This window comes from Geotrypetes seraphini, chromosome 7 (genome assembly GCF_902459505.1).
Source record: "Geotrypetes seraphini chromosome 7, aGeoSer1.1, whole genome shotgun sequence".
In the NCBI taxonomy this organism is placed as follows: Eukaryota; Metazoa; Chordata; class Amphibia; order Gymnophiona; family Dermophiidae; genus Geotrypetes; species Geotrypetes seraphini.
In genome coordinates this window covers 3587941-3831733 of record NC_047090.1, presented here as the reverse complement: position 1 = coordinate 3831733, position 243793 = coordinate 3587941, and the positions used below count along the sequence as shown (strand labels likewise).

At 44.8% G+C, this 243793-nt stretch overlaps 1 protein-coding gene across 2 annotated transcripts; it reads right to left on the bottom strand.

Annotated features, from left to right (window-relative positions):
• Positions 1 to 275: 275 nt before the first annotated feature.
• On the bottom strand, positions 276 to 230360 carry TRIM24 (tripartite motif containing 24). 2 transcript variants are annotated; one of them, XM_033951827.1, is made up of 20 exons: positions 229708 to 230360; positions 214947 to 215065; positions 196853 to 197000; positions 187087 to 187219; positions 162782 to 162898; positions 147973 to 148087; positions 128524 to 128670; positions 126825 to 126939; positions 115958 to 116247; positions 90324 to 90533; positions 75965 to 76144; positions 72801 to 72936; positions 72291 to 72363; positions 71643 to 71817; positions 44742 to 45067; positions 42087 to 42219; positions 34461 to 34535; positions 26183 to 26335; positions 23212 to 23382; positions 276 to 1381 (listed from the first exon to the last, which is right to left on the bottom strand). In XM_033951827.1, exons 1-20 carry the CDS (start codon positions 230021 to 230023, stop codon positions 1172 to 1174), a joined length of 3342 nt encoding a protein of 1113 aa, XP_033807718.1. In that variant the 5' UTR covers positions 230024 to 230360; the 3' UTR covers positions 276 to 1171. The 2 variants fall into 2 exon arrangements, with proteins under 2 accessions (XP_033807718.1, XP_033807719.1); XM_033951828.1 differs by lacking the exon at positions 23212 to 23382 and having other exon boundaries at positions 229708 to 230354.
• Between the last annotated feature and the right edge of the window lie 13433 nt (positions 230361 to 243793).

The following is a 243793-nucleotide window of genomic DNA, read 5'->3' as shown; positions in this document are numbered from 1 at the left end:
CCTGTTACTGTACCCTCCCCTCATAAAATATGAACATGTAAACTAAAGCAATGCAATTCAGCTCAGCAAGATGGCCCAATCTTGTTTCTTACTACAATAATATCTATTGTTATTGTACCACAAATGCAATTAAAAACCTGTATCAGTATGCCCATTTGACCATTTCTGGTGGCATTAATACTTAAAATATTTGATAATTTTGAAATGTTAAGGAGATACTTTGCTTAAGCTACAACATTTAAATAGTAGAACTCATCAGATACCAGACTCTGAACTTTAAAGCAAGACAATTTATGAAGAAACATTTTTTTAAAAAGGGGGGTATAAGAAAATTGTGCTGGCATTATCACAATTCATGGTGCAATCGAACTAGTATTATCCATATCCTGTATGCTAAGAATCATTTTGGTTCAGTAAAATTGGATATTTTGTATTTTCATGTCTTATTGTTATTTCTCATTAAGCAAATTGCCAACAATACTTCAGGATGAAAGTCAGAACCACAGCCAGTTGTAGTGTCTAAAAAATGGTAGATACCATAGCTATTTAACTTTGAATAATCATATAAACAATGGCAACTCTTATACAGGAAGAAAATATGCCATGGATGTAGAAGTATGCTGATCACAATCAGGTAAGTACAAAAAACACATCTTCTCTTGTATTTTCAATATTATCCATTTAAACTTCTGTTAAGAGTCCACAGAAAGCTTTAAACATAATTCATGTTTTCAAGGGGTGGAGATTAAAATAATACAGCATCACAGAAGTGGAAAGTTATGGAGGCTAAATGGGGGGTGAGGTGGGGAGCCATCCATGTAATTTTGAGTTGTCACTTAAGTCTCACAGTAAAATTCATATCAGTTTCATAGTAGCTACATCTTGAAATGGAAGCCTGTAGAAATTCTGCTCTTTCTTCTTTCTCAGGTCAGAAATCAAGCACTTTCTGCAAGAGGTTAGCAGTTGCAGTTTTGTTTTCCTGAAAAATTATGGAAGATGCTACCACATCACCATTCTTCCTGACTTTACTGACACAAAAGCTTAATATAACTAGTGGCACACATCTGTAGGCCTAGAAGCGAATGGTTTGAAATTCCCTTTTCTATGACAGGCTTTTTGTCTTTTTAATATAAAGCAGATAATATTGTAGTGGTGCATCTGATGGAGCTTCTTATTTGAACACTAGTCTGTCATCCCCTTTGAAACGCTTTTTTCTAGGTACTACAAAGTCGTCATCTGAATCTTCACTCAGTTGAGAGTCCTCTCTATCATTCCTGTAAAGTCCAGTTTGAGGAAATTTTCGTTCTGGATAAAGATTTAAAAGCAGTTCTTCAAAGTAGGACTCCAGTTTCATGCCAGCACTGGCCACTTCTGAATCAGGCTACAGAACAAATTAGAAAAATAGCAAGTCAAAACAAAGCAAAAACTATATAACTTAAGTCCTTTCATTCTTCAGCTACATTGCACTGACTTGTATCATCTGTATAAATCTTGAATTTCAAATTCAAATCTTGGAACAACTGGCTTACTATCCTATTCTAGGATAAACAGATGAATAACAATTGCAGCTAGGTTCTCAAAATTCTGTATTCTAGTTGGCATTTTCAATAAGATCTGTGAGCAGAATTTATAAAATTATAGCACTCCTTTCATAACTCATTATTAATTTGTAAACTGCTTTGCAGTACCTTTATTAAAGGCAGTATAGCAAATCCTGAATACACAAACAGTAAACAAACTCTATTGTTACTAAAAAGGAGGAAAAATTAGGATACACATAAGACTTTCACTTATTTCTGAGCTCTGAGAAAATGAGTTCCATATTAATGCCATTGAGGTCTAAGTGCCCCAAAGGTGACCAAACTGGCAAGATGAACCCCCTTCCACCAACCAAAAAGAAGAAAAACCCCCCACAGGCTTCCAACATCAGCTAATTGAAAGGAAATTCCAATCAGCTGAGCCGGTTTCAGGGAGACTGCTGGCTCGGCTGATTGGGATTCCCCTGTCAGGATTAGCTAAACCGGCAGGGAAATCAGATTTCTCTCTCTCTCCCTCACCGATCCCCCTACACAAGGGATCTCAAAGTCCCTCCTTGAGGGCCGCAATCCAGTCGGGTTTTCAGGATTTCCCCAATGAATATGCATTGAAAGCAGTGCATGCACATAGATCTCATGCACATTCATTGGGGAAATCCTGAAAACCCGACTGGATTGCGGCCCTCAAGGAGGGACTTTGAGACCCCTGCCCTACACAGAGATCCTTGCCCTATACCCATCCCCCCAACATCCCCCGACAACCCATACCCTCCCCTGTACCTTTCCTCAGCACAATCGGCAGGAGGGATGCCAACTCCATCCTGCCACTGGGCCTCATCAAATTTCAACACCACACTCCAAACTGTGGCACTTTCCAAACACCCAGCACCCCACCCCAACATTAACACCCAGCACCCCAACCCCGACATTAACCCCATACCTTCAATGCCAATTGGGCAGGAGGGATGCTCATTCCCTTACGCTGAGAGGTCCGTCTTCATAAAGGCTTTTCCCTTCCCAGTATGCTGGGGAGGGGCCTAAGGCTCTGATTGGCCTGTGCCTAAGACCCATCCTATGGGAGGGGCCTTAGGTGCCTAGGCCAATCAGGGCCCCTTAGGCCCCTCCCTCCTCATCTAGCTTGGCAGAGTTCTTCTGTGACATGATTCACAAGATCCACCTTGAATTCTGAACAATGTTGCCTCCCCCGCTGCGCCTTCTGACTGTCCGCTCTGTTGACCTCCCTTCGACAACCCTTTCTTCCTTTCCTGATATTACGGAAGAGGAAACTGCTCACCTTCGCTCCTTCTCCAAACCCACCACCTGTTCCTCTGATCCTATTCCTACCTGCCTACTCGGATCCATCGCTCCCACTGTGATTCTTCCCATGTCACATCCTCAACCTTTCACTGTCCACTACTATGATTCCTGATGTCTTCAAACATACTATAGTTACGCCCCTCCTTAAAAAGCCCTCGCTAGACCCTACTTCCCCCTCCAACTACTGCTTATCTCCTGCCTCCCCTTCCTATCCAAACTACTCGAATGTGCTGTTCACCACCTTTGCCTGGACTTCCTTTCTTCTCACAATATTCTTGACCTGCTTTAATCGGGCTTTCACCATCTGCCCTTGCTAAAGTCTCTAACGACCTGTTCCTGGCCAAATCCAGTAGAATCTACTCTATCCTCATTCTTCTCGATCTGCTGCCTTTGACACTGTTGATCACCACCTCCTTCTCAACACAATGTCCTCACTGGGATTCCGGGGTTCTGCTCTCTCTTGGTTTTCTTCCTATCTCTCTCGTCGTACCTTCAGCATATGTTAAAGTGGATCCTCCTCCGCCACCATCCCGCTGTCTATTGGCATACCCCAAGGCTCTGTCCTGGGCCCTCTCCTATTTTCCCTATATACCCTCTCTCTTGGTTTGCTGATCTCCTCTCTTGGTTTTCAATATCACCTCTATGCTGATGACTTCCAGATCTACCTCTCCACGCCGGATATCTCTGCGGGAGTTCAGGTCCGAATTTCAGCCTGCCTGTCTGACATTGCTGCTTGGATGTCTCGCCGCCACCTCAAACTAAATATGACTAAAACTGAACTCCTTATCTTTTCCCCCAAACCCACCTCACTCCTCTCTCCATTCTCTATCTCTGTGGATAACTATCCTCCTCCCTGTCTCGTCAGCTTGCAACCTTGGGGTGATCTTTGACTCCTCTCTCTCCTTCTCTGCTCAGATCCAACAGACCACCAAATCCTGTCATTCCTCTTCTATAACATTACCCAAATCAGTCCTCTTCTCTATGAACACACGACCAAAACCCTTGTCCACACTTTCATCATCTCATGCTTAGACTACTGCAACGTACTTCTCTCAGGCCTCCCACGCACCTGTCTCTCACCTCTTCAATCCGTTCAAAATGCTGCTGCGTGACTCATATTCCGTGAGAGCCGCTATTCTCACATTACTCCTTTTCTCAAGTCACTTCATTGGCTCCCCGACCATTTCCGAATACAGTTTAAACTCCTCTTGCTGACCTACAAGTGCATTCGCTCTGAAGCCCCCTGATATCTCTCCTCACTCATCTCCCTCTATGCCCCCCCTGTGATCTCCGCTCATTGGGCAAGCCCCTCTTACCTGTACTTTTCTCTTCCACTGCCAACTCCAGACTCTGTCCCTTCTTTCTTACAGTGCTGTATGCCTGGAACAGGTTGCCTGAATCAATACGTTGTGCTCCGTCCCTGGCAGTGTTCAAATCCAAGCTAAAGGCCCACTTTTTTGAAACTGCTTTCAACTCTCAACTCCCCCTCACTGCTGTCAGATACCGTGTTTCCCCGACAATAAGACACTGTCTTATATTATTTTTGGGCCCCAAAAATGCACTAGGTATTATTTTCGGGGAAACTGCCCAATCACAAAATCACAGCATCTTTCTATTCCCCCTTCCACGCAGTCAAACCCCACACTGACCCCTCCAACTCTCCCTCCCCATCAGCAATGCGACAGTGGAACGGCCTGACGTGAGAAGGCTTGAAGCAGCCCGTTTAGATTGCGGTCGGCGTGGGGAGAGATGGAAGGGTCTGCTGTGGCATTTAAGAAGATCCCAGTACCAGCAGTGGACTTTAATTTTGCTTTCCCCTACCCCAAAAATAAGTGCTTCAGCTAGGGTTTATTTTGGGGGTAGGGCTTATATTAAGACCTACCCCAAAAATCATATTTGGACTTATTTTCGGGTTAACACAGTATCTATACCCACTATAATCTCCCCAACTCTGCTGCTGTCAGATACCTATACCCACTCCAACCCTGAAATATCCTTTCTAAATTAGAGTGTAAGCTCTTCTGAGCAGAGATTGTCTATTGTATGTTAAAATGTACAGCGCTGCGTACGCCTTTCAGTGCTATAGAAATAATAAATAGTAGTAGTAATTTATTTGTTAACATGGTACCTTGGAAGACCTATGACCAACTTTATATAGGGTTCTGCCCACTCTGCCAAGAATAGTACTAGCATACTCCACTAGAAGAGACTGGTGCTGCAATTGAGGCTTATTGAATCCTGGACAAGACTGAATCCTGTATAAGGTGTTCTGTTTACTTGGAACCACTGTGACTAAAGAGATGCTTCCCAATTTTTAAACATAGCCTCCTTCATGAGGTTGAGGAACAGGAGCTTAATGCAATTTTTCAGCCACTCTGAATTGTAGTTCTGTTCCCTCTTACCTTGTGTATTAGTCAGTCTATAAGTCTATTTGTCTAACCCATTATTCTAAATTTTTAAATTGTATGTCTAAATATATGTTTATATTTTTATCAGTTTTGTACCTCGCTTAGTAAAACTAAATAAACAATTCATCAAAACAAAATAAAACTTGAAACTTATAATCCAATGCATCAAACAGTTCAAGTTTCAAGTTTTATTTAAATTTGATGAATCGCTTATTACATACTAAGCGAGTAATAGTAAAATATAAAATAGATCTAGAGTTCAATGTACAGCATTAAAAGGGGTTAAAAACAGACAGACTCAGATACAAAGGGGAAAAAAAGAAAGAAAGGGAGACAGTTACAAAATTAATATTTTTCATAATTAAAAAGGAAAAAGCCATATTAGGAAAAGACATGAGGAGCGGGATTAAGATTATTAAAAATGGATTATTTAAAGATGAAATGCATCTCTAAAAAGAAAAGTTTTTAAATTATTTTTGAATCTGCTGAGATCTTTAGCTTCTCTTATATATAAAGGCAGGGCATTCCAGGTTTGAGGGGCCATCACTGAATATATATCGTGACGTCTGGTTCCAATAATTTTCAAAGAAGGAACCATTAGCAACCCCTGAGTTGTGGATCAGAGAGAACGTGTCGTATTATATGGGATTAGCAACCGATCTATAAATTGAGATTCATTGGTAGATAGTATTTTAAATACTAAAAGTAAAATTTTATAAGTTATACGGTAATTGATGGGAAGCCAATGTGAGTCAATCAAAAAGGGAGTTCTGCTCAAGGCTCAGGTTCAGATTCCATATTTATGGGAAGAGCCTGACCCACCTGCCTGATGAATTTTGTAAAAGATAAAACTTTCAGGAGACAGTTCTGGATAATCAGAGAAGGAAATATAAGTCAGATTAGAGTCATATTCCTCAATGTTTTTGTCTTGGAGATGTAGAACACCGAGTTGAACAATGTGGAGAATGTTGATGATGAGGTGTAGGAGTGTGTCAACCACACTGTTGAGAATTACTCCGAGATGGTCTCGATGTATGTCAGCGTTGACTTGAGGAATGTCTGGACAGGGAAGAGCTACGGTCCCTCGATGATGCAGCTCTCCTAGACAATGATCGGCGTCGATGCGACATTGAAATCGAGCACTTGATGACAGTTGGGAGTGTTGCTCGAACTGGGCTGGTGCTTACATTTGATGCAATTGGAGTATCGCTGCTAATTCTCTCTGTACCAGCTCTTTAAGTTGAAACAATTTTTATTGATGACCGCACAAAACAATTAACAAGAACAAAGATAGTGAATAATATGATCATTTATACAGGAAAACTCCTACCAACTCTGCCTCCCCCCCCCCACAGTCTGCATGGTTCAAGACAGTAGCAATGAGTTTCCTGCTGAGAAACAAACAATAAATTACAAAAGAGCCCATAATTGAAAAGCGGGTGTCAAAACAATGAGATAGTCCTGGACCCCTACTCAGCAAGGGATTAGGAAAACATTAAGTACTAATAGATATACCCTGATAAAGTGGACCAACCCTGAAATCCCCATGAAGCCAACCCAACCCCCCACCCAAGTTGTTCTCGAAATCTGTACCAGTTCTTTAATTTGATCTTGTAGGGATTGCACTGGTACCATGGAATACATCGGTGCCTTGGGTGTTGAGGCATTGGTGACCTCGATGAAGAGACATGTATTAGAAGAGACACCACTTGGAGGGACGGTGATCTTGCCTCAGTGCATCGATACTTGGAATACGTCAGTGGTGTAGACGCCTGAGAAGATGCCAATGCATGTTTAAATGGGGAAGAGTGCTTCTTAGCCTTTTTAGCTGGTACTGATACTGAAGTTGGTCTGTGGACATCAGCACTGGAGTCAGCAGACATCCTGGATGTTCCCAATGGACCAAAAAGCTTTTCGTATTGAAGCTGCCTGGCTTTTAGTGACCTCTTCTGCAGAGTAGAACAGCGGGAGCAGGACTTTGCATAGTTGGCAGGAACAAGGCACTGAAAGAACCAGTTATGTGGCTCAGTAGCCAAAAAGCACAGTTACTTACCGTAACAGTTTTTATCCAGGGACAGCAGACAGCTATTCTCAACATATGGGTGACGTCATCCATGAAGCCCGGATGCAGACCGCCTCGCAAGCAGACCCGCTTGCAGAAACGTAGAAGTTTTGGAGTCAGCCGCACTGTGCATGCGCGAGTGCCTTTCCGCCCAGCACAGGGCAAGTCTCCTCAGTTCAGATAGCTAGCAGAGAAGCCAACCAGGGGAGGTGGATGGGTTGTGAGAATAGCTGCCTGCTGTCCCTGGATAACAACTGTTACAGTAAGTAACTGTGCTTTATCCCAGGACAAGCAGGCAGCCTATTCTCAACATATGGGTGACCTCCAAGCTAACCAGAATGGGATGGTGGGAGTGTTGGCAACTTAGGAGAATACATTTTGTAATACTCTCTGGCCAAAATGGCCATCCCGTCTGGAGAAAACATCCAGACAATAGAAAGAGGTGAAAGTATGAACCGAGGACCAGGTAGCAGCTTTGCAAGTTTCCTCAATAGGTGTAGATCTGAGGAAAGCTACTGAAGCTGCTATGGCTCTGACTCGACTCTGTATTTGTAGTTGTAGTTCAGCCTGGGCATAGCAGAAAGAGATACAAGCAGCTATCCAGTTGGAGATGGTACGCTTAGAGATGGGATTTCCCAACTTGTTTGGATTGAAGGAGACAAAAAGTTGAGGAGCAGTTTTGTGTGGTTTGGTGCTTTCCAAGTAGAAGGCCAAAGCACGCTTACAGTCCAGAGTATGAAGAGCTGATTCTCCAGGATGAGAATGAGGTCTTGGAAAAAACACTGGAAGTACAATAGAATGGTTGAGATGAAATTCTGAAACCACTTTAGGTAAGAATTTAGGATGAGTACGGAGGACCACCTTGTCATGATGGAAAATTGTGAAAGGTGGATCAGCAACTAAAGCTTGCAGCTCACTGACTCTTCGAGCAGATGTTAGGGCAATGAGAAACACCACGTTCCAAGTAAGATACTTAAGATGAGCAGTAGACATTGGTTCAAATGGAGGCTTCATCAACTGAGCAAGAACAACATTGAAATCCCAAACCACTGGAGGCTGTTTGAGAGGAGGTTTGACATTGAAAAGTCCTATCATAAATCTGGAAACCACCGGATGAGCAGAGAGGGGTTTACCTTCAATAGACTGATGGAAAGCAGCAATTGCACTGAGATGGACTTGGATCGATGTAGACTTGAGACCAGAGGTGGATAAGTGCAAAAGATAATCTAGAACAGAAGATAAGGAGGAATCTTGAAGCTCATCATGAGGGATGCACCACGTAGAAAATCTAGTCCATTTTTGGTGGTAGCATCGTCAAGTGGCAGGCTTTCTAGAAGCCTCTAAAATGTCTCTTACAGTTTGAAAAAACTGAAGAGGAGTTATGTTGAGAAGTACCAAGCTGTCAGCTGTAGAGACTGCTGGTTAGGATGAAGTAGAGATCCTTGAATCTGTGTATGCAGAGACAGAAAACCGGTAGAAGGTATGGCTCCCTGCTGCTGAGTTGAAGTAGAAGTAGTCTCGGCCACCGAGGAGCTATCAGAATCATGGTGGCATGATTGGTTTTCAACTTGACACGAGTCTTGAGAATGAGAGGGAATGCATACAGAAAAAGATTTGTCCATTCCAATAGGAAAGCAACTGCCTCGAGGATACGAGAATATATCCTGGAGCAGAACTGAGGCAGTTTGTGGTTGTGCGGAGATGCAAAGAGATCTATCTGAGGTGTTCCCCACTCCGAAAAAATGTGATGAAGAGGAGAGGAATTGAGTGTCCATTCGTGAGGTTGCAGAAGACAACTCAATTTGTCTGCCAAACAGTTTTTCGCCCCTTGAATGCAGACAGCTTTGAGGAAGGTGTTGTGGAGGATTGCCCAGTCTCAAACCTTCAGAGCTACTTGACAAAGGAAGGGAGATCCCGTCCCCCCATTTGTTGACATAGCACATGACGACTTGGTTGTCCGTCTGAATGAGGACTACCTGGCCGTGAAGAAGATATTGAAAAGCTTTGAGAGCACTGAAGATCGCTCTGTGTTCCAACAGATTGATGTGACACTGCCGATCTGTACTGGTCCAATGGCCTTGAGTACGGAGACTATCGAGATGAGCCCCCCAAGAGAAGGTCAAGAAATCTGTAATGAGGACCTCCTGATGAGGGGGCGTTTGAAACAGCAAGCTCTGGAGAGACTGGAAGAGAGCATCCACCAGCGGAGAGACTGTAATGTGTCGAGAGAGTGGGTCGCAAGCCTCATTCACTGAGATGCCAGGGTCCACTGAGGTGAAGTCTGGCAAAAGGAGTCACATGTACTGTGGAGGCCATGTGACCTAGTAGTACCATCATGTGTCTCGCTGAGATTTAAGAGCGGGAAGACACTGCAAGACAGAGTTGAAGAAGAGCCTCCAGACGTTGTTGTGGAAGGAATGCTCTTAGTTGGATAGCTCCGATGAATTGTAGATTCTGAGGGCTGAAGTTGGGATATGGGAAAATTGATTTAGAATCCCAAGCTTTGCAGGAATCACGTAGTTTGTTGGGTCGCTACAATAACCCCATGAGATGCTGAATCATTGATGAGCCAGTCATCTGGGTAGGGGAACACCTGAAGACCATGGTTCATTAGAGCTGCTGCTGCTGCTGCTACCACCACCAGGAACTTGGTGCACACTCTGGGAGATGAAGCCAGGCCAAAAAGTAGCACTCTGTATGGATAATGCAGATTCCCCACCTGAAATATTCACGCTGCTGGCCTCAATAACCTGAAGTGGAAGACTATTCCAGCGATCAACCACCCTTTCGGTGAAGAAGAACTTCCTAGTGTCACCGTGTCGTTTCCCGCTCCTGATTTTCCACTGATAACACATCATCCAAAGCTTCCAGATGATCTTAAGCTCGCCGATTTGAATCTTGGAGTTCAACCATAAGGACTGACACATGGATTGATGAATCGGAATAGGTGTTAGGTTATTAATAAATTTTAATGTTTGCCATGTGGAAACTAAAATTCAATTGTCCTTATAAAGCCTAGGTAACTTGATGCTTAATAATAATAATAATAACAACTTTATTTTTCTATACCACCATAGTCAAATGACTTCTAGGTGGTTCACACTGAAAGAAGGCTGGACAATCAGCGAATTATAGAATGCATGAAGAAAAGATGTTACATAATAAATTGGAGTTACATGGGGAAAAAATCCATGAGAGAAGAAAGAAGTTACATAATACACTGGGGTTACATGGGGAAAGAATACATGAGAAGGTCTTCTGCTTAGGCAAGGAATTTATCAAATAGAGCGGTTTTAATTGATTTTCGGAATGCGTTGTAGGTCTGTCTGGCTTTATTTATGTGGTTTCCTAGCCAGGATTGTTGTCTGTTTGCTTGAACATGAAGGTTCTGTCTAGGAAGGATTTGTATTTGCAGCCTGTGATCTTTGGGTATGCAAAGATATTTTTGTTTCTGGTTGTACGTGTGGAGTTGTGTAGAGTGAAGTTTGTTTGCAGGTAGGAAGGTGCTAGGCCCCAGACTTGTTTGAAACAGATACATGCAAATTTGAACAGTATTCGCGCCTCCACTGGTAGCCAGTGCAATTTTTTGTAGTAGGGGCTAATGTGGTCTGTTTTTCTCAGTCCGAAGATCAAGCGAACTGCAGTGTTTTTCACTAGTCTTAATTTTTGTATTGTTTTTTTGGGGATACCCAGGTAGGTGATGTTGTAGTAATCTAGGGTAGATAGGATCAGCGACTGCACCAGTAATCTAAAGGATGTTGTGTCAAAGTATGTTTTAATAGTCCTTAGCTTCCACGGCATGTAATAGCATTTCTTCAACAGTCTGTTTGTGTGGTCAGCCATGGTTAAGTGTGTATCTAGCATGATACCCAGTATTTTTATGGTTTTGGAGATTGGATATTCGTGGTCATTTATTTTTAATGACGTTTTCGTTATTTTGTCGTTGGGGCTTGCCAAAAAGACTTTTGTTTTCTCTGTGTTTAGTTTTAGTTTGAAGCTGGAGGTCCATTTTTTGACAGGAGATAGGAGTTGCCATTCCAAGTAAAGCTAGTCCGGAAGATGCTCCATGAGCTCAGGAAGGATCCAATACATACCCTGACGCAGTATCTAGGCCTGATGGTACCTGTAAAAGTTTGGGAAATTTACCCCACCCGCCGCAATTGGTTTTTGTAAAGATACTAAAGCAACTCGAGCAGTTTTACCCAGCCATTTGGCGAGAATACTATTCAATTTCTTATAAAAGGACTCCTGAAAATAAACTGGCAACATACCCATTTGGTAGCAAACCACAGGCAAAATCATCATTTTACCTGTTTGGACTCTCTCCCACCAAGACAGATGTAATGGGTTCCATTGCTCACACATTTCTGAGATCTTTAGCAATAAGGATTTTTCATTTACTTTCATTGTATCTTTCAGTGTTTTTTTAATCCAAATACCTAAATATTTTATACCCTCTTCTTTCCAAAGAAAAGGGAATGAGTCAAATAATCCTTTTGGACAGTGTACATTTAGTGGAAGAATCGCCGATTTACTCCAATTTATTTTACATCCAGAAAATTTTCCAAATCTGTCAACCAAATCTAATAAATGCGGGATGGTAGATTCAGGATTCCTCAAATAAAGCAAAATGGCATCTGCATAAGCAGAGACCTTATATTCCCGACCTGCATAAGGAATACCCTGAATCTCCTTTGCCTGTTGAATAGCCAATAACAAGGGTTCCAAAACAATATCAAAAAGCAAAGGAGATAATAGACATACTTGTCTAACTTTCCTCTCCAGACAAAAACATTATTAATATATATACAGTGGTACCTTGGATTACGAGCATAATCCGTTCCAGGAGCATGCTCGTAATCCAAAATGCTCGTTTATCAAAGCGAGTTTCCCCATAGGAAATAATGGAAACTAGCTTTGATACGTTCCCACCCCCCCACCGAGGCCAGCAGCGCTGCTCCTCCCCCCAAAAGAACCAGCATTGCTCCCCCCGAAGGCCCCGCGATCCGACACCCCCCCCACCAACCCCCCCTGAAGTCCCCCAGAGCCCTCTTACTTTAATGTAGCACCAGCATGTCGGCCTCCTCTTCTGTGCTGGCCTTGAGCATGTGCGCATGCTCAAGGCCTGTGAGTTCATGTTCTCTTCGAGATTATCGGAGAGAACGAGAACTCGCAGGCCTTGAGCATGTGCACATGCTCAAGGCCAGCACAGAAGAGGAGGCCGACATGCCGGTGCTACATTAAAGTAAGAAGAGGGCTCTGGGGGACTTCAGTTTGTGGCGGGGGGTGGAGTGCCGGATTGTGGGGGGAAGGGTGCCGGATTGCGGGCGGAGGGCACTCGCAAATCGAGGCGCGCTCGGTTTCCAAGGCACCGATTTTGCGAATGTTTTGCTCGTCTTGCAAAACACTCACAAACCGGTGCACTCGTAAACCGAAGTACCACTGTATATATATAATCTGGCAGAAAAGGAACTATACAAGGTTTGAATCATTTGTATAAATCCGGAACCAATACCAAACCAATCCATTGCTTGATACTTAAAGGTCCATGCCACACAATCTAAGGCCTTCTCTGCATCCAAAGATACAGAGAAGGCAGGATCTTCCATGGCTTTTGTTAAATTTAACTATGAAGAGCCAGTCTGGTGTTATTTGATGAATGTCTTTGAGCAACGAAACCCGTTTGGTGCATACCAATAATATATACATTAATCAACTGAACTTTGCCACCTATCTCATGACTCTTTATCAAAAGCTTTCTGAAAATCTAGATACACTGTATCAACTGGCTCACCTTTATCCACATGTTTATTCACACCTTCAAAGAAGTCAAGCAAATTTGTGAGGCAAGATCTCCCTTGGCTGAACCCATACTGACTCTGTCTCATTTAATCATGTTTGTCTACGTGTTCCACAATTTTATTTTCTATAATCGTTTCTACCATTTTGCCCGGCACCGAAGTGAGGCTTACCGATCTTTAATTTCCCAGATCTCCCCTGGAGCCCTTTTTAAAAATTGGCGTTAACATTGATCTTCAGGTACTACAGACGATTTTAGCGACAGGTTAAAGATCACTAAGAGCAGGTCAGCAATTTCATCTTTGAGTTCTTTTAGTACTCTGTGATGTATACCATCTGGTCCTGGCAATTTACTACTTTTTAACTTGTTGATTTGGCTTAGTACATCTTCTAGATTCACTGAGATTTCTTTCAGTTCCTCCACATCATCACCCTTGAAAACCTTTTCCAGTTTAGGTAGATCTCTTACATTTTCTTCCGTAAAGACCGAAGCAAAGAATTAATTCAGTCTTTCCGCTATGGCCTTATCCTCCCTGAGCACCCCTTTCGCTCCTTGGTCATCCAATGGTCCCACAGATTCCCTCACAGGTTTTCTGCTTCTGATGTACCTAAAAAAATTGCTATGAGTTTTTGCCTCTTTTGCAAGTTTCTCTTCATATTTTTTCTTAGCTGTCTTTCTCAATGCTTTGCATCTAACTTGCCAGTGCTTGTGTTTCTTCTTATTGTCTTCCTTTTTCCATTCTTTAAAGGATGTTTTTTTGGCTCTAATAGTCTCTTTCACTTCACCTTTTAACCACACCGGCTCGTTACTTCTTCTTTCCACCTTTGCTGATACGTGGAATATATCTGGTCTGGGCTTCCATGACGGTATGTTTACAGTCCTAACCTTTGCAACCAATCCTTTTAGCTTCTTTATAACCATTTTCCTCATTTTATCATAGTCGCCCTTTTGTTTTAAGTTTTTTATTGATTTTTTCACATATCAACAAGTGTTATAAATTTTCCATACATTTATCTTAATACACTTGATATCTCTATAATGTATTTTATATAAACCATATTTTATATTATTTTTCTTATGAATTTATATAACATATATATTGTAATGATTTTATCAATTATTATTTAATTATGAACCCTTTTCCCTCCCTTTATCACATTAATTTCTCATAAGACTATTATTCATTCATTATGATATATTTTTTATAATGTATAATAAAGAGAATAAATTCTTTACCCCTTCCCTCCCTCCCTTCTTTAACCATTATCTTATTATGGGAAAAAATTAAAATCAGTCATTGCAAAAATCTGTTAATGGTCCCCAAATCTTCTTGAACTTATCCATATATCCTTTTTGTGTTGCAAATGTACGCTCCATCTTATATATATGGCAAACTGAGTTCCACCAAAAATTATAGTTCAATCTGTCATAATTTTTCCAATTATGTGTAATTTGCTGTACTGCTACTCCAGTCAATATAAATAAAAGTTTATTGTTATTTGATGAAATTTGACTTCGAGCTCTCATTGCAGTACCAAACAAAATCGTATCATATGTCAAGGCTATCGGATTTTCTAACATAGTCGCCCTTTTGAAAATTAAATGTCCCTACAGTAGATTTCTTTTACAACGTCACTCCCAGTATCAGCTCAAATTTGATCATTTTATGATCACTGTTTTCCAGCAGACCCAACACAGTTAAAACTTCCTATGTCTTGCATTCTATGTCTTGCATTCCACTAAGAACCAAATCTCTTATCGGTTCCCGGACCAGTTGCTCCAAGAAGCAGCCATTTATGACATCTAGGAATTTTACCTCCCTAGCACTCCCCGATGTAACATTTAACCAGTCAATGTTGGGGTAATTGAAATCATACTATATATTTCAATAGAGCATAATTCAATTATCAAAGAAAACCCCAAAACTATGCTTGACACAGTAATGATCACTCCACTAACCACTGTGTAGGACAATACAGGGTTAAGAAAAATCACAGTATATTGCACTCAGCTAAACAAGCCTCAGTTAATGCTTCATGGGCTCAAAAAAAACTCCACAGCAATATTTTCTGCAATTCTATCACATTGTCCATATAATGTTTCATCCACAGGATCAGTCAGCATCAATATTCAAAAAGCAAACGCTACAGTGTATTAACACCAAGCACTGTTGAAAGTAAACAGAAAAAAAACTTATCTGTATTTTCATTGAAGCACACCACTTCTGCTCGTTTCTTCACACACACCAATACCCCGACAGGGAGTCCCTGTTTCGCTGGTCAGAGCTGCATCAGGGGATAACACTACAGCTGCGACACTCACACACACTGCAGAAAACTTGGGCTATTCCACACCCAGTTTCAGGAAAAATGGCACTGGTGCTAACAGACACTCAGGCAAAGCCTCAAATCGAGGTACAAAGCTCCTTCTCAAGAGGATTCACCAATTGCCTGGGCGGGAGAGGAGTGATCATTATTGTGTCAAGAATAATTTTTGTTTTTAATTTGATAATTGAAATCACCCTTTATTATAGTGTTGCCCATTTCTCCAGCTTTCCTAATCTCTGAAAACATTTCTTTATCTGTCTGCTCATTTTGTCCTGGGGGACGATAGTATAACCCAACCCTTAAATTCCTTCCCTTCACACATGGAATTTCTATCCGTAAGGATTCCACACTGATATCTATGTCATGCAGAATGCTTATTTTATTTGATTCAATTCTCTCCTTAACATATAGTGCAACCCCCCCTCCAATTTGATCCACTCTATCCCTTGCGATATAATTTGTACCCAGGTAACACAGTGTCCTATTGATTGTCCTTCTTCCACCAGGTCTCCGTGATGCCTATTATATCTATTTCATCATTCAGTGCTATATACTCTAACTCTTCTATTTTATTTTTTAGGCTTCTAGCATTTGCATACAGACACTTCAAATTGTGTTTTTTTTCCTTGCAACTACAGGCTGCAACTTACTCTGTCTGCCTCTTAAACCCTCCTGGCTTTCTTTCACCATTATCGGACCCTCTCTACCAGGACTCCCTAAATATCCTGTTTCAATAGTATCCTCCAAGGATACCTCACACCGAACCATCTGCTCCCGGGCGACTGTCGGCTTTCCCGCACATCTCAATTTAAAAGCTGCTCTATCTTCTTTTTAAACATTAGCGCCAGCAGCCTGGTTCCATCACGGTTAAGGTGGAGTCCATCCATTCAGAACAAGCTCCCCCTTTCCCAGAAGTTTGCCCAGTTCCTAACAAATCTAAAACACTCATCCCTCAATCACGCATTGAGACTTTGGAGCTCTACCTGCCTCTTGGGTCTTGCACGTGGAACTGGGAGCATTTCTGAAAATGCAACTGGGAGCATTTCTGAAAATGCAACCCTGGAGGATCTGGATTTCAGCTTTATACATAAGAGCCTAAAATTTGACTTCCAGAACCTCCCTCCCACATTTTTCTATGTCATTGGTACCTACATGTACCAGGACAGCTGTCTCCTCCCCAGCATTATCTAAAATCCTATCTATGTGACCCCACAAAGTAAATCAAGTCCCTGACTGCGCACCACTCACGAGGTGGTACTGGGACTACCACTTTGAGATCTAACAATCCTTGAAGGGTCTGGTAAAAAATGTGCTTTCCTCACGCTGCCTGACAGGGAGAAGCGAGAAAATGATCTGGCAATGAATGGGTGAACTCCAGAGCATAACCGTCCTGAATTACCTCCAGTACCCAATGATCGGACGTGATCTCTACCCAGTGAAGATTAAAATCATGCAGCCAGACGCCTACCAGAATTAAAGCAGGCAACAGGAAGGAGTCATTGGGCAGGACAGGCTGCAGGGGAACCGGCGGGGACACAACCAGCACCCCCGCGGGCCCCTCAAAAGGACTGCATGCGCTGTAAATACTGGCCTCTGGAAAGCCCAGGGGTCTGAAAAGAAGAAGCCCTTCGCCCAGGGCGGAGACAGGAAAATCATGCCCGTGCCCACGAGCAGGACCACCCCGTGCCAGCGGCCTAGTTCTATCTTCAGACAAACGAGGCATTTTAGAATCTGTGAAGGTCTGAACCAACTTGTCCAGATCCTCACCAATCAAGAAAGACCCCCTAAAGGGGAATTTCATTAGCTTAGCTTTGGACGCCACATCCGCCGACCATGCTTAAAGCCACAAGGTACGGCATGCTGCCACTCCGAAAGCCATAGACTTGGTAGAAGCACACAAGAGATCATACAAGACATCTGAGAGATAAGAAGCACCCATTTCAATTTTTGCAACTTCCTGCTCTACTATGTCCCAATTATCAGACTCGCTGTCAAGGACACGCACAGCCCAGCGAAAACATGCCCGAGCAACCAGCCCACCACACATCACCGCCTGGACTATCAGAGCTGTTACATCAAAACTCTGTTTGAGGAGAGGCTCTAACTTACATTCCTCAGGGTCCCTCAAGGCAAAACCCCCCTCCATAGGCACGATATGCTGCTTCAAGATGGCCGAGACCACTGCGTCCAACACCAGCGACTTCAGAGTCCCGATCCCTTTCCGGGATAGGGTATAGGTGGGCCATTGAACACACAAAGCTAAAGGGCGCCTCTAGCACCTGCCACTGTGCGAGCATAATATCCTGAATATCCTAATGCATAGGGAAAGAGCGGGAAACAGGGCAGAGCCCCTAAAGCAAGGGGTCCACCACACGTGGGGGCTCCGACATGGTGTCCTCGGACCAGAACAGGAGACCGGCAAAGGCATCTCACGGAGCTCGTCCCACTGAAAAATGCGCCTCATGGACACGTCAGCGCTAGCAGATGGAGCGCAAATCCACCGTTAGCGGGAAAACCGTATCCCACAGAGGATCCTGGAGAGCTCCCCAAAGGGTCTAGGTTTTGAGAACCAAAAGACTGCTCCTGTCAAACCAGCAGCGTCCCCCAAGACCCACGGGTAGTGGGACACGAGAGGAGCAGAGGGGAATAGCACTGTCACTGAATGGGGCGGGAACCCCCCCCCCCCTCCCCGAGACCCCTGGAGCGGAAGCAGGACCTCCAGCCGCAGGCATAAGCCATACAAGAAAATATGGGAAAAAACCCATCAGCGGCCCCATGGGACTCAGCAAACAACCTGCCGCCTATGGCATCAAACAGGGATGAGGTCACCTGAGACTAAACAAAATTGGAGGTGCTTCCTGCCAAAAATGGAGCTGAACCGCCAAAAAAAAGAAGCTGCATAGACTTGCAGCAGCTCAGAGGCCTAAACCGCCCCAGTCGCTAATGCAGGCAAGCCTGCATCAGCTGTAAAGAGAGTCCTCAGCCGCTTTTCAGAAAGGGAATCCTTTCTGCCTGACCATGGGTGGCGGGGAAAGCACAGTTACTTACCGTAACAAGTGTTATCCAGGGACAGCAGGCAGATATTCTCACTGATGGGTGACATCACCAATGGAGCCCCAGCAAGGACACTTCAAGAACTTGAAAAAGTTCTTGACGCCGGCACTGCGCATGCGCGAGTGCCTTCCCGCCCGACGTAGGCACGCGGTCCCTCAGTTAAGATAAGCCAGCTAAGAAGCAAACCCAGGGAGGTGGGTGGGTTGTGAGAATATCTGCCTGCTGTCCCTGGATAACACCTGTTATAGTAAGTAACTGTGCTTTATCTCAGGACAAACAGGCAGCATATTCTCACTGATGGGTGACCTCCAAGCTAACAGAGATGGGATGGTGGGAGAGTTGGCCAAAGAAAATACAATTGTAAAACATAATGGCCGAAGTGCCCATCCCGTCTGGAGAAAAAAACAGACAATTGTGAGAAGTGAAGGAATGAACTGAGGACCAGGTGGCAACTGTATAGAATTCCTCAGTAATGTAACTATAAGAAAAACAACAAAAGCTGCCAGGGACTGGGACACGATATTCCCATGCCAGGCCAGTCGGAGTAAGGAGAACGAAAGGGAGGCAATCAGCCAAGAGAAAAACTCTCTCATGAATATAAGATATCCCAACTGAGTGGAGTCAAAAGAAAAAGTTGGGATAAATCACTGCGGTTGCGACCTGAGTAAGAAGGAGGACAAAATCCTGCTTATTAGGACAAAACATAGAAAGCCAGACTCCTCGTAGAAAAAACAAGGTGCAGGAAACAGCATAGACAACAGAACTGACTGAGCGAAAGGAGAACAGTAGAAGATACTGTGCACATGAACACAGAATCACCTTGGCTTGATGAAAGACTGATAAGGAGGAAGCTGCTAGCCGGGCATGAAACTCACCAATCCCCCTGAAAGAGGGAGGCAGAAGGAAAAACCATGTTTCAGGAAATAAACCCAAGTAGGGCTGACGCCAGTGTTACAAATGGTAGCGTCAACAAGCAGGAAAGAACCACAGGAAATGTCCAGAGGACAGAAGAAGGAATGAGGTGTGGTTACACATATGAAAAACCTCTATCATGATCCTGGGAACCAGAGGAGAAATCAGAAAGCTGTGGTTCCTTGATAGATCAAGGGAAAAAATGCAAGAGCATCAAAATGAATTCTGAGAGCTATAGACTCAAGACTAGAAGCAAACAAAGAAAAAATACCACTGGTAGGAAGGTGGAAACAGGCAGAGAAAAAGATACCAGGAAAGAAAACGAAACCACTCTTGATATCAACAAGGGCGAGTGGCCAGTGTCCTGGCAGAAGTCAACAAATGAGCTGAGAAAGATGTAAATAAAACGGACGCAGCCCAAAGAAAGAAACAATAAAGATTGGAAGAAATCAAAAATGCCCGAGTCGGAGTAAACCGAGCAGGAAAATGAGAAGAAGAAAGGGCTCCCTAAAAATTGAGTGGACGAAGAAGGGAGAACTCATGCTGACCAGATCACCATACAGCATGGTGGTAACAACTCTCGTGAGCTTGATGTAATTCAAGAGGAGCAGAAGCGAAGGGAATGCATATAAAAATATGCTCGCCCCATCCAGGAGAAAAATAGCCGTCACCAGACGAAGAAAAATCCTGGAATAAAAGAAGTAAAGAATCCTGCTGAAATTGGCTGCTAGAAAAATCAGCTCCCCATGAATATCAGCAAGAGCAGATGGCTTATTGTCTCAAAGGTCACAAAAACAGGGCCTCCTGAGATAACAGGAGAGAGCCGTAGACTCCTTTTCTCAATGACATGTAGTGTAAAACCCCTGAATTGACTGTGCAAGGAAGGAGGACTTGAGGACAGAGTAGATGATGAAAATCATGAGGTCCTAAAAATAATTAGAAGAATGAGGAAAAATATGATGCCTGGCAGTCGAAAGACCCTGAGGCTGAAGAATGCCTAGAGGAACCCCAGGCAGAAAATAAGATGCATGGAGGTAACAAATAAAAAAGGGAACCCCCATAGAGACTAGAGATCAAAGATATACATGCTTTGAGAGACAAACCCTCGCCTGGTACCACTGAAAAAGAAAAGACCACTGAGGAGTACAAGAATGTAGTCTGACTCGTGGCATAACAGAACCAGGAGAATGCCTGTTGTTCAGAAGAAACAACAGGTGTAAGATTGAAACAATCTGAAAAAATAAACACTTAGCAGAGTGGAGGCAAGAAGTACCCAAAAGAAACACAGACATGACTACGGGTACGGAAAATGAAAAGGTAAAGAACATGAGATGGGCGAGAAAAACGTCTGAACCATCTCTCAGGGAAAAAACAACCGGGTAAAAAAACCCAATGCTCAAAAAATGGAAAAAGAAGAAGGCCGAGTAATCAAATAGATGTGGCCAGCACAATCAGATACTCCCTGAATAATCTGGGAGGACAAAACCTAATACTGGTAAGTAGAAAGGATGAAAAACGCAGCTCGAAAGCCATATGAATTGGAGCCTATGGCGGCTGTCCGGAAAATCAGGAAGCAGAACCATGAGGTCCAAGAACCAGAAAAGAAGGGAAGAGTTTTCCTAACTCGAGTAATCGAAGAGAACCCTTCAAGGAGAATAAGCAGTAAAAAAAACAGGAAGTACTGCCTAAGATCCCCCGGAAACTCTCAACAGAAAACAGAGTCTGAGAGCAGGGTGAAAAGATCAAATGAAGGAATCCTCCACATGAATAGAACGCAGAGCCTAGGCTCATAGGAGTACATGAAGACTGATAAGACAGCCGCCGTGAAAGTAAGACCTGCTACACAGATGTGGTCACCAGGTCCATAAAGTAGAGGAAACATGTTCCAGCACAGCCCCAGGAACACCTCACCAATCAGACATATTCAAATCCTGTCCTGTGGAGTAATGATAAAAAAAACAGACACTCAGATGCAGACCAGATCCGTAAAACACAGATCTGAAACTGAAAAGCGGCTACATGGAATGTGAACATAAACATATGCCAAGGAAAACAAGGCAGGCAGGAGAGGAATCTAGGAAGCCCAGTTGGCTAACTAGTCCCCAGCCCTGTCCACTTTGCCCAGAAAGACAGAGGCCTACATAGAAGCCGTGAGAAGGAACTCCACCAGGAAGGAAACAAGGAGACATGTGAACTGCTTCATAGGGCGTGTCACAAAAGTCCCGATAGAGATCAAGGAAGGGAAGCAAACCACCTTTGAGGAGAGAAGTAGAAAGAAGGAAAAGAAATTCTGAAAGGAAAGAAATGATTATACAAAGTCAACTCCCAAAGGAATGCCTTTACAGAAAGTATCCTAATGGATCTGTAAAAAAACAATATGTCATGCAAGTATGAAGGCTTTGTGAACCCCACTCAAGGGAAAAAAAGCACATGTAATGTAGAAACACCCACCACTTCAGAGAGAGATGGGGCGTAGTTCCAAAAGACACCCCCAGCCTCTCAACCAGTCAAAACCAAGCCCATCAAGGAGTCGATGTCGAGGGCCAAATACAGCTTGAAGACTGCAAAGCTGTCCCATACCAGAACAACACCGACACCGGTAACTACAACGACAACTGGTGACACGGGATAGGGGTCAACAAAATCAGAGAAGACTCAAGTGAAATGTCCCCGGAATTAACCGGGCAGCACTAGAAGAGACGGTGTCGAAAGAACCCAAACAACTGGATCACAGTTGAACTTGGGGATGTCGAGGAGAAAATCCGACATCGACCTGGAGGTTGATATGAATTGCGACATCGATCAGAACTGACGACAATAACATGGCGTCGAGAGAGAAGTCGACATCGAATAGGGAGGTCGACACCAATGAGAAAATGTCTACATCATGCTCAAGAACAGTGAAAATATGCTGATGTCGATCGAAATTGTGGGCATGAAAGAAACACTGTTAAAAATGGAGAATCGGTACCAATGGATAAAACGCTGGTACCAAGGGTCAACAATCCTGAGATGAACAAAGCTGGTATCAAGGCACACAGCACCACCGGAGCAGACGGGAAAGGACACCAGTACCGTTGGTCCATGACCGGTATCGTTGGTCCATATCCAGAACCGAAAGTGTCATTGCCATGCAGAGAGAAAAGGACACTGGTACCATTTGTCCATGAGTAGTACCCATGATGTCAGTGCCCAGGAAAGAGAAAAGGACGCCGGTACCATTGGTCCATGACTGGTACTGACGGTGTCAGTGGCAAGCAGAGAGAAAAAGGACACCGGTATCATTGGTCCATGTCCAGAACCAAAGGTGTCATTGCCAAGCAGAGAGAAAAGGACACCGGCACTGTTGGTCCATGATCGGTATTCCATGGTGTCGGTCCAGAGTAGAAAGAAAAAAGCACTGGCACCCAGGGCCCATGACCGGTACCATCGGTGCCGCTCCTGAAGGAGAAAGAAAGAACACCTGTACCCATGATCCCTGACCGGCACCATTGGTGTCGTTCCAGAGCAGGAAGAAAAGAACACCGGTACTCTTGGTCGACGACCGGTACCACAGGTGTGGCTCTAGAATAGAAGAAAAGAACACCGGTACCTTTGTCTCGTGATTGGTACCATCGGTGTTGCTCCACGCTTCCAAGATGAACATGCCCATATCAAGACAGTCATCGACATCGAAGCGGAGCCAGATATAGGGCTGGAAAAAGGTCGATAGGACTTGACTCACTGCTACAATAACCAAAGTGGGCAGGGTTAGACTTACTGCTACAAAAAAGTCTAAAGGAGAAAACCAACTTACCAAAGAAGAAGCATCACGGGCGGTGTGGACCGGAGAAGCGGTGCTGGAAGTACGCCAGGTACCGGAGCACTGGTGTCGTCTGGGGCCCGATTGCTGGTACCCAATTGCTGGTACCGGATCACTGGCGTCGACTGGTGCCGGATTCCTGGCGTCGTCGACGGGAACCTGCTTCTGGAGAAGACACATGAAAATGCGCTGAAGAGGAAAAAAGCAAGGGAAGAAAAATCGGCTATGCCGAGGTCCCGAGATTGCTAAGATAACAGAAGGATGTCGGTGAAGACAAGTTCCACCACAAAACAACCGCGTGGAGGAAGATTGGGCAGGAAAAACCAGCCGGGGACAAGAGCCATGCAGAGGGGAGAAAAGAAAATGGCAATCCATAAGGCCCCATAAGGCCAAACCGACAACGGTAAAGAAAAAATAAAGTTTAATTGATCTTTTTTTTGGGGGGGAAAGAAATAAAAGAAGATACTGATAAAAAGTCAGTAAACCGCGAGAGCGGGAAGGCAGCGAAAGAAAAAATTTTCAACAGCCGTTGAAACGCAACTTCTTAGCTCTGCGGAAACTAAGAAACTGAGGGACCGCGCGCCTACGTCGGGCGGGAAGGCATTCGCGCATGCGCAGTGCGGGCGTCAAGAACTTTTTCAAGTTCTTGAAGTGTCCGTACTGGGGCTCCGTCAGTGACGTCACCCATCAGTGAGAATATGCTGCCTGCTTGTCTTGGGATAAAGCCAGGTTTCCCCGCGATCAGCTGCCAGCCGCGCGGCACTTGTGAAGGGGATCCCTGGCAGCGGCACCCAATGCCGAAGAGGATTCCCCTTCGCAGCGGTCTGCCTCGCGGCTGGATTACAATGAGCACTTTTCCCCTTGCAAAAGTGCTCATTGCTCCAGACGCGACCTATTTGGAATAAAAGTGCCAGTTAACTGAAAAAGATAGTAAAATACAGAAAATTTAAAGGGAAAGAGCCCTTTAGAGCAGCACAGCCTCAGGATTTTTTTTTCTTCAGAACAGATCCCAAGGCTCTCAAACTGGAAGCCTGACCAATCAGGGGGCCAGGCTGCCGGCTGAGGCACCTCTACAAAAATGTGGGGAGGTGGAGGAAGGGGGGGACGGGACCCAGTATGAGACCTGCCGGGTTTGACACCTCCGAGGTCGGACGGATCCCCAAACAGGACCTGTCCATGCTCCTTCCGGCACGAAAAGGGCAACCAGGAGTCCTAAAACAAATTCCAACAGGCCTAACACAGGGAGACAGATTTTTCCTACCTCTACCTGCTGGAGACTGAGATAGACTGGATTGCTAGAGGGAGCCTCAGCTAATATACTACAAGTTTTTGTCTCAGTCTTCACCTACTGGTCATAGTGAGGTATATACCCATCTGTACAGAATAACTATACTGATCTATCAGGCGACACAGAAGACATCTGTTCACATTGATTGTACAAGATCGATCTGTACTAATCTGGTTTGTTTAGTTTTACAATGTGTGTATTGATGTTCTAGTGCTCATTGCACTGTGTAAAATGCTTTTTCCTAGGTACACTCTTGTTCTATGACTTATGTTACCAGCATTCAACTTGCATAGTGTAGTGCAAGCATTGATCCTGAGAAGGGTGGATTATTGCAATGCACTATACCTGGGAATTGCTAAAGTGAAGATGAGGGCACTGCAGATGTTGAGTAAATCTGCTGCAAGATTGATTACTAGTGTCCCAAGAATGACTCACATAACCCCAGTGCTGAAACAACTGCATTGGTTACCTATGCAGTAAAGAATTCACTTTAAGATTCTTTCAACTATATATTAGATTTTTTATCATGTTTCTCTGGTTGATTTACAAGGATTTTTTGAAATGTATCAGCCTAGGTGGTGTCTGAGATCAAAAAATAGTATGAAATGGAGCTTAGAGCAGGGGTGGGCAACTCTGGTCCTCGAGGGCCAGAATCCAGTCGAGTTTTCAGGATTTCCATGCATATTCATTGGGGAAATCCTGAAAACCCGTCTGGATTCCGGCCCTCGAGACCGGAGTTGCCCACCCCTGGCTTAGAGGGTATGATGTCAATCTCTCATGTTAGGATTGGTGCAGTGATGATGTCTGTGGAAGGTGCTAAGCTTTGGAATGTGTTGATTGGAATTTTGTGATATTCTGCTAGGATGAATTTTAAGAAAATGCTTAAAAATGAATTGTTTGATAGTGCTTTCTTGGGTTAACTGTTTTTTTTTTGTTAATGAGAGCCGTTCTGCAATTGTGTCTGTATGTGATGTTTAACTTGTAATTTTTGTAAACCATATAGTTAATATATGGTATATAAAATTTAATATACGGTACATAAAATTTTAAATAAATTTCTAAAAATCACATTTTTCATATAGAGGACAGGGGTGTTAAATAACGATTGGCCCTGGGTGTTACATATGCTAGGTATGCCATGGTGATGAGTCAAAACTGCGCAAGACAATCGCACACGGACAATGTCGGGTAATTGCACGCAGGACTAAAACACAATTTTAAAGCGCTCCGAGTGGGGGAACCCTCTCCCCCACTTTACTTAGAAGTATTGGTGCTCCCGTTGGGGGGAGAACCTCTCCATTACAGAGGAAATTGTCATTTTTCCCTAAAAAAGAGAGAAAAAGGCTGTTTCCTCTATAATGGGGGGTTCTCCCCCACTGGGTGCACCAACTGTTCTAAGTAAAGTGTGTGTGTGTGTGTGGGGGGGGTGGTTCCCCTCTCAGAGCACTTTAAAATTGTGTTTTAATCCAGTGCGCTGACATCCTGCGAGTGATTGTCTGCCCAGCAATGTCCACGAGCGATTGTCTTGCGCGGTTTAGTCTAAGTACCTTATTCCACTGCTTACCAAATACATCTATTTTGGCTATATTCATGGTTATAGGAATACTGCTATTATATGCAATCTTGTCTTCACTTTTCCCTAAAAGCAAGTATCTGAAGAAGGATTTGCCTGCTTACCTCATTAAATTCAGCACAATTTCTAAAGATGAGTCTTATGTCAGCCACAAACTCATCTGATTTAGTATAATGAGGCAAAAAGGTTGACTGCAGCTTCTTTTTAATAACAGACATGTCCATGGGCTTCTTAATTATTCTGTAGTAGTCTGGTACCTATGTAGAAAACACCCCCCCAATAAAAAAATATTAATTATGCACATAAGAATTTAAATTTGTGTACATGTATTGATTAAAAAAAAAAAAAAAAAAAGAAAACCAAAAGATAAGGATGTTCCTTGATGAAATGCCAATCAACAGCAACTTAAATAGAACCCCCCCCCAAAACTTCATACAGAGCTCTATTAGAGCTAATCATCCTGCAAGAGTTTTGCCTGACTTTACGGCTAATACTCAGCAGCTTAACAGAAACAATTTGATGTAAGAATACTCAACTACAGTCCCTTTGAGGTTTTCTTGTAAACGAAGCTGGCAGAGGCTAAAAATAACTTTTAAATCAGATCAGGAAAATCCAAGATGGCCGCGATTTTTAGCACAAAATAGCTCGGGAAAGGCACAGGAACCCTCCAAAAACGTCGATTTGGTGATTTTTGAGGTGGGGGTTAGGGCACACTGACAAGCCACCTAAAACTCCTTTTTAAGACACTCCTCCTCCCCCCCCCCAAATCGCTAATTCAGGCTGTCAGCCTGCTACTTACTGTGCAATGTGCTGCCTGGAAATATTGCAAGAGAAGCTGAATCTGCTTACAGGGAGATCATCTGCCTTAAGAATCATGCAAGCTGGACTGCCCCACCGGCCCGATATCCACGGCTGGGTACCTCCGCCACACTCGGAAATGCTGCGCATATGCCTGGTCGAGAGGAATACAGTTGGCCCCAATCCGGGGCACACCTCCACGGAGCCATGTAGCCTGCACTTGACCCACTAGTGGACGAACCTGGGGTGAGCAAGTTCCCAAGGAAACGGTCCCTGAGCCCTGATCTGAAGATCAGGCAGTCCAGAGGGTGCAATGCCAGGCAGACAACCCTCTGGAAGCACACTTTGCGCAAAGTCTGTGATCTTCTGCAGCCAGAGCTGTCCCCGCAGGGATCCTCTACAGAACAGGAGCAGAATCCACGAACGAAAAGACTGAATTTAAAGAAAATAAACACGAGCAGAGAAAATAAGCTCCTACAGTCTAGCTTGTAGGAAAGAAACTGGATTCATGGGGGGGGGGAGAGTCTTAAGGTAAAAGGGGAGGGGCTCAAGACTCTCTGTAATGAGACTTCCTATAAGCTTTGACGGGTATGGGAAAATAACCCACTAGTTCAGGAATAGAGTGGGCTTGTACAAGAACCTTATATTATCCAGATTAGTGTTTAAGCCCGTTACATTAACGGGTGCTAGAGTAGATGTCTATCTTTTTTTTTTCTTTTTTCTCTCTCTCTCCGTGTACGCTGTCTGTCATTCTTTCTGTCTGTGTCTCTCCCTGGCCCCCTGTCTTTCTCTGTTGTGCCATGCCTGCCTGACTCTCTGTGACCCCTTTCCTATGTCCTTAGTGTCCCATCTTGTCTTTAATGCTCTCAGTGCCTCCTTCCTATGTCCTTAGTGCCCCCAGTGCCACCTTCCTAGTGTCCCATCCTATGTCCTTAGTGATCTCAGTGCCTCCTTCCTATGTCCTTAGTGCCCCCAGTGTCACCTTCCTATGTCCTTAGTGCCCCCAGTGCCTCCTTCCTGTCCTTAGTGTCCCATCCTATGTCCTCAGTGCCTCCTTCCTATGTCCTTAGTGCCCTTTCCTATGTCCTTAGTGCCCTCAGTGCCTCCTATGTCCTCAGTGCCCCCAGTGCCACCTTCCTATGTCCTTAGTGTCCCATCCTATGTCCTTAGTGCCCTCAGTGCCTCCTATGTCCCTAGTACCCTCAGTGCCTCCTTCCTATACCCTTAGTGCCCTCAGTGCCTCCTATGTCCTTAGTGCCTCTAGTGCCACCTTCCTATGTCCTTAGTGCCTCCTATGTCTTTAGTGCCCTCAGTGCCCCCCCCACCCCCAAAGCCAGCCAGCCTGCCTGCCTGCCTCCCTCCCAACCCCCTGTACAGTAGAACCTATCATTTTTCTAACCCTCCCTCCCATTTCCCTGTGCAGTAGAACCCTTGAAAGCAGAATGTTTCCATCCCCCCCCCCCGCCACTACTGCCGAAGTGCAGCCGACCTCACTTACCATCCCATCCGACCCTCCCACCGCGAAGCAAACAGAAACCTCCCGGCTCGAGCAGCAGCCGCAGCACTCTAAACCTCTAAACAAGATTCAAGTTTGCTATGCTGCACCACGCATGTGCATGCCTTTCCGCTCCACTAGAGGGCGCATCCCTACCTCGTGGTCCTCAGTTCACATAGCCAGCCAAGAAGCCAACCTCGGGGAGGTGGGAGGGTTGCGAGAATATCTGCCTGCTGTCCCTGGATAACACCTGTTACGGTAAGTAACTGTGCTTTATCCCAGGACAAGCAGGCAGAATATTCTCACATGTGGGTGACCTCCAAGCTAACCAAAAAAGGGACGGTGTGAGGATGGCAATTTAGGAGAACAGATTACACAAAACCGACTGGCCAAACCGGCCGTCGCTCCTGGACAAAGAATCCAGACAGTAGTGTGAGGTGAAGGTATGAACTGAAGACCAAGTGGCAGCCTTTCAGATCTCCTCGATAGGCGTAGATCTGAGGAAAGCGACAGAGGCCGCCATCGCCCGAACCTTATGCCCCGTAACCCGACCATGCAGCGCGAGACCAGCCTGAGAGTAACAGAAGGAAATGCAAGCCGCCAACCAATTGGACAAGGTGCGCTTGGAAACCGGGCAACCCAAACGATTAGGATCAAAAGACAGAAACAATTGAGGAACCGTTCGAGAGACTGAGTGCTTTGCAGATAGAAAGCCAAAGCCCTCTTACAGTCAAGAGTATGTAGCGCCACCTCTCCAGGATGAGAATGGGGCTTGGGAAAAAAGACAGGAAGAACAATGGACTGATTGAGATGAAAAGCAGACACCACCTTAGGCAAGAACTTGGGATGAGTGCGGAGAACCACCTTGTCATGATGGAATACAGTATAAGGCGGATCCGCCACCAAAGCCTGCAGCTCACTAACTCTACGAGCAGAAGTGAGCGCAAGCAGAAAGAGCACTTTCCAAGTGAGGAACTTCAGACGAGACTTATCCATAGGCTCAAACGGAGGTTTCATAAGTTGAGCAAGAACCACGTTGAGATCCCAAACCACAGGAGGAGGCTTGAGAGGAGGATGGACATTGAAGAGCCCTCTCATAAAGCGAGAAACCAAAGGGTGAACAGAAATGGGCTTGCCATCAAGCTGCTGATGGTAGGCAGCAATCGCACTAAGATGGACCCGAACAGAATTTGTCTTAATGCCAGAACGAGACAAATGAAGTAAATACTCCAGAACCGAAGACAAAGAAGGAGACAAAGGGTCGAGACGATGCGAAGCACACCAAGAAGTGAATCTAGTCCACTTCTGGGAATAACAGTGTCGCTTAGAAGCCTTACGAGAGGCCTCCAAAACATTCCGCACCGACTGGGAAAACTGAACAGAAGGAATCAGGTGGAAAGGAACCAAGCCGTCAGATGCAGAGACTGCAGATTGGGATGCAACAGTGAACCCCGACTCTGAGACAGCAGAGAAGGAAAAACAGGTAGAAGAAGAGGCTCCCTAACACTGAGCTGAAGAAGCAGGGAGAACCAGGGCTGCCGAAGCCACCGAGGCACGATCAGGATCAGATCGGCATGAGTTGATCTGAGATGCACCAGCGTTCTCAAAATTAGAGGAAAAGGTGGGAACGCATAAAGAAACTTCCCCTCCCAAGCCAGGAGGAAGGCATCCGCCTCAAGACGATCCAGCGAGTATATCTGAGAACAGAAGAGAGGCAACTTGTGATTGAGGGGTGAAGCAAACAGATCTATCTGAGGAGTCCCCCAGCGCTCGAACACCTGACGTAATGTCTGAGAATGAAGAGATCAATCGTGCGGTCGCAGGAGGCGACTCAGTTTGTCCGCCAAACAGTTGCGTTCTCCTTGAATGTAAACCGCACGAAGGAAGATGTTGTGGCGGAAAGCCCAATTCCAAAGGCAAAGGGCCTCCCTGCAAAGAGACAGGGACCCAGTGCCTAATTGACGTAATACATCGCCACCTGATTGTCCGTACGTACGAGGACCACCTGGTCCCGAAGAAGATGACAAAAGGCCACTACTGCCAAGTAAATGGCCCAAAGCTCCAGCAGATTGATGTGACAGCGGCGATCCGACGCCGACCAAGGACCCTGTGTCCAAAGACAGTCGAAGTGAGCCCCCCACGCATACCCCTGGAAAGATTGGAAGAGTCGGTCCACCAATGGAGCGAGCGCCGCAAAGGAGGAGTCACCGCAATGAGACGGGAAGCCGGATCCCGATCCTGTCACCACTGGGACGCCAAAGTCCACTGAGGAACCCGAAGGTGCAACCGGGCAAACGGCGTGACATGAACGGTGGAGGCCATGTGACCCAAGAGGACCATCATCTGCTTGGCCGAGACCCAGGACCGCAGAGAAACCTGCTCGCACTGTCGGACAAGAGCCTCCCGCCAAGTCGGAGGCAGGAACGAGCGAAGCTGAACCGTGACCAGCACGACTCCGATGAATTGCAGAGACTGCGAGGGGCACAGCTGGGACTTGGGAAAGTTCACCTCGAACCCCAGACACTGAAGACAGATAATAGTCTGTCGGGTCGCTGCAATAACCTCCTCCCTCGACGGCGCCTTGATCAACCAGTCATCGAGGTAAGGAAAGACCTGAAGGCCCTGGGACCGCAGGGCCGCCGTGACAACCATGAGACACTTCGTGAAGACTCGGGGGGATGAAGCCAGCCCAAAGGGGAGGACCCGGTACTGAAGGTGCAACTCCCCCACCTGAAAGCGCAGGAACCGGCGAAAGGCGGGATGCACCGGGACATGGGTGTAAGCCTCCTTTAGATCGAGAGAGCACAGCCAGTCCCCCTCGTCGAGCAGGGGGTACAGAACCGGAAGGGAGAGCATCCTGAACTTCTCCCGAACCAGATACTGGTTGAGACGTCGAAGATCCAGGATCGGAAGAAAGTCCCCGGTCTTCCTGGGAACCAAAAAGTATCTGGAATAGAACCCCCGGCCCTGCTGGCAAGGGGGAACAACTTCCACTGCCCGAAGGCGCAGAAGAGCCTGGGCCTCCGACAACAGCAGAGCCAACTGTGCCCGGTTGGAAGGACACGCGCCTGGTGGACTGTCGGGAGGTAACCCCCGGAAGTTCAGGGAATAGCCGTTTGCCACAACGTTGAGGACCCAAGCATCCGAGGTGATGCATTCCCAGCTTGGGTAAAAGACACGCAGGCGGCCCCCGATGGGAAGAGGCGCCGGCAGTAGCGCGGAGGGGGCCTGCCCCCATCCGCCCAGACCGTGAAAAGGACGGCGTGGGCTTAGATGTCGCAGGCGTCTGAGGCTTCGGCTGCGCCCGGGACTGCTGATGTGGACGTCGAAGAGGCGGCCTCGAAAAGGCCGGAGTCGACTTCTGCGGATATCTCCTGGGCGGAGCCCGATAGGTCTTGGGAGGGGCCGGCTTCGCCTTGGGTCGCACCAGGGAAGCGAAAGACCTCTCATGCTCCAAGAGGCACTTCGTGGCCGCCTCAATGGAGTCGTCAAAGAGCTCCGAGCCTACACAGGGGAGGTTGGCGAGGCGATCCTGGAGATTAGGATCCATATCCACGATCCTGAGCCACACCAGCCGGCGCATGGCGACAGCGAAGGCGGATATCCCTGAGGTGAGCTCAAAGGCGTCAAAAACCGCATGAAAGAGGTACAGACGAAGCTGAGAGAGAGACTCAACCAGCTGCCCAAACTCTGTCTGACGAGAAACCGGCAAAGCACCCTGGAAAGCAGGCAGGGATTTGACCAAGAACTTGAGATATGAGGTAAAAGTAAAGGCATAATTCAAGACTCGATTGGCCATCATTGAATTCTGGTACCCGCCTCCCAAACTTATCCATTGTCCTGCCTTTGCGTCCCGGCGGGACCGCCGCAGAAACCCGGGAGGGATGAGATTTTTTAAGCGAGGACTCCACCAGAAGCGACTGGTGAGACAACTGAGCTCGCTCAAACCCCGGACACGGCACCGTCCGATACTTGGATTGCATTTTAGACGGGACGGCCGTCACCGCATACGGGGTCTCCAAGTTCCTAAGAAAAGCCTGACGGAGCACCAGGTTCAAGGGGAGCCGAAGGGACTCCCAGGGCGGAGAAGGCAAGTCCATTTCTTCCAAAAACTCCTTCGAGTATTTGGAGTCAGATTGGAGAACTAAATGGAGTGCCTGTCCCATATCCTGAATGAACCTCGAGAATGAAGAAGGGCGAACCCCGGCCCGGTCGTCCGGAGGTGTAGCTGAACGAGACCTGCGGGCAGCCGAAAAGTAGGGCAACGCCTCGCAAGAGTAGCGAGGCTCACACCCAACCTCCTGCTCCGAGCCCCAAGAGGCAGCGCCAAGAGAATGCGCCAGGGTCGAGGACCGACGGTGTCCCGATCACCCCCGCGGGGAAGACCGAGGGGTGGGAGGCACCGAAGCTCTCAGACGCCTCGGAGACATGACCCGGGACTCGCCCGGGGAACACTTCAAAAGCAAAGGAGCCTGGGCTTGGGCCCCAAACCGAGGAGGCGATAAGAGCAACTGAGGGTTAGAGAGACACAGCTCAGAAACCTGAAGGGCCCCGACAGCGGGACAGCCGGGGATTGACCCTGCCTCGGGGGGGGGAATCCCAGGCACACTTCGACAATCGCTGAGGCGAGGTCGAAGGATGCTTCGACCGGCGCTTCGACCTTGGGCGGTCCGAGGGCGAGGAACGACCCGACGCTCGGGGCGAGGAGTATGAAGAAGAGAGATGCCGTGAGCGGCACACCTTGCCCCGAGGGGTCCCAACACCCCGCTCAGCTGATCCGGCTCCTGCGAGGTCGATGCAGGCTGCAGGTGGCCTAACACCGAAGAAAGCTCCGAGGAGATCAAGGCCCGGAGCATGTCCTTGAACACAGGCACGGCCATCATGGACAGCAGCTCCGAGGACGCAGTGCATTCCACCGAGGGCGACCTCAACACCGAGTATTCCCGCGGGGTGGAAGCACAAGAACAGGGCTTCTGGCTCTGCGGAAACTTTAGAACTGAGGACCACGAGGTAGGGATGCGCCCTCTAGTGGATCGGGAAAGCATGCACATGCGTGGTGCAGCATAGCAAACTTGAATCTTCAATCAAGTTTGCTTGAAAAGCTGTCCGCATTGGGGCTCCGTGGATGATGTCACCCACATGTGAGAATATGCTGCCTGCTTGTCCTGGGATAATTCCTTATGCACCAACCTCCCACAGTATTCTTTCAAATGCCTAATCAGTTCAAAATACAGTAGTGAGCGTCTTACTTCATAAATATCATGAAATTTGATCAAATCTCACCCTATTTTTCAACTTCATTGGCTCCCTGTGAAATATTTTAAATTCAAAATCCTGTTACTGACCCACAGAGTGATTTTTTGCCTCCCTCATCTGGCTTCTGCTGTAGTTCTCTACAAACTGGTTCATCATTTACGATCTTCCTAAAAATTTCTTCCCAGACTCTCTCTACTTTTCCAAGTCTGGCTCGACTCCACTTGCCAAACAGCTTTTTATTTAAACTTAATTTTGTTTCCTCCCTTTGAAATTGCCTTCCTTGAACATTACATGCTGAACCCAGCTGTAGTAAGTTTAATAGTACTCTTAAAACTTATTTAATTAACCTTGTCTTTAGCCCCAATTCTTAGGCTGCGTAACTTGTTTGGGGTAAATAGAGTGGTGCCAGCTTTCCTGCTTTCTTCTTTCCATTTCTGAAGAGACCTTGCCTGTCTTTAAAATGGAGCTTTGTTTCTTGGAACTTATCGTCTTTTCTGTTTCCGTATATGTTTTTAAATTGAAAACCACTTTGACACAACTGCAAAAAGTGGTATAGTGAGAACTGAATAAATCATAAACCAATATAGAAAATTCTTATAAATTTCATGAAATTTTCATAGCTGTAAAATGAAGCAAAAATAATACATTCAGCTACTTGCTCATTTAACTCTTAAGCCTACTTAAATGCATGCTATGTGTCAAGAGTTTATAACAGATTCATGAATGACTACTGAATGAACTTTTCTATTTTCTTAGAATCTCCAATTTCTAAAAATAACCAGGAAATATGGTTGATAAACCAAAACTATTTGATTTTTCCAAACTGTATTTACCGTAAGAGGAACAGGATCCTGGAATGCCAAACTCATTTCATGGCAGTAAAGGTACAGAAGTAGACGTTCACACTTCTGTAAAGAGAGAGAAAGAGAGGGAAAAAAAAGCTTAAAATGTTATTCAGCAATGCATAATTCTATAGTTACTTACATATCAGTTAAAAGACAAATCCAAATCTACTTTCATAAATTAGAGCTGTACTGAACAGCATATTTTACTATTCAGCCGAATACAAATAATGGGCATTGAGCTTTAACATAAAGCACAGTTACTTACCGTAACAGGTGTTATCCAGGGACAGCAGGCAGATATTCTTGACTGATGGGTGACGGCACCGACGGAGCCCCGGTACGGACAATTTTAGAGTGATTGCACTCTAAGAACTTGGAAAGTTCTAGCAGGCCGCACCGCGCACGCGCGAGTGCCTTCCCGCCCGACGGAGGCGCGCGGTCCCCAGTTGGGATAAGCCAGCTAAGAAGCCAACCCGGGGAGGTGGGTGGGACGCAAGAATATCTGCCTGCTGTCCCTGGATAACACCTGTTACGGTAAGTAACTGTGCTTTATCCCAGGACAAGCAGGCAGCATATTCTTGACTGATGGGTGACCTCCAAGCTAACAAAAAGAGGGATGGAGGGAAGGTTGGCCATTAAGAAAACAAATTTTGCAAAACAGATTGGCCGAAGTGTCCATCCCGTCTGGAGAATGCATCCAGACAATAATGAGATATAAAAGTATGAACTGAGGACCAAGTAGCAGCTTTGCAGATTTCCTCAATAGGAGTGGAACGGAGGAAAGCTACAGATGCTGCCATAGCTCGAACTTTATGGGCCGTGACAGAACCTTCCAGTGATAGTCCGGTCTGAGCATAACAGAATGAAATGCACGCTGCCAGCCAATTAGACAATGTACGTTTAGAAACAGGACCCCCCAATTTATTCGGATCAAAGGATAAAAAGAGTTGGGGAGATGATCTGTGGGGCTTAGTACGCTGTAAATAGTAAGCTAGAGCCCGCTTACAGTCCAAAGTATGCAGAGCCTGTTCTCCAGAATGAGAGTGAGGTTTCGGAAAGAAGACAGGCAGAACAATGGATTGGTTGAGATGGAATTCAGAGACAACCTTAGGGAGAAACTTTGGATGTGTACGCAGAACCACCTTGTCATGATGAAAGACTGTAAAAGGTGGATCCGCAACTAGTGCATGTAGCTCACTGACCCTCCTGGCAGAGGTAAGAGCAATAAGGAAGAGCACTTTCCAAGTGAGGAACTTGAAAGGAGTTGTAGCCAGAGGTTCAAACGGAGGCTTCATTAAGGCGGAGAGAACCACATTGAGATCCCAGACTACAGGAGGGGCCTTAAGAGGTGGTTTCACATTGAAAAGACCCCGCATAAATCTGGAAACCAAAGGATGAGCTGAGAGACGTTTCCCATGAACTGGGCTCATGAAAAGCAGCAATAGCACTGAGGTGGACTCTGATGGAAGTAGACTTGAGACCAGAGTCAGACAAAGAAAGAAGGTAATCCAACAAGGTCTCCACTGCCAGGGACGTAGGATTATGATGATGGAGTAGACACCAGGAAGAAAATCGTGTCCACTTCTGATGGTAACATTGCAGAGTGGCCGGTTTCCTGGAGGCATCCAGAATAGAACGAACGGGCTGAGACAACAGAGTATCACTTGAAGTCAGCCCGAGAGATACCAAGCTGTCAGGTGTAGAGACTGGAGGTTGGGATGTAGAAGGGTCTCCTGATGCTGCGTAAGAAGAGAAGGAAACAATGGAAGAAGAATAGGCTCCCTGGAACTGAGTTGAAGTAGAAGGGAGAACCAATGTTGCCTGGGCCACCGTGGAGCGATGAGAATCATGGTGGCTTGTTCCCTCTTGAGCTTGAACAAGGTTCGCAACATGAGAGGAAGCGGAGGGAAAGCATACAGGAACAGATTGGACCAATCCAGGAGAAATGCATCCGCTGCCAGACGGTGAGGAGAGTAGAGTCTGGAGCAGAATAGGGGCAGCTGGTGATTGTGAGGAGCTGCAAAGAGGTCTATCTGAGGAGTGCCCCACCGAGCAAAGATGGACTGTAGAGTTAAAGGATCGAGTGTCCACTCGTGAGGCTGGAGAATTCTGCTGAGTTTGTCCGCTAAGGAATTCTGTTCCCCCTGAATGTAGATAGCTTTCAGGAATAGTAGGTGATCTGTGGCCCAAGCCCAAATCTTCTGGGCTTCCTGGCACAAGAGGCGAGTTCCTGTACCACCCTGTTTGTTGATGTAGTACATCGCAACTTGATTGTCTGTGCACAGCAGGAGGACTTGAGGAAAGAGAAGATGTTGGAAGGCCTTGAGGGCATAAAACATCGCTCTGAGTTCCAGGAAATTGATGTGATGTTTCATTTCCTGGGTTGTCCAAAGACCTTGAGTTTGGAACTCGTTCAAATGAGCTCCCCAGGCATAAGGGGAGGCGTCGGTGGTGATGACAAGTTGATGAGGAGGTAGATGGAACAGAAGACCTCTGGAGAGATTTGAGGATATCAACCACCATTGTAGAGACTAACGAAGAGATGATGTCACAGATATGTGTCGTGAGCACGGATCCGTCGCTTGGGACCACTGGGTAGCCAGGGTCCATTGAGGAGTGCGCAGGTGAAGACGTGCAAAGGGTGTGACATGAACTGTGGAGGCCATGTGACCCAAGAGTATCATCATTTGCTTGGCAGTGATGGAACTTTGCAGAAGTAGCTGCTGACATAGAGATTGAAGAGTTTGGAGATGGTTGGACGGCAGGAATGCCCTCATGAGAACTGTGTCCAGTACCGCTCCAATGAATTGAAGTTTCTGAGTGGGGATGAGATGAGATTTGGGTAGATTGATCTTGAACCCCAGAAGTTGTAGAAATAGAATGGTTTGGTTGGTGGCCAGGAGTACTGTCTGAGATGAATTGGCCTTGATTAACCAATCGTCCAGGTAAGGAAAGACCTGAAGGTGGTGAGAGCGTAGAAAGGCAGCCACCACAATCAGACATTTGGTGAATACTCTTGGAGAGGAGGCAAGACCGAAGGGCAGCACCTTGTATTGGTAATAACAATGATTGATCATGAAGCGGAGGTACTGTCTGGAGGCCAAATTGACCGGTATGTGAGTGTATGCCTCTTTGAGATCGAGGGAGCATAGCCAGTCGCTCTGAGTGAGAAGAGGGTAGAGAGTGGCCAGAGAAAGCATCCTGAATTTTTCTTTGACCAAGCATTTGTTGAGATCGCGAAGATCTAAAATGGGTCTGAGATCTCCTGTCTTTTTGGGGACTAGAAAGTAACGGGAGTAGAATCCCTGCCCCTTTTGATCTAGAGGAACTTCCTCTATGGCGTTCAGAAGTAGGAGGGATTGAACCTCCTGAAGAAGGAGGGAAGACTGAGGAGTGTTCAAAGCAGACTCTCTTGGCAGACTTTGGGCAGGAAGTGTCTGAAAGTTGAGATAGTAGCCGTGGCGGATGATGTTGAGGACCCATTGATCCGATGTGATGATCTCCCAACGGCTGAGGAACAATGTAAGACGGCCACCTATAGGTTGAGGTAGGTGGGCAGATGGTAGGTAACTGGCTATGCCTAGAGAACCAAGTCAAAAGGGCTGTGTGGATTTTTGCTGTGGAGGTGGCTTCGCAGGTTGCTGCTGTGGTGGCCTAGGGGTCTGTCGTTGTTGCTGACGCTGGCGCCTAGGTTGTTGGGCAGCTGATGGCAAGGGACGAGCCACATAACGGCGTTGATAGGCCGACTGCTGTCTGAAAGGCCACGCTGGTGGAGTCTTCTTTTTTGTTTTTAGCAAAGTATCCCATCTAGTCTCATGGGCGGAGAGTTTTTGGGTGGTAGAGTCCATGGATTCCCCAAAGAGTTCATCCCCCAGGCATGGTGCATTGGCCAACCGATCTTGATGGTTGACATCAAGCTCCGACACTCTGAGCCAAGCAAGGCGGCACATAGCGACAGACATGGCCGTTTCTCTGGTAGTAAGTTTGAAGGTGTCATATATTGAGCGAACCATAAACTTACGGAGTTGGAAGAGAGATGACGAGCAGTGGTGAAAAGCCTGTCGTTTTCGTTCAGGAAGGTACTTTTCAAATGAAGCCATGGTGGTAAGAAGATGCTTAAGATAGAAAGAAAAATGAAAAGCATAATTACCAGATCTGTTAGCTAGCATTGCGTTCTGGTATAAACATTTACCAAACTTATCCATGGCTTTACCTTCCTGCCAGGAGGGACAGAAGCGTATACACTAGCTCCGGCAGATTTTTTGAGCGTAGATTCCACAAGAAGGGATTCATGTGGAAGCTGCGGCTCATCAAATCCAGGGATAGGAATTACTTTGTATAAAGAATCCAATTTACGAGGAGCTCCTGGGATGGTCAAAGGAGTCTCCAGGTTTTTATAAAAGGTTTCCCTCAAGATGTCATGGAGGTGTAGTTTGAGAAATTCCTTTGGAGGCTGGTCAAAATCCAATGCATCAAGGAAGGCTTTGGATTTTTTAGACTCAGCCTCCAAGGGAATAGACAGAGATTCGCACATCTCTTTGAGGAAGGAAGTAAAAGATGTAGAATCTTGTTTTGAGGATGGATCTGGGGTAGCAGGATCATCCTCATCCGAGGAACATTCACCCTCAGAAAGAAAAGGCTCTTCGGAGTCACCCCACAGATCAGGGTCCCTAATATGGGAGCTACGGTCTCGAGACTCCGGAGTGGAGGGTTCCAGTTGTCGGGTTTTGCGTGCCGACTTACCTGACCTCATAGACACGGTACCGGGAGATGTGACAGGCTGCATGGGTGCCGAAGTCTGAACAGCCTGGTGTTGCGCTCTCGGTTCCGGTGCAAGGACTGGCATCGAAACCAATGAAGCGGAGTGGACCGGTACCGACAAAGTGGATGCAGACAAAAGAGGCTGCTCCACTGCCGGTACCGGTGGCTCAGACTGGACCGGGACTGGAAGGCTCGGTGCCAAGAGAGCAGGAAGGAGCTGCTGTAACTGCTCCTTTAGCTGCACATGCAGGACGGCTGCAATGCGTTCGTCCAGAGAAGGCACCGGTACCGCCTTTTTCTTCTGCGGTACCTGCGGTGCTGCTCGACGCCCCGAAGATGAGGAGCCCGAGGTCGAGGGACTCACCTCAATAGGGGCGGAGCGCTTCCGCGGACGCCTCGCGGTTGGCAGGACTGGGCTCGCTGCTATCGAGACCGGAGGACGCTCCAGCGGGGATGGCTTCTTAGCCGGCTTACCTGGGTGTTGCGACGCCGGCGCGGTATCGCGTGGCGTCGACGAAGTGGGTGCCGATTAAGTTGGGGCCGATGCCGGTGTCGATGCCGCCGGGTCAGACATGTCGGCACCGAAAAGCAACCACTGTTGGATTTGTCGGTTTTAATGTACGTTTTTTCAAAGTGGCACAGCGGGTGCAGGTGGAAGCCTGATGCTCTGGACCTAGGCACTGTAAGCACCAGTTGTGCGGGTCCGTAAGAGAGATAGGCCGTGCACACCGCTGGCACTTTTTAAAACCTGGCTGGGGGGGTATGAAAGTAAAAACGGCTTCTGCCAAATCGAAGGCCGAGGCCTCGATGGTGGCAGTAGGCCCCGCCGGGGCAAAACCGACTAAAGTAAAGAAAAAAGAAAGTAAGAATTTTTTTTTTTTTTTACAAGAAAATAATAAAAGAAAAAAAGGAAATACAATTTCCTAACAGATTTCGCGAGTGGGAAGGCAACAGGAAAAAATCTTTTCAACAGCCGTTGAAAAGTGCGACTTCTTAGCTCCGCGGAAACTAAGAAACTGGGGACCGCGCGCCTCCGTCGGGCGGGAAGGCACTCGCGCGTGCGCGGTGCGGCCTGCTAGAACTTTCCAAGTTCTTAGAGTGCAATCACTCTAAAATTGTCCGTACCGGGGCTCCGTCGGTGCCGTCACCCATCAGTCAAGAATATGCTGCCTGCTTGTCCTGGGATAATAAATAATAACAGAAGCAAAGTGAAATCACATCCGGTATTTATTTCAGTAGGATTTAGCATAGTAGAGCCTTGGATTATTCATATTTGAATTTAAAATCATTATTTGGTTGAATACAAATGATGTATTTGGGGCACTATTTAAGGCTGAATCGGAAACAAATATATCCCTATGCATCAACCAGAAAACAAAACAAACATGCTCCTGTTAGATTTTTTTCTTTTTAGACTATGATTTATGCCAATCAAACTTATAAAAATTCAAATTACAATTGTAGGTAAACATAAAGCACAAAAAAACAGCTTTTCTTGCTAAATGCTGAAATGCTGTAGCTTACAAAAGATTTAGGGCTAGATTCAGTAAATGGCAATTAAAAATTGTTGCTCAATGCTATTCTATAATAGGGCACTCAAAGATGAGCACCCGTTAAAGTTTAGTTTTGAGTGCAAATTTCGGCATCTAATTTGGTCTCCAGGACTTATACCTGCAGAAGCCAGGTGCAATTTTTGGCACACATCCCCAGTATTCTATAACAGTGCACGCAAATTATAGGAACATCCCCGACCTGCCCATGCATCTATGGCCTTGCCCTTTTTGGGTTTTAGGATTTAGGCACACATTGTTATATTATACTAAAGTAAACCTTAGGCTTATATACCACATTGTCTCTATAATAGTAGAGCTTGGCACGATTTACAGAGTTAAAAAAGAGAGCAAATGCAATATGAATTTGGAAAAGTATGGAGAGGAGTAGAATTTACATCTTTGAAAATAGCCAAGTTTTCAGGTGTTTTTGAAATAGTTGGAGAGAGCCCAAATCGCACAGTTGAACAGGAAAATTATTCCACAGCTCAGTAATTTTGAAAAGTTGAGACTTCCCTAATTTGCCAATATAGATAACACCTTTCGACGTAGGAAAAGGCAATTTAAATTTTTGAGTAGATCTGGTAGTATCAGATCTTACAGAAGTCCAAGACAGGGGAATTAAAGGAGAGAGGATGCCATGCAAGATCTTAAATGTTAAGCAGGTACATTTAAAATAAACCCTGGAAATTATTGGAAGCCAATGAAGTTTTTGGAAAAGTGGAGAGACATGATCAAATTTACTTTTTGTAAAGATCAGCATGTAGCAAAATGTGTCCAATTTCAAACTGGTGTCAATTAGCATCCAATTATTGACACAACCAATTTAATTGGGCACACATCTTAGATCAGCAGCCAATTCTGGTTGCCATATATAGAATCCAGAGGGTTAATGTATTGCAACACTAAGGGCCCCTTTTACAAAACCGCGGTAAGTGCACCGAAGTCCATAGGAATTGAATGGGCTTTGGTGTTATTTATTGTGGCAGCATTGTTACTGCGGCTTTGTATAAGGGGCCCTAAGTGCTGAATCTATGAATTACTCTCCCAGACTGCTCCAACCAATTTAGAGCTTATTCAGTAGCAGAGAAAGCAGTTAAAACAAACACATCAAACAAACAAAAAGCTAACACAAAAGCTACTGCTTAAAAACAGAACACAAGCAGCCAACCTATACAAGAACACATCATATACAATACCAGTGATAATAGCTGGAAGAGAAATCAGAAAATGCACTATCAAATCACAAACCCCAAAACATTTTTCACTAAATGGCACAAACATGGGACTAGTACAGCTCTACCTTCTGATCGACTGGTTCTAAGCTTGGAGTACTTCCAGTTTTTCTTTTTTCGGCATTCTGATTAGGATCATCACAATCATACTCAATGTCTGGCCTGGACAGGTCTCGGCAGAAGGTGCAGATCCATTCTCCACTGAACCAACAGGGAAAATACACATATAAATGATTCTTTGGCATTTTATTAAAGGTACTTCCTGTAAGCTACATGTTCTCTAGCCACTGAAACTTAATGAGACCAGATTTATACATTAACAATAGCAGAAAAGCAAAGCATCTGTGGAAAATAGTTACTCCATTTTAAATGTGAGAAGTCTTATTTGATTACCCAAACTCATACATATGAGGGCTTAAAAACAAACTACTGCTCTTAGTTTTTAGGAAATAGATTTGGCAAACTGATTTCTGTTTTCAGTTTTTTCCTTATTTTGTTGCTAGTTATGCAAGAAAGATTCTACATTATCATGAGAACAGAAACTCAAAATTTGCTATGCTAACTTAATAGCCGTGTTGGACGAATTTGGTCTCAGTATGTGAAATTAAATTTAAAAAAAAGAATTATATTAAAAAATGATAATGTAATTAACCTGGATAGTAAGGAGAAATTAGGTTCTTACCTGCTAATTTTCTTTTTTTTAGTCCCTCCAGACCGGAAAAGATGAATGGTTTACACTCCTTTGCCAGCAGGTGGAAACTGAGAACACATTGACTTTTGGCAGTAGTACAAGTGGACTGTGCAGTCCCATTTACAATCAGTCTGACAAATAGCCAAGCAGGAACTAAGACCTTAGGAATTGTGAACTATAAACACACCACCACCCCACAGAAACAGAGAAGACAAAATAGTTGTTCGGACTGGACATGGAAACACTATTGGATACTGACTAAACAAAAACCTTCAAAGTCCCCACAGTTTGCCAGCTAAATCAGACGAACCAAACGCCACTGCTCCTATTACACTCCCCAAAACCAAGAAAAGATACCACAGAAAAACCGACTTTGTGAAAACCCAAGTAAAATGACAGGGCGGGTTCTGTGATGATCTGGAGGGACTAAAAGAAAGAAAATTAGCAGGTAAGAACCTAATTTCTCCTTCTTTATCATCCCTCCAGACTGGCACAGATGGATGGGACGTACCAAAGCAGTACCCATCACAGGTGGGATCCCTGAAGGGCCGCCACAAGGACATGCTCACCAAATACCATGTTCAGACGTGCCTGAACGTTCACGTGATAGTGATGAACAAAGGAATGGAGAGAAGGCCAAACCGCAGTTTACAGATGTCCACTGGGGGCACAAGAGAACTCTCAGTCCAAGAAGCTGACCTCGAGTAGAATGAGCTTTAAACAAAGCTGGAACAGGTTTCTTCTGAAGAAGGTACACTGAAGTGATAGCCTCTTTGATCCAGCACACAATCATAGCTTTAGAAGCACCATTTCCCCTTATGAAGGTCCACTAGAAGGACAAAAAGATGATCCGATTGACAGAATTCATGGGTCCACTGAACGTAAGCATGAAGGACCCTATTGACATTCAACTTGCACAACTGCCTCTTCTCCAAAGAGCTCTTCTGACTTCTTTCTCAGAGAGCAAAACGGAAGACACTTGAGGAGTAAGGTCCTGCAGCTCTTCCCAGTGAAAAATATGCACAACTGAAGAGTCCTTGCCAATCGGCGGCTCAGAAACCTTACTGTCTGCATCATCCACCCCCCTCCGAGAGGATCTTGGGGGTCATCCAAGCGGTCCAGGTCCTCATCAGGAGAAATCGTGTCGGCGAGGAAAAAAATCCTCATTCCACGAAACCTACAGACACTTGAATGGCGGGAGAGGGGGGGGGTAGGAGTAGGGGGACTGGACGGAGGCAGACATCAAAGAACCAGAGACCCCGGGGAAGAAGCAGGACCTCCAGCTGCTTGCAAGTAAACTGGAGCAATTCATGCAGATGCCGGCAATATCAACTGCTTGGTAAGAGCACAATGAACACTTTTTCAATTTTCTTTTAAGTGCTCATTGTGAACCGCTAGGGAGGAAAAACTAAGTGCCGGTTAGCAATAAAAATCAATTAAGCACAATTAAAGGTTTCCTTTCAGACCAGCACTGCATCAGGACAGTTAAAAAAAAAAAAATTAACAAAGAAGCAAACCCCACAGGCTCTCAAAGCTGTAGTCTTAGTCTGACTGTGCCAAAGCATACAGCTGAGGCATCTCTAATTAAAAGTTGGGGAGGTGGGGGAAAACAGGGGAGGGACTCGACCATTCGAATGTGGCACCTCCGAGGTCATACCTACCCCAAGCTCAGCCCAGACTGCAAAAAATAGGACAATAAAAAGGCCACTAATCAATAAACAGGCCCTAACTAACAAGGGGAAAGACTGAACAGGCTTACCACCTCCACCTTCTGGAGACTGAGAACAGACTTGATTGTAGATGAGACTGCACAGTCCACTTGTACTACTGCCAAAAGTCAATGTGTTCTCAGTCTCCACCTGCTGGCAGAGGAGTGTAAACCATCTGTTTATGCCGGTCTGGAGGGATGATAAAGAATTAAATTTTACAGAATTAACTTAGCGAGAAACAAAAATATTTTCTTTATGTGAAAAGCCTCTTGTCATATTAGTGGGTTTTTCTATAGTTTGATGTTAACAGAGTAAAACGGTACCTTGGAAAGTTCATAAGCGAGGGAACATGACAAGATAAATGGAAAACTTTGGGGCACTTCTCACAACACAGAAGCTCGCCTCCGTTTTGACATACTGCACACCAGTCCTCATTGGGGTCATCTTCCTTCCCACTCTCTAAAACATCATGAGAAGCTATCTGAGATATTCCCATCCATGCTGGTTTTCCACTGAAGCTACTTTTTTGGAAAATTCCTGGTTGGTCCCCAGTGCTGTCTGGAGCATCTGCTCTGAATGCACCTTCTGCTCTTGAGTTGTTATTGGTGTCCATGAGCATTGAAGTAAGAATGCTTCTTGAAAAATCAGTCTGAAAGACAAACATGAAAATTGTAAAATAAATATGCTTTCTATTGTGGTGTTAGCTAGCAATTATCAACTGGCTTCATTCCCATATGTCTCTGTGTAGTTTTCAAGTTTCTTTTTCTGATACTCTCTCTATTCCTCTTCCTTTTTTATGTGGGGTTCCTCTAGGTTCAAATTTTGGTCCTCACACTAAGTTCAAGTTCATTTATTTTTGATATCCCACATTACACATAATATCATCAATGCGGTTTACATCACCATCATGACTGTAACAGGAAAATATATAGGAAAGTGGGTGGGAAGAGGGAGAAGAGAGAAAGATGAAATACAATATTTGATAGAAAGATAAGAGAATGATAGTGATAAGGGTTATCCTGCGCTGCCCCTTTTGCATCCCTTGTTCAATAGTTAGGCCTCTTTCAACACATCTGTGCCAATGGTTCCCAAACCTATCCTGAGGGAAGCCCAGTCAAGTTTTCTAGATATCCATAATGAATATTCGAGAGGTTTGTATGCACTCCTCCACTGCTTGCAAATCTCTCTCATGAATATTCGTTGTGGATATCTTTAAAACCTGACTGGTTGGGGGGTGGGGTGTTACCCTAGGACAGATTTGGGAACCATCTATTTATGCAGATGACATACAGCTTTTAGTGGCTCACGATTCCTGGAATCAATCTTTTCAATAATCTCTTTCCAACAATTATGCCTCTATTTTCTCCTGGTTTCAACAGCATAAGCATGATTAGTGGTAAAATAACCTGTCTTAAGCTTAGCCAACACTGGTAACTTCCCCTCTAAGGAAAGATATGTCTGATATTCGTATCTTGCTGTCCTCAGAGAACATCTGCTCTGTGCGGGTAAATTTTCTCAGCGGAGAGCAAGATACAAATATCCTTTCATGTGGGACTCCCCAGCTACAGGGTGCCTTCAACAAAATAAGGAATGAATGCAAGCCTTCCAACAAAATAAGGAATGAATGCAAGCCTTCCAACAGATGAAGCTAACAACAATAACGTGAAACATGTAAAAGAAACCATTTTGAAAGGTAGACTGAAGTACAAAATAATTTGGTGTAGGTGGGTGGAGTTGGATTCTAATTGCCAAATAAATTCTATAGTACTATCTGACTAAACTGATTTTCATGTCAAAACTCCTGTGGACTGACTATGTATGAAGGCTCTTCAAAAACTTTCCTCATTTTCATATATTTGCGGGAAATGGTTGGGGCAAGAGAAGTGATGAGGGTGTGTTGTAGATTGTCATGTGACTAGTTAGGCAAAACAGGGTGATTATGTGGAAAAGTGATGTAATTTATTTTTGAGATTTAATAAATAGTGTTTAAAAAAAGAAAAGTGCAGAAACATTTTGAAGATCCCTCATAGCATCTCTAGAGGCTGATCTCAAGTGGATTACCAATGCGGTTATATCTTTAAATTTATGAGCCTTGACATGACCCTCGTAAGTAAGACCTGCTTTGGTTAATTAATTTGAAAGTGTGTTTGTTGATAGCAGCTCAAGATAGAAGTTCAAGTTTATTAAAATTTGATGTAACGCTAATCACAAATTCTAAGCGTTAACAATTAAAAATGGGGAACAGTTAACATACTTATTAATGATAGGACATAACATACATAAAAACAAGAGGAAAGAGGGGGAAATCCAATTTTAAAAAAAGAAAAGAGTACAAATAAGGTTAAAAACAAGAGGGCACTGAGGAAAATCATGTTAAAAGCTGAAAGGGATCAATGTAGATTTTAGCTAGAGTAGATTCTGAGATCATTTAGCATTCATAGGCATCTTTAAAGAGGAAGCATTTAAGGTTTGGGACAAAAGAAACACAAAGCTGGGCTGGACCTTCTATAGGCTTTAATCTACTCCAGACACGGCTACGGTTCTCTTGCAGTCTAAGGTGTGCAGTGGACTTTCAGATCTGTAAGCATGAGGTTTTAGAAAAAAAATGTTGGCAGAGCAACTGACTGGTTAAGGTGGAAACTCTGAAATTATCTTAGGAAAGAAGTTACAATGTGTGGGGGGCAAGACCACTCTTGTTGAAAACTTTGTGAAAGATGATCAGCTACTAGGGCCTGAAGCTCACCAAGTCTGAAGGCAAAAGTGACTGCAACAAAAAATAGGACCTTCTAGGTCAGGTATGTCAGGAGGCAAGTATCTAGAGCAGGGGTGCCCACACTTTTTGGGCTTGCGAACTACTTTTAAAATGACCAAGTCAAAATGATCTACTAACAATAAAATAAAAAAAAACCCCACAAAGCACACTGAAAGGCCGAGAAAATGTTAATTATCATTCATATTCCGGGTTTTTTTTCAAAGAGGTCAAGGAAGATGACTCTATGCAATGTCATCTCAGTAACAACCATACAAAAATAGACAAATATACCCCCTCCCTTTTTACTAAACCGCGATAGCAGTTTATAGCGCAGGGAGCTGCACTGAATGCCCCGTGCTGCTCTCAACGCTCATAGGCTCCCTGCGCTAAAAAACACTATTGCGGTTTAGTAAAAGGGAGCCATAGTGCAAAATATAGACAGCAGATATAAATTCTCAAAACGGACACATTTTGATCACTAAATTGAAAATAAAATCATTTTTCCTACCTTTGTTGTCTGGTAATTTCATCAGTCTCTGGTTGCATTATATTCTTCTGACTGTGCATCCAATATTACTTCCCTTCTTTTAGCCTCCTGTATGCTTCCTCTCCTCCAGACCTCATTCTCTCCCCCAACTTTTTCTTCCTTTCTCCATGCCCCCTTCTTTCTGTCTCCGGTTCCCCCTTTCTTTCTGTCTCCCTGCCTGCCCCCAAGCCACTAGGTTTACCACTGCCATCAGGGAACAGGCCCCTAAGCCACCGCCGCCCCAAGCTCTTCCTGCAGAAGCGTCGCACCGACCAGCATTCTGCTCCCCGACGTCAATTCTGACGTTGGAGAGGAAGTTCCGGGCCAGCCAGGCACCACAGAAAGTCACAGCCTGCACATAAACTGTGCAACTAAGGGCTGAGCAGAGATGGGTTTATCTTCTACTTGAAGATGGTAGATGCCAATTGCACGAAGGTGAAACCTAATAGTTTGTCTTGACAACTGACTCTGATAGATGTAGCAAGTATTCAAATAGTTTTTGTGTGGGACAGGAAAACAGATCTGACCTCTTGGCCTCAAAATAGCAAACTTCTTCCATTTAACGTCATAACACCTCTTAGTGGAAGCTTCTGGAAGCCAACAGAACCTGAGACACACTAACAAATCAAAGGAATCCACCACTACCCTTGTAACATCCAAGCTGCAAAGGCCAGGGACTGAATATCAGAATGTGGGGACGAACAACGTGAACAACAGGAACTATAACAGGGAAGTACTGAAGGACTAGTTCTGGATGCTAGGAAGGAAGCTGAAGACCAGAACGCAGAGGATAGCATTCTCGGAGATCCTGCCGGTATCCAGGGCAGACCAGAAGAGGCAGATGGAGCTGCAAGCAGTCAATGCGTGGATGTGGCGCTGGTGTGAGGAAGAAGGATTCCACTTCGTGTGCAACTGGATGACATTCTGGGGGAAGAGCAAGCCATTCAGGAAGGACGGACTCCACCTCAGCAGAGACGGAATGAGGCTACTTGCAAGCAACATCAAGAGAGAAGTTGAGAAGTTTTTAAACTAGGAAGAAGGGGAAAGTCGACCGAGAGAGTCGATGGTTTGGGAACCGGTATATCCAGAGGATACTGTGCAGGAAGATAGAGGGGAAGACTCACCGGATCACTGGTAAGACAGATCGAAAGGGACACAAGAGGGAAGGAAATGCAAGACAGGAACAGGCCGCAAACTCAGGTGTATGTACATGAACGCAAGGAGCCTAAGGAATAAGATGGATGAATGAGAAGCTATGGCACAAAAAGATAACGTGGGCATCATCGGCATTACGGAAACATGGTGGACTGAAGAAAACGTCTGGGACACTGTGCTACCGGGATACAAACTATACCACAGAGACAGAGTGGCTCAAAAAGGTGGGGGAATTGCCATTTACGTCAAAGAGAGAATTGAATTTACTGGAGAACACGCCACAACAGACGGATAAGTTATTCAGAGTAGTGAAGACACAGGGGGATTGCGAAGATCTGCAACGTGACATAATCAAGCTCGAGAAATGGGCATCGACGTGGCAAATGAGGTTCAACGTGGATAAGTGTAAAGTGATGTATGTCGGTAACAAAATCTCATGCACGAATACAGGATGTCTGGGGCGGTACTTGGAGAGACCTCCCAGGAAAGAGACTTGGGAGTTCTGATCGACAAGTCGATGAAGCCGACCGCACAATGTGCGGCGGTGGCAAAAAGGGCAAACAGAATGCTAGAAATGATTAAGTAGGGGATCACGAACAGATTGGAGAAGGTTAGCATGCCACTGTACCGGGCTATGGTGTGCCCTCACCTGGAGTACTGCGTCAAGCACTGGTCGCCATATGTAAAGAAGGACACAGTACTACTCGAATGGGTCCAGAGAAGAGTGCCTAAAATGGTTAAGGGGCTGGAAGAGTTGCTGTACAGTGAGAAATTGAAGAAACTGGGCCTCTTCTCCCTTGGAAAGAGGAGACAGAGGGGACATGATCTAAACATTCAAAATACTGAAGGGAATAGCAGATAAAGATAAAGACAGATTGTTCACCCTATCCAAGGTGGGGAGAACGAGAGGCCATTTTCCAAAGTTGAAAGGGGATAGATTCCATACAAATGTAAGGAAGTTCTTCTTCACCCAGAGAGTGATAGACAACTGGAATGCTCTTCCGGAGTCTGTTATAGGGGAAAACACCCTCCAGGGATTCAAGACAAAGTTGGTCAAGTTCCTGCTAAACTGGAACATACGCAGGTGAGGCTGGACTCATTTAGAGCACTGGTCTTTGACCTGAGGGCCGCTGCGTGAGCGGACTGGTGGCACGATGGACCACTAGTCTGACCCAGCAGCGGCAATTCTTATGCTCTTATGTCCCCTAATTCTGAGTAATCAGTGCTGAAAAATATTCCAGTCTCAAGGTTCTCAGGAAGAAAGCAAGAGACGAGGGAATCATACTTAAGAACATAAGACCTGCCATCTTCGGATCAGACCTTCGGTCCATCAAGTCTGGCGATCCGCACACGCGGAGGCCCAGCCAGGTGTACACCTGGCATAATTTTAGTCACCCATCTCCCTCTATGACTCTCGTAAGGAGATGTGCATCTAGTTTGCTTTTAAATCCTAGAACGGTGGATTCTGCAATAACCTCCCCTGGGAGAGCATTCCAGGTGTCCACCACTCGTTGCGTGAAGCACAACTTCCTGATATTTGTCCTGGACTTGTCCCCCCTTAGCTTCAGTCCATGTTCTCTTGTCCGTGTCACATTGGACATTGTAAATAATTTTTTTTTCCTGCTCTATTTTGTTGATTCCTTTCAGTATTTTGAAAATCTCGATTATATCCCCTCGCAGTCTCCTTTTCTCAAGAGACAACAATCCCAGTCTCTTAAGTCATTCCTCGTATTCCAAGTTCTCCATACCTTTTATCAGCTTTGTTGCTCGTCTCTGCACCCTCTCCAGCAGTTTTATATCCTTCTTTAGGTTGGGAGACCAATGTTGGACACAGTATTCCAAGTGTGGTCTGACCACTGCCCTATAAAGTGGCATTATAACTTTCTTCGATCTACTCGTGATTCCTTTCTTTATCATGCCTAACATTCTATTTGCTTTCTTTGCCGCTGCCACGCATTGTGCCGACAGTTTCAGGGTCCTATCTAACAGTACACCCAGGTCCGTTTCTTGTTTGCTCTTACCCAGAGTTGCACCTGACATTCTATACTCATGTTCCTTGTTCTTTCTGCCTAAATGCATTACTTTGCACTTTTCCACATTAAACTTCATCTGCCATTTCTCCACCCATTTCTCCGAAGTCATTCTGGAGTTCCTAGCTATCCTTCTGTGATCTGATTGCCCGGCATAGCTTTGTGTCGTCTGTAAACTTGATGATCTCACTGGATGTTCCTTCTTCTAGGTCATTGATGAAAATATTAAATAAGATGGGCCCAAGTACCGAGCCCTGGGGCATAAGAACATAAGCAATGCCTCTGCTGGGTCAGACCTGAGGTCCATCGTGCCCAGCAGTCCGCTCACGCGGCGGCCCAACAAGGTCCAGGACCTGTGCAGTAATCCTCTATCTATACCCCTCTATCCCCTTTTCCAGCAGGAAATTGTCCAATCCTTTCTTGAACCCCAGTACTGTACTCTGCCCTATTATGCTCTCTGGAAGCGCATTCCAGGTGTCCACCACACGTTGGGTAAAGAAGAACTTCCTAGCATTCGTTTTGAATCTGTCCCCTTTCAACTTTTCAGAATGCCCTCTTGTTCATTTATTATTTGAAAGTTTGAAGAATCTGTCCCTCTCTACTCTCTATGCCCTTCATGATCTTATAAGTCTCTATCATATCCCCTCTATGTCTCCTCTTCTTCAGGGAAAAGAGACCCTGTTTCTCCAATCTCTCAGCGTATGAAAGGTTTTCCATCCCCTTTATCAGACGCGTCGCTCTCCTCTGAACTCTCTCGAGTAACGTCATGTCCTTCTTAAGGCGATCAATACTGGATGCAGTACTCCAGATGCGGACGCACCATCGCCCAATACAATGGCAGGATAACTTCTTTCGTTCTGGTTGTAATACCCGTCTTGATTATGCCTAGCATTCTGTTTGCCTTCTTAGTGGCCGCTGCGCACTGTGCTGTCGGCTTCATTGTCATGTCCACCATTACCCCCAAGTCCCTTTCTTGGGTACTCTCATTTAATAACATCTCTCCCATCGTATAGTTGTACCTCGGGTTTCTGTTTCCCACATGTAATACTTTACATTTCTCAACGTTGAACTTCATCTGCCATCTAGTCGCCCATTCCCCTAGTTTGTTCAAGTCCCTTTGCAATTCTTTGCAGTCCTCTTTAGTCCGAGCACCACTAAATAGTTTGGTGTCGTCTGCAAATTTTATTATTTCGCACTTCGTCCCTGTTTCTAGATAATTTTTGAATTTATTAAATAGCAGCGGCCCGAGCACTTAGCCCTGTGGGGCCCCACTCGTGACCCTTCTCCAGTCCGAGTAGTGGCCCTTCACTCCTATCCTCTGTTTCCTACACGTCAACCAGTTTCTGATCCATCTATGTATGTCTCCTTCCACCCCATGGGGCACACCACTAGTCACTTTCTCCCAGTCTGAGAACTTCCCATTTATGCCCACTCTCTGCTTTCTGTTCTCCAGCCATTTGCCTATCCATCTTAGTATATCTCCCTCTATTTCATGGCTTTGTAGTTTCCTGAGAAGTCTTTCATGTGGAGCCTTGTCGAACACTTTCTGGAAGTCCAAGTATATTATGTCCACTGGTTCTCCACTATCAATTTGCTTGTTCACGGTCTCAAAAAATTGAAGTAAATTCATCAAACATGATTTCCCTTTCCTGAAGTCATGTTGACTGGCTCTCATCAGGTCATGTGTATCCAAATGCCAGACTATGCTATCTTTAATCAGTGCTTCAACCATCTTTCCAGGGACAGACATAAGACTCACAGGTCTGTAGTTGCCCGGTTCTCCTCTTGATCCTTTTTTGAAAATTGGCGTAACATTCACTATCTTCCAATCGTCCGGTATCTGTCCAGTTCTAATTGACAGGTTGGCAAGTTTTTGCAAAAGCTCTCCAATTTCAACCTTCAGTTCTTTTAAGACTCTCGGGTGAATTCCATCAGGTCCACGGGATTTGTCGCTTTTAAGATTGTCGATCTGGTAGTATATCTGGTCCAAGTCCACTTCTACTGTGGTGAGGCTGTCCTCTATTACGTTCTTATGTTAAGAACTTTAGAAAGTTCGCAACTGACAGCACCTCGCATACGCGAGTGCCTTCCTGCCTGACGTAGGCACGTGGCTCCTCAGTTCAGTAAGCCAGCTAAGAAGCCAATCAGGGAAGGTGGATAGGTTGTGAGTCTATCTGCCTACTGTCCCTGGATAACATCTGTTACGGTAAGTAACTGTGCTTTATCTCAGGACAAACAGGCAGCATATTCTCACATGTGGGTGACGTCCAAGCTAACCAGAATGGGACGGTGGAAGAGTTGGCCTTTTAGGAAAATAAATTTTGTAACACTGCTTGGCTGAAGTGCCCAACCTGCTGGGAATAGGATGCCACACAGTAATAAGAGGTGAAAGTATGAACCAAGTAGCAGCTTTGCAGATCTTATCAACAAGGGTTATCAACAGAGTGGAGAAAAGCTACTGAAGCTCTCATAGCTCAAAGCTTATGGGCTGTAACTCGACTCTCCAGTTGCAGCCCAGCCTGAGCATAACAGAACGAGATAAAAGCAGCCAACCAATTGGAAATTGTTCTCTTGTAAACAGGATGCCCCAACTTATTAGGATCAAATAAGAGAGAAATCTATGTGATTTAGTCCTTTGCAAATAGTAGGCCATTGCTCGTTTGCCCAGGATGAGCCATTTCCCCAGGATGAGAATAAAGCTTTGGAAAAAATACTGAAAGAACAATTGATTGATTGAGATGAAATTAAGTGACAACTTTTGGTAAAAACTTTGGATGAGTGCGAAGCACCACCTTGTCATGATGGAACACTGTAAATGGTGGGTCCGCCACTAAAGCTTGAAATTCACTGACTCTTTGCAACTGATCCTTTTAGCTTCTTTTTAAACATTTCCCTCATTTTATAATAGTTGCCTTTTTGAAAATTAGACGCTTCTACAGTAGATTTCTTTTGCAATGTCGCTCCCAGTATCAGCTCAAATTTGATCACGTTATGATCATTGTTTCCCAGGAGACCAAACAGAGTTAACTCCTGTACTATGCCTTGCATTCATGAGAGTCTTGGAGAGGGTGAGAACCAGAAGGCCTTGAGCATGCGCAGATGCTCAAGGCCCCGCAGCAGCCCAGCAGAGAACCAGCGGCAGGCACTTTCAGCACCGGCGCAAGGGTAAGCACAGGGCCGGTCAGTGGGGGGAGGAGGCGATCTCGGTCGCAAAGGGACGGAGCAGCACCGGTGGCCTCGGGGGAGCAGCAAAGCCAGCTCCCGGGGTGGGGGCTCGCAAATCGAGTCAATGCTCGGTTTGCTCAAATGTTTTGCTCGTCTTGCAAAACACTCGCAAACCGCGTTACTCGCAAACCGAGGTTTCACTGTAATAATATAACTTCTCAACCTCAGTTTCTTAAAATGTTTGAAAAAGGCACCCCTATAGTTATCTTCTCTAAATCTTACTTATAAACTTACAGTTCTTAGTTATCTTGAATCTTTACAAGCATAGCACACCAAACGCTCAAAGAATTATTCTCAAAAACTTCTCTGTGCAACCCATGAGCAGTAGATTATCTTCTATATTCATAATTCCTCCAAACACTCATTGGATCATTCCTGAAGTTTCTCAGTATACTCTTGACACCATCAGTTTTACGGCTCCTGTCGCTGCTGCGTCAGGGAAATAAACATTTCTCAAACAATCCTCCAGGCACTTCCATTCATTCTTAAATCACTCAAACTTCTTCAAACAATTAGATTCAAATATGAACCAGTTTATGGCTGTATTTGAATCTAATTGAGTATACTCCACTCAATTATTTCAAGAAGTTGTTTTATGGGTGAAATTCATAGATGATATTTTTTTCCTGTGGAAAGGAAAAGAACAACTGCTGATGGGATTTAATGATCGGCTGAATATGTGTCATGAAAAAATCATGAGTCAATATCATTTTTGGATGTTAAACTTACCCTAACTGAAAACAGTTTTAAAACCTTGTATTTAGAAAAACAACTGATAAGAATAGGCTGTTACACTTTGATTGTTTCCATCCAGACCCTTTGAAAAAGAGTCTCCCCTTCTATCGGTTTTTAAGAATAAGACGTATTTGTTCTACAGTGGTGGAATTTAAATTACAGGCTAGAATGTTAACAAATAGGTTCAGTGAAGAGGGATATCCTAAAAGTTTGATACAAAAGTCTTATAAAAGAGCCCTATATAAAAGACACATTTTAATAATTCTGAAACATCTTATATAATAAAACCCTAGCCGCGCATGCACACTCCTACTTGTGTGTTCCATTTTCCCTGATCCGTGAGATGTAGGTCCGTGGCCGCAGGAGAGCGCATGCGCGAGTCCCCAGCTCTACTGCTTCCCAGCACCTACCTACACTCGCCGGCAGGACTGGCCGCCAGCGCTGGACTCCTTGCTCTCCCCAAGATCGCGGTGTTGGCTCCTCTCATGAGCCGCACCAGCGTCGGAGAAGGCTTCCAACGCTGGCGGGGATCAAGAGGAGCCAACGCGACACTCGCCTGGAGCAGGCCAGACCGTGGGGCGGGCAGGGAAGCGCCAACAAAGAAGACTTCAGCCGCTTGCCGCTCAATGGGACCAGGCAGGCAGCCACGCGAGGGAGAGCAAAAGAATGAAACAAAGGTAACGTGCAGGGAAAAGCTAGGCCTGCCTGCGGGGATCACAATAAGGGAAGGGGGGGGGGGCCCTTGGAGCAGGCTAGACCGCGGGAAAGGAAGGGGGAGGGGCCAAAAGGAGCAGGCCGCATCGTGGTGTGATAAGCAGACTATGCCTGCTAGGAGTGTCTCTAGTGCAGGTCCCAGTGCTAATCCAGACCCTACCCATAATCTTCCATGTACACCATTTTCTGTCTCTCAAACTGAATTTCCTTCTGGGGCCTGTAGAGGGAGTAAGAGAGCAGCAGTGGTAGGTTCCCATCCCCCTCTGTGTCCTAAAGTGAATCACCAGAAATCCTTTCCACCTGAGGGTTGGGGGCGGGGCTGCAAGTTGCTATCCCTGAAGACTAGGCTCCTAGAAAATCAGAAGAGAGAGGAACAGCAGCAGGAGAGGTCACTGAGCTAAGGGCTGGGAGCTCCTGATAGCAGCCAAGCTCCTGAGGCTATGGAGTTTGCAGAGGCTGGAGAAGAAGTAACTTCCAGTTTGTGTGAGGAACCGCTTGCCATGGAGTTGGAATTAAGCCCTGAGGCTAGTGCTGTGCTGACTCCTGAAAATGCTCCTATGGAGGTTTGCCTCACAAAAGCAAGTATCTGAATGTTGCTGAAGTTTATTGCAAGTTTGTTTTGCCTACCTTGTCTCAAGAACTGAATAATGCTCACTCATGCTAAAGAGTGCATTTTCTCTATGCTGAAGCTAAGCAAGGACTTTTATTTTGAAGTTTTGGTTTTTCCTTTTTGAAAACTTACTTGTGCTTTCTCTTTGAGAAAAGTGTACTATGGTATGCTAAGGCAGTGGGGTTTGCCCCGTGTTACGTGGTGGGATAGTGGGCCTAATTTCTGGCAATTAAAGACCACTGTCTTTCCAGCATTCAGTTGCTGAAGAAGCCAGTATTACTGCACTGACTTGGAGTTTTGTTTTTGGCTGAAAAGTTTTCCTTTCTTTTGTAATGGACTTTAGCTGGACTATAATTTGAAAGAAAACTTACCTCTGAGGAAGAGAGATTTTTTTTGTTGATTAATCCTGACAAATGAGTTGTTGTTTTTCGTTTTGAAGATTAAAAGCCTTGATTTCATTGGAGCTGTGCCTATGACTTTTGAGGGTGTTCCTTATTCTAAACGCTAAAATTATCACCTCTTTGTGTGGCCCGTGGCGGCTCACAAGAATCTACTTGTACCGGTGACTCCAGATACCTTGCCTGGAGCTTGCCGGCTACAGTGGTAAGAGAAGGGAAGGGGGTGGGGGAAAATGCTGCTACTGCTGAGAAATGCTGTTGCAACTGCACAGGGAAATGCAGGGAAAGAATGACAGACAGACAGCAGGAGAGACAGAAAGAAAAGAAGAAAGACACAGGGGCAGGGAGAGGGACAAAAAGACAGAGAAAGGGGGCCAGTGGGAGAGAGAGACAGTTGGGAGGGAGAGAGAGAAAAAGACAGACAGACATATATTCTAGCACCTGTTAATGTAACGGGCTTAATGACTAGTCTGAGAATAAGTTCATCACTTGTGTGATGAGGTATACATCAAATAGTCCCTCTATATTTACCATCTTAAGAAAACATTATAGAATATTGCAGTCATCAGATGTATTTGTGGGCTCCACCTTAAGAATTGCATATTATAGGGATAGGAACCTAAAAGTATTATGACCTACTATCTCATATGACAGGACTATAAGTGATCAGATCAATGGAGGGCATGGTCCCTGTGGAAATTGTTCTGTCTACTCAATTATGAAAACTACAAATGTTTTTGAAAACCCAGGTGATGGTATAAAATATGATTTAAGATTTCAAACATCCTGTGAGTCTGCATTGGTGATATATTGTTTAACATGCTCCTGTAAGAAAATCTATGAAGGGCAAACTTCAAGGAAACTTAAAATTTGACTTATGGAACATAAAAGTAGTTTAAAATTTAATAAACTAAATGCCTCACTAGTAGACCACTGTACTAATTTTCCCCATTCTTTTCAGGATTTTAAAGCAGTTGTTATTGATGAAATAAAAACTTGGCTTACGTGGAAGTGATATAATAAGATATCTAGCCCAGAGAGAACAGTAATGGATTTTTACGATTAAAAACCATTGAGCTTGCAGGTCTAAATGAACACATCGAATGGCAACATTTCTTTTAAGTTCCAATTTTGAGTCACTTTTTACATCATCCCTTTTGGAAGAGAGTCCATGTTACATATTGATGTTTTGTTTTGTCAATAAAGCTGAACTAAACTTAAGGGAACCAACTGAAGTCATCCATGTGGACTGAAGGGATTGGTAGCTGATAGAATGAAATTCATGGTGAATTAGACAGTTATGCAGAGAGGGTATTTAGTATGAACTACAACAGTGAATAAGAACATAAGAAGTTGCCTCTGCTGGGTCAGACCAGAGGTCCATCGCGCCCAGCAGTCCGCACCCGCGGTGGCCCATCAGGCCCATGACCTGTACGGTGATCTTTGTCTGAACCCTTAAATCCCCCTTGGTCTCTATCTATACTCTCTCTATTTCCCATCTCTACCTCTATCTGTATCCCTCAATCCCCCTATCTTTCAGGAATTTATCCAATTTTTCTTTAAAACCCCGTAGTGTACTCTGTCCTATCACAACCTCCGGCAGCGCGTTCCAGGTGTCCACCACCCTCTGAGTGAAAAAGAATTTCCTAGCATTGGTTCTAAACCAATGTATAACATGTTTGAAGAAGTTTGAGTGATTTAAGAATGAATGGAAGTACCTGGGGGATCATTTGAGAAATGTTTATTTTCCTGACAAAGCAGCGATAGGAGCCGCGAAACGCTGACAGTGTCAGAGTGTACTGAGAAACTTTGGGAATGATCCAATGAGTGTTTGGAGAAATTGTGAATATAGAAGATAATTTACTTCTCTTGCTTTTGAGAAAGATCCTTGGGGCATTTGGTGTGGTATGACTGTAAAGATACAAGACAACTAAGAACTGCAAGTATATAAGAAAGATTTAGAGAAGATAATTATAGGTATGCCTTTTTCAAACACTTTAAGAAACTGTTTGTCAAGACGTTGAGAAGTTATATTATTGTTATTTGTTTGACTTTTGAAAGCAGAATTCTATGAGCACTATATGACAAGAATTTGATATTTATTTGAGCACCAGAAGAAAGATTTTTATGCCAGTGACTGAGATAGAGAGTTTGGAGGGATCTTTGGATTTTTTTATATGACTCTCGTATATAATCTGAGGCTTTTCCTATCCTCTGGTTTGCTTTAATGAACATAAGAATTGCCATACTGGGACAGACTGAAGATCCATCAAGCCCAGTATTCTGTTTCCAACAGTGGCCAAACCAGGTCCCAAGTACCTAACTAGATCATAAGTAGCAAAACACATTCTATGCTTATCCTTGGGATAAGCAGTGGATATCCCCAAGCCATCTCAATTATAGCCTATGAACATAAGAAGTTGCCTCCGCTGAGTCAGACCAGAGGTCCATCGTGCCCAGCAGTCCGCTCCCGCGGCGGCCCATCAGGCCCACTGCCCGAGCAGTGGTCCTTGACTATTTCTATAACCTATCTCTATATCCTAACCTCAGTCTTTATCTGTACCCCTCAATTCCCTTGTCTTCTAGGAACCTATCCAAACCTTCTTTGAAGCCCTGTAGCATGGATTTCTCTTTTAGGAAATTATGCAAATCTTTTTTTAAACCCCGCTAAGCAATTCCACCACATTCTCCAGAACCGAATTCCAGAGTTTAATTACACGTTGTGTGAAGAAATATTTTCTCTGGTTTGTTTTAAATCTACTACTTAGTAGCATGTCCCCTTAGTCCAGGGGTGTCCAATGTCGGTCCTCGAGGGCCGCAGTCCAGTCGGGTTTTCAGGATTTCCCCAATGAATATGCATGAGATCTATTAGCATACAATGAAAGCAGTGCATGCAAATAGACCTCATATATATTCATTGGGGAAATCCTGAAAATCCGACTGGACTGCGGCCCTCGAGGACCGACATGGGACACCCCTGCCTTAGTCCTTGTATTTTTGGAAAGGCTGAACAAGCGATTCACATCTATTCTTTCCATTCCACTCCTTATTTTATAGATCTCTATCATATCACCCCTGAGCCATCTCTTCTCTAAGTTGAAGAGCCCTAGCCGCTTTAGCCTCTCCTTGTAGGGAAGACGACCCATCCTTTTTATCATTTTTGTTGCCCTGCTTTGTACCTTTTCTCATTTTGACACCTAGTCTTCCAGTCTTACATGGTCCTCCTGCAATTTTTCACAATCCTCTTGTGATTTAACAACTTTTAAACAACTTTGTGTCATTAGTAAATTTAATCATCTCACTAGTTATTCCCATCTCTAGATCATTGATAAATATGTTAAAAAGCAGCAGTCACAGCACAGACCCCTGGGGAACCCCACTATTTATCCTTCTCCATTGAGAATATTGAACATTTAAATCCACTTTGTCTTTCAACTAGTTCTCAATCCATAAAAGAACATTACCTCCTATCCCATGACTTTCAAATTTCTTTAGAAGTCTTTCATGAAGTACTTTGTCAAATGCCTTTTGAAAATCCAAATATGAAATATCAACCGGTTCAGCTTTATCCACATGTTCATTCACTCCTTTAAAGAAATGCAGTAGATTGGTGAGGCAAGATTTCCCTTGACTAAAATTTGACTTTCTCTCATTAATCCATGCTTACGTATATGCTGTCATTTTGTTCTTTATAATAGTCTCTATCATTTTGCCTGGCAGCGACATCTGACCCACAGTAATTCTCCTGTCACCTCTGGAACCCTTTTTAAAAATTGGCATCATGTTGGCCACCCTCCAGTCTTCCGGAACGATGCTGGTTTTTAAAGAAAAATTACAAATTACTAACAATAGCTCTGCAAGTTCATTTTTCAATTCTATCAGCACTCTGGGATGTATATCATCCGGTCCAAGCAATTTGCTACTGTTCAATTTGTCAAATTGACCCATTACATCATCCAGTGTTGCAGAGATGTGTACGAGGTTCTCTGATTAATCAGAATTTAATACAATTTCTGGCACGGGTATCTCCCCCACATCTTCCTCAGTGAAGACCAAGGTAAACAATTCATTTAATCTCTCTGTCTTCCCCGAGAGCCCCTTTTATCCCTTGGTCGTCTAGCGGTCCAACAGATTCTCTTCCCAGCTTCTTGCTTTTAATATACCTAAAAAAGTTTTTACTGTGTATTTTTGCTTCCAGTGCAATTTTCTTTTCAAGATCTCTCTTCGTCTTCCTTATTAGCACCTTGCATTTGACTTGATATTCCTTGTGTTGTTTACAATTATTTTCAGTCGGATCCTTCTTCCACTTTCTGAAGGATTCTCTTTTAGCTCTAATAGCTTCCTTTACCTCATTTGTCAACCACGCCGGCTGCCGTTTGGTCTTCCTTCCTCCTTTTTTAACACATGGAATATATCTAGTCTGGGTTTCCAGGATGGAATTTTTAAACAACATCCACACCTGATGTATATCTTTTGACCTTTGCAGCTGCACCTTTAAGTTTATATTAGATGTTTAAAGGAGTAGTCAAATACTTGTGATTTGTAAGTAAGCCTTTTTTAGGGGCTTCTTTTAGTAGGTGAACTCCGTTTGAGATTTTTTTTGGATATTTTAGGAGAATATTATAAAAGTCAGTGTTCTGTCAGTTACTGATGAGGCTGTGTGGCACTTGCACACACCTCCAAGCACAAATGCTGTTCCAAATTTACCTACTAATAAATTCTTTATTGGAAAATTTACTTCTGTAGCCTTTGGGCTTTCCTTTTTGTTACTGGGTAATTCATAAGTCTCCCTTTTTTTCACTTATATTGAGACTAGTCCCAGACTTAGCCAATTTTTCCCTAGAGTCCTAGAAATAACTGGGCTAGCCCCCTCTTTTACAAAGCCACACTAGTGGCTGCCGTGCGGCAACAGCCCCAAAGCCCTTTAATTCTCTATGGGCTTCCTGGCTAATGCCGCACGGCAGTTGCTAGTGCGGCTTTGTTAAAGAGGGGGTAAATCTAAATACTGCACTTCTGCATAAGTGATTTATATGTTAAATTGTCCCTGTCAGTTTGGACACACTACATGCCCTTGAAGACATGAATGTTTGAACATTTGTATAATATTCAACATAAAAAATATTGGACTATGCTGCAGGTACATGACTGGTTTAAAGAGACTGTGTATATTAGCTTATAGTAACAGAGTGGACCCCCAGAGGGACTGGAAAACATGAAAAAAGGATCTGCAAAAGTTGGAAGAATGGTGTAATGTCTGGCAACTAAAATTCAATGCAAAAAGTGCAGAGTGATGCGTTTGGGGAATAGAAATCCAAGGGGTATGTATGTGCTGGGAGGCAAGAAGCTGATATGCACGGATGGGACCTTGGGGGGATAGTGTCTGAGGATCTGAAGACAACAATGCAGGATGATAAGCCAGTGGTTGTAGCCAGAAGGATGCTAGGCTGTATAGAGAGGCGTAACCAGCAGAATAAAGGAGGTATTGATGCCCCTAAACAGGTCTCAACTTGGAATATTGTGTTCAGTTTTGGAGGCTGACTTGAAGCAGTCCAGAGGAAAGAAACAAAAATGGTAGGTGGTCTGCGCCAAAAGAAGTAAGAGAAGAGAATGGAGGACCTCAACATGTATACCCTGCGGGAAAGGAGGGACAGGGATGATATGATATGGATGTTTAAATATTTGAAAGGTATTAATATAGGACCAAATCTTTTCCAGAGAAGGAAAATTGGTAAAACTAGAGAACATAATTTGAGGTTGAGGGGTGATAGACTTAGGAGTAAAGCTAGGAAATTCTTTTTCACAAGAGGGTAGTGGATGCCTAGAATGCCCTCCCGAGAGAGGTGGTGGAGAGGGAAACGGTGACAGAATATTTTTAAAAAAAGTGTGTGATGAACACAGAGGATCTCTAACTAGAATAGGAATGGGCAAACTTTCACAGTCTGAATCCCACAAAGGTGACGGTTTGGATAGGCTGGAGTAAGCTTCAACGGCAAATCCACTAGTTGGAACCTAGGACAGTATCAGGTGGATTTCTAAGGTTTGTGGCCCAGAAGAAACAAAGTGGAAAAAAAAAGACAATTGTAATGCATCCATGGCCCCAGGTACGTTAGATAGATTGTGAGCCCACCGGGACAGATAGGGAAAATGCTTGAGCACCTGATTGTAAAACCGCTTAGATAACCTTGACAGGCGGTATATAAAATCCTAATAAAAAAAATGTAGTTACAGGACAGTGGATGGACCATTCAATTCTTTATCTGCCATCATTTACTATGTTACTATAAGAGAGAGGTGGACGGTTTGGGATTACATTGAGTTTGGCCATTCATTCACTGATTTTAAATGTTCAATCATTGAATCTATCACCCTCACGCAGCGTAGGCGCGATTTCTAGCACAAATTACTTCAGAAGGAGCAGCAATGGGTATTTCAGTTGGATCTAGTTTGGCCCCATGGCTTTAATCAAAGAATTGAATGGCAGTGAGGCTAGGAAGTGAGTTGAATGGAGGGCTGGAGTTTAAAATGTCAGTGTTCTGGCATACCACTGTTCTGAGCCACCATATAGAGTTTGTCAATGCACAAGTTTTCCCTGAAGCAGCCAAAGTATTCAATGAAACAAGGCATGTACCTAAGGTTTTCAATGAGAGATGATTGGAGCAAGCAATGAAAAGTATCTTTGAGGAGCCCAGCGTCACCAGATAAGTTTATGTTTGTGCATGTGGTGGGTCTTGTTTTTATTTTGAGATGTATATTTCGGAAAATGTTAACAACTCATTTATTCCAGAAATCTTTAACAGATTAATCAGTTTCAAATTAATGATTGGAGTAGAGATTATCTTTCATTCTCTACTTGATTTAGGGAAATCTTGTTAACCGAGTCAAGCCCTTTTGAGGGATGAATTGGTATATAAAACTAAGGATTGGCTTGGAAGTTAGTGGAGTATTTTTATGCCAATGATATTAAGATAGCTTAGTCAACTTATAGTAAAGTGCTGTCATGGTGGTTTGAGGCTTTTTTCTCCACTTATTTGATTGCATACCTTCTCTAAATGAATGACCTTTCTATGAACATACAAGAAAACAGTTATTGAGTTTTTTATATTAGTTTTTTGCTTACCATGACAGTAATGAAATTCACTCCTAATGCTACATGAATGTTTACTGTGCTGTTTTAATTTTTACATTTCTGATGCACTTATCAGGTCACAGCTATTACTAGGATTTAATTACATTTATCCAAATTTTCCTTAGTGATAAAGAGATTTGGTTCTTACCTTGCTAATATTTTTTCCAGTAAATAAGGTGTGCCATGCTGAACGCTAAGATAATCTCCCCATGTTCGTGAGCTGTGCAGAAGGAATCCACTCCAGCTTTTCAATTCTTTCTTCACCAAAGGATTCTGTTGCCCCCTTCAGTTTGTACCAAAGCAGGTGATAGCCCTATATAGAAACATACGAGAAAGAGGGCTATGGGGAAACTCCTGACATACTGTTCTGTTCTGAAAAAGTACAACAAAATGTTAACATGGAAATTGAACAATTAAAACATCAGCAAAACATACTAATCGTAAACCTCTAGGGAGCTCAAACAGTCTCCCAATATTTCATAACAAAAGATTAATTTTCATATCCTTTAGGTCTGACTAACATCCAAAATTTCAGTTTGGACTCAAACTTTCCAAGACAGAAGGCAGGCGGAGAAATCACTGACAGGGCGGTGCTTCAGCATGATACACCTTATTTACTGGAAAAGATATCAGTAGGTGTGTCATGCTGAATGCTAAGGACGTACAAAAGTAATCTCAGGAATTTAGGGCTGAACTTCCGTGTCTGTTCGTAATACTGAAGACCCGAAAGCAGTGTCCTCCCTTGCTGCCACATTCACTCTGTAAAACTTGGAGAATTTATGAAGAGTAGACCAGGTTGCTGCCCTGCAAATCTCCTTGGGTGAAATCGCACAAGCTACCACCCAAGAAGCAGCCATGCTTCTACTCACTGTGTGCATGGAAAATCCTGACTATGATCTTGAGGGAGGGCTCTCTGCACAACAGTGGCATTAGCTCTGAGATTCTTCTCACTGACATAATGGCCAAGAGGAAAGACGTCTTGACTGTGAGATTCATCAAGGACACCTCCTTAAGAGGCTCATATGGAGCCTGACTGAGTCCGAGCAAGACTATGTTAAGGTTCCATGAGGGAAATGCTTGTTTCATCAGTGGTCTGAGCTTTAGTACCCCTTTTGTGCCCTGAAGCAAGAAAGTTCTACCACTTGGGCCTGTAGCAATGCCACTGCTTCGAGGAATGGCTCTGCCTTCTCCTCAATGTCTCTCATGAAATGTCTCTCATGCTTTAGCATACAGAGACCATCGTAGGCTTCCTGGCTCTAAGGAGAATACCAATAACTACCTCTGAGTAGCCTTTGTGCGCTAATGTCATGCACTGAAGAGCCAAGCCGTAAGAGCAAAGTGATCAGTATCTTCTATGACCACTGACTCCCCAGACAGAAGATCTGGCTGTATCTGTAGTAGTCCTCTTATCTATACTCTTCTATACCCTTTTCCTTTAGAAAATTGTCCAATCCCTTCTTGAACCCTAATACCGTACTCTGTCCTATCACGCCCTCTGGAAGCGCATTCCAGGTGTCCACCACCCGTTGTGTGAAGAAAAACTTCCGAGCATTGGTTTTGAATCTGTCCCCTTTCAACTTTTCCGAATGCCCTCTCGTTCTTGTAGTTTACGAGAGTTTGAAGAATCTGTCCCTTTCTACTCTCTCTATGCCCTTCATGATCTTATAAGTCTCTATCATATCCCATCTAAGTCTCCTCTTCTCCAGGAAAAAGAGACCCATTTTCTCCAATCTCTCAGCGTATGAAAGATTTTCCATCCCCTTTATCAGACGCGTCGCTCTCCTCTGAACCCTCTCGAGTAACTTCATGTCCTTCTTAAGGTACGGCGATCAATATTGGATGCAGTACTCCAGATGCGGACGCACCATCCCCCGATACAATGGCAGGATAATTTCTTTCGTTCTGGTTGTAATACCCTTCTTGATTATGCCTAGCATTCTGTTTGCCTTCTTAGCGGCTGCTGCGCACTGTGCTGTCGGCTTCATTGTCATGTCCACCATTACCCCCAAGTCCCTTTCTTGGGTACTCTCATTTAATAACATCCCTCCCATCGTATAGCTTGTACCTCGGGTTTTTGTTTCCTACATGCAAAACTTTACATTTCTCTACATTGAACTTCATCTGCCATCTCGTGGCCCACTCCCCTAGCTTGTTCAGGTCACTTTGTAATTCTTCGCAGTCCTTTTTAGTCCCAGCACCACTAAATAGTTTGGTGTCGTCTGCAAATTTTATTATTTCACACTTCATCCCTGTTTCTATATCATTTATAAATATATTGAATAGTAGCGGTCTGAGCACCGACCTCTGCGGGACCCCACTTGTGACCCTCCTCCAGTCCGAGTAGTGGCCCTTCACTCCTACCCTCTGCTTCCTACCCGCCAACCAATTTCTGATCCATCTGTGTACGTTTCCTTCCACTCCATGATTCTTCAGTTTCTGAAGTAGGCGTTCATGGGGTACCTTGTCAAAGGCTTTTTGGAAATCTAAATATACGATATCTATGGGGTCCCCTTTGTCCATCCGTTTGTTAATTCCTTAGAAGTGCAGTAAGTTCGTTAGGCACGATCTCCCCTTGCAGAAGCCATGTTGGCTTGTGATTAGAAGTTTATTTCTTTCAAAATGCTCATCGATGCTGTCTTTTATCAGCGCTTCCGCCATTTTCCACGGAACCGAGGTCAGACTTACCGGTCTAAAGTTCCCCGGGTCACCTCTTGATCCCTTTTTAAAGATGGGCGTAACATTGGCTATCTTCAAATCCTCCGGAATCACTCCTGTTTTCAGGGATAGATTGCAAACTTGCTGTAGTAGTTCCGCTATTTCCTACTTAAGTTCTTGGGTGGATTCCGTCTGGGCCCGGCGATTTGTCAGTTTTTAATTTTTCTAGCTGCCTGGGTATGTCTTCAAGGCTTGTTTGGTCTCCTTTGAAGATTTGCTCAGGTTCTGGTATGTTGGATGTTTCCTCTTTTGTAAATACAGACGAAAAGAACATGTTTAGTCTTTCCGCCACTTCTTTCTCCTCCTTCACCACTCCCTTCCTGTCTCCGTCATCCAGCGGTCCCACTTCCTCCCTAGCCGGCTGCTTCCCTTTAACATATCTGAAGAACGGTTTGAAATTTCATGCTTCCTTGGCTAGCCTTTCTTCATATTCTATTTTGGCTTTTCTAACCACTCGGTGACATTCTTTTTGATACTTCCTGTGCTCTTTCCAATTCTCCTCAGTTTTGTCCTTTTTCCATTTCCTAAATGAATTCTTCTTATCCCCTATCGCTTTCTTCACTTCTTTGATTATCCATGCCGGGTCTTTTGTTCGATTCTTTTTGCACCCTTTTCTGAATCTTGGGATATGCAGATTTTGCGCCTCAATCACCGTGTCCTTGAATAAAGACCAGGCTTGTTCTACAGTCTGCCATTTCTTTGATGTGTTCCTAAGTTTCTTTCTTACCATTACTCTCATCGCTTTGTTTGTTTATTTACACCACAGCGCCAGTGTGGTTAGGAGAAGCCAAAGGGGGTGAAGAGGCTATAAAATAAACCCACCAGGATGTTTGAAAAAAAACCAAAACAAAACAATAAACAAACACCCAATTGGGCAGGAAAATCAAATCGAAAAACCAATTCAATAGGCTGAATCGAATCAAAATTTTTTTTCCTGAATCGGGCAGCACTACTCCAGACTCAGCTGGGTACTCTTGGTACCTCCTTGGAGATTGACATACACCATTGCTATTGGATAAAACTTGGACTATCTGACCATCTAGCATCTTCACCAGCTTGCCAGCTAAATGGACCAGAGCTCCAATCTGTTGGTCGACCATTTCCTCTGGGAGGCCGACCAATGCCACTGGACTAGGCATCCCTTGCAGTGAGCTCCCCAGCCAAACAGGCTGGCACCCTTGGTCACCATCATCCTCAAAAGTATTCTGAGTGGTATTGCTCTTGATAATGCCCTTGGGATGAGCCACCAGTTCATACTGGCTTGGGCTTCCGGAGTCCACGGCAGACACATCTGCAGAAGTCTGATTAGAGTGACCACCATGACAACAGGGTGTTCTTTTTTTTTTAATCTTTATTGAGTTTCTAAAGCTAACAAAAATGCAATACAATATCTATACAAATAATAGTAATCATACATGCACTTATAATCAATCACAATCCATACAAATTAAAAAAAACCACCCAACCAACATTTTCATAAGGGAATAGAATCATACAAAAGAAATACCCCCCTCCCTCCCCCTGGGTGTGTGTGTATTATACCAACAGAAATCAAGGAAAAGACAACTATAATGAATCCATAAAAGATTTAAATGGGTCCCAAATTAACTTGAATCTCTTAGTATGACTTAGTATTTGAGCCTTCAATCATGGAACCACATCTATAGTGGCTGCCATGGAGCCTAGCACTTGCAGGTAATGCCATGCAGACAGTGCTGGATTGGCCATCATGTTTATTAACTGGGAACAAAGCTTCTGTCTATGTACCTGTCACTGTGTTGAAGATGACTCCTAGGTACTCCATGGATTGAGATGGGATAAGTTGGCACTTTTGAAAATGTACTATCCAAACCAGGCTCTGCAGAAACTGAACCACCTGAGTCACAGCTTGTTCTCCTTTCGAGAACGATGGTGTCCTGATTAGCCAGTTGTTCAGCTACAGATACACCTGCAAACATGTCCTGTGGAGATACGCAGCTACCACCACCACCTTGGTGAATGTATGGGGCACTGTAACTAATAATAACAGTTTATATACCGCAGGACCATGAAGTTCTATGCGATTTACAATAATTAAAAATGGTACAAATTGAGTAGAACTAACAAAGTTAGAGATTAGTGACTAACAGTTCTAGAGATCAGTTGTTGTGGGAGAGATTGTGCAGATCAGTTACCTAAGTATTTCAGGAACAGATATGTTTTTAGGTGTTTCCTAAATTCTCCATAGTTATTAGCATGCAAAGGTAATTGTTCCAGATCTTTTCCTCATGATGCTGCTTGATAAGAGAAAAGATGTTGATGATGTCTTTTAAATTTACATCCTCTAACTAGAACAAAAGGGAGCATCAAGAACTGGTAATGATTCCACAGGACATGAAATCTCAGGAACTTCCTGTGTTCTAGCAAGATGGGAATATGCAAGTAGGCTTTTGCCAAATCCAGGGAAGCCAGAAATTCTCTCAGTGCAACTGCTGTGATGACTGACCGCATTGTTTCCATATGAAAGCATAGAACTCTCACGCCACATTGATGTGCATGAGATCCAGACCGGGTCTCCAATCCTCTGAGCCTTTCTTGGGCACTATAAAGTGTATGGAGTATCTACCCAAGCTCGATTCTTCAGGTAGCAAGGGCTCTATGGCCTGAAGGTCTACCAGTCTCTGCACTGTTGCTAAGACCTTGCTTGCCTTCTTTGGTCACCCCACTGGAAAGTCTACAATCCAGTATGTTAATGGATCGGCAAATTCGAGATTGTAACTGCTTTGATCTCCAGCACCCAAAAGTCTGATGAGATCTGCGCCCACGATCTGGGAGAAAAAAATCACTACCTCAATGAAACTGTTCCATCAACGCTGAAATTTTCAAGCTTCTGGTCGGACGATGTATGACTGAACCTCAAACCCCCATGGACCAGCGGATGCGAAAAAGGGGAGAGGCGAAATGTAGCTGGAACCCTGAAGAGCCCTGCTGAGCCCCATGTAGATGCTTAACACTCTACGTTCAAGCCCTTGTGATCCAGTAGGCGAGCAAATCTTCTAGAGGTTCGGATCCTGAGCTCCACAAAAGTCTCTGCAGGCACAGGTACCACAGAGGGATTGACCTTCAGCCTCAGGTCTCTAGTCTGCTTCTCCTCCATACAGGCAGAGCTTTCTCCCTGATCTGGGGAGCTCTGAGCACCGAAAACTGCCAAAAATCATGAGAAACATAGAAAAAAATATATACAAAGCTGCCAAAAACCATGAGAAACACTGAAAAAATATATACAAAGATCAGAAAGACTCTTTCCGGATCGTTTGCAGCTGAGACCTTTGGTGAAAGAGGAGAAATTGAAAAGCTTGAGTGGATTCCTGCTGCATGGCTCACGAGCATGGGGAGATTACCCTAGCATTAAGACACACCTATTGCAGTGGAATGTATTTAATCTTTTATTTGGTCATTTTACTATTGTTATTCTGTTAACAATATAAGTTGTTTGTATCAAACTATACCTGTTGTATACTGTCTTGAGTGAATCTTTTCATAAAGGCAGTTAAATAAACCACAATAAATTAGGATGGTTATAAAATGTATAGATACCAATATACTGTTTTAAAATGCATGTATGTCTTGATTCTAAAACCATTTCTCTCTCTTTTACAAAATTATTGTTGCAGACTGTACTACAAACTAGATGAATTATCTTGGCACAATGAACAGTAGACCCTTTCATTTCTCTAAGAAAACAGACAAGAGATGAGCACCATCCAAAACTAGGAAAGATCAACTCATAACTGAACTCCAGAAAACAGATCTAATTTTCAGAGTATCCAAAATAAGAATGTTTTGGTATTTAAATTGGAATGCCCCTCAAATATTAATTTTGAATACTCTAAAAATACTGACCTGTTTGTAATGCACAGCGACTGAGGCCTAGATTCTTAAAAAACAACATAAAAAAAAGACAGGCTGCTATCGCAGCCGTTCTGGTAGTGAATTAAAAAAAGCGAGTCATTCTCCCAAAAACGCTCATGAAAATGAGGTTGGCGGAGAGTAGCGAAGACTCGCTGAATTTACATGTGTCCATCGCTGGTGATAACAGAAAAAACACAACAGCGGGAGAGATGTTCAATCTCTCCTGCTGTCAACCAACATTCCCCCTTGCAGCGGAAGGGATGGCCATTCTCTCCTGCTGCCACACAACACAACACCCCCCTACAGCAGAGAGATGCCCACTCTCTCCCACTGCCAAGTGAACCCCCTCCCCAGCAGTGGGAGACTGTGTGGCAGCAGGAGAGAATTTTTTTTTTTAAGGTGGGGGGGGGTAGAATGGGGAGAGGAGGTGCTTATCAAAACGGTTTTTCTAGCAGCCTCTGACATTACCATGCCAGGGTTTTAAACAGTGCTGTCACTGTACTAGCACCCCTGGATTAGTCGCTGATTTCTGTCACCAAAAGCTGATCCTGCTCTTAGAAAATGGCTCCACAATTTTAAAGAATCCACCAGAGTGCTCATTTTAATGTTGAAGAGCCCATTTGCATATATATCATTGTCAGATTGCTAGAAACTGCTAAAAACAGAGATAAACCATTTTGATAATCCATCGCTAAAATGTGTTCAGGCTAAACTGTCGGAAAACAGTTTAGCGATGGTGTCAATGTTTTGAGAATCTGGGCCTGAGTTGGGCATCCCCAACAGCAAGGTTTAAGAACAATATTACATAAATGGGTGGGGACCAATTTCTTCTTATTGCTTTAGTCACCCAGGTTTGGGTGTTGCTTTTAAATATGATTTATCATCATTCATGTAGCTTTCTCCTGACAACTTGATTACTTAAAGAATGCAGAAAAGGATTTTTGAATGAAGTTTGTAGCCTATTTCCTGACCCCAGCATGACATGTTTCTTCTTTCCAGTGAAGATTTTCTGTCAGATCATGTCATGCTGCTGACCTGTAACTTTTATAACTTGCCTTCTTCACATTGCAGCTGGAATGGAAAATGACTTGATCTGACCAGATGCCTTTCTTTTTTTAATTTACAACTATATTTAGTGTACTCATACTTTTACCCAGACTATCAGACTTGTTGGCAAGTTGATTTCAGTTATCCATTTAAACAGACTTCCCATATCCAAATAAAATTTCTCTTTAGCTGCATAGTTAATACAAATTGCATGTGTATATTATAATATTTACATTTACATCTGTTTTACAGTTTGCAACACAATCAGACAAAATGCTTCAAAACAGTCTTATGTCTTACACGTCTACGATGGGGTCCTTCCCGTCTTGTCTCTTGTTTTACCATAACCACAGGGAAATCAAACGACTCATTCTCTGTGTTGCTTTCTGGTTTAATCTTGATGGGTTCCAACATAACCACAGGAACCTTGTGTGTAGAATCTGCTCCACCTAATGGTCTACTAGAGGAGCCAGAGCTGCAAGAGCAATAAAGACAACCTACTAAGAACTATATTGCAGTTTTCTATTTTATAAGACCATTTAAGGCACTTAAACTGGCCCTTCATGCTACTAACTTGCAGTTGTCTATTTTATAAGACCATTTAAGGCACTTAAACTGGCCCTTCATGCTACTAACTTGCATACTGATACCACTCACTATAACATACAATTTGCTTTGCTCCCATGGAAATCCATTAGTGTCTAAAATATGTAGATCTCCAAACAATGTGCTAAAATCACAGTTCTTATATAGAAGGTTCTTTGCAAATTTGGTTTTATTTCACTTTTGTGAAAAACTTCACTTCGTAGTTGCAGGACATTTTAATAAATCCAATTCATAACTTTTTTGAAACTAGTTCAGTATAGATGAAAGCAAAAATAAGCAGTCTGGAAGGGAATTACTGTGCTTATACGACGTGCCGGAAGAAATCTCAGTTGATTAGCCCACCTTTCCCTGCTTCCTACACTGGATGCACTGGAAGAACGAATTGGGGGATGCACACCAGTCATAGTTATGGCTCCTAAAATGTTCAAATTACATGAAATTAGAAGGAAGCATTTCTTGAAAGTTTGTTAAGAACAACTGCTAATGGAACACTGAACTATTAAGCAAACATAAGTGTTTCATGGCACAAATGTTAGCTGGTGGTAAAGTATTCCGTTGATAGAAGTAATAAAATTTTAAATGTATATTTAAGTGCCTATATTTCATATATTTTCCTTTCTTTCTTTTCTAGAATAAAGCTTGTGTATGAAACTTGTTCTCAGGGAATTATCAGCTGTATCTACTGCTTATGTTCAGAAGAATTCATCTTTTCCTGCTCGTGTGCCATAATAACCACACTTGAAAATGAGAAGAACAAACTATGCACTATAAAAACAGAACACAATACATTAAACAGCTGCCCTGCTCTGTTGATTTAAGGAACAGAGAAATAAAAAATATCAGTAAAATTACCTAGGAGTCCTGGAGATGGCACAGAGGAATTTGGTGATTGAACAGTTCTATCTGTACCAAATCTCAATTGACTGTTTTCCATGCCACTGTCTTTTCGAATCATACTGTCCAGTATAATGTTTCCTGAACTATCGATCTAAAAGAATGAACACCAAAAGTAATAAGGTAAGCATGCCAATGTATCTAGGCATATTACAAATTATAGCCTAGAAGCACCAATTCCTTTAGGGAAAAAAGGTCATTCCTTTGTGCTCAGTTAAAGGACTTATTGAGTTTCAGTAAAGTAAAGTTACTTACCTGTAATCAAGTGTTCTCTGAGAACAGCAGGTTGAATATTCTCACAGCTGGGTGATGTCATCAATATGTAGAAATTTCTAGTAGCGCTGTACTGCACAAGTGGGTGCCTTCCTGCCCAATGCACAAGCAGATGTTTTTCAGTGCTATAACATAGCTTTTAGAATGCAACTCCAAGGGGAGGGTATGTGAGAATATTTGGCCTGCTATCTTCGGTGAACATGCTTTCTCTGAGGATAAGCACACCTTCATTCTCACAGCTGGGAATCCCTTACTACCAAGCTCACTGAAAACAAGAAGGCTAGGAAGGAATGACCTAGTGGTTAGAGCTACAGCCTCAGCACCCTGAAGTTGTGGGTTCAAGAGCTGTTTCTTGTGACCCTGGATAAGTCACTTAATTCTTCTTTGCCCCAAGTATATTAGACTGTGAGCCTACCGGGACAGATAGGGAAAAATGCTTGAGTACCTGAATTTAAACCACTTAGACAACCTCCATTGATATAAGACAATAGAGACATGACATGTCGAAGCCTATTTAACAATCAACCTGAGAAAATAAAACATATTATTGTGAAGGTGCAGCCTAGAACAGAATAAAATATGGGCCTAGGGCAGGGTTAGGCAAACCTTTTAAAGCAAAGAGCCAATTTATTCTAAAAATTTAATCAAGATTTACAAGAGCTGCAATGGGTAGAGAAGGGAGTTTGAGATAGTCCAGGTCTCTCATACTCTCTCTTCCCTCCCCAAGGTCTTGCTTCTCTCCCCTGTTTCTTCTCTCCAACCCCAAACAGGTCCTCTGCACCTCTCTTCCTTCCCTCCTCCCCCTGCCCAACCCTCTGCCCCAACCCATAGCCAATGTTCTCTCCCCTCTCCAGGTCTGACCCTTTAATCTCCCTCCCAACCCCACGATCCCCCACCAGACCTACCAAGGTACCTGGTGATCCAGTGGGGTCTTTGTGGAAGGAGCGTGACCCTCTCCCAAAATGGATGTCATGACCTTTCATGGCTGCTTGCGGCATTTCCTGTAGCAGCGCGAGCTGCCACGAGAGGTCGCGGCAGCCATTTGAGAAATCTGCCGCAAGGAGGCAAGAGCAAGAGGGCTGCACTCCTGTCATGAAGACTCCCCAACTGGACCACCAGGTATCTTGGTAAGCCCGGGGGAGGGGGAATCATGGGGTTGGGAGGAAGATTAAAGGGTCAGGGCCTGGAAAGCCGCAGCCACGTGGCTGAAGAGCTGCAGGTTGCCGACTCCTGGCCTAGAGGGTAGAGTTGGATTCTAGACACTGAAGAAATTCTGCAGGTCTGTCTGACTGAAGTGGCTATCATGACGGGAATTCTGCTTAAGGCAGTAAAGATGACCACATTGCCCAGATCTGTCTTGGCCAAAAGCGTGCATATAGGATCATAGTTCTTATCATGGTTCCCCGTTCTTGTTTGATTTAGAGGCCTGTGATCTCCCGCAGTCAAAGCTGTCCCCGCAGGGAACCTCTGCAGCACGAAAGCGAAAACCATGAATGAAAAGACTAAATTTTAAAGATAACACGAGCAGAAAAATAAGCTCCTACAGCCTGGCCTGTAAGACGGAAAACTGATTCCTGAGGGGACAGTGCTGAGGTGAGAGGGATGGAGTTAAGTCTCTGGAATATAAGGCTTCCTACAAAGTCCTGGTGGGTAGACAGAATTAACCCACTAGTCCCAGAATAAAGTGGGATTGTACAGGAAGTACCATAGCAGTGCTATCAGCTTATGCTGTAGCTTGGCCTGTGATCTGATGTCACCATTCTACAGTTTATTTTTCACTTATGTAGACAGGAGCATAACTATTTTGGGTCTCAATCCTCAGTTTGGGGATGGCTACTGTACAGTATTTAGAAAGGTTGTTTACTTTATTTTGTTCATATTAACTTAAGATGCCCTGAACCCAAAGAGGCTCACAACAAACATACTATCACAAGCATACACATATGCATAAAGAACATTCTGCCACTGAAATATAAAATAGGCCAAAATAATTATACACCAAAACAGTGAAAGTACAGTATCACAAGTGCTGAAGCAAAAGCACTTTAGCATGGCTAAGGTATTGCTAAGCAACATAAAAAAAACTGAAGACCTCAGATCAGGGCATCTTGAAGAATAGTAACTCAGATGTACCACTCTTCACTGGCATCTGTCCCACGATCGTCTTCTACTCCCACCCTCCAATTCTCAGTATATGCTCCCTCTACCTTCCCCTACTACATTTACCATTTTGAAGTATCTGTCCCACCTTTCCCATTCCTCCTCCCTCATGCTGTAGTAGTAATTTTTCCATTTCTCCTTTCCTTTCATCTGTTCCCTTGGCTTCTTCAGTTAACCTAGCCACAGTTTATGTCATGCTCTTGCTGACAGCTCTGCTCCATTTGTACCACACTGCAAGCACAGCATGTCAAACTCACATACCAGCAGTTTCAGGCTGCTATGGTCATGGTGCATAAGATTAATTGCTCGGAAATGTCAGCCAATTTTGAACATGTTCTGATCACAATGTCAACACAAATGAGGCAGAATGGTTAGCAGCTGCAAGACATAATTCTTTCAATCCTGTTGGGTGGCAAGGGGGTGAGATCTCCTGGCTCAGCAGCAAGATAAGGCTTGAATGGATGCATCCAATTCTGCTTTTTCAGTGGATTGTGGTTTCTGTTTGCAGCAGCACAAGTCAGATTTTTGAAAAAGTATTGGCTTTTGCCTTTTGTCATCAACTACTCAAGCTTTCAAGAAATTTTGGAATTTATTGCTGCTATGATATCTAACCCCTGCTAATTTACAGTATGGAGCAATCTTTTTGGCTGCTAAACTTCAATGACAACATTTTATATGGTTAACCTTACATCAGGAAGTGAAGGAAGACTGTAAGAGCTGCTCATTGGAGATGCCATATCTATCATAGGCAAAACCATTGCCTTCCCATCATTGCCTACTGCGCTGGTAATGGTAGGACTTGATGGGGTGGATGTGCTGCTGCTGCTTGTAGACCCTGGAACTCCAGGATTGCCACTGTTGGTCTGCCACTGTTAAAAAAATGGGAAACAGTATTGATTTAGACTGTATATTTGCCATTTGTAAAAGATTTGTAATAGTTCTTAAATTTCTAGAAACAGAAAACTACAGTTGTGTTAAAAAAGGAAATAAAATAAAGAAAAACATTAGAAATCAAATGCACTGCTATCCACAGAAAGGATCAAGTTATTCAAAATTTGCCCCACTAGTGTTCATCACCTCTGCCCTAGAAAAACTTGGTTACTGGATCTGGTGACTAAATTCAACTAATTTATCTTCCGGTTTTGGTTTCTTTAATTTAATTGCTTTTAAGATTCTGAAAAATATCACAGCATGAAACTGCAGATAGCCCTAAAACTCCTCAGGGTGATGATAGACAGATGTTGCACCATGCAACTTCAAATCAACAAGACCATCCAGAAAACCTTTGCAGTCATGCGCAACCTGAGACAAATAAGAAAATTCTTCAACAGGGAACAATACCATCTCATAGTTCAATCCCTAGTCCTGGGACTTCTGGATACTGCAACATCCTCTACCGACTTGCCCCGCAAGCATGACAAAACAACTGCAGACAGTACAAAACACAGCCCTAAGACTGATCTATTCACTAAGCAAATATGACATCACCACCGCATACCTAGACTCACACTGGCTCCTTGCACAAGCATGAATACTATTCAAGTTTCAAGTTTATTAAATTTTGATTTTACGCAATATCCAATATTTCAATGCGTATTACATAATTGTAAAAGCCAGGGATGACAAATACAAATAAGACTATTATACAGACTAATCATTATATTCTATTATTACAAACTGAAACAAGTAGGTAAAAGGGAGAAATATAATTTATACAATTTTTAAAATTTAATTAAAAAAGAAAAAAAAATAAATAAAAAAAAAACATTTAAGGTTTGTACATAAGGGTAGGGTCAATTTAGAAAAAAGTATGAAGAAAATTAATTGATAGAAAGAGCTTCAGTTATTTTAAAATGATTCATGGAAACAGGTAATGTTAGGGATAATTAATCTGTTTAAAAGTAGATAGTTTTAATATAAAGAATAAATAAAGATCCAGATTAGTATTAATGATCTTTGAATGAAGGGAAAAAAGAGGATTAAGATTAAAATTAAAAATTAAAAAAGCACTTATAGTTTCCATGTTGATGTCCTACTCATTTGATTCTTTAAAGAATAAGTACTGTGTTTATTACAATTATCTATCTATGTATTGAATGCATCTTTATAAAGAATGCTTTTCAGACCGCGTTTGAATTTGACTAGTGATGGTTCGTTACGTAGATAAATTGGTAAATTGTTCCACAGTTGGGGTGCTTGTATTGAAAATATGGTTGCTCTTCTTGTCCCAATTATTTTTAAAGAAGGGATGGTTAGTAAGTTTTGTTGCGTCGATCTCAGCGTCCTTAGTGAAGAGTAAGGGATTAGTAGTCTGTCCAGAAATAACGGCTCGTGTGATTGTTGGATTTTACTGTATATTATTCAAAGATTTTACTGTATATTATTCAAAGTAATGAACGGCACCGCCCCCACTTACCTAATTGATTTGTTCCGATTTAGGCGATCAACCAGACCCAGGAGAACTCGGACCCCATTTACTCACCCCTCAATCAAAGGCACACAGCACAAGAAGGGTGATGGGTCAAAATTAAGCGAGACAAAGCCGCGCGGACAATGGGGCGCCGACAATTGCGTGCAGGACATCTACGTGCTGGATTTAAACAGTATTTTAAAGCGCTCTCAGGGTGTGGGTCTGGGGGAATCCCCCACTTTACTTAGAACTGTTGTCGCTCCCATTGGGGGTGGGGGAAACCCTCTATTACAGAGGAAACTGTACTTTTTCCCTAAAAAACAGGGAAAACGGCTGTTTCCTCTATAATAGGGTGTTCCCTCCCAACGGGAGCGTCAACAGTTCTAAGTAAAGTGGGGGGTACCCCGCCCAAATCCCCCCTTGGAGCGGTTTAACATACTGTTTAAATCCTACATGCAGACGTCCTGCGTGCGCTTGTCGGTGCAGCTATGTCTCGCGCGATTTCATCTATGTACCGCAAGAAGATGTACGACAACCTACTAGCAAAGCAAGCAGCAAAACTAGAGCACCACCTCTCAAACATACTGACAACTACGACAGACTACAAAACATTCTGAAGGGAAATTAAAACCCTGCTATTCAAAAAATTTATCAAGGAAAACTAATTATCTCCTTAACCATCCCCTATCTTGAAATTTTCTGAGCAAAGTCTCATCCATGTAATTATTATTATTAGGATTTTTTTTAATATACCGCCTATCATGCTTATCTAAGCGGTTTTACAATCAGGTACTCAAGCATTTTCACTATCTGTCCCGGTGGGCTCACAATTTATCTAACGTACCCTTTAGCACCCTTCCTGTAACTTTTCCTGAAAATGTCCAGTTATCTTTCTCTGTGATCCGCCTAGAACTGCAAGGTATAAGCAGAATAGAAGTCACTAATGTAATGTAACTTTTAACATTCAACTTTTTTCCTTTTTTTTTTTTGCTTTCTTCTCAAAATCTACTTTTCCATGTCTTTCCTTCCTATCTCTTTCCTATGATCTGGCATTTCTCTCTCTTTCCCTCAGTTTCTATGTCTGACATCTCTCCTTTCCCTCCCCTCCAATGATCCAACACCTCTTTCCTTCCTTTCCCCCTTCCCGCAGTCTGGCATCGCTCTCTTACCTTCCATTTCCTGGTCTGCGATCTCTCCTTTCCCTGAGTTATCTCTCCTCCCCCCACCAGTGTAACATTCTTCTCTCCCTTCTTCCTTTCTGTCCCTTGCAGTCCAACATTTCTCCCAGTCTAACATTTCTCTCTCTTTTCCCTCCACCAGTTCAACATTTATTTCCCTCTGCGTCTACTTCCTCTCCTCCGGTCCTCATTCTCTCCCCCAACCAACATCTATCTCCCTCCATGAGTCCAACTTTTCACTCTCTGCCCTCTCTCCTTCCCCTGGGTGACATTTCTCCTTCCTTCCTTTCTACCCTCCCCATCAACTTCCTCTCTTTCCTCCACACTTCTTTCCAGTGACTGCTCCTCTCTCCTCCCCACTTCCATCTAGTATCTGCTCCCTATCTCTCCTCCCTACTTCTATCCAGGTCTGCTCCCCAATTTCCATCAAGCGTCTGCTCCCTCTTTTCCATCCATTGTCTGTTCCCCCCTTTCTCTTCCCCACTTTCATTCAGCAGCTGATTCCTCCCCCCCCACTTCCATTCAGCATCTGTTCTCCCCCTCTCTCCACTTCCATTCAGCATCTGTTCTCCTCTTGCCTCCCCACTTCCTTCTAGCATCTGCTCCCCTCATTTCCATTCAGCGTCGTCCCCCCCTTTTCCAGACAATAGAAACATAGAAAGATGACGGCAGAAAAGAGCCAAGGCCCATCAAGTCTGCCCACTCTATAGACCCTCCCCTTAAGATTAGCCAATGTTTTGCCCTGACCCACGTAGTGATCCCACATGGGCGTCCCATTTATTCTTAAAATCTGGCACGCTGCTGGCCTCGATTACCTGTACTGGAAGTTTGTTCCATTGATCAATCACTCGCTCCGTGAAGAAATACTTCCTGGTGTCGCCATGAAATTTCCCGCCCTTGAGTTTGAGCGGGTGCCCCCTTGTGGTTGAGGGGCCTCTGAGAAGGAAAATGTTATCTTCCACTTCTATACGTCCGGTGACGTATTTAAACGTCTCAATCATGTCTCCCCTCTCCCTGCGTTCCTCGAGAGTGTAGAGCTGCAAATTGTTTAGTCTTGCTTTGTACGAGAGACCTTTAAGCCCTGAGACCATTCTGGTGGCCATCCTTTGGACCGACTCAACCCTCTGCACGTCTTTGCGGTAATGTGGCTTCCAGAATTGCACGCAGTATTCTAGATGAGGTCTCACCATGGTCCTGTACAGTGGCATTATGACAGCAGGCTTTCTGCTGACGAAACTTCTACGGATGCAACCCAGCATCTGCCTTGCCCTTGAGGAAGCCTTCTCCACCTGATTGGCATATTTCATGTCTGCACTAATGATTACTCCTAAATCTCGTTCCGTTGAAGTCCTGGTCAAGGTCTCCCCGTTTAAGGTATAAGTTCTGCACGGGTTTCTGCTACCTAGGTGCATGACCTTACACTTCCCAGCATTGAAACCCAGCTGCCAGGTTGAGGACCAGCATTCCAATGTATGCAGGTCCTGTGCCATACTATCTTGTAAATTGCTCTCGCTTACCATATTACATAATTTGGCGTTGTCAGCGAATAATGTTACTTTACCTTGAAGCCCTTGAGTCAGATCTCCTATGAATATGTTGAAGAGGAGCGGACCCAAGACCGAGCCCTGCGGCACCTCCGATGTCTCAGAGAAAGTACCGTTAACCATCACCCTCTGAAGTGCCCCTCAACCTTTTCCCCTTACCGGATCATTGCTCTCCCTTCCCCTCATCTCCATGGTACTTTTCAAGATCAAAGTTTTTCGCTCAGAGGGATCATGATGTGCAGCCATTCTCACAAGTTGCACATGGCTGCCTCGAATCTTCTCTGCCGCGATTCGGAAACAATGTATGCAACTTGTGAAAACGGCTGCCATATCATGGCCTCTCAGAGAGAAAACTAATTTTGAAAACTGCCCACTAAGGTGAGGGGAAGGGAAGGAAATGGCCCGACAAAGGGAAGAGATGCCCAGAGCGTAAGGTCCCCTGGAGCTGTGGGGCCCAGGGCAGCTGCCATATTTGCCATCCCCTAATGCCAGTACTGTGAACCCCCTGGGGTACACATACCATGTGTTGAGAACCTCTGCACTAGACAATAAGTACCTTCTTACTTCTCATTTATAATCTTAATGTATATTTTCTTCAAACCGCTTAGAACCTAACGGATGTAGCGGTATATAAGAAATAAATTACATTACATTACATTACAATAGGTATACACCTATAGCAGTTACTTACAATAATAGGTGTTATCTTGAGACTGCAGGCAGATATTCTCACATGTGGGTGACAATCCACGGAGTCCGGTACGGACAGTATTAAAAAGAAATGTCACTAAGTTTTAAGAAACTTTGCGACTGTCCACACTGCGCGAGTGCCTTCCTGCCCGATGCTGGCTCGCGGTACCTCAGTTCTATAAGAAAGCTAAGAAGTCAACCAGGGGAGGTGGGAGGGATGTGAGACTATCTGCCTGCTGTCTCTGGATAACACCTGTTATGGTACGCACAGATCCTAGGACAAGCAGGCAGCATATTCAAACATGTGGATGATGTCATCCACGGAGCCCGGTACAGACAGTATTATAGGGATGCGAGAATATCTGCCTGCTCTCTCTGGTAACACCTGCTGCGGTACGCAAAGATCCTAGGACAAGCAGGCAGCATATTCTCACACGTGGGTGACGTCATCCATAGAGCCCGGTACGGACAGTATTAAAGTGAACTGCCATTAACTTTTAAGAAACTTTGCGACTGTCTGCACTGTGCATGAGTGCTTTCCTGCCCGATGATGGCTCGCGGTACCTCAGTTCTGTAAGCAAGCTGAGAAGCTAATCAGAGGAGGTGGGAGGAATGTGAGAATATCTGGCTGTTGTCTCTGGATAACACCTGTTATGGTATGTAATTGTGCTTTATCCTGGGACAAGCAGGCAGCATATTCTCACATTTGGGACTTGCTAGCTTACCGAAATGGGATGGAGGTAGAGTTGGACATTAAGAAGAAAATTAATTCTGTAATACTGCTTGGCTAAAATGACCATATCGTTTGGACTAGGATTATAGACAGTAGTGGGATGTTAAAGTGTGAATTGAGGACCAAGTAGCTGCTTTGCAAATTTCATCAATGGGAGTGTAATGTAAGAAAGCTACTGATGCTGCCATAGCTCGGACTTTGTGCTGTTACACAACCCTCGAGCTGCAGCCCAGCCTGAGTATAGCAGAAAAAAATACAGGCCGCTAGCCATGTGGAAATAGTTCTCTTAGTTTCAGGGTTCCCCAATCTGTTAGGTTCAAAGGAGATGAACAATTGAAGTGAAGTCCTATGTGGCTTAGTCTTTTGTATATAGTAAGTCAAGGCATGTTTATAGTCTGTGTGAAGAGCTGTTTCTCCAGGACGAGAATGAGGCTTTGGGAAGAAAATTGGAAGCATAATGGATTGATTGAGGTGAAATTCTGTGACTACTTTCGGAAGGAATTTAGGATGGGTGCGGAGTACTACCTTATCATGATGAAATACTGTGAACGGTGGGTCCGAAACCAATGCTTGGAGTTTACTCATTCGACAGGCAGAACTGAAAGATATCAAGATGACCACTTTCCAAGTGAGAAATTTAACATGAGTAGATGCCATTGGTTCAAATGGTGATTTCATCAAACTAACTAGGACTACATTAAGATCCAAAAGTCCCTTCATAAACCTGGAAACAAGAGGGTGAGAGGCCAGTGATTTATTGTTGACAGGAACATGGAAAGCACTAATAACACGGAGATAGAAAGATCTGTAAGGGAATTGGATCCCTGGAACTCAGCTGAAGAAGAAGGGAGAACCAAGGTTGCATGAGCCACCGAGGAGCTATAAGGATCATGGTGGCTGACTCATTCTTGAGTTTGACCAACGTCTTGAAAATGAGAGGGATTGGTGGACATGCACAGAGGAACATGTCTGGAGCACAAGTGAGGCAATTTGTGATTGTGGGGAGACGCAAACAGGTCTAAATGAGGAGTCCCCCATAGTGAGAAAATGTGGCATAATACTTTGGAGTAGAGAGTCCACTTGTGTGGTCGAAGAAAGCGGCTGAGTTTGCTGGCTAGAGTATTTTCTGGCCCATGAGCATATATGGCTATGAGAAATATGTTTCAAGCAATCGCTCAGTTCCAAATGTGCTTAGCTTCTTGACAAAGAGGGAGAGAGCCTGCTCCTCCTTGTTTGTTGATGTAACACATCGCTACTTGATTGATTGTGCAAACCAGAGGATCTAATTGGAAAGACTGCTCTAAAAGGTTTTTAAAGCATTTTGAATTGCTCTCATCTCTAATAGGTTGATGTGTAATATCTTCTCTTGAGCAGAGCAGCGACCTTGTGTGAGCTCCCCAAGCATACATGGATGCGTCTGTGGTAAGCACTTTCTGACGTAGAGGGATATGAAATAAAAGACCTCTGGAAAGGTTGGACGGATCCATCCACCATTGAAGAGATTGACAAAGAGATGAAGTGACTAATCTTTTGAGAGAAGGGATTGAGAGCTTGAGACCATTGAGATGCTAGGGTCCACTGAGATGATCTGAGATGGAGCTATGTAAAGGGGGTAACAGACTGTGGATGCCATGTGACCCAAGAGCCGCATCATCTGTCTGGCTGAAATGGTTTGTAGAAGTGAGATCTGATTGCAAAGTTGAAGCAAAGTGTCTTGTCTTTGTTGAGGTAGAAAAGTCCATAGATGAACAGTGTCGAGTAAGGCTCCTATTAATTGCAGCCTTTGAGAGGGTTGAAGGGACTTTGGAAAGTTGACTTTGAACCTTAGCTGCTGAAGAATGTTATCGTCAGCTGTGTTGCGGAAAGCACAGCTTGATGAAATGCAGATTTTATCAGCCAATCACCTAGATATATAAACACTTGAAACCCGTGATTTCGTAGGGTTGCTGTTAAAACCACTAGGCACTTGGTGAATACTCTTGGAGAAGAAACCAGGCCGAATGGCAGAACTTTGTACTGGAAGTGTTGATGAGCTATGTAAAAACACAGAAACTTTCTGTAAGCAAGATGGATATATGCGTGTAAGCCTCTTTGAGGTCCAGAGAGCATAGCCATTCATTTCATTCTAGAAGAGGGTATAAAGTCCCTAAAGATAGCATGCAAAACTTTTCTTTGACTAGGTTATTTGTTTAGGTCTCAGAGGTCGATAATTGGTTGAAGAGCTCCCGTCTTATTTGGGATTAGAAAATACATGGAGTAGAACCCCTGAATTTTCTGAGAAAGAGGAATTACTTCTATGGCATTTGGTTGAAGCAGAGCTTCTATTTCCTGAAGGAGGGTCATCTGTTGTGATATGAAAGAGGACTCTCTTGGAGGGTGATTTGGATGTACGGTTACAAAATGGAGAGTAACCCTCCTTGATGATGATAATAACAACTTTATTCTTGTATACCGCCACACCACATAGTTCTAGGTGGTTCACATTAAAAAAGGCTGTACAATCAGTGAAAATACATATATCAGAGAAATACAGCAAAAAATATAATCAAGTTACAGATTTATCAAACAAGTAAGTTTTCAACAGCTTTCTAAACGAATAGTAAGATTGAGCTTGAGGAATAAAAGTACCGTATTTGCCGGCGTATAAGACGACTTTTCAGTACCTTAAAATCCTCCCCAAAGTCGGGGGTCGTCTTATACGCCGGGTACTGTTTAGAGAGCTGCACGGGGACGCCCCTAGGGTCGCGGGGATCCCGTGGGGACGCCCCCTAGGGTCGCGGGGATCCCATGGGGACGCCTCCGAGGGTCGCGGGGCTCCTGCGGGGCTGGATGCTCAGTCTTCTGGATGTACGCGGCTCTTCTTCTCCCTACCTTCTCTGCTTGCAGCACAGAGCCGAACGGAAGTCTTCCCGACGTCAGCGCTGACGTCGGAGGGGAGGGAGGGCTTAAACAAAGCCCTCCCTCCCTCCGACGTCAGCGCTGACGTCGGGAAGACTTCCGTTCGGCTCTGTGCTGCAGGCAGGGCAGATAAGGAGAAGGAGAGTAGCCTCGCGGTTCGAGTGGCTACCAAGGGAGAGGGGCGGCCCGCCCCTCCCCGCCCCGGTTGCAACACAGCCGGCCAGGTTCCCTTACTTTTGTGGCACTTCCCCGACCGACCGATAACAGCCCGGGTCCGACAATCCTCCCTGCCCTGTAGCCGCAAATCTAAATTACCTTCTTACAGCAGCTGTAAGAAGGTAATTTAGATTCGCGGTTAAGGGCAGGGAGGTTTGTCGGACCGGGGCTGTTGTCGGTCGGTCGGGGAAGTGCCACAAAAGTAAGGGAACCTGGCCGGCTGTGCTGCACCCGGGGCGGTAGAGAAGGAGGGGGGGAGAAGGACGCTGAAAGGCCATGGTGAAGACAGGAGGGGGGGGAAGGACTCTGAAAGCACTTGAAGACAGAGGAGGGAGAAGGAGGCTGAAAGCACATGGGGGAATACAAAGGGGTGGGGAAGGGCGGGGGGGGGGGGACACAAAGGAAATGAGGAAGAGAGAGTAGGGAGAAGACGCTGGCAGGGAAGAAGACAGATGCCAGACTATGGGGGGGAGCAGAGAGAAGAAGATGGGTGCCAGACCAATTTGGAAGGGGGAAGAAAGGGAGAGGCACAGTAACAGAGCAAATGGAAGATGCAGAAGGAAGAGAGATAGTGGATGGAAGGAATTGAATGAGAACATGAGGAAAGCAGAAACCAGGCAACAAAGGTAGGAAAAGAATTCTATTGCTTTAGTGAATTAATTAAAATTGTTGAAATAAATTCTGATGTTCTTTTAAGTTTTATTTGTTGTGCAGAAGGTGTGCGGAAGAAGGGGTAGTCTTATACGGCGAGTATATAACAAACTCTATATTTTAACTGTAAAAGTTGGGGGGTCGTCTTATACGCCCAGTCGTCTTATACGCCGGCAAATACGGTACTCAACCAGGTGTTCATTTTTCCTGCCTGATCAAATGTTTTTTTTCTAAAAATCTCTTATAACAACAAGCTTTTGGTGTCAGAAACGCAAACAAGTTTTCTAGTGATCTTATTAGATTTGTACAATTCAAAATGAGAGGAAAGGTAAGCTGAAGCCAAACCAAACAAAGCTTTAAAGCAAATACAACCAAATTTAAACAAAACTCTTTCCTCAAGCGGCAACAAATGAAGATGTTGATAGTAAGGCCTAAAATGATCATATTTTTTCAAACCAAAAATCAAACGAACCACTGTGTTTTGTATTATTCTTAATCTATTAGAGATGACCTGGAGGCCGGTATGTGGTGATTTGGTGTAGGATGGGCTGGGGAGGGAATCAATGGGAACTCCACTAATTTGGAGCATGAGGATGTTACTGGCCAGACTTTACAGTAGATATCCTGGAAACAATGGGATGGTTGGATAGGCTGGAATGAACTTGGATGACAACTTCAGCATTTGGAACCTAGGACAATACCATGTGGACTTTACAGTCTATGACCCAGAAATATTAAAAAAGAGACAAGTTAATTTAATCATGCATTTTTAATGGTTATAACTAATGGGCAGACTGGATGGACAATTCAGGTCTTTATCTGCCATCATTTACTATGTTCCTATGATTTAGGAGAAGACAAAGTGAGCTCACACTCTGAGTCAGTATGGTGACGTGAGAGATCAGAATCAACTGCAGGAATTCCAGGTGACTGTAATATGAAGATTGTAGTGGAGAACAACGAGAAATTGCTCCTCAATGTCTTTGGTACCAATCTGATGTAGATGATGAAAAGGAGCGATGAGAGGTTCTTTTATCCCTGGAAGTATGGGATCGACACAATGAAGAGTGGTGGTACCTCAATGCAGAGTGTCTAGTCAATGAAGAGCATCGTTTCTGGAGGATCGATAAAAAGACTGGTGCTTCAATGGAGATATGGAATTGGTGCGTTGCGGCCTCAAGCTGCTATGCTTAGGCTGGGCCGGTACTGAGGTAGTTGATATAAGCACCGGTATCGGAGAGGGGGGAGGAGTCAAGATGTCGTCTCGCCGGTAGCCACGCTGAGAAAGGCTACTGTTTGGAACTTATTTTCCCCTTGCGGTATAGCGCTGAACTAATATCAACATGGGTAAGAGAAAGGGGAAAGTAAGGACTTACCCCTCCGAGTCCTCTCCACTTCCCCTTTCCACCATGGAGAGATCTGTAGTCCGAACAGCGTATATCCCTGGAGCGGGTGCTGTCGAAGGGGGCGGCCTTACCCGAGCTCAATGTCACTCTGAGCCCGGAGGAGCGACTTCCACCCTCTGACCCAGGCATGGTGACGCTGCCGGAACAAGCGTTGAACCCACAGGCTGTGACTAGCGCTGCGGATTATTCAACAGAGGAGGGTAGTATCTGGAGCATAAGAGGAGAAACCAGAGAGCTGGGAGACAATATGGGAGCGAGTTCTGAGCTCCACCTGGTTATTGAAGGTGCTGTAGGAGGTGTAGAGGAGACGCATGGAGAGAGCTCCAGGTCTGAGAAACTTGGTGAGCAGCAAATTATACCACTGGTTAAACCTCCCCATGTTACTTTAGATTCTATTTGGGATGCTTTCTATTTCTTAATGCATTTTTGTGTTGTGTGTTCATTTAAAATTGCATAAATAAATAATTAAAAAAAAAAAAAAAAAAGCACCGGTATCGAGTGCAATTTAAACATGTCACCTATTTCCCTCTGGAAAAATTCTCTGAGCTGTTCCTTGAAGAGTTGCAACAGTACCCTTGGATCAACAGCTGGTACCATCAATGCGGCAGGTGACCTCAATGAGGATGCAGCATGCCCTGATGGAGACACAACCTGCAGAGATGGAGAGTGATGGTGGCGACGTTTGGCCTCCACTGAGGACTCGAAGCTGTAGAGGCCTGGGACGCTTGCAGGGAAGAGGATGGCTTCTTAGGTGGCTTCCCCAATGCTGGAATCTTATTTGATGCTGTCAGTATCACTGTACTTGTGTATCATGAAGATAAAGTAGGGGTAGGAGAAGATTAATGAACAGCTTGAAGAGCACAGGGAGGCACAAATATGATTTGGAAAATGTAAAAAATGCAAAGAGAAGTGTGACATGGCCATTGCTAAGAGGTGTCGCAACGTATGAAAGACTAAAAGAGAGTTCCTACTCTCAACAAACTTCTAGTTAAAGAAGCATATTTTTGATTTTTTTTTTTTTTACTAAAATTTCCAAATTTCTAAGATTCAAAACAATCAATCTGTTATCCAGACTTTTGAAATGCCACTTCCAGATACAGTATAATCTCGTTATAACGGACTTTAAGGGACCCGGAAAAACAGTCCGTTATATCCAGAATTGTATTTTTTTAAAACTTTATTTAGGTCAACTTGAAACAACGTATAATCAATGAACAACAGTCACTGCACAACCATATCAGCAACATCAATAACAAAACTCAGCAAAACATTGGTATGGCACGAAATGATTGCAAAACCAAAACACTAAAAGATGGTCTAAAGCACAGTTCTTCAACCGCCGGTCCGCAGAAAATTTCTGCCGGTCCGCACAGGGCCGGCGAGATCAAGTCGGCAGTTAAATTTCCTGCTGACTGCGGTTCCTCCTGACTGCGGTTCCTGCTGACTAATGTTCCTCCCAGCCTCAGGCAATCAAGATAGGCTGCCGTCGGGGCCTTCCCTCTGTGAGTCTCGCCTGTTCGGAAACAGGAAGTTGAAACAAAATAGGCGGGACTCAGAGAGTGAAGGTCCCGACGTCGGCAGCGTGTCTTGATCGCCACCCCTGCCGAGTTGCTGAAGAGGGCCGCGGGGAAGTTGCGATTAGACCGGAGAGAGCTTCAGATTCAGGTGCAGGTGGAGGGAGATGGTCAGCGTGTGCGAACAAGATCCTGGGGAGCCTTCATAGTGACTTCCTCCCCTCCCACCAGCTCTCCTATTTGCCAGGGCAGTGATTTACCGGCAACTTCCTGCAGGCAAGTACCGAGAGCTGCTGGAAGGGGAGGAAGCCACTGTAGGAGGCTGGGAAGGTGCTGGAAAAAGGAGAGCTGTTACTGGACTTGAAGGAAGTTAGAAGGAGAGATGCTGCTGGGAGGGGAGGAGGGAAAGGGATGGGAAGAAAGTTAATGTTGGATAGAGGGAGGAGGGAAGGGAGAAGAAGGAGAGATGCTGCTGGGAGGGGAGGAGGGAAAGGGATGGGAAGAAAGTTAATGTTGGATAGAGGGAGGAGGGAAGGGAGAAGGAAAAAAAGGAAGGAGGGTAGGGAGAAAGAAAAAAGGAAGGAAACAGCTGGCAGGGAGATTACAGGAGGGGAAGGGGGTCAGGGTGGAATGGAGAGATCAAATCAGAGAAAGGGGAGAGAGAGGAATGAGAAAGTAGAGAGACATTGATGCTGGAAAGGGGGTCAGCAGAGAAATGAGAGAGGGATAAAGATGCTAGATCTGGTGTAGGAGAGATAAAAATGAAGAAGGCAGTGAAGCTGGAATGAATAATGTAAAAAGGAGAGAGGAGGATGGATAAGGAAGAGGGGCATAGAAAGAAGTCAGATACATATGGAAGGGGGAGAGGGCAGACATTGGATGGAATGGGCAGATGGTGGAAGGAAAAGAGTGAAAAGAAGATGAAAGCAGAAACCAGAGACAACAAAAGGTAGAAAAAAATAATTTTATTTCTATTTTGTCATTAGAATATATCAGATTTGAATTATATATCCTGCTAGAGACATAACTGGGGACTGCAGTATTCTGTTAGCATGATATTTCTATGTAGCATTCTATAATAACTTGGCTTGTTCAGTTTTCTTGATAGTAAAGGGGATATATGTGAAGGGGAGGGGGGATAGCGGTTTTTGATGGTCCTTGCTCTGTATATTTGTATTTATAAAATCACAATTGTTCAGAATATTGTTTCTTTTTATACTTTAATAAAATACGTTCAATATAAAATCATAATTGCGGCTTGTGCAGATGGGATCAGATGGTTTGCGGGGACCGAGCTCGCGGAGATGGGGCGTAAATGGGGTTTTTTAATTTTAGTCCTAGTAGTTTGCCGGTCCACAAAATAATTATTTTATTTCTGCCGGTCCACGGGTGCAAAAAGGTTGAAGAACACTGGTCTAAAGCATTATGTCGTACTGTACTGAAAAGAAAAATAATCATTTTCTTTTGGGTTGCATTTTGATACTATATCACCGGCATGCCATGTGTGCTTTGTAGGTGGAGCCTGCATGTCCGTTATAGCCGAACAAAATTGCAACTAAAAGCAGCTCTGGGGACCAAATTGTTTGTCCGTTAATATGCGAATCCGCTATATGCAGTGATTTTCTACATGTTCATAAAGACGCACGGCTGGGACTAGCGGACCTCGTTCACTATAAACGATATTCTGTTATAAGCGAGTCCATTATAATGAGATTATACTGTATTTAAAGCACATAAATGTCCTTTATTTTCATTCTCCATACACCATGTATATTGGGGGAATAAAAGAAAAGGAAGAGGAACCATACCTGTTTCATAGCCTGTTGAGCTAGAAAAGCCATTTGCAATGGGTTTGGTCTAAAACCTCGTCTTGCCATGTTCTGGACATTCTGCATATTTTGGGCATTCTGCATAATCTGCATGTTCTGGACATTTGATGGGTATCTCATCTGTTGGGCAGGAACACTCGAAGTACTCGATTTAGCATTCAGATTTTGAAAGTTAGGCACGCGTTGTACCTGAGGAAATAATAATAATTTAAAAAAAAGGCTTTCTATATAAAATCACTGAAGCTATGATTGCTTTTGTAAAACTTCATTTTTAATACATAACTGAGTAAAGTACAGCATTTAAGCCACACATAGGTAAAATAGGAAATGTTAAGTAAAGATGCATAAAAATAATAATAAAAATAAAAATTAGGAAAATAATGCAATAGTAAAGCACAGTTACTTACTGTAACAGGTGTTATCCAGGGACAGCAGGCAGATATTCTCACATGTGGGTGACGTCAACCACGGAGCCCCGGTATAGACAACTTAAAAGTGCATTGCCACTTGAGAAAGTTCGTGAACTGCCTGCACCGCGTATGCGCAAGTGCCTTCCCGCCCAATACAGGCTCGTGGTACCTCAGTTCTGTAAGCAAGCTAAGAAGTGAACCAGGGGAGGTGGGTGGATTGTGAGAATATCTGCCTGCTGTCTCTGGATAACACCTGTTGGTAAATAATTGCTTTATCCCAGGACAAGCAGGCAGCATATTCTCACATGTGGGACTCCCTAGCTTACTAGAATGGGATGGAGGGAGTGTTGGCCATTAAGAAAATAAATTTTGCAAAACTGCTTGGCTGAAGTGACCATCCCATCTGGAATAAGATTCAGACAGTAGTGAGATGTGAATGTATGAACTGAGGACCAAGTAGCAGCTTTACAGATCAAATCAATAGGAGTGGAATGTAAGAAAGCAACTGAAGCTGCCATAGCTCGAACTTTGTGGGCTGTGACACAACTCTTCATTTGTAGTCCAGCCTGAGCATAACAGAAGGTGATAAGAAGCCTCCAACCATATATAAAAAGTTATTTTGGATACAGGATGTCCCAACTTATTAGGATCAAAGGAAACGAAGAGTTGAGGAGATGTCCTATGTGGCTGAGTACGTGGTAAGTAATATGCCGAAGCTTGTTTACAGTCCAAAGTATGAAGAGCCATTTCTCCAGGATGAGAATGATGCTTAGGAAAAAATACTGGAAGCACAATGGATTGATTGAGATGGAATTCAGTGACCACTTTGTCATGATGAAACACTGTGTGAACGGTGGATCTGCCAACAGTGCCTGAACTTTAAGTTCACTTACTTTTTGAGCAGATGTAAGGGAGATGAGAAAAACTACTTTCCTATGTGGGATCCCTACAAGGGTCATGCCAAGGGATAGGGTCACTAGGGTATGGACTTGAATGAGCAGGTCAGTAGAGTGACAGTACAATTACAATTATACTTTAGGGGGTCAGTAGACTTAAGAGGGTGGGTAAATGGTGTGGGCAGACTTGATGGGCTGTAGCCCTTATCTGCCGTCATCTTTCTATGTTTCTAAAAGGAGGATTCATTAGTTTAGCAAGAACCACATTAACATTCCAAACCACTAGAGGTGGTTTGAGAGTAGGTTTGATGTTGAAAAGTCTTTTCATAAATCTGGATACAAGAGGATGAGCAGTGAGAGGTTTACCATCAACTGGTAGTTGATAGCACTGAGATGAACTCTAATCAAAGTGGTCTTGATGCCTGAATTGGATAAATGTAGAAGGTAATCCAATACTGAAGATACAGAGGTGGATTTAGCATGATGATGATGATGGAAGAGTACACCACGTGGAAAACCACTTCTATTTGTGTTGATAACATTGTTGCATAAATGGTTTTCTTGATGCTTCTAAGATAAGTCTGACAGGCTGGGAAAGATGAAGGTCAGCCGATGTCAGTCCAAGAGGTACCAAGCTGTCAGGTGCAACAATTGAAGATTGGGATGCAGAAGAGAGCCGTGATTCTGCATGAGAAGAGATGGAAAAATCTGAAGAGGGATTGGATCCTTGATACTGAGTTGACATAGAAGGGAAAACCAGGGTTGTCTAGGCCATCGAGGAGCTAGGAGAATCATGGTGGCCTGCTCCCTTTTGAACTTAACAAGCGTCTTGAGGATGAGAGGGATTGGAGGAAACGCATAGAGAAACTTGTGCATCCAATCCAGTAGAAAAGCATCCACTGAGCCGTAGAAGAGAATACTACCCTGGAGCAAAACTGGGGCAGCTTGTGGTTGAGGGGGGATGCAAACAAGTCTATCTGAGAAGTCTCTCACTGAGAGAAGATGTGATGCAGAACTGCAGAGTTGAGCGTCCACTTGTGTGGCTGAAGAAACCTGCCGAGTTTGTCTGCAAGATAATTCTTTTCTCCTTGAATGCATATTGCTTTCAGGAATATGTTGTAAGCAATCGCCCAGGTCCAGATCTTTTGGCCTCCTGACAAAGACGGAGAGAGCCTGTGCTGCCTTGCTTGTTTATGTAATGCATTGCGACCTGATTGTCCGTGCGGATAAGGAGGACGTAATTGGTGACAATGTGCTGAATAGCTTTGATAGCCTTGTAAATCACTCGGAATTTCAACAGATTGTTATGGCAAAGGTGGTCCTGGGCAGACCAGTGACCTTGAGTGCAATGACCGTCCAGATGAGCCCGCCAAGCGTAGGTGGATGAGTCCGTTGTCAGTACCTTCTGATGTGGAGATGTGTGGAAAATCAGCCCTCTGGAAAGATTGGAAGAGTTCATCCACCACTGCAGAGATTGCTGAAGTGAAGGAGTGACGGTAATGAGTTGAGTCAGTGGGTCAACAGCTTGAGATCACTGAGATGCGAGAGTCCATTGAGGTATCCTGAGATAAAGTCTTGCAAATGAAGTAACATGCACCAGGGAAGCCATGTGACCCAGTAGTACAATCAGTTTCCTGGCCAAGAGTGATGGCAGGTGTGAAGTCTGATTGCAAAGCTGAACCAAATTTTCTAGTCTTTGCTGAGGGAGAAACGCTCTAAGATGAATGGTGTCTAGCAGAGCTCCAATAAACTGCAGAGTCAGAGAGCTGAAGTTGGGATTTGGGAAAATTGATTTCAAAACCCAACTGCTAAGGAAGAGAATTGTTAAGCAACTCGCTGCAATCACTCCTTGAGAGGTTTGAAATTTGATCAGCCAATCATCCTGATAGGGGAACACCTGGAGGCCCTGAGTCCACAATGCCCTTGCCACTAACACTAGGCACTTGGTGAATACTCTGGGAGAAGGACGAATGGTGATCCAAGATGGCCGACAGTCCCAGACGCTGAGTAGCACGCTGGAGAAGACTACTTGAAAAATTTCTTTTAGAGTGATTTACTTACTTGAGATGCCGAAGAGGAGAGGCCGCAGCACCGCTGGAGCCTCGCGGCGTTCAGCGGTCCCCTCGTTCGGCAATATTGAAGAACTCCTGCGTCGGATGCAGGATATCCCGGCAGCGTCGGCACCCCCCCCCCCGCTGGAGACGCCTCAGAGGGGCGGAAATGAGGTGATCTCCTTGGGGCTAGAGACTACACTGAGCCCCGACGCTAGGGCACCTCCCCCACCTCCTCAGGTTACCAGCTCCCCACGAGTGAAGGAGCTCCCGGAAGAAGGCAAGCACCTACCCTCGGAGGCCAGGAAGAACAGAGAGGGGAGCGTGGAGATGGACTCCCTGAGTTTTCAGGTGAGTCCAAGAAGTACCGAGGATTTGGAAACATCAGGGATCATTTCAGCCCAGCAGAAGGATTGCCAGAAACAGCTGATAACCGGTGAGACTATTCAAATTTCTAATCTTTCATATGTTATTGAAAAACCCAGAGAAGTAACACTGGACTCAATCTGGGACTTAGTTGCTGACCTAGCCAAGTCTGTTAAGCCCCAGCTTTTGAAGCTGGAAAATAAAATTACTCTTCAAGAAACTGAGATAACGGATAAAAAATATAAAAGTTGAAATTGATGAATCCAAGAACTCTATTGTGAATATACAATAGGAGTTAAAAGCATCAAAACAGCTTAGTGAAGCAATGGTAAAAGATAACACAAGTTTGCGTAGAAAATTGGAAACTTTGGAGAACTTTTCTCGTAATAATAATCTCCGCCTGATTAATTTTCCTAAGATAGCCTCGGTGACACCTAGAGATATGTTGAAACGTTATATGGTAGAGATTTTGGGTATTCCAGAGGATACATTACCACCATTTACTCAAGTATACTACCTACCAATGAAAACTACTAAATTACCACTTAAACAACAGGAGGACAATCAACCACTTAATGTTTCAGCAATCTTGGAACTTTCGGATAGAGAGCTTGCATCTCCGGCAACATTGCTTCTTACGGTGGCTCTTGCACCAGATAAAAACTGGTTGCTTAGATTGTACTTTAGAAATAAAATGAAAGAATTTCTTGGACATAAAATATTAATGTTTCCAGATTTGGCGCGGGAAACCCAGAGAAGAAGGCGAGAATTTCTTTTGATGAAGCCAGGTGTTATATCTCTTGGAGGGACTTTTTTCCTACGACACCCTTGTAAATGTGTAATACAGTACCATATGAAGAAATATGTATTCTTTGAGCCATTCCAGTTGACAGCCTTTCTGGCAGGAACTCGACTGGATGAAGGGAAATCAAGCGAGGTGCAATTGAATAAATGATATCCTTCCTCAGCTAAGGGATTTTGTTTTCCTAATATTTGAATTGATATTTGTTAGCATTTGTTAATATGTCCGCCTCATCCTTCTTGGATCTAATTTAGAGGACTTGAGCTGAATTTAAGCTAAACATTTATTTTTATTTTATTTGATTATTTTGTATTTTACCTATGAGTATTATTTTCCTGCTTTTCTTCAACTTTCTGTACAAGTGGATACTTGATTTATAAAATGTAAAATTTGATAAATAAAAAAAAAAATACTCTGGGAGAAGATGCAAGTCCAAAGGGAAGGATCTTGTACGGATAATGTTGCTGAGCCACCTGAAATCTGAGTAATTTCTTGGAGGTCAGATTCACTGGAATGCCAGTCGTTGCAATCTTAAAGGGGATATAATGTTGCCAAGGACAACATCCGAAACCTTTCCTTCACTAGAAATCTGTTGAGGCCCCTAAGTCTAAGATTGGACGTAGATCTCCCATCTTCATTGGGATGAGAAAATACTGGGAGTAAAATCCCCGGTTTCTCTGCACAGGTGGAACCTAGAGAGTTGCGCGGGGACAGAAATCCCACCCGTCCCCGCCAAAGTCCCACCCGTCCCCGTGAGGAATCCCTCCGTCCCCACCCGTCCCTGTGAGGAATCCCCTCCGTCCCCGCCCGTCCCCGCGAGGAATCCCCTACGTCCCCGCCCGTCCCTATAAACTACAGAAATAGTTATTTCATTTAATTATGCTACTGAATTAAAGGCTCTGGTAGAAACCCATTTAAAAATAAGCAAAAAGACTTTATTAATTTGGAAATATTAATTGGGAAGAATACATACTTTGCAAACGGGTTTCTACCAGAGCCTCTAATGTTTATAAATTTTTATCAACACAACTAATATACTACTTTATCCTTAAGCAAAAAAAAAAAAAAAAAGAATTTTTTTCCTACCTTTATTGCCTGGTTTCTGCTTTCTTCATGTTCTCATTCAATTCCTTCCATCCACTGCCTCTCTTCTCTGTCTCTTCCATTTGCTCTGTTACTGTGCCTCTCCCTTTCTCCCCCCTCCCAAATTGGTCTGGCACCCATCTTTTTCCCTCCGCTCCCCCCATAGTCTGGCACCTCTGTCTTCTTCCCTGCCAGCGTCTTCTTCCCATTCCCTCTTCCCCATTTCCTTTCAGTGTCTTTCTCCCCCACCATCTTCCCCATGTCCTGTCAGGCAGCATCCTTCACCCCCCTCTGCCTTCCCCATGTCCTTTCAGCGTCCTTCTCCCCCCTCTGTCTTCCCCATGTCCTTTCAGCGTCCTTCTCCCCCCTCTGTCTTCCCCATGTCCTTTCAGCGGCCTTCTCCCCCCTCTGTCTTCCCCATGTCCTTTCAGCGGCCTTCTCCACCTCTGTTTTCCCCATGTCCTTTCAGTGGCATTCTCCACCCCTTTGTCTTCCCCAGTGCTTTCAGGGTCCTTCCCCCCCCCCCTCCTCCCGTTTACCCCTTGTCCTTTCAGCGGCCTTCTCCCCCCTTAAGCGTCTTTTCTTCTCCACTCCACCTTTCCTCCCTCCCTGCCTCCACCTTTGTGGCGCTTTTGCACCCGACCTACAACAGAACAGGCCCGGTCGGACAAATCTCCCTGTCCTGTAGCCGCGAATCTAAATTACCTTCTTACAGCAGCTGGAGTAGTGAAGCTGCTGTAAGAGGTAATTTAGATTCGCGGCTACAGGGCAGGGAGATTTGTCGGCCGGGCCTGTTGTCGGTCGATCGGGGGACCTAACCGGCTGTGCACATTCTCCGGGGCGGACCGCCCCCTCCCCCCTCTTTTGTACACCATTGCCTTCTCCCTACCTGCCCTGCCGCACACAGCCGACCGGAAGTCTTCCTGATGTCAGCGCTGACGTCGGAGGAAGGGAGGGCTTTGCTTAAGCCCTCCCTCCGACGTCAGCGCTGACATCGGGAAGATTTCCGTTCGGCTGTGTGTTGCGACAGGGCAGGTAAGGAGAAGGAGACTACCCTCGCGGCTCGAGTGCACTGCGATCCAACCCCGCAGGAACCCCGCTAGGGGGCGTCCCCACGGGATCCCCGCGACCCTAGGGGGCGTCTCCATGGGATCCCCGTGACCCAAAGGGGGAACCCGCGGGTCCCGCGGGATTCCCGTCATCCCCGTTCCCGTGCAGCTCTCTAGTGGAACCTCCTCTATAGCATTGAGAAGGAGGGATTCTATCTCCCAAAAAAGATGAGACGTCTGCTGAGGGATGAAAAAAAAAACTCTTGGCAAATGATCTGGAAGCATATTGATAAAGTGAAGAGAGTATCCTTCTTGAATAACTTTTAGTACCCAGAGGTTTGTGGTTATCAGTTCCAAATGGGAATAATAAACTAAACCTTAAACTTATATACCGCATCTTCTCTATAAGGATAATGCTCGGCACGGTTTACAAGAGTTTTGAAGAAAGGAAAATATAAGAATTAGTGATGATATAGAGAGCAGCGGAATTTACATTTTTGAAAATGGAAACTTTTTTAGATGTTTTTGAAATAATTGGAAAGAGCCCAAATTACGCAGCTGGACAGGAAAGTTGTTCTAAAGCTCAGTAGTTTTAAAATAAAGAGATTTCCCTAATTTTCCAATATAGATTAACACCTTTAAACGAGGGGAAAGATAATTTAAGCTTTTGGATAGATCTGGTAAAATCAGGTTTCACAGAGTTCCAGGATAGAGGAATTCAAGGAGGAAGAGTGCCAAGCAAGATCTTAAATGTTAGGCAGGCACATTTAAAGTAAACCCTAGAGATTACTAGGAGCCAATGAAGTTTTAACAAAAGCGGGGAAACATGATCATATTTGCTTTTTGCAAAGATCAACCTAGCTGGATCTGTTGAAGTCTTTGAAGACTTTTCTTGGTTAGACTTGGATAGATCAAATTACAATAATCTAACCTCGAAAGAATGATTAATTGTACAAAGATAGCAAAATGTTAGTGGAAGCAGGATCTCACTTTCCTCAGCATATGGAGACTAAAGAAGCATTTTTTTAAACCAGAGAATTAAGATGGTCATTGAATGAAAGTGTTGAGTCTATGACATCCAAAACTTTACTTGAGAATTCAATCTGCAGTGAAGATACAGATGGCAATGGACGAAGGTAGTTGATCTAGTTAAGGGCCAAGCCACAGCAGTTTGGTTTTGGACTCATTCAGCTTCATTTGCACAGTAAGGCCCCAAGATTGAAGTTTCATTATGCATGCTATTATATTCTCAGCGAGGTTTGTGAGATTTGAATCTATCTTAAGAAGGACAAAGATGTCACATGCATATGTTTCAAAGGGAGATAGATGGAAAAGTTTTAAAGTAGACATATAGATGTTGAAAAGAATAGGGGATAGAGGTGATCCTTGCGGGACTCTGCATAGTGGCTTCCAAGAAGATGACATGGTGCCATTCATATTGACAGTATATGAGTGAGATCATAGGAATTTCAAGAACCAGTCTAAGACTGTAGAATCAATGCCTATCTCAGAAATTTGGTAGATTAAGATATCGTGGTGAACGATGTCAAAGGCAGTTGGAGCCGGCCTCTGATTGGTTGAGGAAGAGGCTGAGAAATAGAACAGTGGCTATGGTCTCTAGAAGCCTGTCAAAAAAACTGAGCAGGCTTTGGAGGAGCTGTTGACTGGGATTTCTGAGGGCGCTGTTTTTGCTTTTTCTGCTATGGTCAAGAAAAACGCTTTTGATATGAAGGCTTAAAAGATTTAGAAGTTGAAGGCTTAGGCTTGGATTTAACCAAAGCATCCCAATGTTTCTCATGATCAGTAGGCTTTTGTATGGCATTTTCAATAGAATCATCAAACAGCTCATCTTCCAAACAGGGAATGTTTGCTAATCTGTCCTGAAGGTTGGTGTCCATATCTGAGACTTGTAGCCATGCAAGACGTCTCACTGCTACTGACATAGATGATGCTCTGGAAGATACTCTATATACTAAAATATAAACCTAGATTTTTGGGCAAAATAAATAGCCCAAAAATGGGGGTCTCGGTTTATATTCGAGTCTTCCCCCTCTCAGTCTCATCTTGAGCCTCACCATGTGCCTACTGTAAATCCCTGCTTATCCAGTAGTGAGCCAGGTCAAAAACAATCCTCCTATACTCTTGCCCCATGCAGTCTCACTACTCAAAATGGCTGACATGAGTTCTCACAGTGGTTGCTATGTTTATTAACCACCTTTTCATGAAGAGATTTACCCCAAGTGGTTACATCAAATAGAAATCAGGTAGTCTAAAGTATTTCCCCTATCTGTCCCTGCAGGCTCACAATCTAACTGTGGCACTTGGGGCAATGGGGGGGATTAAGTGACTTGCCCAGAGTCACAACAGGAAGACTGGGATTAAACTCACAACCTCAGGGTACTGATGCAGCAGCCGTTAACTGCTAAGCTACTCACTCCCACAGTAACCTTGTAAAACTAACATGAGTTGTTTGTATTCGAGCTAATCCATTTTTTTTTTTTTGGGGGGGGGGTTACCTTAGTTTATATTCAGATAGGATTACAAACTAGTATATAAGGTACCGTATTTTTCACTCCATAAGACGCACTTTTTCCACCCCCCCAAAAGGGATGGAAGTTAAGTGCATCTTATGAAGCAAAGATACAAATTAAGCCCGCTGCCGCCACAACTTTTAAATCCCCCTGCCACTGCTGCATTTTTTAAACCCCCCATCCGCCGCATATTTTTAAACCCCCCCCCTTACCGCTGCTGCATATTTTTAAATCCCCCCTGACTGCCGTGCATCTTTAAAACCCACCCGCCCGCCATTGTACCTGCTATCATCCAGTGTATTTCCCAGCCAGTGGCGCACAGGCCAGAAGCACAGGGATCAGGAGCAAGCCCTCCGCGCTCCTGCCTAGGCCCGCGCCGATCTCTGAATGGCTGCAATCAGCTCTCGTGGGACGTGGGGGATGATTTAAGGTACTAGGGGGGGCACGTGGGAGTATGGGGGGATAATTTAAGGTACTGGGGGCATGTGGGGGTATGGGAGATGATTTAAGGTACTGGGGGGCACGTGGGGGTAAGGAAGTATGATTTAAGGTACTGGGGGTACGTGAGGGGTGTGGGGGCCTGCCTGTCACTAGGCCTGCTTGCTCTATGCCCTGTCTTGGCCTACCACTAGACCACCATGGGGGGACGACAGGGTGCAGACTGGTATGGAGAATTTGAGTCAGAATGGTTTTTTTCTTGTTTTCCTTCTCTAAATCTAGGGTGCATCTTATGGTCAGGTGCTTATGGAGCGAAAAATATGGTAATTCAAATGCATCTTAAGCAGATCTTGCCATATATCTTCTAGCTAGGGCAAGGGTATGAGAGATGTGATGAAATTCCTGCAAATGTGGAGGAATTTATCTATCAAAAGAAGGCAATTTCTTAACAAAATAGCTTTATACAGCAGAAAATATAGACATTCTAACTTAGAACTCTATTCGCTAGCATTGAATTTTGGTACAGTCGGCGCCCAAATTTGTGCTTAATGCATCCGTCATGCCCTGCTGGCATTGAGGCATAGACTTTCGATGGAGTAGAGTTTCAAAGTTGACTTGACCACTAGAGACTGGTGCTGAAGCTGTGGTTTGTCAAAACCCGGAGAAGAAATTATTTTATATAGAGAGCCCAATTTTCTGTACTGTTAATTGTAATGGATAGGGCATTTCCCAGTTTTTGTGAAAAATCTCTTTAAATATACCATGCAAAGGTAGTCTGTGAAGTTCTTTAGGAGGCTCATCATAATCTAAGGCTTTCAAGTATTCAGCACTGTAGGCAGAATCAGCTTCTAGCTTGACTGGTAGCTCTTTACCCAACTGGCGAATAAATTTGGTAATAGAAAGTCTCTCAGTAGGAGATTTAGCCCATGGTGTCATAAAAGGACTTTGGTGAAGTGCATCGACAGGATCGATGCTGATGTCAAGTCCGGTGTCAATCAGATGATGATGAGAATGAACAACGTGACACTCTTTTACACTTGGAAGACCGTGAAGGAGAGTAATGTTTTCTTTTCACAGCTCCTGAAGAGGCTTCGACTTTGCGGCGGCTATATTTCCTCCTATGTCCCGGCCAACAACAGGCTTCAAGAAGTGTAGCCAGTGTCAGCGTGCAATTTCTCTCACGGACCCACATAGTAGGTGCCTCAAGTGCCTTGGGCCAGACCATCACCCGAAGCCGTGCCAGCGCTTTGCTACTCTTCAACCCCGAGCTCTTAAATGCCGTCTACTTTCAGTGGAAAAGCTCTTTGGGATAGATTCGACCTCATCCTTGACTCCGAAGCCGACCTCGGACTCGCCTTTGACAGAGGGTCCTCCTGCCTCCACTGCTTCGACCTCGCTTCACATCGGACCTTCTTCGTTTGCAGCGGCTCTTTCCTCGACGACGTCTGCTGTATCTTCCTCTGTATCCTCAGGTCAGATAGCTCAGCAGAAAGTTCCAGCGGTGGTGCTTAAGGTGCCTAAGACTTCCAAGTCGAAGCACATTTCCACTGCCTCTCTGGAACCTCCAGCCAAAGCAGGTGGTCCGGTTTCAGATACGGATCCATCCTTGCCGGCTTCTTTCCAGACCATGTTAGAGAAGCAGTTTATTCAGTTCCTTACTAACATGGGACCCAAACTGCTTCCTCTTATCCAGTCGAGCCGCTTCCTTTGGCCCCAGTCTGAACTTACACACTCTTTGCAGGGAGCAGAGTCTCTGCGAGTGTCTGGTCTGGCATCCAAGCACGTAAAGCAAGGAGCAGATTCTTTGCGAGTGCCTCGATGAGAATCATCACACTCTATACAAGGAGCAGTCTCTTTGAGAGTCTCTTTGAGAGTGCATCGAGGTTCCTCCACCAAGCCTCTGGAGCTTCGATCTACAGCCTCTAGTCCTATTCATACATCGGCATCGTACATACATACATCAGCTGCCCACGTCTCCAAGGCGAAATCTCTTCGATCCTCGAGATCTGGTTCGACACAGTTCTTACCGACATTCGAGGCCTTCATCGAGGCATCCTTCAAGGCATAGTTCTTCTTCTCATGACAAACCATCTTCCTCGAAGCCTCGATCTACTCCAACCTCGACCAGACCACCGACTCCTCGTTCGAGGTTTCCGATGCCGGACCTCGAGGATGTTCCGGTCTCGATTGCCTCGTCCAAGTCACCAGGTTCCTTTGATACCTTTTTCCCTGCCGAAGCTTCTTCTTCGACACAGGCTGCCTCGACGTCCTCGAGTCCTTCTTGAGGTAAAGCATTGGCAAATCAGCTATCTTTCTCATCTTTCCTGCGACAGATGGCTGTGGACTTGGATATTCAATTGGATACTGGCTCCAAATATTCTAAGGAGTATCTCGAAGTCATGCATCTTCCTCAACCTCCGTCAGAGTCTCTTAAACTTCGACTTTATAAGCTTTTGAATCAGACTTTTGGTCGTTGCATGGAAACACCTTTTTCCATACCGGTTGTTCCAGGGAAATTGGACTGTGCATCGCAAAGGGTTTAACAATTCTCAGTTATCTCATCAATCCCTGCTGGTAGAGTCCTCCTTGGAAAGGTCCCATCCTTCCAAGGTTTACGCCACCGTCCCTCCTGGAAGGGAAGGGAAAACTATGGACAAATTTGGACGTCGCATCTACCAGAATGCTATGATGTCCTCTAAAATCCTCAATTATAATTTTTATTTTATCACTTACTTTGAATTTCTTCTCTCTCTTCTACCACAGTTTTTGAATTATTTGGATAACCAAATGCATTTTGAGTTTCAGGAAGTCATTGCTTCTTTCTCTCAATTATGTCTGCATCTCCTCCAATCATCTTATGATGCCTTTGAGTTATCTGCCCGAGCGGCTGCTTGCTCTGTAGCTATTCGTCGTCTTGCCATGGACTCTAACCTTCAAGACCGCTTGGCTAACTTTCCTTGTGAGGGCAATGACCTCTTTGATGAATCCATCGAGGCAGCCACCAATTATCTGACCATGCAAAATCATTTGCTTCAATTGTCAGACCGAAGCCAAAGCCAGCTCCTGCCACGACTGCACGCTCTGCTCTTATCTATCAAAGGCGTTTTGCTCCAAAGCCGGCTCCTTATACTCACCCTCCTCTGAAAAACCAGCAACCTCAGAAGCAACAGAAATCCCAACCTTCACCTGCATCTAAGGCTTCTCAGCCTTTCTGATTGTTTACAACTGTTCTGTCTCTGTCTCCTTTTCCCCCTATAGGAGGTCGTCTCCATCATTTTTACAACCGATGGACTATAATTACATCTGACCTCTGGGTGCTAACCATCATCAGGGAAGGATACTCTTTTCATTTCCCTCAGGTTCCAGCAGAGTTTCCTCCAGGAGAGTATCCTTCCAATCCGTCCCAGACCACCCTTCTTCTTCAGAAAGCTCAAGCTCTGCTTTCTCTCCATGCCATCGAACCAGTTCCCTTGGAACAGCAGAACAGGGTTTTTTATTCCCGTTACTTCCTTGTTCCAAAGAAGACGGGCGACCTGCAACCCATTCTGGATCTCAGGGATCTCAATAAATATTTAGTCAAAGAAAAGTTTTAAATGTTGTCCCTGGCATCTCTTTACCTGCTTCTCGAGCAGAACGACTGGTTATGCTCTCTGGATATCAAGGAGACCTACACTCATATCCCCATTCATCCGGCCTCCCATCAATTCCTCAGATTTCGGGTGGGGAATCTGCATTATCAATACAGAGTACTACCCTTCGGCCTGGCCTTGTCTCCCAGAGTGTTCACCAAGTGCCTGGTAGTGATAGCAGCAGCTCTAAGGAATCATGGTCTTCAGATATTTTCCTACCTTGACGACTGGCTCATCAAAGATTCCACATCTCAAGGGGTTATTGTAGTGACCCAACGGACTACCTGGTTCCTACAAAGTTTGGGATTTGAAATCAACTTTCCCAAATCTCAACTTCAGCCCTCACAGAATCTACAATTCATTGGAGCTGTTCTGGACACTATCCAACTCAGAGCATTCCTTCCACAACAACGGATGGAAACTCTTCTTCAACTCTTGTCATACAGTGTCTTCCCGCTCTTCCATCTCAGCGAGACACATGACAGTACATCTGGTTCACATGGCCTCCACAGTACACGTGACTCCTTTTGCCAGATTTCACCTCAGAATTCCTCAGTGGACCCTGGCATCTCAATGGACGCAACTTTGCGACCCTCCTTCTCGACACATTTCAGTCACTCCTTCCTTGAAGAAGTCTCTCCGCTGGTGGATGCTCTCTTCCAATCTCTCCAGATGCTTGCTTTTTCAAACGCCCCCTCATTAGAGGGTCCTCACAACAGACTCTTCGACCTACGCATGGGGCGCTCATCTCGATGGTCACCGTACTCAAGGCCACTGGACCAGTACAGATTGTCAATGTCACATAAATCTGTTGGAACTCAGAGCGATTTTCAAGGCTATCAACGCTTTTCAACATCTTCGCAACCAGGTAGTCCTCATCCGGACGGACATCCTAGTTGCCATGTATTATGTCAACAAACAAGGAGGGACGGGATCTGCCTCCCTTTGTCTAGAAGCTCTGAAGGTTTGGGACTGGGCAATCCGCCACAACACCTTCCTCAAAGGTTTCTACATACAAGGGGCGAAGAATTGCTTGGCGGACAACTTGAGTCGTCTTCTGCAACCTCACGAATGGACTCTCCATTCCTCACCTCTTCATCACATTTTTTCACAATGAGGAACCCCTCAGATAGATCTCTTTGCTGTTCCCCACAACTTCAAACTGCCTCAGTTCTGCTCCAGGATATACTCTCCTCATCGCATCGAGGCAGATGCTTTTCTTCTGGAATGGACGAATCTCTTCCTCTACACATTCCCTCTCATTCTCAAGACTCTGGTCAAGTTGAAGAACGATCATGCCACCATGATTCTCATCGCTCCTCGGTGGCCAAGACAACCTTGGTACTCCCTTCTATTTCCAACTCAGCACCAGGGAGCCATACCTTCTATCAGTTTTTCCTTCTCTGCTTACACAGTCAAGGATCTCTGCTTCATCCCAACCTGTAATCTCTACACCTGACAGCTTGGTACCTTTCAACGTAACTCCTCTTCAGTTTTCTCAATCTGTAAGAGATGTCTTAGAAGCTTCTAGCAAGCCTACCACTAGACAATGCTATCACCAAAAGTGGACTAGATTTTCCACATGGTGTTTTTCTCATCATACGGAGCCTCAGCATTCCTCCTTACCTTCTGTTTTGGACACTTGTTGCACTTATCCAATTCTGGCCTCAAGTCTACATCTATCCGAGTCCATCTCAGTGCAATTGCAGCTTTCCATCAGCCTATTGAAGGGAAACCCCTCTCTGCTCATCCAGTGGTTTCAAAATTTATGAAAGGACTCTTTAATGTTAACCCTCCTCTCAAACCGCCTCCTGTGGTTTGGGACCTCAATGTTGTCCTTTCTCAACTCATGAAGCCTCCATTTGAACCAATCGATAAGGCTCATCTGAAGTATCTCACTTGTAAAGTGGTGTTCTCATAGCCCTCACTTCCGCTCGAAGAGACAGTAAACTGCAAGCTTTAGTAACTGACCCACCATTCACTGTGTTCCATCATGACAAGGTGGTTCTTCTTACTCATCCTAAATTCCTACCTAAAGTGGTCTCGGAATTTCATCTCAACCAATCCATCGTATTCCAGTGTTTTTTCCAAAGCCTCATTCTCATCCCGGAGAATCAGCTCTTCATACTCCGGACTGTAAACGTGCTTTGGCCTTCTACTTGGAATGCACCAAACCACACAGAACTGCTCAACTTTTTGTTTCCTGCGATCCAAATAAGTTGGGCCATCCTATTTCTAAGCGTACCATCTCCAACTGGATGGAGGCTTGTATCTCTTTCTGCTATGCCCAGGCTGGATTACCTCTTCACAGTAAAGTCACAGTCCATAAAGTCAAAACAATGGCAGCTTCAGTAGCTTTCCTCAGATCTACACCTATTGAGGAAATTTGTAGAGCTGCTACTTGGTCCTCGGTTCATACCTTCACTTCTCATTATTGTCAGGATACTTTCTCCAGACGGGATGGACAGTTTGGCCAAACAGTATTACAAAATTTATTCTCCTAAATTTCCAACACTCCCACCATCCCATTCAGGTTAGCTTGGAGGTCACCCATATGTGAGAATACCTGCCTGCTTGTCCTGGGATAAAGCACAGTTATTTACCGTAACAGTTGTTATCCAGGGACAGCAGGCAGATATTCTCACAACCCACCCACCTCCCCTGGTTGGCTTCTCTGCTAGCTATCTGAACTGAGGAGACGCGCCCTGCGCTGGGCGGGAAAACACTCGCGCATGCACGGTGCGGGCGACTCGAGAGAGTGGTTCGCAAGATTGCGTCCATTGAGATGCCAGGGTCCACTGAGGAATTCTGAGGTGAAGTCTGCCAAAAGGAGTCACGTGCACTGTGGAGGCCATGTGACCTAGGAGGATCATCATGTGTCTAGCTGAAATTGAAGAGCGGGAAGACACTGCATGACAGAGTTGAAGACCATCCAGACGTTGTTGAGGAAGGAATGCTCTGAATTGGATATTGTCCAGAACAGCTCCGATGAAATGTAGATTCTGAAAGGGCTGAAGTTGGGATTTGGGGAAGTTCATTTTGAATCCCAATCTTTGTAGGAACCATGTAGTCTGTTGGGTTGCTACAATAACCCCCTGAGATGTTGAATCTTTGATGAGTCAGTCGTCTAGGTAGAGAAACACCTGAAGACCATAGTTCCTTAGAGATGTTGCTACCACCACCAGTAACTTGGTGAACACTCTGGGAGATGAAGCCAGGCCGAAGGGTAGCACTCTGTATTGGTAATGCAGATTCCCCACCCGAAATCTGAGGTACTGACGGGAGGTCGGATGAATGGGGATGCGAGTATAAGCCTCCTTGAGATCCAGAGAGCATAACCAATCGTTCTGATCAAGGAGAGGGTAACTAGGAAGTAACAGGAGCAAAACCCCCTGCTCTGCTGTTTCAGAGGATCCTCTTCGATGGCACGGAAACGAAGCAGAGCTTGAGCTTCCTGAAGAAGAAGGGCGGTCTGGGATGGATTGGAAGGGTACTGTCTTGGAGGAAGCTCTGGTAGAACCTGAGTAAAATGAAGAGTATCCTTCCCTGATTATTGACAGCACCCAGAGGTCGGATGTAATGGTCTTCCATCGATGGTAAAAATGAAGATGACCTCCTATGGGGGGAAGTGAGGACAGAGGCAGAACTATGGAGGTTATGCTCTGTTTTAAACAGTCAAAAAGGATGCACAGCCTTAGGCGCAGAAGAAGGCTGAGGCTTCTGTTGCTTCTGTTTCTTGGGAGGTGCTTGAATGTAAGGACCCGCCCATGGAGTATAACACCTCTGGAAAACTGGAGTCGGGCGTGAAGCTGGAGCTGGCTTTGGTCTGACAATGGAAGCAAAAGATTTTTCATATTCAGACAATTTCTTAGTGGCAGCCTCTATGGATTCATCAAAGAAGTCATTGCCCTCACACGTCAATGGTGCGAAGCCAGGCCAAGCGGCGCTTAGCTACAGAGAAAGCAGTGGCCCTAGCTGACAGTTCAAAGGCATCATAAGATGACTGGAGAAGATGCAATCTGAGTTTTGACAGAGTAGCAGTGACTTCTTTTGAACTCGAAATGCCTATGTTGATCCAGGTTCTGGAGAAAACCTGGAAGAATATCAATGAGGAACTTGAGATAAGTAACGAAGATAAAATTGTAGTTGAGGACTTCGGAGGACATCATAGCATTTTGATAAAGACGACATCCAAACTTGTCCATGGTCTTACCCTCTATTCCAGGAGGAACTGTAGCATAGACCCTGGAAGGATGGGTTATTTTCAATGAGGACTCCACAAGGAGGGATTGATGAGATAGCTGTAAATTCTCAAACCCTTTGCAATGTAGAGTTCTATACCTCGAGTCCAACTTGCCTGGAACAGCAGATATAGCGTAATGAGTCTCCAGACATCGTATGAAAGTTTGAGACAAAAGCTTATGAAGAGGAAGCTTAAGTGACTCTGCAGGAGTTTGAAGTAGATGCATAACTTTGAGATACTCCTTAGAGTATTTAGAACCAGCATCTAATTGAATTTCCAGGTCATCAGCCATCTGATGAAGGAAGGAAGAGGAGAGCTGATCCGCCAGGGCCCTGCCTCGAGAGGAACACAATGACCTCGAGGCGCCTTGAGTGGAGAATGAAGGCGAAGCCTCTCTGGAGAAGTGGCAATCCAAAGAATATGGAGACTTGGAGGAGGCAATGGAATCAGCCGACTCCTCTGGGTCAGGAAGCGGTGACCTTGATCGAGGAGTTGGAGGCCTCGAAGAGCTGGAATATCTGGAATGAGGTCTGGACGAGGAAGGCTGCTCTTTGGAAGGAGACCTGCATCTCAATGAATGCCTCGAGCGATGACAAGAGTGATGCCTGGAAGCAGGTCTCAAGTAGGATCAAGGAGACTTCGCCCTATGTATAGAAACAGGTAATGTTGCTGGTGAATGAATAGGGCTGGAGGCTGTACATCAAAACTAAGTGGTTTGGATCGAGGAATCTCGAAGCACTCCCAAAGACTCTGCTCCTTGTATGGAATGTGAGGATTCCTGTCGAGACACTCGCAAAGAATCTATTCCTTGCATCGAGTGTGTAGATGCCAGACCAGACACTCACAAAGACTCTGCTCCTTGCATAGAGTGTGAAGCTTCAGCTCGAGACACAAGCAGAGAGACTTGACCTCGTGGGAGACTGCTGATTGCCCAGGCTGGATTACAGGAGGCATTGTCGAGGCAGAACCATATTTGTTCAGTAATTGAACAAATTGCTGCTCCAACATGGACTGGAGAGAAGCCTGCAAATGTGGATCTGCGTCTGAAACCGAACCAATTGCTGAGGCTATAGGTTCCAAGGTGGCAGTGGAGATGTGCTTTGACTTGGAGATCTTGGAGGACCACCGCTAAAACGTTCTACTTAGGTATCTGACCTGAGGGAAGCTCAGGGGAAGATAAAGCAGGTGTATTCGAGGCTAAAGACGATCCAAACGAGGACAGTCTGATGAGACTAGAGGTTGGAGTCGTGGAAGCAGGAAGACCCTCGGTGAAAGGTGGGACCGAGGCAGCACTCGAGGTCGAGGGTATCACTGAAGAGTCCATCCTTAAGAGTTTTTCCACTAAAATCTGATGACGTTTAAGGGCTTGAGGTTGCACTCGCACGACTTAGGACTATGGTCTGGCCCAAGCCACTTGAGGCACCAGCGAAGTGTGGGTCTGTGAAAGAAAATCGCACGCTGGCAATGGCTATACTTCTTGAAGCCCGTTACTGGCTGGGACATAGAGGGAAGATAGCCGCTGTAAAGTCAAAGCTCGAAGGCTGCAGCTGAGCAGTCTGCCCCGCCAGTCAGTCGACGAAGAAAAATAAAATAAAATCTTCTTGTTTTTTTTTTAAATTAAAGTAAAAGAAAATAAGTAACACAGCGATTCGCGACTAAAAAGAACACAGACCGTGGTGAGAGCACTGGTTGAATAGTGGCTCGTGGATTGTAGGGGGCGATAGCTGTGGTACGTTAATAGAATGGACAGTGCAGGACATGATGGTGTAGTATTTTGTGGAGTTTTTCTACAAAAGTGCCTGCTTTTCGTATAGTTCTGGGTAACTCTAGTTAGATACAAGCATATGTGTTAGTTAAGGCCACGCCCAATAGAAGCGTACGAAAAGTTGGTGAATAAAAATCTGAATATGGATGTAGCCAAGGTCAGAAAAACACACTATAGATTAATATTAAGGAAAAACATAATATTCTTTTTATGTATTTTGCTATTAAGCCAGACCATAGAGGAAATTAGGATATACATGATACATAGAAAGATATTAAGAACTCCATCTTGAGGTAGTGACTCCATTTCGTGTTGGTGATTTTCTCTCTATCTTGTCTCTCTCTTTCTGTCTTTGTTCAGCTTCCCGCCTTGAGCTGGGTATACTGGGCATAGAGCTGGTGTTAAAATGGCACTTCCAAAAATTTAAAAAAATTACAAAAATAGGATTTTTCAGGTGGGGGAACACTAGAAAACCCTCAAAACCCCTTGAAATTAACTTTTGAAAATTGTCGTTGGAGCCCATCAGCTCCTCTGTACTCACTGATATCAGAGAGACAGATGCTGCACCTGCTTCCAGCCTTTTCAATGGCCAGTTCAGAATTCACTGCCATTCTACTGGAATTGCATCCTCCAAGCTGATCTTCAGGCTGCTTGTCAGACTCCACTATGCCTCCACCCCTGTGGACCACCAAATGCACATCAGGACAGGCAGAGGTGTGAAAACATAGCAAGCATGCTACGGAACACCGCTGAGCCCCCTAGGCGCACTAGTCTGTGTTCGATCCCCTGCTTAACAGTGAGTGAGACTAGGTTAGGGACGGCCCTGAGCTCCAAGGAACACTAAGCAGACTGGCTAACAGGTACCCCAAAGGGATCGGCCTGTCAGCTACACACCAAAGTCTGAATTCTCAAGCAGGCAGAGCTTCAAATCCACTTTAAATGCGAAAATACCCGTGAAAGGGAAGAAACTACGTTGAATTAAAAATAATAAAATGAGGAGAGCAGAATTCACACAGCTGCAGTTATGCATGCAGAAGAAAAGGCTGCTAGAGGGCGCTAAACTAGCCCATGAAGTACTCTGAAGGCAGAGTGAAAAAGCTGGAATGGATTTCTTCTGCAGCTCTTGCGAGTAAGGGGAAATAACCCTATGGTCTAGAATGTCTCATCTATTGCACTGGAAAAAGGAGTTCTGCAATGGATGAATGTGTGTCTTCGCCCAAGGTACTTCTATGGTTTCTGTCATAGATCTTAGATAGTGCCCTGCCATAGGGGCTGCCATGGCCAGGATGTCTGCTATTTGCTTGCAAATCTTCTGTTAATGTGGTTCTAGAAAATAGACGCAGCCAGTGTTCCCGCTAAGCTGCGTTGGCCTGCACTCGCGCACAAAATATTACATCGCAGCGCAAAGTTTCTCTTCACAGCGCACACACGCGTCGGTAAGGTAAGGGGACGCATTGGGGGGATTGCACTTCCCCACAATTGCCATGCTTCGGTTCCTCTTCTTCCTTCCTTCCTCCCCCCCCCCCCCGCGGGACCCTGCGGCACCATCAACTCTTACTCCCTCTAATGTCGGCCCTGCAGCTCCAGACTTCCTCGCACCTTCTCCCCTCCCCCTTTGGATCGCTATTATTTTAAATGTTATAGCCGCGGAGCTGTATCCATCAGTGGAGATGTCTAACCTCGGCCTGCCCCGGAACTCTTACTGCAACAGTGACTTCCTGTTCCTGCCTAGACGGGCGTCTGCTGCAGTAAGAGTTCCGGGGCAGGCCGAGGTTAGACATCTCCACTGATGGATACAGCTCCGCGGCTATAACATTTAAAATAATAGCGATCCAAAGGGGGAGGGGAGAAGGTGCGAGGAAGTCTGGAGCTGCAGGGCCGACATTAGAGGGAGTAAGAGTTGATGGTGCCGCAGGGTCCCGCGGGGGGGGGGGAGGAAGGAAGGAAGAAAGAAGAGGAACCGAAGCATGGCAATTGTGGGGAAGTGCAGAGCTGCAGGGAAGAGTGTTGCGGTACCCAGCTGGAGGGAGAAGGAAGATGAGGGAGGGAATTAAAGGAGATGCCAGGGCTTGGAGCGTAGGAGGAAGGTATGCCAGTCTAAGGGAAAAGGAAGGGGGAGAGGTGAGAGCATGGAGGGGGAGCGAAAGATGGAAGAAAAGGAAAGGAGAGAGATGCCAGAGAATCAGGGAAGGGGAGATACCAGACTATGAGGAGAGGTGTGGGAGAGGGAAGGCGAGGAGAGAGATGCCAGACCAATGGGGTGAAAGGAGAGATGGAAGGGGGAGGCATACAGTTTCTGGAAGGGGCATAGAAGGAGAGAAGATGCCATATAGGGGAAGAGAGACGGCAGACAGTGGATGGAAGGAAGAGAGTTACAAGAAGATGAGGAAAGGAGAAACCACAGAAGACAAAGGTAGAAAAAAATTTCTATTTATTTATTGCTTTAGGAGACATGTGTCACTGTTTCTGTGAAGCATTGTATGCAGAGTCCAGCTTCTTGCTGGTTCAATTTAACCTTTGTCTATGTATTTTTATTTTATCCCCCCTTTTACAAAACTGTGAAGCGTTTTTAGCACCAGCCTTGGTGGTAGCAGCTCTGATGCTCAGAATTTTATGAGCATCAGAGCTGTTACCTCCGTAGCTAAAATCCACACTACAGTTTTGTAAAAGAGGGAGGGGTTAGTTTGTGATTACATATTCCTTACTAGGCGAAGGTGTTTTCTGTGTTCTGTGTGTTCGAAAGACATGGTTTTCTGTTAGGATTGACGGTGTAGGATTGATCTGTGCTGGTCTGGCTTGTTTAGTTTTACAATGGGTGTATTGATGTACTGCTCACTGCAATATGTAAGATGCTGCCTTTTCCTAGGTACTCATGTGTGACGTGTGGTTTGTTACTAAAAATCATGTTTTTCTTACAGATGGGGGGGGGGTGCCAAAAAATGATGGGCCCCGGATGTTACATATGCTAGGTACGCCACTGTATGTAAAGATACCAGAAAGCTGGCGTAGCAAAAACTTCTAAGTTTTGAGTATTTAACCCTCCCACAATCTCACGGGCACTCGTTTCAAGTTTATTGAGATTTTGATTTAAACGCAATATCAAATATTTTCAATGCGTATAACAAAAATAAATTTGGGGAAATAAATAAAACCATTTGAACCAGTGTTCCCGCTAAGCTGCGCTGGCGTGCGCTGGCGCACAAAATATTACATCGCAGCGCACACGTTTCTCGTCACAGCGCACGATCGGAAGAGGCGTACGGCAGATGGCAGGGCGGCGAGAGGAGAATCGGGCGAGTTGGCTCATAACTTGCTGGCGCCCGATATTTTTGGCTCACGGTGAAAAAAGTTTGCTCACAACACCCGCCCGCTTAGAGGGAACACTGGACGCAGCCTACTGTGTTGAAGAACTCCAAAATACTCAAGAATCTGGTTTGGTACCAGGTGGCTCTTTTGAAAAAAATCCAGGTTCTTTAAGATCTAATCACTTGTGATACTGCTTTCTCTCCCTCCATCCAGGATGGGGTTCTCTGATGAGTCAATTGTCCAGGTATTGATGCACATGTAACCCCACATTATTTTTTTAGTGGTTGTCGCTGGGCGAGAACCAGAAGACTGAGGTTTCCTGGCCCCTGTGAATCTGATTCACAGACTGCAGCGCGTTGTACAGGAGCAGTTGATGCCTGTTCCCCACCGATTTTGCTTATTGTATTTAATCTGGTTTTCTGACACTCTGTGAACCATCAGTAGGGACCCCTAAGGAAGGATGGTTCCTTCGAAACACGGACCGTGTCGGGTCCGGTCCACAGGAATATTGAGACCAATTGCTTTATATACTTTTGATACAATTTATGCATTTTGTTTTTATACTTTTTGTTTTTGTGTTTTTAATAAACTCCTGTACCCTGTACATTTTCTTGCAGTATTATTTCTGTTTGCTTTTGCTGTTTTTTTACTGCAAGTCCTGTTGGTTTTTCGTTTGTTTTGCTCTGTGAATCTCTGCCAGGACTCTTGATACGGTCTCTGGTTTGATGCTCCTCCTAATGATGAAAATGTCATGAGCCTTGAAAATTAGATCATCCAGTCCCATTAGGTCTACTGTCCAGTAAAGAACTTGGGCAACAATCTGCTACACTAAATATAAGATCATCCAGCCCTTTTCCAAGTAACATTTGTCCTTAGAAGGGGAGTTTACCAAGCGTAGCTTTAGAAGTCTCCTGCCCATTGCCTGATGCAGAGCATTCTATGGGCTGAGAGAGAACAAGCAGAGACTTTACTCATAACTGATGATATCATATAGTACATCAGCTGTATAATACACCCCTGCTACTATAAGCGAGGGAAAATGGTTGGCATCTATAATCAAAATCAAAATCTTTTACCAGCTAGGACATATATTACTCAAAAATAAACTGGAAAAAATATATACAGTAGAACAAAACAGGCAACACATAAATGGCCATTCAAGGAGGAAAAGCTTCAGACCCCTTTGGGGAGACTCTCTTTCAAATTGAGAGGGTTAGATAACGTCACTGCAAAAGCCTCCTTTCCACCTGTGTTACAGCTGCTGAATTTAAAGTGCTTTTAAAGTGCTCCATCCATTACTGCAGTCAAAAAAAATCTAAAGTGCTCTTTCAAGTGCTTTCAAATGCTGTTCAGATATTTAAATAATTTGATGCCGTTTCCTATTCCACTGTTCTTAATTAATGGTTTGAAACATTGTAAAAACGCAACAGGAAAATTTATCTGTTGCTCTGTAAAGGCTTCAATTCCCACCCCCTCCAACGTTGGCCAAATAGCATTTTGCCAGAAGGCTGCTTCAGGGATTGAGAGAGACAGTGTAAAGAACGGCACCTAGAGTGCTCAATGCCCATACCATAAAAAGTGAAGATGCCACTGTCACAAGGATCTGAGAGGGATTTTATTCCATGCAGTCATGACCCCTGGCAGTTCCCCAGTCCTAGAAACCTCAGAGGGGGCTAAGCCTAAGGCTCCCCATCCCCCTCATGTGTTCTGTTACACATGGCATAAGGATGCTCCTCAGCTGACCATACAGCGCAAATCTGGCTGGATATGGGAGTAAAAGGGTCTGAGCAATTCATTACCATCAATTTGAAGGTCAAACAATAAAACATGTAAAAAGGAGAGAGGGGGGCGCAGGCTGGATGGAAAAGGGAGAGGGGCGTAGAAAGAAGGCAGATACCATATGGAAGGGGGAGAGAGCAGACAGTGGATGGAAGGGGTAGATGCTGAAAGGAAGAGAGTTTAAAGAAGATGAAAGCAGAAACCAGAGACAACAAAAGGCAGAAAAAATAATTTTATTTCTATTTTGTGATTAGAATATATCAGATTTGACATATGTATCCTGCTAAAACTGGTGTTAAGACATAACTGGGGACTGCAAAGCCCATTAAGTGCTTCTTTTGCTTCCAGCTGCCTTAGGGCTCTCTCTATGACCAGGGGCATTTGCCCTAGTTACACTCCCCTAACACTATTGCAGCCATGTGTGACTTTGGTATTCTGTTAGCATGATATTTCTCTGTAGCATTCTGTAATAATTTGGCTTATTCAGTTTTCTTGATAGTAGAGGAGATATATGTGAAAGGGAGGGGAGACGGGTTTTGTTGATCCTTGCTCTGTATTTGTGCTTATAGAATAGTTTCTTTTTATACTTTAATAAAATACATGCAATATGAAATCATAACTATTTGAGGCTTGTGCGGATGGAATCAGATGGTTTGCGGGGACCGAGCTCGCAGGGACAGGGCGTAGACAGGGTTTTTTAATTCAGTCTTAGTAGTTTGACGGTCCACAAAATAATTCTTTTATTTCCGCTGGTCCATAGGTGTAAAAAGGTTTAAGAACACTGACTTAACCCTCCCCATTGCTCCAGGTACAATACTTACATTGTGAGCCCATTAGGAATGGAGAAAAGTACTTGCATATATTGTAAACTGCTTGATTGTACCACAGAAAGGCAGTAAATCAAATCCCATCATCCGTACCCTTAAATAAAATATGTTTAAACACTTTTTTTTTTTAATTGTAAAGAACCTCAAGCGATTTGCCAAGGTGTATGTATCAAATGCTGGAAATAAGAGGTTAGAAACAGTAATTTGAGAACCAGGAAAAAATCAGGATTCAAATTTTGCCGATGCTCTTTGCGACCTTGGGAAAGTTGCTTCACCCTTTGTTGCTCAGGTATCAGCTTCTTAGATTATAAACCTTCTGATGACAGTGAAATATTACTGCGCTTAAGTGCAACCTCAGCTTGCCCCCCTCCCAAAATGAAAGGAATCTGAAATTGCAAATAAATCAGCAATAAAATTCCTTTTTTAGTTATACAATACCTGATTAGAGGTAGAAGGTGGATGTTGATTAGGTCCCTGAATCCTAGCATTTCCAAGTCCCACAGGATGTGGGGGTCCCACTGGACCTGGTCTCCTCTGAACCTGCTGTCTCTGAGCCAGAATTTGCTGCTGCATGTGCTGAATGCGGAGCTGAGCTAAACTGATTTGTGTAGGGAACTTGGAGAGCTGGTTGGCAGACACAGTCCCTTGTGCTTGCAAATTCTGTGTGTCCATTGAGGAATGTGAGGTAACATGTGGAATAGCTTCATTTTCTTCAATAGCTAGAGTACCTAATTTCAAACAAAGAAACAAAGATCTGTTTTCATTTAAGATAACCATATTTTATATGATTTTATCTGCAATGTATGTAAATAATGATTTCAGAAATCTATCAATTACAAGAGAAAATCCATACCATCCAGTGATTTCAAGGAGGCATAGTCTGGAAAAGGCTTGGATGAGACTAAAACATGTCTATTCTCCGTTTTACAAAGGGAATACATATATATGGAGAAAAGTATTAATGCTTACCATATATATGAAAATAATAATAAAAAAAATAAAAATAAAAATAAAAAAAATGGTTGACTCGAATATAAGTCGGGTGGCTTAATATTCAAGTGCCCTGCCAGGCTCTGCACCCAGCTCCCTTTCTGCCAGGCACTGCACCCAGCACTCTTCCCTCCCTCCCCTGTCAGGCATTGCACACAGCCCCCTTCCTTAAGTACATAAGTACATAAGTAGTCGCCTCCGCCGGGGCAGACCAGAGGTCCATCCAGCCCAGCGGTCCGCTCACGCGGCGGCCCATCAGGCATATTGCCTGGTCAGCGGTCCCTGACTAATTTTATTGCCTACCTCTACAGTTATCTCTAAACCTTCCACTGCTCTTATCTGTACCCCTCAATCCCTTTGTCTTCCAGGAACCTATCCAGGTCATCCTTGAAACCCTGTACTGTGCTATTTCTTATCACGGCCTCCGGAAGGGTGTTCCATGTGTCCACCACCCTCTGTGTGAAAAAGTACTTCCTTGCGTTTGTTTTAAACCTGTCCCCCTTCAATTTCATCGAGTGACCCCTTGTTCTTGTGGTTTCTTTCAAATTGAAAAATCTGTCTTTGTCAACCTTTTCGATGCCCCTCAGGATCTTGAAGGTCTCTATCATATCTCCTCTGAGTCTCCGCTTTTCCAGGGAGAACAGCCCCAGCTTCTTCAGTCTGTCAGTGTATGTAAGGTTTTCCATACCCTTAATCAGTTTAGTTGCTCTTCTCTGGACTCCCTCAAGCATTGCCATGTCCTTTTTGAGGTACGGTGACCAGTACTGTACACAGTATTCCAGATGCGGGCGCACCATAGCCCGGTACAGTGGCAGGATGACTTCCTTCGTTCTGGTCGAGATACCCTTCTTAATGATACCTAACATTTGGTTTGCTTTCCTCGAGGCTGTGGCGCATTGTGCCGACGCCTTCAATGTCGTGTCTACCATCACTCCCAAGTCTCTTTCCAGATTACTGACCCCTAGCATTGATCCCCCCATTTTGTAAGTGAACATCGGGTTCCTTCTCCCTATATGCATGACCTTGCATTTCCCTACATTGAAGCTCATTTGCCACTTTTTCGCCCATTCTTCCAATGTCGTAAGATCCCTTTGGAGATTCTCGCAGTCAACCGTGGTTTCAACCTTGCTGAATAGTTTGGTGTCATCTGCAAATTTGATGACCTCGCATTTTGTTCCCGCCTCCAGGTCGTCAATGAATATGTTAAACAGGAGCGGTCCCAGCACCGATCCTTGAGGAACCCCGCTCGTGACCCCTTGCCAGTCCGAGTAATGGCCCTTTACACCAACCCTCTGCTTCCTGTCTGCCAGCCAGTTTTTGATCCATCGGTGGACCTCCCCGTGCACCCCATGGTTCCATAGCTTCCTGAGCAACCGCTCATGTGGTACCTTATCGAAGGCTTTCTGGAAGTCTAGGTAAATTATGTCTATGGGTTCTCCTTTGTCCACCTGGTTGTTTACCCCCTCAAAGAAGTACAACAAGTTTGTGAGGCACGACCTACCCTTGCAGAACCCATGCTGGCTCGACCTTAGCTGTCCATTTTTTTCGATATGGTCACAGATGCTGTCCTTAATCAGTGCCTCCATCATCTTTCCCGGGACCGATGTGAGGCTTACCGGCCTATAGTTTCCCGGGTCGCCCCTCGAACCCTTCTTGAAGATGGGCGTGACATTAGCTATTTTCCAGTCCTCCGGGATCTCTCCAGTTTTTAGGGATAGGTTGCATATTTGCTGAAGTGTCTCTGCTATTTCATTCCTTAATTCCTTGAGCACCCTTGGGTGAATGCTATCCGGACCTGGCGACTTGTCGCTCTTTAGCTTGTCTATCTGCCTGAGGACATCCTCCTGGCTCACCTCTAATTTGACCAGCTTGTTATCTTGATCTCCATTTTCTATTTCCTCTGGTTCCGGAATGTTGGATGTGTCCTCCCTCGTGAAGACCGACGTAAAGAAGTCATTTAACTTGTCAGCTATTTCTTTTTCCTCCCTCACTACTCCCTTTCTATCCCCATCATCCAAGGGCCCCACTTCCTCCCTCGCTGGTTGCTTCCCCTTTACGTACCTGAAGAATGATTTGAAATTTTTTGCCTCTCCCGCTAGTCTCTCTTCATATTCCCTCTTTGCTCTCCTAACCACTCGGTGGCACTCCTTCTGGCTTTCCTTGTGTTCCTTTTGGTTGGCCTGCGTTTGATCCTGTTTCCATTTTTTGAACGATGCTTTCTTGTTACTGATCGCCTTTTTTACAGCTGCCGTTATCCATGCTGGGTTCTTTATTCGATTTTTCTTGCACTCTTTTCTGAACCTGGGGACGTACAGGTTCTGTGCTTCGTGCACCGTACGCTTGAGCAGGGTCCAGGCGCTTTCTACGGACTCTACCTTCCTTGTGCTGCCGTTGAGTTTCTTCCCCACCATTTTCCTCATTGCATCATAATTCCCTTTTCTGAAGTTGAGCGCTGTTGTTGTGGTTCTTTTCACCCTGGATGATCCCAGTTCTAGTCTGCACTGGATCATGTTGTGATCGCTGTTTCCCAGTGGGTCTAATACCGCTACTTCCTTTGCAGGTCCCCCCAGTCCACTGAAGATTAGATCAAGAGTAGCTTCTCCTCGTGTAGGTTCCATGACCAGCTGTTCCAGGAAGCAGTCCCTCGTGGCTTCCAGGAATTTGGTCTCTCTCTCGCAACTTGAGTGCCCGATACTCCAGTCTATCCCAGGGTAGTTGAAGTCTCCCATCACCACCACACTTCCATTCTTGCATACCTGCCGCAGTTCCGTCTCCAGGTCCCAGTCGATTTCTTCCGATTGGCCAGGCGGACGATAGTATAGACCCAATTTGATGTCTGCTCCAGATCCTCCTGGTAGCTTAACCCATATTGATTCCAAGCCTTCCGACCTTACTGCTGTTTCCATTTTGGTTGAGGGTATGGAGTCTTTTATGTATAGCGCTATTCCTCCACCCTTCTTGTGTGTCCTGTCTCTCCTGTAAAGTTTGTACCCTGGTATGACCACATCCCATTTATTCCTTCCTTCCCTTCCTCCCCTGTCAGACTCTGCACCCAGCACTCTTCCTTCCCTCCCCCATCAGATTCTACAGGATGTTGGGCATGATTAAAAAGGGGATCACGAGTAGGTCGGAGGACGTCATAATGCCACTTTACAGAGCAATGGTCAGACCACACTTAGAATACTGTGTCCAGTACTGGTCTCCATACCTCAAGAAGGATATAACTCTGCTGGAGAGGGTGCAGAGGCGAGCCACGAAACTAGTCAAAGGTATGGAGAATTTGAGCTACCAAGAACGCCTCAGAAAACTGGGACTGTTCACCCTCGAAAAGAGAAGATTGAGAGGGGATTTGATAGAGACTTTTAAAATATTAAAAGGATTTGACATAATAGACCAGGAAGAAGCATTATTGACATTTTCAGATGTGACACGGACAAGAGGTCATTGCCTGAAACTGTGTGGCAGCAGGTTTCAGGACAAATGTCAGGAAGTTCTGTTTCATACAGCGAGCGGTGAGCGCTTGGAATGCTCTCCCAGAGGAGCTTGTGGCGGAGACTAGTGTTCAGGGTTTCAAGCGCAAGTTGGATGCACACCTTCTTGCAAATCATATCGGGGGATACGGGAAATCCGGGTCTCCAACAGGGAGCACCTAACTGGGCCTCCGCGTGTGCGGATCACTGGACAAGATGGACCTATGTCTGATCCGGTGAAGGCATTTCTTATGTTCTTATGTACACCCTCCCTACCTCCCAGGCTCTGCACCTTGCTGTCCTCCCTGTTGCCCTCCCGGTCCTAGACTCAGGCTCATACCTCTACTGATGATCGTCAGTGGAGGTGCAGCGGGCAGGAGTGAACTTTCCAAGTTCCTGCCCCGCTGTTAACTGGCTACAGTGTCTTCGGTCGCTGAGAAGAAGCACGAGCAGGTGCGCAATTTTGCACTGCTGCTCAGTGCTGAGCAGCTTCCTTAATGGTTCCCGCAAATTCTCACGGGAACCATTAAGGAAGCCGTTCAGCACTGAGCAACAGCGCAAAATCGCACACCTGCCTGGTGTCGGTCCGATGAAGATGACGATGTGTGATATGACTTCCTTTTACGCTTTCAGCACTACCGTTCTTTTATGTTACAGTGAGTCATTATCTGTTGTATACGTCAAATTCAGTGTTTTTGGAAATACGAGTGGATTTCCATTTATGAGCGCTCTCTATAATTATCAATATAAAGAAAACTTATTTTTTTCACTACTCACCACAACGATTTCAAACCTTATTCTTTGTCTGTGATTAAAGTTTAAGAAATGAGTTATGCTTCCTCTTCTTTTTTCCCGTTACACAAACATACATAGCTACTTCCTGGTTGATGTGTCTGTGTTTAGGGACGCTGGGAAATGTAGTGCTCTATTTCTTTAACTTGAAATTATCAGCAGCTATTTTCTTTTTGTCTCTATAATAACTGGAACATATTGCATAGGGTTCTCATGATCCACTTCTATTCCAGATAGTAATATTAATTAATGTTGTGCTAACATACTGAAGTGAGAATAACTTCTGCTTTTTATTTCCTATGTCCCAAGCTAAGTTTTTGAGTGTTTTAACAGAGAGACATACTCTATATTGTTAACCCATTATAGGATGTTCACTTCTTGTTACAAAAATTATTTGTCTAGCTTTAAGCAATGTGTAAAGAAGTAAAAAGAACAAAACTACATGACGGCCTCCTAGCCACACAAGCTGCAAGACTAGACAACCAAATCTCCAACCTTCTGATGACCACCCAAGACTATAAGACGTTCAGAAAAGAAATAAAAACCACACTTTTCAAGAAATTCCTAAAATAGATATAACAACACGACCACTAAAAGCCCTCAAGATCTTCACTACCTCTCCAGCTATTCTCTACAATTCATATAATTCTGTAACTCTGTAATTCTCTTATTCATTGTAATTCTGTCCTTAAACTAACCTTTTGTAATCCGCCTTGAACCGCAAGGTAATGGCGGAATAGAAATCCCTAATGTAATGTAATGTAATGTAATGTTAAACAACCATTTATGCCTATGACTTTGCTAGATTTCCCTTTACATTTTATTTTACTTTTTAATTTTATCATTTTCACTTTAATATTATTCAATATAACCTATGTGTTAATATGTTTAAATTTATAGCAGTGCCATTTTTTTTATTTAGGTCAGATTCCTTGCTATGTTTTGACATATTTTTACTTCATATGCCACTGTAGCTATAATTCCTTTAGGTTGTCAGATATACTTCAGATATACTTATTTGATTAGGAGCACATAAATTTTGATTTCTGTTTTCTTTTGCATATTTAGTGCTGTACCTATTTTGTTAGTAATATTACTCAGGCATAGTTGGAAACAAACTAAACAATATATATATATTTCATATATTTATTTCTTGTTGATTGTGGTTCGCTTCAGTAAGACAACTGCCATATCAGATGACACTGTTTGTTACATGAGAATCTTTTGAATGAAATTTTTCTGATATTACAGTTGCAATTCTGCTATTAGTGACTTATTTGCACACCTATGGACTGATGCTAGTTACTAAAGATATTTGAGATATCATCGCTGAGGATTTTCCACCTGTATGAGATCCAGATGATGGATGAACCCCATTGGAAGGATCTTGTTACCAGAGAAGGAATATGATGAGTGCCAAGAAACCCTAAAGACTTACCAGCAAAGACTTATTGACTGTTCCTACTAATGACTGGATGATCTTTATGGCCTTGAATTTCTACAGCTTCCTTTTTGCCTCCCCACAATCATGGACTTGTTGATTTGCACTTTAACCTTTTTTATGGACTTATGCAGTATTAGTATATATATATATATATATATATATTTAACAACAGGCATATTACTAGATTCCTGTGCTCTGCTCGATTGTGACTTTTATGCATTTTCATCCTGTTTTGACTCCCTTAATTGCGCCTTAATTATTTTCCATTTCAATTGGATTCTCTCCATCTCCTTTCTTGCTGCTAGAGCCGAGGTGAAGTGCAGTGAAGACGCAAGGATGACTTGAACCCATTCACCTCTTTTGATCCTAAAAAGTGCACTAAGGACCATGATAGCGAGATCTGATGTGGTTACCTGTGCTTCCACCTTGGCCTGTGAGCATAACCTGATAACGTTTGGACCTAACCAAATCTGCACTGATCCCAGCTATTTTGGAAGGGCATGGAAATAATCTAACTTGTTAATTTATCCCTTTCTGATATAGTACACTCATAACAGGATGAAGCCATAAAAGCAAGGTATCTTTAAATGTTTAATCACATATATTTTCCCATGTAAGGCATATGTTTTTGCGAGATTTCTTTATTGTAATAATTATTTGATTTCTCATGATTACTGAGTCATACTGTAATGATTGTCCTCGTAGTTTAGCTTGGGTTGGGTTAGTCATTTGTCCTTTTAATACTTTATCAAGCTCAATTTCAAGTCTTTGGGCCCTATGCCTGTACTCCGTGATCAACACCAGCATGACCTTCAACAACACCTTGACCTTGCGGTTTCGAAGAGGGTGATGAGAAGGAAGGGAGGGAGAGAGAGAGAGAGCGAGAGTCCTGTACAGGTGACAGGTGAAGAGCCTCCCCTGAAATCCCCTAACATATTAGGCCAATAAACACAACTAGAGGCCTAAGATGGCTGAGAATGCTCTGACTAAAACTGTCAAGCCTTTGCACAATCTATGCTTGTTGAAATCAGCAAGCCAAGCGGAAAATGAGCGAGTGAAACAAAACTTATTCTTTTACATGGCAACTGGTGTCAAATCTGTAGTAATGCCGGGGAAGTGGATCTAAGAAGGATGAGAACATGTCTTTTAACCAAGAATATAAAAATACATTATTTTGCAAGAATACCTTGTGACAAACAGGCTTTTACTGGCCGATGACTTGAAATTGCTGACATGATAAATTAAAACGCCACATGCGGAAAAAGATAGATTTTCTGGTAAACAGGACATGCGTATGGTATGACACAGATATTATGAACCAATTAATAAACTGATAAATGTAATGACGTTTGTAAGTGACCAATAAAAATTAACAATATGATATGTGCCAACGTGGCCTCAAGCTGTCAAGAATTGTATAAGAGACAGCCTTGGTGATTGTGAAAACAGGACACACATCCAGGTATACTCAAGCGCTTGAGGTATACTATCTGTCAGCTCCATATGCTGTAAATATTTGTTCTTGTAACCTGTTATTGATTGTTAATAAAATAAATATATATTAATTATAACAGCATATTGAGTTTCCATGAAGCTACTGGTATTGAAAGGCCGTAAATAGGCGGCTTTTCAGAGTGCATCGGGATCGATGGTGACGCCGAGCCTGGTGTCGATCCGATGAAGATGACGATGTGTGATGTGACTTCCTTTTACGCTTTGAAGAGCAGGAAGGAAAGTGATAGTTCTGCTTCAAAGCAGCTGAGGATGACCGATGCGGACTGGACTTGGATTGTTGAGACAATGAGGAAGAACGGTGATGCCCAAGAACTGGATCGACACTGTGATGGGGAACGGGCTGTGCGATGAGCTGTGTTTAGACGTGGAGCTTTGATGTTGCACTGGAGATCAGTACCACAGGACCTGATGGCCTTAGGCTGGGTCGGAGTAAAGATCTTAAACATGTCACTGACTTGGAAAAGTGCTTTGAGCTTTTCACGATATGAGAGCACCAGTACCTTTTGGTGTTCTGCTGGAACCACTGGTGCTGTGTCTGGCCTTGGAGAGGGTGACCTCGAAGAGGATGCACACCTCGATGGAGGAGAGACCAAACACAAAAGTGGTCGTCGCTTGGTCGACATCAAGGGACTTGATGCAAGATTGACTTGCAAGACCTGTTGGGAAGCTGGCGGGTTTTTTTTATGTTGAAACAATTTTTATTGATGACAAACAAGTACAACACAATGCAACAAGAGTTACAGGTCAATAATAGTTAACAAGACCTGAAAAGGCAATAACCAGGTGTACTGTCATCATTTTACACAACAAACCAACTGCTAAACCTCCCCCTCTCCCAAACAGAAATTAATGAACTCCCCACCCCCCCTTCGTAAAGATCCCCACGCCTCCCTCTCCGTCATCAACTAGCCAGACTAGACTGAGAACTGGTCAAGGCCCTGGTTCATGAGAGACCTCAAATCACCAAATAGAAAAGAGTGGAGCCCTCAAACCCCAAAACAAAAAAATAAAAACAGAGCAGCAAAGAACCAACTAACCAAGGAAAAAAATAAACAAACCTCCAGAGGAAGACAGCACCCCCGAACCACCCAGCCCAAATGTATCCAGGAAGACTTATAAGGAGTTCAAAATCTCACTATGAAGACAAGAAGGTAAGGCGAATGAGCCGGCTGCTGCTCCAAAAGGAAGAGAATGATGGCCTCCAGACCGCGGGCCGCAAATAAAACCTGGAGAGCCACATGCGGCCCGCGGGCCACATGTTTGAGACCGCTGCTCTAGAGGCATTCTAAGAATCTGCTGGTGTTTGAAGATCTGCAGAGACCGAGGAAGCGAAAGAAAACAAAATGGCCACAATTCAGTGAGGGAACTGCAAGCTGGCTTGTATGTAAAGCACAGTTACTTACCGTAACAGGTGTTATCCAGGGACAGCAGGCAGCTATTCTCACATATGGGTGATGTCATCCGACAGAGCCCCGATGTGGACGCCTCACAGACTTGCTTGAAGAAACTAGAAGTTTCGAGTCGCCCGCACCGCGCATGCGCGAGTGCCTTCCTGCCCAGCACAGGGTGCGTCTCCTCAGTTCAGATAGCTAGCAGAGAAGCCAACCAGGGGAGGTGGGTGGGTTGTGAGAATAGCTGCCTGCTGACCCTGAATAACACCTGTTACGGTAAGTAACTGTGCTTTATCCCAGGATAAGCAGGCAGGTATTCTCACATATGGGTGACCTCCAAGCTAACCAAAATGGGATGGTGAGAGTGTTGGCAACTTAGGAGAATAAAGTTTGTAATACTGTTTGGCCAAACTGTCCATCCCGTTTGGAGAAAGTATCCTGACAATAATGAGAAGTGAAGGTATGAACTGTGGACCAAGTACCAGCTCTACAAATTTCCTCAATAGGTGTAGATCTGAGGAAAGCTACTGAAGCTGCCATTGCTCTGACTTTATGGGCTGTGACTTTACTGTGAAGGGGTAATCCAGCCTGAGCATAGCAGAAAGAGATACAAGCCGCCATCCAGTTGGAGATGGCACGCTTAGAAATAGGATGGCCCAACTTATTTAAATCGAAGGAAACAAAAAGTTAAGGAGCAGGTCTGTGTGGTTTAGTGCGTTCCAAGTAGAAGGCTAAAGCACATTTACAGTCCAGAGTATGACGAGCTGATTCTCCAGAATGAGGCTTTGGAAGGTTTCCGATGTACTTTCTCCAGGACCTTCTTGTTCAGGCTGGGAACATGATGACAAATGGCAGTAGCATAGTATCCAGAAGCATCAAAACAAGTGTTGCACTAGGAACACCGATTTATTATCTTTGCCAAGGCTACCATGAGAAGAGAGAAGAAAACTCTACCAATTTTGGTATCTGCTAGCTGCCAAAAGACAATAGCAAACGATAACCCCTGGGTCAAGCAAATATTACTTCAAGCAATGCTGTCTTATCTATACTGCATGCCCCTAAGTCTTACCTGGCGTGCTGCTTGAGAGACACAGAAAACCCTAATATTCTTATCGGTGAAATCATCTTAGTTAGAATTCAGAAATGTTATTCATCGTAATATTTTCTTTTATTCAGCTAACTCGAAAAGAGGGAGGGAATGAGAAAGGGATCCAGACTCCAGCTGGTATGCCCATTAAGGTGCTCCCCAATTAATGCCCCATGCTCAAATGGGCACCAGCTGGATATCTAGTCTAGGAGTGACTCTGAACCAACCAATCCATGAACTGCACAAAATGCCAACTGCTGGAGAGAGAAAAATACTGAAGTACTGGAGTTACACAGCATCCTTATAAAAAGACGGCACATTTCTATATTTTATATCTTCACCTGCTGGTTGATGGTCATGACATCAGCAAGTTCTGGGCCAATCTGGTGGAGACACTAAGGAAAGGGGTTTTGTTTTCCTGATGAATGCTATTTCTTTTCATGTTTATCATTTATGCAATCTTCTTCCATTATGTGGACCAAGAAGAATGCTCTTATAGAGTATTTTCTTGCAATGTATTTTGTTTAATCATCTATCTTTTTATTAGTAGATATTTCCTCGTAGATAAACCTAATATAAATGTACTAAAAGTTTTCAATTATAAAATATATCTTACCTAAATTTAAAATATTTTGTGCCCATACGTTGGCATCACAATGAAACTGAACACTGTTGGTCACAGGTGGTGAGTCGCACCTTGCACGAAGGAGATGACGCAGTCGATAAGTAATCTAATAGAATAAAAGAAAATCATCTGAAGAACAGGTAGATCATGTATTTTCTTAATGAGAAAGAATAAATGCCAACATTGTAGGTGTTCATACAGTATAAATACTTTTCTGATAACTATAATGGGAAGACTGCCAATATTATAACCACTGGCTTTGACTTCAATTATATAGTAGTCATATTAGCTACAATGAAAAGTCTGATATTGCTTCCACTTGGTATTCTAGATCCTCTGGTAGAAAATAATCAAAATCATTTAATTATTGACTATGCTTCCTGGTCACAAAGGTAAAATTAGGTCTTATCTTCTAATGTTCTTTCCTTGAGCCCTTCCAGACTAGTCCAGAAGCTTGGATACAGCAGAATCTCAGTTAACCAGCACCCATGGGGATTGCTGGATAGCTGTTTTTCTGGTTGATTGAGAATGTTGTGTTAGAAACCTTGTCTAACCCAGATCTCAATTCCCCCTTCCCTCCCGCCCCTAAGCATCAGCGCGGCAACATTCCTAAGCCATAAAGTCCCCTCTTCCTCAAGTCCCAAAGCAGCAGAAGCAGGCAGCAGTCCTGAGTCATGAACCCCCTCTCTCCCTCCATTTCTTACCTGAAGTGGCAGCTGTTCAGCAGGAGGCAGCGCTCAACAGACTGCTCGTGGCCAGCCCCAGCAGGGCCTTTTCTCTGAAGTGTCTGAAGTGTCGTATCAGAGAAAAGGCTACAGGTGGGTTTTGGAGGGCTCATATTTCCAACACAGTACTAGTTAGGGTGGGATATGGGCCTGGGTCCTCTTCTCTATAGTCTACTGCACCGACCATTAGGCTACTCCAGGAACCTGCTTGCTGCTCCAATGGAGTGGCCAAAACATCTGAAGCTGTCATACAGGCTGGTTTGTACTGTTTCTTTCATATCTTTGGGGGCTGGGAGGAGGTCAGTGACCACTGGCGGAGTAAGCTGATGTCATGTCTTAATCTCTCCAGTGGTCAAATGGTCAAGTTTGGGCATCTTTTTGGCATTTGTTACTGAAATAGGTCTAGCTTCAAACCAAGCACAGTTTATCAAGCACATTTTCTACAATGTTCCATTATTGCAGAAAAATGTCCAAATCATAAGCTCACTCTAGTCTTGTTCAAAATACATCCCCTTGGGATTCAGATGCACTGCAGCGAACAGCACAGAAAACAGTCTACAAAATAGGTTTCAAAAACCGTGATTTGGATGTTTTGGAGATGACAAATGTCCATATGCCACTTTATGTTGCTTTTTGGACATTTTCTGTTTTGAAAATGAGCCCCATAACATTGTTTTTAAACAGATGCACTGCAACGAACAGCACAGAAAACAGTCTACAAAATGTGTTTCAAAAACCGCGATTTGGATGTTTTGGAGAAGACAAGTGTCCATATGCCACTTTATGTTGCTTTTTGGACATTTTCTGTTTTGAAAATGAGCCCCATAACATTGTTTCTAAACAGAAAAAAAAAAAAAAAACCAGAAAAAAGTATATCATACTGTATTACCTTCTCACTTAAAGTCAGAATGCTGCCCTTTTCTCTAATTTTAGAAGCAGATGTCATCAAACCTGGAATACCTTACCAGACGCTTGCTGTACAATAATGCTGTGCTGCTACCGCTGGAAACAGCCCACTTTGAGAAGTCTACCACATGATCTAACTGCTTGGAGAGGACCATCACCTCCTGCTGCTGCCTCAGAAGCTTCATCTGCCGATCTTTAGCTAGATTCTAAAGAACAAAATATCAAAATATTTTTAGCTAGTTTTATTTTTTAACAGGAATATGTTAGGGATGGACTCTATGAGCCCAATTCTGAAAATGGCGCCTACAATGGTAATGACTTAAAAATGGGTGCCTGAGTGTCAATCACTAGTAGGCGCCGCGTCCAGAATTGCTTTGTACAGACACCTTAAATGAAGGCCAGCATTTTACAAGCTTACATTTAAGGAGTCTGATTTGCACCTATGGAAGCACATAGGCATGCCTACAGACGCCTAAGGCCACTTCCAAAGTAAGCCATGCCTATGCTGGCCTTAGGGGTCTATAGGCGTGCCTAGGTGCTTCTGTAGGCATGAGTCAGACACCTACATTGTGTCATTCACCAAATCGATTTTTTAAATAAACGTGCATCCCAATTGGTCTGTTAGACATCGATAGGATGCCTATCACCGCCTATAATCAGGATGCCATTTTGAGAATCAGGTCATATGTACATAGTAAGTGAATTCAACAGGACACAACTCCAAATTAGGCACTTCAGAACTACTTTAAAGGAGGTCATTTTATAAAGGTTCAAAAGGGCACCTATTTTATAAAGGCATCTATAATTTTATAAAATAGCCAACCAGAACCAGCTTCAACAGTATGCAAATGACCATGCAAAAATTTATACCTGCTCAGGAAAAAGCACAAATACATGTATTTACTCTCATCATGTGAACACAATAATGGAAAATTAGGTTTTTACCTTTGATAATCTTCTTTCTGTTAGTCCCTGGAGGATTCAGTATGCTAGATGTTCAATCCCTTCCCGCAATTCGGGAGTTGCAGAAATCCAAACACTTTTCTGAGCACATACTCCTTCCATCTCAGAGAAAGAGTTAGAGCCTACTATAGTTCAGTCCCAAAGCCAAGCAACATACCTGAACAAATCCATGACAAGGAAGGGGGTACTGGGGAAGCTCCCCAGCAACATAAACAATTTGTGAACTGGTTTGGTCTGCAAAACATGAAAAACAAGCAATAAACAGGCACCAAAGCAACACAGAAAAAAACATTGAGGAACAATGTAGAACTAACCTGCTGTGTGCAATGAGTAATGCATACTCACAGAAGTGGAAAACTTCCCACAGGATCCGTCAACTGATTGGAAGTTCCTGAAGCCTGGAAAGAGAATAAGCAAGGCAGAAAAGCACAGTTACTTACCATAACATGCTATCTGGAGAAACAGGCAGATATTCTCACATATGGGAGATGCCCATCCATGGAGCCCGGTACAGAAACTTCACAACTGCCCATATCGCTCATGTGCGAGTGCCTTTCCGCCTGATGCCGGCTCGTTGTACATCAGTTCCGTAAACAAGCTAAGAAGCCAACTAGGGGAGGTGGGACGGATGTGAGAATATCTGCCTGCTGTCTTCAGATAACACCTGTTATGGTAAGCAACTGCTTTAACCTAGGACAAGCAGGCAGCATATTCTCACATGTGGGACTCCCAAGCTTACTGTAATGGGATGGCCATTAAGAAGAAAATAAATTCTGTGATACTGCTTGGCCGAAACGACCATCTCGTCTGGAATAGAATTCTAGACAGTAGTGAGATGTGAAAGTGTGAATTGAGGACCAAGTAGCTACTTTGCAAATTTCATCAATGCTGCCATAGATTGGACTTTGTGTGCTGTAACATATCCCTCGAGCTGCAGCCCAGCCTGAGCATAGCAGAAGAAAATACAGGCCGTTAACCAAGTGGAAATAGTTCTCTTGGTTACAGGGAGGTCTAATCTGTTAGGATCAAAAGAGATGAACAGCTCAGATGAAGTCTGGTTTGGTTTAGTCCTTTGCATGTAATAAGTCAAAGCACGCTTACAGTCCAAAGTGTGTAGAGCAGTTTCTCCAGGATGAGAATGAGGCTTTGGGGAAAAAACTTGGAAGTACAATGGATTGATTCAGGTGAAATTCCATGACTACTTTTCGAAAGAATTTAGGATGGATCCTGAGAACCACCTTGTTACGATGAAATACTGTGTACGGTAGATCGGTAACCAATGCTTGAAGTTCACTCACTTGGCAAGCAGTGACAGAGATCAAGAAGACCACTTTCCAAGTGAGAAACTTAAGAAGAGTAGATGCCACCGATTCAAATGGCAGCTTCATCAGACTGGCAAGGACTATATTAAGATCACAGACAATTGGAGGCGGCTTGAGCGGAGGTTTGGAGTTGAAAAGTCCTTTCATAAACTGGGAAACAAGTGATTATGTTCTTATGTCAGAGGTTTACTGTTAACAGGAACATGGAAAGAATTAATAGCACCGAGGTGAACTCTGACTGAAGTGGTTTTTAAGTCCAGATTTGGATAAATGGAGAAGACAATCCAACACTGAAGGAAGAGAAGACGAGAAAGCATCGTGATCATGGAGAAAACACCACAAATTGAAATGTGTCCACTTCTGTTGATAGCACTGCTGAGTATGTGGTTTTCTGGAAGCAGCTATAATGGCTTATTATGAGTCAGAAAGATTAAAATCTGCTGAAGTCAGACTGAGAGATACCAAGCTGTTAGGTGCAGAGATTGCAGATTGGGATGTAAAAGAGATCCTTAACTCTGAGTGAGCAGAGATGGAAAGATTTGTAAAGGAATTGGATCCTTGGAACTGAGCTGAAGTCGAAGGGAAAACCAGGGTTGTCCGGGCCACCAGGAGCTATCAGGATCATGGTGGCTGATTCGCACTTGAGCTTGTCTAAAGTCTTGAGAACGAGAGGGATTGGCGGAAGTGCATAGAAGAACCTGTTCGTCCAATTCAGAAGAAACGCATCTGCTTTGAGATGAAGAGGAGAGTACTGTCTGTAGAAGAATTGAGGTAATTTGTGGCTGTGGGGAGACGCAAGCAGGTTTATCTGAGGAGTTCCCCATAGTGAGAAGATGTGACTCAAGACTCTGAAGTTGAGAGTTCACACTTGCGGCCAAAGAAATCTGCTGAGTTTGTTGGCTAGAGTATACTGTTTCCCTTGTACATATATGGCTTTGAGGAATATGCTCAAGCAATTGCCCATTTCTAAATGTCCTGGGCTTCTTGACACAGACGAAGAGAGCATGTTCCCCCCTGTTTATTGATGTAGTAAATCGTTACTTGATTGTCTGTTCGAACAAGGAGGACTTAGTTGGAAAGATGCTCCTGAAAGGTTTTTAGAGCATTTCGAATTGCTCGCAGCTCTAACAGGTTGATGTGGAATGTCTTCTCTTGAGCAGACCATCGACCCTGTGTCCTGAGACCATCCGAGTGAGCCTCCCCAAGCATACATGGACGTGTCTGTGGTGAGCACACCTTGATGTGGGGGGATGTGAAACAGCAACCCCCTGGAGAGATTGGTCAGATCCATCCACCACTGAAGAGATTAGCAAAGAGGTGAGGCAACTGATCCTTCGGGATACGGGATCGAAAGCTCGAGACCTTTGAGATGCTAGGATCCACTGAGCTGATCTAAGATGAAGTCAAGCGAAGGGGGTAACATGAACTGTGGATGACATGTGACCTGTGAGTCACATCATCTGTCTTGCTGAGATGGTTTGTAGAGTGGAGACCTGAGTGAAAAGATGAAATAAAGTGTCTTGTCTTTGTTGAGGTAGAAAAGCCCGTAGAAAAGTGGTGTCAAGTAGGGCTCCTATGAATTACAGTAGTTAAGAGGGTTGAAGCTGCGACTTGGGGAAGCTGACTTCAAACCTTAGAAGCTGGAGAAAAATTATCGTCAACTGTGTTGTTGAGTGGACTGCTTGAGGAGATGTAGCTTTTATCAGCCAATCGTCCAGATATGGAAACACTTGAAACCCATGAGTACATAGGTTGCTGCCATGACCACTAGGCACTTGGTGAATACTATTGTAGAAGAAGTGAGGCCAAATGGCAGCATTTTGTACTGGAAGTGTTGATGAGCTATCCGAAAACACAGAAACTTTCTGTGATTGGGATGTATGGATATATGTGTGTGCAGGCCTCTTTGAGGTCTAGAGAGCACAGCAAATCATTTTGTTCTTGAAGGGGGAATAGGGTCCCTAAAGATAGCATGCAAAACTTTTCTTTGATTAGATGTTTGTTTAAGGTGCAGAGGTCGAGAACTGGATGAAGACCTCCTGTCTTTTTTGAAATTACATCTGGATTGGAGGCAAGATGGTGGCGAAGTGAGGACGCTGAAAAATCGCTCCTGCAGTTACACTGCTTTTGACTCAATTTCGGGCTTCCTAACTTCTCTAAAGAGCGAACCAGCTTTGCCTAGCATGAGAGAGATGTTGGTATTCGGCAGCAAAGCTTCGCTGAGTCCCGCAGGACCTGCTCTTCCCCTGCAGCCGCGAGAGTGGGGAACTTTGGAAAACTCGCAGAGACGGAACTCAACATCGGCTGCGTTAGTGGAGGGCATGCTGGTTTCCCAAGCTGTTGTGGCAGGTACATCTCAACCAGAGGAGGAGAATTTGGAGGGTTCAGCAGGTCCAGGACAGTTTCCACCGGTCCCCTCATTGGTAAGACCTGCTGAATTCACATTAGAGTCAATTTGGAAGGCAATAAACTCTCTTTACAAGTTATATACAGGAACCCTTCCCCTGATTCAAGTTCAGACACTGAGATTGGAAAAAATTGAGGAGGAGATGAAAGTCCAGGGGGAAAAAGTTATACATCTACCAGAGGTGTCGAAGTCCCTCCTCGAGGGCTGCAATCCAGTTGGATTTTCAGGATTTCCCCAATGAATATGCATGAGATCTATTTGCATGCACTGCTTTCATTGTATGCTAATAGATCTCATATTCATTAGGGAAATCCTGTAAATCTGACTGGATTGCGGCCCTCGAGGACTGACTTTGACACCTGTGATCTAAACCAAAAGGTCCAAGGCTTACAATACTCTCAATCTTCTTTAATGCAAGATAGACTATTGTTCACAAGGAAAGCTGAGAATTTTGAAAACTATACTAAATTACTGAATCTTAGGAATATAAACTTTCCTAAATTGCTGACAATGTCTCCTAAGGAATTATTTTATAGATTTTTGAGAAAAGTATTTAAGTACCCTGAGATTGGACTTCCCCCCTCTTCAAAAAATATACCGTATTTGCCGGCGTATAAGACGACTGGGCGTATAAGACGACCGGGCGTATAAGACGACCCCCCAACTTTTACAGTTAAAATATAGAGTTTGTTATATACTCGCCGTATAAGACTACCCCTTCTTCCGCACACCTTCTCTACCGCCCCGGGTGCAGCACAGCCGGCCAGGTCCCCTTACTTTTGTGGCACTTCCCCGACCGACCGACAACAGCCCCGGTCCGACAAACCTCCCTGCCCTTAACCGCGAATCTAAATTACCTTCTTACAGCTGCTGTAAGAAGGTAATTTAGATTTGCGGCTACAGGGCAGGGAGGATTGTCGGACCCGGGCTGTTATCGGTCGGTCGGGGAAGTGCCACAAAAGTAAGGGAACCTGGCCGGCTGTCCTGCAACCGGGGTGGGGCGGGCCGCCCCTCTCCCTTGGTAGCCACTCGAACCGCGAGGCTACTCTCCTTCTCCTTATCTGCCCTGCCTGCAGCACAGAGCCGAACGGAAGTCTTCCCGACGTCAGCGCTGACGTCGGAGGGAGGGAGGGCTTTGTTTAAGCCCTCCCTCCCCTCCGACGTCAGCGCTGACGTCGGGAAGACTTCCGTTCGGCTCTGTGCTGCAAGCAGAGAAGGTAGGGAGAAGAAGAGCCGCGTACATCCAGAAGACTGAGTACATCCAGCCCCGCGACCCTCGGAGGCGTCCCCACGGGATCCCCGCGACCCTAGGGGCGTCCCCGTGCAGCTCTCTAATGTAAAGTAAGGGTATGTAAACAGTACCCGGCGTATAAGACGACCCCCGACTTTGGGGAGGATTTTAAGGTACTGAAAAGTCGTCTTATACGCCGGCAAATACGGTACTTTTTGCCAATTTCAAAGAAAAAAAATGTCTTCAGTCTCCATTGTTTATTGTGGCAAAGTCTCTTTTTCTAAATATATAAATGTCTTTGAAATGTGTATATATATATATATATATATAAATGTTATAAATACATTTTTTTTAAAAAGGAATTACACCTAGAGTAGAACTCTTGATTTTTCTGGGAAAGGGGAACTACTATGGCATTTAGCTGAAGTAGAGCTAAGATTTCCAGAAGGAGGGACTCAGTGTCTGCCTGCAATTTGACAGGAAGAACTTTCCCCAACTGTCTGATATACTTGGTAAAAGAAAGTCCCTCAGGAGGAAATTATCCTCTAGGAAGAAGATTCTCTGAAAGATGAAGCTTTCCTAGGTGGAATAGACCGATGAGTGAGAGAGTGTTGAGAAGAACTTTTTCGATGGCGTCGATAACGATCCAATGCTGTGATGATCTTTTGGATCTGGAAGCATGTGATGGCTTTGTACGCTGATGCTGCGATGCAGAACATTGATGCTTTGATACAGAGCGGTGCCTCAATGCTGCCCCTCTCAGAAACCTAGTCACATCTGGATGAACAGGAAGTGAACTAGAACTTCTGTGTGCCCTAAAGCATGAAAAGCCTGCTACTGGAATTTTAAGGACGGCCACCACTAAACCATTATCTAAGCCTGCCAGAAGAAAAGCAAGGACCATCAAAATGGAAGCCTGCTCAGGCACCACCCGGTCCTTAGCACACCACTGATGGGAAGCCTTCCAGGCTGAAGCATAAGAAGCCATAGTTTAGGGTTTCTTGGACTTCAAGAGCGTCAAGAGGACCTCCTCTGAATAATGTGCCTCATCAAGACTGAGAGCTCAAGAGCCATGCCAGAAGACCAAAGCGCTGTTTGTCTCCATGGGCACCAGACCCTGACCGAAAAGGTTGAAAGGAAGAAGAAATACGAGTTTCCTGTCCCGCTGAAGATTGATAAGATTTGCAAACCACGAATGACAAGGTCAGTCCGGCGCAACTAGAATCATGAAGCTGGGATGCGTCGCTATCCAGCGAATGACCCAACTAATCGGAGGCCACAGAGGGAACACATAAAGGAGCTTGTGAGTTGGCCAGGGCTGAACCAAGGCATCCAGCCCTAAGATTCCGTGCTCTGTTCTTTGACTGAAGAAGGGCCTAACCTTTTATTTCTCTACCGAATCAATAAATTCCATCTGGGGCCGACCCCAGCGCTGTACAATCAGATGGAAACACTTTCCATGAGAGTGACCATTCTCTCAGGTCCAGGACTTGTCAACTGAAGAAGTCTGTCTGTACATTGTCGACTTCAGTCATGAGTGCCACTGAGAGAGACAGAAAATTTAACTCCGCCCAGTGAAACAGCATGTGAGCCTCCTGGTCCAAGGGAGCGCTTCTTGTGCCCCCTTGACAAATTACATACATCACTGCCGTGGCGTTGTCTGAGAACACTCATACCACTTTTCCTTACAGAATGGGCTGGAATAAAGAAACACCAGGAGAATTACTTGAAGTTCCAAACGACTGATCAACCAACATTACTGACGAGGAGTCTACTGCTCCTGAATGGAGTGGTCTCCACAGTGATCACCCCAACCTGACAAGCTGGCATCCATCATAAGAGTTAGCAATGCTAAGATCTGAAGAAGTTTGCCCTGGAGGACAGCGTAACCCTGAAGCCACTAGCACAGACTTCTGAAAGCTGGTTCCATCAAGGGGAGCAGCATCTGAAAGGGATGATGTTGCTGAGACTAGGCCAGGGGATCGCCTCCAAGGAGGCAGCCATGGCAGAAACTGTCAAGGTGTGGGAGCTGGAAGGTTCAGGAGATCTCTAATCTGCTCTTGAAGTTTTGGACTGTGTGGCTCGGGAAGAAATGCACGACATGGTCAGGTGTCAAAGAGAAGGCTCAGATACCCTTAAGATGGCGTTAACTGGCTCTTTTTGAAGTTGACAATCCAAGTCAAGCTCTATAGCACAGACACCACTGTCTCCACCGTACGGGCACAAGCATTTCAAGGCGGAGCTTGGATCAACCAATTGGCCAAGAAAGGATGGACCAGGATACCCTGCCTGCAGAGAAAAACTACTACAAGTACCATCACCTTGGTGAAAGTGCAGAGAGAGAGCTGTCGCAAGCCCAAAGGGAAGAGCCACAGACTGGAAATATTGTTGCAGGACATGGAAAAACAGAAAGCACAGTTACTTACTGTAACAGGTGTTATCCAGGGACCGCAGGCAGCTATTCTCACATGTAGGTGACATCATCCACAGAGCCCGGATGCGGACAGCCTAGCAAGCGTGTAGAAAACTTCAGAAGTTTCGAGTCTGCCACACCGCGCATGCGCAAGTGCCTTCCCGCCCAGCACAGGGCGCATTTCCTCAGTTCAGATAGCCAGCAGAGAAGCCAACCAGGGGAGGTGGGTGGGTTGTGAGAATAGCTGTTTGCTGTCCCTGGATAACACCTGTTACGGTAAGTAACTGTGCTTTATCCCAGGACAAGCAGGCAGCCTATTCTCACATGTGGGTGACCTCCAAGCTAACCAGAACTGGATGGAAGGAGTGTTGGCAACTTAGGAGAATAAATTTTGTAATACTCTCTGGCCAAACTGTCTATCCCGTCTGGAGAAAGTATCCAGACAATAATGAGAAGTGAAGGTATGAATCGAGGACCAAGTGGCAGCTTTACAAATTTCCTCAATAGGTGTAGATCTGAGGAAAGCCACAGAAGCTGCCATTGCTCTGACCTTATGGGCTGTGACTTTACTGTGAAGAGGAAATCCAGCCTGGGCATAGCAGAATGAGATACAAGCCGCCATCCAATTGGAGATGGTATGCTTAGAGATAGGACATCCCAACTTGTTCGGATCAAAGGAGACAAAAAGTTGAGGAGCAGTTCTGTGCGGTTTGGTGCGTTCCAAGTAGAATGCCAAAGCACGTTTACAGTCCAGAGTATGACGAGCTGATTCTCCAGGATGAGAATGAGGCTTTGGAAAAAACACTGGAAGAACAATGGATTTGTTGAGATGAAACTCCGAGACCACTTTAGGAAGGAATTTCGGATGAGTGCAAAGAACCACCTTGTCATGATGGAACACTGTAAAAGGCGGATCCGCAACCAACGCTTGAAGCTCACTGGCTCGTCAAGCAGAAGTGAGGCCAATGAGAAACACCACTTTCCAAGTGAGATACTTCAGATGAGCCTTGTCCATTGGTTCAAATGGAGGTTTCATCAGTTGAGTAAGAACAATATTGAGGTCCCAAACCACTGGAGGTGGTTTGAGAGGAGGTTTGACATTGAAAAGTCCTTTCATGAATCTGGAAACCACAGGATGAGCAGAGGTTTTCCTTCAATAGGCTGATGGAAAGCAGCAATTGCACTAAGATGAACTCTGATCGACGTAGACTGAGACCAGACTGAGAAAGGTGCAACAGATAGTCCAAAACTGAGGATAAGGAGTAAAGTTGAGGCTCCTTATGATGAGAAAAACACCAAGCAGAAAATCTAGTCCATTTTTGGTGATAGCATTGTCTAGTAGTAGGCCTCCGTGAAGCTTCCAAAACATCCCTCACAGATTGAGAAAACTGGAGAGGAGCTATGTTGAGAAGAACCAAGCTGTCAGGTGGAGAGACTGCAGGTTGGGATGGAGTAGAGATCAATGATGCTGCGTAAGCAGAGAGGGAAAAACTGATAGAAGGTATGTCTCCCTGCTGCTGAGTTGAAGAAGAAGGGAGTACCAGGGTTGTCTGGGCCATCGAGGAGCAACCAGAATCATGGTGGCATGATCAGACTTCAGCTTGACCAGCGTCTTTTGAATGAGAGGAAATGGAGGAAACGTATATAGAAAGAGATTTGTCCAGTCCAGAAGAAAAGCATCTGCCTCGAGGTGATGAGGAGTATAGATCCTGGAGCAGAACTGAGGCAGCTTGAAGTTATGGGGGACTGCAAAGAGATCTATCTGAGGCGTTCCCCATTGAGAGAAGATGTGATGAAGGGGCATGGAATGGAGAGTCCATTCGTGAGGCTGTAGAAGACGACTCAAGTTGTCTGCTAAGGCATTGTCCGCCCCCTGAATGTAGACAGCTTTGAGGAAGGTGTTGTAGCAAATTGCCCAATCCTAAACTTTCAGAGCTTCCTGACAGAGGGAGGCAGATCCCGTGCCTCCCTGTTTGTTGACATAATACACTGCGACTTGATTGTCCGTGCGAATGAGGACCACACGGTCGTGAAGCATATGCTGAAAAGCATTGAGAGCACTGAAAATCGCCGAGTTCCAGGAGATTGATGTGACACTGACGATCCGTACTGGTCCAATAGCCTTGAGTACGGAGACCATCTAGATGAGCCCCCCAAGTGTAAGTTGAAGAATCAGTCATGAGAATCTTCTGATGGGGGGGGCGTGTGAAAAAATAAGCCTCTGGATAGATTGGAAGACAGCATCCACCAGCAAAGAGACTGTGTCAGAGAAGGAGTGACCTGAATGTGTCGAGTCAGAGGGTCGGAAACCTGCGTCCATTGAGATGCCAGGGTCCACTGAAGAATTCTGAGATGAAGTCTGGCAAAAAGAGTCACGTGTACTATAGAAGCCATGTGACCCAGAAGAACCATCATGTGTCTTGCCGAGATGAACGGGCGATAGGAGACCGAATGACAAAGATGGAGAAGAGCTTCCAGACGTTGTTGAGGAAGGAACGCTCTGAGTTGGACAGTATCCAGAACAGCTCTGATGAATGGAAGAGTCTGAGAAGGCTGGAGATGGGATTTCGGGAAGTTGAATCCCAGACTCTGCAGGAACCAGATAGTCTGCTGGGTCGCTAGGACGACTCCTTGAGACGTGGAATCCTTGATGAGTCAGTCGTCCAGATAGGGAAACACCTGAAGACCATGGTTCCTGAGCGCAGCAGCCACCACTACCAGGCACTTGGTGAAGACTCTGGGTGACGAGGCCAGGCCGAAAGGGAGCACTCTGTATTGATAATGAAAATTTCCCACCCGAAATCTGAAGTACTGACGGGAGGCCGGATGGATGGGAATGTGTGTAGGCCTCCTTGAGATCCAGAGAGCATAACCAGTCAGTCCGCTTGAGGAGGGGATACAGAGATGCTAGGGTCAACATGCAAAATTTTTCTTTGACCAGAAATTTGTTGAGCACCCTGAGATCCAAAATAGGACGCAGATAGCCCGTCTTCTTCAGAACAAGGAAGTACTGGGAGTAAAATCCCTTGTTCTGTTGAGCCAAAGGAACTGGCTCGATAGCTCGGAGCTGCAGCAAAGCTTGAGCTTCCTGAAGAAGAAGGGCAGTCTGAGCAGAGGTGGAAGGATACTCTCTTGGAGGATGTTCCGGAGGAACTTGATGGAACTGAAGAGAGTATCCCTCCCTGACGATGGAAAGGACCCAGAGGTCGGTGGTAACAGTCGTCCATCAGTGGTAAAAATTATGGAGACGACCTCCGATAGGGGGAAAAACGGGAAATGGCAGAATGACTGAGGTTATGCTTTCTATGAAACAGTCAAAAAGGCTGAGGAGCCTTGGGTACAGCAGATGGCTGAGGCTTCTGCTGCTTCTAAGGATGTTGCTTCTTGACAGGCTGACAAATGACAGGAGTCTGCTTCAGTGGAAAACGCCGTTGGTAAATCAGAGGAGCGCGTGTAGGGCGAGGAGCCGGCTTCGGGCGGAGAATGGATGCAACAGACTTCTCGTGATCCGAAAGCTTCTTGGTGGCAGCCTCAATAGACTCATCAAAGAGGTCATTGCCAGCGCAAGGAACATTAGCCAGCTGGTCCTGCAGGTTAGGATCCATGTCGATGGTACGAAGCTACGCCAGACGCTGCATGGCCACCGAGCAAGCAGTAGCTCTAGCAGACAGCTCAAAAGCATCATAGGAGGACTGAAGAAGCTGCAGCCAAAGTTGGGACAAGGATGCAAGTACTTCCTGATATTCAAAATGCGCACGAGAATCCAGATAAGGCATGAACTTTTGAAGGATGGAGAGAAAGAACTCAAAATAGGTGATGAAATGAAAATTATAATTAAAGACTCTGGAGGTCATCATGGATTCCAGATGGTTTTGGTAGATGGTTTTGGTAGATGCGACGACCAAATCTGTCCATCGTTTTGCCCTCCCTGCCCGGAGGAACAGTGGCATACACCTGGGAAGGGTGAGATCTTTTCAAAGAAGATTCAACCAGAAGTGATTGGTGAGACAACTGAGCATTGTCAAACCCTTTGTGATGAACAGTCCTGTATCTGGAATCCAATTTACCTGGAACAGCTGGAATGGAATAAGGAGTTTCCAGACAGCGGACAAAGGTTTGATCCAAAAGCTTGTGGAGAGGAAGCTTGAGGGATTCAGCAGGAGGTTGAGGAAGATGCATGGTCTCGAGATACTCCTTGGAAAACTTAGATCCCGTGTCAAGTTGAATATCCAAATCAGCTGCCATCTGACGCAGAAAAGAGGAAAAAGACAGCTGATCTGCCAAAGCCTGGCCTCGAGAGGGACTCGAGGATGTCGAGGCAGCTTGCTCCAATGAAGAAGGAGACCTGGATGGAGAAAAAGAACCCACCGGGTCTTCGAGATCTGGAAGCGGAAGGGTCAAAGCAGGCGGTGGGGAATATTGAAGGAAAGGCTGCTTCCAATGAGGCGAGACATGTCTGGATGAATGCTTCGAAGAATGTCTCGATCGATGATGCAAGTTGTGCCTCGAAGCAGGCCTCGACAATCGAGGAGAGCGTGTCCCCGCCGAAGCCCCCAGAGAATGGATAAGGCTGGAGGCTGTGGAACGAAGCAGAGGAGGCTGAGTGGAAGAACCTCGAGGCACTCGCAAAGACTCTGCTCCTTGCATCGAGTGTACGGGTTCCAATGGAGGCATGGGCAAAGACTCTGCTCCTTGCGATGCATGCCGAGATGCCAGACCAGACACTCACAGAGACTCTGCTCCCTGTAGAGAGTGTGCATACGACTGAGGCACAGGAGGCTTGTAATGTGACCCTGGAAGCTCGAAATTTCTCCAGAGTTCAACCAACAGAAGGCCCAAAAGCCAACTTTGCAATTGTGGGAGCAGGGCACACTCTACCTGACGCTAGGACCACTCCCAGGCCTTAGGGAGCCTTCTTAAATTCTACAACTGCACCAATCTAGACCTACACGTTTGCTACAGGAGAAAAATACTAGAGCCATCAAGTCTACTCCAGCCAGTGGCTGTGATGTCATAAAGTCAGTGTCCAATGCCCCCAAATGCCCATTGAGAAGTATAATCCACTGATCTGGACTGGTGTAGCAGAGTAATATTCAGGTAGCATGAAGGGATGCATTTCTGAACCAGGGCACGACAATCTGCTCACAGGCCAGGACAGCACACTGATCTAAGGCATTGTGTTTAGATCTGAGGCCTTGTGAAGGAAGTATGAATCCTTTCTCATTCCCTGCCACGTCGACATTCTATTAGCAAGGAAAATGCTAGCACCTTGTGACGAATGCTGAGGCATTCCCCCCTCCCCTCTCTTAAACTCCTGTCACATATTAACCTGACACAGGTTTACCCTTATCTTATCTCTTAAGAATTCCTTCTATGGGCAACAATCAGACTTTGCCTGAGCAGGCCCTGAGTTTAAGGCTAATCAAGAGAGCTTAAGGAGCATGCATTATAACCTTTGGACTGTCACATGCTATAGTAAGATTTTAGACATTAGAAGGGTACACATTGGGAATCACTTTATTATAACCACTAGTCTTTAAGCCCGTTACATTAACGGGTGCTAGAATAGATGTGTCTTGTCTGTCTGTGTTTCTTTTTCTCTCTTTCTCCTTGGCCACTGTCTGTGTCCTTCTATCTTCCCCCCCTCTAAGCAAAGCTGTCTGCCCCCAACACACCCCTCCCCCAAAGCAGCCCCCTTTCCCTCTCCCTGTTTCTCCATGGCCCCCTTCTGTATTCAACCCAGAGCAAAGCTGTTTGCCCCCAGCACAGACCTCCCCCAAAGCAGCCCCCTTTCCCTAACTGTCTCTCCATGGCCCCTTCTGTCTTCCCCCCACAGTAAAGCTGTCTGTCCCCAGCACACTTCCCTGTCCCCCCCAAAGCAGCCCCCTTTCCCTCTCCCTGTCTCTCCATTGCCCCTTCTGTCTTCCCGCCAGAGCAAAGCTGTTTGACCCAAGCACACTTCCCCCCCCAAAGCGGCCCCTAGTGTTTAAGCCTGTTACATTAACGGGTGCTAGAATAGATGTGTCTGTCTGCCTGTGTTTTTTTTCTTTGTCCCATCCTATGTCCTTAGTATGTCCTTAGTGCCCCCAGTGCCGCCTTCCATGTCCTTAGTGCCCCCAGGGCCGACTTCCATGTCCTTAATGCACATGTGTCAAACACAAGGCCCGCGGGCCAAATCCGGCCCGCCAGGCCTTGCAATATGGCCCGCACCGCGCTGTCATCACTGCACGCCGCTGCGTTCCATCACAATGACGCGCGGTGACATAGGAGGCTTGTGATCTCGCCGGCCGTACTTGCTATCTATCTCCCCCTATCGACCGCCCCCCCCAAGAACCTCCGACCGCCCCCCCAGCCAACCCGCGACCCCCCTGGCCGACCCCCACGACACCCCCACCCCCCTTCCACGTACCTTTCTGTAGTTGGCCGGACAGACGGGAACCAAACCCGCCTGTCCGGCAGGCAGCCAACGACGGAATGAGGCCGGATTGGCCCATCCGTCTCAAAGCTCCGCCTACTGGTGGGGCCTAAGGCGCCTGGGCCAATCAGAATAGACCCGGGAGCCTTAGGTCCCACCAGTAGGCGGAGCTTTGAGACGGATGGGCCAATCCGGCCTCATTCCGTCGTTGGCTGCCTGCCGGACAGGCGGGTTTGGCTCCGGTCTGTCCGGCCAACTACAGAAAGGTATGGGGAAGGGGGGTGGGGGTGTCGGCCAGGGGGGTCGGAGGTTCTTGGGGGGGGGGGCGGTCGATGGGGGGGGGGGGGGTTTGCGTCGAGGGCAGGAGGGCCTGGGATCCCTCCTGCCCGTAATGTAGTGCGGGGTTGGGGTCGCCGTGGTCAGGAGGGTTTGGGCTCCCTCCTGGCCTGAACAACTAGCGGGGGGGGGGGGGGGGGGGTCGCCAGGGCCAGGAGGACTTGGGCTCCCTCCTGGCCCGATATTGTCGGGGAGTTGGGGAATCGGCGGGGCAAGAGGGCTTGGGCTCCTTTTTGTCCCGATCGTGTCGGGGAGTCGGGGGGGCAAGAGGGCTTGAGCTCCCTCTTGCCCCGATCGTGTTGGGAGTCGGGGAGTCGGCGGTCCTTCGGGGTGGGGGTGCAGGTGCGTGCGAGCGGTCCTGCTTGGGGTGAATCGGACATCGGGGGGGGGGGGGGAACTATGTAAAAAAAATACACAGCAGAAGCTGCCAGTTCCTGGCATAAAGTGTAGGCATAAAAATCGCAACAGAATCTGCTATCTGTACCCAGCCAGGCATTTATTGACTGACTTTTGCATTCTAACGCAGATTTTTAATAAACTACATCTTTTACTGCCAATATTGAACCCAAAATGTCCAGGAAAAGAAAAGTTGACGGTGAAGGCAGACAATTTAATGACAAATGGGAAAATGAATACATGTTTGTGCTTAGTGAGGGCAAACCAGTGTGTATATTGTGTTATGAGACAGTGTCAGTGATGAAAGAGTACACTATACGTCGTCATTTTGACACCAAACATAATGTTAAGTATGGCAAATATACTTTGGAAGAAAAGCATAAAATTGTTAAAGAACTAAAAGGCAAACTACAATCACAGCAGCAAATGTTTACAAAGGCTACAGCGAAAAATGATGCTGCAGTGAAAGCAAGCTTTATAGTTGCTGAAGAAATTGCCCGTACTTCAAGGTGTTTTTCAGAGGGTGCCTTTTTGAAGCAATGCATGCTAAAAGTGTGTGAGAAAGTATGCCCAGACCAGATACAGAGTTTTCAAACTGTCAGTTTGTCAAGAAACACCAGAGTTCAAGAACTCTCAGGAAATCTATCATCACAGCTGGCCGAACAGGCATGCAGTTATCTCGCTTTTTCACTTGCTATCGATGAAAGCACAGCAACACTGATACAGCGCAGCTGTCCATCTTTATACGTGCTACGAAGACCGACCTCTCTGTCACTGAGGAACTTTTGGATGTAGCTGCCATGCATGGGACGACGACTGGTAGAGATATATTTGAGGCTGTGGAGAAATCTATAAATAATTTTAAATTACCCTGGGAAAAGTTGGTGGGGCTAACTACCGATGGCGCACCTTCAATGTGCGGAGAAAAGAAAGGCTTGGTTGGACTAATGAAGGAAAGAATGCAAAAAAGTCACTGCCACACACCCTTGATTACTTATCATTGCATTATCCACCAAGAGGCTATGTGTGGAAAAGTTCTGGACATGAATGACATAATGACCACAGTCATTAAAACTATTAACTTTATAAGGGCACGTGGCCTGAATCATCGCCAGTTCCAGCAGTTTTTACAGGAGGTGGGTGCAGAGCATGGAGACGTGCCATACCACACAGAAGTAAGATGGCTGAGCAAGAGCGCAGTCCTCAAAAGATTTTTTGAGCTCAGAGAACAAATTGCTCTTTTCATGGAAAGTAAAGGAAAGCCCTTGCCTGAACTGTCGGATCTCGCCTGGCTATGTGATTTTGCTATGATGTGTGACATATGCGAGCATCTCGCCCAACTGAATCTGAAGCTGCAGAGACGCAAACAAGTCATCACGAAGATGTCTGACATGATCACAGCATTCCAGCCAGTGTTCCCGCTAAGCTGCGCTGGCGCACAATATAGTACATCGCAGCGCACAAGTTTCACGTCACAGCGCACACTCGAGCGGAGGTGAGAGGAAGCGGCGGCGGTCTGCCCTGATCGCCTAAGATGCAGCAGCGGCGGCTCCTTTCATGATCCCCGGGATCATGAAAGGAGCCGCCGCTGCTGCATCTTAGGCGATCAGGGCAGACCGCCGCCGCTTCCTCTCACCTCCGCTCGAGTGTGCGCTGTGACGTGAAACTTGTGCGCTGCGATGTACTATTTTGTGCGCCAGCGCAGCTTAGCGGGAACACTGATTCCAGCGTAAACTTCAACTATGGAAGTCCCAACTGGAACAGGACAATCTTGCCCACTTTCCTGTTTGTTTGAGTATCTCAACCACTATTTCTGGTACTTTTCCTTGCAGTCGGCTGGCTACCAAAGTTAGCCGTTTACTAAGTGAATTTGAGCGACGCTTCTCTGACTTTAGAACACAGCACTCAGGCTTTGACATCTTTGCCAATCCTTTTACAATTGATGTCAACAATGTGCCCCATCACCTTCAGATGGAGATAATCGAGCTTCAGTCTGACAGTGGCCTGAAATCAAGGTTTCAGGATGTTGAAATTGAGGACTTCTACCCTCTACTGCCCCCTGACTCAATGCCAGAGCTCCGACTTCATGCTGCCCGTATTCTATCCATGTTCGGGAGCACCTATCTTTGTGAACAGATGTTTTCAATAATGAATCTGAACAAAAACAAGCACAGATCACGCATTACCGATGACAACCTCCATGCTGTTTTGCGGGTTGCTACAGCCCAAGAAATAAAACCGAACATTGACTCATTGATACGGGGAAAACGGTGTCAGACATCTAGCCAGAAAACAAAACAATGAGCATTTTAGGTACATTCCAATATTACTGTTTTGCTTGATACCAATATTACTGTTTTGCTTGATAGCATGTGAGTTGGTTAACAGCACTGTTAAGGAAAAGATTGTTCCACTCATTTTAAATTCACATTTCTGGTTAACATTGTCAGTTTATGACTGTTCAGTAAACCATTCGGCCCGCGATTTAGGCTGGATTTTAGATTTTGGCCCCTTCTCTGATTGAGTTCGACACCCCTGCCTTAATGTCCCATTCAATGTCCTTAGTGCCCTCAGTGCCTCCTTCTTATATCCTTAGTGCCCCTTCCTATGTCCTTAGTGCCCCCAGTGCCTCCTTCCCATGTCCTTAGTGCCCCCAATGCCCCTTCCTATGTCCTTAATGCCCTCAGTGCCCCCAGTGCCTCCTTCCCGTGTCCTTAGTGCCCTTTCCTATGTCCTTAGTGCCCCAGTGCCTCCTTCCAATGCCCCCCTCAATGCCTTTTAGACTTTGTTCCACCCACACCCTCCCCCGAAGCCAGCCTGCCTGCCTCCCATCCCCCTGTGCAGTAGAACCTTTAATTTCTACCCTCCCCCCATTCTCCCGTACAGTAGAATTCGGCATTTGCAGCATGTTTCTATCTACCCCCACGCCCCCCCACGCCACTACCGCTGCCATGCAGCCGATCCCACTGACCCTCCCATAGTGAGACGAACACAAACCTCCGGCCTGCAGCAGCTCCACAGCACTCTAAACATTCTGCTTCGCGGCCTTCTACTGTCCTGATTTCCTCGGCAGTGAAAATCAAGACAGTAGAAGGCTGGAAGCAGAATGTTTAGAGTGCTGTGGAGCTGCTGCAGGCCAGAGGTTTGTGTTCGTCTCGTGGTGGGAGGGTTGGATGGTAGGCTCAACCCACCGGCCCCGGGGGTCCGCCCGCAGGCACAACTGGTGGCCGTGTAGACACCTCCTTGGGCAGCAAGGGTAGGACACGCACCGCAACGCGCACAGGGTTCTCCTCGACCCGGGGCTTCGGCGCCATCGACAGAGGGAAAGAGGTGCGAGCCGCGCAGTCAAGGAAAGCACGGCCGCTTCATCTTGTTTCTTCGGCGGACACCCCCTCCCCCGGCCGTGACGCATCTGAGCTGGGGGAACCAACATCAACCCCTCCCCCCCCATCATCTGTGGGCGCAGCCAGCTGGAAACAGTGACTCCGACCTTTACCGGGCCCTCCAGTAGCTCCCACTCCCACATCCCTGCCCTCCCAGCAGGGAATTTTGAAAGCAGCAGCACGAGGTGGAGAGCAGGGAGGCTGTGGTGACGTAATACGCGTGCATGCGCACTTGTGCCGCCACAACGCGACAAATCAGGAAACACGCGGCACGAGTGCGCATGCGCTCTTAGCTTTTTATTATTATAGATTATATGTATTCAGATGTCACTTGAGATAGTAGCTTTGAGAAGCACATGAAATATGTAAACAAATGAGTTACCTTGCTATAATCCTCACTGTAAATGCATGATGAAATTATAACCTTGTAGAACATTAGCTAAGTAATTAATGGAGCTAAGATTCTCAATAAAAGGGTGAGAGACCATCCATTAGGAAGCGCCTCTATCCCAACTCTAAGACTGCATGTGTGTTTCCTGTGTGACATTCCTACAGTAGCAATCAACAATTTATTACTCAGGAAACATCAAATCAAATTGAACATTAGAAGAATTAAAGAGGGTAATAGTACAGTGTTCTCACCTCTAATTGATGAAGCAGAGCTTTCCCCTTTTTGTTTATCTCTACCATCAAGGTAAATATGGCAACCTTAATATCCTGTTCCACCTGCTTTTGATTTTGATTCATTTCAAAGAGTCTGCAAAAGAAAAAAAATAGTTTAATGATTATTCGTTTTTCATGTTTATATATTTTTGACTCTACAATTTTTTTTTATATACCATGTGTACAAAATAATAATACCTTGAAAGAAACCACCACCATCATAAGAGGTTGAGAAATTCTCTTGCAATCTGGCACCAACCAAAACTTTCTAGAGGCCAGGAAACTTTCCCATAACTTTTCTTCTTTTACTGTGGTCTAAATCTGCTCCACTTAGATCATATTTTATTTTCTTTCTCCCTCTATTGCTCCCCATTAATCCTCTCCCTTCCTCATCTCCTTCCCTGGCCTGTCTCATTGAGGGAGAAAGCTTATGCCTTGGCCCTCATTCACAAAATTATGCTCTCTAATTCTAGATACTTGTAATTTTTCCAGATCAGTGTCTACAAAATTTTAAAAGTACAAGCAAATAATGGTGTCAATTCTGTTCTACTGTATTTTTTTGCTCCATAAGACACACCTGACCATAAGATGCACCCTAGATTTAGAGGAAGAAAACAAGAAAAAATAAACCCATTCTGAACCAAATTCTCCCCAGGCTCTGCATCCTGTCCCCTTTCCCTGCCAGGCTCTGTCCCTGCCCCCCTTCTGGTGGTCTAGTGGTAGGCAGGGACAGGGCACAGGCAGGGCACCCACCCTGAGGCAAGCAAACAGGTAGGCAGGGCCCCCCAAAGTGCATAATCTTTCTTCTCTTCTTCACTATCCATGTGCACCACTTCCTCCCCTTCAATTAAGTTTCACATCTCTGTATCTTTATTCCTCCCCTTTACAGCATTATTCCATATCCCTGACCCTATGCTCCCTCCTCCTCCATTTCTTTGCTCTGTCTCTTTCCCTCCCCATGTTAAGCTTCATTTCCTTCCTCCTGTACTCCTCACCTCCATCCCCCACTCTGAGGCAGGTAGGGCACCCCACCCCCCGAGGCAAGCAGGCAGGCAGGGTACCCCATACCCCCTCTGACCTCTCCCCATACCTTATTTTAGTTCCTCTGGCGCAGTTTGACGGGCCTGTTCCTTCATGTCCCGCCCGAACTTGAAGGGTGTCAGAGGAGCAGCGGTGGCGGCAGCTGGGGCCCGGATGTGCCGCCCAGCGCTGCCATGGGGGAAGTGAGGGAGAAGAGAGGGAGGCCGGAACCAGCTGCCGCCGCTATTGCCATAGCTGCTCGGTCTCGTCAGGGCCGTGCCGCCATGCTGGGATTCCCATTGGCTTCCGGTTCTGATGGACGCGGAGAGTGTGTGGGAAGTAGAACTCGCATCTCCAGCTGCCTCGCCAGTGGCAGAGCGGCGTGCACAAGGCTGCCTGCCTGGTCAGCTGATGCAGCTGCCTCCTCTTTCCTTCTGTAGCGGCAGAGCAGCACACAAGGCTTCCTGCTTGGTCCCACGCCACTTCCCGCAAGAATGGAAGCGACGCGGGACTAGGCAGGCAGCCTTGTGCGTCACTCTGCCACTACAGAAGGGAAGAAGAGGCAGCTGCTTCAGCCGACCAAACAATCAGCCTTGCACGCACCGCTCTGCCACTGGAGAGGCAGCTAGAGGCAGCGAGGGAGGGCACCAAAATTAAAATAAGCTAACTGGGGGGGGGAGGGTTTGGGTATTCCCTTCATAAGACGCACCCTTATTTTCACCAATTTTTTTGAGGGACAAAAATATGTCTTATGGAGCAAAAAATACAGTAATATTTGCTGAGATGGACTCTAATAGATGTAGACTTGAGACCAGAGTCAGATAAATGAAGAAGATAATCCAAAACTAATGAAACAGAGATGGATTTTGGATCCTGATGCTGAAGGAGACACCAGGAAGAAAAAACATGTCTACTTTTGCTGGTAGCACTGCTGAGTGGTTTTCTAGAAGCTTCCAAAATGAGTCCGACAGGCTGAGAATGATGAAGATCAGTTGGGTTCAGCCTGAGCTGTCAGGTGCAAAGACTGAAGGCTGGGATGTAGAAGAGAACCTTGACTCTGCGTAAGAAGAGATGGAAAAATCGGCAGAAATATCGGTTCCTTGATACTGAGTTGAAGTAGAAGGGAGAACCGAGGTTGCCTGGGCCATCGAGGAGCTACGAGTATCATAGTGGTTGACTCCAGCTTGGCTTTGATAAGTGTTTTGAGAAAGAGAGGAATGGGTGGAAGCGCATATAGGAACTAGTGCATCCAATCCAGTAGAAAAGCGTCCACCTCCAGACGATGAGGAAGAGAACAGTCTGGAGCTGAATTGGGGCAACTTGTTATGAGGAGATGCAGATCCAAGAGGCATCCCCCATTGAGAAAAAAATGGGATGGAGAGCCTCCATTCTTTCTCAATTGCTGTTGTGGCAAGTAGAGAAGCTGGGGGGTGAGGGAGAGGGGTTGGGAGAGGAAGACATTGGCATCACTGAAAAAAAGCTTGGAGGCTGGGCCTGGGGTAATCTTTATCCCCCTCCCCCATATTTCCTTCCTACAAGAAGGCTCATTTCACTAGTTACACCTGTTCAGCTGCCATCACCACCAGCTCCTGAAGGCTCAGGTGGAGCCACCTCCTTTGGTTGACACTGTGTGGGCTGATAACACCATCATCCTACCTATTGCCCATACCTTTTCTCTGCTTTGAGCCTGCACTGGCCAATGACCAACTTCTACAAATTCAGCCAACATCTTGGAAATTTTTCCCATTTCTCTGAAGACCCAGTCATTGTTTAAAAACATACTGTAGTTTCCAGGTGGAACCTAGAAAATTACCAAATATGGCATTTGTGGTCTATGGCATTGTTCCAGGAATATTAAGCAGATTAGATGGTCTTCACTTGCCATCGTCTTGTTTCTATATGTTTTTCAGCTAGCTATACCAAGAGGTGGGACCTTTTAGCGGGTAATCTTAATCACATTCTGGTGCTCTGCTGCTAGAAACCTCCCCTTATGCACAACTAGCCCTGTTATCACTTGGGCTAGTCAGTCTTGCAAATGATTCAGAACCAAACGGGAATTACCTGAGTTTGTCCGTCAAGCCCCTTCCCTTGTTTAAAAGCAGACTGAAAACCCACCTTTTTGATATAGCTTTCAATCCTTAATCCTACTCCTCTGCCCTCCAACCCAGCCCGCTGATTAACCGTTCTCCATAACTGTATCCATTACATCCTGTTTGACTGTCTTGCCCGTTTAGATTGTAAGCTCTTTCGAGCAGAGACTGTTTTCTTACTCTTTGTTACTCTGTGCAGCGCTGCGTGCGTCTGATAGCACTATAGAAATAATTAATAGTAGTAGTAGTAAAATTGAGCATCCATGCTTGAGGTTGAAGAATTCTGCTGAGCTTGTTTGCCAAGCAATTCTGTTCCCCTTGAATGTAGACTGCTTTGAGAAAGATGTGAACATTCACCCAAAGTCAGATCTTCTGAGCCTCCTGACAGAGAAGGCCTAACATTGTAAGGCCTCCAGATACCGTTGATGCTTCACCAATGCAACACTATGGATCTCGACACTTGTCTCATCCATCCAGTTCTGCATCGAAGCATCATTCCTAAAGTCACCGTTCCATATCCTCAAAGCATCATTATTCTTCTTCGAGACAGTCTAGTAGGAGTTCCTCCATGTCTAAGCATGCTTCACACAAGCGTAAACATGCTAAGGAACCTTCGACACTGGTTCAGCACCGATCGAAGCATTGTTCTCCTTATGTCCTTGTTGACTCTGATCTACAAGATGATTCAAATCCGGACCCTTCTCCTTCAACTACCGAAGCAGATGATTCTCCTGCATTGAAGTCTCCTAGGCATTCTACAATTAGAGTGTCTTCTCCTATTGAGAAACGTTCATTTACACGCTTTATTAGACAGCTGGGAAAGGATCTTTCTGTGAAGCTGGAGACAGATTCTAAATACAGTGCTGAATTTTTGGAAACTTTGGACTATGATCAGCCTTCTAGGGAGCTGCTTAAACTTCTTTTGCATGGAATTTTGAGAGAAATCCTATTTAAAAACTGGGATTCCCTGTTGCTCCCAAGAAACTGAACTCTCTCTATTGAATTATTTCCACCCCAGGTTTTGACAAACCTCAACTGTCTCATCAATCTTTGATGGTGGAGTCTACTTTAAAGAAGTCCACTCCATCCAAAGTCTATGTTTCAGTTCCACCAGACAGAGAGGGACGGATTATGGACAGGTTTGGCCGACGTCTCTATCAAAACTCTGTTAGCAAATTGAGCCAACAATTACAACTTCTAATTTTCCTGCTATTTGAAACATCTTGCTAAGCAATTTCCTGGGTTTCAAAAGTTTCTTCCTTTTAATAAACAAAAAGATCTTGTCAGCACTCTTACTCAACTGAGAAAATACTTGGTTTGCTCAGCTTACAATGCCATGAGAAGACTGGCATGGCTCAGGGTTTCAGTTATGGACGTTAACCTTCAGGACAGATTAGTAAATGTCCTTGTATGGGTGATGAGCTTTTTGGGGATTCCACACATAATGTGACTCAAAAGCTCACTGCTCAGGAAACCTGATGGGATACATTGGTTAAACCTAAACCCATCAAAACCATTCAGGCCATCCTCTTCATATTAGAAACGTTTTTCAACAAAGTCTTCTGCCCCTTCCAGGCTGCAGCAGAAGAAACAAACATCAGCGTCCTCAAAAATCTCAGGTCTCTGCTCCTGCTAAAGCTTCTCAGTCTTTTTGACTAACTACACGAGAGCATAGTTGCAATCCCAGTACAACAATCGCTCCTTCAGCCAATCGGAGATCGTCTCCAACTCTATTTTCATCATTGGGAATTGATCACCTCGGACCTCTGGGTTCTGCAGATCATTCGAGAGGGTTACTGTCTTCATTTTCTCACTGTCCTTCCATATCATCCTACAAGAGTCTGCTTTGAATCCTCATCAATCCTTCCTTCTTCAGCAAATCGATTCACTTTTCTTCCTCAATGCCATTGAGAAGGTTTCTGTGGATCAGCAAAACCGGAACTTATACTCCCGCTATTTTCTAGTTCTGAAGACGACTGGAGGTCTCCGACCTATTCTAGATCTTAGAGCCCTCAACAAGTTTCTCATTAAGGAGAAATTTCACATTATGTCTCTAGCCACTCTACATCCCCTCTTAGCTCACAATGATTGGTTATGTTTGCTGGATCTCAAAGAAGCCTTCACCCATATCCCAATTCATCCAGCTTCCAGGAAATACCTCAGATTTCAAGTGGCCTATCATCACTACCAAAACAAGGTTCTTCCGTTCGGCCTGGAATCCTTTCCCAGAGTCTTCACCAAGTGCCTGGTGGTGGTGGCAGTGGCCTTGAGGTCTCAGGATCTTCAAGTCTTCCCTTATCTAGACGACTGGATCATCAAAGACCCTTTATATCAAGGTGTACTTCTAGCGACAAATTACACCATACTGTTTCTCCAGAACTTGGGGTTTGAAATCAACTTTCCCAAGTCACAACTTCATCCGTCTCAAAGGCTCCAGTTCACTGGGGCTCTTTTTGATACCACTCAGCTGAGTGTTCCTTCCTCAAAAAATCAAGACACTTTACTTCAGCTTTGTCATCAGATAGCCCAGCTCCAGTCAACCTCAGCCAGGCACATGATGGTTCTTCTGGGCCATATGGCCTCCACAGTCCACGTGACTCCTTTTGCGAGACTTCACCTTAGAATGCCTCAATGGTCTCTGGCTTCACAGTGGTCTCGGGCGATCGACCCACTCTTATGACATATTTCTGTCACTTTGTCTCGTCAACAATCACTTCAGTGGTAGATGAATTCTTCCAATTTATCCAGCGGTCTTCTTTTTCACACACCTCCTGAAAAAGTTCTGATCACAGACGCATCAACTTATGCTTGGGGAGCTCACCTAGATGGCCGACCATGTGCCTCAGGCCGCGCCCCCAGGTGGGACCTAAGGCTCCAGGGCCTATTCTGATTGGCCCACGCGCCTTAGGCCCCACCAGTAGGCGGAGCTTTAGGACGGATGGGCCAATCCGGCCTCATTCCTTCGTTGGCTGCCTGCCGGACAGGCGGGTTTGGCTCCCGTCTGTCCGGCCAACTTCCAAAGGTACGGGGAAGGGGGGTGGGGGGGTCGTGGGGGTCGCCAGGGGGGTCGCGGGTCGGCTGGGGGGGCGGTCGGAGGTTCTTGGGGGGGGACGGTCGTTGGGGGGGAGGGGGGTTTGCGTCGAGGGCAGGAGGGCCTGGGATCCCTCCTGCCCGTAATGTAGTGCGGGGTGGGGTTAGGGGGTCGCCGTGGCCAGGAGGGTTTGGGCTCCCTTCTGGCCCGATATTGTCGGGAAGTCGGCGGTCCTTCGGGGTGGGGGTGCGAGTGGTCCTGCCGGGGGGGGGGGGATGTATCGGACGTCGGGGAGTCGGCCGGGCAAGAGGGCTTGGGCTCCCTCTTGCTCCGATCGTGGATGCGGGTGCGGGTGGGAGCGCGTGCGAGTGGGGGTGCGAGTGGTCCTGCTGGGGGGTGAATCGGGCGTCGGGCGGGGTGGGAACTATGTTTGAAAACTTTCGTATACCGCGCTCACGCATATAACGCGCGAGGGGTATGCGCGGTAGGTAAAAACGCGTATAACGCGCGCGTTATATGCGTGAAAATACGGTATATTAGCTGAGGTTCCCTCTAGCAATCCAGTCTATCACAGCCTCCAGCAGGTGGTAAGACTAGTTCAGCTCCCATCTTAGTGCTGTTAGAATTTGTTTCAGACTCCTTGATGGTACTGTTCTGGTGTCGGCCCATCAAGGGTCCCACCCTTGATGGTACTGCTTTGATTTGTCCCATTCGTAAGGACTAACAGGCACTATAGAAGGAGAAATTAGGTTTTTACCTGCTAATTTTCATTCTGTTAGCCTGTAGACCAGTACAGTCACCCACCCTATCTGTCTTTGTGCGGTGCTTGTGGGTTTTTGTTCTTGTGCAGATTTTGTTTTCTCTGCGAGTTCTAGTATTTTTCTAGGGCCAGGGAGATATAAGAACAACGGCTATGGCTCAGCTGGCGAGCTGTGAGGTTTTCAGTTCCCTACATGTTCCAACAGTTATTTATCAGTGTTTGTTGTTTTTTACACTCCTGTTCAGAGTATGTTTTACTGTTTTTCAGTTGAAGTCTTTCCTAGGTTCTGCTTGGCTATTCGGCAGACTGGATTGCTAGAGGGAGCCTCAGCTAATATACTTCTACAAGTTTTTGTCTCAGTCTTCACCTGCTGGTCATAGTGAGGTATAATACCCATTCGTAAAGACTATACTGGTCTACAGGCTAACAGAAAGAAAATTAGCAGGTAAGAAACTAATTTCTCCTTATTTTTTACACTAAGGGGTCCCTTTACTGTGGTAAAAAGTGGACTTAGCACACCCTTAGACAGGTCATTCCTGCATGCTAAGATAATTTTTACCACAGCCATAAATCAACTTATTTTCTTTTTAAATTAAAGACCATACATTAATTTTGCCATTTGTGCATGGTTATTAATATTAGCAAGTAAGCACTAGTGCTGCCCGATTCAGGAAAAAAAAATTTCGATTCAATTCACCCTATTGAATCGATTTTTCGATTCGATTTTCCTGCCCAATTGGGTGTTTTTTTAAAACATCCTGGTTGGTTTATTTTATAGCCTCTTCACCCCCTTTGCCTTCTCCTAACCACACTGGGCCATGGTGTAAACAAAATAAACAAACAAAAAAGACTTCCTCTCTCTGTTAAATCCTGGCTCACGTTTGCGGTCTAACACCAGATCTGGCAGGATACACGTTTCAAATCTGACATATTATAATCACAAAACAGAAAATAAAATTATTTTTTCTACTTTTTGTTGTATGGTCATTATTCAAATCTTGTCAGTCCCAGGCTCTGGTTGTCTTCTGATAACTTGCTTGCCAGGGTCTCCTTCTTTCTCCGTGCTAACCATCAATCTTCTATCTCTATCCTCCCCTTCCGTTTCTCTCCCCTCCCCTGGAGGTCTGGCATCTTTCCTTTTTTTCGTCTCTATCCACAGATCCACCTTTACTCAACTACCCTTTCATCCAGCATCTCTCCCTCCTTTCCCACCACCCCAGGATCCACCATCTCTCCCTTTATGTTCCTTTCATCCCTAAATCCCATTGTCCACCATTTCTTTCCCTCTCCTCTGTTTTTAGACCTATTATTTCTTCCCCCCCCCCCAAAGTCTGGCATATGCACATCTCTTTGAACCCCCCCTTCCCTCCCTCCATGCACTTCTACACAAGGCACCCCCCCCCTGAAGGCCTACACCCCCCTAAAGGCCTACACCTCACCCCTGAAGACCTGCCTGTCTCCCCTGAAGGCCTACACCCCACCCCTGAAGGCCTGCCTGTCCCCCCTGAAGGCCTACACCCCACCCCTGAAGGCCAGCCTGTCCCCTCTGAAGGCCTACACTCCACCCCTGAAGACCAGCCTGTCCCCCCTGAAGGCTTACACTCCACCCCTGAAGACCTGCCTGTCCCCTCTGAAGGCCTGCACTCCCCCCCCCCACAGAAGGCCTGCACCCCCCAGAAGGCCTGCGTGTTCCCCCTGGCCTCACAGCATCAATTTACCCAATTTCAGCAGCCTGGCGCTAGCGATCTTTGCAAGCTGCCATACATCTTCGGAGTTGTCTTCTCTCTGCCGCAGTCCCGCCCCTTCTCTGATGTGCAGAGAGACGAGAGCTCTGAAGATGTATGGCAGCTTGCAAAGATCGCTAGAACCAGCGATCTTATGCAGGCTGCTGAAATTAGGTAAACTGATTCCAGGAGGCTAGTGGGGAAGCCGGACACCAGCGGGAGGCCAACGGGTAAGCCACTTCCCAACTGACCCTCCCCACTCGCCCTCTAAAGCAGGAGCGGCAGGCCAGCAAGAGGCAGTGCTGCCACTCCTGCTTTAGGGGCAAGGGTCAGTCAACGAAGGGAGGCCAATTTTTTTGTTGTGGTAAATCGATTCGAATTGATTCACCTGAAGTGAATCAATTCAAATCATGAATCGGGCAGCACTAGTAAGCACTTACAGACACCTGTTTTGTAGGTGGTAAGAGTTCACGTGTTAATCAGGTACTGCGTGGTAATGTAGATGGAAAAATTATGTTCTTACCTGTTAATTTTCTTTCCCTTAGACGCAGCAGATGAATCCAGAGACCAATGGGATAGCTCACATCTACCAGCAGGCGGAGATAGAGAAACTGATTAACAGGTGGTCCTATTGGCTGGCACTCCTCCTGTCTCATCAGTATAGCTCCTTGCCAAGCACACGTAACCAGCAATAGGCATAGCATGTAAAAAACTTCTTTCCCATAACAAATCTCAAAATGCAATAATACAGAAAACAACCTGCCATAATAACAAACTGCGAAAGTTGCAAAAGAAAAAACCGAGAGACAATATCCAGAAAGGGTGAGGCTCTGGATTCATCTGCTGCGTCTAAGGGAAAGAAAATTAACAGGTAAGAACATAATTTTTCCTTCCCTAGCAACAGCAGCAGATGAATCCAGAGACCAATGGGATGTAGCAAAGCAATCCTCAATCTGGGTGGGAAGCAAACGCCGTCTCCGCAACAACCGAAGCACAAAACGCCCCTACCGCATGCGCCCCCACATCCAAGCAGAAATGGGGAGAGAAAGCACGCTCGGAAGACCAATTAGCCGCGAGACAAATCTCCTCCAAGGAAAAAAACCTCTGGGCCGAGCCCAAGAAGTAGCCATCGCTCCAGCGGAATGGTCATGAAGTTCTTTCGCCAACCACTTCCCTGTCAGCAAGCAAGCATAAAGAATGTCCTCCTGGACCCATTGAGTGATGGAGGCTTCGGACGCCACCAAACGTTTGAGGCGTCCCTTGAAGAATGCAAAAAGGAGATATAAACAACTAAAAGTCGTAAGAAACCGAGCTCACAGAGAACGCTACGTACATATCAAAAAATGCAGTGAATAAAAGCACTGCTCCCAATTTCCCCTCCCAGGAAGAAGGAAGGAAAATCGAGCATGACATAAAAGAAAGGATGACACCCCCCTAGAAAGAAATAATGGTACCATCCGAACTGATACCCCATATTTCGGAAATCAGAAATAGGAATCCCCGTTGAACAAGGCCTGCAACATAGAAAACTGCAGAGCTGAAGCCATGGCCACAAGAAACCCCAGGTTCAACGGCACAGCCCTTTAGAGTCCCAAAAGACAAGGATGAAATGAAGCCTTCGGTATACTGAGAAGAAGTACGTGAAGATTGTACTCCAAACCGGGCTTTCTAAGAGGCGCATGAATATACCGCACTCTGTTTAGGACCTGAACTACATGAAGCTGAGAAGTAAGCGAAGAGCAATATACCTAGCCCTTGTAACAAGCTAAGAATGGCACTAGAAGCTGAAGGGAATTGAATGCTAAGCCCTCGGCAATACACCTGTGCCAAAAAGGAACTCTGGAGTGGTTCAAACGTTAAGAAGCACCCAAGAAAGGAAAAACCTCCAAAAGGAAGCAGAAGCCACAGGAGAAGACGTCCGTAGCACCTGGATAAGAGAAGAAACAACCTGCTTCGCATAATCCTTACACGTCAGCCAAGATTTTTCAAAAAACTAGGTCGTAATACTAAAGTAGTACAAATATCCATGTTGAACGGACCCTAGGTGAGCAAAGCCGGAGATACCAGGAAACTTCTTAGTCCGGCTGTTGAAAGACTCATCAAATCCGCAAAGTAAGGATGGCGCCGCCAATCCAGAGATTCTACAAATACTGTGCCCGGAAAGCGAGCTCGAGGTGGCAAATCCAAGCCATCGGAAAACACTGAAAAAGAGAAGGCAGAAGCGAGAAAGGAGCCATGCAGCTACCCCTTCTAACTCCCACTCCCTGGGCCCGCCGAAGAAGCTAGGAAGCTTAGAATTGAGAGATGAGGTCTAGGTCAAGCAGATCTCACTTCCATAAAAAGAGCTAGAACGCTTGAGCCACAAATCTCAATATCCAGGATGCAGAAGATTACACTATTACTAACATGCACACTTTCCAGAGCGTACACAACGCTGTACACTGTAACATACAAGAAATGGGCCATGCTCAGATTCCGCGGAGAGAAAGTCTATACAAACTCTTATCCTGATCCATAAAAGGATCTGCCAACAGAAGACGAAGATGAGAGTCCACCCATTGAAGCAGAACAACTTCACCTGCCAATGAGTACAACACTTACTGCCCAAGCAGTAGAGAAATACCCCCATTCTAATACTGACCAAAAGGACCCTCAGCGGCAATCCGGAAGAATGATCTGAAGCTCCAGAAAGGTAGCCTGTCCCTGCTCAAGAGCAGAAGAATGAACAAGTACTGAGTCGCCTCTGAAGACCAGACTCCAGGAGCTGAGGATTGAAGCCACGGAGCCCCCCAACCCGACAGCCCGGGATGGTCGGTGATCATGAGATAGTCCAGCAAAGACCGAGGCATGCCTTGAAAAGAGAAATCGCGCGGAGCCACCAAATCATACAGAGTGATGCAGGAGGAGCATACCAAATAATTGGTGCCCTGAGATAATGGGAACCACCGGAACAAAAGCGACTGCTGTAGCGTAAGAAGGGGAAAGCAAGCCGAAGTCCCCAGTGGAGTCAGCAATATGGATCCCAGAAACTGTACAGAATCCCATATTCTTGGTCATGGTAAGCGAAGAAGAATACCAATCTGAGACCGAGACCCCACGCCCAAGTCTCCGGAAAGAAACACATGTCTCTCCTATATGAATAAAAACATCACCCCGATATACCTATAAATAGTACAGGAGAAAAGAGTGCTGTGCAAATTCAAAGATGCACGTGTAAAGAACTGAGGAAAAGATATCACCCTTTTCATGTCAGTCAAATGGCCCGACTGGAAGTCGTCCGAATCAAGCAGGCAGTCAAGAAGAAATTAGATGAATCGCCTGGTAGCGCCAAAACGGTACCACCGCCCACATCACCTAAAACGTTCGTGAAGCCTTGGGTAGGCAAAATGGCATGTGCCAAAACCGAAAGCGCCGCTCCAAGAGAGGCAGGCAAACCAAGTGCCGATTCGGAGTCCATAGAGAAAATGTAAATATACTCCCAGGTTGTCTGCAGAAATGTGTAACCCCGAGAAACTAATTCAGCAGAATGGGATCCAGCCTGCCCAATGCCCCCTATCTCGGGCACCATGCGGTAAGTGGAACAACGTCCCTTAGTTCCCGAAGAACTACAAGAACCGTCCTGAGGACCAGTAACACTGAAAAGGGAAACACAAAACATAGAGACTCCAAGAACGAACTGGAAAACCTGAGGAGAATGCAAAGATGCAAGCATCCTGAAAAATCTTCACAGCCCTCTGACCTGACATTATAGTTTCTTCTCCCTCATGAGAAAGCCTGAAGAGTCATTGGAAGAAGTCAAGATCCCCTCAGAATGAAGTAAAGAAGGTCAGGGAATGGCAGAATAAGACTGTAGGATCTGCAAGAAGATTCTCCTAGGAAAAATCAAGGTTCACAATGTAAAGAGGAATATACTGGAACCATGAAAACAGTACTAAGCCCATGCAACATGAGCGAAATACGTACTAGACTCAATCAAGATGCTGCATCTACTGCCCCGTGGAAAACAACAGCATCCTTACAGGTATCAGACAAAGCTCACATCGTTAATGAGAGCTTCAGGGATGAGGCTAACAGCCACATAGTGCGTGAACCTCCATGGGTTTGATAGAATAGGTAACTGGCTCCTGGTTAAAAGGAGCTGTACAGCCTTTTCTGTCTGGTTGGGGGGCCCGTCTAGCATGTGCCATGAGAAAATGGTGACAGGAGAAACCAGCGTGATAAGCATGGAAATCTGAAGTCCAGGCCCCCTCAGAAATAGAGAAAGAGAGTCCTGGCCGCAGGAATATGCGCAGTGTCATTATGCCCATAGAGACAGCCCGAACTTGGAAACTGCTTGTACTACCTTTAGGCATAAATATCCTGTGCCACTACTAGACACATGCAGCTCAGCACAGAGGCCCAAACAAGGACAGTTACCAATAGACAAAAGCTCAATCTGCAGGGACCCCAAGAGAGACAATGAGATACCTGTGTGAAATGCAGGGCACTATCTTACTGCTGATCTCACTGTGCCGTGAGTTGCCGTATGTCGCCCCAGTCTGGAGACAAACCGAGACTGGGTGACCTAGCACAGGTCAGAGTCTCTCTGGTAAACCCCTTGAGTGCTAACCCCAGAGTCCGTTTAAACAAGCAGCTTCCTTCAAGGGAGTACAGCAGGAACACAGACATAGACATATAAAGCTGCCCAAGCTTGTCCCAAAGCTGGTGAAACACATACAACTTGTCTGAACCGGAAAGAAGAGAAGCCCCGGCATACCCTGACCAAAGTCAGCTGGAAACAAACTACCGGAACGTTGCAGCTCTCCCGCCATCGCCGGAGACCCATGCGCACGCCTGATTCTCGCTAACACGTGGCCGCTGCATCAACGCTCCTAGAAACATAGTCTGATTCGAGCCCCGCAAAATTTACCCTGCCGCGGCTTGCATAGAAAGAAAATCAGACTCGGGGAATAACCAGAACAGCCCACAGCACCGGAAAAAACATATCCCATCTCATGCGCGCTGCTATAAACCGGCACCTGCACAATCAGCTGCACATGGCCATGACAAACACTGATGAAAGAGAGCCTCAGAATAAACAGGACTACTGCTGCACTGAAACCCAACAAAGAGAACAAGTACGAGCATGAAATCGCATCGCTACTGCTGCGCTGTAACCAACAAGGAAACAAAGCGCGTGCATGCAAAGGGCGGGAAGTCCCGGCTCCCTCCATAAAACTTAGCCTCAATAAAATATCCATACCTTAAATGTATGATGACCGAACCCACAGAACTAAGACTCCCAAACAGAACCTGAAGTTCAAACAACTGTAAAAAGCCAGACATACTCACAGCTTGTTGTTAGGGCCGGCTGAAGCCAGTTTGCAGCAAAAGCATGGCATAATGTAGCAACTGTGGTCTCTTTTTTTTTTTTTTTTTACAGAGAAGGGAAAGAAGAAAAAATTTGAGACCCAGTCAGACCCTCTAGCAATGGAGGGAGGGTGAGGCAGGGACAAGGGGGGGCCCAAGTGTAGCCTCTAAAGCCGGCACCGTGCAGCCAGACACCCCTGTCTCACTGAAGAGAAAATCTCAACAGGAGAAATAGCACTGCCAGCTCACTGAAGAGAAACCTCAACAGGAGAAAATAAAGTTCCAGCCACAGCCAGAATTCAGGAGCTAGTTGAATAGCGACTTTTTCCTGCTGGGAGATAGAGATTACTGAATCAACAGGAGGAGTGCCAGCCAATAGGACCACCTGTTAATCAGTTTCTCTATCTCCGCCTGCTGGTAGATGTGAGCTATCCCATTGGTCTCTGGATTCATCTGCTGCTGTTGCTAGGGAAGGGCTAATTAGTTCAGAAATGCCCACTTTCTGCCCCTTCTGCTTTGGTCTGTAATAAACATTTAAATACTTTTTGGTATAGTTTGTGTGTACAGTTTGAAAATTACTACATGGATCCCATGTTAAACCATTTTAAGCTGCAATAATCGCACACTAGCGCCTATTGCAGCCTAGTAGAAGGACCCCATAAATATAATAGCATAAATCTATTCAAGGTACTTGGCAGCCATCACTCTACATTCAAAATCAAATTATGTTCAGTATGAAAGTATCTGAGGTTTTTCACAGTGGTTATAATGCAATAAAATCTTGATATTAATACTAATCAGTCTAATTTTATACCTGTTATGAATCTGATCCCCTGTAAATTTTATGTATTTATTCTTCTCCATCAACTTGGCAATTAGGGTGTCGATGATCACTTTCTGGTATTGAAAAGCCTCTTCAATAAACTGGTACCTAAAAAATCAAATCAGGAATTTTATATCCTGGAATTATCTGAAAAAAGCTCGATTCATACTTGGTAAAGGAAGAATTTCATCTAGAACAGATAAGATTAATTCTAATACCACGTCAGGGTGTGCCAATTTTAGAGATGTCAGAATTTTTTTTAAAAAGCACTAATGAAGTATCTAGAATTTCTAGGGAATTATGCAATATTACACAAATTATTGAAATTTGTTTAAGTACTCTGATAATAGTTTTTATGTGTTTGCTTTGCATATTAATGCCTTTTGGCACTGATTCTGTAAGAGATACTGGATCTCTGAGGGATGAGGAGGGGATGATAGATGGCATGGTTAAGGCAGACAAGATAGAAAAATGAAGGCAGATAAAGACAGTATAGTGTGGGGAGTGTGTGGCGCAGTGGTTAAAGCTACAGCCTCAGCACCCTGGGGTTGTGGGTTCAAACCCACACTGCTCCTTGTGACCCTGGGCAAGTCACTTAATCCCCCCATTGCCCCAGGTACATTAGGTAGATTGTGAGCCCGCCAGGACAGAGAGGGAAAAATGTTTTGAGTACCTGAATAAATTAATGTAAACCGTTCTGAGCTCCCTTGGGAGAACAGTACAGAAAATTGAATAAATAAATAAAATAAAAAGTTAGGCGGCTAAATCTGCACAACTAGCCAATCTAGGCACCTAACAAATTCTTAATGAACTTAATCAGCGCCGATAATTGACAGCACCATTAAAATCCAATTTAAAAAATTAATTTGGCAGTAGGTGTCTATCATTTTGAGGTAGGCATTTACACCAAGGCACCTACTGGCACACTCATTTAGGCCAAGAAAAAACCCTGGACTAAATGGAGTGTGCCTAAGGATTTTAATACCTAGCAGTGTCAAGACTGCTTAGATGCCACTAGGCGCAGTTCTGTAAATGGTGCCTAGCGGTTGATTGAGAGGAGTTGGATGCCATTTATAGAATCAGGCCCTTTGTGCCTCAATTATCAATTTATCTTACTTATTTACCCATATTGACACTAACACATTAGTTTCATTTACTCATTCACAGGTTTTCAACATAATGTCATCATAGCAATTAAAGGGAAAATGCTTGAAGTACCTGTATGTTAACCACTTTGAATGTGGTTGTAAAACTACAAAAAGGTGGCATACAAGTCCCAATCCCTTCTCCTATGTTGAAAATGTCCAAAAGAAAAACAAGACTGCAAGTTTCTTTGGATACATTTCAGTGTTCTCCCCAGAAATTTTTTCCAGCTGGGTGGCATGAAAAAGTAGCTGGGTGGGGCGGGATGGGGAAATTTGGTGGTGGGGAAAATTAACCCCCCTCTTTTACTAAGGTGTGCTAGCGTTTTTAGCGTGCGATAACCCCTGCGCTACGCAGGAAAATTAATGCCAGCTCAATGCTGGCGTTAGTGTCTAGTGCGCGGGGCAATTCTGCATGCTCTAAGCGCACGCTAAAACCGCTATCGCAGCTTAGTAAAAGGAGCACTAAATGTGTACTATTTTTATTAATTATTATTTTCCAATGCTCAATATGACTTCCTTTTTTAAGGCTTGACACTTATGCCAGAATATTTTTACTAAATTTAAGAAGTATCCAATTCTAGAAGGGAATAATTAGATATTTGCCCTCTTTCAAATGGTATAGAAGTTTAAAAAAGGGAAATGCGTTAAGAAGTCATTAGGTTCAATCTAGCCATTTATTTCTGCATGAATTTAAACAACTAAAAAAAAAAGATAAATATAGCTCATCCAGTCATACAAGAAATGGCTCTACAGCACCTCTAATAATGTTTTGATCGCTAGGTTCCTTCCTTAGGTCTCACTGAGGATATGAAATAGTTGCTATCCCCACTTCCAGACCTCTTCCACATAATTTATGGAAAGGTGTTACTGAGCCTTGAAGGAGACCTGTGTGAATGATCTTTATCTGCTACTTTTTTATTTTGCTATAGAGCAAAGTGAGAGCTAGGACAAAACAGTTTAGGTAAAGATGCAGATAATAATTAGCAATGTATTAAAAATATTTTATTTTTATTTGCTTATAATGTCATTTGAAAGCTGCTTGATGTTAATACAACTTTAATTTAATTCTTTATAGTGTGTGTAGGGGGGGAGGGACAACACCTACATCAACGGTAAAGTTAGAATAGGGTTATCAAATCTAGTGGCGTATCTAGTATATATGACAGCCAGTGCTGATCATTTTTTTAACAACCCTCTCCTCTCTATAAAAAAGATATTTTTAGTAATAATCCATGAGTCACACAACAAGGGTGCACCTAGGAAAAGGCAGCATCTTAAACACTGCAGTGAGCACTAGAACACCAACACACGCAATGTAAAACTAAACAAGCCAGATCCTGCACAGTCAATTGATCCTGTACAGTCGATGCTAACAGAAAGCCATGTCCTTTTCATACACACAGACAGATACACCCTCGCCCAATATGGAACAATCACAAACTAAAAAGTTTCAAGTTTCAAGTTTAATTACATTTGATGAATCGCTTATTACAATATCTAAGCGATGTACAGTTTAAAAACCAACAGATTGTGGTAATACGTATAGTTTAAATGGGCTAGACAATAGACAGACAATTTGGACAGACATGAATGAGTAGGAAAGAGGGGAAAAGTTACAATTATGATATTTGTTAAAATTTACATAAAAAGGAAAACACATTAGGTAAAAATGGGGTGAGGTAAGGTAGAAATTTGATTAATTATTAGAAGAATGCGAGAATTTAGAATAGATCTGTCATAAATCAAATGCGTCTTGAAATAAATATGTTTTTAAAATTTTTTTAAAAGAAGTAATGTCTTTTTCGTTTTTAATAAAATTTGGAAGGGCGTTCCACAATGAAGGGGCCACCACAGAGAACATATCATTTCGTCTTGTGCCGATAATTCTCAACGAGGGGATTGAAAGCAAGTTCGATGAGGATGATCTTAGAGAGCGAGAGGAGTTGTATGGGACAATCATTTTTTATATAAATTGGGGTTCGTTAAAGATTAATGTTTTATAAACCAGAAATATAACTTTGAAAGTGATTCGATGAGAGATGGGAAGCCAATGTGATTTAATAAATAATGGGGTAACATGATCATATTTTTTTGCTTTGTGAATTAGTTTAATTGCAGTGTTTTGGATAATTTGGAGCCGTCTCTTTTCTTTCTGGGTTATGTTGATTAAAAGGGAATTACAGTAGTCTAATTTTGAGATGATTAGAGAATGAACTAGAATATTAATTGATTTGGGATCTAAAAAGGAGGAAATTGAACGAAGAAACCGTAGTCTGTAAAAGCAAGATTTAACTATTTCGCTAATATGGCTATGAAATGAAAGATCTACATCAATTATTACTCCAAGAATTTTCAATTGGGGTACAGATTCAAGAGGAGTATTGTCTAATATGAATGGTGTTTTTGAAGTTATGTTTCCTTTCCAAGTAAAAAGCATTGTTTTTGATTTTTGAGTATTCAGGGCTAGTTTATTATTGCTTAGCCAGTTTTTTTATTAGTTCTAGTTTGTCATTGATAATTTTTATTTCTTCCGCGTTTTCTGGGTTGAGAGGGTGAATGAGTTGAATGTCATCTGCGTAGGAAAAGGCTGTAAAACCTAGTGACTGTGAGATAGTAATAAGAGGGGATAAAAAAATATTTAATAGAAGAGGAGATAGTATTGACCCTTGTGGTACTCCATATGATGAGGTGAAATTTGCAGAATAAACGTCATTAAATTTAACTCTAGAAGTACGGTCTGATAGAAAAGAAGTTAACCAATTAAGAATTTGGCCTTCTATGCCTAATGATTGCATTCGATTAAGTAGGAGTCCGTGATCAATTGTGTCGAATGCAGCGGATAGGTCTAAAGAAAAGAGAGCTACGGATTTGTGGTGGTCGAGATAATAGTGGATATTTGTTATGAGGCCGATCATAGAATGTTCCGTGCTGTGATGTTTGCGAAAGCCGGTTTGGTTAGGATGTAGTGCATTGGATGATTCAATGAATTCTGAAAGTTGTTCAAAGACAAGTTTTTCGGAGAGTTTCATTAAAAAAGGTAGGTTGGAAATGGGGCGGTAGTTGGATATGTCGTCTTGACTGGTTTTGAAGTTTTTTATAATTGGAGTAACGATAGAGGTTTTCCACGAGATGGGGACGGTTACAGAAGAAAAACTGTTTTGGATAAGGGAAAGAATAAAAGGACCGAAGTAATGAAAAAATTTCTTTAAATAGAACGGTGGAAAAAATTCTAAAGGAGAGCCTTTTAGATTGATTGATTTTAGATGTCCTTCAAGTTCCTTTAAGGATGGTATTCTGAGATTAGTACATTTGGCTGTTGGAATGAAAGTATTTGTGTTTGAATTTTCCAATGCAGGTGAGATTGTTGTATTATCTAGGGGGTGTACACACTGTAGTTCTGGGTATATGGGGAGTACACACTGTGGTTCTGAGCCTCAGGAAAGCACAAATAACACAAACAATGCTAAAGGTGTTCAAATAGCTCAAACAGGAATATCCCCACTAAGACATAACAAAAATATAACATGGAGGGCTATGTACGTCAACGCACACAGTTTAGGAAACAAGATCCTGGAATTGGAAACAGAAATAAGGAATGCCGACCTGGATGTGGTGGCGATATCCGAAACCTGGCTCACAGACTCCCACGGGTGGGACATGGTCATACCGGGTTACAACTTGCTTCGCCGGGACAGAGAGGGTAGGAAGGGAGGGGGTGTAGCATTATATACTAAAGATGACATTAAGGTCACGAGAATCTCAGATGTCCAGTATACTGGGGAATCCCTTTGGGTTAATTTGGCCAGAGGGAAGGACAAATGCTTGTATCCTGGCGTAATTTACAGACCCCCAAGATAACAGGATGACCTGGATATGGAAATAATCGAAGATATAGAAAATATCACCTTGCGTGGGGACACAGTATTGCTAGGTGACTTCAACATGCCTGATGTGGATTGGGTTACACTTACCTCTGCTTCCGGCAGCAGCAGGAGGCTATTAAACTCTATGAAAGGAGCAAGCCTCAGGCAACTGGTGTTGGAACCGACAAGGGATCAGGCAATACTGGACCTGATACTTACCAATGGAGAAAGTGTCACAGAGGTCTCGGTGGGCGACACATTGGCCTCCAGTGACCACAACATGGTATGGTTCAATATCAGGAAAGGTTTCACTAAATCTACTACACTAACCAAAGTCCTCAAATTCAAGGACACAAATTTCAAAGAAATGGGAGACTTCGTTCACCAGGCGCTACAAAGCCAAGAAGAAACCGATAACGTGGAAGACATGTGGTCGACTTTGAAAGCAACCATACAAGAAGCAACAAACCGCTATGTAAAATCAGTAAGTAAACGGCGAAGGAACAATAAGCCACAGTGGTTTACTGTGGAGATCTCAGACCTGATCAAGGAGAAGAAAAAAGCATTCATCTCTTACAAACAATCAGGGAAGCAGGACTCTAGAGCAGACTACCTGGCCAAATCAAAAGCCGTCAAAACAGCAGTCAGGGAGGCTAAATTCCTCATGGAGGAGTCTCTAGCAAAGAACATCCAGAAGGGAGATAAATCTTTCTTCAGGTATATCAGTGATAGAAGAAAAAACTCAGGCGGGATTGTACGTCTTAGGAAACCAGACGGAGACTATGTGGAAAAGGATTCGGAAAAAGCCCAACTATTAAATGAATACTTCTGCTCAGTCTTCACCCGAGAAGCGCCAGGGCTCGGCCCTCAGCTACAGACAAGGGTTGGCTCAGTTGACCCGTTTAGTAACTTTGAGTTTACGCCCAGCAGTGTCTACGGTGAGCTGTCAAAGCTCAAGGTTAACAAAGCAATGGGGCCGGACAACCTGCACCCCAGAGTACTTAGGGAGCTGAGTGATGTCTTGGCGGAGCCACTGTCCGCGCTCTTCAACCTCTCCCTTAGTACAGGCAGCGTCCCGTTGGACTGGAGGACGGCTAACGTCATTCCACTCCACAAGAAAGGCTCAAAGATGGAGACAGCAAACTACAGACCAGTGAGTCTAACATCGATAGTGAGCAAACTAATGGAAACTCTAATCAAACACCAATTAGATAAGATCCTGGATGAGGAGAATCTACGGGATCCCCGACAACATGGATTTACTAAGGGGAGATCCTGCCAATCCAACCTGATCAGCTTCTTTGACTGGGTAACGGGGAAGCTGGATATTGGGGAGTCCCTGGACATCGTGTACCTGGACTTTAGCAAAGCATTCGATAGCGTACCACACCGCAGGTTACTGAGCAAGATGAGTTCTATAGGATTAGGTAACACATTGACGAAATGGGTTGGGAGCTGGCTTGGAGGTAGGCTCCAAAGGGTGGTGGTGAACGGCACCCCCTCCGAAATGACGGAGGTGATTAGTGGAGTACCACAGGGCTCAGTCTTGGGCCCAATCCTATTCAACATCTTTATAAGAGACTTGGCAGAAGGGCTTCGAGGTAAAATAACATTATTCGCCGATGACGCCAAACTGAGTAATGTAGTGGGCAAATGCACAACAGACGAAGATTCAGTGCCCGACAACATGATGCACGACCTACTCCTACTGGAGCGATGGTCTAGGACATGGCAACTCAACTTCAATGCCAAAAAATGCAAAGTTATGCACCTGGGCAGCCAGAATCCATGCAAGTCTTATACCCTTAATGGCGAGATCCTAGCAAAAACGGTAGCAGAACGAGACTTGGGGGTAATCGTCAGTGAGGACATGAAGTCTGCCAATCAAGTGGAGCAGGCTTCGTCCAAGGCAAGACAAATCATGGGCTGCATACGAAGGGGTTTCGTCAGTCGTAAGGCGGAAGTCATTATGCCATTGTATAGATCCATGGTGAGGCCCCACCTGGAATACTGTGTGCAATTCTGGAGGCCGCATTATCGCAAGGATGTGCTGAGACTGGAGTCGGTGCAAAGAATGGCCACCCGGAAGGTCTCGGGACTCAAGGATCTACCATACGAAAAACGGCTTGACAAATTACAGCTATACTCGCTCGAGGAGCGCAGAGAGAGGGGGGACATGATCGAGACGTTCAAGTATCTTACGGGCCGCATCGAGGCGGAGGAAGATATCTTCTTTTTCAAGGGTCCCACGACAACAAGAGGGCATCCGTTGAAAATCAGGGGCGGGAAACTACGAGGTGACACCAGGAAATTCTTTTTCACTGAAAGAGTGGTTGATCGCTGGAATAGTCTTCCACTACAGGTGATTGAGGCCAGCAGCGTGCCTGATTTTAAGGCCAAATGGGATCGGCACATGGGATCTATTCTAAAGTATTTTGTCCAATTAGCAGTGCTGGCATTAGTGGGATTGAAACAAGGCACTTGCGTGGGCACCCATGCTAGAAGGGGCCATAAGCCTTCCTACAACTGAAGGCAGCAGCGCTGGGCCTCTGTATGGAAATATGATTGAAGATAAAGGCCAAATGGCCCCATCCAGTCTGCCCATCCACTGTAACCATTATCTCTTCCTCTCTGAGATCCCATGTGCCTATCCCACACTTTTTTGAATTCAGACAAAGGGCAAAGGTAGGGGAGGGACATTAAGGTGGGCAGACTAGATGGGCCGTGGGCCCTTATCTGCCGTCTATTTCTATGTTTCTATGTTTCTATTTTTGAAGTTTTGTCTAATCATAATGATCTTTTGGCAGAAATAATCAGCTAGTTCTTGTGCTGTTAGGGTAGATTTTTGAGTAGATAGATTCTTTTTTTATCTGGATTAAAAGATTTTAAAATATTAAATAAGACCGAAGTGTTTTTTGCTTTTTGAATCTTATTATTGTAATAGGATTTTTTCGCCTGGATAATTTTATTTTTATAATGAATAGCTTTATCTTTGGAGGTTAATAGGAGTTTTAGAGGAACGCCACTTCCTTTCTGAGGCCCGAAGTTGTGTTTTTAGTTGAGATAGTTCTTTAGAATACCATGGGTTAAATAGAACTACATAGACAAAAGTTAAAGTGAACCAAGAAACCAGACTCTGCATACAATGCAACACCACAGAAACAGTGGCATGTCCTCTAATACTGTGCAAAATATAAAGACAGTAGATGTAAAAATTTGAAAAAAACTGCTATGTAACAATCACCACTTTTACAAATTAACAAATAGAAATAAAACAAATAATGAGAAATAAGAAAATACCATTTTATTGGACTATTCCATTTTTCAATTAGCTTTTAGAGGCCAAATCTTTCTTCAAGACAGTACAGCAGGGGTGCCCACACTTTTTTGGCTTGCGAACTACTTTTTAAAAATGGCCAAGTCAAAATGATCTACCAACAATAAAATTTGAAAAAACAAAGCACACTGTACGCAGAGAAAATGTTAATTATCATTTGTATATTTTTTTTTTAAGAGGTCAAGGCTAAGGTGACCATAGGTCCTGTTTTCGGACCGACCCTCCCATTGTCCCAATCCATCGCTTCGGGACACCGAAATGTCCTGTTTTCAGGGGCAGCATCCTGAAGCAGTGCATGGGGACACTGGGACGGGTGATCGCTTTCCCTCCCTGCTGCGCCAATTCAAAGCTCGGTCCGCTGCTGCTGCTTCTTGCCTTCTTCTCAACGCCAATTTTGACATCGCAGAGGACATTCCAGGCCAGTCAATCGCTGCTTGGTTGGGCCAGAATGTCCTCTCTGACATCAAGATTGACGTCAGGAAAGGGAGGAGAAGGAAGGCAGCTTTTGTTCCTGCCACATCGGGAAAGCAGAGAAAAAGTAGACGACCATCGTGGCCCAAAACAGAGTGCCCGGGGCAGGTGCTTTTCTTGCTCCCGCCTGCCTGCTAATACAGCCGAGAAGGGGAAAAGCTGAAGAGCAGGGGGGGGAGGAGGCCAGGCAAGAGATCGCTTCTCCCTCGCAGCCAAAACTGTCCTTTTCAAAGGGGCCCTGACACGGCAGCTACCCCGAAGTTTTCCCTCTGCCGCAACTTCCCATTTCTGACAGGATACATCACGGCAGAGGGAAAGCTTCAGGGCAGCTGCCATGCCAAGGCACCAATTTAGGAGTTTAGCAAAGAAGTTTGGATCGCTGCCCCCCCCCCGATCTGTTGCTGTTTGCTCCCCCTCTAACGCCAGCCCTAAGCACCTGCCTCCTGGGCCTACCCTTTAATCCGCTCTTATCCACAACCTGCGAGGACCAACTTCTGCCCAGAATTCCTTCCATATTCAGCTTCAACCTAAGTCAGAATTTTTTTTTTTTTGTTGGGGGGGGGAATCTTGGATCCATTGTTTGCTTGAATATAATCTGTTTGTAGACGTGGAACGACTGAAGAAAATAATTTGTTGTTTTTGTGGCAACAATAGGGGAGTCTACTAGATGACAAAGTAATTTTGAGGTGTCGGGGCAGGGGGATGCAGACTTGATGGCTTAAAAAAATAAGTCCCCCTTCTTGTCAATGCTGAGTCAATCATTCATGCATAAGGTAACCATACGTCCCGTTTTCAATGGGACAGTCCCATTTTTGGACCGACCGTCCCATTGTCCCGACCTATATAAGGACATAGGAAGGAGGCACTGAGGGCACTAAGGACATAGGATGGGACACTAAGGACATAGGAAAGAGACACTAAGGATACAGGACGGAGGCACTGAAGGCACTAAGCACATAGGAAGGAGGCACTAGGGCAGGGGTAGGGAACTCCGGTCCTCGAGAGCCTTATTCCAGTCGGGTTTTCAGGATTTCCCCAATGAATATGCATTGAAAGCAGTGCATGCAAATAGATCTCATGCATATTCATTGGGGAAATCCTGAAAACCCGACTAGAATACGGCTCTCGAGGACCGGAGTTCCCTACCCCTGCACTAGGGGCACTAAGGACATAGGAAGGAGGCACACTGGGGGCACTAAGGACATGGGAATGAGGCCATTATGAATTAATAAGATGTTATGTGTACATGAAAAATGAATGGAAGAAATTGGGGGCGGGATTAGGGTGGAATTGGGGTGGGGCTAGGGCAGGATTGGGGGTGTGACTGACAATTACTAGATGTCCCCTTTTGATAAAAAAAAATAAATGGTCAGGTAGTCAAGGCAGATGACTTTAAAATATGCAATGTCACGTCAGGGTAGTAGATGCATAGAACAATTTCCCAGAAGAGGTGATGGAAACTAGAGACTTTGTCTGAATTCAAAAAAGTGTGGGATAGGCACATGGGATCTCAGAGAGGAAGAGATAATGGTTACAGTGGATGGGCAGACTGGATGGGGCCATTTGGCCTTTATCTTCAATCATATTTCCATACAGAGGCCCAGCGCTGCTGCCTTCAGTTGTAGGAAGGCTTATGGCCCCTTCTAGCATGGGTGCCCACGCAAGTGCCTTGTTTCAATCCCACTAATGCCAGCACTGCTAATTGGACAAAATACTTTAGAATATTAAATCATGCTATATATCTACGGCAGGGGTGCCCAACGCGTCGATCGCGATCGACAGGTCGTTCGCTCAGGCGACCCCAGTCGATCGCACAGCAGGTTCCCTTCTTCCCTTCTCTTTTTTTCCCCTCCTGACTGGCCCGCCTCTTAAAGAACGCTGGCCAATCAGAGTGCTGGAAGGGCGGGGTGAAAGTCGGTGGGGGACTGAGCTCAGCGCATCACAAGAAATAGAAGCGCCTGTAATGATTGAGGTAAGAGCGAGGCCTAATGCTGCCCGATATACAATTTTTAAAACCCCAAAATCGGCCTCCCAATCAGTGGAGTACCGAGGTGGGGCGGTCCGCCCCCGCCCCGGGTGCACGGCTTGGAGGGATGCACAGCCGTCCGGGTCCTCCTGCCCTTCCTTTCCACCAGTCTGCGCACGGGGCTCGCACCCGCCGCCCAAATGGTGCTGTTGGTTATCACGAGACTCGCGGGAGTTGACGGCACCATTCGAGCGTCGGCGTGGGACCAGGCAGGCGCAATCCCCGAGCGCGGACCGGGGGAAAAGAAAGGCAGGATGACCTGGACCTGGCCGGCTGTGCACCCCTCCAAGCCGTGCACCCGGGCGGATCGTCCCCCTTCTAAATCCACTTGTCTTTTATTCAGTTCAACTAATGAGCATTGTGACAGGCAGTTCTTATGGGGCAGTTGTTGGAGGTATTTCTTTGTTTTTCTGTGCCTAAGTATTCTATTAATTTAACTTCCTTATTCCTGTGGGGATCTCCAAAGGGGACGAATGGGAGACGGCAGGTGGTACTTTAGCAATTCTTACAGGTTGCCATAGGCCTCGGGAGCTGTCTTCCCTCTGCCGTGGTCCTGCCCCTCCTCTAAGTCAGAGACAGGCTTGGGGCAGAGGGAAGACAGCTCCTGAGGCCTATGGCAACCTGCAAGGATCGCTAAAGTACCAGCGATCCTCTCTGCAGACTGCTCCCTGCTGGAATTAGGTAAATGGATGTGGGGAGGGTAGGCCTTCGGGGGGGGGGGGGGACATACTTATCTGTAAGCATGAAATAAAGCACAGTTATGGTTACCTGTTATGGTAACTGTGCTTTATCCCAGGACAAGCAGGGACAGTAATGAATCCCAGGATAAGATTCCAGACAGTAATGAAAGGTTAAAGTATGAACCAAGGACCAAGTAATAGCTTTGCAGATTTCATCAATAGGGGTAGAGCAGAGAAAAGCTACTGAAGCTGCCATAGCTCGAACTTTATGGGCTGTGACCCGACTCTCCAGTTACAGCCCAGCCTGAGCATAACAGAACAAGATGCATGCAGCCAACCAAGTGGAAATCGTCCTTTTGGCTATCAAGATCTATTACTTTGCTTTAACTGTTGGTGGTCTTTATTGCCCCTCAGAAGAGGCCTTGGTTAACTGCTCACTGGCCCTAAAAGCAACCCCTACTATCCCCACAATTAATGGTTTCCTAAAAGACTTCCATTTTTCTGATCTAAATGCATTTTAAAATAATGGATATCCATCTTAATTAAGCTAAAACCAGGATCCTAACTCCCACTATCTGCATTACTCACACGGTCAGGTTGGGCCCATGTGCCTCAGGCCCCGCCCCCAGGAGGGACCTAAGGCTCCCGGGCCTATTCTGATTGGCCCAGGCGCCTTAGGCTCCACCAGTAGGCGGAGCTTTGGGACGGATGGGCCAATCCGGCCTCATTCCGTCGTTGGCTGCCTGCCGGACAGGCGGGTTTGGCTCCCGTCTGTCCGGCCAACTACACAAAGGTACGGGGAAGGGGGGTGGGGGTGTCGTGGGGGTCTGCCAGGGGGGGGGGTCGCGGGTCGGCTGGGGGGTGCGGTCGGAGGTTCTTTGGGGGGGCGGTCGTTGGGGGAGGGGGGTTTGCGTCGAGGGCAGGAGGGCCTGGGATCCCTCCTGCCCGTAATGTAGTGTGGGGTGGGGGTAGGGGGTCGCCGTGGCCAAGAGGGTTTGGGCTCCCTCCTGGCCCGATATTGTCGGGGAGTTGGGGAGTCGGCGGGGCAAGAGGGCTTGGGCTCCCTTTTGCCCCGATCGTGTCGGGGGGCGCCGCCGTTGGCAGGGGCAAGAGGGCTTGAGCTCCCTCTTGCCCCGATCGTGTCGGGGGTGCCGCGGTTGACTGGGGCAAGAGAGCTTGAGCTCCCTCTTGCCCCAATCGTGTCGGGGAGTCGGCAGGGCAAGAGGACTTGACATTAGAGAAAGGGCGAACCGCCGGAAGAGGAAGCAGCAGGACACCGGTAGGAGCTTCTACATGATGGGGGGGGGGGGGTCGGGAGGCTGTGGGGGTGCGAGCGGTCCTTCAGGGTGGGGGTGCGGGTGCGAGTGCGTGCAAGCGGTCCTTCGGGGTGGGGGTGCGTCGGGGGGGGAACTATGTAAAAAAAATTTATATAGCACGCTCACGCGTATACCGCGCAAGGCTATGCACGGTTTGTAAAAACACGTATAACGCGCACGTTATATGCGTGAAAATACGGTAGTCCGCTGTAAATAGTAGGCCAATGCTCGTTTGCAGTCCAGAGTATGAAGAGCTGTTTCTCCAGGATGAGAATGAGGCATGGGAAAAAATACTGGAAGAACAATCGATTGATTGAGCTGAAACTCCGTGACAACTTTCGGTAAGAACTTGGGTGAGTGCGGAGTGTCATGATGGAACACTGTAAACGGTGGATCCACCTCTAATGCTTGAAGTTCACTGACTCTGTGAGCAGAAGTTAGAGAAATGAGGAAAACCACTTTCCAAGTGAGATATTTGAGATGAGCCGAAGACATCGCTAGACTGATGAAGCCTCCATTTGAACCAAATAGCACATTAAGATCCCAAACTACTAGAGGTGGCTTGACATTAAACAGTCTTTTCATGAATCTGGAAACCACCGGATGAGCAGCGAGAGGTTTTCCATCCACTGGTTGATTAAAAGCAGCAATTGCAGTGAGATAGACTCTAATGCAGAAGGAATCCAAAACTGAAGAAATAGAGGTAGATTCTGGTTCTTGATGGTGAAGAATACACCAGACAGAAAACCAGGTCCATTTTTTAGTATAACACTGTTGTGTGGCTGGTTTTCTGGAAGCCTCCAAGATATCTCTGACAGGCAGAGAAAATTGTAGGTCAGCTGAAGTCAGCCCAAAAGATACCAAGCTGTGACTCTGCATAAGTAGAGATAGCAGATATATTGACTGCTAAGTTGAAATAGAAAGGAGAACTATGGTTGTCTGGGCCACCAAGGAGCTATCAGAATCATAGTGGCAGACTCCTGTTTGAGCTTGACAAGCATCTTGAGAACAAGAGGAAAGATGGAAACACATAAAGGAACTTGTGCGTCCAATCTAGGAGAAAAGCATCCGTTTCTAAGCGACGAGGCGAATACAGTCTGGAACAAAAGCAGGGTAGATTGTGGTTGTGGGGAGATGCAAAGAGGTATATTTGAGGTGTCCCCCATTGAGAGAAGATAGGATGGGGAACTGCTGAGTTCAGCATCCATTTGTGAGGTTGAAAAATGCGGCTTAGTTTGTCCGCTAACAAATTCTGTTCCCCCTGAATGTAAACAGCTTTCAGGAAGATGTTGTGAGGAATTGCCCAATTCCAAATCTTTTGTGCTTCTTGACAAAGAAGGAGAGACCCTGTTCCTCTTTGCTTGTTTACATAGTATATGGCTACTTGATTGTCCACATGGACAAGGAGAACTTGATCTTGTAGAACAGGGGTGCCCACACTTTTTTGGCTTGCGAGCTACTTTTAAAATGACAACGTCAAAATGATCTACCAACAACAAAATTTTAAAAAACACAAAGCACACTGTACATAGAGAAAAAGCACAGTTACTTACCGTAACAGGTGTTATCCAGGGACAGCAGGCAGATATTCTTGACTGATGGGTGACGACACCGACGGAGCCCCGGTACGGACAATTTTAGAGTGATTGCACTCTAAGAACTTGGAAAGTTCTGGTAGGCCGCACCGCGCACGCGCGAGTGCCTTCCTGCCCGACAGAGGCGCGCGGTTCCCAGTTAGGATAAGCCAGCTAAGAAGCCAACCCGGGGAGGTGGGAGGGACGCAAGAATATCTGCCTGCTGTCCCTGGATAACACCTGTTACGGTAAGTAACTGTGCTTTATCCCAGGACAAGCAGGCAGCATATTCTTGACTGATGGGTGACCTCCAAGCTAACAAAAAGAGGGATGGAGGGAAGGTTGGCCATTAGGAAAACAAATTTTGCAAAACAGATTGGCCGAAGTGTCCATCCCGTCTGGAGAAAGCATCCAGACAATAATGAGATGTAAAAGTATGAACTGAGGACCAAGTAGCAGCCTTGCAGATTTCCTCAATAGAAGTGGAACGGAGGAAAGCTACAGATGCTGCCATCGCTCGGACTCTATGGGCCGTGACAGAACCTTCCAGTGTCAGTCCGGTCTGAGCATAACAGAAGGAAATGCACGCTGCCAGCCAATTAGACAACGTACGTTTAGAAACAGGACGTCCCAAGTTATTCGGATCAAAGGACAGAAAGAGTTGGGGAACTGATCTGTGGGGTTTCGTACGCTCTAGATAGTAAGCTAGAGCCCTCTTACAATCCAAAGTATGTAGAGCCTGTTCCCCAGAATGAGAATGAGGTTTCGGAAAAAAGACAGGCAGAACAATGGATTGGTTGAGATGGAATTCAGAGACAACCTTAGGAAGAAACTTTGGATGTGTACGCAGAACCACCTTGTCATGATGAAAGACCATAAAAGGTGGATCTGCAACTAGTGCATGTAGCTCACTGACCCTCCTGGCAGAGGTAAGGGCAATAAGGAAAAGTACCTTCCAAGTGAGAAATTTGAAAGGAGAGGTAGCCAAAGGTTCAAAAGGAGGCTTCATTAAGGCGGAAAGAACCACATTGAGATCCCAGACAACAGGAGGGGCTTTAAGAGGTGGTTTCACATTGAAAAGACCTCGCATGAACCTGGATACTAGGGGATGAGCTGAGAGGAGTTTTCCATGGACTGGCTCATGAAAAGCCGCAATAGCACTGAGGTGGACTCTGATTGAAGTGGACTTGAGGCCAGAGTCGGACAAAGAAAGAAGATAATCCAACAAGGTCTCCACTGCAAGAGAAGTGGGATTATGATGATGGAGAAGACACCAGGAAGAAAATCGTGTCCACTTTTGACGATAACATTGCAAAGTGGCCGGTTTCCTGGAGGCATCCAGAATTGAACGAACAGGCTGAGACAAAAGTGTATCATGAGAAGTCAGCCCGAGAGATACCAAGCTGTCAGGTGCAGAGACTGGAGGTTGGGATGCAGAAGGGTCTCCTGATGCTGTGTAAGCAGAGAAGGATACAGAGGAAGAAGAAAAGGTTCCCTGGAACTGAGTTGAAGTAGAAGGGAGAACCAATGCTGCCTGGGCCACCTTGGAGCAATCAGTATCATGGTGGCTCGTTCCCTTTTGAGCTTGAACAAGGTTCTCAACATGAGAGGCAGAGGAGGAAAAGCATACAGGAACAGATCTGACCAGTCGAGGAGAAACGCATCCGCTGCCAGACGGTGAGGAGAGTAGAGCCTGGAGCAGAATAGGGGCAGCTGGTGATTGTGAGGAGCTGCAAAGAGGTCTATCTGAGGAGTGCCCCATTGATCGAAGATGGATTGTAGAGTGAAAGGATCGATTGTCCACTCGTGAGGCTGGAGAATTCTGCTGAGCTTGTCCACTAAGGAATTCTTTTCTCCCTGAATGTAAATAGCTTTCAGGAATAGATGGTGACGTATGGCCCAAGTCCAGATCTTTTGGGCTTCCTGGCACAAGAGGCGAGAGCCTGTTCCACCCTGCTTGTTGATGTAGTACATCGCAACTTGATTGTCTGTGCACAGTAGAAGAACTTGAGGGAAGAGAAGATGTTGGAAAGCCTTGAGGGCATAAAACATCGCTCTGAGTTCCAGGAAATTGATGTGATGCTTCTTTTCCTGGGCTGTCCAAAGGCCTTGAGTTTGGAACTCGTTCAAATGAGCTCCCCATGCATAAGGAGAGGCGTCGGTGGTGATGACTAGTTGATGAGGAGGTAGATGGAACAAAAGACCTCTGGATAGATTTGAGGATACCAACCACCATTGTAGAGACTGACGAAGAGATGAGGTCACAGATATGTGTCGTGAGCAAGGATCCGTCGCTTGGGACCACTGAGTAGCAAGGGTCCATTGAGGAGTGTGCAGGTGAAGACGTGCGAGGGGTGTGACATGGACTGTGGATGCCATGTGACCCAAGAGTATCATCATTTGTTTGGCAGAGATGGAACGTTGTGGAAGCACCTGCTGACATAGAGACTGAAGAGCCTGAAGATGGTTGGATGGCAGGAATGCTCTCATGAGGAGTGTGTCTAGTATCGCTCCAATGAATTGAAGTCTCTGAGTGGGGATGAGATGAGACTTGGGTAGATTGATCTCGAACCCCAGTATTTGCAGAAACAGGATGGTTTGGTTGGTGGCCATGCGTACTGCTTGGGCGGAAGTGGCCTTGATTAACCAGTCGTCCAGGTAAGGAAATACCTGAAGGTGGTGAGAGCGTAGAAATGCAGCCACCACAATGAGACATTTGGTGAACACCCTTGGAGAGGAAGCAAGACCGAAGGGCAGCACCTTGTATTGGTAATGACAATGATTGATCATGAAGCGGAGATACCGTCTGGAGGTTATATTGATCGGTATGTGAGTGTATGCCTCTTTGAGATCGAGGGAGCACAGCCAGTCGTCTTGATTGAGAAGAGGATAAAGAATGGCTAGAGAAAACATCTTGAATTTTTCTTTTACCAAACATTTGTTGAGATCGCGAAGATCCAGGATTGGCCTGAGATCTCCTGTTTTTTTGGGGACTAGAAAATAACGGGAGTAGAATCCCTGCCCCTGTTGATCTGGAGGAACTTCCTCTATAGCGTTCAGAAGGAGGAGGGATTGAACTTCTTGAATAAGGAGGGCAGATTGAGGACTGTTCAAAGCAGACTCTTTTGGCAGGTTTTGGGGTGGAAGAGTCTGAAAGTTGAGAGAGTAGCCGTGGCGGATGATGTTGAGGACCCATTGGTCCGAAGTAATAACTTCCCACCGGCTGAGGAACAGAGAAAGACGACCTCCTATAGGTTGCGGCAGGAGAGCAGATATAGGAGTACTGGCTATACTTTGGAGAATTAAGTCAAAAGGGCTGTGTCTTCTGCTGTGGAGGTGCCATAGATGCCTGCCTTAATCTATTTTTTTTTTGTTCATGTTTTACATTTTATTTATTTGTGTGTGTGCTTAAGTCTACCTTTTACCACAGCTTAGTAAAGGGACCCCTTAGTGTAAAAAGTACAGTCAAACCTTGGTTTGTGAGTGTTTTGCAAGATGAGCAAAACACTCAAGCAAACTAACTCGCAAACCGAGCATTGACTCGATTTGCGAGCCCCCCACCCAACCCAACCCAACCCCAGGAACCAGCAGTATTGCTCCTCCCGAGGCCACTGGCTAAGAAGAAAAAATTTAAATTGAATCGGGAAGGGCAGACTGGATGGACCATTCGGGTCTTTATCTGCTGTCATCTACTATGTTACTGTATTGCTATATAGATCTGGAGTTGGACTTCAGTGACTGGCACTTGCCTGTACCTCCATCTACTTGCATCGGTGGCATATTAGCATTGACTCTGGTTAATGCATGCCTTTCTGTACCAACATTTATTCCATATCTTCATCGGTATAAACAAATTTACTGAAGTGCATTCAGGGATATAAAGTTTGTAGACACAAGCCAGAAAAACTATGATGAAAACCAAAAGGAACTGTATAGATGACTAGCCTATGAAGGGTGATCAAAAAAGTTTATAAAAAAGCTCAGAGATTTGAAACTCTGAAGGGAAGGTTGTCTTTTGAATGAGAGGAAACGGAGGAAATGCATATAGAAAGAGATTCCTCCAGTCCAGAAGAAAGGCATCTGCCTCGAGGCGATGAGGAGTGTAGATCCTGGAGCAGAATTGAGGCAGTTTGAAGTTGTGGGGAGCCGCAAAGAGGTCTATCTGAGGCGTCCCCCACTGAGAGAAGATCTGATGAAGGGGCCTAGAATGGAGGGTCCATTCGTGAGGCTGGAGGAGACGACTTAAGTTGTCTGCCAAGGCATTGTCCTTCCCCTGAATGTAGACAGCTTTGAGGAAGGTGTTGTGGCGTATCGCCCAATCCCAGACTCTGAGAGCTTCCTAGCAGAGGGAGGCCGATCCCGTGCCCCCCTGCTTGTTGACATAATACATGGCGACCTCACTGTCCGTGCGAATGAGGACCACCAGGTTGTGAAGCAGATGTTGGAAAGCTTGAAGAGCATTGAAAATCGCCCTAAGTTCCAGCAGATTGATATGGCACAACCGGTCCGCATTGGTCCAGAAGCCTTGAGTGGGAAGACCGTCCAGATGAGCTCCCCATACATAGGTCGAGGAATCGGTTGTGAGAACCTTCTGGTGGGGAGGGGAGTGAAACAGCAAACCTCTGGAGAGATTCGAAGAGATCATCCACCAAAGCAGAGACTGCTGAAGAGCAGGAGTAACTATAATGTGACGAGTCAAAGGATCCGACACCTGGGTCCACTGAGATGCCAGGGTCCACTGTGGAATTCTGAGGTGAAGTCTGGCAAAAGGAGTCACATGAACTGTAGAGGCCATGTGGCCCAGAAGAACCATCATGTGTCTCGCTGAGATGGACTGGCGAGAAGATACCGACTGGCAGAGATGAAGCAGGGCTTCGAGGCGTTGAGGAGGAAGGAATGCTCTGAGTTGCACAGTATCGAGAACTGCCCCTATGAATGGAAGAGACTGGGTCGGTTGCAGATGAGATTTGGGGAAGTTGATTTCGAACCCCAGACTCTGCAGGAACCAGATAGTCTTGTTGGTCGCCGAGACGACTTCGGGAGCCGAGGCGGCTTTGATGAGCCAGTCGTCGAGGTAGGGAAATACCTGAAGACCAAGGTTCCGGAGTGCAGCGGCCACCACTACCAGGCATTTTGTGAAGACTCTGGGAGACGAGGACAGGCCGAATGGAAGCACTCGATACTGCAGATGCAGATGTCCCACCCGAAATCTGAGGAATTTGCAAAAGGCCGGATGAATGGGAATATGAGTGTAGGCCTCTTTCAGATCCAGAGAGCATAACCAGTCTTTCTGCTCGAAGAGGGGGTACAGAGAAGCTAGGGTCAGCATACTGTAACCACCACTGTAGCCCAGGAGAGGGCTCAATATCACTCACAGTGGTAACCACAATAAAGCACTCTGACGTGTGACCCGAAATGGAGCCACCCTGCAGGACCGGATTCCAAACCGGAATCAACAAAAAAAACAAAGTCACCAGAATTGTAATTCAAAGGAAAATAATACCATTTTATTCATTCCTTCATCAAGGTAAGAAGTCTTTCAATATAGCTGCCAAACTGGACAGAATGTTCCCAAACAGCAGCAAACAAAAATATCAAAACAAGCAAGCAAACAAACAGCCTACAATAAAGTTCTTGGCTTGCTCTCAGCAAGGATTTAGTCTCAGCTGTGTCTGAGAATTCAGCTCTCCTCAGAGCCAGTTCTGACTGCTCCCAAGCAGGCAGTTTCAAAAACACACAAAAAAAAACAGTTCATGGCACTTATCCAGTAGCACTAGTGCTCAAAGTTAATTAAAGCCTCTGGCCAGTTCAATTCACTGCCAGGACAGGAGAGTGTCAGGTTTTGCAAAATAAAGCCTCTAGACTGGCTTTCAAAAATTCCCTCTCAGGGTGTTAGCAAAACCTCTCCCAAAACAATTCACACTCCTAGTTAAAAAACAAACAAACATAGTCCCAAACAGTAAAGTGCAAACTCAACTCACAGTTTGCAGGCTGAGGCCCAGTCCACCTGCATGGCTTCAGGGAAAACAGGAGCACCTTCGGTCAGACTTTCCTCACATTCCATGGGTTGTTCTCCTTCTGGAATCAGTAGCTCCTCAGCTTGTCCAGCCTCTAACAGCTCCATGGGGGTAGGTTGGTTGCTCCTGCTTGGCCCAGGGGACTCCCTAGGGAGAAAAGGTTTAAACCTTCTCCCTAGCTGGCCTCCCTGTCTGTTCTCCACTGCTGGTTTAAGTACTCTGGGGCCACGCCCTACTCTAATCGAGTCAGCAGTGTTCCTGGGACCTCTTGGGCTCCCCCGGTGGTCACAGGGTAAATTAGCATTCTCAGGAACCATATGCCCCTTCCTGATTCCACCCCGGGCTTTCCTTTTTACATTTTCCCCTGCCCTAACTGGGACCTTGGCAGGGAGAATACCTGGCTGGTCACAATACGAAACCTCTCCTTGACCAGAAATTTGTTGAGCACCCGGAGGTCCAGAATTGGATGCAGGTCGCCCGTCTTCTTCGGAACAAGGAAGTACCGGGAGTAAAACCCCTGGTTGTGTTGGTCCACCGGGACAGGCTCGACGGCCCGAAGCCGGAGCAAGGCCTGAGCTTCCTGAAGAAGAAGGGCGGTCTGGGTCAAGTTGGAAGGATACTCTCTTGGAGGGTGGTCCAGGGGGACCCGATGGAACTGAAGAGAGTATCCTTCCCTGATGATGGTAAGGACCCAAAGGTCGGTGGTTATAGCCATCCATCGATGGTAAAAATGATGGAGGCGGCCTCCAATTGGAAAGACCGGGGGTAGCAGAATAGTGTTGGTTATGCTCCCTACTATAGAGTCAAAAAGGCTGAGAAGCCTTGGGAACAGCAGAAGGCTGAGGTTTTTGTTCAGCCTTCTGCGGGGGTTGTCTCTTCGCTGGTTACCTCGCAGCCAGAGCCTGTCGGGGAGTGTAGCGCCGCTGACAGATCAAGGACGGTCGAGAGGGAAGAGATTGAGCAGGCTTAGGCTTTGGACGAAGGATGGACTGGAAAGATTTTTCATGGTCCGACAGCTTCTTCGTCACGGTCTCAATAGATTCATCAAATAAATCCGCACCCGCACAGGGAACATTGGCAAGTCTGTCCTGGAGGTTCGGGTCCATGTCAATGGTTCGAAGCCAGGCTAAGTGACGCATGGCCACGTAACAGGCAGCAGCCCGTGCCGAAAGCTCAAAAGCATCATAGGAGGATTGCATCAGTTGAAGACGCAGCTGGGACAGCGAGGCGACCACCTCCTCGAACTCAAAACGAGCCTGAGATTGAATGCAAGGTGTAAACTTCCGAAGCACAGGCAGGAAGAACTCCAAATAGGTGGCAAAATGGAAAGTGTAATTAAGAACTCTGGATGCCATCATCGAGTTCTGGTAGATGCGCCGCCCAAACTTATCCATGGTCCGGCCCTCTCTGCCCGGTGGCACCGAGGCATACACCTGGGACGGATGAGAACGTTTGAGGGAGGACTCGACCAACAGGGACTGATGGGAGAGCTGGGAGCCCTCAAACCCCTTATGATGTACCGTGCGGTACCTGGCATCCAGTTTGCCAGGAACGGCAGGAATGGAGTACGGTGTTTCAAAACATCGCATGAAAGTTTGGTCGAGGAGCTTGTGGAGAGGCAGGCGAAGAGACTCAGCAGGAGGATGAGGCAGATGCATGGTATCTAGGTACTCCTTGGAGTATCGGGAACCCAAGTCCAAGGTGATGTCGAGGTCATCCGCCATCTGCCTGAGAAAAGACGAAAAAGACAACTGATCCGGCAACACAGGCCTGCGGGACAGGCTGGATGAAGTCGATGCCTCTGGATCCAAGGAGACTTGGGATCGACAAGGAGAGAAAGAGCCGTAGGTATCCTCGTACTTCGGGACCGGAGAAGGAAAGATATCCGAAGATGAATACCCCACACGAGGAAGTTTCTTCTGAGGCGAGACTGTAGAATGCCTAGAGGAATGCCTCGAAGAATGCCTGGAACGATGCCCCTCCCTGTGTCTCGAAGGAGATCTGGACCGGCGATGCTTAGACGGTTCCCCAGAGGCCTCCAAGGAGTAGATGGGGCTGGAGGCCGTAGAGCGAAGAGGAGGATGGTCCGATGCCTCTCGAGCCGCATTCCATGCCTGCAAGGAACTGCGGAAGAATTCCTCCCGACGATGCCCAGGGCTTCGACTACCCGAAGGCAGATCCCAAATTTCTTCGCCATGAAGGGGGATGGGTTCCAGAGGCGGCATGTCACTAAACGAAGCACGCCTCGATGAACTGGCCGCCGAGCACCGCTCCTCCTCCCCGAGCGGCGGGGGGGAGGAGGAGGGGGAGGAGGAAAGGGCGGCTCGCTCCCCCGAGGAGGGACTGCTTGCCCAGCCTGGATCGTGGCAAGCCACTTGGGCCCCATGGTGGTAATGATATCAATGAATTGAGCCTCCATGATCGACCACAGCGAAGCCGCCAAGGGGAGAGCCGCACTCGAAGTGGGACCTCCTGTACGGTCTTCGCAGTCCCGAGTAGTAGTGCGCTTAGCCTTAGAAGCTTTCGGCACTTTGATAACCACCGGGGGAATGGTCTGAGGAGGTACCTGATCTGAGGAGACCGAAGAAGGCACCGCAGCAGGCGGCGGGGTCAAAGTCGGGACGAAGGAGGCCAGCTTCAAGAGACCCGATGCAGCAGGAGTAGAAGAGGCCTTCGCAGGTACAGGCGAAGCGCCAGCCGAAGTCGAAGGTTCTTTAGCAGCTTCCATCTTGAACATCGACTCCCACAGGAAACAGCGACGCTTAAAAGCACGTGCTGTTAAGAGTGGAACAAGGCCGGCACGATTTCGGAAGATGTTCTGGACCAAGACACTGCAGGCAGCATCGATGCGGGTCCGTCAGCGAAATCGCGCGCTGGCAATTGCTGCACTTTTTAAAACCGGTAATCGGCTGGGACATAGGCCGAAAAAACTCCGCCACGAGATCGAAGGAGCGGGGCCTCAGCCACGTGGCCGACCCGGTCGAATCTCCGGAAGAAATTTTTTTTTTTTTTTTTTGCCAAAACAAGAAACGACTGAATGAAACACACGATAAAGAGCAAAATAACTCAAAACCGCGGTACTAGAAGGCAAGAACACGGGTTCACTCAGCGCAGAGAATTGAAGCAAAACTTCTCAGCTTTGTGGAAAGAAAAGAACTGAGGAGACACGCCCGGTGCATCGGGCGGGAAGGCACTCGCGCATGCGCGGTGCGGGCATCTCGAAACTTCTGAAGTTTCTTCAAGCAAGTATGCTTGTGAGACGTCCGCATCGGGGCTCTGTCGGATGACATCACCCACTAGTGAGAATACCTGCCTGCTTGTCCTGGGATAAGAGGGCCTACTCTCAGGAATTATTGATCTTAGTATTAAGAATGCATTGTCAGGGGAAATAGAAAAGTCATATTTGGCACCAGGTGACATCATGCTTCATTATGACTCAATAACCAATATGTATACTATCCAATCAGCAGAAATGACAAATGTGACAATCCAATAGAAAGTGAGTATGTAATCTGTAACCAGGTAGTAGTTGTGACTTAGGCTATTGTACCGCTGGCTTAAGTTTCAGAACAGATCCATATCAGAAGCCGGCTACTGTGTGTGTGTAATCCGTTAGCTCAATCTGCTGTACTTTTGTCACATGTAAGCTGACTTTTGTTTATTTCTAATAAACCTCCAATATATATATACGGCAATTGGGTTGTTGTTTGAGGTCATTTTAATTCCTGCGAAGGGGTTTGCAGCGGCCCACTTCACCCTGAGTAGTTAATTCTTTTCTCTTTCAACAGAACTGTGCTTTGATAGTTTTGGAATTTAGAAAGTTATACTGTTGTGGCATTAAAATATATATTTTTTTATTTTCCATACCTGTGCTCTTTATGTTCCTGTAGTTGGCAATCTCGACATGTCAGTTTGTCACAAGTCTCACAGTACAACTTCAGTTGCTCCTTTTTGTGAAGAGGACAAAAGAGAGGTCTCTGACTGCTCACTCCAACTGCTTCTGCAGAAACCAATGAAAACTAACTGAATTTTTTTATTGAGAGGAATTACTGGTTGAATTAATCAAATATTAATTGTGACATGAAAAATCCAACCAATAAATTGCAAAGTGATACATAAACCAAGTTATCTACAATTGCTAGGCATAGAGTGCTCTTATTTTTGGGGTAGAGTGGAGGCCCAGCATTTTCTTCCTGTTCTCTTAGCATAAGCAACCAGCATCAAAGATTTCATTTACAACTACCAAGAAAATGCCTTCCCCATGTTAAAACCCTTCCAAATTCAGATAAATCTAGTTAAGGACTATGCTACTCAGCCAAGGACAATGCATCAGGACTCCTTCCAGAAACAAAACCATAGGACCAATCAAGCCACTAAATGTTAACATGGGTTCTCCTCCCCAAGGGCTGTGAATGCTCTCCTGGAGGAGATAGTTCCAATCATTCCACAATGTTAACTCTTAGAGGCTGAACAATCCCAATAGGTACAGGGAACAAAAAAGGCCCAACCCTGAACTGAACCAAGGACAGGACTGCCACTCAGCCATCAGGCTGCCCCCACCCCCTCCCGGGGAGGTGTTCTGACCCTCATCTAAACCTCATGCATAAAGTTTAGATAAGGATTAGTAGAATGCCTGCAAATATTCTACTACATCAAAAAAAACACAGTATAAATTATATCAATGGATACAATAAGGAAAAAAGACCTCAACAGCCTCTGTGTCAAAAACCCAAAGTTTTTGCAATGACAGCCAATTGGAGTAAAGATTCTTATCATCGGTCTATAACCTCATTGTAACACCAATATGTGAAAAAATAATGTTTTAATAATCAAAATCCCATCACTAAATTTGAGGTGCTAAATGAGAAAAAAATTTGTATGAATGTGTGCTTTACATTTTATCACTTATTCATATGAATTCAAATCTCAATCACAGTAACTAGTAAAAGACTGAATGAAGACTAGTGTGTATGTTCTTATCACTGGTCTATACAAGAATACATATCTTGCTGTAACTGATGGCTAAACATGATAAAGCCTCAATGCTGTAAGCAAACTCTGTGGGCTGTATAAAGATTTTAAACAGCCAAAAGCAGAAGCACATTTATCTTGAATTGCCCAACGGTGGCCAGGACTTTTGCATATTGGCTTCTTCAGGAGGAGGTGTCTTCAGCATTAAAAAAATGATAATGCTGTCAGCAAATTGTCATACATTCTAACATATGGGTGGCATCATCCACAAAACCCCGGGTGCATGGTGTATTCAGATATGGTCATTACTACTGTTCTAAGAGCCAAGAATTCTGTGGCAGAGGCAGCATATGCCAAGGCTTGGAAGTTTTTCCAGAACTGGTGTGCTGGAGAGGGAGTTGAACCATCTCAGGGTCTTCTTTCAGCTATTATGGTGTTTCTTCAAGATGGGCTGGTAAAAGGACTAGCAGTAGGTTTTCTTAAGGTTAAAGTAGCAGGACTGTCATGTTTTAGAAGTTGTTAGGAGAATGTTTCTCTAACTTCTCATCCCGACATCGTTAGATTTTTAAAAGGAGCTACAAGATTGAAGCTACCAATGCAGCAGCCCTTTCCAACATGAAAGTTTAACATTGTTCTGCATTCCCTATGCAAGGCTCCTTACGAGCCTTTAGAGCAGGGGTGTCCAACCCGCGGCCCCACTCACACTCGAGGGTGATGCGGTGTTTTCCTCTGCCGCCCCCGGGTGATTTTCAGTCTTGCTGGCTCCATCCTCCGTCTTGCTGCAGCATTGCTCAAAGCCGCAAGCAGCGGATCCTATGTGCCTCTTGCGGCTGACCTGGAAGTGTTCCCTCTGACGTTGCGACGTCAGAGGGAACGCTTCCAGATCAGCCGCAGGAGGCGCGTGGAAGCTGCTGCCCACGGCTTTGAGCGCATATTGTAAGCACTTAAACATCAACGGAAGCATCAATAACTTTAAAAAAAAAAAAATGGGCAGCACCTTGGGCTGCCACCGCTCCATTCCCTAAGACCCTTCAGCCAGATCCTGGTGACTGAACATCAACGCAGCCACTGAGGAGGAGCTGATGACCCTGCGTGGGTAAGCCGGGCCGTGGCGCGCTGAGTCTGCAGAGCGAAGAGCTCGAGCTCCCTGCCGGCGGCCCAGGGCAGCTGCAGGTAGCACGCACGCCCCTCAAGCTCTTCCCCAGCTTGCACAAGTGCCGACCCTTGCTGCGTGTGGCCACGTGGAACCTACAGCGCTGCTCCATGGACAAGGCCTAAAACCCAGTACTCTGCATGACACAGCTGGAGAACGGGTAGGGATCAGCGGTTTTAAGCAAATGCTTCAATTTGGCCAGGAGGGGTAATTTGCTGTACTGCTGATGGGTGTGTGTGTGGGGGGGGGGGTAGAAATGCTGCTTCTGCACAGGGAAGGGAAGGGGGAAAAGAAATGCTGCTTCTGCACCCAATTGGGGAGAGAGAGGGAAAGAGGGAGAAGGAAAAGGAAGAGGAATGAAAGATGCCATGGGAGGGAGATACAAGACCATGGAGGGGGAGGAAGACATGCCAGGGCATTGGGGGGAGGGGAGGGAAGGAGACAGATGCCAGGCCAGAGGAAAGGAAAGAAGGAGAGGGGATGCCAAATAATGGAGGGAGAGGGGAAGGGGGAGTTGGAAGGAGAGGAGAGATGCCAGGGCATGGGGGGAGGGAAGGGAAGGTGATAGAGATGCCAGACCATAGGGTGAAATGATTAGGAAGGAAGGAAAGGAGAAGAAAGAGATGCCTGAGCATAGGGGAGGGGTGGAGACAGAAAAATGGAGAGGGGGTGAAGCTGAAATGAATCATATACAAAGGAGAGAAGGGACACAGGATAGACAGTTTATGGAAGGAGCCCTCTCTTCTCCAGTCTCATAAAGATCCAAGTTCTTCCCCTGTGCTAAAATAATCTTTAAAAATCAACGGGCTTAGGAAGTGGAAGTTACAGACACAAGCAGCGAGTAGCCCTTCAGGAGAAGGCAGAGAGGGCTGGGGGCAGCAGTGAAGGAGACTTGGGAAAGTTGATTTCAAATCCCAAACTTTGTAGGAATCACGTAGTCCAGGCGTAGGGAACTCCGATCCTCGAGAGCCGTATTCCAGTCGGGTTTTCAGGATTTTCCCAATGAATATGTATGAGATCTATTTGCATGCACTGCTTTCAATGCATATTCATTGGGGAAATCTTGAAAACCCGACTGGATTATGGCTCTCGAAGACCGGAGTTCCCTACCCCTGACGTAGTCCATTGGGTCGCTACAATAACCCCCTGAGATGTGGAATCCTTGATGAGCCAGTCATCCAGATAGGGAAACACCTGAAGACCATGGTTCTTAGAGCTGCTGCTACCATTACCAGGCACTTGGTGAACACTTTGGGAGATGAAGCCAGGCCAAAGGGTAGCACTCTGTATTGATATTGCAGATTCCCCACCCGAAATCTGAGATATTGATGGGAGGCTGGGTGAATGGGAATATGAGTATAGGCCTCCTTGAGATCCAGAGAGCATAACCAGTCGTTATGATCTAGAAGGGGGATAAAGAGACGCCAGGGACAGTGGAGGTTATGCTCTGTTTTAAACAGTCAAAAAGGCTGTGCAGCCTTAGGTGCAGTAGAAGGTTGAGGTTTCTGTTGCTTCTGATGCTGCTGCTTCTTGGGAGACAGACGATTGTAAGGAGCCGCACTCGGAGCATAACGCCTCAGGAAAATTGGAGGAGGTTGTGAAGGCTTGACAGGCGCTGGCTTAGGCTTTGGTCTGACAATGGAAACAAAAGTTTTTTCATGTTCAGATAATTTCTTTGTGGCTGCCTCGATAGATTCATGAAAGAGGTCATTGCCTGCACAAGGAATGTTAGCCAAGTGGTCCTGAAGATTAGAGTCCATGTCAATGGTACGAAGCCAGGCCAGGCGGCGCATTGCTACGGAGAAAGCAGTGGCTCTGGCTGACAATTCGAAGGCATCATAAGAAGACTGGAGAAGATGTAATCTGAGTTGTGACAGAGTAGCGATGACTTCTTGGAATTCGAAGTGCTTCTGTGTATCTAAATAGTTGAGAAATTTAGGAAGACGATCAATGAGGAACTTGAGATAAGTTACAAAATTAAAATTGTAATTCAGGACTTTGGAGGATATCATAGCATTTTGGTAAAGGCGACGTCCAAACTTGCCAATAGTTTTCCCTTCCAGGAGGATGAGATCTCTTTAAGGAGGACTCCACAAGCAGGGATTGGTGAGACAGCTGCGAATTCTCAAATCCTTTACTTGGAGTCCAGTTTGTCTGGAACAGCAGGAATTGTACAAGGAATCTCCAGGCATCGTGTAAATGTCCGAGACAAAAACTTGTGAAGAGGAAGCTTAAATGACTCTGCAGGAGGTTGAGGAAGATGCATGACCTCGAGATACTCCTTAGAGTATTTAGAACCAGCATCTAATTGAAGTTCCAGGTCATCACCCATCTGGTGAAGAAAAGAAGAGAAAGACAGCTGATCCGCCAATGCCTTGCTACGAGAAGGGCTCGATGACCTCGAGGCGGCCTGGGTCGAAGATGAAGCCTCACCGGGAAAAAAATCCTCAAAAGAATAAGGAGACTTGGACGAGGCAATGGAAGCCACTGAGTCCTCGAGGTCTGGAAGCGGAGACCTCAATCGAGGAGTCGGTGGTCTGGAAGAGCTGGAAGATGTAGATCGAGGCTTAGTTGAAGAAGGATGCTCCTTGGAAGAAGAGCTATGCCTGGAGGTATGCCTCGAGGAAGGCCTCGATCGACAATGAAAGTGGTGCTTAGAAGCAGGTCTCGAGGATCGAGGAGACTTCGCCCAAGAGATGGAAGCAGACGTTGCTACCAGGGAATGGATATGGCTAGAAGCTGTAGATCGGAGCTCATGAGGCTTGATGGAGGAATCTCGATGCACTCCCAAAGACTCTGCTCCTTGAATAGAGTGTGAGGATTCCTGTCGAGGCACTTGCAAAGAATCTACTCCTTGCTTAGAGTGCATATATGCCAGAGCAGACACTCGCAAAGACTCTGCGCCCTGCATAGAGTGTGAAGTTTCAGCTCGAGGCATAGGAAGAGGCTCGACCTCGCGGAAGTCTGCAGATTGACCAGGCTGGATTAGAGAAGACAGCTTTGGTCCCATTTTGGTTAGGAACTTAACAAATTGCTGCTCTAACATGGTCTGGAAGGAAGCCGGCAAGGATGGATCCGCGTCTGAAACTGGATCACCTGCTACAGCTATAGGCTCCAAAGTGGCAGTGGAAATGTGCTTTGACTTGGAAGTCTTAGAAAGCTTGAGGACCACTGCTGGAACTTTCTGCTGAGCTATCTGACCTGAGAATTCAGGGGAAAATACAGCAGGTGTACTCGAGGTAAGAGACGTCCCAAACGAGGAAGGTCTGATGAGGCTCGAGGTCAGAGTCGTGGAAGCAGGAGGACCCTCGGTAAAAGATGGAACCGAGGTCGCTTTCGAAGTCGAGGGGGTGACTGAAGAGTCCATCAGTTTCTCCACTAAAATCAGACAACGTTTAAGGGCTCGAGGTTGAAGAGTAGCACAGCGCTCGCACGACTTCGGTTGATGGTCCGTCCTGAGGCATTTGAGGCACCAACGGTGTGGGTCCGTGAGAGAAATCACAAGCTGGCACTGGCTACACTTCTTGAAGCCCATTGCTGGCTGGGACATAGGAGGAAAAATAGACACAGCGAAGTCGAAGCCCACAGGCTGCGGCCAAGCGGCCTGCCCCGCCAGTCGAACGGAGGAAAATAAAATAAGAATTTTTAAAAAACCAAAACTGTAAAGTTAAGAAAGAAACACAGCGATTCATGAAGAAAATAAACACAAACCGCGGTAAGAGAAGGCACGAAGTAACAAAGTTAAACTTAGCGAGTCAAAGACGGACTTCCCGCATCCGGGCTCCATGGATGATGTCACCCATATGTGAGAATATGCTGCATGCTTGTCCTGGGATAAAATGACTTATTTTTGGTAATGAAAACTGACATCAACATTGGACTATATCATCAAGATATGTAAACATCTCTGGCCCTTTCTGGTAATGAAAACTGGCATCAACTTTAGATTATATCATCAAGATATTTAAACATCTTTGGCCCTTTCCTAGATTTAATATCTAGTGAGGAGGTGGTAGGGCTGGTGCTATCATGCCTAAGGGCTCCTTTTACTAAGCTCTAGAGTTTTTAGCGCGCGCTAACCCCACGCTACACAAAAAATACTAACACAAGCTCACGCACTAAAACCGCTAGCGCAGCTTAGTAAAAGGAGCCCTAAATGTTTTCATTAGCTGCATTTTTGGCATTTGAGAATCATTGTTTAAGTAATTTAAATTTAAATTGATTGACTTCACTCAAGATAAGAAGCATAAAATCTGTTTTATTACTTGGGATTTAGCTAGGTACTTGGGACCTGGGTTGGCCACTGTTGGAAACAGAATACTGGGCTTGATGGACCTTCAGTCTGACCCAGTATGGCAATTCTTATGTTCTTATACAGTGGTGCCTCACACAACGAACTTAATTGGTTCCAGGAGCAAGTTTGTTATGCGAAAAGTTCGTTATGTGAAACGCGTTTTCCCATAACAATACATGTTAAAAAAAATAATTCGTTCTGTAGCATAAAATATGCTAAGATTGACATAAAAAAAGATAAATTTCTGCTGTTTCTCATAATCCTCTCTCTGGTAAACAAGGCGACAGATGGAATAGTCTATCTTTTGGATGGATAAGGTTCTGCTGATTGTTCTTGTATTTAGAAGAAGCTCAAATTCTCAGGTTGTAAAGGGGTCTGGATGTTCAGTTTCCTGCCTTTACTGTCTTTGTCCACAATTTCCAGTCGCAGTGTTGGGGCTTTCTTTGATTCTAGCCCCAGAGGGAGATTGTCTTGGGTCTTCAGGAGATTTTTGTCTGAATGATACGCAGCGTGCATCCCCAGGGCAAGAGGTTCTGCTCATAGGCTGCAGCTAACTGGTTCACAACCCGGCGTTCAACCTCATGTTTTATGGATCACTCTTTTTATGGATCTACCCCCAAAATGTCAAAACACAGAAAACCAAAGAATCAACTGTCCTGCTCCAAAAATATGATCTTAAAAATTAAAAGTCAACCATAATGCAATCGAACTAAAACTATGAAGAAGCAAAAAAGGTAAAAACCGGAGTAAAACTAAGGCAGCCCTTACCTTGTGTGAACAAACAACGATGCTCAGAGCAATGCGAAGTGAAAGTGAAACTGGCCCAAAAGCCACAGGTTATTTAAAATAGTGCAAATTGTAGCCATCTGCTAATACATCCATCACTTCCCGATCCCACACATTTTTTTTTTTCTAGCATCGCGCCGGGCCCCTGCGAGCCGACGGTCCGCCACTGCACAGGGAGCCAGGCGGAGAGAGGGCAGTTAAGCGCGGTGCCTGCGCGGAAGGATGCAGCTCGGGCGACTTCGTTGTGTGAAACGAAGTTCGTTGTGGGAAGCAAGACCTGAAGTTCGTTGTGCGCAGCGTTCGCTGTGCGAGGCGTCTGTTATGCGAGGCACCACTGTATATATATTTATGTGGAATGGAAGGAAATAGAGAGAGGAGATACACTTGGCTGCAAGGGAAAAGGAAGAGGAGAAAAGACGCATATGGATGGAGAAGGGGGAATGAACTCGGGACACAGAAGGGAGGGAGGGAATGGAAAGGGAGAATTGTTGGGCATGAGTGTGTGAGTGAGAGGAAAAGAGATGGTACACATAGGGAAAGGAAGAAAGAGGAAAATTGTTGGGCAAAGAGAGAGAAGAGTGAGGTAGAGATGCATGGAGAAGAGAAGGATGAGAGGGAGAAATGTTGGATATGATTGAAACGAACAAGATCCGTTTCTTGGTCCCGAAATCGTCCTGCACACACCCTGTCATCTGGGTACGGATATCCGGAGGCATTCTCCTTAGAGAGAAAAGATACGTAGACAGTGTTCTAAAGAGATTTGCCTGTTTTATTATCAGTGTACATTCATTTATATATTTTTTACATGGGTCAGTGGTATTAGCAGATGACGTAAGTACAGACCATATCTGGTGACAGGATACATAGGCTTCAAAGAAGTAATCAACACTAAAAAGGGGGGGGGTGGATGAATGAGCAGGATATGTACTTCATTGTTTAAATCAAAAGGTGTTAAAAGCTTCCTTTATCTATCTCAACCGGTACATGGCAGTGGGGGGGTTGAGCCTTCATTGTCTCAGACAGCTAACTTCGTTAACATGATTAAATGACCTCTTCCCAAACATCAAGTTTTTGATTACCTCCAGCATAGACAGAGACAGAAAACTTATCCTTTCAAATGTGTCCTATCAATGATCGTGGAGAGAGAACAGTAGGACAGATTGAAAGGAATGCTGGACATAGTGGTGGATGGAATGGAGGGAGAGATGTGGTATGTGCTGGAGAGGGGTGGAAGAAGGAAAAGTGTTGGGCATTGGGCTGGTGAGCAGTGTTGAAAGATGATGAACAGGATCTCGGGATGAGAGGGGAAGTAATCTCCACTCCCTTGCAGCAAGGGAGGGAATGAGAGAACGACAGATGGACAGTGAGAGAGAGAGAAAGGAGACATGTTGCCAATGAGGTAGAGAGAGGAAGAAAGTTGGACTCATCGAGTGAGAGAGATGCTGTTGGGGAAGGGAATGAGGCCCGGAGGAAGCATGTAGGAGGCAAAATGAAAGAAATGTTGGATGCAGTCAGAAGGAGGTGCAACTAGAGACTAATAAAATCACCAGACAACAAAGGTAGGGAAAATTATTTTATTTTCAATTTAGTGATCAAAATGAGTCAGTTTTGAGAATTTATATCTGCTGTCTATATTTTGCACTATATTTGTCTATTTTGTAGCTATTCCTGAGATGAAATTGCATATTTTAAACTCATCTGCCTTGACCACTTTGAAAAAAAAAATGAATATAAATGATAATTAACGTTTTCTCTGCATACAGTGTGCATTGTGTTTTTTTAATTTGTGGTTATCATTATGTATTGTTAATAAGATTATATTGTGTGTATATGAAAAATGAATGGAAGAAATTTCATTACAATTAGTACTATTATGGGGGTGGGGTCTTGGGCAGGGGCAGGGCAGGTCTGGGTGGGCCTGGGGTGCAGATTGGGCAGGGGTATTCAGTTGATATTTGTTAGACTTAGGGCAGTGGTCTCAAACTCAAACCCTTTGCAGGGCCACATTTTGGATTTGTAGGTACTTGGAGGGCCTCAGAAAAAATAAGTTTTTGTCTTATTAAAGAAATGACAATTTTGCAAGAGGTAAAACTATAGTTTTATAAATCTTTCCTTTTGACTAAGTCTTAATAATAATATTGTCATTTATAGTTAGAGACATATGATCAAGAAACTGTTTTATTTTACTTTTGTGATTATGATAAACATACCGAGGGCCTCAAAATAGTACCTGGTGGGACGCATGTGGCCTCTGGGCCACGAGTTTGAGACCACTGACTTATGGGGTACATGGCTTGAAGAAGTTGAGAAACACTGCTCTATATTACCCTAACCCAGCAGACTAAGCTTCTGTGAGCCATGACATCTGCTATCTACTTAGTATCATTTATACTCAAAACGAGACATAAAATTCTACAGTACAAGTTTACCTGGAGATACATCCTCTTTCTGCCTGACAGTATGATCCTTTGTGAATTTGACTCTCTGGTGAGCTCTGACACAAGTCTTGCATAGCCATTCCACACATTCAACACAAAATCCTTGCGCTTCTGCATTATCCTCACAGCTTGTGCACACCTGTTCAGTGAATGAAGTAATAAATAAAAAGTATTCAGTAAAGGGGAAGGAAATTAATGACTTGAAATTATATGGTTACCGAGTTCTACAGCAATTTGTCAATTTGAGAGGATATGGAGTATAAAATCAAGTTTAGTAAGAATGACAGTCATGCTTGTTCAAATGGATTGTTCACATAAGAAACTCTACAGATCTAAACAGATTTGCAAAGTTATCTGTTATAAGAGGTAATGCAAATAAAGCAGGCAGATTTAACAAGTATTACAATATAAGGAAATTTAGCCAAGTTACTTATTTGTAGCAGGTGTTCTCTCTACAAATGATCTACTCTTTACAACTCTAGAAATGACAATTATTCTTCCATTGTAATCCCCATTCTTTATATCTTTTGTAACCCCCATTTTTATATCTTTTGTAATCTGCCTTGAACCGCAAGGTAATGGCAGAATAGAAATCTCTAATGTAATGTAATGTAATTAATGTAGATAGACCGGGAAAAGCTTAGCTTGGGTTTTATAAGCTCTACTGAAACTCATTGTATATGCCACATTTCCCATTCTGAACTATTGTGGATTTGCTCAGATTATATTAAACTTAGAAAACACAATGGACTTAGGGATATTTGGAGTATTGAGATTGGACAGACAATTTCTGTTTCTCAATGGCCACGATTTTGGTCCTGGAGATTAAGATCTACAAAGTCAGCATCTATGAATCAAACATGGATGTTTTTATTACATAGAGTGTTATGGACCCCTACGCGCCTGCAAAAGATAGATAGCACTAGATCCAATAGATGCTGGCATTGTAAAACAGAAATAGGGACGTTAGATCACTTAATTTTTTTTTGTCCCTGTATAAATGCCTTTTGGAATCTGATTTGGCCCCAAATTAACAAATTAACAAATTATTAGAAAATCATGTAGGACTCTCATATGACACCGTATTATTTGGAACTGCAATGAGAACTCAGAGTCCGATCTCAGTAAACAATAACAAGCTTCTTTTAATATTAACAGGAGTCGCCATGCAACAAATCACGCAAAATTGGAAAGATTATACCAAATTAAATTATACGTTCTGGTGGAATTCTGTATGTCACATTTACAAAATGGAAAAAGTATTAGCATTACAACATGGGAATCTTAACAATTTCAAAAAAATTTGGCAACCATTGACTAAATTTTCTTTTTTTTTTTTTAGTCAAGGTTTGTTTATTAAAGTTTTAAATACAAAGCATGGAGTAAAACAGACATGAAAAACTGTCAATAAGAGACATGTATGCTTGTAGAACGTTAATGCTATCATGCTGAAAAACCAACAACAGCTCAAATAAGTAACAATAGGGAGAGCAAAGTATGTCTCCTATAAAAGTAGAGAACATCCGATTTACAATCATAAGCATGAAAATAACGATAAATAACGCTAAATAAATGAACATAAGGAAAATATGCAAAAATGTGAAATCTGTATGTAAAAGAAAAAGTAATTAAGAAGGAAGTGAAAAGCGGAGGGAAGGGAACGGTCTACTCAGGGAGAAGAAATAGAGTGCAGGTAGGTTTTTAGTCGTGACCATTTCTTTTGAAAGGAAAGATATCTGTTGGAGGATTTTGCCAGGTAAGCTTCCGTTCTATAAGTAAGGCATACTAGATTCCACCATTGGCAATGAGAAGCCTTGGATAAATCTTTCCAATGTGTGAGTAGAATTTTTAAAGCCAAGGAAAGTAGTATGTCAAACAGAAAATGATCTGGCTCAGATATCAGTGGGGAGACCTGGAAGGATTTCAACAAAAGCATTTGGTATGTTAGAGGGACGTTAATGCTGAAGACAGAGCAAATGGTATCCCATGTGGAGGACCAGTATGAGGAGATTGAAGGACAGGAGAAAAGAAGGTGTTTTAAGGAGCCTATTTCTGATTGACAGGTCCAACATTTATTGGAGAAGGAAGCGTTAATTTTATGTGATCTAATCGGGGTCCATATCGCTCTATGTAGCAAAAAGACCATAGGTTGGAGGATCGATGCAGAGCGAGAAGTATGGAAGGTGGAATGAAATATGTGGGACCATGCGTCATCAGAAATGGAGATCTCAAGGTCTGACTCCCAGGAGGTGTGAAGGTGGGGTGATGGTACGCATAATAGGGATTTGAGAAGTTTATAAAAATGAGAAGCGGAATGGCCTAAAGCTAAGAATTGACGAGAAAACGTGTATAAAGATGGAGCGGACATAGAAGCAACAGGAAGGAGACCAGATTTTTTAAGGGAGGATCTTAATTGAAGCCATTTATAAAAATGCGATGCATCAATGGAGAAAGCTTCCATGAGCTCATTGAATGTGAGAAAGGTGCCATCAGGGTGGCACACAGAACCTATGTCCCAAATATGATGGGAAGACCAATGAGGCCAGAATATGGGTTTTTTTATCAATGGAAATCTTTTTGTTATACCATAAAGGGCATAGAGATGATTGACTCCATGGAACGTCAAGGTGGGAGTCAATCATTGTAAGAGCCCTGTGGGTGGACGATATGATGGGGTTATTGAGAAGATTGGGGGAGCCCGAAGCGCCCATAAGGCGAAAAAGGGGGAGTGGGTTAGCAAAGGACGACTCCAAGTGAAGCCAATTGGGCGTATCCTGCAAGGTAGGAGAGGAGAGCCACATCGCCCCTTGTTTCAATATGAAAGCTCTGTGGTAACATAGAAGATCTGGAAAATTAACACCACCCTGACAGGTGGGGGCCTTTAGTTTGCAGAGAGAGATTCTGTGAGGCTTATCATTCCATAGGAATCTAGACATTTTCGATTCGAGTTGTTTGTATATCGAGGCCGGGAAAAGGAGAGGAAACATATTGAAGATATATGTGATCTTAGGGACCACCATCATTTTTATGGTATCTAATCTGCCCCACCATGAGAGATGTAAAGGTGACCAGGAGGAGAGAGTATGCGAAAGTTGGGTAAGAATCTTAGAGGTGATTAAGTGTATGGATGAGCGGATGTCTCTGCCAAATGTAAGACCCAAATATTTGATCCCTTCAGTGACCCAGGTAAGAGGTTGGCTGGAGATGGTGAAAGGAGTGCATGACTCAGTCAGCGGCATAATTTCGGTTTTATCCCAGTTGATTTTATAGCCTGAAATTAGGGAGAAAGAAGATATAAGTTGCATTAAAGAGGACAGTGATGACTCTGGATCAGAGAGGTATAATAAAATGTCGTCTGCATAAGCTGAAATTTTAAATTCAGTGTCCGCTATTGAGATGCCCTTAATGGATGATGTTGATCTGATAGCTACAAGGAGGGGCTCCAAGGCTAGGTTAAACAGAAGGGGGGATATGGGGCATCCTTGACGGGTCCCTCTGTGTAAAGTGAAAGGGGAAGAGGCTTCATCATTTACAATTAGTCTAGCTGTGGGGTCATGATAGAGAAGGGAGATCATGTGAATGAAGGAGGGAGGCAGACCAAATTTAGAGAGAACAGCAAAAAGATAATGCCACTCCACCCTGTCGAACGCCTTTTCTGCATCCAATGAAACAAGAGCTTTAGGGTCAGGGTTCGATACGGTGGAGTGGAGTATATGACATAATAATCTTGTATTGTCTGCTCCAAAGCGACCCTTCATGAATCCTACTTGGTCTCTGTGAATCAGACAAGGCATAACTTTTTCTAAACGAAACACTAGAATTTTAGCAAAAATTTTATAGTCCAAATTCAACAGTGAGATAGGTCGATAGTTTTTCACAAGTTGAGGGTCTCTGTTAGGTTTTGGAAGAACAATGATGTTCGCCTCCAGGAAACGATGAAGACCCTGAGGGTTTGAGATTAGGCCTTGGAAGTAAGAGAGTAAGTGCGGAGTCAGGAGGGTGGAGAATGACTTGAAGAATTCTGAGGTCAATCCATCTGGGCCCGGAGCCTTGGCAGAAGGTAAGGAGGCAATGGCACGCTGGATTTCTTCTGAAGAAAGTGATTGTTGTAGACATTGACGTTGAGGGTCAGTGAGAGTAGGTAAGTCCAGAGAGCGAAAGAAGTCAGGAATTGAATTGCTAAATTTTCTAATGATTAGACTTCTTAGCACAATTATACTATTTATATAGGAATGGGATGGGATATGCATATTTTTTGGAGTCATTAATGTAAAAATGGGGAGGGATTTATAACTTTTGAGTATATATGATATATAATATATATTGTTTCATAAATTAATGTTATATTAATGATAGATACAATGATATATAGTAATTAATTATATTACATGAGATTCAAATTTTGTAAAAAATGAAAATTCAATAAATAAAAATTTAAAAAAAACAAAAAAAAAAAAAAAAAGAAAACACAATTCTCTTTGAAGATGCAAAAACTTGTTATCTTACCATCCACAGAACCCCTGCTAAAGGATAAAGGTCCAGATTCTTAAAAGTTTAATGCCATTGCTAAACTGTTTTCCAATGGTTTAACCTGAAAGCATTTACCATATATACTCGAACATAAACCGGGATTTTGGAGCCAAAAAATTGGCCCAAAATACACCAATACACCCCATCCTAGAATTATTGCAGGCCACCAGGCTCTGCCCCCCTCCCTGCCCTAGCCTCATACCTCATCTTGCCGATCCCCGGTGGAGGTGCAGCGGCAGGAGCAAACTTTCCAATTTCCTGCCCTGCTGCTAACCGGCTGCTGCGAGTTCCTTCGGACGCTGAGCAGCATAAGCTGGAGCGCGATTTGCCGCTGCTGCTCAGTACTGCAAATCTTGAAAGTACCTCATGGTATATGTCTGCTGGTAAAGTTGTACCCTCAGCTGACTTACCTACCAGCAGCATTATGGAGCCAAACTCTGCCAAAAATTTTGGTTCGTGAATTTTTTTGCCTACTTTGCTGATTTGTAGAAATGGAAGCACATTTGCAAAAGATTTCAAACTGGGCACAGAAACTTGCGCCAAGGTGTTGTGCCAAACTGCAAAATTTCAGACTCCTAAGTAGTTTCCTCCTGCTGCCGTACAGTGAGAGATTAGAGAAACTGGGCCTCTTCTCCCTTGAAAAGAGGAGACTGAGAGGGAACATGATTGAAACATTCAAGATAATGAAGGGAATAGACTTAGTAAATAAACAGGTTGTTCACCCTCTCCAAGGTAGAGAGAACGAGAGGGCACTCTCTAAAGTTAAAAGGGGATAGATTCCATACAAATGTAAGGAAGTTCTTCTCCACCCAGAGAGTGGTAGAAAACTGGAACGCTCTTCCGGAGGCTGTTATAAGGGAAAACACCCTCCAGGGATTCAAGACAAAGTTAGACAAGTTCCTGCTGAACCAGAACATACGCATGTAAGGCTAGACTCAGTTAGGGCACTGGTCTTTGACCTAAGGGCCGCCGCGGGAACGGACTGCTGGGCACGATGGACCACTGGTCTGACCCACCAGCGGCAATTCTTATAATAATAATAACAACTTTATTTTTCTATACTGCCATAATCTTGCGACTTCTAGGCAGTTCACAATGAAGAAAAGCTGTACAAACAGCGAATTACAGAGTATAGGTAGATAAGAGAACATTGAACGGTCAGTGAAATTACAAGGTGAGTTACAAGGTCAGTGAATTACAAGGTTCACAATGAAGTAAAGCTATACAATCAGCGAATTACAGAGTAAAAATAAATAAGAGAACATTGAGCGGTCAGTGAATTACAAGGTGCAAAATGGTTAGAAGAAAAATATACATAAGTTGTTGAAAAGAATTTACTTATTTTCATATTACATTAAAAATGATCGGGCACCAGCGGGAAGCTGGGTACGATTGTGAGGGGGACGTAATGGCAGACAGAGAATAAAGGGTTCCTATTATGAGGAATGAAGGAATTCGGGTGAGGTGTGGTAGCTTTGATTGTGGGGGGAAAAAGTCTGGCTAGGGTATGAATTTCTTAAACAAGGTGTTTTTTAATTCTTTCCGAAAGACACTGTAGGTCTGTCTAGTGACATCAATGAAGTAGCCTAGCCAAGTTTGCTGTCTACCAGCTTGGAACTTGAATGTTCTGTCTAGGAAGGTTCGATATCTGCAGCCTGTGATTTTTGGGTATGTAAAGAGATTGCGGTTTCTGGTAGACCTAGTGGAGGAATAGAATTCGAAGTGAGGTAGCAGGTAGTTGGGGGCCAGTGCTTAAGCAAAGTTGGCATTTTAGGTCACACGAGGCATGGGAGTGGATTGATTGTTTTTGTTCAACCACCCCTAGCTCCTGACCAAATTGAGATAGATCCAAAAAATTTTGCAGAGTTTCATTTGAAACCCTAGACAACATCCCTGTAAAATTTGGTTGGATTTCAAAGGGGGGGGGGGGGGTCAAGCGTGGGCGGTTTTCAGTATTGGATGAGGACTACCTGGTCGCGAAGAAGATGTTGAAAAGCGTTGAGAGCCTTGAAAATCATTCTGAGTTCCAACAGATTTATGTGACATTGACGATCCGTACGGGTCCAGTGGCCTTGAGTACGGAGACCATTGAGATGAGCGTCCCAAGCGTAGGTCGAAGAGTCTGTCGTGAGGACCTTTTGATGAGGGGGTGTTTGAAAAAGTAAGCCTCTGGAAAGATTGGAAGAGAGCATCCACCAACGGAGAGACTTCTTCAAGGAAGGAGTGACTGAAATGCGTCAAGAAGGAGGGTCGCAAACTTTCGTCCACTGAGATGCCAGGGTCCACTGAGGAATTCTGAGGTGAAGTCTTGCAAAAGGAGTCACGTGTACTGTGGAGGCCATGTGACCCAGAAGTACCATCATGTGTCTCGCTGAGATGGAAGAGCGGGAAGACACTGTGTGACAGAGTTGTAGAAAAGCCTCCAGACGTTGTTGTGGAAGGAATGCTCTGAGTTGGAGTGTCCAGAACAGCTCCAATGAATTGTAGATTCTGTGAGGGCTGAAGTTGAGATTTGGGAAAGTTGATTTCGAACCCAAACTTTGTAGGAACCACATATCCGTTGGGTCGCTACAATAACCCCTTGAGATGTGGAATCTTTGATGAGCCAGTCATCGAGGTAGGAATACCTGAAAACCATGGTTCCGGAGAGCTGCTACTACCACTATCAGGCACTTGGTGAACACTCTGGGAGATGAGGCCAGGCCGAAGGGTAGTACTCTGTATTGAAAATGCAGATTCCCCACCCGAAATCTGAGGTATTGATGGGAGGCCGAATGAATGGGGATATCTCACGGGCCGCATCGAAGCGGAAGAAGATATCTTCTTTTTCAAGGGACCCACGGCAACAAGAGGGCATCCGTGGAAAATCAGAGGCGGGAAACTACGAGGTGACACCAGGAAATTCTTTTTCACTGAAAGGGTGGTTGATCGTTGGAATAGTCTTCCACTGCAGGTGATTGAGGCCAGCAGCGTGCCTGATTTTAAGGCCAAATGGGATCGACACGTGGGCTCTATTCGCTAAGCAAAGGTAGGGGAGGGTCATTAGGGTGGGCAGACTAGATGGGCCGTGGCCCTTATCTGCCGTCTATTTCTATGTTTCTATGAGTGTAGGCCTCCTTGAGATCCAGAGAGCAAACCAGTCGTTCTGCTCAAGAAGGGGATAAAGAGATGCCAGGGACATTTGATACTTTTCTTTGACTTAAAAATTTGTTGAGAGCCCTGAGATCTAGAATGGGTCACAGATCACCCGTCTTCTTCGGAACAAGGAAGTAACGGGAGTAAAAACCCCTGTTCTTCTGTTCAAAGGGAATTGGTTCGATGGCATGGAGAGAAAGCAGAGCTTGAGCTTACTGAAGAAGGGCGGTCTGGGATGGATTGGAAGGATACTCTCTTGGAGGAAGCTATGGTGGAACCTGAGTGAAATGAAGAGAGTATCCCTCCCTGATGCACCCATAAGTCGGTTGTAATTATTGTCCATCGGTTGTAAAAATGATGGAGACGACCTCCCATAGGGGGAAAGGAGACAGAGACTGAACAGTGGAGGTTATGCTCTGTTGTTAATACTCAAAATGGCTGAGAAGCCTTAGGTGCAGCAGAAGGTTTCTGTTGCTTCTGAGGTTGTTGTTTTTTCAGAGGAGGGTGAGTATAAGGAGCCGGCTTTGGAGCAAAACGCCTTTGATAGATAAGAACAGGGCGTGCAGGCTTGGCAGGAGCTGGCTTTGGTTTAGGTCTAACTATAGAAGCAAATGATTTTTCATGGTCAGATAATTTCTTGGTGGCTTCCTCGATGGATTCATCAAAGAGGTCATTGCCCTCACAAGTAATGTTAGCTAAGCGGTCTTGAAGGTTAGAGTCCATGTCAATGGTACAAAGCCAGGCAAAATGACGCATAGCTACAGAGCAAGCAGCCCCTCGGGCAGACAACTCGAAGGCATCATAAGATGATTGGAGGAGATGCAGACATAATTGAGAGAAAGAAGCAATGACTTCCTGAAACTCAAAATGGATTTGATTATCCAAATAAGCCAAAAACTTTGGTAGACGAGAAAGAAGAAATTCAAAGTAGGTGATGAAATAAAAATTATAATTGAGGACATCATATCATTCTGGTAGATGCGATGTCCGAATTTGTCCATAGTTTTCCCTTCCCTTCCAGGAGGAACTGTGGCATAAACCTTGGAAGGATGGGAACTCTTCAAGGATTCAACAAGCAGAGATTGATGAGATAACTGTGATTTGTCAAACCCTTTGCGATGCACAGTTTTATACCTAGAGTCCAATTTTCCTGGAACAGCCGGAATGGAAAAAGGTGTTTCCATGCATCGACCAAAAGTCTGATTCAAAAGCTTATGAAGTGGAAGCTTAAGACATTCTGCCGGAGGTTGAGGAAGATGCATGACTTCTAGATACTCCTTAGAATACTTGGAGCCAGTGTCCAATTGAATATCCAAGTCTACAGCCATCTATCGCAGGAAAGACGAGAAAGATAGCTGATCTGCCAATGCTTTGCCTCGAGAAGGACTCGAGGACGTCGAAGCAGCCTGTGTCGAAGAAGAAGTTTCGGCAGGGAAAAAGGCATCAAAGGAACCTGGTGACTTGGACGAGGCAATCGAGACTGGAACGTCCTCGAGGTCCGGCATTTGAGACCTCGAACAAGGAGTCGGTGGTCTGGTCGAGGTTGGAGTAGATCGAGGCTTCGAGGAAGATGGTCTGTCATTAGAAGAAGAATGATGCATGGAAGGATGCCTCGATGAAGGCCTCGAATGTCGGTGAGAACTGTGTCTGGAACCAGATCTCGAGGAGAGTTTGCCTCGGAGACGTAGGCAGCCGATGCCGATGTATGAATAGGACTAGAGGCTGTAGATCGAAGCTCCAGAGACTTGGTGGAGGAATCTCGATGCACTCTCAAAGACTCTGCTCCTTGTTTAGAGTGTGAAGATTCTGGTCAAGACACTCGCAAAGAATCTGTTCCTTGCTTTTCGTGCTTAGATGGCAGACCAGACACTCGCAGAGACTTTGCTTCTTGCAAAGAGTGTGTAAGTTTAGACTGGGGCAAAGGAAGCGGCTCGACCTCACGGGAGTCTGCTGAATGCCTAGGCTGGATAAGAGGAAGCAGTTTGGGTCCCATATTAGTAAGGAACTGAATAAACTGCTTCTCTAACATGGTCTGGAAAGAAGCCTGCAAGGATGGATCCGCCTCTGAAACCGGACCACCTGCTTTGGCTGGAGGTTCCTTCGAGATAGTGCGAGTGTGTTTCGACTTAGGAGTCTTGGACACTTTAATCACCACCGGCGGAACAGACTGCTGAGCTATCTGACCTGAGGAAACAGGGAAGAAACAGCAGATGACGTCGAACAAGAGCCGCTGCAAACGAGGAAGGTCTGATGAGGCTCGACGTGGAAGCAGTAGGCGCAGAAGGAGCCTCGATGGAAGTCGAGGCCTTAGACGCCTTCGAAGTCGAGGGATCAGTAGGAGACTCCATCTCGAAAAGCTTGTCCACCAGAATGCAACGACGCTTGAAAGCACGAGGCTGAAGTGTTTGGCAAGGCAGGCACGACCTAGGATGATGTTTCGGCCCAAGGCACTGAGGCAGCATCCATGAGGGTCCGTAAGAGAGATCACGCACTGACACTTGCTACACCTCTTGAAGCCTGTAGCAGGCCTGGACATAGACAGAAAAATAGCCGCCGCAAAGTCGAAACCCTCGGGCTGCAAAACGAATGGAAGAAGAAAATTTTTTTTTTTCAACTAAAATAAAAGAAATAAAATAAAACAGCGATTCGTGAAGAAAAAAACACAAACCGCGGTTGAGAGAAGGTACAAAGCGAACGAAGTTAAACGCAGAGAGTCAAAGATGGACTTCTTGGCTCTGCGGAAAACTGAGGATACGCGCCCTGCGCTGGACGGGAAGGCACTCGCGCATGCGCGGTGCGGGTGACTCGAAACTTCGATTTCTTCAAGAAAGTCTGTTTGCGAGGCGTCCGCATCCAGGCTCCGTCGATGATGTCACCCATATGTGAGAATACCTGCCTGCTTGTCTTAGGATAATGCCCAGGCTGGATTAGAATAACAAGCTTCAGTCTCATGTTAGTAAGGAACTGAATGAACTGTTTCTCTAACATGGTCTGGAAAGAAGCCGGCAAGGATGGATCCACGTCTGAAACCGGACCACCTGCTTTGGCTGGAGGTTCCAGAGAGGCAGTGGAAATGTGCTTCGACTTGGAAGTCTTAGGCACCTTAAGCACCACTGCTGGAACTTTCTGCTGAGCTATCTGACCTGAAGATACAGAGGAAGATACAGCAGACGTCGTCGAGGAAAGAGCCGCTGCAAACGAAGAAGGTCTGATGAGAATCGAGGTCGAAGCAGTGGAGGCAGGAGGACCCTCTGTCAAAGGCGAGTCCGAGGTCGGATTCGAGGTCGAATCCATCCCGAAGAGCTTTTCCACTGAAAGTAGATGGCATTTAAGAGCTCGGGGTTGAAGAGTAGCAAAGCGCTGGCACGGCTTCGGGTGATGGTCTGGCCCAAGGCACTTGAGGCACCTACTATGTGGGTCCGTGAGAGAAATCGCACGCTGACACTGGCTACACTTCTTGAAGCCTGTTGTTGGCCGGGACATAGGAGGAAATATAGCCGCCGCAAAGTCGAAGCCTCTGAGCTGCGGCCGAGCAGCCTGCCCCGGCAGCCAAACAGAAGAAAGAAAATTTATTTTTATTTTTTTTGAAAGAGAAATAAAAGAAAAGAAAAACACTGCGATTCGTGAAGAAAAAGAACACAAACCACAGTGAGAAAAGGCACGAAGTAACAAAGTTAAATGTAGAGAGTCAAAGACGGACTTCTCGGCTCCACAGAAAACTGAGGATACTCGCCCTGTGCTGGGCTGGAAGGCATGCGCACTGCGGCTGACTCGAAACTTCTAGTTTCTACAAGCAAGTCTGCTTACGAGGTTTCCGCATCGGGGCTCCGTCGATGACGTCACCCATATGTGAGAATACTCTGCCTGCTTGTTCTGGGATAAAAGAAGATTCCCGGAAGAGAAGAAGGTGAAAATGGGAATGAAAGAGAGAAAAGGAAAAAAATGATAGATTTTGCTAACATGACTGCTCTTCTTGAACAAACAATAACAGCTGATACTGATAGAGCAACTCTTTTAGTATCATTTGTATTTGAGCAAGATGTAAATATGATTATGAAATTGTTCTTTAAAAATTCACAAAAACCATTTCGGGAACAGAAAATATGGATTTATCCCGACGTCGCTAAGACCACTCAAGAACGGAGGAAAGAATTTCTTTCTATGCGTCAAGAGACTATTAAATTGGGAGCAACGTTTCTTTTAGCATACCCCTGCAAATGCTTGGTTAGGTATTTAGGAGTTAAATATACATTTTTCTCTCCAAACCATCTGAAGGAATTCTTAGATGTTAAGAAGAGCATTAGGGATTGAGGGATAATGGAAGTAAAGCAGTTGTTTAGATATATTTAGCCTATTTGTTTTAATTAAATTTATCTTTAATTTTCTCTCATAAATCATTGCTTGACTATTCCCTCATTATGGTGTCTAAGAAGGGGATAAAGAATGTATTATTGTAAGAATGAACTTTCATTATTCTTGGTTTATTTTTCCTCCCTGTGTTTATTGGAGCAAGATATATTCTTGTAAATTTTGATGTATAATTAGAAATAAATAAATAAATAAAATACATTGCTTAATAACCCTTGTTCTCTTCAGCCTCAAGGTTTCTACAGATGTCTGGAATATGCATTTCATAAGCAAGCAATTTTACTTGCTTCTTATCAGAGCACAGAGCAATAAAACTGTAAACAATTTAATCAACATAACATTTCATCCTCAGGATGAATCAAGCTGTAAGCATAATATTTCATTGCCAAAGATTTGATTTAATAGCAAAGCTCTGCATTTAGTTTATTTCACAGTGTATGCAAAAATCTACTCTTGTAAACTTACATATATATTTTTTCTGAGGGAGCCCTTGATCTGGGCCATCAGGGTAGGTCAAAATCTTACTCAGGACTCTAATGATATCATATAGAGCATTGGCAACATAATCCCCTCCCGCCTTAAACATGTGAAGACAGGTGGTCTCAAGCTCCGAGAAACTAGTCAGCAATCTGGTATGATAACCCATGCTTTGATACCCAAAGCCAGCACTTCAAACTGTCTTTTAAGGACCACATCCACCTTAAAGTCCTGTGCGTCCTTGAGCATCAATCTACCCTCACTAGGAAGAGAGGTGTGCTTGGCCACTTGCACTACTGGGGAATCCACTTTCAGACGCACGAGTAGCTGTTGGAAGGCTGAGCCATTAGGATAGAGCTTGTACATAGCTTTGGCCTTTACAAAGCCTTCAAGTGACTCCCATTGGTCAGTGTTTAAGGAGATGATATCTGGATGAACAGGAAAAAAGGTTGTCTGTGCATTAGTGTTGCTAATAACGGAACACAGAGGTGGAGGGCTGCTGAGCATCGAGCTTCAATGCAGAGACGTGTCAAAAATGACATGTGAAAGGAAGCTGATTTGAAAAGGCACTGAAGGATTATCACTGTGATCCACAGCCACTCCTGCCTCCTGACCTCCAGACCCTAAAAGGGATCCCAAATTGTCCGCAGACATAGAGGAGCCATGTGATAATAAGGGCGTGGAAAGAGACTTCCAATCATCCCAGTTCTGCTCTGAAGGGTCACTGATACTAGGAATCGTCATGGTGTGAAGTGGAGTTGCCTGCTTGGGAGAAGGATCCCACCCCCCCTCCTGAGGCAGAGCCAGCATGCTCGTAGGCAGCATAGCACTTCCTTAACCAGTTAAGTAAGCTTTCCATAAAAAGCTGACAAAGTCGGAGAAGCCTTGCTCCGGAGGCCCCAAGGACTCTTGTAAGACCCCAGACTGGGGAATTGGGCTTTCCTTCGCCACTACATGCTAGAGTTTTGACCTCTCATTTCTCGCAGTCTGTCAGCAGGATCTCTTCCCCATAGACCGGTCTTTCTGGGCTTTTTGTGGTTCCAACACCTTGGAGGATCAATTAGAGGCTGAGCCCGAAGCTTCCGCCCACTCCTCCCTGCCCTATGGCACATGGAACACAAATGCTCCTCAGCTGGTAATCTGCACAATAAACTCAAAGATTGGGGCTAGACTGACCTAGGGCATTCATAACAGATGTCCCTAGGCAAAACAAGGGGTTCTGAGGCAGAACATAGGATTTTTGGAAAAAAAAGTCCAAGATGGCTGCCACCAGAAAATCTGTGCCACAAACGGCCCATTGAAGCCAAACAGAAAAATAAAAAATAGCAAACTAGGGGTTTTGGAGGGGGGGAACCTAACCCTAACCCTGGAAACCCTCAAAAACTGGGGGTTTTAGACTCCCCCCCCCCTCAATTTTCTCCTTAGGGACTAATGGGAGTACTCATTGTGATTTCCAGTGTCTGTCAGCCTGAATCAGCCTACTTGCAGGGGAAGAATTTCTGCCTCAGAAATTAACTAGCACAAGTCAGCCAATGAAGTTCTTCTGGCTGCCAATCGGGCGGACCTTGACCACAAACTCTCACCCCCAAAACTTTGCAGCCTGCTCCCTGATACCCAGAGGGTTGTTAAACAGGGACCCACTGCCTGCGCTCAAGCCTCTGATAAATCAGCAAGCGAGCAACTCCCAGGTGCAAGGACCCCAAGCTCCTGAAGGGACACAAAGCAGGTAATCAGAGATTGGCCTGGGAGCACTAGTCCATCCACACGGGACTGCGTCCTTTCCCCAGTAAGTCCAAGAAGGGAACCTCCGAGAACTGAAGCCATGAAGAAAAATCCAAAGACAAGATGGCAAAAATTCCCCAGAACAACAAAAAGAAGCAGAGCAGATCAGCATACACTTTCTGAATTTTATTGTCGAAGGAAAAACTGAAGAGGGAGTTGATCTCCACTGCAGAAAGTGAGATGTTCAGAGTCTTAAAGAGATACACTTCTGCAGATTCATGACTAATTTGAAGTAACAGCTATTTTACAGAATCCTATGTCTTTACTACTGAAGTTGTATTTTTGTTTCTATTTCTCTGGAATTGCTGTATATGCAGAGTCTTGACTTCTTGGGGTTTCCAGTTCAAATTTTTTGCCTTTATATCTTCTATTACTGATCCATGGACCTGTTTCATATTGTTGAGGGTCTGTCTGTGTGACCAGGGTATAGTCTCCTGCTAGAATATAGCTTCTGTGTAGAGATCTTGTAACAGTTTCATTTGTTCTGTCTTCTCACTAGGAGTGTGTGGCGCAGTGGTTGGATCTACAGCCTCAGCACCCTGGGGTTGTGGGTTCAAACCCCGCGCTGCTCCTTGTGACCCTGGGCAAGTCACTTAATCCTCCAGAGCCCCAGGTACGTTAGATAGATTGTGAGCCCACCGGGACAGACAGGGAAAATGCTTGAGTACCTGATTGTAAAAAAAAACCGCTTAGATAACCTTGATAGGCGGTATATAAAATCCTAATAAACTTGAAACTTGAAACTTGGTGTATTAGTGTTTTAGAACATGGTGTGAAATTTTTAATGCTAATTTTTCCATGTATAAGGTTGTTGCTGAATTCTGGGAGTTAGCACCATTATGGGATGGTAAAAATCAAACTATTTTTGAGACTGTATGTTGGCCTTACAGAGGTAATATCAAAACTTTAATAGTTTACAGTAGTTTGTCATTATATCAGACAGGGTTTTAGATATTTTGCAGTAACCAATGTGTTGAGGTACAAGAACATCCTGTTGATCTTGTAAATAGAAATCTCATGCGACAGCAAAAACAAGCAGCTCTCAGAAAGGGAGGGGCAGACTGGCTGAGGGCAGATGGGATATGAGAGAGCAAGATAGCACAAAAGAGAGAGAAAGAAAAAATCTGGCTGAAGGGAGGCGAGATGTGAGGGGCAGGGGGGCAGGTCTGGCTGCAGACCTGTATGGAGATGTAGACATCATCTTGGAAAAGTTTTTCCAATCCACTTTTATTGAAATTGCTGCCTCTGGCCACTCTAGGACCTTCCCTATGCTGTGCTGAAACACTACAAAATGAGGGCCTGGAAAATATTGTGTTGTTGAAGATGCAGAAAGATCGCTCGTGCTTCATGCACCAGCTGGCCACATGGGACCCAAAAGGTAGATAGGAGAGGTAGGAGGGAGGTGTGGATTTCCAATTTCGGCAGGCACAGGAAGCAGAAGGGAATCCTCCTGTCCCGCCCACTGTGAGGCCGCCGAGGAGTCAGGGGGAGGGGGGTTGGATTCAGGAGGGACAGGAGATGGGGGATCCTTCATATCCTAGCCCACCGGGTCCTGCGGCAGGCCCGATGGAGGCATGCAAGGCATCGGGAGGAAGATGGTAAAGGGCAGTGAGAAAGGATGGGAGGGAGGGGAGATGACAGGGTGCAGATCCTGGCAGGGAGGGAAGGGAGCTGGGTGCAGAGCCTGGCAGGGAGTGAGGGGGGCTCGATACAGAGCCAGGCAGGGAGGGAAGGGGGCTGGGTGCAGAGCCTGGTAGGGGAGGAAGTGAGGGAGGGGGCACTGGGTGCAGATCCTGGCAGGGCAGGGCACTTGAATATTAAGCCCCCGTCTTATATGCGAGTCAACCATTTTTCTTCCTTTTGGGGGGGAAAATGGGGGTCTCGACATATTCAGACGACTTATATTCAAGTATATAAGGTAACTCTTAACAATACAATGTCCATTTCAAAATATCTGCTACTCAGAGCTCATGGGTACTCTTGAAATGTGTTCAATTTAGGGGATACTTGGCTTGAAGAAGTTGGGAAATACTGCTTTATTACATTAAACTGCAATAATGGGCCTTACATTTTAAATAGAGAGACAAAAAGAGCAGGTTAACCTTTCATATATTAACTATGAAACAAGAGACTGCAGCTTCAAGTGTTTTTCACTTTTAGTTTTTAAATGATAGCACAGACCAGGGGTGCCCACACTTTTTGGGCTTGTGAGCTACTTTTAAAATGACCAAGTCAAAATGATCTACCAACAATAAAATTTAAAAAAAAAAACACAAAGCACACTGTACGCTGAGAAAATGTTAATTATCATTCCTATTCTGGGGTTTTTTCAAAGAGGTCAAGGCAGATGACTCTATGCACTGTCACCTCAGTAACAACCATACAAAAATAGACAAATATACCCCCCTCCCTTTTTACTAAACCACAATAGCAGTTTTTAGCGCAGGGAGCTGCGCTGAATGCCCAGCGCTGCTCTCGACACTCATAGGCTCCCTGCGCTAAAAACCGCTATTGCGGTTTAGTAAAAGGGGGCCATAGTGCAAAATATAGACAGCAGATATAAATTCAGACACATTTTGATCACTAAATCTAAAATAAAATAATTTTTCCTACCTTGTTGTCTGGTGATTTCATAAATCTCTGGTTGCACTTTCTTCTTCTGACTGTGCATCCAATATTTCTTCCCTTCTTTCAGCCTGTATGCTTCTTATCCTCCAGACCTCATTCCCTCCCCCAACTTTTCTTCCTCTCTCCCTTCCCTTTCTTTCGCCCTGCCTCCCTTTCTTTTTTTCTCTCTTCATGCCCCCTTTCTTTTTTTCTGTTTCCCTTCTTTCCTTCTGTCTCCCTGCCCTCCCCCAAACCACTGCCGCTAGGCAGGGACAGGGCAGGCAGGCAGGCCTAGTAAGAGGCAGGCCCCATACCCCTCTCGTACCCTAAACCATCCCCCATACCCCCAGTACCTTAAATCATCCCCCTACGTACCCCCAGTACCTTTTTTAATCATACCCCCTGTACTTTTTAAAATCCCTCCTTCCCTCCCTAGACAGCTAACCTGGTATTTTAAGCATCTCCCCACCCTCAGTACCTTTTAAAATCCCTCCCTCCCTCCCTAGATGGCTATCCTGGTATTTTAAACATCCCCTCACCCCCCGGTACCTTGATGCAATCCTGGCGGTCCAGCGCTGCATCGGCAGCCTTCCCTGCTGGACAGCCGCCCAAGTCCCCATCTGCCGTGGCAGTAATAGGCAGGTGTGAGCCCCGAGCGCGCCTGCCTGGTCTCGTGCCGCCCGAATGGCGTCAGCTCGGCAGGCTCCCCCATCTGCGCCGGAAGTGAAATCCAGACGCGAGCCCCGAGCGCGTCTGCCTGGTCACGCACCGCCGCTCGAATGGTGCAGTCAACTCCCGCGAATCTCGCGAGAACCAACAGCACCATTTGGGCGGCAGCACAGGACCAGGCAGGCGCGAGCCCCGAGCGCAGACTGGGGGAAAGGAAGGGCAGGAGGACCAGGACCTGGCCGGCTGTGCACCCGGGGCGGACTGCCCCCCCCCCCTTTGGTAGCCACCAACCTTCACCCCGCCAGCACTCTGATTGGCTAGCATTCTTCAAGAGGCGGGCCAGTCAGGAGGGGAAAAAAGAGAAGGGAAGAAGGGAACCCGCTCTGCGATCGACTGGGGTTGCCTGAATGAGCGACCTGTCGATCACAATCGACGTATTGGGCACCCTGGCATAGGCAATCATATGGCAGTATACTGTACCAGTTTAATACAAAATCAGAAATTACTATACAGTCACCTGACTTGACTTTTCCACAGTGCTGGTGGGAACCTCTGTGGTATCCTTCACAAAATAGTTGTCTATGATGTGTCTCTCTGCACATTCCTGACTGCACACTGGACAGCGAATAACACCAACTGTGGAGGAAAATAAAAAGGAAGACTGAGGTCTAATACAAAAAAAAGGATAAGTTACTTTTAAAGAAAATATTGTTCTCTCTTGAGTTGTCCAAAGATTAAAAAAGGTCAAACCTAAAAAATAATTTTGTTATTTTGGTAACAACTGTCTAATTGGTTATTGAAGCTATTTAAAAAGCTACCTTTCCTGAAAAATTCCCATTTTAATAATTTGTCCCAACTATACTTATAATCTGAATCCACCAGGCTATTTCTTTTCAAAAGGCAAAGTAAGATCCACAATGATAAGTGTGTTTTAAAAGGTGAATGCGAGGTCTGTTCAAAAAGTTCCAGGACTGATTTTATAAAAATTTATTAAACAATCTTACAACTTTTTCCACTGGGTCCCCTTCCCTTATGTATACACTTTTCCCAATGTTGTTTCCACTTCTGGAAACAGTTCTCATACGCATCTTCAGGAAGCACCAAAAGTTGCTGCGTCAAATTTTGCTTTGTGTCTTCAACAGTGTTGAATCGCTTTCCTTTCAGCATGGATTTAAGTTTAGGGAAAAAAAAGATCAGCAGGGACCAAGTCAGGAGAGTAAGGTGGCTGGGGAAGAACAGTCATTGTGTTTTTTGCCGTTGTTCTTCTGGTCATTGGTCATCAACTGTGGAACAAACTTTGCCACAACACAAGATATTCTCAACTTCTGTTTGAACGTTGTGGCATGAACCAATGAAGATGTTGCATTCCTCTATCAATCATACCTTTATTGTACACACAGAACGGGGAAAAATCTCATTCATTTTTCTCCCAGCTAGTGTAGCTGTTAATAATGTACAGTGATGAGAGCGTCTCTCTCAGTGGGGGAAGGGAACCTAGTGATTAAATGTTGGAAAGCACAGTTACTTGCCATAACAGGTGTTATCCAGGAACAGCAGGCAGATATTCTCACATGTGGGTGACGTCATTCACGGAGCCCCCGTAAGGACACTTGAAAAGTGCATCAACCACTTTAAAATTTTAGAAAGTTTGCAATAGCCCGCACTACGCATGCACGGGTGCCTTCCCGCCCGACAAAGGCATGTGGCTCCTCGATTCGTTAAGCAAGCTAAGAAGCCAATCAGGGGAGGTGGGTGGTTGTGAGAATATCTGCCTGCTGTCCCTGGATAACACCTGTTATGGTAAGTAACTGTGCTTTATCCCAGGACAAGCAGACAGCATATTCTCACATGTGGGACTCCCTAGCTTACTAGAATGGTATGGAGGGAGAGTTGACCATTAGGAAAATACATTTTGCAATATTGCTTGGCCGAAGTAACCATCCCGTCTGGAATAAGATTCCAGACAGTAATGTGATGTGAATGTGTGAACTGAAGACCAAGTAGCAGCTTTACAGATTTCATTAATAGGAGTTGAGCAAAGGAAAGCAACTGAAGCTGCCATAGTTCTGACTTTGTGGGCTGTGACACGACTCCCCAGTTGTAGCCCAGCCTGAGCATAACAGAGATACAAGAGGCCAACCATGTGGAAATCGTTCTCTTGGATACTGGACATCCCATCTTGTTAGGATCAAAGGAGACGAAAAGTTGAGGAGATGTTCTATGAGATTGAGTTCTCTGCAAATAATAGGCCAATGCTCTTTTGCACTTTAGAGTGTGAAGAACTGTTTCCCCAGGATGAGAGAATGAGGCTTAGGAAAAAAATACTGGAAGTACAATAGATTGATTAAGGTGGAATTCAGTGACAACCTTTGGAAGAAACTTGGGATGGGTGTGAAGCATCACTTTGTCATGGTAGAATACTGTAAAAGGGGAATCCGCCACCAGTTCTCGACTCGTCGAGCTGTGTAACAGAGATGAGAAAGATCACTTTCCAAGTAAGGTACATGAGATGAGCCAAAGACATTGGTTCAAAAGGAGGCTTCATCAAAGCAGCAAGTACCACATTAAGGTAACATAACGAAGTAACATAGTAGATGACGGCAGATAAAGACCCACATGGTCCATCCAGTCTGCCCAACCTGATTCAATTTTAATTTTTAAAATTTTTTTCTTCTTAGCTATTTCTGGGCAAGAATCCAAAGTTCTACCCAATACTGTGCTTGGGTTCCAAAGCACACTCCAGCCCACCTACACCATCCCAGCCATTGAAGCCCTCCCCAAACAGCCATATACAGACACAGACCGTGCAAGTCTGCCCATTACTGGCCTTAGTTCAAAATTTACTATTATTTTCTGATTCTAGATCCGCTGTGTTCATCCCACGCTTTTTTGAACTCCTTCACCATTTTCCTCTCCACCACCTCTCTTGGGAGCGCATTCCAGCATCCACCACCCTCTCCGTAAAGTAGAATTTCCTAACATTGCTCTTGAATCTACCACACCTCAACCTTAAATTATGTCCTCTGGTTTTACTATTTTTTGTTCTATGTTTATACCTTTCAAGTATTTGAACATCTGAATCATATCGCCCCTGTCCCTCCTTTCTTCTAGGGCATACTTATTCAGGGCTTCCAGTCTCTCCTCATATGTCTTCTGGCGCAAACTTCCTATCATTTTTGTGGCCCTCCTCTGGACCGCTTCAAGTCTTCTTAAGTCCTTCGCCAGATACTGTCTCCAAAACTGAACACAATACTCCATATCCCTTCTTCTGCTTCTTCTCCACTAAAATCTGTCTATTAACACTGTTAAATTCCTAGGACTGATGTATAGACCCTCCCCTGAACTGTGTCTACAGAAGTAGTCTCCAAAGATGGGGGATAGCTTTCAAGATGAGAACATCAACAGAAGTCTGTGCAACACTATCAACCCTTTCTATTTTATGTAAGAGGAATAGGCAATTAATTAGCATGAGCTCCTTAGATAGGAGGATTTTGGTGATGTGGTAGTACGTACAGAAATTACAAAAAAAGTTGGCCAGGCTAACCCACTGCATTGTGAGTAGTAGTATAATAGTGAGGTAGTGTGAACAAGAGGTAGAGTGTTATGTTAAGTTTATCAGGTTTTTTTATTCTGCCTTTACCTATTCAGTTCAAGGTAAGATTACATTACAAGACATTGGGTCAGTTACCCAGGAAGTTACAATGGACATTTTGACATGGACATTCAATAGGGTTGCTAGTACAGGTAGATCGGTTCAATTACTAAAATAGTTAGGTCATAGCTTCACATATATAGTTACAAGTACAAGTAGGTTATTATTGGTTTTTTGTTTTGTCCCTGGAGTGGCATTAGACAGTTACTTCAGGGTTGGCTCACTGTCTTGGTACAGAAATGCTTTTAAAAGTTTTCTGAACCTGAGATAGTAGTCACAAGAATGTAGTGTAAGCGGTAGTTGGTTCCAGCATTTAGCTAATTGATATTGAATGCATAAGGCAATTTGCATGCTGGGAATTTTAAGTGGAAAAGATTTTTGGTGGAATATCTGTTGGAGGCACCCTGGAATAGGATGGCCAACTTTCTTAGGTAGTCGGTGACATTTCCTTTCAGGATCTTAAAGGCAGTGATGCCTAATTTAAACTTGATCCTCACGGTTATGGGCAGCCAATATACTTTCATATAGTAGGGCTATAGATGTTCCAATTTCCATAGTCCTTACTGCTGCATTTTGAACTAGTTGTAGACACGATAGCAACATTTTAGAGCAAACAACTAGTCTAGTCGAGATAGGATTAGGGATTGCACTAAAATTCAGAAAGCCCCTGTTTCAAAGTATTTTCTGATGTATCTTAGCTTTCTGATCACAAGGAAAGATAGCTTTATTATTGATTGTACATGGATTGATGGTTATCAATTTTTACTCCTAAGATTTGGGATTGTGGTAAGGTAGATGCTGATAAGGAATAGATTAGTATGTGTTATACGAGTGTTAGGTAACCTGGTACCGCATGATCTGTGTGGAGACAGGAAAGGTTCTATTTGTATGATGGGAAATGATTCCAATTGGTGTCTCAGCCTTGTACACTGCTACCAGTGGCACAATGAGAAACTTAGCTGGGCAGCACTGGGTGTAGGAGATGGCCAACATACTACTGAGAGCAGACTCATTATTTATGTCACACAATGAAGTCACATGGAAATGAATTCTATATATAGCGCCCCAAAAATTGGAGCTGAAAAAAAATATTAACTGCTACTCTATAAACTATACTCAAAGTTAGGCATAGTTTATAGAATAGCGCTTAACATAGTAACATAGTAGAGACAGCAGATAAAGACCCGAATGGTCCATCCAGGCTGCCCTTCCTGACTCAATTTAAATTTTTTTCTTCTTAGTTATTTCTGGGCAAGAATCCAAAGCTCCACCTGGTACTGTGCTTGGGATCCAACTGCTGAAATCTCCGTCAAAACTCACTCCAGCCCATCTACACCCTCCCAGCCATTGAAGCCCTCCCCAGCCCATCCTCCCCCAAACAGCAATATGCAGACACAGACTGTGCAAGTCTGCCCATTACTGGCCTTAGTTCAATATTTACTATTATTTATAATTCTAGATCCACTGTGTTCATCCCACGCTTCTTTGAACTCAGTCACCATTTTCCTCTCCACCACCTTTCTCAGGAGCGCATTCCAAGCATCCACCACCCTCTCCATAAAGTAGAATTTCTTAACATTGCTCTTGAATCTACTACCCCTCAACCTCAAATTATGTCCTCTGGTTTTACTATTTTCCTTTCTCTGGAAAAGAACATAAGTCTTAGATTGTGACTCAATCTATGCAAGCTCCTATTGTAGCGCACTAGATACAGGCAGGACATGCTACCGAAGATATACAATGGCGAGTTATTAATAAAATAGAAGTTGGATGGGAGGGTGGCAATGCAGAATGGTGGCTTAACTACCAAGAGCAAAAATGGATTTATGATCTGAATACTGTAAGTCCTAGAGGTCGAATGGATGACTTTAGTTTAAATTCCCTGCTGCTTTTGGAGTGGTCTTTACTGATTGGTCTGATCAATCATGCGACTATACTATATTTAAATAAGGAGCTAAGATGCCAAAGCCATCTTTAAAACTTTTGTAGGCTGGCGACGAGTCATCTGAATAGTAAGTTGATGTTAAACTACTAATATAAATAAGTAGGATTTAAAGTTGTTTCTACTCTGAACCTCTTGTTTGCTGATGCGCTGCAGGGATTGCTTCTCAATACAGCAACAAGGCGAAACATGATTTTCATGTCGGAGTATTGAGCAGCTTTATTTTAAAGATAAGTGAATTTAAAATATTTATAAAAAGAATAAAAACCGAAAATTAGTTCTTTTATGAACTGTTTAGATCGGCTTCACTTTAAAGTGGACTAAAAAAAAGCCAAATATATTTATAGTGATTATCTAAGATTAGGCTGGCAGGCTAAGAAAGATGTTAGACTGAGAGATACCAAGCTGTCAGGTGCAACGCTGCAAGATTGGGATGCCGAAGAGATCCATGATTTTGCATGAGAAGAGACGGGAAAATTTGAAGAGGTTGGGTTCCTTCACACTGAGTTGAAGTAGAAGGAAAAACCATGGTTGTCTGGCCCACCGAGGAGCTATAAGAATCATGGTGGCATTACTGCTTGAGCTTGACAAGCATTTTTAGAATGAGAGGGATTGAAGAAAAAGCATAGAGAAACTTGTGAGTCCAATCCAGTAGAAAAGTATTCGCTTCCAGATGGTGAGACGAGTACTGCTGGGAACAAAACTGGGGCAGTTTGTGGTTGTGGGGGAAGCAAACAAGTCTATCTGAGGAGACCCCAACTGAGAAAATATGGGACGCAGTACTGCAGAGTAAGTGTCCACTCATGTAACTGAAGAAATCTGCTGAGTTTGTCTGCAAGAGAATTCTGCTCCCCTTGAATGTATACTGCTTTCAGGAATATATTTCGAGTAATGGTCCAGTTCCAGATCTTCTGGGCCTCCTGACAAAGATGGAGGGACCCCGTGCCTTCTTGTTTGTTTATGTAATACATCGCGACCTGATTGTCCGTGTGGATAAGGACAGTGTTGGTCACAATGTGCTGAAAAGCTCTAAGAGCATTGTAGATCACTCTTTTCCAACAGATTTATATGACAAAGGTGTTACTGGGCAGACCAGTGACCCTGCATGTGAAAACCATCCAGATGAGCCCCCCAAGCATAAGAACATAAGAATTGCCACTGCTGGGTCAGACCAGTAGTCCATCATAGTAGATGACGGCAGATAAAGACCCGAATGGTCCATCCAGTCTGCCCAATCTGATTCAATTTAAATTATTATTTTTATTTTTCTTCTTAGCTATTTCTGGGCGAGAATCCAAAGCTTTACCCGGTACTGTGCTTGGGTTCCAACTGCCGAAATCTCTGTTAAGACTTACTCCAGCCCATCTACACCCTCCCAGCCATTGAAGCCCTCCCCTGCCCATCCTCCTCCAAACGGCCATGTACAGACACAGACCGTACAAGTCTGCCCAGTAACTGGCCTAGTTCAATCTTTAATATTATTTTCTGATTCTAAATCTTCTGTGTTCATCCCACGCTTCTTTGAACTCATTCACAGTTTTACTCTCCACCACCTCTCTCGGGAGCGTATTCCAGACATCCACCACCCTCTCTGTAAAGTAGAATTTCCTAACATTGCCCCTGAATCTACCACCCCTCAACCTCAAATTATGTCCTCTGGTTTTACCATTTTCCTTTCTCTGGAAAAGATTTTGTTCTACGTTAATACCCTTTAAGTATTTGAACGTCTGAATCATATCTCCCCTGTCTCTCCTTTTCTCTAGGGTATACATATTCAGGGCTTCCAGTCTCTCCTCATACGTCTTCTGGCGCAAGCCTCCTATCATTTTCGTCGCCCTCCTCTGGACCGCCTCAAGTCTTCTTACGTCTTTCGCCAGATACGGTCTCCAAAACTGAACACAATACTCCAAGTGGGGCCTCACCAATGACCTGTACAGGGGCATCAACACCTTCTTCCTTCTACTGACTACGCCTCTCTTTATACAGCCCAGAATCCTTCTGGCAGCAGCCACTGCCTTGTCACACTGTTTTTTCACCTTTAGATCTTCGGACACTATCACCCCAAGGTCCCTCTCCCCGTCCGTGCATATCAGCTTCTCTCCTCCCAGCATATACGGTTCCTTCCTATTATTAATCCCCAAATGCATTACTCTGCATTTCTTTGCATTGAATTTTAGTTGCCAGGCATTAGACCATTCCTCTAACTTTTGCAGATCCTTTTTCATATTTTCCACTCCCTCTTCGGTGTCTACTCTGTTACAAATCTTGGTATCATCTGCAAAAAGGCACACTTTTCCTTCTAACCCTTCAGCAATGTCACTTACATACATATTGAACAGGATTGGCCCCAGCACCGAACCCTGAGGGACTCCACTAGTCACCTTTCCTTCCTTCGAGCGACTTCCATTAACCACCACCCTCTGGCGTCTGTCCGACAGCCAGTTTCTGACCCAGTTCACCACTTTGGGTCCCATCGTGCCCAGCAGTCCGCTCATGCGGCGGCCCTCTGGTCAAATTCTGGCGCCATGAGACTAGCCCTACCTGCATACGTTCCGGTTCAGCAGGAACTTGTCTAACTTTGTCTTGAATCCCTGGAGGGTGTTTTCCCCTATGACAGACTCTGGAAGAGCGTTCCAGTTTTCTACCACTCTCTGGGTGAAGAACTTCCTTATGTTCGTACAGAATCTATCCCCTTCCAATTTTAGAGTGTGTCCTCTTGTTCTCCCTACCTTAGAGAGGGTGAACAACCTGTCCTTATCAGTGCTATGAACAAGGCTGCCCTGTGAACTTCAATAAAATAAGTTGCTCAGCATTTCATATTCTGCTCTTTTCACTGGTTTTCAGCATTATATCTGCTTAATTGCTCTTCTCCTCCCTGTTTCTTAATTTAAAAAAAAAAAAAAAAAAGCCACAAGAAAATAAACCCTTCTCTTTCCTCTGTTAAATCTTATTTATTCTTCCTCTTCATAGGAATAAGGGTAAGACTTTATTAACTCTAATTAAATCCTGGTGCCTGTGGCTCAGGGTTACTAAAGTAGGGAAAATCCTGTTATAAATCCTGTGTTTTAGGGTAGCCACTGATTTGTTATAGAACCTGCATTTTTGTTTAAAATACTGTGTTTTAGATGGTATAGAGCCTGTATTTCTGACTTACTAGCTTTTAGCCATTGTGTCTGCTGATTAGGTGGAGAAGGGAGGGGCTCTGATTTACTTCTAAGGTTAACTGCATTATCTTTGGGACTGTGCTCTGAATAAGGCTGCCCTGTGAACTTCAATAAGATAAGTTGCTCAGCATTTCATATTCTGCTCTTTTCACTGGTTTTCAGCATTATACAGTGGTGCCTCACACAACGAACTTAATTCGTTCCAGGAGCAAGTTTGTTATGCGAAAAGTTCGTTATGTGAAACGCGTTTTCCCATAACAATACATGTTAAAAAAAATAATTCGTTCTGCAGCATAAAATATGCTAAGATGACATAAAAAAAGATAAATTTGTCAAAATGGTGAAAATGGTGGTCTTGCTGAGGCCAAACTCTTTGACGAGGTCACACTGTTTTACCCCACATTCACTCCTTCTAATTATTTCCCGTTTCATTTCAACAGAAATCACCTTCCTGCTTTTTTTAGAAGCCATGATATATAAAAAATATTGAGTTTATCTTAAAAGGACGACTGTATACAGTGAGAGAGGGCAGTTAAGCGCAGTGACTAACGACTGCCTGCAGTGCCTGCGCGGAAGGATGCAATACATCGGCAGCTCGGGCGACTTCGTTGTGTGAAACGAAGTTCGTTGTGTGAAACGAAGTTCGTTGTGTGAAACGAAGTTCGTTGTGTGAAGTTCGTTGTGTGAATCAAGACATGAAGTTCGTTGTGTGCAGCGTTCGTTGTGCGAGGCATTCGTTATGCGAGGCATTCGTTATGCGAGGCACCACTTGTATCTGCTTAATTGCTCTTCTCCTCCCTGTTTTGTACTTTAAAAAAGGCAACAAAAAAGTACAAAAAAATAAACCCTTCTCTTTCCTTTGTTAAATTGTATTTCCTCTTTCCCTTTCCCTTCATAGGAATAAGGGTAAGACTTATAGTCCCACCAACCCCAGGGACCACTTTCATATATAGAGACCCAAATAATCAGGACTACTCAAATCAAGTCACTTCACAACCAATCAAGATGACCTTTATTCTATGCAATCACTGTGTGCTTTAATTCCAAGACATACTATTTGGAGGCTTAAGGCTTGCCCCATCTGTCTTCAACTTGCTAGTATTAAGGAGGAGCTCTGCAAACTTAAACAGGAATTGAATACACGTAAAGCAGCTTTCATCACTCCACAAAATCATACCACCTCTATCTCAAAGAATAAAACAGCCCAGGAATAAATGGGTCACAGTAGGCTCAGGAAGACTGCGACATGTAACACAGAAATATTCACAAATATTACCTCTAAAGAATTCCTTCGCTCCACTAGTGCACTGCGATACTCAAGAAAACAGAAGGGAGGTGGGACTGGAACCAATGAAGGTAACTCAAGAGAGCAAGCGCACCCTAAGCACAAATAAAAAGGCCAAAAACAGAAAACTATTACTGTTGGGGGATTCCATCATCAGAGGCATTAACCTTGGAACACAAGGCGAGGAGACCAAAATAGTGAAATGTCTTCCAGGATCCTCAGCTACCAGGAGTTCCAGGCAAATACAGACTATAATTAAGGAAGAAACTAAGGATTTTAAACCTGATGTTGTTATCCATCTGGGAACAAATGACCTGGCCAACTCCACACTTGCAGCACAGAAAGCTTTTCGGGAGCTTGATGAGGGTGTGAAACCTTTTGTAAAGACTTTAGCTTTTTCTGAAATACTGCCTGCATATGGAAAGGGAGAGCAAAGAGTGAAAAACACAGAGGACTTTAATAGATGGCTCAAAGCCTGGTGTCATCAAGAAGGCTTCAGGTACATAGGAGGATGGCGAAATACACGGAAGGACAAGAAGCTATATTGCACTGATGGGCTACACCAGGAAGAAAATCGAGACCACTTTATTGATAACATTGTTGAGTGGCTGGTTTCCTGGAGGCATCAATAATATGACCTACAGGCTGGGAGAGATGTAATTCAGAAGAACTCAGCCCAAGAGAAACCAAGCTGTCAGGTGCAAAGATTGTAGATTGGGATGTAGAAGTGACTCCTGATTCTGAGTACTTACTCAGAATCAGGAGTCACTTCTACATCCCAATACTTAAGTAGAGTATGACATATTGGAAGAAGTATGGGCTCCCTGGAGCTGATCTGAAGTAGAAGGGAGAACCAATGTTGCCTGGGCAACCGTGGAGCAATGAGATTCATGGTGGCTGCTTCCCTCTTGAGCTTGAACAGAGTTCTCAACATGAGAGGGATTGGAGGGAACGCATATAGAAATAGCCCCATCCAATCCAGGAGAAAAGCATCTGCTTCCAGATGGAGAGGAGAGTACCGTATTTTCGCGGATATAACGCGCACCCATGTAAAACGCGCAGAAATCACGATGATATGTACAAAAACTTTTGTATACCTCGCTCACGGGTATACACTTGGTCGGGTTGGGCCCATGTGCCTCAGGCCGCGCCCCCAGGTGGGACCTAAGGCTCCAAGGCCTATTCTGATTGGCCCACGCGCCTTAGGCCCCACCAGTAGGCGGAGCTTTAGGACGGATGGGCCAATCCGGCCTCATTCCTTCGTTGGCTGCCTGCCGGACAGGCGGGTTTGGCTCCCGTCTGTCCGGCCAACTACCAAAGGTACGGGGAAGGGGGGTGGGGGGGTCGGCCAGGGGGGTCGCGGGTCGGCTGGGGGGGCGGTCGGAGGGTCTTGGGGGGGGGCGGTCGTTGGGGGGGGAGGGGGGGTTGCGTCGAGGGCAGGAGGGCCTGGGATCCCTCCTGCCCGTAATGTAGTGCGGGGTGGGGTTAGGGGGTCGCCGTGGCCAGGAGGGTTTGGGCTCCCTTCTGGCCCGATATTGTCGGGAAGTCGGCGGTCCTTCGGGGTGGGGGTGCGAGTGGTCCTGCCGGGGGGGGGATGTATCGGACGTCGGGGAGTCGGCCGGGCAAGAGGGCTTGGGCTCCCTCTTGCTCCGATCGTGGATGCGGGTGCGGGTGGGAGCGCGTGCGAGCGGTCGTTCGGGGTGGGGGTGCGAGCGGTCCTGCTGGGGGGGGTGAATCGGGCGTCGGGCGGGGTGGGAACTATGTTTAAAAACTTTTGTATACCGCGCTCACGCATATAACGCGCGAGGGGTATGCGCGGTACGTAAAAACGCGTATAACGCGCGCGTTATATCCGCGAAAATACGGTAGTCGAGAGCAAAACTGGGGCAACTGGTGATTGTGGGGGGCCACAAACAAGTCTACTTGCGGAGTGCCCCATTGAGCAAAGATGGACTGGAGAGTTGCAGAGTTGAGAGTCCATTCGTGACGCTGACGAATTCTGCTAAGGTTGTTTGATAGGTAATTCTTCTCCCCTTGAATATAGATAGCCTTCAAGAACAGGTTGCGAGCCGATGCCCGTCCATATTTTTTGGGCTTCCTGGCATAACAGGAGAGAGCCCGTGTCTCCTTGCTTGTTGATGTAATACATTGCTACTTGATTGTCTGTGCAAAGGAAGACTTGAGGGCAGAGTAGATGATGAAAAGCCTTGAGGGCATAAAACATTGCTCTGAGTTCCAGGAGATTGTTGTGAAATTTCATTTCCTGGCGGACCAAAGACCCTAAGTCTGAAGATCGTCCATATGAACCCCTAGGCATAAGGGGATCCATCTGTCATGATGACCTTGTGAAGAGGAGGTAAATGGAAAAGAACACCTCTGGATAGATTGGAGGTCATCCACCACTGAAGCGACTGCAGAAGAGATGATGTCACAGATATATGTTGTGAGAGACAATCTGTCACTTTAGATCATTGAGAAGCAAGGGTCCACTGAGGAGTATGAAGATGTAGCCTCGCCAGTGGTGTCACATTGACAGTGAAAGACATGTGACCTAGAAGAGATGGCAGAGATGGAGTGGAGAGGAAGCAGTTGTTGACTCAGACTTATGAGGGCTTGAAGGCGATCTGGAGAAAGAAAGGCTCTCATGAGGGTGGTGTCTAGAATGGCCCCAATAAATTGCAGACGTTGAGTCGTAATGAGATGTGATTTGAGGAAGTTGACTTCGAATCCTAGAATCTGAAGAAAAGAAATGGTCTGAGATGTTGTTTGGACCACTTCTCGAGACGACACAGCCTTGATCAACCAGTCGTCCAGATTAGGAAAGACTTGAAGGCCGTGGGAACAGAGAGATGCAGCCACTACAATCAGAATGCAGAGGGTAAGCGTAAATGGGAAATTCTCGGACTGGGCGAAGGTGACTAGCGGCGTGCCCCAGGGCTCGGTTCTTGGGCCCATCTTGTTCAATATTTTTATAAATGACCTGGAAGAGGAAACAACAAGCAATATAATCAAGTTTGCAGATGACACAAAACTATGTCGGGCAGTTGGATATCAAAGGGACTGCGAGGATCTCCAGAAAGATCTAAACCAGCTGGAGAAGTGGGCAGAAAAGTGGCAGATGAAATTTAACATAGACAAATGCAAAGTGATGCATCTGGGTAGGAAAAACAAGAAACATGAATATAAAATGTTAGGTGTAACATTAGGCAAATGCGAACAAGAAAAGGATTTAGGGGTACTGATAGACAGGACCCTGAAGCCGTCGGCTTGCATACCTGTCACTTCCATTACATGCAAAGCTCTCTCATGCATATTCATTAGGGATATCTTGAAAACCTGACTGGCTGGGGGTTCCCCAGGACAGGTTTGGGAACCACTGCTCTAGGGTATACATATTCAGGGCTTCCAGTCTCTCCTCATACGTTTTCTGGCGCAAGCCTCCTATCATTTTCGTTGCCCTCCTCTGGACTGCTTCAAGTCTTCTTACGTCCTTCGCCAGATACGGTCTCCAAAACTGAACACAATACTCCAAGTGGGGCTTCACCAACGACCTGTTCAGGGGCATCAACACCTTCTTCCTTCTACTGGCTACCCCTCTCTTTATACAGCCCAGCATCCTTCTGGCAGCAGCCACAGCCTTGTCACACTGTTTTTTCGCCTTTAGATCTTCAGACACTATCACCCCAAGGTCTCTCTCCCCGTCCGTGCATATCAGCTTCTCAGCTCCCCAGCATATTTTACCATTACTTTTTAGGCATTTCCTTGGCATTCTTAACAATTTAGTAAATACACCCCATACCTTTTGTTTTTTTCTTTGATTATTGAAGTTTCTTCCCTCTTTCCTCTCGTGTATGATTGTCTTGTGCATCTTTTGTACTTGTCTTTATTGATGTACAGTGGTACCTTGAATTACGAGCATATTCCGTTCCAGGAGCATGCTCGTAATCCAAAATGTTCGTTTATCAAAGCGAGTTTCCCCATAGGAAATAATGGAAACCCGCTTTGATGTGTTCCCCCCCCCCCCGGCATTGCTCCCCCCCAAAGGCCCCCCCTGTGATCTGGCATCCCACGTCACGATCTGGCACCCCCCCCCAACGCAATTGGGCACCCCCCCCGACGCTTCTTACCCTCATCTGGGCACCGGCATGTCCTGTGCTTGGTGCCGGTGCCCGAAGATCAGCCTCCTCTTCTGCTGGGCCTTGAGCATGCTCAGATGCTCAAGGCCCAGCAGAAGAGGAGGCCGATCTTTGGGCACCGGCACCAAGCACAGGATATGCCGGTGCCGGTGCCCAGATGAGGGTAAGAAGCGGCGGAGGAGTGCTCAATCGCGGCAGGGGGGTGCCCGATCGCAGGGGGAGGGTGCCGGATCGCGGGGGGGAGGGTGCCGGATCGCGGGGAGGCGCTCGTAAATCGAGCCATGCTCGGTTTCCGAGGCACCTATTTTGCAAATGTTTTGCTCGTCTTGCAAAACACTCGCAAACCGGTGCACTTGTAAACCGAGGTACCACTGTAATTAATTTTTAATATTTTAGTTACCGACAGGTCTGCAGCAGTCGGATTTGCCAATAGTAAAACCCGATTCGAAATAGCCAAGCAATTGTTAGTAAATGAATCGCTTGGCTATTTTGCATAGGGTTTTACTAACTTGCATGGGAGGATCAGGATCGGATCTCTACAGGTGTTAGTGAACAGTGCAGGAGGGAAATCGGTTTGCTTTGTGAATCTAGCTCTAAGTTTGGCGGAAGCTGGCAGTGAATTTCTCCAAGTGGCTACCTCTATACATACAGTTGCATGTGGGGATCAGTGTCCAGAACTCTGGTAAAAGTGGAGTTTTTATTTGTCCTATTTACCCGATAAGTGTTCTTCTGGCCTGCCTCATGTGCACATAAACAGCCACAGGGTACCAGAGGAGGCTAGAGGGTTACAGTAACACTTTCTATAGTAAGTTGTGATGATACCAATTCCCTCCCCCCTTCTTCCCAGGGGATTTTTTTTTTTTTTTTTTTTTGCATAGGCACCAACTTTTCATACGGATGATCAATATAGTACAGTATATGTTAAAATGTTTCCTGACCCACAGGAAAAACTTTCAATATTGTGGCACCAGCTGTTTACAAGTTTCTTGCCCAGTCCCTCCTCCACCCCCCCCCCCCCCCATGTGCAGATCATTTTTATGCAGATTTCTGAATTCCTCACAAGTCTTGGGGCGCGGCGCGGCGACGGCAGAGCTCTTACCCTGCGTGTGGGGCGACTCCCGGAGGCCGGGGCCAGGGGGCAGCATCAGGTACCTCTCGGGCGGCGGCAGACAGCGTTGGCAGAAGGAGTGCAGGCAGGGCAAGAGGCGCGGGTTGCGGCTCTGGATGTTCTGCTTGCAGACGGCGCAGGTGTCCAGAAGGTTGAGGGCTGCGGGCTCGCCGCTCCTCTCCTCCGGGCCCTGCCGGCTTTCCGCCTCGTTCTCCGCGTTCAGGGGGACGGGCTGAGGAGGAGGGGGAGGCGGCGGAGGTGCCAAAACCGGCTCCGGCGGAGCTTTTTCGCCCGCACTGTCCTCCATGATCTCCCTTCCTGCTCGGCCACTCGTCTTTCACGGCTCTCTCGTCGCCCTGACAGGCTCTTAATGTGCCGCGGCGCCGGCTTCTGACACGCAGCCTAGGCCCCGACGACCAGAGGAAAAAAAAACAATCGGAGCTTCCGTAGCAGGGGTGACAACGGCAAACCCTTCCAGAGCAGAAGCCAGTCCCACCGGCCGACCGGCGATTTCCTCCCCTCTCCAGGGTGTGGTTTAATCCGAGCTGCTGGCGTCCCCGAGAATTCCAGACCACGCCCCCTCCTGCCTTCGCGCTTTTTTCAGATTTTCTTCTCGTACTGTTAGAAAAAGACTCGCGGAGTGCGCGTGCCTCCTGGGTCGCGAGCGCCGGGCTGGGCGGGACTTGAGCCTGTCTTCGCGCTGCGCTGGGGTGTTGCTTAAGTCATGCTTTCTTCGGCTCTTAATGTCGTACAACCTGAACCTCGCAGATACATTTCAGCTAGCAATAATAAACTTTTATTAATTTTAACAGGGGTCGCCATACAGCAAATTACTCAGAACTGGAAGGATTACACTAAATTGAATTACACGTTTTGGTGGAATTCAATTTGTCATATATATAAAATGGAAAAAGTATTGGCATTACAACAAGGTTATATTAAAAAATTTAATAAAATATGGGGACCATTGACAAATTATTCTATTGATCAGATATAATAACACATGTATAGAACATATAGAAGGGGTAGGGAGGGAAAACTATTGTAATATTAATATGATATAAAATTCTGTTAAAGGGTTTATTTAATTCACATTGTAAGAACATTTAATAATAATTTCAAGTGTTTTTTCATAATTGAATGTATTACATGTATTTCACTTGATGTAAGAATTTAAAAAAAGAATAAAAAATATTTAAAAAAAAAAAAAAAAAGAAATGAAAGTTATTTTAAAAATACAGACTATACTTTTAAACGTCGTATATTTAAAGCAGAGGATTCAGTAGATAAGCTAAACCTGACCCACCTCAGCCCTTACCAAGTCAAAATTTCAACAATAAATATGGATGAGATCTATTTGCACACAATGTAGGTAGTGCATGCAAATAATCTCATGCATAGTCTACTACTAATCACTTACAGCACTGAAAGATGTAGGCATTTTGACATTTATAGACAGTCCCTGCTCGGAAAAGCTTACAATCTAACTTAGACAGAGAAACATGACATAGGGTTGGGGATGCAGAACCCAGGGTAAGAGGAGTTAAGAGTCCAAAGCACTCTCGAAGACATGGGCTTTTAACTGGGTCTTAAACACTGTCATTGGAGAAATCCTGAAAATCGGACTGGATTGAGGCTTTTGAGGACCAAGGTTGGACACTCCTGTGCTAAACAGATTAGCGCAATATATTCCCTTAACCAAGGCTAATGTGTTTACTGTTCTGAATAATGTCACATCTGCATGGTCTGTGTTCCATATATGGTGATTCAGTGTAGGGTTTTAAAGAGCCGGCCCGTCAATAGGGAAAAATCGCGAATAAGTATTGGAGCCAGCTCTGACCCACACCCGCCTCTCTCCTGGCTCCCTGGATCTTACCTGGTGGTCTAGCAGTGGCGCGGGACAGGAGCGATCTTCCTATGCTCCTGCCCCATGCAGAGCATGCATCATCATCATAAAAAAATGCAATTCTATAAAAAGTAGGCACCTAGCCCTTAGCACCTATACTAAAAGTGGACATGGTTAGGGTTGGATCATGGATGTGTTTTTGAATTAGGTGCCTTTTTGTGAATCAGGTGCCATTAGGCTCATATTGGTACCAAACTTTAGGCATAGAAAACCCTGGCATAAATTGGGGACATCTAAATGTTAGGATGCCCGAGAAGTAACTAAACACCTCCTGAACGACATAATCCCACGCTTTGGCCTCCCTGTATCCATAGGCAGTGAAATGGCCCTGCCTTCTTAGCTGAAGTCGTTCAGCAAACAGCCCAGGCACTCCAAATAGACTGGAAACTACACGCGGTGTACCACCCCCAGAGTTCAGGTCAAGTTGAAAGAATGAACAGGACTCTGAAAATCTTGCTCACAAAGCAGATTGAAGAAACCAACTTGCCTTGGCCAGTCCTGTTACCCTCTGTCCTACTGCAGATCAAATGCACTCCAACTAAACCCACCGGATTGAGTCCCTTTCAACTTGTGTTTAGCTGACCACCCCAATTGTGAACCCCGACCTGGATCCATTACTATCCTGGGTTCAGACATCCTCCAGAGCTAGGTTCAGTCCTTAGCTAGAACCCTCCAAGAACTGCATAAATGGGTTCTAGAGCAAGCTCCCTTACCAATAGCCACTCAGGTTCATGGATATGTCCCTGAGGACACAGTATGGCTAAAAACCTGGAAGTCAGACCCTCTAGTACTTAAATGGAAAGGGCCTTTCACTGTTCTAATTTCTTCTCCCACAGCTGTTAAGGTGTCCAGACATGAAACATGGTTCCACTACAGCAGGATTAAACCCGCTGCTACTTGGCAGACCATCCCAGGCAACACAGATCTGCAGCTGAAGATCACCAGGATCCCAAGAGTGTTTTCAACTTTTACTATTATGCTGCAGGGCAGGTGCTGAACTAACAGCCTTAGCAAGAGTTTTAAGTTAGATTGACTGTTAGTGGTTAACCACTGCCCCAATTGAACCTTCTTCTATGTACGTTGAGAGTCACTCTGTGACAAATGGGTTTTCTGTGTATACATTGCCGAATGCTCCTATGTGTTATATCTGACTGCTGTTTTCTTCTTACTGTCTTATGCTTCTTCCTTTTGTATTTGTTTCCTGTTGTACCAGAAGCTCAGGCACCAGGACCGATAGGGAAAATGCTTGAAGTACCTGTATGTAACACTTTGAGAGTGGTTGTAAAAGTACAAAAAGGCGGTATGCAAGTCCCACATGTATGCTTATATGCCAATATTCTAGCCTGCATGCTATTCTTTAAGATCAGCATCTAAATGTGATGGCACTTAGGGCTCCTTTTACAGAAATATTACCGCCTGCTTAAAAGGAGACGGTAGTGGCTAGCGCATGCTAAAACTGCTATTACACCTTTGTAAAAGGAACCCTTAGTTTGAAGGTAAGTCTGTACGTGAACAGAGTCTGAGTAGAGCATAGGCAGGGTGTACAGTTATGCGCATAAATTATAGAATACTATACCATCTTATACCAATGTATATGGAATCTTATACCAATGTAGGCACAAGCATTTACATCGGCTCTACGGCTGGTGTAAAAAGGTCATGCTTAAACAAGGGTTGTCTATGCGCTGCTAAGCTGGAATCCTATAAAACAGTCTCTCTCAAACTTTTTTAGCTCTGGCACACTAAATGGAGCAAATGTTTTTTGCGGCACATTATAATTGAAATGATAAAATTGCAAAACCAAACAAAACAATTCAATTGGAGAATTATTTATTTAAAGTACTTTAAGCTATGTAAGGGTAATTAACAATGGTGAAACTAAAGTAGATAGAATTGCTAATCAATGCGATGGATGTGCTTGTTTTTGAGTGCAAATTAACTAAAAAAAACATGGCTCTATAGTCGACAAGCAAATACGCATTTCATCATCCACCATGTGCAGTTGTTAGTGGTATAGTGAGGGTAAGAGGCGCCCGGCGCAGTGGTGCCTCTCCCCTGCCCTCTTCTCCATCCCCCACCACTACACTCTCCTTCCCCCCCCCCCCCCCACCACCACCACACTCACACCCACACACACTATCGCGTACACACGCAGCTTTCCTTCCCTTATACATCTGTAACGTTCCTGGTGCGAGCAGCAACCCCCAACCTGCTAGACAGAGATATGGTCAAAATTTTCCTAAAGGTGGAAATTAATGGGGAAGTGCTGGCGGGAGACTTCAATTGACTGGATGTTAAATGGAGTATTCTGTCTGCAGAATCAGAAGCAGAGTCATGATGCCTTTCAAGGGGCACTGCTCAGACATTATTGGAATGAAATCTACAAGTGAAGAGGTAATATCAGATCTGGTACTTATAATTAGAAAAAATGCCTCTAATATCTAGATAGATGCCTATCTGAGCACCAGTGATTATCAGATAGTATGGTTTGGTATAACAAGAGCTCGTATTTCTGAAAAAACAGCTGAGATCACTCGAGAGGAAATGGCGTCAGAATAAATCACCTATTAATTTACAATTTTACAAACAACATGCCCACTATTACAGGACCAAAATTAATCTTGCAAAAAAACCCTACTATTCTAACAAAATTTCAAAGACAAAAAATTCCTCTATACTATTTTCTATAATTAAATAAATTGCCCCCAAATCTCAAAGATCGCACACTAATTTAACTAATAGTCTCACCGCACAGGAGCTTGCTGATAATTTTTACAAAAAAATACAAGATATTCGGAACACATTTGTTCCGATTAAATCTAAGGCGCCATTTTATGATACTAATGATTATCAACTACCACTTGCTAAATGTTTCTCTTTCAATCTCCCCTCATTAGAAGATATAAAACAACTTTTTCTAAGAGTCAATCTAAAAGGTACTCGAGACGAAATCATTCCTCCAGTAATCTTAAAAACATTTTTTTTCATGTTTTGGGCCTCATATTCATAATCTTATCCGAAATAGTTTAGAACTGGGTCGACTACCATCTGCATGGAAAAAGGCCTCTATTATTCCTATAATAAAAGATTACAAAACCGGACCTGAAAACGCCACAAACTATCGGCCCATAGCCAACATTCCTTTTCTGGCAAAATTAACTGAAAGGCTGGTTTTTGAACAACTAACAGATTTTGTAGAAACAACCAATGTTCTACACCCAAATCAAACAGGTTTTAGGAAAAATCACTCTACTGAGTACTCACTAATTGGACTAACCACTAATATACTCTACCACTTAGATCACCATAATTCAGTCATTCTTTTCTCTCTTGATTTATCAGCAGCATTCGATACTATTGATCATGTACTACTTCTTGATAGATTGAAATCAATAGGAATTGGTGGTCAAGTTCTTGATTGGTTTAACTCCTTCCTCTCCGATCGCTCATCTACGGTTATCTTTAAAGACACAGTCTCGAAACCTTATACTTCTAATTACGGTATTCCTCAAGGATCAATATTGTCACCACTTTTATTCAATATTTTTCTCTCTCCATTACTTTGCCTATGTCAATCCATAGTCTTCACTACTTTCACTTATGCCGACGATGTTCAACTGCTTCATCCACTAAATCCAGACAATAAAAATGAAATAATTGAAATAAATAGAAAACTAGGAGACATTAAACAATGGCTTAGTTCTAATATGTTAGCCTTAAACATACAAAAATTCAAAACACTATTTTTCCCTTGGAAAAAAGATATAAATCTAAATATTCCATTTATTCTTGGCAACGTTCATTTAAATTCAGTAAGATCCCTAAAAATATTAGGTATTACTATAGATGATAGGTTATCTTTCCATGAACACATTACTAATACTGTCAGAACATGTTTTTACAGGCTGCGTATGATCCGCTCAATTGCCAAATTTTTAGAGCCAAAATCACTTAACATATTGATTCATTCGTTAATTATTTCAAAGCTTGATTATTGTAACTCTTTATTAATAAATGTCACCCAAAAAGAGAAAAAGCGTCTTCAAATAGTTCAAAATACTGCCATCAAATTAATACACAACCACAAAAAATTTGACCATGTTACACCACTCTTGATTGAGTCATATTGGCTTCCTGTTGCCCATCATATTACTTTTAAAATTTTACTTTTAGATTTTAAAACATTGTCTAGAACTCTGTCTGTCATATCTACAAAATGGAAAAAATATTAGCATTACAAAACGGGAATCTTCATAATTTTAAAAAAATTTGGCAACCATTGACTAACTATTCTAATGATTAGTTTTCTTAGCACAATTACAGTACTTATATAGGAATGGGGTGGGTTATGCATAATTTTTGAAACATTAATTGTAAAAATGGGGAGGGATTTATAACTTTTGATTATATATAATTATAAAATATACTGTTTATAAATTAAATTGTATTAATGATAGATACAATGATATATAGTAATTAATTATATTACTTGTGATTCAATTGTTGTAAAAATTGAAAATTAATAAATAAAAATTTTTTTAAAAAAAAACATTGTCTACAAATGAACCCCAATTCATTAATAAATTACTTATTCCCCATAGTACATCATGTTCTTTAAGATCTACCAATCAAAAACTCTTAACAGTTCCATCACTAAAAGTTATTGGAACTCGTTGTCTAATCTAATCTAATCTAAATCTTGGGTTTGTTGTCCTGATATTTTTTCTGTAATAGCCCCACAATTATGGAACAGCTTGCCCCAGTATCTAAGAGAAGAAAATGATCTGAAACAGTTTAAAGGCATTTTGAAGAGTTTCCTTTTTAAAGATGCGTTTAATTTATAAGCTTAATTAACGATTACTATTACATTTTTTCCTTTTTTTATTTTTTTTATTCCCCCAATACTACCCTACCTGTTGTTTTTACCATTTTGTTCTCTTTTATACATACGATTGTAGTTCTAACCTTTCTTCCCCCATGTATCTGTTAGTTTGTATGACATTATTTATTATTTTGTATTATAGTGTGTCAAACCTATGTATTCTTTTATAATTAATCTGATATATTTACCTTTTTTTTATCTGTAAATCGCTTAGCAAATTAAATTAAGCGATTCAATAAGTCAAAAATAAACTTGAAACTTGAAGAAGCGACTAAAATAGAAACATAGTAAAATGAAGGCAGATAAAGACCAGCTGGCTGATATTCAACTTTATTTGGCTGGCCAGGAACAGCTCCTGACCTATGTTCCTTTTAAGCGGAGTACGTGAGCAATTGCTCATACATTCTAGGAGCATCGCTCACAGATTTTACATGGCTAATCACAAAAATTCTTGCAATCTGGAAAATTGTTGGATTTTAGAATTTGTTGCTCACACACAAAACTTAGAACTTGGCACTCACACGGAAAATAATTTGCACACACCCAGCCAGTCCTTAGAGGGAGCAATGCTCCTGACTGGCCAAATAGCATATAAAAAGCTAGCCGCTGATATTCAGCAGAAGATAGCTGGTTATCACCTGCTGATTTTCCCATTCCCTGGATTGGCTGGTGACCAGCTATATAGCCAATATTCAGCAGCTGGGCCCTAACATGTATAACACTGGTTTGACCCTTGCTGTATAGCTGGTGGGGATTCCCAAGCATCCCCAGCTGAGGACCTCCTCCAAAGATGGCCAGAACTTCCTTCTACCAAGCTCTGTAGTTGACAACAGCATCTTTGTGCCATCAACAATTAAGCATATGTGGGTTGCCAGCAACGGTGGCTTAGGGATGTTGTTGCTACCTGCCAAGCTTGGAAAAGGGATTTCTGGCCACCTTCAGTGAGTCTTCAGCTGACAGAGCTTAGGGATCCTCATTAGCTAAAGTATTTATATTTGAAGGTGGGGGTAGGGTGTGGCAGAGAAAATCTTGTGCCAGTCAAAACTGTCTGGCTATACCTTTGGATCACACCCAAGTCATGCTCTTCTTTTTTTCAAAAAAGTTCTTCTCCCTTAAACTGTACTGATCCCATAGATTTTTGCAGCCCAATTGCATGACTTTGCGTTTTGTAGCATTAAATCTTAGCTACCAAGTTCCAGATCATTCTCCAAGCTTCAGGTTCTTCCTCATGTTATCTATGTCATCAGGGGTGTCTACCTTGTTGCAGATTTCGGTACCATCTGCAAAGAGGTAAACCCTACCAGACAACCCTTCAGCAATATCAAGTACAAAAATGTTAAAAATAACAGCCCAAAAACCGAGGGTACTCAGTTTATTTGTTGAATACCTGTGTGGAACATTGCTAAAATCTAAATTCTCCCTCTGTCCAACTCTGGTCACACAGTCAAAGAAATTATCCTGAATTTTAAACCTATTGGCTTCAGTGAATGGAAGGATGGGAAGAAACAGAATAGTGGGTGTCTAATAAACTCTATGCCATTCTGTAAGCTGGGTATCATTTGGAATCTCTGAAGTAGATTTATGGACTTGCTATGCTACATCTATGAGACCAGTTCTGAAGGTCTTATCTAAACAACAGTATTGCAACCAGCATGAAACTTACTGATGAGCAAGTTGTCATCAGTTGTGTCCATCCCCTTAACACTGATGGCATTGTATATGTTTGATGTAACAGAAGACTACTGATTTGCTCAGCTAGCACCAGTGAGCTGTGACCCAGTAAACATGCTGCAAAAAGACTATCACCAGAATCATGACCTGTACACTAACAAGACCCAATAATTTTTTTTAAAAGACTACTAAGAACAAAGATGGGGCTTTTTGCTTGGATTGTTCTTTTTTTTTTTTTTAACCTTACCTTTCCCTTTTCCTGCTGAGATCCTGGTATTTGTATTACATAAGAACACAAGAATACAAAACTTGTTTTATTGGGTCAGATTAAAAGTCCATCAAGCCCAGTATCCTACCTCCAACAGTAGCCAAGCCAGGTCACTGCTGCTGGGTCAGACCAGTGGTCTATCGTGCCCAGCAGTCCGCTCATACGGCGGCCCTCTGGTCAAAGACCAGCACCCTAACTGAGACTAGCCCTACCTGCGTATGTTCCGGTTCAGCAGGAACTTGTCTAACTTTGTCTTGAATCCCTGGAGGGTGTTTTCCCCTATGACAGACACCGGAAGAGTGTTCCAGTTTTCTACCGCTCTCTGGGTGAAGAAGAACTTCCTTACGTTTGTACTGAATCTATCCCCTTTCAATTTTAGAGAGTGCCCTCTCGTTCTCTCTACCTTGGAGAGGCTGAACAACCTGTCCCATGCTACTTACGCCAGTGATAAGCAGTGGCTTTCCCCAGGTCAACCTTAATTACAATTTATGGGCTTTTCCTCCAGGAATTTATTGAAACTTTTTTAACCCTACCTATATTGTCCCCTATTTCTTTTAAATGTACTCCTTTGTAACTTAATGGGCCTATACTTCTTGACATGGCTTTATGTCAGGAAATCCAGCATCTGACACATATTGCTCTGCTATGCTGGATCTACCTGTCTGTTTGCTGTTCTTCTGTATAGAAGTCAGAAACTTGCCAGAGCTTGGGAACTATAACTCTATCCCAGATCTTGAAGTACAGCCAGAAGTTTGAGAGTACACCGAGGACTGGTGCTTCTCCCAGCCATTAGAGCTGTCTCCAAAAGATTACCTAATGTTGTACATATTTACCTTATACCTTTAGCATTAAGTAGTGACTGTTTAATGTCATATTTAATTACCACCTTTTTATGAAGAGATTCATCCAAAGCGGTTTATAATACACTGTCCTGGCAGGCTCATAATCTAACTGTAGTACCTGGGACAAAAGAAGATCAAGTGACTTGCCCAGAGTCACAGGGAGTAGGCTGGGATCAAACCCAAACTTCAGGGATGTTGAGGCAGCAGCTCTAACCAATAAGCCTTTCTTAAAACCAGGTAAGAGCGGATAGCGTAGCTGGTTTTAAGAAAGGTTTGGACAAGTTCTTGAAGGAAAAGTCCATAGTCTGTTATTGAGAAAGACATGGGGGAAGCCACTGCTTGCTCTGGATCGGTAGCATGGAATGTTGCTACTCTTTAGGGTTCCAGAATCTTATGTTGCTCTTTGGGATTCCAGAATCTTGCTATTCTTTAGGATTCTGAATGGAATGACCTGGATTGGCCACCGTGAGAACGGGCTACTGGGCTTGATGGACCATTGGTCTGACCCATAAAGCTATTCGTATGTTCTTAGTCTACTTGAGTGGCACATTGGTGGCACTTATATAACATTATTATCCTTACTTTCTAAGAAATATATTTTAGTTATAGTAACTGTTTGAACTAATATTAAAAGTACCATGCTTCATTATTATGGTGACACTTATGATTTATGGAATATTTTGTAAGAAGAGGGAAGGAGTGGGGTACAATGAAACCAAGTGAGTCAGATATGTCAGAAAAACACTTTATTGGAGCAACTCAACATGGCTGTTTTCGGTGATGATGCCAGCATCAGGTGTCAGTCTGCCTACATCAAAGACATACAAACCAAAGTTATTTGCAATACGTATATTAACAAGAATACATACACATCAATAAACTAATCAAGTTTATTATGGCTTGGTATACCGTTTTAAAAACCCTAAACGGTTTACAATAAACCTTGTCTAAATATTATCAATAAGCGATAGATTAAGAGTTACAGTAGCAAGTAAACTCAATATGTAGAGCTTCAGAGAGATAGACAAAAGGGGATGATTCTATAAAGGGTGCCTTTTAGGCAAAATACCCTTAATAGCCTCAATATTTGTTAAAAAAAAATTAATTGGGCGATAGGCACCAATCGCATGATGCTTAGCGGCACCTAATGTCTAAATGGGCATTTCTATGGGTGGAGCATGACTTAGGCACCACTAAGCACAATTCTCCAAAAACTTAAGTGCCTGAAATGTAGGACTTTAAAACTCTGGCCTACATTTCAGGTGCCTAGGTTTTTTACATAGGTGCAATTAGCCGTGATTCTGTAAATGGCACTTAAGTGTGATTGACACGCAGCCAGCACCATTTTTCTAGGTGCCAGTCAATTTAGGTGCTGTTTAATATACAAAGGGTGTTCAATAATTTATCTACCTGAGTATGAAAGAAAGTAGCAAGTATGTTGAAACAAGTCTGTACATGTTGTGACATGCCTCAAGGTTACTCATGCACAGTTACATTACATTACATTAGGGACTTCTATTCCGCCTATACCTTGCAGTTCAAGGCGGATTACAAAAGAGCTAACTGGACATTTCCAGTGAAGTTACAACAGTTTTGTTGGGTTTTTTGGGGGTTTTTTTGTTTACAAGGGAGAAGAGGTAGCTGGATTAATTCCTGAAGAACTTGCAAATTGGATATTAAATTGACTGTACGTTATTGTGTGATATAACAAATAGATTACAGTTAGAGTACAAATAAGATTACGTTACATTTCAGGGATCTGAATACTTGGTTGGTGTTTTGGGGAGGAAGAGATTTGGAGGTTTTGGGGGAGAATTTATCTAGGAGGAGGGGGAAGGGTTGGGTTAAGATTGCGGCTCAAGGCAAGTCTAACATTCCAAGAGACAGGATGTCAGGAGAGTCCTCATGTGAATCAAGTAAGAAACAGCTAGATTTGGAGCACCTAGATCTAGCACTGCTAGATTTAGAGCATTCAGTGATAACATTGCTCACAAAAGAAGGAAAAAATTCAAAGGAGATCCATGAAAGTATGACTGTAGTTTATGGTGAGTCTGCCCCATCATCCTATAAAGTAAAATTTTAGAGCACGCGGTTTTCAAGTGATGAAGACATAAGGAAGCTGTGATCTTCTGGTTTGAAGGTCAAAGAAGAATTCTTTTCAAAGGGGTTAAAGTTATTGCAGGAAAAGTGTGAAGTATATGGAGCTATCAGGGGACTATATTAAAAAATAAAACAAATATTTTTTGAAAATTCATTTCTTTTCTACTGAGATAGATTAAATTATCCTTGGACAAGTAGGCAACATATTCTCACATATAGGTGATGTCATCCACAGTGCTCGGTACGGACAGTGCTAAAGAGTACTATCACTTTAAGCTTTAGAAAGCTCTGAGACTGCCTGCACCGCACTTGTGTGAGTACCTTCCCACCTAACGCCAGTTCGCAAGGCCATCAATTTTTCTTTTTCCGTGGAGTTAAGAAGACGTATCTGGACTTTGTCCAGTCAAGTTTGCCTATCTGTTTCATTCATATTATTTTCATTATTTTATTTGTCTTAGTTGTTTTTCTTTTAAACCTTTTTCTTTTAAACCTTTCTTTTATTTCCAAACATACATTTCTTTATGCCTGTAGGCAATTTTAAAGCCTTAGGCCCTAACGATGGCGTTGATGACTTTTCGGCCTACGTTTTGCATGATCCATGGTACTCTGGACGTTTTTTTCCTTTCCGGCTGGAACTGTCGTCCAATTTTCTAGGGCTAAAAAATACAAACCTAAACAACAAAACATCCCTCCAGCAATCAACAAGATGTTTTGCTAAATTATTGTTGTATTTGCGTTCCCATTCCTGGACCATTTGTATTCTGGACGGATCCTGTTGTTCCATCCCTAATGTTTATTGGTTTGTCTTGGCTGCTGTATCAATAAAAATTATTTTTAAAAAGGAACTTCAACTGGGAGGAGGAGCCTAACTAAAATGGCAACCTGAAGGAGCTAGGCTGAACGCTCCTAAGTTTTCCTATGGTCAAACGGAAATCTAAGGCCCGGGTTTTTCCTTCTGAACCTGGGTCACAACCACAATTACCTGGTCCGATGGATGCGTTCATCGAGCGCGGGCCTAAGGCAGAGCTGGATGAGAAAACCTCAACGGGAAGTGAAGGGATACCGGAGAGCCATTTAACTTCTTTCGAGGTGGCCAGTCTCTTGCCGGAGGAGTGTAGAACACCGGCGCAGCCACTCCCCAGATCAATGTTACAGTACACTGTGAGCGAGGGGAGTTTTGCAGCACCCTCAGTGAGCTGCAAAAAGGAGGATGAAGACCTAGCAGTACGGAGGATAACAGCTGCTTCAGTGTTACAACTGCCACCGTAAGGGAACTTAGACTCGGTAGTAGAGACACAAGACTCACCCCTGTTGAATTTGCCTGCAGGTACTGTGAAACTCGAGGAAATAAAATTTAAATATACAGTTATTCCTCTACAAAAGCCCCCAGTTATAGATGTAAACTCTATTTGGGAAGCAATTTCAAATTTACAAACTTCCCTGGGGACTCAACTGCAAACATTAACATCTCATTGCTCTGAGATACTTTCGGAGACGTTAATATTGCAACAGAGTGGGCAAAGTAGAGAAACAATTCTTGGAAAAGGAAAAAAAGCTGGAAATTATGGGAGCACAAAATCAGCTCTTTATATAAGAAAATGGGAACATCAATTTCAAGTTAAAAGTACTGGAGAATATAACAAGGAGACAAAATTTAAGAGTAATTAACTTTCCCAAATCACCTGTGGTTCCTGCATTGGATACGGTATCTTTTGAAGATTTTAAAAGTTCCACAAAACTTTTTTCCGCCTATTTCAAGAATGTATCATATTTCTTTGGGAAAGAAGAAAACTCCAGAAGACCAACAAGAACCTGTAATTGATGTACTGGATATGACAAATTTATTAGAAACATCAGAGACAGAACAGATTAGTGCAGCTACACTATTTGTTCAGTTAGCTTTAGATTCAGATAGAGATTGGCTTTTGAAGATGTTTTTAAGCATAAAGGTGTAATGTTTCTGAATCATAAAATTAGAATGTACCCGGATGTGTCTAGATTAACTCAGAAAAAGGGGAAACAGTTTTTGCTCTTGAGACTCCAGGTTTTAAAATTGGGAGCTACATTTGTATTACAATTTTCATGCAAATGCTTGATTAATTTTAAAGGAGTTAGATATATTTTCTTTGATTCTTCGCAGTTATCTAGATTTATTATTGATAAAGAGATGAGGACAGCTAGTACCCCTATCGAGAGACAAGAATAAACTCTCACAGTTAATATATTAGGTCCACTTAAGATCTTCTTTTTATATTGCCTATAAAATAATCTTGGTCTGAATTATGCTCTGATTATGAAACTCCTCCAATATTGTGGACTAACAAACAATTGAAAGAATGCTTATTTTCCTTTTCTTATAATTATTTGTATTTCTATGGATACTGTTGATTTCGATATGATTGTTGTTT

What these genes read in the sequence shown, in the direction of transcription:
- TRIM24 (XM_033951827.1), bottom strand. Translation starts at nt 230,023, where the DNA reads ATGGAGGACAGTGCGGGCGAAAAAGCTCCGCCGGAGCCGGTTTTGGCA. An exon ending in ACAAAATATTTTAAATTTAG is followed by an intron (nt 116,248 to 126,824) that starts GTAAGATATATT and finishes GTTTGAAATTAG; the next exon opens with GTACTCTAGCTATTGAAGAA. An exon ending in CCCGTGATGCTTCTTCTTTG is followed by an intron (nt 1,382 to 23,211) that starts GTAAGTTGGTTT and finishes TTTGTTCTGTAG; the next exon opens with CCTGATTCAGAAGTGGCCAG.